We start from the raw sequence: 269928 nt of genomic DNA, 5'->3' as shown, positions 1-269928 counted from the left end.
CTGGGTCCGAGCTGTTTCTGAGCTGGATTCTGAGGATTGGGTGGATATGTGGGACTTTCCGTCCAAAATTCTCATTTCCCTTAGGGATCACCTCATACAGTAAAAGATTGCCCATAGGGCGTACCTTACCTCTTATCTCTTACATAAAATGAAAGCTTCCTTTTCCCGGGAGTGCTGGCGCTGTGACCATGCTCCGCGGGATTTTATTCACATCTTTTGGACTTGCCTGGAGCTCAACACCTACTAGACACAGGTAGTTTCCTTAATAAATGATCTGCTGCATGTCTCCATTACTCCATCCCCCCAAAATTTGTCTGTTAGGACTAGTGAAGGATCTGGTACCTAAAGTAGCTGAACGAACCCTTTTGGGCCTCCTATTATTTTACACCAGGGAAACCATTGCGCTGTATTGGAAGCAACAAGCTCCTCTCTCCCCCAGTGGAAGAAACAGGTGAATGTTGTGATACCTCTTTACAGGGATACCTACCTACATAGAGGCTGCCCCAATAACATGATAGGGTCTGGGCCAAGCGGCTGGCAGAATGTTCCACAGCCATGACTGATTAAGCGGATTAGGAATCGGAGCTTGTCCCCTCCTGGACCAGCTTGGAGGGTCCCTAGACAACCCCTACTTAAGAGCTACCTTGACATATAATTGTCCCTGGGGCGAGAATCATATCAGTTAATAGATTTTGCTTATGTTACGCTATCTGTTTTATTGTTGCATTAACACTTTTGCCTTCCTGCCTCTCTGTATCATCATCCACCACATAATGCTTATTTGAGACCCCTGCATGGGTCTGCTGTCTTAAGATGTGCCATGTTATGCTTTCCTGTTTCAACGGGCCAAATGCACGTTTGTGTTTATATATGTTATAAACCAATAAAAAGAATTTAAAAAAAAATTGAATTATTTGTCCTCAACACCAAACGATATGTCTGGCGGAAATCCATCCAAATATTACCATTCCTACAGTAAAGCATGGAGGTGGTAATATCCTGTTATAGGGGTGTTTCTCTGCAGCAGGGACTGGAGCACTTGACAGGATAGATGAGAAATGGATGGGGCAAAATACCATCAAATTCTTAAGAAAAATATGCTGCCCTCTGCCAGAAAGTTGTCAATAGAAAGAAGGTTTACCTTCCAACATGACAATGACCCAAAGCACACAGCAAAAATAACCACACAGTGGTTAAAGGAGAAAAAGGTGAATTTCCTTGCATGACCTAGTCAGAGCTCAGGATTCAAGCCCATTGAAAATGTGTGGAATGACTTGAAGACTGTGGTCCACAAACGGTCACCATCCAATTTAACTGAACATGAGCAGTTCTGCAAAGAAGAGTGGGCAAAGTCTAGATGTGCAACATTGGTAGAGACATATCCCAACTAACTGTGATTAAAGCAAATGTTGGTCCAACAAAATACTGACATAAGGCGGGGGGTGATCCTTTTTCCAAATCAGTGATTCTGTTTTTGAATTTTTTTTTATTTTATCTGACTAGTGCACTAGTAAATACAGCTGGATAAAATGAAAACTGTGTCTGCCTCCATTTCAGGCTGCAAAGCAACAACATTTTATTATTTTAAGGAGGATGATTCTTTTTTATAACTACTGTAGATGGACATACAACTTTATGGGAAAAACAGGCAAAAAAGGTATCTATTGATTCCCACTGGGGATAGTTTCCTGACTTGTCAGAGGACTGAAGCATCAAACCCCTTAGAAGAGTGAAGGATCCAGCATTTAAATACTGTAATCCTGAAGAGCGTGGACCACGTAAGTGATTTGGTAACCGGTCACAGGGCACAATGAAATTAAATGGTTCAGAATTTCCAATCTTTTTATTTTGAATAGCATAATGAAGATTTTAAACAACAATTGGGATCATCATTTTCCATGGGAATAATCCCTGTTGGATGTTTACCCACTGTTTAATCATAATCACAAAAATCAACCAGATCACCATTAATCCCAGGCTTGCGCTCAGGTGTGACCAACCAAAAAAGCGACAAACAAGTGTTGCAGCATTCATTTTATCAGGGTCCTTGCAGCCATCCCTTGATTTGCCAAAGTAAGGACTGTGGTCAATCTAAACAAAAAACAACAGACCAGGGAAGTCCATGTCCTAGTAGTGAAATAATAAACTTTTTTAACCAAAGATAAAATGACACATAATGCACTCACATGCTCCCAGAATGACACCAAGCTCATCACACAACTGTGAGAATCCACCTTCAAAACCCATGTATGGATACCACTAGATGTAATCCATTCGGCTTAAGGCTCCTCTTCACGTGTCTGTGTCTTAGGAAAGAAAGAGAAGATAGCAGAGCCGACCACAATAGAGGCTTGTGTATGACAGCTGCTAGGATTATGGAGGACTGGCAATTATTTAGTAGAGCGACATGCACCCGAAGAAAGCTGTGCAGGTTGTTATAGGCTTAAGGTCACTGGCCACATCAGATAGCTCTGCACATTTTGCTCGCAGGCCATTGGTTGAGCATGCCTGACTTAATGCATTGCATTATTGAATGTGCATTAACACAAAACCTTGGAGGCAATTTAGTAAAGCAATGTATATAGTACATATGGAAGCCTTTATAAAAACCCTGAGACATTTTCATTGTAAGTATAGACGTGTGGGACAAAGTCAAGGAGTTCTTGTTTGCAACACCTTTACCGTATAGCACTATTGTGGTCCACAATATTATTGCCATCATATACAATTAAAAGTCTTAATTGTATATGATGCAATTCAATATGCTAGCTCAAGGACTAGGATGTTTAAAGAAATGGAAATTATATTATTGACATGATGCCTGCCATACCTGGGGGCAGAGGAGGGTAGGCGGAGCATTAGGCTGCAGTGCCACACTTATTAGCATTGGGGCCGTCGGACCAATTGTATTAAGTGTGGTCGGTGGCCTGCGGTCTGTCCGAATGTCCTCACCCACCTGTATTATCATACTGGCAGGTAGCAGTGTGACCGCTTTATGGGGGTGCCAGACTGATTTGCCTCCTGGAACCTGCCCTCCAGCCCAATTCGCCCCATAAGACTGGCACTATACTAAAAGTGTACCGCAAGCCGGCGGGAACCCTTTTCGTGTGGAAGCCGGGAGGAGGCTGTTTTTTTTCGTGCAGGGTGCAGCTTTTTTGCTGCCCCCCCTGCAAAGTGCCGCCCTAGGCCTGGGCCTCGTCGACCTATGCCAAGATACAGCACTGGTGCCCAGTTACGTTGGAACAGGGAGGGGCCATCCCTAAACTGTTCCCACAAAGTTGGAAGCATGAAATTGTCCAAAATGTCTTGGTATGCTGATGCCTTAAAAGTTCCCTTCACTGGAACTAAGGTGCCAAGTCAAACTTCTGAAAAACAACCGCACACCATAATTCCCCCTCCACCAAATGATTTGGACCAGTGCACAAAGCAAGGTCTATAAAGACATTAATGAGTGAGTTTTGGGTGGAGGAACTTAACTGGCCTGCACAGAGTCCTGATCTTAACCCGATAGAACACCTTTGGGATGAATTAGAGTGCAGACTGCGAGGCAGGTCTTCTCGTTGACATCAGTGTCTGACCTAACAAATGTGCTTCTGGAAGAATGGTCAAACATTACCATAGACACACTCCTAAACCTTGTGTACAGCCTTCCCAGAAGAGTTGAAGCTGTTATAGCTGCAAAGGGTGGGCCAACTCAATATTGAACCCTACGGACAAAGACTGGGATGCCATTAAAGTTCATGTACGTGTAAATACAGGCATCCCAATACTTTTGATAATATAGTGTATTTCCATCACTCTCCCAACTGTTTCTAAAAGCTTTTCTGCCTGTAAAACTTTGCAGGAGAGATTTTTATGACAGTTATTTCAGAACTCTAAAACATTAATTCATACCTTACAGGCATGTATATGAATCTATCACAAGTTCCATTATTTGTCACACTACTGCAAGACAGGTTTTTAAAGAGTTTCTACAACACTCCAGTTTATGTGTGTAAAGGCAGCCCATTCATTTTGTACCTACACCTTTCAGTTCACATCTATGCTCTGTGGTGGTCTAAAGTCTACGTGTGTAGAGGTGCAATGGTAAGGTGCGTTGGAGTGCATGAATTGCACCGCTGATCATGCGTTAATGTATGCTGTGATAAAACATGTCTTTCATTGCATGTTACCACAACAAATAGATGTGGATGGGCCCCTAATGTTTTGGTGACACATATGGTTCTAAATGCTTGCTCGCACTAGATGCCTTGAGGCTACACTGCCATTTACTTCCAGCAAAGCTTGAAAGCAAAATGCTTTGTTTCCAATCATGTCAGTTAACACCACAGCGTTGCTGTGGTATACACTGAAAAAACAAATAACTGCATGCATTACTTTTTTTAGTATAGCAGGTTGTGACGCATACAACCACCTCAAAACTTTGCTGCATTAAATAGAACTGTATTGAAATACAACTCGTGACGTTTCAGTATAGTTGTGTGACGAAAGTAAACAGTGTGATGTGCCAGGATCCACGTATTGGCACTGTGTCCTGCCTTCAGTGCGGGTTGCTGGTATAAACAGACCTCAACAGTCTATGAAATGCAGGAAAGTTCAAACATGCGTCATGCCATTGTGGCTCCCAATCCTCCTATGCTGGTCAGCGCAATCTTAAAAAACTGCTGAAACTTGGCATCCCTTACTTCCTTGGCACCCCTTGCTTCATTTTTTTTGCCACGAGGAGATGCTGTGCATAAAGAAAGTGTAAGATTTGCCGTACTGATAGCAAAAAAAAGATGAGAAAAATACACTATATATATATATATATATATATATATATATACACTGCTCAAAAAAATTAAAGGAACACTTTTGAAAACACATCGGGAAAAATATCATGCTGGATATCTATATACTGATATGGACTGGGTAATGTGTAACGAAAGGATGCCACATCATTTGATGGCAATGAAAATTATCAACCTACAGAGGGCTGAACTTAAAGACACCCTCAAAATCAAAGTGAAAAAATGATGCAGAAGACTAGTCCATTTTGCTGAAATTTCGTTGCAGCAACTCAAAGTGGTACTCAGTAGTTTGTATGTTCTCCATGGCTTCTCCAAACCCTTTCACGTCTGTCACATGTGTTCAGGGTGAACCTGCTCTCATCTGTGAAAAGCAGAGTGTGCCAGTGGCGGACCTGCCAATTCTGTTCAATGGCAAATGCCAATCAAGCTCCACGGTGCCGGGCAGTGAGCACAGGGCCCACTAGAGGACGTCGGGCCCTCAGGCCACTCTCATGAAGTCTGTTTCTGATTCTTTGGTCAGAGACATTCACACCAGTGGCCTGCTGAAGGTCATTTTGTAGGGCTCTGGCAGTGCTCATCCTGTGCTCCCTTGCACTTGCACAAAGGAGCAGATACCGGTCCTGCTGATGGGCTAAGGACCTTCTACGGCCCTGTTCAGCTCTCCTAGAGTAACTGCCTGTCCCCTGGAATCTCCTCTATGCTCTTGAGACTGTGCTGGGAGACAAAGCAAACCTGGAAATGGCACGTATTGAGGTGCCATTCTGGAGGAGTTGGGCTGCCTGTGCATAGGGTCCAGGTTTCTCCTCATGCTTCCAGTAGTGGCACTGACCCTAGCCAAATGCAAAATTTGTGAAAAACAGTCAGAAAAGATGAGTAGAAAAAAAATGTTGGTGGCCTCCACCTGTAAAACCATTCCTGTTTTGGAGGTTTTCTCATTGTTGCCCATCTATTGCACCTGTTGTTCATTTAATTAACACCAAAGCATCTGAAACTGATTAACAACCCCCTCTGCTACTTAACTGATAATATCAATATCCCAGGAGTTTATTTGACTTTATGCTATACTATTAAAAAGTGTCCCTTTCATTTTTTTGAGCAGTGTATATTTATATAATGTTTTTCTTTTTTCATATGTTGAATATAGCATTTATTAGTGGGCTCCAGGTTTTGGAAAAGAGGTGGACTATAGGATTTTAATAGTCACAATTTTTTTTGTTTAATAATCTCCTATAAATGCTGTTATGCTAGAGATCACATGACTCCTTTTCTTGAGTTTTCAGTAAGAGACCATGACTGGTAACAACTAAACATTTTAGATGTTGGATTTATTAGGTAAACTAATTTACATATTGCTCACAGAAATGGCATTTTTTTTTCTCATGATTGCTTACTTCTTTTCCCAATAGTATTTGGTAAAGGAAAAAAAATAAGTGATCTTGGGACCATAGCAGGCAGCCTCTCCCACTTTGGGATCACAAACACAAAATCTCCTGCTCTTAGGAGTGGGCCCGCTGTTGATAAGCTATAATACCATCCTGGCCTGCATGGACAAGTCTCGTCTTGATGCCTTCATAATACTGGGGGAGTCTGGAAAAACTGAAATCACAAAACAAAAGAGAGTGACCACTGACCTAGTGCATTATCCTAAAATCATAACTCTATTTATGTAAAAAGTAGTAAGTATTATACTCACAGAATAACAATTGCATCAAAGTTTATCACAAAGCACAGCATCATCCAGTCCACAGTACATCATAACATGTGACAGGAGAACGTGCAGTTCCAATAGTCTAACGCGTTTCGAGGACTAACCTCTTTCTCAGAGCCAGCCAAGAGGCTAATCCTCGAATTGGATCTGCACTTTCTTCTGCCACGTGTTTTGATGTACTGTGGTCTGGATGATGTTATGCTTTGTGATGAGCGTTGATGCAATTGTCATTCTGTAAGTATAATACTTACCACTTTTTACATAATAAAGTTATGGTTTTAGGACAATGCACTAGGTCAGTACGCCCTCTCTCTTTTGTTTTGTGATTTCAGTTCTCCCACTTTGGGAGCAGGGATCAGAAATGAAGTGCTTGTCTCAGCTGATGTTACAGTACATATTCAACATTCCAAACACTTTGAATATGCACCTTGTGTTTTTTTAAAAGTGATTTTTTTAACATTTGTAAATTCCCTTGGGTTGGTAGGTTGGAAGACTGCCCTATGTTGCCGCCCCCTATACACTGCACTTTGGGTTTTGGCAGCGAAACGCTGCCACTTCTATGGGCACTGTGACTATAAATCGCATTGTAGCAGCTGCATAAAGAGGTGGAAAAAAACACCCTGTATGCTGCCAGTGGAGACAACCCCTATGTGAAATGCATTTGTGAGTTTCAGACACAAAGCAGGAGATAATAGCCTGCAATGCAGTTTTCTAAATTCCCTTCAATGTTTATAACTGACAGAAAGGAATGTTTTTTTTTTTCGTCACACCCAGGTTAAATAGTTTTACAGTTTCTTTTGAGTGGATGTAGACCATCTTTTTAACCATATTACATGTATTGGCATAGGAGTGTGGAAAATGCAAGTCCCTAATGGCAGCATTGGAAGACAGCAGGGTACAAATCAAACTAAAGAACAGAACAATTGAGGAGCTACAATCACTGTGCCAAAGGTTTCAAAATCAGCTCCAGGAGCAGGTATGCCATATTTTCTTATTACATCTGCTAATTCTTAATTATAATTTTAGATTACATATAAAGGAAGCAACTGTATTTTATAACATGTTAGACTTGGTTAAGGTGCATACAATTAAATTGCTAAATACAATGAAGGAAATACAGTTAGATCCATTTATATTTGGACACAGGCACATTTTTCATACTTTTGGCTCTGTATGCCACCAGAATAAAATTAAAACGAAACAATCCAAATTAATTTTAAGTGCAGACTTTCAGCTTTAATTCAAGTGGTTGAACATAAGTATCAAGTATAAGTAGGAACCGCTACCATTTTTATACGCAGCACCCTCATTTTCAGAGGCTCAAATGTAGTTGGACAAATGAATATAATCACAAATAAAATGTTCAATTTTAATATTTTGTTGAGAATCTTTTACTGGCAATGAGTTTGGGTTTCCTCCTTTCTGATGCTTTGCCAGGCTGTAATTGCAACTGTCTTAAGTTGTTCTGTTTGTGGGACTTTCTGTCTTTAGTTTTGCCTTCAGCAAGTGAAATGCATGCTCAATTGGGTTGAGATCAGGTGATTGACTTGGCCATTGCAGAATATTCCACTTCTTTTCATTCAAAAGCTCCTGGGTTGTTTTTGCAGTGTGTTTTGGATCATTGTCCATCTTTACTGTGAAGCGCCGTCCAATCAACTTTGCTGCATTTTTCTGAATCTGGGCTGACAGTATATCTCTAAACACTGCAGAATTCATCCGGCTGCTTCTGTCTTCTATCACATCATCAATAAACACCAATGACCTAGTGCCACTGAAAGCCATGCATGCCCATGCCATCACACTGTCTCCACCATGTTTTATAGATGACGTTGTGTACTTTAGATCATGAGCTGTTCTATCAGTGCCGCATATTAGTGCCTCATTAACAGTGCCACCCTATCAGTGCCAACTCATCAGTGCCTGTCAGTGCAGCCTCATCAGTGCAGGAAAAAAACTTAATTTACAAAATTTTATAACATAAACAAAAAAAAATGTTTTTTTTTCAAACTTTTCGTTTTTTTTTTATTTGTTTAGCATAAAAGAAAAAACCTTGTGGTGATCAAATAACACCAAAAGAAAGCTTTATTTGTGAGAAGAAAATGACATAAATTTGGTTTAGGTACAGTGTTCCATGACCGTGCAAATTGTCATTCAAAATGCAACAGCGCTAAAAGCTGAAAATTGGCCTGGGCAGGAAGGGGGTGAAAGTGCCCTGTATTGAAGTGGTTAAACCTGAGAGTGTGCACATTCAGCCCATATCCATTATATAAATATAGCTTGAATATGTTTTGGTAAATACCTGAACAAAAATAAAATTGTGCCTGTGTCCAAATAAATATAGACCTAACTGCATGTCACCATCCTTTAAATTTAATAAAATAGCCGCGCTTAGAAGAGGTAGAAAGTTCCAAATGATCCCCCAGTGAAAATAAGTGCAAACAGATGTGAACTTATGCTGCCGGTATATCCACCACCAGGAAGGTATAAACATGCAGCCTCTTACCAGATGGTCTAAAGAAAACAGCATTCAATCGGGATGAACCAAATGAAGCGGGCATCCGTCACAGACCAGCAAGCTAATCCGACCAGGTAGCATAGATATCAATCATTAAATGTATATGTCCACTGCAATGGACCCAACATATAGATTGTTCCTCGTGGTGAAAATAAAAATAACAATATCATTGTGCAGACATCCTTAAAAAGGCTTTATTCAAACGTTTAGTAGAACTCTGCACACAGGGTACTCACATTACATCCAAGGATAAAAGGCATAAAAATATTTGTGTATTGTTTTTCATCCAAAAACATGGCCGACCTCCAACAGCATGCCAGCATCATGTGGATAGGCTCCTCCCAACATGTTTCGTCACACTTGACATCATCAGGGGGCGTAGCCACATAGCACAAATCGAATGTTATATATAGGGGCTATACCGGAAGTGATTGGAGGTCGGGGGTCATAAGGTCACCAATACTAAAGATTGTAAAAAATTATATATAGAAATATCATCCTTTAAATGGTATTTTAGGCATTTGGTAGTTTGGCAGGTTTTTGTAGTGTTACAGCTTGCATTTAAAGTGTACCCATAGCCAAAAATGTCCTTTTAATTTTGTAGAGTTAGGGAATGGTTAGAACTCCTGTCGGGTTCTTTTTTAACTTTCTATGTTCCCAGTAAGATACCTTGGAGGTAACAACAGATGTTTTAAAAGAATATGCACAGCATGAAGCAATTCCTAAGAAACTGAGAGGAGGTAGGAAAGCCAGACTGGTGGTGAAGTCTTCAGAGGCTACAGTCTCAAAAGGCTAGCAGAATTTCCTAAGAAGAGATAGTTAAGTCGTATAATCTTGACTTTGCCTTGGTGGTGCGGTTTGTCAGGCAATGAAGCAGGCCATTAACTGGAAGAAGATTCAGCACCTCACGAGAAAATATTCCTAAATTTAAAAAAGGAGCTTCCAACCTTTACTTAAATGGTCAAGATAAAGGAAGTTATAGAAAACGAATGGACTGAGATGAAAAAAAAGCAAAGATATTGAATTTCATTTTGCAGTTTCCTTTAAAGATGCTATGGACAGGAGAGTGGACTCAGACCTCAAAAAGATATATGAGACAGTTGGAGCTGCTTGCAGACATGCAGTTACACTAACTAACTTAGTTTCTCTGGGCATTAAAACCATACACAACAGGGTTCAAAGAGGCCCTAGTATCCAAAGTGTCTAGAGAGAATATTTTTGCTCCATTACAGGATATGAAAATGGTTTCAAACTTTGTTGCAAGGCCTCTGCAACTCAGTGCATCTTTTAACAAGGCTGGTGGTTCACTCGGTGAGGGGATTCAGTATGATATGGCTGACACACTGGGAGGCGGGGGGCACATCCAAAAAAGGTCTTAATGCAATTTTGTATTCCATGAAGCTCATCTTCTATCACAACCCCTGGCAGAGGTTATCAAGAGAATGACTGGAGAAAAACAGGTCTCTTACTTTAGGATCATAAAAGAGCACAGCAGTCTTTTCCTGCCAACAAGAAGCTCAGAGATCAATACAGGGATGCCAAGTCCTATAAGCTGAATGAGAATTTCTCAGATGTTCCTTGAGAAGGGTTGAGCCCTCTTTCCAAAACAACACCAGAACCAAATGGGACCAGTTGGGTAATGCCCCTTAAAAAAACAATCTGAAGGCTTTTTTACGCAGCCAACCCCAGTAGGTGCAAGGCTTTTCACATTTAGATAGGTTTGGTTGGACAACATTACGGGCTTTTGGATTTTGTAAACAGTAAAGAAGGGCTATAAACTCAAGTTAGCTTCCCATATACCCAGGTATTTTTCTTTAAAGTAGTATTAAATCCTCATTGTATTTTTAATGGGGCTTCCAGATTCCAACAAGTCACCCCTGCACCCCCACAACCACCGGGCCAGGATTGAGTACAATAAAATAAACATTCTCTATAAAGTATTTGGTAAAATTTCTACCCTAGCACTTGCAGTTTACAACTTTCAATGCAGCTGGCTCCTGCTCTCTCGGTGCTGCTTCCCTAAACTTCCAGTTTTCACAGGAAAGATTTAACAGTGGACAATGCAGTATCTAGCCAGCATGTTAGCTTAGAGAAAGGGGGGAGCAGGGGAAATGCCTTGCCTTCCTTGGCTATAGAGCTGTGTGTTTCTTTTCCAATGATTTTTATTAAGAAGAGAAATAAGCAAACAATTAAGTACTTAATAGGACAAATACAAGTTAAATAATGGTGTTACAATGAAGATTGTCAAAACCATCATATTCTGGTCGTGTCACAACTATACCATATCATAGTTATTGTCCCTGACCGTCTCTGCCTGGAGGTGTAAGATGGAGACACGTGAAAAGAACAAAGTGCAGTGATCAACGTGGTCCATTCACTGAAGCCATAGTAATATTGATACTAACCTACAGTATATGGCAATTCAGACTGTTATTCATATATGGTTCCAAAATGGGAAAGAAGGAGAGGGGGGAGGGAATCTTAAAAAATGACTTCTGTATAATAGAACCAAATTTGCCAATATTAACCAGAAAACACCACATTTCCAAATTTAAACTAGGAAAAGGGTAACCCTAAAGCCCACTATCGAAAAATATGGGAAAAAGAAAGATGAGAAGAGAAGAAAGAAGCCGATTGGCACAGTCCAAACCACCAACCCCCCTCCTCCCTCCATCCCACCCCTCACAGGGGCTGAAGATATCTAATCCAGGGGTTCCAAACCTTTTCAAAGCAATTATGTTGGTTGCGAAGAATGATAGCCAATTTTTCATTTATCATGATCCAGGAGATTTTGTTTTTCACTAATGCTAGATTTATCACAAGAGTTTTCCATGCTCACGCTTTGGTGGTGCTAGCTGCCAGGAAGATAAAGAAGGTAAAAATCCTGAGATTTCTGGGTAACTCACTCGATAGATCGGAAAATAATTCCGTCTTAAAGTTTTTGGGAATATTCAGTCCGGTCACCGAATATACCAAATTAAATACTCTTGTCCAAAACCATTTGTGTTTTGGGCACGTCCACCAAATATGGAGCATGTTTCCTTTCTGGCCGCACCCTCTGAAACAGAGAGGCGATCCATCCGGGTAGATTTTGGCTAATCATTTTGGAACTAGATACCATTGTGACAATGCCTTGCAATTCGCCTCCACCAGGGAAGTGTTTAAGATTCCCTTGTGCACCGTGGTCGACCCCTGGGACCAAACATCCTCATCTCCCAAAATCCTCCTCCCAAGCTAGTTGGTAAGAGAGTTTAGAACCCTGATCCGCTAACAGAGTATACAGCTCTAAGATACTACCATGCCTCCCTGGACCACTTGGACATTTATCTTCCTAGAAAATCTGTGTGGTGATGTCCCCCTGATCTTTACACTGTTTCTGTAAGTAATGAGTAATTTGGTGGAGTCGAAACGTCTCCAATGGGGGCATTTGTAAAGTCTCCAGAAAGTAAGAGGGCTTTCTAATTCCTTTATGGTCTATGAAATGAGCTATCCTGTAGAGACCATTGTTGATCCACCTTGTAAACTGTTGCAGATAGAGCTGTGTGTTTCTAGAGATGCAACCTACTCTGTTGTCCCTCCATGCAAGGTTGGTTGGCTTGAAACAGGAAACCTGGGGCTGTGGTCATGACACCAGCTTAAACCACTTGCCAACTGCCTAACTGTAAATATAATTAATTACTTTGTCATTAAATACCAGGGTTATGGCAGCAGCTAGCTGCAATAACCCCAATATCTTTTTTTGTTTTGTTTGTTAGGCGGCCGGCTTTTAGATAAAAGTGATCCCAGTGGCAGATTTGCCACGGGATCACTTTTATAGGTGGCAGGAGAGGTGCCTCCCTCCTGCCGCTTGCCGATTGTTTCTGGGTTTACCAGAGCCGTCTGTAAACCCAGAAGCGATCCTGTCCTGCAGATGGTTGGACAGGAAGCCAAGTGAGAGCAAGATGTCCCTTACTTAGCTCTATGCCCTTGGAGGACTGTAGTGACCTTGCTGCGGGATCACCTTTATGGGTGGCAGGAGAGGTGCCCCCTCCCGCCACTTCCCGGTCGTTTTTCCTGCTTACCAGACCCATCGGTAGCGGGGAAAATTATCCGGTCCGCTGTCCCCTTAGGCAGTAAGTCGAGTGAGGGAAAGATGGCCCTCACTCGACTCCATGGTCTTGGAGGACCAGAGCGACGTCATACGTTGATTCCTAGCAACGGATTTAAAGAGCCCATTTTTTTCATCCTGAAAAAAAATTACTTTTTTTTTTTCATTTTTAGTGAAGATGTGAGATCTGAGGTCTTTTTGACCCCAGATCTCACATTAAAGAGGACCTGTCCTGCTTATTTCTATTACAAGTGATGTTTACATTCCTTGTAATAGGAATAAAAGTGATCAAAACATGTTTTTTTGTAAAAGGACAATGTAAAAATAAAAAATAAAAGATAAAATAAATAGGGAAAAAAAATTAAAGCCCCGTTAGTTCGCGCACAGAAGCGAACGCATACCCAAGTCGCGCCCACATATGTAAACGGTGTTCAAACCCTTGCTCTGCATTTGCCTGCCTCCTTGTTTCTGTAGCGACAGCTCATCAATGGCATCCGAGGTTTGTCATGGGGCATCCTCATTTCAGTTTGGCTGTCTTCTCTCTTTTTTTTTTTTTTATATAGTTTTTATTAATTTCAATCAATTCTACAAAACCTTCAAAAAGAAATACAGTTCCTTCAATTATACATGTTGTACAGTCTATTTTACATATCCCTATATCCCCTCCATTCCTCCTACATTTACCCCATTTCACCATTTTAATCCTGTCCATCTTTTCACTGTACCTCTAACTATACTGATCTTGCTAGTATATATATTATATATATATATACTGTATATATATATATATATATTGTGACAGGAAGTCAGGTAAATCTGTGGATGTAGTCACAGACAGGAGATACATTTCCACCTGATTTAGAAAGTTCACCAATTACTATAGGGTGTTGGCTACAGAGATAGCCAGCAGGAAGTTGAAAACCATTCAGCTGTTCAGAATGAGAAAATGAAGGCCTCTATAATTTGTCCAGAGGAAGTCTAAGGATTGCTGCCTCCTGTCGCCGTGTGGGCTGGGAGAGGACAGTCAGATGTGTGCCCCCTGAAAGCTGTGTGAGCATGGGGAAGACCTCCTGAAGCGATGTGAAGCTGAGGAGGGTAACAAGTGTGAAGACTACTCAAGGTGAGGTCTTGGATCGTTTCTATGTGGAAAGAAACCAATGGACATTTCCTGTGTGAAGGGGAAATTAACAAGTGTGAAGACTTTTCAAGGTGAGAAAATGAACTGTTTGCTATGTGAAGAAACAAACAAAGGGACAGGTTAAATGAACATGTGCTGTGTGAAGAGATAAAACATGGACTATTGAGAGTCTGCTGTATGATAAGCCAAGTCTGCCCAACAGTAGGTTGGGGACAGACTTCATTAGATAGGTTCCAGTGTGTGTGAAGGTAGCCGCCCACAGTGGCAAGGATTTATTTTGTGTTTTATTTTTATTTTGGATGTTTTTGCTGCTTGCACTTGTGTGAAGTAAACTGCAAGAATAAACCAAACTGTTGTTTGCAACCACTTCTCGGCTATCTCCCTGTGTAACGAACCCCCCAAGGGGTCATCCACGCTTACCACCGAGCTAAGTCACCCCACATATGGTGGAGGTATGCATTGGGCAGAAGCAGAGATCCCTGCAAAGAAGTGCATATGTTCTGTGAACTTTGTCTGGTGCATGAGATTGCACAATCTATGTGTGCAGGACAGGAGATCCTGAAAGAAAAAAAAAAAAATGTTTTTTGATGAACTTTGTTGTGTCTGGTGCATGAGACTGCACAAACTGTGTGTACAGGAAAGGAGATCCTGCAAGAGAGAGAAAAACTACTAAGTTTTAAAGAGACAGTGGTCTCAAAATTTTTTGCTGGACTGTGAAAAATTTATTGTGGAGTATTGAAGATGGGGCGATCAAAACGCCTGAAAGATGCAGATAGCTGAAATGAGAGACCGGATTCTATGGATGGAGGGGATGCTACCGTCTAAAGGAGCCCCATCCATGCCGGAACAGAGTCTGCTAAAGAGAAAGGTTGTTGTCCCTAGCAACACTGAGGCAAATGTGGATTTTCAGCGGAGCTTTGCAGCTCAACAAAAGGCTCACCAAGAGAGCATGGCAGGCTGGAAACAGAGACGCCAGCAGCAAATGGAGGTGCAGGAACAGAATGTCGCTCTGAAAACGACATTGTCTCTCAGCGACAAGGAGAAAAGTGAGAGAGAGGCTAAAATTACTGAGTACTGTGTATGAGCTCACCACTTTGAGCAATGTGGTAGATGAATTACGTACGGACTGTGAAAGTTGGAAAGATGAAGTCCAACGTGTCCAGCAGCAGTTAAAGGAGAAAGAAGCCTGTGTGGCAGAATTACAGTCTCATTCCCAGAAGCTAGCCAATGAGGTGAAAGCTCTTATGCAGGGAAAAGGAGATTCTGAACACAAGAGAAAAAAAGTAGAGGCACAGCTGCAGGAATCGCAAGTCAAGGTGTCAGAAGGTGACCGATTGTGTGCTAAGCTGTCAGAGAAGCCAAACCGACTGCAGGTTGAGTTGGACAATGTCACAAATCAGCTTTCTCAAGCAGACAGCAAATCTAGAGAAATTGCGGAAGATTTTTCTATCTTGGAATCACAGCTGCAAGACACTCAGGAAGAGAGGTGTCAAAGGCTGAGTTTTAGCAAAAAGCTCAAACAAATGGAAGATGAGAAAAATGGTGTCCTGGAACAATTACAAGAGGAGGAGGAAGCAAAGAAAAACCTATCAGAGCAAGTCGCAACATTGCAAGCTCAGATAGCGGATATGAAAAAACGCATGGAAGAAAGCGTTGGTTCATTAGAAAATGTTGAAAATGTGAAAAAGAAGTTTGATCAGATGCTTGGTGAGGAGAAGACTGCGTCTGCAAAATATGCAGAAGAACGCGACCGTGCAGAAACGGAGGCGCGTGATAAAGAGAGCAAAGCCCTGTTCTTGGCTCGCTCCTTGGAGGAAGCTCTAGAGTGTAAGGTTGAACTAGAAAGAGTTAACCAACAGCTGTGTACAGAGATGGAAGATTTGGTCAGCTCCAAGGATGAGGTTGTGAAAAGCGTTCAGGAGCTAGAAAAGTCTAAGCGAGCCTTAGAACAGCAAGTAGAAGAGATGAAGATTCCGTTGCAGGAACTTGAAGAGGAATTACAGGCAACAGAGGATCTGTCCCAAAGAGGGGATAGTGTGCCTGATGCAGTTTTTAAAAGGATCAGTGTTTTGGGGTCTGTCCTGAGTGAGCCTCAGGAATGTGATGACATGTGGCTTGAATCACCCCTTTGGAATAAACCATTCCTTCAAAAACTTCAAGCATTGGAAAATGTATCATTAGAACTTCAGCAAACAAAGGAGCTGTGTAAGAAATGTGATGATTTCTCAGTTCAGGCTGAAAACCTAGTGGAGAAAACTAAAGCGGAGAAAACTAAAGCAAGTGATATAAATCTGGGAGAAAAAAGCAAACACCACCTAGTGGAGAAAACTAAGGCTGTTGGTGAAAACGTGAAGCAAATGAATTTCAAGTGCCTTTCAGGGAATATTTCCAAAATGGAACTGGTGAAAGACAGGTGGCAGAAGTTTGATCGTGATCTTGAGATGCATTCCATGTGGAATTCAGATAGAGAAAAGGAACTAGGTGACCTTGAGCGGTCAAATAGTTCAGCAGAAAGTGCATTGAAAAAACCTGTAAAAGAATGTGTTGCAGTTCCATGCTTCTTCACTGATGCAGAGAGGAGGTCTATAATGGATACCACCCAGATTGCTGGGTTCAACTGTGTTGTTGCCTTTGACCCATATGTTAGCAGAAGGAAAGTTGATGATGTCGCTGGAAAAATGAACAGGGGTCACTTTGAAGAAATGTGTGACAGCCTGTTGTCGCAAATGGAAGGCCTTCTGCACAGCATCTTAGAGCAAGCCAGGCTCAAGAAGGCATTTCTTGGAACAAAGCTAAGTGAAGCAGAGGTTCTCAAAGTGTTGTGGAAATCATTTGTTGATTGCAGAGAGAGGCGTCTTAAGAATGTTGAAGACTTTAAGACTAGCAAAATTGAGTTGCCTATGGATCACGGTCCTCCTTGGTGGATAGGACTAACTTGTATGCAAGACAAACTTGAGAAGGAGCGAAATGATGCCAAAAATGCAGTTGAGGAAGATGTATATGAGATAAGAGACAAACAGTGTGACATTTACGAGAAATCTGTCAATGAAGATGACAAACAGTTTCATCCGGAAGCTTGAGGATACTAGGAGGCTTATCAGTGAGAGTCAAGAGAAGTGCCTGACACATGCGTGTCTGCAAATCTGTGTCCCAACCCGAGGGTTGAAACAAGAGGGGGGGGGGTATGTGACAGGAAGTCAGATAAATTAAGGCCTCTATAATTTGTCCAGAGGAAGTCTAAGGATTGCTGCCTCCTGTCGCCGTGTGGGCTGGGAGAGGACAGTCAGATGTGTGCCCCCTAAAAGCTGTGTGAGCATGGGGAAGACCTCCTGAAGCAATGTGAAGCTGAGGAGGGTAACAAGTGTGAAGACTATTCAATGTGAGGTCTTGGATCGTTTCTATGTGGAAAGAAATCAATGGACATTTCCTGTGTGAAGGAGAAATTAACAAGTGTGAAGACTTTTCAAGGTGAGAAAATGAACTATTTCTATGTGGAAGAAATAAATGAACTGTTTGCTATGTGTTGAGACAAACAAAGGGACAGGTTAAATGAACATGTGCTGTGTGAAGAGATAAAACATGGACTATTGAGAGTCTGCTGTATGATCAGCCAAGTCTGCCCAACAGTAGGTTGGGGACAGACTTCATTAGATAGGTTCCAGTGTGTGTGAAGGTAGCCGCCCACAGTGGCAAGGATTTATTTTGTGTTTTATTTTTATTTTGGATGTTTTCGCTGCTTGCACTTGTGTGAAGTAAACTGCAAGAATAAACCAAACTGTTGTTTGCAACCACTTCTCGGCTATCTCCCTGTGTAACGAACAACCCAAGGGGTCATCCATGCCTACCACCGAGCTAAGTCACCCCACAATATATATATATATATATATATATATATACACAGTATCTCACAAAAGTGAGTACACCCCTCGCATTTTGGTAAATATCTTGTTACATCTTTTCATGTTACAACACTGAAGAAATTACACTGCTACAATGTATAATAGTGGATGTACAGCTTGTATAACAATGTAAATTTGCTGTTCCCTTAAAATAACTCAACACATAGCCATTAATGTCTAAACAAAAGTAAGTACACCCATAAGTGAAAATGTCCAAATTGGTCCCAAAGTGTCAATATTTTGTGTGGCCACCATTATTTTCCAGCACAGTCTTAACCCTCTTGAGCATGAAGTTCACCAGAGGTTCACAGGTTGCCACTGGAGTCCTCTTCCACTCCTCCATGATGAAATCACGGAGCTGGTGGATGTTAGAGACCTTGTTCTCCTACACCTTCCATTTGAGGATGCCCCACAGATGCTCAATAGGATTTAGGTCTGGAGACATGCTTGGCTAGTCCATCATCTTTACCCTCAGCTTCTTTAGCAAGGCAGTGGTCATCTTGGAGGTGTGTTTGGGGTCATTATTAAGTTGGAATACTGCCCTGCGGCTCAGTCTCCGAAGGGAGGGGATCATGCTCTGCTTCAGTGTGTCACAGTACATGTTGGCATTCATGGTTCCCTCAATGAACAGTAGCTCCCCAGTGCCGGCAGCACTCATGCAGCCCCAGACCATGACACTCCCACCACCATGCTTGACTGTAGGCAAGACACTTGTCTTTGTACTCCTCACCTGGTCCCCCACACACACTTGACAGCATCTGAACCAAATAAGTTTATCTTGGTTTCATCAGACCACAGTAATCCATGTGCTTAATCTGCTTGTCTTCAGCAAGCTGTTTGCGGCTTTCTTGTGCATCATCTTTAGAAGAGGCTTCCTTCTGGGATGATTAAAAGTAGGCAAAAGAAATGGTCTCACATGGTTCCATGTAAATACCTCCATCCCGATTCATACTGGAAAAAAGAGAGGGGTGCCCTTGGGGTGGGACTTTAAATGAGGTATATACATTCAGTGACCATAGTACAAAGATGGTAAAAAAATATGACAAATTTTATTGATGTAGTTGCATATAAATGATGACAACAATAAAACAACAACACAATGGGCATGCGGCATAATAGCATCAACAATACACATGAATAACAATATCAATATAAATATGGGTTGCACTCATATATTGTAGTAACTCAACGCGTTTCGTGAGTCTTCAGTAAGCTCACTCATCAGGAGTATATATATGAGATAAATTGTCTAAAAATGAATGAGACAGTAAACAACATGTTACTATATATGATTGAGGAGTGTGATATTGTAACATCTGTACATGAACAGAAATGAAAAAGATCACACTCACACATGACCCAAAGATAGGTGGTGGATGCGTGCTCTCACGATGCGGGGGCTGCCATGGTCTAACCCGGGAGCTGACAGGACTTGAACCATTGGCGAACACGTTGGGGAGACAGGAGAGGAATCAAGATTGTGGAAAATGAAGCTTCTGCTTGATAGCGAAGTATGGGCTGGAAATAAATGAATATGCATCTCAATGGAGTATATAATTATATTGTTTGTATCACTAAGAGATATCCAAAGGATCAAGATAAGTATAATTGTATAATAAACTGCATAAAGAGTCAGTCCAAGCAAATATTGTATGAAGCAGGGACCAGTTGCCTCTAGAAATATAGAAGGATCAAGATAAGTATAATTGTATAATAAACTGCATAATGAGTCAGTCCAAGCAAATATTGTATGAAGCAGGGACCAGTTGCCTCTAGAAATATAGATTGTATTGTATGTAGTTCAAAATTAGATTTAAAGGGTAAGATACTATATCCACTTGGTGATACATAAAAAGTGAATGGGGTGTGGTAAAAAAAAAAGAAGCAGAATGGAACCCAAAATAAATGGTGATGAGTGATAATAAAAAAACATGTGGTGATTAGTGAATCCACTTGGGAATGAGTGAGAAAAACAAGGAAGGATGAGCCTCAGAAAGGGTGAAAAAACTAAAGGGATGCAGGGGAGGTGAAACATCATGAAAGGACCCAAAGAAGGAAAGAAAACAAAATGGCAGCAAAAGAGATTGTGAAAGGAGACCTCACCTGAAAACACAACGCATAGGCACCTGGCTCTAGTCCTAGAACGCCATGTGGAGGATGGTGGAGGCAGGGGTGCAACCAGTGCATCCATGCTGTCCAGCGGTAGAAGTCAGCTTATGCTGGCAACCGCAGCCTCAGATTGATTTCACCCACCAAACCATATGTGCACCTGAGACGGTGCTCGTACGTTGGGGGGGAAGGACATGGTGCTGATATACAGGTGGCCCCGCCCCTGAAGGGGAGGGGGCAGCCAGGGAGACTAAACTTCCTGTTCGTATATCACAGCTCCCGGGAGAGATACACAGCCATCACCAGAGGGCGCACAACCAACCCATGGGTTGTATAAATAAAATAGGGTAAAAATTGTAAATTGTATGCAGCCATAGGCCTGTGTGTGTCACAATGGGACCGTGTGGGACCGAAAGCGGGCATGGGTGTCTTCCACCCGGGTACTATTAAAAGTAGGCAAAATAAATGGTCTCACATGGTTCCATGTAAATACCTCCATCCCGATTCATACTGGAAAAAAGAGAGGGGTGCCCTTGGGGTGGGACTTTAAATGAGGTATATACATTCAGTGACCATAGTACAAAGATGGTAAAAAAATATGACAAATTTTATTGATGTAGTTGCATATGAATGATGACAACAATAAAACAACAACACAATGGGCATGCGGCATAATAGCATCAACAATACACATGAATAACAATATCGATAAAAATATGGGTTGCACTCATATATTGTAGTAACTCGACGCGTTTCGTGAGTCTTCAGTAAGCTCACTCATCAGGAGTATATATATGAGATAAATTGTCTAAAAATGAATGAGACAGTAAACAACATGTTACTATATATGATTGAGGAGTGTGATATTGTAACATCTGTACATGAACAGAAATGAAAAAGATCACACTCACACATGACCCAAAGATAGGTGGTGGATGCGTGCTCTCACGATGCAGGGGCTGCCATGGTCTAGACCGGGAGCTGACAGGACTTGAACCATTGGCGAACACGTTGGGGAGACAGGAGAGGAATCAAGATTGTGGAAAATGAAGCTTCTGCTTGATAGCGAAGTATGGGCTGGAAATAAATGAATATGCATCTCAATGGAGTATATAATTATATTGTTTGTATCACTAAGAGATATCCAAAGGATCAAGATAAGTATAATTGTATAATAAACTGCATGAAGAGTCAGTCCAAGCAAATATTGTATGAAGCAGGGACCAGTTGCCTCTAGAAATATAGAAGAATCAAGATAAGTATAATTGTATAATAAACTGCATAATGAGTCAGTCCAAGCAAATATTGTATGAAGCAGGGACCAGTTGCCTCTAGAAATATAGATTGTATTGTATGTAGTTCAAAATTAGATTTAAAGGGTAAGATACTATATCCACTTGGTGATACATAAAAAGTGAATGGGGTGTGGTAAAAAAAAAAAGAAGCAGAATGGAACCCAAAATAAATGGCGATGAGTGATAATAAAAAACATGTGGTGATTAGTGAATCCACTTGGGAATGGGTGAGAAAAACAAGGAAGGATGAGCCTCAGAAAGGGTGAAAAAACTAAAGGGATGCAGGGGAGGTATTTACATGGAACCATGTGAGACCATTTATTTTGCCTACTTTTAATAGTACCCGGGTGGAAGACACCCATTCCCGCTTTCGGTCCCACACGGTCCCATTGTGACACACACAGGCCTATGGCTGCATACAATTTACAATTTTTACCCGATTTTATTTATACAACCCATGGGTTGGTTGTGCGCCCTCTGGTGGTGGCTGTGTATCTCTCCCGGGAGCTGTGATATACGAACAGGAAGTTTAGTCTCCCTGGCTGCCCCCTCCCCTTTGGGGGCGGGGCCACCTGTATATCAGCACCATGTCCTTCCCCCCCAACGTACGAGCACCGTCTCAGGTGCACGTATGGTTTGGTGGGTGAAATCAATCTGGCTGCGGTTGCCAGCATAAGCTGACTTCTACCGCTGGACAGCATGGATGCACTGGTTGCACCCCTGCCTCCACCATCCTCCACATGGCGTTCTAGGACTAGAGCCAGGTGCCTATGCGTTGTGTTTTCAGGTGAGGTCTCCTTTCACAATCTCTTTTGCTGCCATTTCGTTTTCTTTCCTTCTTTGGGTCCTTTCATGATGTTTCACCTCCCCTGCATCCCTTTAGTTTTTTCACCCTTTCTGAGGCTCATCCTTCCTTGTTTTTCTCACCCATTCCCAAGTGGATTCACTAATCACCACATGTTTTTTATTATCACTCATCACCATTTATTTTGGGTTCCATTCTGCTTCTTTTTTTTTTACCACACCACATTCACTTTTTATGTATCACCAAGTGGATATAGTATCTTACCCTTTAAATCTAATTTTGAACTACATACAATACAATCTATATTTCTAGAGGCAACTGGTCCCTGCTTCATACAATATTTGCTTGGACTGACTCATTATGCAGTTTATTATACAATTATACTTATCTTGATTCTTCTATATTTCTAGAGGCAACTGGTCCCTGCTTCATACAATATTTGCTTGGACTGACACTTTATGCAGTTTATTATACAATTATACTTATCTTGATCCTTTGGATATCTCTTAGTGATACAAACAATGTAATTATATACTCCATTGAGATGCATATTCATTTATTTCCAGCCCATACTTCGCTATCAAGCAGAAGCTTCATTTTCCACAATCTTGATTCCTATCCTGTCTCCCCAACGTGTTCGCCAATGGTTCAAGTCCTGTCAGCTCCCGGGTTAGACCATGGCAGCCCCCGCATCGTGAGAGCATGCATCCACCACCTATCTTTGGGTCATGTGTGAGTGTGATCTTTTTCATTTCTGTTCATGTACAGATGTTACAATATCACACTCCTCAATCATATATAGTAACATGTTGTTTACTGTCTCATTCATTTTTAGACAATTTATCTCATATATATACTCCTGATGAGTGAGCTTACTGAAGACTCACGAAACGCGTCGAGTTACTACAATATATGAGTGCAACCCATATTTTTATCGATATTGTTATTCATGTGTATTGTTGATGCTATTATGCCACATGCCCATTGTGTTGTTGTTTTATTGTTGTCATCATTCATATGCAACTACATCAATAAAATTTGTCATATTTTTTTACCATCTTTGTACTATGGTCACTGAATGTATATACCTCATTTAAAGTCCCACCCCAAGGGCACCCCTCTCTTTTTTCCTTCTGGGATGATAGCCATGCAGACCAATTTGATGCAGTGTGTGGCGTATGGTCTGAGCACTGACAGGCTGAGCCCCCACCCATTCAACCTCTGCAGCAATTGGGCCCAATTTGGACATTTCATTTAGGGGTGTACTCCCTTTTGTTGCCAGCGGTTTAGACATTAATGGCTGTGTTGAGTTATTTTGAGGGGACAGCAAATTTACACTGTTATACAAGCTGTACACTCACTACTTTACATTGTAGCAAAGTGTCATTTCTTCAGTGTTGTCACATGAAAAGATATAATAAAATATTTACAAATATGTGAGGGGTGTACTCATTTTGGGGGCTTCTGTCTCAAACAATTTTTTTTAGGATTGTTCCCTTCGCGGCATTTAGCAAGTTTGGAACTATTGAGTTTTTATAATGCTTTAGAGGTCGGTTTGTTTTGTGAAAAAGACATATCCAAGGAGATATCATCACCCAAGTATTGGTTAATAAGTTGTTGTATTTTTAGCCAATACTCACGGTACTTGGGGCTATAACCGGTGTACTATACCATCTAGAGAAGCACTTATAGTTCATCTCAATGGTATTCACGTCTCTAGCGGTACAGTGAAGGGCTCTAAGCACAGTTTTCTCCTTGTGATGTTCTATTCTGATTCCAATTTCTTTTTCCCATACTCTCCCAAATATGATCTGGTCCATTTCTTCTCTATCCAGTATCGGATTAAATTTTTTTCTCATCTTGTCAGGTAGATCTTCACCCTGCTGTTCCGGTAGACCATGTATTCTTAAATTCTTCCTCCCGCTCCTGTTCTGATTCTCTTTCTAATAGGCGAGGTCCCTATATCCTGTTTTTAATTCCTTCGGCTCTTCCTTTAGGACTTTTAAAGTCCTTATGTAACCTTCTTGTTTCTTTTCCAGATCATATACGCAATGTAATAAGTGAGCTAGATCGTTACTGATGGCTGTTAAATCAGTTTTTATGGACATTTCCACTGTCTTAAGCGTGGTAGCCATTTCTCCCTTTGTAAATAGTTGGTCACTTAATATTGTGCCTACAATTTGATCTGATCCGGCATCTGTTTCCAAGACCTTTTCTAATAGAAATTGTTCCCCATGGGTCAGGCCTATTGAGGTTCTATTTGAGTCCCTCCTTGCTTCTGCCTGTTTCGACAGAGTCCCCTGCAGTTTCTCAGACAGTGTTTTTTCCAAACTGTCCTCTTGTACCATACATTTTTTAATTGTGTTAGGGCTGGCACTCACTTTTGGTGTTTTTTCCAGCACACTACATTTTGCTGGCCTGCCCCTCATAGTTTCTTATTGTTTAGTAAGTGCTATTCATCCACTTGTCCACTTTATTTTAACCTTTCCCTTTTAAAAAAAAAAAAGGGGTCCAGATGTTTAGATGTTTAATGATTTTAGCAGTTTTTCTGCTATCCTACTATTTCAGTTAGTCTCTTAGCCATACAAGCACAAGTATGTGGACATAGGGAAGGTCAGTGTCCAGAAAGCAAAAAAACAATGGGAACTGCAAATGTAGTGTGCATATATATATATAAGAAAAAAAAAGAATCTCACCACTCTGTGAATCATGGAGCAGGAGGATCAAAAAGTCCAGGACTGGGATATTGATCATAGGGAAGAAAAATTGGCTACCAACTCTCTGCTTGTATCCAGTAGCGTTATCAGACAAAGTAGCTGTGTATTGCAGTATATTGCTTTCACTTTTAGGTGTTAGGGGTTTCAGACTTGAGGGGAGGTCTCTTATTCCCTTTCCTCTTCATAGTGCACCAGACATTCTCACCATGGACTCCTCGGCGCTAATAACCAGGCATAACCTGGAAGCAGCAAGCAAGAAACATTAGCAGGAGAGACCAGTTGCTCACGTGTAAACAAGAGCTCTCACTGCACAGACCTCATGATCAGCAGCATGCCCTAGCAATCCGACAGACCCCGCTGCCTATATCTGCAATGTCCGGGAGACTGAGGCTCTTTAGGTGTCTGATGGGAGAGACTGTCCACGCTTGTCCGCTGCTTGGCTACTAGCCACGACAGGTTGACAGCAAGACAGGTAGCCGCAGGAGGTCGCGGGATGGAGCTATGCAGCTAGACAGCTAAGACCTGGAGCTCCATCTCTGCATGGATGGTTGGCGCCCACCATACCCCACTCTCACAAGCATGGCATGGAGGCTCCTCCCCCTTCCAGAAATGCACCTCTTTAGCCTCTGCTCCGAGAACATTCTCAAAACCTTTTTTGCCACTAATATCCACTATAAGATTTCGGCATCCAGATGTACTAATTCTGCCAAAGCCTTAACTTTTGGCTCACAGACGAATCTTTTACAAGTTCTGAAATTTGTCTTTGATCTTACCATAAAGAAAGATCTCCCAGATTGTGGCAAAATCTTGGAACATCATTTGATCATACTGTATATACAGTACTCCTGACCAGAGATTGTATGAGCTTTAGTGCCATGGGCACATTGGTATCTTTGTTAAATCATGTTTGTGTTTCTCCACCAGTGTATTGATCCTCGTTGCTTCAAGCGAGTTTTCTGCCATGTTTTGTCACACCGATGTTAAAGTGGTGAATCTGTTCTTAAGCAGGCCTCTCAGCCCTGGAGAATGGATTATTGCAGAAGCCAGTTTCTGAAGCTGGAGTGGCACATTGCCAGGGTCACTATTCTGAGGACAGATAGCAAGGTCTCATCCTTAGATCTTTGAACATCTTAGAGCTTCATGTAGCGTTCAAAACACTCCTACCATTGCGCAGGGTCATTGAGACAAGAAAATGATGGACAACAAAACAGCAGTATCACACATTGTTCACTGAGGAACTCTGAGTCTAGCTCTTCTTTAGATAGCAAAGAATCTGTTTGCATGAGCATATACTCGTCTCGAGGATCTCACATTTTCTTATCTGACATGGTAGGAAAACTCATTGACCAACATGCTTGCAGATTCTCACAAGTAGACTTTAACCATAGCCTCTCAGTCAGGTATTTCAGATTTGGGGAACCCCTCAGGTGGATCTGATGGTGACACGCAGCAATGCTCGTCTTTTAAAATTCCTTCTCCCTTCTTTTTGGAGCCATAAAGATTAAGCCTCTGGTAAAACCTTTATCCCCAAATAGGACTTACCAGTAGTGCTCAAGCTGTTTATTGAGCCTTTTTTCTTCCTAGTGACATCCTGAGCTATGTGGCATCTAACTCTACTGCCTATGTTGCTGACGAACAGGGTGACGGCCCAGAGCGAATCCGAACTGCAGCCTTAGACCCCTTTCACACTGGTGCGCTTTTGTCCTGCCTTTTCATGGCTGCAAATGAAAACTGTTTCCAATTAAATCCTATGTAACTGTTCACTTTGAAAAGTCTTCCATGCTGCATCTTTGTTGTGGTTGTTTGAAAGTAAACCAACAAGGCACCTTTTATTGTAAGTCAATGGGAACACATCACAAGTGCATCAGTGTGAAAGGGCCCTTAAGCTGCATAAAAGCAAATCAAAAGTGCATCAGTGTGAATGGTCTATTATGACCCTTTCACATAGGCGTCATCCATTCAGTCCCGTTTTTTCAAATTAAAATAAATTCAGTTTTCAGTTCACATCAGTTTTGTTTTTATTTGTGCTCACATTTTTGTGAATAAGTAGGGGTACTATGTACCCCTACTCATTCAGTTGGGAGCAGATTTCGATAAGGCACCCCCACAACTGTCAGGTTAAGATTGTGGGGAAGAGGTCGTTGTCCTCATCAACATACATCAAAGTACCCCCTCCACACTGATGTTGGGGGCATGTAGTCTGGCTGGTATGGTTTGGGGGGGGGGCACGCTCATCCATGTCAGGCTGCATACTGGGATAAGGTTCTACCATGGATTTTGAGGGGACCTCATGCAATTTTCTTTTTATTTTTGGTGTGAGGTCACCATCAAAATCCATACAAGACCTAGAGAGCCTGGTATGGATTTGGTGGGTGGGGGAAGTTACAACAGACTTCTACTGTACCAACTGCATCCCACAGCAGAGCACCAGAAGACATTCTATACAATAGACTAAAACTAGTCCACATTATCACCACATATTTGTTGGGGATGGAGAGGTTTTACTTATTAGTAAGGCTCTTTATACCTTTGAGAAGTCCTAAGAGGAGTTGCCTCAATGAGAAATTAATTGTGGGTGAAGAAAACTGTTCAGGTTGTCTACATATGTGCAAGCCTACCCTTCTGGAAGAAGTCAGGGCTCACTCTACTCATGGGGTAGCCACATCTGGGGTAAGGTTCCAGAGGAAGCCATGTGTAAAGAAGCCAGTTGGAGCTCTCGCAACACCTTTATTTGGGAATGGAAGATGGATGTAGCGGCAGATCCTCCTAAATCTTTTGGCTTCTCCATTATTGCAGTCGCTTGGGTGCGAAAAAACATTTTTTTACATGCAGCTTTTCTGCTGTCTTTTTTCTTGTGCTCCCTCCCTTCCTGTTGTAGCTAGCTGTATCTCATTGGTATTGCTGACATAAGATAAGCCCGGAATACAGAAATGTGTTTTAAAAATACCATAATCTTCCTTTCCTGGCTCTCCTTTATGTCAGTGTAGTTCCCACCCCTGATCTGCATTTATTCCTATTGGTATGCTGACATGAGGGAGAACTAGGAAATAAAAATGTTATGTTTTTGAACACCATTTTTGTAATTACTGTTACTTTCTGGAATTACTGGAATCTCTGTTATTAAAATCTTGACAGTTTTTATTTCTGTAAAACTAAAAAAAAAAAAAATATTAGCTGAGCTTACGATTTTAAATCTGTGCAACCAAACCCTAAATAGGTATAGTTGAACTGAAAATTGAATGCACATTTATTATTGCTTGTCTACAGTTTCTTGGGTCCACTTGTCATATTAAGCTATTCATGTATTTTTTTCTAGGAGAAACTACAGAAAATGCTTGTGACCAAAAACAAAGATGTGAAATAGCCAGCAAGAGCACCTGTAGAGCATGGATATACCATACTGAAGGACTGTTACTTCTCAAGCTTCATAGTGTCACTGCGGGAACTATGATAGGATCACCTTGTGTCTTCGATTTACAGTGATCTGCTATGATTTGGATGCAGATTTTTTGAGTATCACTATATTTTTAATCTATAAATTTAGGTCAATATAAAAAGGTGATAAAAACTATTTTCCAATGTGTGCTTTTGAGTAGTGTCGTCTCTATAGTAAATATACTGGGCAGTGCCTAAAGTAATTCTAAACGTTTTTTTTTTTTTTTTTAAACCTTAATGCATTCTCAACATTATGGTAAAAAACCTTCTCTGTGCATCTGCTCCTGTCCCCCACCCCAGCTCTCCCTTATACTTACCTGAGCCCAATATTGATCCAGTGCTGTGCACAAGAGCAGCCTCTTTCTCCTTAATGGACAGAGAGGCAGCCACTTTGGGGAGGAGTCAGGAGTGGCGGTGGGGGACCCCATAAGAGGAGGATCGGGGCTGCTCTGTGCAAAACCATTGCATAGAGCAGGTAAGTATAACATGTTGGTTTTTGTTTTAATATCCTTTAGATTCACTTTAAGCTGGGATGGTGTATAAGTCTATTGTTTTTTTTTTTTTTTAACAAATGTCATTGAATGCACCCATTGTGACCAATCAATACAAAATACACCCAACAGGGCTTGTGTTATTATTACAAATAATGAATAGATTTGCATTCATTTAATCAAAAGCATTGGTTTGAGTATTCCAGATAAGTAGTGCTGCAAATCAGATGGCTCTTGACATGAAACAACACAGATACAACCTCCTCCTCCAAGTAGTATTTATTTATTTTATTTTTTTGGATAAACCTAAAAAAGCTTGCTCTAAATAATTCTAACAGTGTGTGTTAATGTTACAAAAACCTTGTGTCAGTGCTTAATTTGTAATAACCTATGTGCATTGGGGCAATTATATTTGCTTCATACATATGCAGTCTCTGGTTGATGGCTTGCTGTGCTACACAGCGTTTATGATTTACTGGTCCTTCTCCCAATGCAGGTCTATGGCCCTTTTCAAACATACAAACAGTTTGCACTCCATGCGCGGGTCTGTTTGCCAGTATATATTTATGTGTATTGCGGTGTGGAGTCAATATCGTTTTGATATCTATCTGCCTTTATGAATAAATTCATGCTAATGTCTTTCTACTATGCCTGAGCACCATAGTGGAAACAGCATGGCTCTTTACTTGCAGATATCCTCACATCTATGGGAACAGTAGTATAATCCTATTAGGCATTGTTCTCTGAGCTTTGCTGAATGGGATTCTCTACAGTAGTAGAGGCAGGAATGCATGCACGAGTTTGATCAGAGCAGCGTTCATGATTCTACACGCTGATTTCATTGTGTAGTGTTAGGCAGGAAGCCGTGCACACCTTTCTTCTCATTCATGATGGTGTACTCCCCCTTTCTATTGTATATTTGAATGTATACAAGTGTGTCATTGGTTGATTCTATGTGAGTAACTTGTGTCATGTGACTGTACATTTGGAACTGATTGATTGATGTTGTATAGCCATCAATTCCTGTTGATTGTCTCTTTTGTTGTGTCATAAGTGGAGCTTCCTGCTTTAGGCAGGACATTCTTGTGAGCATCCAATGTGATAGCAGCCTTTGTGTCTGTATTACTGGGTACTGTCTTGCGTGCTCAATTACTTTATACAAAAGAGCTGAGGACTGTACTTTTTAGCACAATGGGATTGATTGTGCTTGGCGTATATAAATATCTAAAAGTGCACCTATTAGCGCAACTGAGTTATTTGTGCATAAAGCATATTTTAATTTGCAAGACAGCTGGCAAATTAAAAAAAATGGATGACAAATTGATGAAAACTTAATCCGTTTTTTTCTTTGAAAAAACATGACTAAACCTATGAAAGGAACGGTCCGCATGTGTAAAAGGGGCCCATGAGTTGACAAACCCACTGTATTCCCTATGTAGCTAATAGCTTAAGCAGTCCATACATGAATCAGTATTTTTCATTCCAACAACAGGCTGAAAGAAAGAAACTGAGTGGGTCCCCCCATTCCCTTATTCAATACAGATAGGAAAATCCTCCTCGTTAAGCTATTGTATTCTGATAGCGGGGCGATTGCCCCGCCCCACTAGCCAGCAGCACTGCTTGAGCAGCATAGATCCAAAAGTGCTGTTGTACAGAAGTCAGTCGGTAAATCAACCTGATTTTTGATCCATCTAGGGCTGGCTTTATGTAAGCAGTTGTTATTTTGGGAGAAAATTCCAACTGCTAATCTGCCCTTCTTCCAGTGACTACTCTACAAATAGGCATAGAAGAAATGTGGAAGTGCAAGCTTTATCACTTTATGGTAAAACTCAGAATAGTAATTTAAAAAATACACTATACCAGGAGTACTGAATTAAAATGCACAGAGGTTCAGTCAATACAATTTTCTTCCTTCTACCTGCAGTGGTCTGAATATAAGGTCTGTTCTAAGACTCAGGCCATTCACGTCACAGCCCCCCCCTCCTTTTACATCAGTGTTCTCAGTCCCCGCCTTCACATTACAACCCACTTTCACATCACAGTACCCTTTCCATTTACAGCTCCCCCCTCCTCATATAATGGTCCCTGCCAACATCACAACTGCCCTCACATCACAGTCAATACAATTTTCTTCCTTCTACCTGCAGTGGTCTGAATCTAAGGTCTGTTCTATGACTCAGGCCCTTCACATCACAGCCCCCCCCCCCTTTAAATCAGTGTTCTTTGCCCCCCCCCCCCCCCCTTTTTACATCAGTGTTCTCAGTCCCTGCCTTCACACATTACAACCCACTTTGACATCACATTACTCTTTCCATTTACAGCTCCCCCCTCCTCATATCATAGTCCCCGCTAACATCACAACTGCCCTCACATCACAGTCCCCGTTTGCAATTACAACTCCCCTCCTTACATCACAGCCTCCCCCTCTGCAAGCACAGTCTCTCCTCCCCACATCACAGCTCCCCTTGCAATCACAACCCCTCCACATCCCAGTCCCCCTTCTCACATCACAGCCCTATTTGCAATCACAGCTTCTATTAAACACACAGTTCCCAGTGCAGTTACAGCTCTACCCACTACTACTATTTAAATGGATTGTTAAGTTATCTCATTGCCATCATCTTGATTTATGTGTCCTTCATTATTTTTTTTCAAGCTAAAAAAAAAAAAAAAATCAGTAGAGTACATAACATACCCGTGAACTTGCCAGAATGCAGCGTTCTTGTCACTTTATGTGAGCTAAACTGGAAGCGTAAAACAGTCCCATCTTCCTTCTGTACACTACTTCTCTCGCATGTAATGAGGAACAACAAAGGCAGACATATTTAAAGTGCAGCCTGGGTGGCAACCATGGCTCCCTCCATAGATATAATGGTGGTGTAAGCGTAGCCATCCAGGGACTGAAGGTATGTTAGTTACAGGTTCACCAAGTGAAAATAAAGGACAACAGCCTAAAAAAATGCAGCATTATTTTGGGGTTATGCTTTAAATCTCTCAGTAGCAAAGAGATAATCTGCTATTCAGCCCTAGCCCCAAAATGAATGATGCATTAATGCATGTACAGCCCGGCAGTGCAGCAGAATCTGGTGGCTTAGAAGTGCATTGCTTAAGCTGACCTTACACATTACAATCCGATTGAACCATATTCTTTGGATTAACCACTTGCCAATTGCCCACAGTAATATTACTGTGGCAGTGCGGCTCCTCTGGGTCCAGTCTCGTAGTACTACGTGACTGGAGGGGAAGGGGCTTAGGCGGCGCACGTGCACGTACGTGTTTAGACACAGGGGGAGTCGGGCCGTGGGAGGAGAGGCGGCGATTGCCACCTTCCTCCCACGATTGTCCGGTAAACGGAGAGAAGACCCGCTTGCTTATGTAAACAAAGCAGGCGGATCTTCTCACTGACAGGCAGGCAGGGACAGATCAGCAGTTTCAGCTAAGCTCTGCAAGCTCCTCTTACTGCTCTACGGATCTCATGCAAGTACAAAGGCAGACTACATAGTGCTCTCCATTTGTACAGTTTATTAAAAGCCCCCATATAAAAAACACTAAATGTAAAATCAAAAGCGCTTGTTATCACATTTGTCTGCTCACCACGCACAGACTCAGCCCCTCCCTCCTACAGGAAAGTTCGCAGAGCAGTAAAAGGAGCTTGCAGAGCAGGATTCCAGGAGAGGAGACCGTAGCAGGAGATTGCAGGAGTGTTTATATACAAAGCGGATTGATCTCATCTGTGAGGTTAGCATGTTTTCCAGCTGGTGGTGGTGTGCACTTTTTGGTGTCATTAAGTGATTGAAGAGCACTGTGGTGGATCACTCTTTATATTTTGTTGATTTAAAAAGACTTTGATTGAAGACACACAAATTCTTATTATTTATTATATTTTTATTCTACTGCTTTTTATGGTGATATTCAGTTGCGCTGCACTGTAAGAATATTTATATGTTATTTGTAGTGTGGTTAATTAGTGGATAATTAATGATTATACTGAAATATTGACACAGTATTTGGATAGTGAAGGGTAGGGCTAATTGTATCTCACATCCTATTATACCATGGAACACAGAGAAGATAGTCATCATCAAGTGGAGAAAATATGGCACAACAGGGACATTACCAAAAAATGGACATCCCTCCAAAATTGATGAAAAGACAAGAAGAAAACTGGTCAGGGAGGCTGCCAAGAGGCCTACACAGCAACATTAATGGAGCTGCAGGAATATCTGGCAAGTACTGGCTGTGTGGTACATGTGACAACAATCTCCCGTATTCTTCATATGTCTGGGCTATGGGGGAGAGTGGCAAGAGTGTGTGCCTTTCCTCCAATCAGCTGTCTCACAGTGTATGGCAAGAATCCACAGCCATGGGTGAATCAGAAAGAGAAAATTTTAACAGGACGTGCACTTTCTATACAGTGTAGAAAGCTAAAGACAGCACATATACAAGCAAAACTTATGTAGGGAGATGGGTCTCATCTCTGTGTATCATCTGAGGCTGTTCGCTTCACTGGGTAAATGTGAAGGTTTACATCAACTTTAATGCGTAGAATGCATTAAGATAAAAAAAAAAAACCTTCTGCGTTTACAATCCCTTTACCCACTTCTGGACCGCCCGTCGCAATTTTATGTACTTTGACGTTAGCTGCCATAACCCTGGAACTTTCTTACAGGGCGGGTGGTCCTCTTTCACATAAAAGTGGTCCCAGCGGCGGATTCACCGCTGGATCACTTTTATGGGCAGTGGGAGAAGTGCCCCCCTCCTGGTTGTTTTCCCCGCTTACCGGAGCTGTCAGGAGTGGGGAAAACTATCTGGTCAGTCCATGTCCCAGGAAGGAAGTCGAGTGAGGGCAAAATGGCCCCACTTGACGCTATAGCCTCGGAGGACCAGAGCGACGTCATACGTCGCTTCCTCCCAACGGCCTTAAAGGGCCCGTTTTTTTCATGGTAAAAAAAAATTAGATTTTTTTTGCTTTTAAAGGGTAGATGTGAGATCTGAGGTCTTTTTGTCCCCAGATCGCTCATTAACCACTTAAGCCCCAGAGGATTTGGCTGCTCAAAGACCAGGCCCTATTTTGCGATTCGGCACTGCGTGACTTTAATGGACAATTGCGCGGTCATGCGATGCTGTACCCAAATGAAATTGAGGTCCTTTTTTTCCCACAAACAGAGCTTTCTTTTGGTGGTATTTGATCACCTGTACAATTTTTATTTTTTTGCGCTATAAACAAAAAAAGAGCGACAATTTTGAAAAAATAATATTTTTCACATTTTTTTTATATAAAATTCTCAAAAAAAAAATGTAAAGATCTAAATTTTTTAACATTTTAGGCCAATTTGTTTTCTGCTACATATTTTTGGTAAAAAAAAAAAAATCACAATGAGCGTATTTTGATTGGTTTGCGCAAAAGTTATTGCGTTTACTAACTACGGGAAAGATTTATGTAATTTTTTTTTTTAACTAGTAATAGCGGCGATCTGCGATTTTTTTTTTTTTTTTTTTTTTGCGGGACTGCGACATTGCGGCAGACAGATCGGACCCCTGACTGACATTTTTGACACTTTTGGGAGCACTAGTGACATTTACTACAGTAATCAGTGCTATAAATATGCACTTACTGTAAAAATGACACTGGCAGGGAAGGGGTTAACTTTATTGGTGATCAAGGGGTTAAGTGTGTCCCTAGGGGCCTGATTCTAACTGTTAGGGGGCGTGGCTAGTGAAGTAATCACAGAGACATACGATCCTACATAGCAGGATCGCATAGCCTCTGTCATTACTTCAGGGAGAATGACAGACCGCTGTGTTTACATCAGCCGTCTGTCTCCTGTGGGAGATCGCGAGTGGCCGGCGGACATCGGAGCCGCCGGTCACATGCGCTGGCTAGGCAGGGATCGAGCAGGGGCACGCCACCTCTGGTGCGCACTTGCCCCCTACAGGCTCGTGGGCGAGCGACGTACCCCTACCTCACTTTGCCCAGGAGAGGCTGACTGCCGCAGTAAATAGTCGTGCGGCAGTCGGCAAGTGGTTAAAGAGGACCTGTCCTGCTTATTTCTATTACAAGGGATGTTTACATTCCTTGTAATAGGAATAAAAGTTATCATTTTTTTTTTTTTTTTTAAAAAGGGACAGTGTAAAAATAAAAAGGTAAAAAGAAGAAAAAAAAAAATAATTTAAAGTGCACTATCCCCTTGAGCTCGCGCGCAGAATTGAACGCATACGCAAGTCGTGCCCACATATGTAAACAGTGTTCAAACCACACGTGAGGTATCGCCGCGATCGTAGAGCGAGAGCAATAATTCTATCCTAGACCTCCTCTGTAACTCTAAACTGGTAACGTTTAGTAAATTTTTAAAGCATTGCCTATGGAGATTTTTAAGTACCAATGCTTGTTGCCATTTCACGAGCGTGCGCAATTTTGAAGTATGAAAGTGTGGGTATCTTTTTACTTTACTTAACATTATCTTTCACATTATATAAAACAATTGGGCAAACTTTACTATTTTCTTATTTTTTAATAAAAAAAAAAGTGTATTTTTTCAAAACAAAACTGCGTTTGTCACACTGTATTTGTGCAGCGGTATTACAAAGTATTGCAACGATCTCCATTTTATTCTCTAGGATCTCATTTTATTCTCTAGGATAAAAAAAAAATATATATATTATATAATGTTTGGGGGTTTTAAGTAATTTTCTAGCAAAAAAATACAGATTTTAACCACTTTAGGACTGGAAGGATTTGCCACCTTAATGACCAGGCCCTATTTTGCGATTCGGCACTGCGTTACATTGACAATTGCGCGGTCGTGCGACGCTGTACCCAAATAAAATTTATGTCCTTTTTTTCCAACAAATAGAGCTTTCTTTTGGTGGTATTTGATCACCTGTGCGATTTTATTTTTTGCGCTATTAAACAAAAAAAGAGCGACAATTTTGAAAAAAAATATATATATTTTTCACATTCTGTTATATGACATTCTCAGAAAAAAAAAATTAAAAATCTAAATTTAACATTTTAGGCCAATTTGTTTTCTGCTACATATTTTCGGTAAAAAACCCCCGAAATAAGCGTATTTTGATTGATTTGCGCAAAAGTTATTGCGTCTAACTACGGGAAAGATTTATGTTGTTTTTTTACTAGTAATGGCGGCGATCTGTGATTTTTTGCAGGACTGCGACATAGCGGCGGACAGATCGGACCCCTAACTGACATTTTTGGGGGTACAAGTGACATTACTACAGTAATCAGTGCTAAAAATATGCACTGTTACTGTAATAATGACACTGGCAGGGAAGGCGTTAACCCAATGGGTGATCAATGGGTTAAATGTGAGCCTAGGGGAGTGATTCTAACTGTGGGGGGGGGGGGGGTGGCTTGTGAAATAACCATAGAGACATGTGATCCTATATAGAAGGATCACATTAGCTCTGTGATCATTACAGCGAGAAGAGCAGTCGGCTGTGTTTACAACAGCCGACCGTTCTCTCCCCGCGTGACGGATGTAGACCTATGTTGGTTTGCGCAGGAGAGCCACCCTGCCACGGTAAATAGGCGGCGGGTGGTCGGGAAGTGGTTAACCTGTAAACAACAAGTGTCAGAAATGTGCACACCCTTAACCATTTAAGGAACAGGCCTACTTATGCAACCATATTATTTTCGTTTTTTTTTTTTTTTTACTTCCCTACACCTAAAATATTTCAGTTTGTTGTTCAACTGAGTTGTACAGTTTATAGGTCACATTAAAAAAAGGTGGAAATATTTCTGAAATGATTTATCTTTGTCTCGTTTTTTACATCACAGAAACCTGATATTTTAACAGGGGTGTGTAAACTTTTTATATTCATTGTACATAATATTTTCTCACACTCCTTTCACAGAATTGCATACATTTTCCTTTTTTTTTTTTTTAAGTTTCCCTGCTTTTACTTCTGTATTTTCCAATTTAGGAGAGCATGACATCGCTGGCACTCCTGGAATGTAATCGTCATATATCCAAGAAATCTTTACGCAACTCCGATAGTGCTTGCACATGTGCGAATCTATCCTGTGGAATCATTTACATATTGCTGATACCATGGCGATACGATTTCTTAGCTACAGCATTAGGGTGGCCACACATAACACAATTTTATTGTTCAATTTCCTTTAGATTTACCTTTAATGATGTAGTGCCTGATTGCATACAAATAAAAGGGTTTAGGTTTGACCTCATATGATATGGTTTTGGTAAATCTAAAGGAAAATTGTATAATGTACAGCCTAACTGTGCAGGCGCAGGATGTTTTATTTCTTCATCATAGGGGGGGCGACATAGAATACTACCGTTGCCCGATTTGTTTTATCCACGAGTACTGATGCTTTCGGCCAAGTACTGATACAGAAAACCCGATACTTTGCTGTGCAATTGGCATCAATACAAAATCAATGAGATTTGAACAGGAATGCGGTGCAATTTCTGTCTGAATCATATGCATTTTCCTCCACTGCCCCTTTGTGTGAACCCAGTATAGAAAGGGAAGCGTCATCTAGTGGGCAGTTTTATTAAAAACATTATAACTCACATTAAAGTACATATCTGCTCAAATCCAACTCTGCATTGTGTCTCCATGATAGAAAGCCATGGCCGCCGGAGGTGCTGAAAACACACACAAAAGGGCGGTGGGGGAAATCGCATGTGATTCGGACAAGAAATTCAATGCATTCCTGTTCAAATCGCATGCGGTTCTTTGCAGTGGGATTTGCGCCCATTCATTTGTATTGACGCTAATCGTACTGCAATGTATTAGTTTTGGTATCAGGAGCATTTTCATGAGTACTTGTGAAAATATTCGGCATCAGTGCATCCCCTAAAGAATACCATATAGTTAAGGGACAAACAGACTTCATTTTACAGTAAATAGTGTATTTTTACATTGGCATTTTACATTTTTAATTAAGTCGGCATTTTAATTTTTCACAATTTGGGTAAATAAACTTTTTAAGCAATAAAATTAATATTGTGTGAATCCACCCGTGCAGGGAAATATGATCCACATCCGGATACATCAGGAAAGCAGAAACGCTGTTAAGCTGGCCTGAACATTCAAACATAATATATACAGAATATCCGTGTTCTTTTAACATTTATGATACAAATTTTATAGAGATTTAAAAATTTTATCAGTTCAAACATCTCTTTTCCTCAAAGGCGTCGGTTACAAATTAACATTTAATTATATTTTCATTTTCCTTACCATTATTTTCAAAAGAAGACAAAATGCATACCCATTGTTGTATGTGTTGAGCGAGTCATCAGTAGTAACAAAGAAAAGTAAAACTTGACAGAAATGTGGGGGCCGATATTACTGCATTCCTCCATAAAATACTAGCTGTCTGGCTGTTACATTGGGTCACTGAAATCAGAACATGAAATCAGAACAGGCATACAGGAAAGTCCTTATCGGCCTGCTTGTTCACTTAACTGACTCAAAGTAGGCAAGCATGAGAGCCAGTCAACTAGCATTCTCATAAGTTGAAACCATCAGCGGTAGACTGCATGACAGGTGCAGTAAAGTACTTTATAATAACAAAGGGAGCATTTTGGCAGGTATGTCCCCTAAACAATATACTCACACATTTCCAACATAAAAAGGGACACGTTGACGAATATTAGAACCGATTTTAGGCACTCAGTAAACACTGGCAAGTGTTTTTGTTCAACGCTAAATCTTGCCTAGCTCAATGCTACTTTTTATTTCAAAGTCCACATTATGGTTGGCCATCCACTATTTTTTTTTTTTTTCGATCAGCCAGCAGCAGGGACAGCACCTCAGAATTCACTAACCAGTGGCTGCAGTTGCTAACCATCTAAAATTTTTCTGACATCTCTTCAACAAAATTGGCTTCATACACTGACCTAAATTCAGACAGCCCCTGCTGGTTCAACCAAATTTCGATTAGTGTATGGCCAGTTTAAGAAGTAGAATGCTAGATGGCTGCAGTACTGTATCACAATGAATAAAAACTCTACATTCATATGCAAATAACTGCCAAGTAGCTCAGAACGGTCACTTTAAAATGAACATGGTCGTTCCTAACCTCATTCCTTTGTGCTGCAAGGGAATAACATAAGAAGCATGTGTAATAGAATGGTGAGTGCAGTGACACTGTACAAGCTATGTTATAGCTGCGGTCACTGTTGAACAAAAATGTAAAAACTCAATAAAATATTAGGGATGGATGTGGCACTCAATAGCAGTTTACACCCAGCCTCACTCCACCAAATCGGAAAGATCTCTTTGGGGTCCCTTATTATACTAAAGGAACAAGGCAGAAACTACTGCCATTGAGCTTCCCCACAGAAAGTAACTGCCACTACAGTGCATATATCTCCAAACTGAACATGGGAGGAACGACAGCTGTTTAAAGCGGAGTTCCACCCAAAAGTGGAACTTCCGCTTTAGGGAGTCCTGACCCCCTGACATGCCACATTTGGCATGTAATTTTTTGGGGGGGGGAGCGGGTACCTAGTTTTGACAGGTACCCGCTCCCACTTCCGCTCGGAGCGCCGCGGCGCCCTGAGCGGAAGTTCTCCTCTCCCCCTCCCTCCCTGCAATCTTCTGGGACACGTCAGAGGTCCCAGAAGATTGACGGCCAATCACGGCGCGCAGCGCGACTCGCGCATGCGCAGTGGGTACCTGACTGTGAAGCCGCAAACTGTAACAGCCGGGTGCCCACAGCAGTGATGCCGGCGCCGAGGGAGAGGATCGAGGCTTCCGGCGGCCGCATCGCTGGACCGTTGGACAGGTGAGTAAATGGCTGGCACTCCGCTTTAAGTGTGGAAATTCACTCTCCTAATCAGCATTGATTATTTTTAATCCTCCTGCTGCTAGCATTAGTAAAGTATATCATATTTTACTTGTTTTAAACTTTTTTCTTTTAGTTTTTTCCAGGTTCTTCCTGGTTTCTTGCCTAGGTAAATGATGTCACACATCCCAGGAGTCTTCAGGAGAGGGGGAAGGGTTTTCTCAGCTAAGCGCACTCTCCTGAATGCCTGCTTGAGCTAAGAGCAGATGGAATCAAGGACATAAACGCTATATGAATCATTTGCCCTTACTCACGATGGCTAGGGCCAGAAATGCTAGCGGGTTGTTTTTCAAAGTGATTTCTCTACAAAATAAAGCAGACATATGGATGGATCAGGGAATTTTTTTTGAATATTTAAAACAAATCAAATAAAGTTTTATGTGCTGATATGCAGTGATGATCCTCTTTCAGCACAGCTCCCAAAGGCAGCACCAAAGCTACATTACAATACAGCCTCTCCCAACCATAAAGAATACTGATGTCTGTGATCAGGATCTCTAGACAATATTTAAAGATTGTTATAGACTTTTGCTCTTCTAACACTTAAGTAGAGAATTAACTTTTGGGTAAATGTTTCTGCCCTAATAGAATCAAAGTGCCAAAGTGAAGACTGCCAATAATTGCAAAGCAGGGCCACACCAATCGCTCAAGAGTCAGAATAATTTAAATGTGATGTACCATCATCAAATAGGATAAATATCGCGCAACAAGCGCTTAATTAAAACTAAATAGGGGTTTCATTGCACTAACAGAACAACATCTCCATACATGGATTAGTTTAGATGAAAATTCCCTTTGAGTACATCTAGAGGCCAGTCTAGTGTTAAGTGAAGAGTTAAGTATTCTGCGCTCTACAGCTGCAGTAATTGAGAGAATTCACCCAACATATATCCTGACAGATTACTACAGAATAAGATGGGGCACACAGTGTATGGCTAGGCTTACCAACTACAGTACAGCCAACTATTCATGCATTGCAGGGAACAACAGTAACTTTAGAACTGTTGACACGGCATCACATTGCAGATCTCAACACAAATTTTTGTTTATAAGTCAAATGTGTCCCTATGGCTTGTACTGGTTTCAACGCCATGCCCTGTGCTACTTGTTTCTACAAAAACGGACTCAAGGGCAGCTTCCTGATCTTCCAACGTGGCTACGGATGATACTGCGCTCAGGGATGGGTTGTTGGGGAAAGCTTGCGGTTCCTGTTTTTTCTCAGCCTCTCCGGCTTTGCGTCCTCTTCTTTTGCCAAGGATTTTGATGTAGTTGGCAGGAACAAAACCTGTAGTTTGCCCATCCAAGCTTCCAAGCAGCCAGCCTCTTAGGTTAGGTTGTTTTTCTGAAAATAAGCACAGGTTATAAAGGTCACATTCTTGAGAACATTAACTATTGAATCAAACCCTTTACTAGTTAGTGTACAAAGGGAAAAATAATCACTTAACATAGTAAACTATCTATCCTGTTAGCGGAAGTGTAGATCAGCAGACACCTCTCTTTCCCATCTTATGACAGAGATGATCACTGGTGGCCATCAAGTAGTCATGCAAGACACAGCAAAAATCAGTAGACAAGGGGACCTGGGAACAGAAACTCTGACGCAGGGTGGGAAGGATGAATAATCCTGGAAAATAACATATCCCTATGCCATGTTGGGAATGCCGTTTTATCAATGTATTTATTATTTTGATCATTAATCACCCTCTGATCCTCTTTTCTATGTGAGCAGCCCATATAAATATGGCAACCCTATGACAGACAGAAAGTGAAAACATTGCAAGAGCATACAAACTACCACCAGCATCCATTACACTTTCTTTCTGCTACTAGAAAGATAAGGGGGAGAAGATGTAAAAAAAAATGAATTACCTTTGGGAGCCAGGTTTAGCATGTCACCAGCATTGAAAGAAATCTCCTCATCTGAAGTAGCTGCAAAGTCATATTCTGCTCTTCCCACAACATGGTCACCTTCCCCACTTGCCCAGTTCAGGTTTTCTAGTGAAGAAAGAAGAGTAACTAAGGGCACTTTCAAAGTGGCTAAGACAACATCAAAGCCCATTAGTTATGGTTGAGGAAACCCTAAAACAAGTAAATCTCAACATAATTTAATCTTGTGTGGCCATCACCTAGAAATAATAAAATAATTAAGTTACTGCTTCTTTAAAGTGGAAGTATAGTCAAATACTAACCAAGCCTAAACCTACTAATATATAAACATTTGTAAAAAATAATAAAAAAATAAATAAACTACTGAAAACACACCATCCACTGCCCTACTGACCGTTTTTTTGGGTAGGGTAAGTTTATATTTTGACAGTAATATTTGTTTCATTTTATTTTTAAGTTTTCCATACTATTTAGTAAGGCTCTGCTAATTAATCTCTTTAAACAAATAAGGGCACTAAACCCCGGTGATCTTAAATCTCTTATATGCTGTTCAGGTAGATCTCCACCACTCAAAGGCTTTCTACCCCTGCTGTAAAGGAAAGAAATCTAAACTTACTTATGCTGAAAGTGATCCGATCCGGGCACACGATCGCTCCAGCGGCTGGCTTCAGTGAAAAGGAGAGACCACCGACAGCAGCTGCAGAGCCTGGGCGATAATGTCACCGATAGGCTTACTTACCATGGGTAATCGATTGTCTGGTGTCCCTCCTCTACAGTGAAGCCAAAGCCGAACATGTGACCGGACCGAAGGTTAATTAGGGTTCAATTAGGTTTAAAAAGACCCAATTCAAAGTTAGAATGCAAGGTACAGAGTAATCTTTGGGATTGAAGTGCCTGTGTTCACTCAAGGTAAAAAAAGTTTTCAGGTGCAATTTTATATCTTCATGGAAAAGGAAGCGGGTTTTCTTGCTTTACCAAGGTAGGAATCACTGACTCTGAAACCACTATCTCGTAAGAAGTGGGTTTCAACAGCCATGCAGTAGAAGCCAAAGACTAAGAAGTAGGATGGAATACAGGGACTTGAGATAGCAGATCTGGTCTGCTGGAAAAAAAGGCAAAAGTCACCTGCTAAAAGTCTGGGTATGTCTGTATACCAGGTTCTTCTGGGCTAGTTTCCTGCAATTAGAATCATCGTTTTCCTCTTTTGCTCTATTTTTTTGAGCAGACTAGGCAGGACTTGGATTGGAGTGAAGACATACATGAGCCTAAACTGAGACCAGGGGATTGTCAAGGCATCTCATCTGATGCTAGAGCATTAGAATCTCTGGTCCTGGCAACAAATATAGGAAGTTTGTTGTTAAATATGGAGGCTAGGATGGCCAGATCCGGAATCCCCCATTTTCGGCATATCCAATTGAAAACATATGAATGAAGGGTCCATCCCCCTTGATCCAGGTGAAGGTGGCTGAGATAATCCGCTTTCTAGTTGTCCACTCATGGGATGTGGACCACAAAGATCATTTGATATTACTTTTCTGTCTAAGAGATAATTTGGTTTTCTTTCTTCAAGGCAGCCACACTCCTGGTGTCCCCTGGATGGTTGATGCAGGACAACTGCTGTGGCAACGTCTGACTGCACCCTTATTGGGTGGCCCTTCAGAAGGGCGCTCCGGTGCTGCAGGGCCAACCTGATTGCTCCTAGCTCCAAGATGTTGATGGGAAGCTTAATGTCTCTCAATAACCATGTTCTATGGACTGTTAGGGATTGGAACGCTCCTCGCCCGACTAAGAGACTTGCATCTGTTTTAATAACTTTCCAGTAACAGGGAAGGAAGGACTTTCCCATTGTTAGGTGGTGTTCCCCAAGACAGGAAGTTCCTTGCTTGGCTGGACAGGAGTATTGGCAAATTGAGAAAAGGCCAGGCCAACAAGATTTTTTGTTTGAGTTCTTGAACGGAACTGGGTGAATGATACTGCTTTAAAGGATGCTACCATTAGGATAAGGAAATTCTCATGGAGAATCTCAATGTGGAATGTTTCTTGGATCCCAAGTCTTGAGCATGTTATTTTCTGGTAGAAAGACCTTTGCTTGAGAGGTGTCGAGAACCAGACCCAAGTATTCCAGGCAAAGGGAAGGCTGGAAAGCAGATTTGGTAAAACGACCTGTGACCTGTGCTGTATGATTAAGATAGTGTGCTTATTTGCAAAATGGGGTGAAACTTTCTTACTATATGTATATAGTAAGAGTATAGTATAAATAGCTAGTAGAGGGACAAAGACCTGGCAGTACCAAGGGCAATAAAGGGGTATGCGGGTGGTAGAGGATCAGAAGAATTGCAGTTGCCCCAATGTCATGTGATCACATGCTGCAGTAGAGTGCAGCATCCTCCTTCAGTCTGCTGAAAAATAATAGGGCAAAGACTGGAAAATTCTCACTGCACATCACATCTAACATTAAGTACAAGTAAAAGCTATTACATTTGTGTAGACAATGGTTATGGAGCAGTAAGTATTTTGTATTTTCCACCCTGATACCTAATATTCCCCTGGAAACGCAGAGCAAACACACTCCCAAATCACTTCCTGGGTTCTGGTTTTAATACAACTATGGCATAGGATATATTTTGTGTTTTTTTTCCCACCTATACAGTATTCTAGCAAGATCAACTTTTAATACCTTTCATGAAATTTATAAAAAGTCACACAGAGTTGTAAACGCTGCACTCTATAATTGCTCATTTCCTATTTACCTTCAGTACTTTCTTCATTGCCCGAAGACAGCAACTTCCAGATGAGGTAGGGGCCACCGAGGATGACAGCAAAGAATAGGAAAATTGGCCATGACTTGGCTGAGTTGGTTGCATCATTCTCTGAGCCAAGGCGAGCCACAGTGCCTGCACTCTCAGTCCACAAATCCTCATTCTCCGAACCTCTCCGTAGACCTAGAAGTCTCTGCAAACGTCGGTACAGGAACCTGATCGTTCTGACCAGTGCAAATGCAGAAAACACTTTCGTAAAGTGAACCTTTAGCCGAGAGAAGTGGTTTGCCACATCTAGAACTGCTCTGAAGCTATTATAAACAGCTGAGAAAGTCGCGTCCATCATCATGCTTACTGAGGCAAAAGCTTGAACGATGCTTTCGATGGACTGGAACGCACCGCGGCTGCTTTCTTCAGCTTGACGGACAAATCTGCTGGGAGTCGCATCATCCGTCTGGAATCGGTTATAACCAAGCGCATTGCCGTAGCCATAGCTGTATGGGCTGTAGCCACCGTATAAGGAACTGCCGTATGAGCCATAAGAGCCAAAACCAGGCGAAAAAGAACTGTATCCAGGTCGGTAGGTATTAAGTGAACTTGTTCTGGTTTGCTGAGAAGGTCTGGGTAGTACAGGTGGTGGAACCCTGGTAAGAGCTGGCTGTCCTGGCCTGGTTATAGTGGTCCTCAAATCAGCCGATCTAAAAAAAAAAAAAAAAAAAAAAAAAAATGTAACAAAAAAGTCAAAGTTCTCACAATTATATTATCGGTTTATGCTTTTCCCTGGAAACATACAAGCACATTTAGGCGTTGTTTAGATTTGCAGTTATGGGTGGGGCTGCATTTTTACCAGCCCCCTTAGGCTTCAAGAGCCATGGATAGGAGTGCACACGTCACAGCCACGGTGCTTTGCAAAAATGATGCCTGTTAACAATTATCCCCCCTTGAATGGGTTGCACTAAGCAAACAGTTCTGGCTGCTGAATACGACCACTCCATAAAGCGGTGGTAAAATCCCCTTTGTGATTTTTTTACCTGTAGGTAAAGTAAGCATCACCTAAACGTGCATTTTGGAGATAGTCATCCTGGGTGCTGCCAGTGACATCACTGGCGCATGTGCTCTGAAGGTCCAGCATACCTTTCTGGAACGTCAGAGCTTTGTGCCGGAATCGAGGGCTCCTGGGAGCGTTGTCATCGCGGCTCCGCCCAATCAGACAGCTAGAGTGCGCAAACCCAGAAGAAAGACTGGGGGAAAATGTCAGTTCTCTCAGTGGTGACAGCGTGCCGCTCGAGGGCTTCATTATACGGTATTTCATAATGTGCTAGTATGCGATGCATATGACATTGTCTTACAGGTGTTTTTTTTTTTTTTTTTTTTTTTTAAACCAGCTGCAGTTTACAACCGATTCAAAGCGGAACTTTAGGCCAAAAATAAAAATGAGTGAGCAGACAGGAATTAAAATCATTTACCTGTCTGCCTCTGTACAGTGAGCTGTGCACGCGCAGCTCACTGTACAAATTTCGCAATGCTGAATCTGACTAAACTCCTGTGCATGCATGGGAGTGACTTGATCCCTGCCCGGGCAATGAAAGCGGGCGGCGATTAAGTTCTGGAAGCCAGCTTCCCAAAGAGGTCAGCGGCCATGTGGGGAGCTTTGGGATGCCACATAGCTGGAGCTGAGGCGAGTATAGTTCTGCTTTAACCATTCCACAACCGTGTACAATGCACAAAGTTTTGGCATGCTGGTGTGCCTATTTAGGGGTGAAAACAAGTGCTAAGGAGGGGATATAACCACCTGTCAAAGACCCTCCGAAAAGCAATTCATCACAGGTCACTCTATAAAGGGTGATGCCAGGTTAACCACTTGCCGTCCAGCTACAGTGTATATACCGCGGCAGGTCGGCTTGATTGCACGAAACGACGTACCTGTACGTTGTTTCATGCAATAGCCAGAGGGGGCGCACGCACCCCGCCGGAGGCGCAATCACGCACTGATTGGCCACAGAGGGAGCCAATCAGCAGGTCCGCCGGCCACCCGCGATCACTCCCCAGAGAGGTGGAATTGCGGTCTGCCGATGTAAACAAGGCTGGCCGCCGTTCTGTCAGGATTGAACACAGTAACCTTGTGTTCCTGCTAAGAAACAAGGATCTCTGGGTTCATCCAGTGAGTTGATCCCCCACACAGTAGAAACCATCCCCTAGGGACACATTTAACCCTTTGATCACCCTTGGTGTTAACCCCTTCCATGCCAGTGTTATTCGTATAGTAACAGTGCATATTTTTAGCACTGATTACTGTAATAATGTCACTGGTTCCCAAAAAAGTGTCAGAGGTCTGATTTGTCCGCTGCAATGTCGCAGTCTTCCTAAAAATTGCTGATAGCCGCCATCACTAGTAAATAAAAATGCCATAAAAATATTGCATTGTTTGTAGACGCAATAACTTTTGCACAAACCAATCAATACACGCTTATTGGGGTTTTATTTTACCAAAAAAATATGTAGCAGAATACATATTGGCCTAAATTGATGAATTACATGTTTTACATTTTTTTTATTGGATGTGTTTTATAGCAGAAAGTAAAAAATATATTTTTTTTTTTTCAAAATTGTCGGTCTTTGTTTATAGCGTAAAAAAATTAAAACTGCAGAGGTGCTCAACCACCAAAAGAAAGCTCAAATTGTAGGAAAAAAGGACATCAATTTTATTTGGGTACATCGTCGCACGATTGCACAATTGTCATCTAAATTAACGCAGTGCCGTATCGCAAAAAATTACCTGGCAAGGGGGGTAAAACCTTCCAGTCCAGAAGTGGTTAAACAAGTCCTAAAGAATAACCAGATAATTGGCAAACAATTATAAAGGTAACTACATAGTTGCTGTTAGGCTTCATATCACAAAGGATTTCCAAGAAAGATTTCCTTTACCTCCCTACTGGTTATTGTAGTAAAATCACTAGTAGGGGCGAACATCCTAGTGTTTAGTTGGTTCACACACAATGCTGCTAAACCCTACGAACTGTCATTAGACAATGGAAATCATAGGCAAAAGGCAGAGAGATGATCAGAGCCTCTCTGTACCTTGTGATCACTGGGATGGCAAATCGCAGTGATCACAGTGAGTGTTTACAATGGAAAGCCCACCCATGGGAAAGCCCACCCCCTCCCTCTCACAATGGAGAAAGTGAGAATTTGCAAACTAATCCAAGAAGATTGACATTTTGTATATTCTTATGCAAATAAAGTATACATTTTCATCAAAAAATCCAGGAAGATTAAGGTGGTTAAAAGGAAACGTTTAGAAATATACTCTGCAATAACTTTAGCAGGACAGCTAGTGGCTGTGCGAGTTCTGAGCTTTTATCTGAAATCAGAGTGATAAGACAACCTGTCCTTACAGTCAGTGCTGGAAAAGATAAGAGAATTTAATAAGTAACTATGGCAGTCATCATTCGCCATTCCATCTCAGCATGACCAATATGTATAAAACTTAACTCTGCAATAAAGTGTACATGCAGCTAGAACTTTGTTTTGATTATAGAGTATGGAAGGGATTTCTGATGTCTGTGTCCTGCTGACCTTTTTCTTCACTTCCTGTCTTGGAGATAGAACAGGAAGTGGTAGAAAATCTACCCAGGGCGGGGATAACTCCATCTATGACAGTTGTTACCATGACATTGGTCTCTATTGGAAGAACTCCCCTTATAACAGTTCTTTAGGATGTCCCCTACTTTCTGTTTTAGAGACAATGGTCATAAGGACAAAGAGGGAGTAATCTCTGCAGCAAGAACACAGAATGAGGGCTCATTCACACAGCTGATTTAGTCTGTACACTGCCAAGAACCAGCATTTCTCTGCAACAGGTATGTACAGAGTGTAAGATCAGCTGTGACAAGCAACTTATACAAATTAAATACCGGTGCAGTGGCTATTTGCATGCAACCACACACCTGAGTGGGGACAGATGGGTAGCCTTGGTAACAGCCATAAAAAAAAAAAAAAAAAAAAAACAACTTTTCCTTTACATATATTTTATTGTAAACCTTTAAATATTGCTATTAGTGAATGGCTCTAGAACAGCAGTGTTGGATACATAAGAACATTAAAGTAGAAGTTCCGCTTTAAGCACTCCTCTGCCACATTTGACATGTCATTTTTTGAGGGCGGGTACCTAGTTTTGACAGGTACGGCTCCCAGGCGATCCAAGCGGAAGTTCTCTTCTCCTCCTCTCTCCCTGCAATCTTCTGGGACATGTTATAGGTCCCAGAAGCCTGCTGGACCATTCAGCAGGCGCAGCGCAAGTTGCGCATGCGCACCTGGCTATGAAGCCGTCACAGCCGGGTGAACACAGTTGAAATGCCAATGCTGGGGAGAGGAGAGGGAGAGTTGAGATGGTTCATGTAACTACATCGCTGGATCTTGGGACAGAGTGTGTGTGTGTGTGTGTTTGTTTGTTTAATAAAAAGTACACAAAAAGTTTAGCTGCTGACTTTTAGTCCCCGTTCACACTGGGGCGACCTGTGAGGCGACCTGGTCGCCTTCCATAGGGAAGCTGCGGACCCGTTCTAATAGGAGCGACACAAGTCGCTCCGACTTAGAAAAAGGGTCCGGAGCTTCTTTGGGCGACCCGGAGCGACATAGACTTCAATGTTATGAAGTCCGTGGCGGCAGCTCCGAGGTCGCGGCGCGCTGCTCGCACCGCGACCTCGGAGGTCGCCCCTGGAAGTCGGATCGCCCCAGTGTGAACGGGGCCTTAAGGTCCGGTTCACACTTATGCGATGCGGGAAGGCTGCGAATCTGCAGCCTGTTCCCGCATTGCACACGCACCCCCGGCAGTTCACACTGCCATATGCGATACGCTGGGGGTGTCAATGTAATCTTAACGACACCCCCAGTTTGATCGCATATCGCAGTGCAATCGTGCAGTTCGCACAGGATCGGATCGCACAAGTGTGAACCGCTGTGCTATCCGATCCTGATGCGGCTTCCAAAAAGGGTCCTGTGCGTGTTTGCTGCGGCGCGAATTTAGCCATACAAAGTGTATGGCTAAACTCGCACCGCACAGCCGATCGCATGTAATGAAGGAGCAGTCCGACATTACATGCGAACCCCGCACATGTGTGAACCGGGGCTAATGAACACGAAAACGACTGAAGCTCCTCTTTATGGCTAATTAAGGCTCAGTTTATACTTGCGGTTGGGGGAAGGGGGTGGGGGGATGTGTGGTTGAGCTGTGTTTGTGCCACCTGCCCCTTAAAGAGGTTGTAAATTAAAAAAAAAAAAAAACCCTGTAAGACAAAGGCATAATGAGCTAGTATGCATCGCATACTAGCTCATTATGAAATACTTACCTTAGGACGAAGCCTCCGCAGTGCCGCCCGCTCACCAGTGACACGGGTGACCTGTTCCGCCATTCTGCTTCCTGGTTTGCACCCTCCGGCCATCGGATTGGCCGGAGGCACGATAACATCACTCCCGCGCATGCACACGGGAGCCGCTGTCCAGGGCACAGGGCTCTAAAGGAACGGCACGGGTGGCCGTTCCTTCAGAGCGCATGCGCCAATGACGTCACTGGCTGCATGAAAAGTAAATATCTCCTAAACAGTGCAAGTTTAGTAGATATTTACAGTACCTATAGGTAAGCCTCATTATAGGCTTACAACCTCTTTAAGCTGTCATAGGCAGTGGAAGGAGATGTTTATATGCTGTGGCAAAGTTCACCCAACATGTAGCGATTGGTGGGCGACACATTCAAATAAATGGGGAAGTGCCACAAACATCCCCACAACTGCACAATTGTTGCCAAAAAGGGGGTTGAAACAGGTAGTTAGGAGGAGTCGCATCGCTTCCTCACCACCTGTCAGTAGCCTCTGGAGCGTGATCCGAATGTGGATCGGACTTCAAAAGCAAGGGAGATTTAGATGCACGTCTTAGGCCTGGCTCACACCTATATAGGTTGATGGGTTTTACATTTTTCCACACGTGTTTCTGATGCGTTTTTGGGAGGCGTTTGTTGTCTCGCAGGAGAAACCAGTAAAGACACAGCAGAAACATCAAAAACACAAGCACTGCGTTTTTGATGCATTTCTACTGAAGTCAATGGAACCAAAAATTCAACCTGTTGCTGGCAAAAAGTCCCTGACCCTTTCCAAAAAAACACACTGGGGGAAAACGCACAGATGTGAACATGACCTATAGGAAACCATGGTAAATGGATTGTAGTGCATTTCTGCAAAACTGAAAACACATAGGTGTGAACCAAGCCTAAATCTACCCTTAAGCTGTTGTGTTTTCAAGCGGTAGTAAAGCTTCTAAAAAAAGGTTTTTAATAAGTTTCCACCTGCAAGGTAATATCATAATGTTCTGGTATGCACTGCATACTAGCACATTAGCAAATACTTGCCTTAAAAAGAAGCCCTCCAGCGGCATGCTGTCTCCACTGACAGGTCTTCCATCTTCACCCGGTCTTACTTCTGGGTTCACAGGCTCCATCTGTCTGACTGGCCAGGCACATGAAAGAGCTCTAAAAGGTACAGCATGGATATGCCGTTCTTTCAGAGCGCATTTGCAGTGTTTCTGATGTGCTTGCTACAGGTATTAGGCTCGGTTCACACTGCCGCCACTTGGGATCCGACTTGAGACCTCCAAGTCACATGACCAGTGAAATCCCATGTTAATCAATAAGAGCTGTCTTAAAGCGGAACTTTACCTATAACAACCTAATAAAAAAAAATTGTTCTTTAGCAAAGAACATAGATTCTAAATGAATAATTATGCTACCAAAATAAGTGTGTGCTGTAACATTGTTTCTTCTTGCTGGAGACTACCATTTTGTCAAAGCCCAAAAACCCCAAACAGCAGTAAAATCATAAAGCAGAACTAAACCCATTAAAGTGGAAGTAAACCCATTGATTTAACAGTTTCAAAAAACAGTTACATTTTCGGCATGCCGGAATTGCTATCTGTCACATTGGTTGTGCTCTCAACCAAACTGTCAAACCATCCAATGTTTGGTGTCATAACTGATCACATGTGCGGCATCATGAAAGTTGAAGAATAAACAGAGTCCAAAATGGCAGCTCCCTTGGCTGAAAATGATAGGAGGGTTTACTTCCACTTGAATTTAAAGTGGAGTTCCGGCCACAAAAAAAAAATTTCAATGAAAACACCCCCGGGACAGTCAGGGCTAGTACATTCCACAATGGATTGCCTCTGTACTGTCCAGGGTCGCACTTAACTTTTAGAAGAAATACTTACCTTGAAAATTTCTTCTCCAGCACTGCCATCTCAGGTGTGGGCAGCTGAAGCCAGCGCGTCCTCTTCTGCGTCCTCTTCCGTGTCCTCTTCTCCCAGAATGCACCTGCACCGGCCCTGCTCGTCACTTCCGGTGCGCGCACGTCATCCCTCCACAGCTTCTGGGCATGGCCAGAAGCTGTTTAGCAGGGAATGAGGCGCCGCACCAAAACTGACGAGCGGGGCCAGTGCAGGCGCATTGATTCCTGGGAGCGATGACGTTCAGCTCCCAGGAATCAATGCAAAGAGGAAGTGACGACGCGGGCCGCGGCCGCAGAGGGAGGAAGTGGAAGAAAGGTGAGTATATTTTTCTGCAATAACAAGGTAAGTAAAAAAAAAATAAAAAATCATAATTATTTATTTCTTTTTCAGGTGACTAGAAGCAAGCGGATGGCCCAAAATCAGCTATGTGAATTTTGTGGCCGGAACTCCGCTTTAAGTTTCAAAAAAATCTGTTACATTTCTGGATTGCCAACTGTCACATTTCCTTGTGAACCAAACTGTCAAACCATAAAATGGCTGGTGTCATAACTGATCACATGTGCAGCACCCATTGCAGTTTGCATTTTAAACTCTACAGCTCTGGAAGGTTTTACCCCCTTCCGGACCAGGCCATGTTTTGCGATACGGCACTACTTTGCTTTAACTGACAATTGTGCGGTAAATTCGGTCGTGCGCCGCTGTACCCAAATAAAATTTTTTTTCCCCCCACAAATAGCTTTCTTTTGGTGGTATTTGCTCACCTCTGCGTTTTTTATGTTTTGCGCTACAATAAAAAAAATCCTAATAAGTGTATATTGATTGATTTGCGCAAAAGTTATAGCATCTACAAACTATGGGATTCCTTTATGGACTTTTTATTGTTTGTATTAGTAATGGCGGCAATCAGCATTTATTAGCGGGACTGCGACATTGCGGTGGACAAATATGACACTAAGTGGCACTTTTTGGGGACCAGTGACACGAATACAGTGATAAGTGCTAAAAAAAAAAAAAAAAAATGCACTGTTACTGTATAAATGACACTGGCAGGGAAGGGGTTAACACCAGGGGTGATCAAGGGGTTAAGTTTGCACCTATATAGTGCTTTCTAACTGTGGGGGCAGTGGATGCACTAGAGGAAAAGAGATCTCCGTTTCAGCTTGGCGGAAACACAAGATTTGTCTTTTCCTCCCTGACAGAACAGCAGTCAGCCTTGTTTACATAGGCAGACTGCCATTCTGTCATTCCTCGGAACGATCGGCGGGTCCAATCACAGCGGAAGTGGCGCTGCAGTGGCGCACGAGCGCCCCCGACATCTCCTACACAAAATCTCATACATGTAAGGGATTTTGTGCAGCCGGTCTGCATTGCCGCAGTATATAGGCGGTGGGCGGTCTGGAACTGGTTAAACAAAAGCAGCGCCCTTGGCTGTAAAGGATTGGAGGGTTTAATTTGGCTTTAAGGCTGTAAGCAGATCGGCCCAGCAGTGCCTAAAAATGCCTTAAAAGGGAGAGCAACTGAGCATGTGCAGAGCAGGGTGAGACAATGTATTACTGGATTTTCAACAGTATAGACACTTATTTTAAATGTTTTACATAGATTTACCTGCAAAAGGGGTCAGCCTGAAGTGATCTAGCAGGACTTCATTTTCTAACTAAAGGTCCACTTTAACAGTTTAAAAAAACAGTTAAATTCCTGGAATATAACTGTCACATTTGCTTGTGTCCTCAACCAAACTGTCAAACCATCAAATGGCTGGTGTCATAACTTATCACACAGAAGCAGCTTCCTTGGCTGTAAAGGATGTAAAGGAGGGATTCCGCTTTAAGGCTGCCAGCAGATCGGCCTCTACAATGTGCTGAACCAGGTGAGACAGTATATTACTGGATTTTAACCATTTGACGCCGACTCCACCCAGCGCTTTAAGGGGTTGTGTATTCCGGGAGGCGGGGGCTTGTGACCATGTGACCACCGTGATTGGCTGTCACAAGATCAGTAAACTCCCAAACGCAAGTAACGATTGGGAGCTTTTCGTGAGCCACCAGTCACTGTGCAAGAGCGTGCTCCTGGCACAGCTCTATCTGTGCTAATGCACACAAAAATGCAGCCGCTCAGCACAAAGGTCTGGCCGCATATTTGCATGCGCTTGGTACCTAGGGGTTAAAAAGTATAGGCACTAATTTTTAATGTTTTACACAACTGTACCTGCAAAAGGGGCCAGCCTGAATTCATCTAGCAGGACTTCATTTTCTGACTAAACTTCCACTTCACACCAACACAACGCAAACTTGTATGCTTCGGCCTCAAGGGGTTGTACCGGGGTGATGTCTGCAGCTAGAGGCATCACACCAGTACCATTTTGTAGAGCAGACGGTCAGCTTTTCTGTGGTACCAAACAATGCGGCTAATCAGCGCCTTGACCGTTAACACAAGCAGTGGGAGGGAACATCTCCTCCCTCCCGCCGCTCCACCCAGGTCTCCTGTGCCACCTAGGGACCCAAGCCACCAGCCGGCACCTCTGACGGCTAGCTGGAGTCCCGAACAAAGCCAGATTTGGCTTTCATCGGGCCTCCGATGTAGCAACTCAGAAGCGATGTCATGACATCACTTCCGGTTACTGGATCCTTAAAGGCGACAGATAAAAAAAAAAAGACAGTATTCAAAACAGCCAAACTTGGCGTTTTGAATTTTAGGTGCAGAGGAAGAATTTGGGGTCCGATCCCACTAAAGAGTACCCGTCACTGCCTATTACTGTCACAAGGGATGTTTTCATTACTTGTGACAGCAATAAAAAAAAACAAAAAACTAATGTAAAAGGTAAAAGTTTAAAACCAAAAAATACAATAAAATAATAATAAAAAAAAAAAAAAAATGAAAGCGCCCTTTCCCTCCGTGCTCGTGCACAGAAACGAACGCATAAGGAAGCCGAGCCTGCAAATGTAAACAGTGTTTATAACACACGTGAGGTATCACCGCGATCATTAGAGCAAGAGCAATAATTCTAGCACTAGACCTCCTCTGTAACTCCAAACTGGTAACTGGTAAAACTTTTTAAAGCGTCGCCTATGGAGATTTTTATAGGTACCGTAGTTTGTTGCCATTCCATGAGAGTACACAATTCAGAGCTCAGGTCCTATGGACTTCCCTGTGGCCTGTACAGATGGTGGCATTGCTCAGGTTCTATGGACTTCTCTGTGGCCTGTACAGGTGGTGGCATTGCTCAGGTTCTATGGACTTCCCTGTGGCCTGTACAGGTGGTGGCATTGCTCAGGTCCTATGGACTTCCCTGTGGCCTGTACAGGTGGTGGCAGAGCTCAGGTTCTTTGGACTTCCCTGTGGCCTGTACAGGTGGTGGCAGAGCTCAGGTCCTATGGACTTCCCTGTGGCCTGTACAGGGGGTGGCATTGCTCAGGTCCTATGGACTTCCCTGTGGCCTGTACAGGTGGTGGCATTGCTCAGGTCCTATGGACTTCCCTGTGGCCTGTACAGGTGGTGGCATTGCCCAGGTCCTATGGACTTCCCTGTGGCCTGTACAGGGGGTGGCATTGCTCAGGTCCTATGGACTTCCCTGTGGCCTGTACAGGGGGTGGCATTGCTCAGGTTTTATGGACTTCTCTGTGGCCTGTACAGGTGGTGGCATTGCTCAGGTCCTATGGACTTCCCTGTGGCCTGTACAGGGGGTGGCATTGCTCAGGTTCTATGGACTTCCCTGTGGCCTGTACAGGTGGTGGCATTGCCCAGGTTCTATGGACTTCCCTGTGGCCTGTACAGGTGGTGGCATTGCCCAGGTTCTATGGACTTCCCTGTGGCCTGTACAGGTGGTGGCAGAGCTCAGGTTCTTTGGACTTCTCTGTGGCCTGTACAGGTGGTGGCATTGCCCAGGTTCTATGGACTTCCCTGTGGCCTGTACAGGTGGTGGCATTGCCCAGGTTCTATGGACTTCCCTGTGGCCTGTACAGGGGGTGGCATTGCTCAGGTTCTATGGACTTCTCTGTGGCCTGTACAGGTGGTGGCATTGCTCAGGTCCTATGGACTTCCCTGTGGCCTGTACAGGGGGTGGCATTGCTCAGGTTCTATGGACTTCCCTGTGGCCTGTACAGGTGGTGGCATTGCCCAGGTTCTATGGACTTCCCTGTGGCCTGTACAGGTGGTGGCATTGCCCAGGTTCTATGGACTTCCCTGTGGCCTGTACAGGTGGTGGCAGAGCTCAGGTTCTTTGGACTTCTCTGTGGCCTGTACAGGTGGTGGCAGAGCTCAGGTTCTATGGACTTCCCTGTGGCCTGTACAGATGGTGGCATTGCCCAGGTCCTATGGACTTCCCTGTGGCCTGTACAGGTGGTGGCAGAGCTCAGGTTCTATGGACTTCCCTATAGCAGTGCCCAGGCCCCAGACAGAGCCTATATGACAGGTGCACACATCCCTGTCTCTGCTCTTTGGACCTCACCCTCCAGCATGGCCGCCTTCTCCTGCCCTCTCTCCCTCCTCACACCCCCTTCCCCGAGAACCCCTCACACACTTACTGGAAAGAGCTGGCTGGGAGGCCCCCCAGGACCCTCCGGGTCTCCCACGGTTTAGGAGGAGCAGGCTGAGCCGCCATCCCGCTCTACCGCAAAGCCCATACACAGACCCAGCCAATCGACAGCCGATAACCTCTTCAGAACTATTCCGAGGCTCACCGATCACTTCGCTCACTGCCTTGCCATCCCCAGGCATTACCAGCCAAACTTCGACATTCGCCAGCCACAGACCAGACCAATCACCTGCCATACACTATCCACCAACAATTTCTCTATGCCCACAAATAATAAAGAACTCTGCATGCAGTGTTACTGATTTCAACATGTTCAACTAATCCCGGAAAGCTGCGTTTTCCTCCGCTAAAGTTACGTGGGCCCGGTGTAACGTGAAAAAACCATACCCCGTGGAGAAACCATACCCTCGTCACTTCCGGGCTGAAACAGCTGAGCAGCGCAGCAGTGCGCATGCTCAGAGCCCCGGATACATGATTGAACATTAAAGAATTAGACAAGTGCGCATGCTCGGTGGGCATGAAATTCTCACGGCACTGTGTCTAATGTAAAACTTGCGGCGCTTACATTAAAACAGCTCATCTGAAACGTAAATCATCTCCGCTCTTCGCCCTGTCACTGCCCTCATCTCCGGTAATAAATATAAAAGCGGTGGTGGGTGTATGTGATGTAAATGTGACGGCGATCGCGGCTCCGTGATCCGCTTTTATATTTATTACCGGAGATGAGGGCAGTGACAGGGCGAAGAGCGGAGATGATTTACGTTTCAGAAGAGCTGTTTTAATGTAAGCGCCGCAAGTTTAACTACCGTGAGAAATCCATACCCTCCGTAGCGGAACCGGAAGTGACGAGGGTATGGTTTTCTCACGGGTATGGATTTTTCACGGAACACCGGCCTTCTTCCTGACATCAGTGTGCGATTGGTATGGTCTTATAGTCTGCAAAGTACTTGTCCGTTCTCTTAATTCTTCCCCCGAAGGAGGAAGCACGAGTGTTTGGGTCCATGTGTTGTGTGTTCAGGGATTGAATGGATTGTGTGTGTGTGGGACTTTCCTGTGACATGGTGGTCTGTATACAGTGACTGGGCTCACAGTTCTTCTCTGCTTATTACAAAGTCTTCTCACTCTGTACATCGGCTGGGGGCCATCGAGTGTTCACTGAGCAGGTAATGGAGGAGCATCATGTGTGTGGAAGGACTGTTCCTGTATCTTCCTGTATACAAGGAGGTGTCTGTCTTCTTTGGAATACAAAATATGTAATGCAGTTCTGGACATGAGACCCTCAATAATGTGTTTAACCCCCCTTCCCCCTTAACTACTTCAGCACCCCTATCTGTTTTGCCCCCTTCCTATATAACCAGGCCACTTTTTGCTATTCCGCACCGCGCTGCTTTAACTGGTAATTGCTCGGTCATGCAACCACTGCACCAAAACAAAGTTTGTATAATTGTTTCCCCACAACTAAACCTATCTTTTAATGCTATTTGATCACCACTGAATTTTTTAATTTTTGCACTATAAAGGAAAAAGTAGCATATATTTTGAAAAAACAATATATTTTACTTTCTGCTATAAAACATATCCAATAAAAAAAATCTAATTTCTTCATACATTTAGGCCAATATGTATTCTGCTTCACGTCTTTGCTAAAAAAAAAAAAAAAAAAAAAAAAAAAAAAAATCCCAATAAGTGTATATTGATTGGTTTGTGTGAAAGTTTATAGGGTCTACAAGCCGTGGTGTGTGTGTGTGTGTGTATATATATAAAATATGTATGTGTATGTATATATATACACACACACACACACACACCCCAGAATTTTTTGTTTTTAACCTAGTAATGGAGGTGTGATCAACAACTTCTAGCGGGAGGGCGGACAATCTGACACTAACCGATACTTTGAGGGAACTGGCTAACTGCCACTGACATCTCCATTAACACTAATACAGTGATCTAATAATATACATTGGCACTGTGCCAATGACACTGGCTGGAAAGGGGTTAACATCTGGGGCAATCAAACAGTTAAATGTGCGCCTAACTATGTGTACTGTGTGGTGCTTTACTGTCAGAGCAGTAAGGATGTGGAATTCTCTTCCACAAGCAGTGGTATGAGCAGGGAGCATCGATAGTTTCAAAAAACTTTTAGATGGGCACCTTAAAGACCACAACATACAGGGGTATACACTGTACGGTTAACAGCAAACACACACACACATCATAGGTTGAACTGGATGGACTGATGTCTTTTTGTAACAAACTATGTAACTATATGTGCTCTTACTAAGGGTTGTACCACTTTTTATTCCCTGCTTTGCAAGGAAAACAAAAACCAGCACATTGCTGCTGTCAGAAGAGAGCTTTGTGTTGTTTACATACACAAAGCTCTCTCCTGTCACTTGCTCTGCTGATCGTTGGGTCCCAGCCATAGATCATTGGCCAGGAACCGGTAATCGCATGTGCTAGAACCAGAGGCAGCACAGCCGGGAGGGAGGGAGCGCACACCCCCTACCCAGAAATGCAGAATCGCATATATATATATATGCGATTATGCACAGCTAGTGTTCTGTCGATTACTGCAGATCGTCTGATATTGCCGATCATCTGGCGTGGCGTCAACATTGTACATGCGCAGATCATCAGACTCTGCCTCGCTCCTGTCTGCACATAATCGACAGAACACTGGCGAGGAGTATGTCTGCTCATATCCACATTGTATATTCTGCCCTCTCCCCCTGCAAAACTCTTTTTTATGTGTGAGGTCAATTGTCAGTGTAGTTTATTGTTCTTTGAGATTTTAAGTTAAAAGTTGCAGATGGCATGACTTCACCTATAAAGAACGTCTGATAAAAGTGGGTTATTAGGAATAATGTGACCCCCAACACCTCCCCCTCCCTTAAATGAATCCGATGGTCTGCACTAACACTCAGCCAAACACATGTTTGCGCTGTGGAAAGGGGGCTCATTTACTTTAGCGGTTGGGGGGAGGTAAAACCACGCAATTGAGCTGTGTTTATTGCTTCTCAACCTTGAAACACAGCAGCTGGGGGTCTACACATGCAATGACTGTGGCAGGGATTACACCCCCTGTTGCGTTCTGCGCACCTATACCGTACACGACCTATTCATGAGAATGGGGGCGTGTTGTACCTTCCCCACAGCCGTGCTCAAACACACAGGGTGGTAGTCCGGCATTGAGGGCTTGTTCACACAGCCGCTTATTGCCGTGTACAGAGCGAGGCAGAATCTGACAATTTCTGCCGTGAACAGAGTGAGGCATATTCTGACGGTCAGATTCTGCCATCGCCATTTGTAGATCGTCGGATAATGCTCCTGACTATCTGCGCATGCGAAGTGTTGACCTCACAGCAACCGATGGGCCGATCAGCTGGAGTGATGTCACTACTGCACATGGGCAGGCATTATCCAATGATCTGCAGTATTCTACAGAACACCGGCCCTTGCTGTAGTAGCAAAACTACAGTGCCCAGTGTGGTCTTTAAGGTGCCCATCTAATAGTTTTTTGAAACTATCGATGCTCCCTGCTCATACCACTGCTTGTGGAAGAGAATTCCACATCCTTACTGCTCTGACAGTAAAGCACCACACAGTACACATAGTTAGGCACACATTTAACCATTTGATCACCCCTGATGTTAACCTTTTTCCAGCCAGTGTCATTAGTACATTGACAGTGTATATTTTTAGCACTGATCACTGTATTGATGTCGCTGGTTCCCAAAAAAGTGTCACTTATGCCCCGTACACACGTGCAGATTATCTGAAGACTTTTGTCTGCAGACTTACCAAAACCATATAATATGAGGTCAAACCTAAACACTTTCAATTTGTATGCAATCCGGCAGGCCCTTGCACTACATAGAAAAGGTAAATCTGACGACAAAAGTCTGCAGATAATCTGCACGTGTGTACGGGGCATTATGCCCCATACACACGTGCAGATTATCTGCAGACTTTTGTCTGCAGACTTACCAAAACCATATAATATGAGGTCAAACCTAAACACTTTCAATTTGTATGCAATCAGGCAGGCCCTTGCACTACATAGAAAAGGTAAGTCTGAAGACAAAAGTCTGCAGATAATCTGCACGTGTGTATGGGGCATTAGTGTCCGATTTGTCCGCCGCAATATCCCAGTCCTGCTATAAATTGCTAATCGCCTCTATTACTAATATTAAAAAAAAAAGAAAAAATCCATAAATATATCCCATAACTTGTAGACGCGCAAACCTATCAATATACACTTTTTGGGATTTTTTTTTTTTTACCAATAATATGTAGCAGAATACATATTGGCCTTAATTGAAAAAAAAATTTTTTTAATAGATTAGTTTTATAGCAGAAAGTAAAAAATATTTTTTTTTTCCCAAAATTGTTGGTCTTTTATTGTTTATGGCACAAAAAAAAGAAAAAACCGCAGAGGTGATCAAATACCACCAAAGAAAAGCTATATTTGTGGGGAAAAAAGGACATGCATGGTTTTTGGGTACAGCACCAAACAACTGCACAATTGTCCGTTAAAATAACGCAGTGCCGTATCGCAAAACATGGCCTGGACATGAAGGGGGTAAATCTTCCGGGGCTAAAGTGGTAAAGAGATTTGCCCTCTGATTTGTCCTGTTTACCATTATCACCAAAAGTGAAAGTAAAAGAAGATGCCAAATTTTGGGTTGACAGAACAGGAATAGAGGGGAAATCTTCTAATAGGGACACTTGTACTGGTGACACACTGGGATTCCCTCAGTTTGGAGGGATTTCCTCTCACTTCATGTTTTGGCTATGGTACAGAAAGTAAAGGGTGATCTCCTCCCCCAATGGGACACAGATGGCAAAATACAAACTGACAGGGGTTCTAACCTCCCTTACTCTATCCAAAAAAGAAATAGATTTGCCTTTAGTTACACTTTAACCCCCAGTGCACTGGCAATTTTACTGGGGTGCTTGGGGCATGGACAGGGGAGGATTTCTACTAAAAGGAGCGTAATGGGCACAAGGGACACCGACAGTAAGTTATGTCCTCTGTGCTGTTTTTTTTTGTGTTAGGCGACAATTTGGCTCTAAAATAGAACTAAAGGCAAACTTTTTTTTTTTTTTTTTCATTTTAGACAGAGTAAGCGAGAAATATAAGCCCTTACAGTTTTTTTTTTTCCCCTACTCATCTTTTCTGACTGTTTTTCACTAGTTTTGCATTTGGCTAGGGTCAGTGTCACTACTGGTAGCATGAGGCGATATCTGGACCCTATAGAGGTTGCACAGGCAGTCCAAATCCTCCAGAATGGCACATCAATACGTGCCATTGCCAGAAGGTTTGCTGTGTCTCCCAGCACAGTCTCAAGAGCATGAAGGAGATTCTAGGAGAGCTGGACGGGGCCATCGAAAGTCCTTAAACCCATCAGCAGGACCGGTATCTGTTCCTTTGTGCACGGAAGAACAGGATGAGCACTGCCAGAGCCCTACAAAATTACCTCCAGCAGGGCTCTGGTGTGAATGTCTCTGACCAAACAATCAGAAACAGACTTCATGAGGGTAGCCTGAGGGCCCAAAGTCCTTTACTGGGCTCTGTGCTCACTGCTCGACACCATGGAGCTCGATTGGCATTTGGCATTGAACACCAGAATTGGCAGGTCAGCCATTGGCACCCTGTGCTTTTCACAGATGAGAGCAGGTTCACCCTGAGCACATGACAGACGTGAAAGGGTCTGGAGAAGCAGTGGAGAATGTTATGCTGCCTATAACATTGTTCAGCATGGCCGGTTTGGTGGTGGGTCAGTGATGGTCTGGAAAGGCATATCCATGGAGGAATGAACAGACCTCTACAGGCTAGACAATTAGGTATTGGAATGAAATTCTTAGACCCATTGTCAGACCCTACGCTGGAGTAGTGGGTCCTGGGTTCCTCCTGGTGCACGACAATGCCCTGCCTTATATGGTGGGAGTATGCAGCCAGTTCCTAGAGAATGAAGAAATTGATACCATTGAATGAACAATGTAGGCTGTTTGGGACTTTAACCACTTTACCACCGGAGGATTTTGCGGTCTTATGTCTGGGCCACGTTTTGCGATTCTGCACTGTGCGCCTTTAACTGACAATTGCGCGGTCATGCAACGCCGTACTCAAACGAAATTTGCGTCCTTTTTTTCCCCACAAACAGCCTTTTTTTTTGGTGGTATTTGATCACCTGTGCGATTTTTACTTTTTGCGCTTTAAACAAAAAAAAGAGCGACAATTTTGAAAAAATAACTATTTTTCATTTTTTTTTTATATGAAACCCCCCCCCCCAAAAAAAAAGTAAAAATCAAAAATTTTTATCATTTTAGGCCAATTTGTTTTCTGCTACATATTTTTGGTAAAAAAAATCGCAATAAGCGTATTTTTATTGGTTTGCGCAAAAGTTATTGCGTTATTAACTAAGGGTAAGATTACGGTCGTTTTTGGTGGTTTTTTAACGAGTAATGGCGGCAATCTGCTATTTTTTTTTTTTTTTTTTGCGACATTGCGGCGGGCAGATCAGACCCTTGACTGACATTTTTGACACTTTTGGGGGTACCAGTGACATTACTACAGTAATCAGTGCTATAAATATGCACTGTTACTGTAAAAATGACACTGGCAGGGAAGGGGTTAATTTTTTGGTGATCAAGGGGTTAATGTATGCCTGGTGCTTACTAACGTGTGTGGGGGGAGGGAACTGAGTGACACAGGGACAGATCGCAGGTTCAGCTATGCTGAACCCTGCAATCTGACCCTGCCTGTCACTTAGGAGATCCGCCCGCTTTGTTTACACAAGCGGGCAGATCGCCACACTCGATTCCCCGACGATCGGGGGAAGAGCGGCGGTGATCACCGCCGCTCCTCCCCTGGCCGGACTCCCGCTGTGACTGAATACAGCGGGAGCGAGATTCCGGCGGCGCGCATGCGCCGCCAAGAGAGGGGAATGTCTGGCGATGTAGGTCTACGTCGCCAGACGTTATCGAGCCACTTTGCCGCAGTAGAGCTCCAGTGAGCAGCGGTAAAGTGGTTAAATGAGGCACAAGCAGGTAATGCTTAGCGTCTCAATCCCTGTATCAGAAAAAATGAAAATTTAGGTGATTAAGAGATATGCATGGAAACCAGCCAGCCCCCAGTCTGATGTACTCACCCTCCAGTCTGCCAACCAACCAAGTGGACCTGTCTCATGATGTAGGTAAAAAACAGGGGTTTAGTTGACACGCATTTGCAAACGCATGTGTAAGCTGCAAGGCCCCTTCACGGCACCCTGTATTACTTACAATCCTAACACTAACAAATTTGTGTGTCTCCACAATGGAAGCACATGGTTGCTGATGGATGGATGGGAGACAGGTTTTTTTAGACAAGATCCTCCTGTAGATGAAAAAAGCTTGCAATGTCCTGGGATGACCTGATCCCCCTATAGGTTGTTTACTGTTGTATTGTGTGCGATATTAGTATTTTTATGTGTCTCTGTTACGCTGTGTAAGAACCTGATCATTTAATGATGATTGTGTTTTTCAGGTTTTAAAGCATGCTTCTGATAGAAGAAAAGTATAGGCCGGTCGCTGAAATCTTGTTCTCTTCAGGGACCTGTCCAAGATGTGTCCTTCGATTTTGCTGTGTTGACTTCCCAACTCCTTACCGCCTTCCATACAAGGTCTCCACATTTTATCAATCATAAATGATAAACTTGAAGTGAATAGTAGTATCTTTAAAAAATAACTAATAAAATGTAAAAATATGAATATGTTGTAAATTTGGAGTAAGCAGGATTAGGACACTACGTGGGAGAGGCTCCGTGCTTGAACCTCATTATGGGCTCTGGTAGATGTTCTTGCCAAACACTGCCGCTTGTACATGAATACAGGGCTGCTAAAATGCATGCATTCAAATGCAATATTTGACAAGAATAAGCTTTGTTTGATGTGCTTTAACCACTTTACCACCGGAGGATTTTGCTGTCTTACGTCCAGGCCACTTTTTGCGTTTCGGCGCTGTGCGACTTTAACTGACAATTGTGCGGTCGTGCGAAGCCGTAACCAAACGAAATTTATAGCTTTCTTTTGGTGGTATTTGAACACTGGCAGGGAAGGGGTTAATGTATGCCTGGTGCTTACTAACGTGTGGGGGGAGGTGACTGAGTGACACAAGGACAGATCGGATGTTCAGCTATGCTGAACCCTGCAATCTGTCACTGTTTGTCACTTAGGAGATCCGCCCGCTCTGTTTACACAAGCAGGCGGATCTCCAAACTCGATCGCCGCTGCTCTTCCCCTGGCCCAACTCCTGCTGTGACTGAAAACAGTGGGAGCGCGCCTCCGGCGGCGCGCGAGTGCCGCCTACAGGGGGAGGAGTCCAGCGACGTAGGTCTACGTCGCTGGATGGAGTTGAGCCACTTTGCCTCAGTACAGTCAACGTGACTGGTCAGCAAGTGGTTAATTGAAATAAATAATACACAGTGCTAAAAAATGCAGTCATAAACCTGTGACCCCAGTGAGCAATAAAACCAATAAGCAATGAAAAAATAATAAATATTACCTGGGTTCAAAAACAACCAAATGTTTTTGATCTTTAAATTACAAATGGTCATACAGTGATTTTCCCCCACTTTGGCCAATATAAATCGTCAGTGTAAAGAATAAATAGGAAATGATCTGAAGCATCACAGCAACCATCTCCATCCCTAATATTGTATACAAAAAGGGGGCATGGGGATAGCGGGACTTTAAATGAGGTAGGTTGCTGTTACAAATCTCCAAATGGAAATAAAGTAGTTTCAATATATTCATTTATTTTTTGCTGCACGGTAAAAATAAATCCTGCAGCAATAGTCCGTAAATAAAATAAATAAAATCTACATATTGATAGTACAAATACAGACAATCCAGGTATGGACATATAAAAGATAAGGAATTGTTTTGCTAGGCATATAACCATAATAAATAGATATATAATAGCAGATAAAAATATCATACAACGGCTTATATATATATATCATCAAATACATAGCAGGGATATATCCAGTGGCTCAAGGGCTCTTTCATAGGTTATACATAATCCATATCCTGATAAATCTTCATATTTAATGGCTCTACGCGTTTCGTGGGATTATCATCCACTCTTCTGGAGCTTGGTGTACATTTTCTGTAAATAAGGACTAGTTTGAATTCAACAAATCACATAAGGATAAGGAAACACACCAATAAAGTCCCTCAAAAGTTTTCAAAAATCTGAGATTCTGATACTTGCATATTAAAAACACAAAAAGTCGCAGAAAAAAATTGCATCATCTCCCGTCGCTGGGTGCACTGTGTGGGTATACGCCTGATCCGGGGCTGAGGCGGGTAAACGCCAGATGGTCCAAAAAAGTGTGGGGGGGGGGGGAGAGGAAGACAAAAATCCCACAAAGGAAATGGAGGAACCAGTAATTTCATCACATCAGTGACCAAGTAATCTAGTCAGGGGAATAAAATTTAAATATGTATGTGTTCATATTTCTTCAAGTCTCGTTCAGATATTGGTGTTATATGTGATAAAAGCAGGTGAGAGGACAAAGGAAAGTAAGTGGAAAATACCTGTGCCAAGTGCAGCATAAATGAAAAGCAGCAAGTAACCCAGTAGAAGGAAAGGGAAAAAAAAAAAAAACCCCCAACAGGTGCAGAGCATAAATGAAGTATAAGTGCAAAACCAAGTAGGATGGTAATCTTACCAAAAACCAAAAGAGATGTGAAACAAGAAGCAACCGTGCTACAGGGATAGTCCTAGTGCAGTCAGTGCAGGAAGGAAAGTGCCCAGAAACTCCCTAGCTATATATCCCCACGGGCAAGGGCGGATCACCGCCAGCGCCATGTGGCCGTCACATAGAGGGGTGGTGAAGGAGTGAACATGGTATCCAGCTGAATGCTAGAAACCACTCACCACATAAAACACCCCCAGCGATCAGAGATGGAATAACAGCCCAAACCAGATGATCCACCCAAGGATCACAGGCTGAGCTTAACATGACGCCGATGCTTAGCGTGACAGCCCTGCCCTCCGTCCAAAAATGGGGAGCAGAGGACAGGGCGACAGACCGAGCATCGCAGCCCCGGAAATAGGCAACCACACAGTGATCTCAATCCTATAAGGCCGACGGCATGAAACACAAAAATATAAAATATATAAAGTATGGTTTGTTAAAAAGCGATAAAGTGGGTATACATTAATATGCATCAGGGACAAAATTAGGTGTGTTAACCAGATGCTACAGATCAAAAGGAGGGGTCGGGTGTCTTCCACCCTATTAACATGTGTAAAGAATAAATAGGAAATGATCTGAAGCATCACAGCAACCATCTCCATCCCTAATATTGTATACAAAAAGGGGGCATGGGGATAGCGGGACTTTAAATGAGGTAGGTTGCTGTTACAAATCTCCAAATGGAAATAAAGAATGGAAAAAAAAAAAAACCTCTTCCTCTTTCCTCCCCCCCCCCCCCCCCCCACTTTTTTGGACCATCTGGCGTTTACCCGCCTCAGCCCCGGATCAGGCGTATACCCACACAGTGCACCCAGCGACGGGAGATGATGCAATTTTTTTCTGCGACTTTTTGTGTTTTTAATATGTAAGTATCAGAATCTCAGATTTTTGAAAACTTTTGAGGGACTTTATTGGTGTGTTTCCTTATCCTTATGTGATTTGTTGAATTCAAACTAGTCCTTATTTACAGAAAATGTACACCAAGCTCCTGAAGAGTGGATGATAATCCCACGAAACGCGTAGAGCCATTAAATATGAAATATGAAGATTTATCAGGATATGGATTATGTATAACCTATGAAAGAGCCCTTGAGCCACTGGATATATCCCTGCTATGTATTTGATGATATATATATATAAGCCGTTGTATGATATTTTTATCTGCTATTGTATAGCTATTTATTATGGTTATATGCCTAGCAAAACAATTCCTTATCTTTTATATGTCCATGCCTGGATTGTCTGTATTTGTACTATGAATATGTAGATTTTATTTATTTTATTTACGGACTATTGCTGCAGGATTTATTTTTACCGTGCAGCAAAAAATAAATGAATATATTAAAACTACTTTATTTCCATTTGGAGATTTGTAACAGCAACCTACCTCATTTAAAGTCCCGCTATCCCCATGCCCCCTTTTTGTATAAATCGTCAGCTGCTCTGGTTTCCTCAGAATTGCTCTATCACCCGTACTCCATATTAATAAATTTAAAAGAGAGAATCTCCATAGTGTAAAAAATGTATTTATAATAAAAATGGATAAAAACACAAAGGTATGATTCTATACCAGCTAATGCACCCTTTCTTCCTCCTTTCCTGGTCTCTCTGAGCACAAGGAGCATATGTCACTGACTCCTCCCAATGCATTTAGTCACTTCTTACTTCATATTAATGTGCATCGCTTTACCTGCAATCCAAATGCACCTCAAAATGCAATTCTAAATAGGTCAAACACAGCTTTTGAACTGTAGTATTCTATTGAAGTCAATGGGAATAAACTCATGTCGAATGTCAAACACCTATTCCTGAACCCTAAATATGAAATAAACAGAAAAGCCTTATGACCAAAAGTTTCTGATGCAGAGCAAGTTATACTTCCTGCAATCTTGGCCAGTTGTCCTGTGCTGTTCCTCTCCTGCACCATTCAACTGCCTAGATTTATTATCCCTAAAAAAAAAAAATCCGATTTCATAACCACAAGAGACATGCAGAGGCTGAAGATGGAGAGGCTGATATATTTCACCTACACTGTGTCCGTTCGCTTAGATCTAATTTTTAAAAAAGCAGAGCAGACTAGCAACATGGACCCAGAGTGGATGAACTGTAATGCTACATTACACTTTTCCACCAACAAAAAAGAACACCTACTGTGTAGGGACTGCAACAATGAGGACCTGACGGAGATAATCTCCAACCTTTTATTATATAGAACGTGCAGTCAGTCTAAAATGTTTAACTAAAGTGTACCACTCCTGGCAGTCTTATGTTGCAATAAATCGAACGGACACTGAAAATTCCTTTTGCTCAATTGGTAGCAAAAATAATTTCTTGCTAGTTGTTGCAATAACCACTAGGCACAGATACATGAGGATGAGTACACATAAACAAACTAGCAAACAGGAGACACCGCATGAAGTAATTCATTTAATATTAGAGTAAAACTAAGGGCAAAATGTTTTTTTTTTTTTCATTTTTTTTAGAGTAAGGCCTCTTTCACACGACCGCTCCGGTTTTTTTGTCCACTGCGGCACTTTTTTTTTTTTTACGGACATGGATGACAATTGTGTCATCCGGTCCGTATGTCCGCATATCATCCCATCCTTTTGCGGATGATATACGGACATAATGTATGTCTATGGGCATTGCAGATGTCAGCGGATGACACCGCTGACATCCGATTTTGCGTCCTTTCCGTTTTTTAAACGGAACAAAAATAGGGTTCTCTTCCGTTCCAAAAAACAGAACAGAACTGAAAGGACGAAAATCGGATGTCAGCGGATGGTCATCCGCAGACATCCGCAATCCCATAGACATTCATTATGTCCATATATCATAAGCAAAAAAATAGGATGATTTACGGACATACGGAACGTCCATGTGACAGAGCCCTAACCCTGTAACACCTGTCAGTTTTTTTTTTTGCCATCTGTGTTTCTTTGGGGAGTTTCCCTTCACTTTCTTTCTCATAAGTGAATAGGAAACCCCTCCAAAGTTAGAGACTCTCAGGGTGTCACTAGGGTGTCCAAAACTAGTGTCCCCATTGGAACATTTGCCCTCTATTTGTGTTCTGGTGACAACACAAACTTTGGGATTTTCTTTCACTCTATGTGATAACAGTAAACATAACGAATAGAAAGGGCGAATCTCCCTAAAGTAGGCACAGACAGCAATACAAACCTGACAGACGTTCCACCTCTCTGCTCTGTCCAAAACTGAAAAAACGTTTTGCCTATAGTTATACTTAAAAGGATAAGTTCACTTTTTGACAAAGAAAAAATAAATGCATGTTTTTTTGCAGGTAAAAAAAATGTGCATTTGTTTTTTGTTTTAAGTGCATGGAAAGCATTGCACCAGTGATCAGCAGATCGCTGATGCCATACAGGTCTCCTGCAGATCTGTCAGTGTATTGACTTGCTCATACCTTGTAATAGTAAGCCGATGCAATCTGACAGGAAGACTCAATAAACGACTCCAGTGCTCACAGCGCGGTGGTAATTCACTGAAAACTACAAGCGAACAGCCTCAGACCTTGTAGAAAAAAAAAAGTGCCATGCATAGACACAGGAAAAAGAAGGGGGCTATTGAGTTAACGAAAAAAGTTGCTGCGGGATATAGATGTAAGAATTAACTATATAGCTTTATTATTCACAGTAAAAATGTTTTCCATGAAAATCGAATTAAAAGATCCCGGACAAGAAAAATTACCAGAACCACATATGAAACCATGCTAACATAAAACAAAAAAACAGGACACTCCACAACACAAAACAGAAAAACCGTGTCCGGACACCTGGAATAGCCACCACACAGGAGGATTACCAATGGCAAACCGCCGTCTCTTTATATATAAACAGTATGATGTGTATGGAAATACTCATGTGTGGACCCCTGGGAGTTTGAGCTAGGGATGCATGGGGTCTAAAGGGATATACTGGATTGGGGAGGCATTACATGGAAACTGGTGCTAATGCCCTACTTAGCTTTCTTTTTGTTTTATGTCAGCATGGTTTCATGCATAGATGTGGTTCTGGTATTTTTTCTTGTCCAGGATGTTTTAACTCTATTTACAATATTTTTATTGTGAATAATAAAGCTATATAGTTAATTCTTACAATTATATCCCGTATATATAAATGTGTCTATGCAGGGCACTTTTCTTCTGTATGCCATATTGGCTATGTTGACAGACACTTCAAAGGTGAAGGCAAGATTGGGTAAATTATTCACACTATAAGCCTTAATTTATGCTGCTTATGTCAGACCCTGTAGTTTTCCATTCATAGAGGACGGTAAATATGTGACGTGGCACGGGCACGTCTTTTTTTAAATTGTGGCAGCAGACACAGGGAGAAGATCCCCAGTCTGCTTTCAGAGCGGGGATTGGGAGGGGGGAGGCGGGCCAGTGCATTCATAGCATGCTACATGTTACACCCTGAATATGGGGTGTAAAAATTTTAATATGAAAGTGATAAAAAATTGATGTCAGTATAAATAACAGTTATTATGACAAATATAGATCTTTACTACTTAGTGAATTAAGCCTCATGAGGGACACAACCAAGGTTTCAGGGTGAATAACTTTTTATTTCTAGTGTCCTTACAGATGCGCTGTGCCTTTCTGATGCCGAACAGTTATGGCACAAATTGCTCTGCATGATCAAATTGGTATTACGGTCTGTTCAGGCACTTACATAAAACAAGTAAGTTTAGTACACTAATTAAACCCTGTGTTTCAGGATCTGATTGAAGCGCTGCGGAAGTTCTTGACTCCCTGCGATGGAGGTGCTGCTGACGGTGACAATGCTCCGCCAAACAAGAAGGCTAGACTAGATGACTCTGATGCGTGTTGTGCTGAAGACATGGAGAGCGCGGGTGCCTCTGCGGCTCCAGAAACCTGTAATTTGTGTTTGGGGATTCTGCAATACCTCTGTGATGCTGAGTTTGTCAAGAAGGTAATTTTACACTGAGTGTGGGGTTACAAAAGATTGATACTTTATCACACAAGTTCTACTTTTAATACAAACTGCAGAACTCTGCATGTGGAACTGTTGGGTATTTATGAAACCCAAAAGTACTTACAAGCCAATACTTTGTTCTGTGCTAATAAAGGTTGCTGTAAAGTTTTGATGTGTCATAGTGTGGCACTTCTGTATATTTCGGAGGTGGGTGATCTCATATCCCTTTATATTTTCTTTATTATCCTTATGGTATGACCATAGCATTATCAAAGTGTCACTATGGCCACGCAATGCCTAATACCCACTGTAAAACAACCCCCCCCCCCCCCCTCCCTTCCTACACAAGTGTCACTATGGCCACGCACTGCTTAATACCCACTATAAAACAACCCCCGTCCTTTCCTACACAAATGTCACTATGGCCACGAACTGCCTAAGAACCACTATAAAACAACCCCCGTCCCTTCCTACACAATTGTCACTATGGCCTTGGCCTCTCCATTCCCTAAATGCATGACTTGGTGCCTCAAAGGCTTACTGCCAGACCAAAGGACCAAAGCGCTGTTGGAAGTAGAAGTTGTACAAAACCTAAAAAGTATTGTCCTAGAATATTGCGTGAGATGCAGTAGTTCTAGTTGGGGATTTTTTGTTTTCAAAAGTATATGGTTAAACGCCTTATGTGGCCTATTATTTAGCTCTCATCTTATAAGAACATGTTTGCTGTATCTATTTTTTAGTCTTTACTAGTATTGGTTGCCAGTTTGCAGGACAGACTTATAACTTTGCATTTTGCTGCCTTTTAAAACACTATACAATGATTGGACAGGCGTAAATAATTATTTTAAAAAGTATGTTGATTTGCAATTCAAGTTAATTTAAATTAAAATTGAATGCATTTGAAACACGTCAACACATCTGGATCATCATTCATTTTGTTAAAGGGTTACTAACATATTGCAGATTGCCACTCTTTGATGTGGTGGCAGGATTCGTTTTCATTTTTCAGGCTAAGGACGGAAACGACCTGTTGATTATACCTTAAAAGCAGTATACTTTTCACCACTGTGAGCTGAACTAAATCCTATCTTTCTTCTGTAAACTACTCCTCTCCCCATCCCCAGTGTAATGGAGATAAGAAAAGGCAGAGATATTTGAAGCCCAGCGGGGGGGGGTTAATAGGCAAGACTTCCTCCACAGATACAGTGGAGAAGTGAGCCCGTCCATCCAGAAACAGGAAGCGTGTTAATGGCAGAATCACCAGGTGAGAATGAAGATAAAAAAGCATGACAAAAGAAAACCAAGAATGTAGTCATCACATCTAAGGATTGATAATCTAAAGTTTATCAACTTTTTTGTTTTTGGGTTTAGATACACTTTAATGGTTGTATGCAGTTTATTGTACAACCCCCAATTCCCAAAAAGTTGGAGGCCTGTGTTAAAATGTACCATTTTTTAAGAAAAATAAGGACGTTTAGAAATTGATGGCAGCAACACGTCTCAAAAAAGTTGGAACAGGGCAACAAAAAGCTGGCAAAGTGGTACTAACAAGGAAGAACTCGAACAATCAATTGGCAACTAATTAGGGTAATTGGCAACCGTAATATGATTGGGTATAAAAAGGGCATCAGAGAAGGGAATTTACTAAAACTGGAGCACTCAGTTGTGCATGATAGCCAATCAGCTTCTAATTTCAGCTTGTTTAATTAGGCTTTGACCATAAGCCTAGGTTCATACTGAGGACGGGTTTGAACTTACATGATTTCAAACCGGCATTTGAGTCCAACTTCGGGGCCGATTTGACAGACATTTGTGCGGGTTCCTGCACAGATGTCTATTGAAATTGCCCCCCTGAAGTCCCCAAAAGTAGTGGAGAAACTACAGCTGCGCCACATTGATTCGGACTGTGCCATTGCTGGCAATAGGCCCCGATTTGGCATGCAATTTGACATGTGTAATTGTATGTCAAATCGGCCCAATGTGAACGTGGGCTAAAACCTGCGAAAAGCTGCATCTAACAATTTCAGAATAATGTTCCTCAATGTAAACTTGCAAAGACATTAAATATATTATCATCTACAGTACATAATATCAAAAGATTCAGAGATTCTGGAGAAAACTCTGTGTGCAAGGGAAGGCACTGCATTAAAAACAGGCATGATTCTGTGATGGATATCACTTCATGGGCTCAGGAATACTTGCAAAAGTCTGTGAACACAGTTCGTCGTGCCATCGAAAAATGCAAAGTAAAGCTCTATCCGCAAAGAAGAAGCCATATCTGAATATGATCCAGAAGCTCTCCTGTCTTCTCTGGGCTACATTTAAAATGCTCTGTTGCAAAGTAGACAACTTTTCTGTGGTCAGATAAATTTAGATTTGACATTCTTTTTGGCAACTATGGGCAACGCGTCTTCTGGACTAAAGAGGAGAGGGACCTTCCGGCTTGTTATCAATGCTCAGTTCAAAAGCCTACATCTCTGATGGTATGGGGGTGTAGTAGCATGTATGGGATAGACAGCTTGCACATCTAGAAAGGCACCATCAATGCAAAAAGATCTATTCGGGGAGCATATGCTCCACTCCAGACGACGTATTGTGCAGGGAAGGACTTGCATATGTCAGCAGGACAATGCTAAACCACATACATACTGCAGCTATGACCGCAGCATTGCTTTGTAGCAGAAGAGTGCAGGTGCCTAATTGGCCTGCCTGCAGTCCAGACCTTTCATCAATTGAAAATATTTGGCACATCTTGAAACGAAAAATACAACAAAGAAGACCTAGGACTGTTGAGCAGTTAGAATCCTATATCAGACAAGAATGGGACAATATCCCTCGCCCTAAACTCCAGCAACTGGTTTTCTCAGTTCCCAGACATTTTTAATGTGTTGTTAAAGGAAGGGGGGATGCTTCACCGTGGTAAACATGGCCCTGTCCCAAATTTTTAGAATTGAGGTGGTAATAGCTCTCCGCTGACTGTGCCAAAGGCTAATTTACACAGCACCATAGCATTTTACAAAGGAAAAGGAATTGGCAGCACTCCAGGTTGAGTCAAAATCCAGATTTATTGACTGGACATCCAAATTATGACAATTGTGACAAGGTAGATGCGTTTCACACACTGTGTGCTTAATCATTTAATGATTAAGCACACAGTCAGTGTGTGAAACGCGTCTACCTTGTCACGATTGTCATAATTTGGATGTCCAGTCAATAAATCTGGATTTTGACTCAACCTGGAGTGCTGCCAATTCCTTTTCCTTTATCAAGTTTTCATGGAGGCGAGCCGGGGCATGCACCGGTGTGAGTCATCAGGCAATTACACCACCTTGAGCAGTGAGTCCTTGTCAGTTCAATAGCATTTTACATCTTTCACATCCAGAAGGGAGAGCACAGTGTTACAGCTCCCATTTCCCACAATACATGTACATCAACTTTAAAGTGTCTATGTATAAAAAGTTCGCTGAACAAATGTGACACACTTAAGCACAACTCACAAAAGTTTTTTTTATTTCTTTGTATTCTGTTATGCAATAATGATTGTTAGCACCATCTAGTGGCCATAATGTGGTACTTGATTTAAAAAAAAAAAAAAAATTGTGGTCACTAGATGGCACGCACGGTCATATGACAAACTTTTATAACCGAATTATACATTGTTTTTATGACATAGTTTTGTAACTGAATAAGATCAATTTCTTTGGAGCTTTGTGAAGCGGATTCGTTCAGAAAACCTTTTTTTACATAGACCTCTAACTGTAACACAGATGGAAGATGTCCAGTGTTGCATGTTGTGATTGTGTTGCCTTCTCCAAAATAATAAAAGTAATTTTTGATTTTATTTTTTTTTTAATGCAGACGTTTCATAAAGTCCAGTCTGAGGGATATGAGTTCAAAGACTTTGTTTTCTCAGTGTCTTTGCCAGCACAGCTCTTAGTGAGAGAGGTAAAGTATATTTTGCATTCCCATTCTGTCTTCCATTAGGTGTTGCTTTAAGCTCCCATGACCAAGTTTTAGCCTTAATGAGCCTGGCTTATGACCTCGAGGATGAGAAAGTGAAGGTGTCACTAATAGTAACCCATCACAGTATTCTAATCTGCTGAAGACAAAATATTCTGGTTGCTTAGGACAGAACAAATCTTTTTATATGCTTCATGTATAATACCCAGTAGACTTCTTGAATGAACAGTCTAACTGTAGTACTTTCTGTATTTCCTCCTTGCCATCCGATTGGCTTCAACTGTTTGTCTTATGGGTCCTTAGCAAGAGAATGTAAGGCGTCCTTGAAAAGGGTTGGGGGCAAATCACATATAGTGCTTTACTTTAGTGGTTTACACATGAAGTTTATTATATTATATATACCATCATGTTTCTTGTGGCCAGAAAGAGGATTTTAAAATACATTTTGGTGCTTGTTAAAACCCAGTATCTCTAACCGCTCCCCTGTGCCTCCTGGGCATGTTAAAAATCTCCACAGGAATTTTGGGGGGCTGCAGTGGTTGATTCGGGTAGCAGGGGGTCGGGGGGGGGGGGGTTTGCTGAAAATGTAAAATCAAATTCTTTGTGGAGCTTCCTATCAAGGAAACTTGCTGCTTCACAAGATTAAAAATGTTTTAGTCCACAAAGTAGCTTCCAGTGCAGTATCTGAATGACCGTTACAGTTTAAAGTGGTTGTAAACCTCAGGTATAAGTATGTCCCTTTTTATAGTGTGTACTTGTCTCAATCTAGAGCACTAAGTGTCATTTCTGTTTCTTGTTCATTCCTCTGCTATTAGCATGAGTCACTTCTGATAAGTTTTCCTGACACCAAGAGAAAAAAGGTGACAGGAAGGGAGATCCACGAGATGCGATTAACATCCTCATCTCTGTTGCTGTGTGAAGGGGGGCTTGTGTCCCTTCCCTTCCTCTCAGGGCTGTCCTCGGGGAGCTCTGCAGTGTGTAATTTCAGCTCCCTGCCCCTGTTTTCTGATAGCTCAGACAAGCTTTATAATTTCTGCACATTAAATAGATGTTGAGAAGAGGAGACTGCAGATAAACGGGTGCAATTTATGTAGGAGGATTTGTTTCATCCCTGTGTATCACCTGATGGCAGTTACTTCACTAGGCATATGTAAGGGATTACAACAACTTTAAGACACAACTGAACATCACTTTCAGACATGAAGTGGGTCTGTGATCTACTAATGTAGTCCAGCAAACGCAACAGCTGTGGTAAATTTAGAAAGTTCATTAAGATTTATTATAATTATTATTATATAGGATTTATATAGCGCCGACAGTTTACGCAGCGCTTTACAACTTGAGGGTAGACAGTACAAATACAATACTTTAATACAGTAGGAATCAGAGGGCCGTGCTCCTTGGTTTTATATACAGGTCCTTCTCAAAAAATTAGCATATTGTGATAAAGTTCATTATTTTCTGTAATGTACTGATAAACATTAGACTTTCATATATTTTAGATTCATTACACACAACTGAAGTAGTGCAAGCCTTTTATTGTTTTAATATTGATGATTTTGGCATACAGCTCATGAAAACCCAAAATTCCTATCTCAAAAAATTAGCATATTTCATCCGACCAATAAAAAAAAGTGTTTTTAATACAGAAAAAGTCAACCTTCAAATAATTATGTTCAGTTATGCACTCAATACTTGGTCGGGAATCCTTTTGCAGAAATGACTGCTTCAATGCGGCGTGGCATGGAGGCATTTAGCCTGTGGCACTGCTGAGGTGTTATGGAGGCCCAGGATGCTTCGATAGCGGCCTTGAGCTCATCCAGAGTGTTGGGACTTGCGTCTCTCAACTTTCTCTTCACAACATCCCACAGATTCTCTATGGGGTTCAGGTCAGGAGAGTTGGCAGGCCAATTGAGCACAGTAATACCATGGTCAGTAAACCATTTACCAGTGGTTCTGGCACTGTGAGCAGGTGCCAGGTTGTGCTGAAAAATGAAATCTTCATCTCCATAAAGCTTTTCAGCAGATGGAAGCATGAAGTGCTCCAAAATCTCCTGATAGCTAGCTGCATTGACCCTGCCCTTAATAAAACACAGTGGACCAACACCAGCAGCTGACATGGCACCCCAGACCATCACTGACTGTGGGTACTTGACACTGGACTTCAGGCATTTTGGCATTTCCCTCTCCCCAGTCTTCCTCCAGACTCTGGCACCTTGATTTCCGAATGACATGCAAAATTTGCTTTCATCCGAAAAAAGTACTTTGGACTACTGAGTAACAGTCCAGTGCTGCTTCTCTGTAGCCCAGGTCAGGCGCTTCTGCCGCTGTTTCTGGTTCAAAAGTGGCTTGACCTGGGGAATGCGGCACCTGTAGCCCATTTCCTGCACACGCCTGTACACGGTGGCTCTAGATGTTTCTACTCCAGACTCAGTCCACTGCTTCCGCAGGTCCCCCAAGGTCTGGAATCGGTGCTTCTCCACAATCTTCCTCAGGGTCCGGTCACCTCTTCTCGTTGTGCAGCGTTTTCTGCCACACTTTTTCCTTCCCACAGACTTCCCACTGAGGTGCCTTGATACAGCACTCTGGGAATAGCCTATTCGTTCAGAAATTTCTTTCTGTGTCTTACCCTCTTGCTTGAGGGTGTCAATGATGGCCTTCTGGACAGCAGTCAGGTCGGCAGTCTTACCCATGATTGCGGTTTTGAGTAATGAACCAGGCTGGGAGTTTTTAAAAGCCTCAGGATTCTTTTGCAGGTGTTTAGAGTTAATTAGTTGATTCAGATGATTAGCTTAATAGCTCGTTTAGAGAACCTTTTCATGATATGCTAATTTTTTGAGATAGGAATTTTGGTTTTTCATGAGCTGTATGCCAAAATCATCAATATTAAAACAAAAAAAAGGCTTGCACTACTTCAGTTGTGTGTAATGAATCTAAAATATATGAAAGTTTAATGTTTATCAGTACATTACAGAAAATAATGAACTTTATCACAATATGCTAATTTTTTGAGAAGGACCTGTATATGGTTCTTGTTTGTGATCCATCAGAAATATTGTTGATATTAAAACTTAGGTTGGTTAAAAAACACAGAAGATTATACTATGTTTGATTGAGCTATAGATAGATAACATTAGGAGAAGAAGATGTTTTAAATTACTCTTCAAGATATGTTTCTCAAACTACTGCCAATCTAATCATTGGACCTGATATGTAAAGAGTAGGGATGGTAGGCAGCATGCATTGGTATGTATTGTCGATATCGAATTGCTGGAAGGTTGCACCTGTTGATAATATAGTTGCAAGCTCAGACATCTAACTTGTTACCGCATCATTTTAGAATGAAGGAGAAGGGAAAGAAAAACAAAAAAGGGCGAGATGATCTCACTTGGAATTGGATCTCCTGGGGATAGGTATTTGTGAATTTCAGGAGACCTGGAGAAATTGATTGATGGATGCCATTGGGCAGGCCTGTCGCATCAAGGCAGGCAAAACAAGCAATTGCCTGGGGCCCCAAGACCCAAGACACGGACATCCCAAAAACCCAAAACACAAACGCTGCGGCCGCACGCCGCGCCTCACACACACAGTCCGGCCTCACAACACACAGGCGGCCTGTGACAGGCCGGCGGGCAGGCGCACAGCGGAGGAGCGGCATGATGTCACGCGGCGCCCGGTGTTCAATTGTTGAAAATGTTCAAATTTCAAATATTTTTTCAAGCAGTATTTGCACTGTACTCATTTTTTATTTATATAAAGTGTGGGTGAACTTAAACTGTATGGCTATGCTGTGGTTCCTGTAGGCTTTGCGTGTGTGCAGGGGGGCCTCCATGTCCATTTTCCTTGGGGCCCCCAAATTCCTTCAAACGGCCCTGCCACTGGGAACAAAGCAATACTACTCAGTTGTTTCACCAATCAAATTCTAACTTTCAAAGTTTGGTGGCTGTTCGTAACCTCAAAGTATTAGCATGTATTTTACACCAGTAATTTTTGCCTTTAGGGAGCTTGTTTAAAAATTGCTTTTTTGCTTCCCAAGCAGGGGTTTTCAGGTCACTAATTTACTGACAAAAAGCAAGCTGGGATGCTTAGTGCACTACATCAATAGCCAGTTGAAAAATGTAAATGCTGAGCAGCTCCTGTGTGAGGTTCAACTTTTTAATGTTAAAATGATTGTAAACGATCCCCTTGTAAAGCAAACTATTCCCTTTAAAATAGAAATGAAAGGCAAAACATTTTTGTATAGATATAAAAATATATTATGAATACCGTTTTTCCCTTTTTTATAAGTGATCACATTTCCTCTGTTCTCACCTGCATAAGAGCTGGGGGGAGGTAAAGCAGTAGCACACTGAGCTTCCCAGGGAATGGCTGTGCAGCGGGGGGGCATGTCAGAACAGGTTTGATCATTGGAGGAGAGCAGGTGGAGTTCCCAGCACACCTAGAGAACTGACCACGGTGTGCTCGACTACTTACTGTGGTCAGTTTTTAATAGGAAAGCAGAGGGACTGGCAGGATCACATAAAGCATTACAAAAAGAACAGGAGACTTCTTCATACAAGTACATGGTACAGCAGGCACATATCAGGAATATGAAATGTTGGGGTAACAAATTCTTTAAGTCACAAGTTTACTAGACATACCTTTAACCAGTTCCCGCTTGCCCACAGTACTTTTACTGCAGGCGGCCCAGACAGGCTTGATCGATCATGCACATGTTCATCATCCAGCCTGTACTGGGTTAGGGGTGCCCCATGCTAACCTGCGCTTTCACTGGCTATAGCAGGATTTTGGCAGCAGGTCCCAGCCAATGATTTTTGGCTGAGACCTGCTGAATCCAGTCACAGCACACAAACACACAGGGGCTCTGTACACGGATCGGTGATCTGGCTGTTTCAAAAACAGCTAGATTTGTTAGTAAAAGCAGCACATAGTACACACGGTACAGATTTTAGGCCATTAAACCCCTTGATTGCCCCTTAATGGTAACCCCTTCCCAGTGTCATTAATACAGTGTACAGTATTATATCTGATCACAGCATTAGTGTCACTAGCGACGTCCGTGTCAGTTGGTGCACCTCCCAGCAAGGGTCTGTTAGCGCCAAATTGGGCGCAACACTATCACAGTCCCAACATAAGTCGCTGATCAATTCCAATTCCAGTACATATACCATAGTTTGTAGAGGCTATAACACAAACCAAACAATATACACGTATTGGGATTTTTTATTTTTTTTTTTTAATCAAAGACATGTAGCAGAATATATTTTGGCCTAAATTAAAAAAAAAAAAAACGTTTTTACTTTTTTTTAATTGTTTTATTGGATATGTTTTTTTATATATTAAGAAAAAGAAACCCAATGATGAGCAACCAATACAACCAAAATAATGCTCTATTTGTGTGGAAAATATGATATAAATTTAATTTGCGTACAGTGTTACATGCTCAAGCAATTGCCAGTTAAAGTAGCGCAGTGCTGAATAGCAAGAAATGTCCTGGTCTTGAAGGGGGTAAAACCTTCCAGAGGTCAAGTGGTTAAATCCACAATGAGCCAAATGTGGCGGAAGTGGTACTTCTGGACCTTTTGGGTTAAGGGTAATGGAGTTTGTAAGGGAGGGCACCCACAGGTACGTGGGCTGATATAGTTGGCATTTAACAAAGGCCTTGGTGTTTTTGAGACATGATGGCAACAATGGTCCAGAAATTTGGGCATGCGCTGATGGAGGAAAGATGTATGCCATGTTTAGCGCAAATATTATATTGAGGTCTTTTTAATGCACAGCAAAACAAAAATATACTAAAGAAATAGGCTCAGGTCTTTCTAGTAGAGCACCATCCAGAAAATAAAATGGTTCTATACTGTCTACATTTACCTATTATTACTATAAAACTACATTTTGCTGTTAAAGTGAGTCTGTTAAGTTATAAATTCAGCTGAGGCTGCGCCCCCCCCCCCCACCTTCCTCACTTCCCTACCACTGACCCGGAACAAGCATGCAGCCAATAAAATATTAAAAATACTTGCCTATTCTGTATACTTGTTTCAGGTCAGAGATTCATTAGGTATTTAAAAAAAATATCAGGACCCTAAATCTTTCTAAATACATTATCAATGGCAGCTCCCATATTTCCATCCTTTTAGAGCTGTAGGCAGCCATTACTGGCCTACCCTGCTGAAAAATGTTAACTGTCTGGTTGTCTTGATTTTCCTGTGAACTCAATATGTACTGAGGATATCTGATTTTTTCTTACTACTTTCTTTTGCCTGATGAGAAAGTCAACTAGCATTCATAATTTGATTAACAGTGGCAGCCTGCATAATAGTCCCTTTAAATTCAGGTTTCCCTTTACTAACACTGGCATTACAGTCACCAGCAGAGGGAGCTCATACACAAGCAATGTGTTCAAATTTGACATTTCAGGGGCAGGCTTTCGATTGATGAGTTATCTTTTGGTGAAGTTGTCCTTTAACTGTTCATTCCACCTACTCCATTAAAGCCGCCTACCTGAATACCCTCAGCTTCACTCCCAAGATCGTAAAGTGATTGTAAAGTCTCTCTTTCTTTAAAAATAAAAACATGTCATATAGTAGTTTTGCACAGAGCAGCCCAGATCCTCTTCTCCGGTCCCTTGCTGGCACTCCTGGCCCCTCCCCCCTGTTGAGTGCCCCCACAGCAAGCAGCTTGCTATTTACAGAGCATAGCGCACAAATGCAAAAGAAATGACTGACAAATATAAAGGCAATCAATAAATAAAAATGGGGATTTAGTCCCACCATATTCCCATATCGTGTTCAAGCCCACCACACGTCAAAGTACCCCATTGTCACACTATCCCTAAAAAGAAGGATGAATCCAGCCTCTCTGAACCATTGGAGATACTTACTCCTTACTGGGAGAGATGTACAACTGCACTATAAGGGACTCCTCCTATATCTGCTTGCTAGTGGACACTGATAGAGTTCAGGTGTGGGAGGGTGGGGCGCTCAACCCTGTAAGTCTGGTCAGACCGATTACATGACAAACAAACAAAGAGCGGGGGGGGGGCACCCCCTGCACCCTGAACATGCATTTCTAAAGCTGGTGCAGCTATGAACCAAGCAACGTGCATATTTACAGAGAATAGTGCACACATGCAAAAGAAATGACTATCGAATATACAGTTGTATTCAAAATTATTCAACCCCCCCCCCCCCAATGCTGTAAAGGGTTTTAGGGAATTTAGTGTACATTTGTAATTGTATTCAGAATGAACTCCTACAATGACTTCTTAAAGAACCATATGCAACTAAAATGACATCAATTGGTTTTGTAATACAGTAGTAAATGTTTCTTTTGTGAATTCTTCATTGACCCAATTATTCAACCCCTTAAAGACTACCACTCTGAAGAACAGAGGTTCATTGAAGTGTTTTCAATCAGGTATTGAAAACACCTGTGGATGTCAGGGAGCAGCAATAAAGCCTAATAAGCACCAATTAGGCAGCTTTAAAATGACTGTGATACTCAGCTCCTTCTAGACATTTACTGGTGTGGTTACAAACATGGTGAAGTCAAGAGAATGGTCCAGGAAGACAAGAGAAGAGGGGATTACTCTTCACAGGAAGGGCAATGGCTATAAGAAGATTGCAAAGATGTTAAACATACCAAGAGACACCATAGGAAGCATCATTCGCAAAAAGGCAAAGGGCACTGTTGAAACGCTACCTGGTTGTGGCAGAAAGAAGATGCTGACTTTGACTGCTGTGCGCTACCTGAAGTGTAGAGTGGAGAAAAGTCCCCGTGTGACTGCTGAGGAACTGAGAAAAGATTTGTCAGATGTGGGTACTGAAGTTTCTGCTCAGACTATACGGCGCACACTGCGTAATGAAGGCCTCCATGCTAGAACTCCCAGGCGCACCCCCTTGCTGTCTCCAAAGAATAAGAAGAGTCGACTGCAGTATGGGATAGTGTTCTGTGGACTGATGAAACAAAATTAGAACTGTTTGGGCCCATGGATCAACGCTATGTTTGGAGGAGGAAGAACAAGGCCTATGAAGAAAAGAACACCTTGCCTACTGTGAAGCATGGCGGGGGGTCAATCATGCTTTGGGGATGTTTTGCTTCTGCAGGTACAGGGAAGCTTCATCGTGTGCAAGGTACCATGAATTCTCTTCAGTACCAGGAGGTATTGGATGACAATGTGATGCAGTCCATCACAAACCTGAGGCTTGGGAGACGTTGGACCTTTCAACAGGACAATGATCCCAAGCATACCTCCAAGTCCACTAGAGCATGGTTGCAGATTAAAGGCTGGAACATTTTGAAGTGGCCATCACAGTCACCAGACTTAAATCCGATTGAGAACCTCTGGTGGGACTTAAAGAAAGCAGTTGCAGTGCACAAGCCTAAGAATGTGACTGAACTGGAGGATTTTGCCCATGACGAATGGGCGAAGATACCCGTAGATCGCTGCAAGACACTTGTGTCAAGCTATGCTTCACGTTTAAAAGCTGTTATAACTGTAAAAGGATGTTGTACTAAGATTGAATGTCACTTGGGGGTTGAATAAAACTGATAATGATGTGAGCACAGAAAAGACATTTGTGGTTATTTCATTATAAATGTCATGTTATATTTGTCTGACCTACACGTGCCTCTTTGATTTAATTGTAAGCAGGATGACTGAATGATCAAAATCAATGTCAAACTGGCCAAAACAATCAATTTCAATGGGGGCTGAATCATTTTGAATAGAACTGTAAAGGCAATCAATAAATATAAATGGGTATTTAGTCCCACCATATGGCCATATCGTGCTCAAGCCCACCACTACGTCAAAGTACCCCATTGTCAGTGGGTCCTACACTATCCATAAAAAGAAGGATGAATCCAACCTCTCACCATTGGAGATAACTTACTCCTTTCTGGGAGAGATGTGCAACTGCACTAGAAGTAATTTCTTTTGCATGTGTGCGCTATTCTCTGTAAATATGCACGTTGCTTGGTTCATAGCTGCACCAGCTTTAGAAATGCATGTTCAGGGTGTGCCCCCCCAGCTCTTTGTTTGTCAAGCAGCTTGCTATGGGGGCATCTGAGCTGATCCACAGCTCTGTGTGTCCTTTCAGACATGAAGCTGCAGTTCGGCCCTGTCCCCTCTCTCCTGATTGGCTAACTGACCTTGATTGACAGCAGCGGGAGCCAATGGCGCAGCTTCTGTGTCTCAGCCAAACAGGAGGGAGAGTCCGGAACGGCTGAGGCACTCGTGCAACATCACTGGGCTCAGATAAGTATTAGGGGTGCTGCTGCACACAAAAGGCCTTCAATCTTAAGGCATAGAATTAATTAAAAAATTAGAACCTTCTGACTATACAACCACTTTAACTGTGTGACTCTGTCTGACCCTTCAGAGCATTTGCAGAAAAATGTCCCAGCCTCCTTTTTGTTCCTGCTGAAGACACCCAGCCACTCAACCACCCACTCCCCTACCCACTCCCATGGCTACGGCTGTACTTCGCTGGATTGATGGGGCCACCAAGAATACTTTTTTTCCTGCAAAAGTTGGATGGTACCTTTTTTACATTCTTTTGTGCAATTCTTATTCTGAAAACGTTGGGACGCTGTGTACATAAAAACAGAATGCAATGATTTGCAAATCCCATAAACCCATATGTTTTTCACAATAGAAAATGGAAAACATAATAAATGTTTAAACTGATTAAATGTACCATTTTAAGAAAAAAATAGAAGGCAACTTTGAAATTGATGGCAGCAGCACGTCCCAAAAAAGTTGGGACAGGGCAACAAAAAGCTGGCAAAGTAAGTGGTACTAACAAGGAAGAGCTGGAAGAACATTTTGCAAATAATTTGATTAATTGGCAACAGGTCAGTAACATGATTGGGTATAAAAAGAGTATCTTAGAAAGTCCAGAGTGTCTCAGAAGTAAAGATGGGCGGATGTTCCCAATTCTAAAAATCTGGGTCTAAAAATTACCGAATTTCAGAATAATGTTGCAATGACTTTAATATTTTAAATATATCACCATCTACAGGACATATGAAAAGATTCTGAGAATCTGGAGTAAGCTCTGTGTGCAAGGGACAAGTCCAAAATGCAGTTTTGGATGCCCGTAATCCTCGGGCCCTTAGATGGCACTGCGTTAAAAACAGACATGTTTCTGTGATGGACATCACTAGATGGGCTCAGAATACTTCCAAAAATCACTGCCTGTGAACACTGTTTGCTGTGCCATTTAAAAATGCAAGGACAGCTCTATCATGCAAAGAAGAATCCATATCTGACCGTGATCCAAATACTCTGTTGTCTTCTCTGGACCAAAGCTCATTTAAAATGGTCTGTTGCAAAGTGGAAAACTGTTCTGTGGTTCAGACAAATTGAAATTTGACATTCTTTTTGGCGACTATGGGCAGCTCATCCTCTGGACTAAAGAGGAGCGGGATCTTCTGGCTTATCAGTAATTAGTTCAAAAGCCTGCATCTCTGATGGTATAATGGGAGTGCATTAGTCTGTATGAAGTGGGGCAGCTTGCACATCTGGAAAGGACCATCAATGTTGAAAGATATATCCAGGTTTTAGAGCAGCATATACTCCCATCCAGAGGAAGTCCTTTTCAGGGAAGTCCTTGCAAATTTCAGCAGGACAATGCTAAACCTCATACAGTGTCTGACAACAGCATGGCTTTGTAGTAGAAGACCTTTCACCAACTGAAAATATTTTGCACATCTTGAAACGAAAAATACGACAAAGAAGACCTAGGACTGTTGAGCAGTTAGAATTCAAAACCAGGCAAAAATGGCATGACATTCCTCTCCCAAAACTCCAGAAACTGGTCTTCTCAGTTCCCAGAAGTTTACAGTGTTTGTTGAAAGAAGAAGGTATGCTACATTGTGGTAAACATGGCCCTGTCCCAACTTTTTTGAGACAAGTTTCTGCCATCAATTTCAAAATGACCCTGTTTTTTTAACCTTACATTTTTTCAGTTTAAACATGTTTCCTATTGTGAAAAAATATAGATTTATGAGATTTTCAAATGGTTGCATTCTGTTTTAATGTAGATTTTACACAGCGCACCAACTTTTATAGTAGCTGTGCTGGACCTGGTAACCATAATTACAGATTTCACCTCTGGTGCTGCAAGCTAAAGAAGTCCAGTAGTGTGGTGTTAATGCACTTACATGAAAATCACCGTTAAGACAACTGATATACCAATACATTTTGCAAGAAAAGATTAAAGTGTTACTAAACCCAGGAGCTTGCATTCACTATATCTGGTCTCCCACAGTACACAGAACATGGAAATTCAGTTACTTTAGTAAATACAAACTGCTAAATACCTTTTCTCTTCAGCAGTTAGAGCAGTCTTGTTACTTCTATCAGTGACTGGTTAAAGTTTGTAGGAGGACTTTTCATTCTCCCCTAATTGTCAAATGAGGCTTCAGGACCCCTGACCCTCTGTCTGGACAGTGCTGATTGGCCCTGTGCTGATCACATGCACTCTCCCAAGAAAAAAAAAAACTCTCTAGCAATACACACCAAACTGAGCATGTGCAGCTTGCCCCCAAGACTTTGTTTTGCCTGGGGATGGTTTGGGGACTGTGGAAGAAGGGGAGAATCCAGAAAAGACAGGATCAAACAGCCATTTACACAAAACGAAGGATTAACCCTTAGGTTCCACAGTGAGTATAACAAGCTTGCTTTACTGCATATACAGGCTAATTTTTCTATTGTGGGTTTAGTAAAACTTGAATGCTTCGGTTTGTTTAAAAAAAAAAAAAAAAAACACTTCATACTTGCCTGCTCTGTGCAATGGTCTGGCAGCAGTTTTTGTAAACATTAGCAACAAAAGGGGTAACTTTGAGTTATGTGATGGTGATCTTTTAGAAAATTTTGTTATCAGTCCACCACATAGATTGAGTTATTGGGGTTGTTTTACTAAAATTGAAGAGTGTGAAATCTGGTGCAGCTGTGCATGGTAGCCAATCGGCTCCTAACTTCAGCTTGTTCAATTAAGCCTGACAAAAAATACCTGGAAGCTGGTTGGGTACTATACAGAGCTGCGCCAGATTTTGCCAGGTTTGGTAATTCAACCCCTTTGTTACTTCAGTGGTTGAGCACCACAACTGCTAAGAACCCAAGTGGATATACACCCCAGTCATGAAATTGGAAGTAAGCACATATATCTGTAGTATTTACTTCTCTTTCTAAAGCTCTAAGTGCTGTTTCCCTCTGGTGCTTTGTTCCTGCGTTATCAGCATGGGACACATGAGATAACATGAGCTAAAATGTGTGTTGGGGAGGGAGATAAGCACATGGCTTGGTTATGCAGAATACCGCTCTGCTCCGTCATGTTCCGTCATTCCTCTGCCTATGTGGAGGGGGGTGAGTCCCTTTCCTCTAATCAGCTCTTACAAAGTGTAACAGCAGTTCTGCTCCCCCTTCCTCTGTGCTCCTCACAAATGCAGAAGGATTTGATCACAAATTAGCTCTTTGAAAGCTTGGAGACCAGAGAAGACTGCAGTTAACCATTTCAACCGGGTTCACGTCATATGACGTTGGGATCTTGAAGTGGCAATATCTGAATGATGCCTACAGCGTATTCTTTTCAGCCCACAATTCCCTGTACAGTAAAACAATCATAGTGGCTGTTCAGCTGATTGATTGTTACAGGCGGCGGGAGGGGATGCCCCTGCCCCCCCCCCCCCTCCTGCCGCCCTCCGGTGCTTTTTTTGTCTTGCCAGTGCGATCGGCGAGCCAGAGAATGGACCCGCTGATGGTGGAAGTTTTACTATAGATGGTCCCCGGTCATCTCTATGACTCTGAGGCCGGAAGCGACGTCATGATTTCACTTCCGGTGCCAGCAGATGTAAACACTGCCGTTTTTTTATTTTTGGTAGAAAGCCTGAGATCGATTTTCTTTTTTTTTTGTTCCTCAGGCTTTCCAGCCTAGAGGAGCAGGGAGTAGGGTTCTGTAGACCCCACATCTCTCCATATAGAGGACCTGTCCTGCCCTATTCCTATTACAAGGGATGTTTACATTCGTTGTAATAGGAATAAAAGTGATCAAAAAGTAAAAAATTAAGGTAAAGTGTAAAAAAAAAAAAAAAAAATTATAAAAAAAATAAACCTAAATGCCCCCATTCCTGCGTGCTCATACACAGAAGCGAGCGCATACGTAGGTCGTGCCAGCATATATAAACGGCATTTAAACCACATGTGAAGTATCAGTGCAAACGTTGGAATGAGAGCAATATTTCTAGCACTAGACCTCCTCTGTAACTCTAAACTGGTACCCTGTAAAAAGTACTGAAGTTTGGCGCCAATCCACAATTTTAAAGCGTGACATGTTAGGCATTTATTTACTCAGCGTAGCATCATCTTTTACATTATACAAAAAAATTGGGCTAACTTTAGTGTTTTTTTTTTTTTAATTCATGAAAGTGTTTATTTTCCAAAAAAATTGCATTTATTTGAAAAATTGCTGCGCAAATACCGTGTGAAATAAAAAGTTGCAAAACTGCCATTTTATTCCCTAGGGTCTCTGCTACAAAAATATATGTAATGTTTGGGGTCCATGATTTTTACATGTAGGAGAGAGGTGTCAGTTGGCTTGGGAGGCAAGTGGATTAATAATCAAAACGTATTAGAAGGATTTGTTTAATCTCTGTGTATCATCAGAGGCTATTCACTTCACTGGGTATATATGAGGGTTTACAACCACTTTAACTACTTTCCACCCGTAGGATGTTCATGGATGTCCTCGGCTTGTAGTAGTTATATGGTATTGATTTTTTCAGCCAGAGATTCCCTTTGTAGCAGAAGCGAATCGAGTGAAAACCCTGATCGCTTCTGCGGGTGGCGGAACGGGGTCCGATCGTGGAGCCCAGGATTGATGCTTCCGATGGCATCGGCTGCACGGAACAGAGAGAAAGGAACTAACATTGTTCCTCTCTCTCTGTGACCCTGGAAACAGGAAGCGACAATTCCTGGTTCGCCTCTTCGTTTACCTAGCTGCTAGCAGCCAGGAAGGCATCTGATCAGACCGATCTATGTCTGATCGGCTGCATTGGAGGCCAGAGGAGAGATTTAAAGACTAAAAGACCTCAGATTTCTCCATAAAGAGGACCTGTCACTGCCCATGCTGTCACAAGGGATGTTGTTCATCCCTTGTGATCGCAATAAAGTTTATACAAAAAATATATAAAAAACAAAAAAAACATTTTGTATAAAATAAATGATTAAAAATAAATAAAGCACCCCCATTCCCACATGCTTATGCACAAATGCAAACGCATATGTTACTACCGCAGGCATATGTGAACAGTGATTGCACCACATGTGAAGTATCGCTGTGAACATTAGAGAAAAAGCAATAATTCACTGTTGAATCTTAGGGGTTAATCCTCTCTCTGAATTGTGTTAAAAAAGCAGTTTGATCCTGTCTTCCCCCCTTTTCCACAGTCCCCAATCCATCTGCTGATAGTACAGAGCCTTGGGGCACTCTGCACATGCTCAGTTTGGTGTGTGTGTTTTTTTCTTGGGAGAGTACATGTGATCAGCACAGAGCCAATCGGCATTGTCCAGACAGAGGGTCAGGGGTCCTGCAGCCTCATATGACAGACAGATGAAAATAACTCCTCCTTTCATCTTTAACCAGACACTGATAGAAGTCACAAGACTGCTATATACAACTAATGAGAAAAGGTATTTAGCAGTTTATATTTACTAAAATGATTGCATTTCCATGTTCTGTGTACACCAGATATAGTAAATGCAGAGTCGTGGGTTTAGTAACACTTTAACCTCTATTATCTGATCTAGAAAAATGAACATTTGAAGTTTATTGTAGGCAACGTATACAGTGCTTTGTGTTTTTATGCTTTCAGTAGCTTAGGCTTCGGTACGAAAAGGTAGAATAAATATTCCTTTCATAGTATTTGCCAGTGAGTGAACCTTTTAAGATTTGGGCATAATCCCCTTTTGACATGTAATTTACAATGTATTCTCACACACAGCATGCTGTGGCCAGTTTTATCAGAAGCCAAGTGGCCTACCAGTAAGCTGTGGAAATAATTTGATCCAGTAAAACCCATACAAACATCATGCAGGTCCAGTTAGGGATGGATTACTGGATCCCAGTGTGGCATTGCGTCCATGCTGTCCACTATACAACTGGGCTGTGTCTTATATTGTACAAGTAAAAATGGTGATTGTTTATGCAACAGGATTAAATACCAAATTCCTAAAATGGGAATTCTTAGTGTCATAAATAATGTGCAGGGTTCAGCAGTCTGGGGAATGTGATCTTCAGTGCAGCAGTACAGTGCCAGTTATTGGGTAAGTGCGTTGGTCCATGTCCATAGAGAAATGTGCCACTACAGTAGAAAAGTGTACTTTATAGTGCAGCGGTACAGTGGCAGTGAGTGAAGTGTGCTGGTACAGTGACAGACAATGAAGAAATGTGCTACTACTGTAGCAGTTAACGGAGAAGTGTGATTAGTGAAGAAGTGTGCTGGTACAGTGGCAGTATATGGAAGAAATATGCTGGTACAATGGCAATTAGTTATGAAGTGCAGTCAGTGGAAAAAAATGCTTGTGCAGTAGTGATTAGTAGGGAAGTATTCTGTGTGTACTGTTTCATTGACAAGTGTGATATTTCATTCGTGGTCAGATGAGAAGTGTGATGGTACAGTGGAAAAACATGTCAGTACAGTGGCGGTCACAAGAAAACATCAGTGCAGTAGCAGCTAGATGAGATGATGTATGTTGATGCAGTGGCAGAGAAGCTTGTGGGTACAGCTGTGTCAGTAGTTACATTCTTGCTGGTCTCGCAGAGCTTTCTCTGCCAAGGTTGGTTTCAGCTGTGACCCTATACAGCCAGTTGGTAGGAGATAAGTCTACATGCTGCTGCCTGTCTGCATAGGTAGTTTGCTTTTGCCCCCACTCCCTGGGTTGTAAATGAAATGTATCTGTAAGATTGTAGCGGGACTAAATATTGGTATATGGTAAAAATAGTTAGTGTTACTAAACCCACAACAGTAAAATCAGTCTGTATATGCAGTAAAGCATGCTTGTTATACTCACTGTGGAACCCAAGGGGTTAATCCTATGGATTGTGTAAAAAGGCTGTTTGATCCTGTATGCACAGATCTTCCCCTTCTTTCACTCTCCCCAATATATTTCCTGATAATACAAAGCCAGGGGATGGGCTGCACATGCTCAGTCTGATGTGTATTGCTAGAGAGTTTTTTTTTTTTTTTCTTTCTTGGGAGGGTGCATGTGATCAGCACAAGGCCAATCAGAACTGTCCAGATGGAGGGTCCTGCATCCTGATAATACAGCCAATGCAGAATGAAAACTCCTCCTACAAGCTTTAACCAGACACTCAAAGAAGTCACAAGACTGCTACATACTAATAAAAGGAAACGCCACATTCGTGGGTAAAAAAATAGCAAATAAAGAAAAATATAGTGTATACAATTGCGACACAAATCATATTTTAATTGAATGTTGATGAAAATGACCTTTCCATTTCAATATGCAGCTGTTGTAGTTTTCTGAAAATGCAATGCAATTTGGCTACCTGGAGCTGTTCTGTACACAGAATGTATACTGACCACACCCCAGAAACATAAATACCTGCTTATGTGATTGGCTCACCACATTTCCCAGAAGTCTGCCTAAGTTTCAAGTCAGATTTCTGGCATCCCCTGCAACAAAAATGTCATTTTTGGTGAGATACTCCCAATAGAAACACGTCTAAAGGGATGCAGACCCAGCAGCTTTCCTCATTAGTGCCCTGCAGCTTCCACAGCTGATAGATAATTATGAAACCACTGCCATCTGACCCACTTAGCACAGAGGAACAAACAATGATTTATTCAGAATAACTAAAGGTAGCAACAATTTTGTTACAATCCTTGTAATGTACATAAATCACCCAGAGGGGAATGTTTTTTTTCTCAACACAAGTGAGTTATGTTTTAAAGCAGTATTAAGCCAAAAAACAAAAATGTTGTATATTGTAGCTTTTACCTTTGGACAGTTGAATAGTCAGTCTGGAGAGAAGGTAGCATTAGATGCACTAGCAGATTTGCATGGACTTGACTAAAAAAATTAAAGCTGAACTCCTGCTTATAGCAATTGCAACAACAATTTTCCTTTCTTTTGGGCCAAAGGATTAGGTAAATGAATAAAAGCTGACCGTTGTTACCACCCCTATCATTGTTAAATGCTTTGTCTTGACCCTCTAACTGCCACTTTTATTGGATAGCGTGGTCTGTTAAAGGAAGTTGAAGAATACCAGACTTGCTGGCCAGATAAACAGTTGAAAACAAAGGAAAAAGCCTAAGAATAAAAAAAAAAAAGAAAACGAATGCAGCCACCACATAGAAGAACTGGAAAGCTACACATTTTTGTTTTTGGAATAATTACCACTGAAGACTTCATTATAATGTTGTCCCTTTTATCTCCGAAGACTTTTTATTGATTTCTATTCAGAAAGATCACATATCAAAGCAGACAAAAATGTAGCAGGGTATTTGTCTACATACATGGTGTGAATATACGTGAAATAAAGCACAAATACTCACAAATTTGCAAAGATGTATATCCAAAATTATTACCAAACCACGAGGAGTAGCACATGGCAATTTGTACATCCTCGATCTCGTAAGTTGTCATTTTTTAATAAATTGGAATAGAAGTGAGAGGGATAAAAGACATTGTGGTTGGACTTGTAGCAGTAGCAAGAGAAAAAAAAGTGTCGAAACGTCCCAGATACTAAATCATGTTAGGGTTTTTATCAGAGAAAATAATACAAAATGGAAACTCTGATCAACCGCATATTAAAGTGCCAACCGCTAAATAACTGATATTGTCACAGCTGTGTCAACCACTCACCAGAAAACTGAAAAATCGGTCAGTGGATCGGTGCAGTCCACGTGACAAAAACAAGCATAAATAAGGAAGAATATTTATTCACCAAGAAAGTCACATTTGTGTAACACTTTGGTTGAAATTAAAACAGCTTTATTGAAAAGTACCACATTAGAAACAAAAGCAAGTAAATTGGCCCTCACCTAGACATATGCCGGTTTTCGGTAATTCGATATATCGCGGTATTGCATAGCCACGGTATTGTTATTGTGGCATTTTTAAAATACCGAGTTTCTCTGTCAAGTCTGCCTGACTTGTGAATTGATACATTTCAGTGAGCTAGATGACTCATTCACTCACACAGCTAATGCCTATCAGCAAAGTCTCCCGGTAACTATAAACAAAAATGATTACATTGTATTTTTTCCTTCCCTCTGCCAGGGAGAAAGGAAGTTTAACCTCTTAAAGACTGGACCTTTCTCTGACACTTGCTGCTTGCAAGTTAAAATCAGTTTTTTTTTTGCTAGAAAAGTACTTAGAACCCCCAAACATTTTATATATTTTTTTAGCAGAGACCCTACAGAAAAAAAATGGCGATTGTTGTAATATTTGATGTCACACTGTATTTGCGCAGCAGTCTTTTAAACGCAATTAATAGACTTTAATGAATAAAAAAAAAAAAACGGAACAGTAAAGTTATCCCAATTTTTTTTTTTTTTGTTACACAGAGAATCATGATCTTTATTCCAAGCTAAAAAATCGTGATTCTCATTTTGGCCAGAATCGTGCAGCTCTAATATATATATATATATATATATATATATATATATATATATATATATATATATATATATATATATATATACACACACACGCATAGCAGCCCACATTACATTATTATATAGCCATCAAGCAGTGTCTGGCCTACCTGGTGATGACCGATCCGATGGCCTGGTCTTTAAAGGGGCAAATCCTTGCGATCCAGAAGTGGTTAAACCTGCAGGAGGACCGGTGTTTTTATCTATTAATGACTTTACTATTGCTTTAGGCCTGGTTCACATGTATGCGGGTTGGCGGTTCACATGTATGCGGGTTGGGGGCCCACATTTGCACAGGCATAGCAGCCCATTGATGTGAATGGGCTTGAGCTGCTATGCCTGCATTTTCAGCTGAAAAAAGGTGCATGCAGAATTTAAAAAAATGCAGTGGCCATGAAATCCATCCTTCTTTTGCACCATGTGACTTACCTGCCGTTGCTGCACACGCAAACTGTTTTTAAAAGCCGTGCCCACGTATACAAAAAAATGCAGAAAGCTTGCCAGAGCAGGAACTGCAGGTTAGTCGCATGGTGCAAAAGCAGGATGGATTTCAAGGCCACTGAATTTTAAAAAAAATGCTGCATGCACCTTTTTTCTGCGGAAAATGAGGGCATAGCAGCCCGTTCAAATCAATGGGCTGCTATGCCTGTGCAAATGTGGGCCGCCAACCCGCATACATGTGAACCGCCAACCCGCATACATGCGAACCACCAACCCGCATACATGCGAACCAGGCCTAAAGCAATAGTAAAGTAATTTATAAACAACACCTCCTTCAGGTTTAACCACATCTTGACCACAAGGATTTGCCCTCTTAATGACCAGGCCATCGGATCGGAGCCGAGCGCCAGGACCAGTTATCACCAGTTAGGCCAGACACTGCTTGATGACCTATTTTAGGCCTGGTTCACAGAGTCTGTACTGACTGACTATATAATAATGTGCATAAGTGAACCAAAGCCCCTAAATTCAGCAATGAAATTGAAGTGAGGTGGAAATTTAATCATTTCAATTTAATAATAGAATACCGTGATAATACCGTATACCGTGGCAAAACCTTAATCAATTAATCGCAGCATGAAAATCTGATACCGTCACAAGCCTACCCTCACCACACCTAAGTTAAAATAAAGACAACGTTGTTTAGGGGGGTTAGAAGCTGCGCATGCAATCATTCATACACACAGTCACTCTCAATGAGTTGAGGACTCAAGCAGAGGTATTCCTGCAGTCAGAATGGGATTATTCCTCATATGAAATAACATGCAAAGCTCAAGTTCATTACTGAGATAATGTATTGTGCTGGACCGGAGCTCTCAATAAAGAGTGTGTGTCAGATGGACTAGCAGGCAGTGTTAATTTTGGCAGCAAATTTCAATTGTTTTAGTCTAAAGCCTCGTACACACGTACCGATCGTCGGCAGAACGATCGGCCGTCTTTTGTCCAGGGCTGTCGTGTCTGTTGAAAACTGCAAAAGACTGTACACGAATTTTGTCGACCAACAACAGCCGACTGCAGAAGTGATGTCATGTGATGGTTAACTTTCCATGTCTTTTTTTCTTTTCTGAGCATGTCCAGTCTTGCAAATCTGCTGTCTGTCGGCCGAAATCTGTACTGACTGGCGAACAATCGGCCGCTCTGGTGTTGGCCAACAAAAATTTTAATGCCTGCACGACAGATTCTGTTCGGCCGAAAATGCGTTGTCGGAAGCATCATACTAACAAGCCTACAATCGGTCGTCGGCCGAATATTTACGGCCGAAAATCGGTACGTGTGTACGGGGCTTAAGTCTTTTTTTTTAGTCCCATTTTAGTCTTCTGCAAGTGTTTTTATTTTTAGTCGTATTTAGTCGACTAAAACTCCAGTACATTTTAGTCGACTAAAACTCCAGTACATTTTAGTCGACTAAAACTCCAGTACATTTTAGTCGACTAAAACTCCAGTACATTTTAGTCGACTAAAACTCCAGTACATTTTAGTCATCTACATGGCCATGGTCAGGTCAGAGAGGAGGCCTGTAATGCTGCTGCCTGCAGTCAGTGCAGTGAGTGCACACAGTGCTGCTCAGAGTGCTGGATGGGGGGTTGCAGGTTTAAGGGTGGTCTCTGGTCTGACTCTGAACTGAAGTTGTTGAACAGGATGGGCCGGGCGGGCCTCAGCGGCCTATATGCACGCACACAGTCCTGGATGGATGGCAGAATCGGATGCCATTGGTGACTGGTGAGTGGTCTGAGGGTACTCAGGGAGGCAGTAATAGCTGGCCTGGCTGTTAACTCACAGTGGATGCTCTGCTCTGGATGTGGTGGTGGTCGGGTGCCAGTGCCGTGTGATGAGTCGGGCCTGGCGCGTCTGGCTGTAGTGCTGCAGTGATCTGGTGAGGTCAGGTAACTGGTCTCGAGTCGACTCTTGTAGTAGTCCACTCCTCACGTCGGACGTCACGGGGCACGCCACGCCAGACCCCACACAGGCGGAGCTCCGTGAAAACCGGAAATTGGGTAAACGTCCCTGCCTCACATTCTCGTTTAGTTTTCGTTCGTTAACGAAAATGGATTTGATTTGAGTCATAGTTGTCGTCATTTGACGAATATGTGCTATACTTTGCATCTTGCTTTCGTCAGTTGAAAAATGCCGGTGACGAAAACGTTTTCGTTGACGAAATTAACACTGCTGCAAACTCCATTGGCTGTAATGTCATTGCACATATTACCTGAATATATTACCAACATTAAATATTAGGGAAAAATATAAGAAAAGCCTTTTTCTTATTTTGTTTCGTTTTCAGCAGCTTAGTAGATGCTCCTTACTTATGCGTATGCGGTGGTGCAATACAGGTTTTAACTTTAATGTGCTATTATTACATGCTCTGGATGGAATTGTGTTGCCGATATAGAAATGGCCAGCAGAGGAGTGTTAATTTTGATGATGTCAATTTTTTATTTAGTTTTAGTTAGTCTTATGACTAAAATGCCATTTTAGTTTTAGTCGTATTTTAGTCTACTAAAATTGTGTTAATTTAGTCGACGAAAACGTTTTAGTCGACGAAATTAACACTGCTAGCAGGTGGGTGTAGGAGACATCGAACCAATAAAAACAAAAAAGAAAGGATAAACACACCCTACAGATACCTCCTTAAAAAGTTTTATTTATTAGCCAGTGTTGCAAATGTAAAAATTAACAGCATCAGATACAAAAAACCCTTCAAAAGGCCCTCCCCCGTGGTCCACTCCACTCAACTAAAGAAACCCCTAACTAACTCAAAAGGACCCCGTGTGGCATCCCACACTTAAAAAGGAATCACTCCCGTGAGAGCTGGTGTATACTCCCCTCAGAGCCCCCTCCTTCCTACTGCCAGAGCCTGCACAAAAAATCCACAATATACAAGATATGGATCTATGAACCCCCTGAGAGACCAGCACCCCACCTTAAAACCACAATGGGTGAATGAGGTGCTAGGTTTTTACAGGGTAAGGACTAAATAGGATGACTGAACCAATGCGGAGCTGAATATGAAAATCAAAAATAAAGATACAAAGAACAAAATCAAGTCCCGCAGACCATGTTTAAACAAGAAAAAAGTATGGTGCAATGCAGTTCATAATTGATGTACAGCCACCAGCTTCTTATAGAGTTGAAAATAGTTATAAGTTCCCTATGGAAATGCTTGTAAGCCAAGCAAAGACTAATATTGAGCGCTCTTAATGTGTTGATCCACCCGTAGTGACACAGCTTGTAACAATCAGCGCAGCACGGACCAGGGAGAGTATAGATAGATGAAATAAAGTTGAATAGACTCACATAGGCATGTGTGTGGTCCGTCCTGTAGCACTGGGGTAGTCCCAATATTGGGTAGTCCTAACCCCTATCTCAGCTTACAGCCGATTTGACCATACTCCTAACCACATTGGGTCTGCAAAGACAGCATTACTCACAATCCTCGGTCCGGTCAGATGGTTATCTGCTGCTCTGTAATCCAATGCTAGTCTCTTGTGTAGATATATTGAAGGAAGCTGGTTCTCCTTGTAATGTCAAGCTGCACAGTCATGTAATGATGATAATAGTAGTATCAGCTCCTGCTGTAGGCTGGTCAGTCTCAAGTAGTTCAAGCTGGTGCATACATCGGGTATATTAAGGTATGATACGTGCGGCAAGTTAGGAAGGATGGGGCTCTTCCCTAGAACACCCCTGTGTCTACATGTTTCGTTCTGCCCACCGGAACTTCGTCAGGACAAGTTTCTTTAGTTGAGTGGAGTAGAGCATAGGGGAGGGCCTTTTGAGGGATTTTTGGTATCTGATGCTGTTAGTTGTTACATTTGCCACATTGGCTAATAAATAAACATTTTTAAGAGGTATCAATAGGATATGTTTATCCTTTCTTTTTTGTTCGATGATTGCTCATTGATTATACACAACCCCCCCTAGGGGGTTGCTCTAGGGGCAGGGCCTCTTACTTTTGTGAGTAGATAGTGCAGAACTCCCAAGTTATTTATTTTCTATTTTTAATTTTTTACCTTTTGTTTGGGGTATAGGAGATGCCTAAGTTGCCAACACTGGCCAAAATTCAATAAGCTTGATCAGTATGCTAAACAGCAAATCCTAGTAGTCTTCCATCAGGAATCGGGGCTCCTAGACTTAGGGTGGAGATACAATGGTCAGCATGCTAAATAGGGTGCAGTCAGAGTGGGTGAGTCCTGGACACCAATTGGCCTGAACAGGGGTTAAATCGAGGGAGGATAATGCTGGGGGAATTGCTCACCACCTCGTGCATGCGGACATCTCCTGTATTAAAAGTTGTCCCTCTGCCCACATCTACTTAGCATCGGCATCCGACCATCCACTAGTCCACACTCCTTTCGGCTTCCACCTCCTCCCCTGCGCATGCTCACAGCTGTTGTCCCAGGAATGACAACACACCAACGCGTTTAGTTAGCCAATTCATGCTAACTTCTTCAGAGCGAGGAGAGGTTTGCAGACAGAAGCTTAAATATTCTTAAGTCAATGTAATATAATAGCCTTTCGCCACTAGATGTCATGCAATCTCGCACACTCTCTTCATTCACCATGCAGAAACAGAACATTTAAAAAGGTGAACTTTACCACTGATTGCAAGTAATTGAATTTCTGCCAGGGGAGCTAACCAGGAGCATATTAAAGAAAATAAGAAACAGGAATATTTTTAAGGGGAATAAATCCCCTCCACCTACTAAGTGCAAGGAATATCCTACCAGTATAGAAAGAAAATCCTAAATTGAATTAAATGATTTTTTGGTAGCGGTAAACCATGGCCGACTTCTCCAAGGGCAGGTGTATTCAAAAGGGAAAAGGGTATTTAAATCATCATTCATGATGCAACCCATTAGGAATTAGGGAGCCCAATCTATATATCCACATTTTCTCCTACTGAAGGAGAATAGTGTCAAAATCACTTCTGGTTGGTAAGTTCAGCACGTAAATACCCATAACTTTTAACCCCTTGGAATCACCCTGATGGAACTGGGCAAAATGCACTGCCGGAGATCGTTCATCATCTGGTGATGAAGGTGAATTTGAAGGGTTCCACAAATGTAACTTTCTTGGTGGATAATTTCTCTTCCCTATTTATGCTTGTTTTTGTCATGTGGACTGCACCAATCCATTGACCGATTTTTTTTAGTTTTCTGGTGAGTGGTTGACACAGCTGTGACAATTTGCAGTTATTTAGCTGTTGTCATTTTAATACGCAGTTGATAATTACTTTCCCTTATTTAGGGTTTTTATCAGAGCTTCATTAGGTTTATACCAAAGCACCTCCCATGAATCTTTGCATAGGTTTCAATGCAGTATTGATCAGATTAAATGGTAGATATGTAACCTGCAGCCTCTGCACCCTAAGAAAGGTCCTTAATATGTAAATCGTGCCTTAGTCTGCGCATCCAAGAAAACATGACAGATTGTAAAATAGAACACATTTGCCAATGTTTGTGGGTGTAAGATTCCATTGGCGCATAGAATAAAAAAAAAAGATGTGTTTAAGTACCGTAGGGTCTAGGGTGCTGGAACATTAGCTATGCCAGCACTACTAGGAAGTAACGACTCACCAGTTGTGTTGGCGCCTATCCCTTCAACTCCTGAACACTGTTGGATAATCAAAACAAAAGGGTTGGGAAAGGGCCATAGGCGTTCAGAGAAGGGAGGAGGGGAATAAAGCAAACAGTGGTCTCTCCTAAATCAAACGAGTTTTATTGAGTATCAAAAGTAGAAAACAAATCAAAATAAACAGACTACACCAAACAAACCATTTGAAAAGGGCAATGTTGCCATAATAAAAGGGCACACCCAAGTCCACAGTCAAGCCAAATATGTGAAGTGAAACGGGTACGTGCAGCGATACAATTGCATATTGGGGATCAGGTAGTGGTGAATAAATCGGAAACCTCGGTGTTGTCAGCCTGTGTATGGCCGTGTACTTACACTGTGGACATCTATTCACACAAGGGCACCTGAGATCCACTACACATGGATCCTAGCAACTGGGGATCAGGTGGTGGTGAGTGATCGGAAACCTCAGTGTTGTCAGCCTTGGAACGGCTATACATTTACACTGTGGACATCTGTCCACATGTTAACACCTGTAAGGTGTTATGTGAGGAATCGTTGCAAATTATATTGTACAGACAATAAAGAAAATCAAATAATCTAGCAATCCTCTGGTCAAATTAGAGGGTGGCACCACACTCCTTTGACACAGCACTATTTTTGAGTCATTCAGGTATAAGGAAGATTATAGACCCTGAAGCTGATGAAAGCCTGGATATAGTACTGTGACTTTACAGCAGCACACCACCCTCTCTTTTGGCCTGAGGATTGCTAGATGATTTGATTTTCTTTATTGTCTGTACAATATCATTTGCAAAGATCCTTTTGTGGTGGATTACAGGTGTTAATGTGACCTTATTTGAATTGTCTAAGTAATATTACTGGAATTCTTGGAAGTGCATGTCCAAATATTGTTCCAGCCCTCAATAGACAGGAATTTTCCCATTTCCTCCTCCCACTTAAGATGTGCTCAAAATTTCTGAGCAGCTGAATATTTCTTTATTTTTCTATTTATTGAGAAAATTAAATTTTTCTGTTTCTGGGGCCTAACATTCTTGTAAGGATGAAACGGATATTACATAGTCACCCAGCAGTATGGAAGTAAGGGTGGTAAGACCCTTAAAGCTGAGCTCCAGGATAAGCAAATATTGTCCAAATACAAGAGTCATGTATGTCCTTCCTTGAATCATGGTGTACTTTATTTCTTTAAGAACTGTGTGGTAATCCAGTGTGAATCTTTGCCTCTGTGTAGGAGTTTCCTGTAATAAAGACAGGTCACTGTTGCTCTCTCTCCTTGTGCAGCACGTCTGGTCTGGTCTCCACCCCCTCCTGTAATTTTCTGTATGCAGCCTGTAGTGCAGACCAGAGTCCTGTGTCTCTCAAAACACGGAGAATATAACACACCCCTAGTCTGTTTTTCTGTTCTTGTGCCTAGTGCCCTACACCTGAAGATGGCATCAGAACTCAGTGCATGTAAGTAGAAAAGAAAGTGGCACTTCCAGACCCAGGAACTTGGAAACTTGAGTTTTATTCTTCAAATCAAAAGGTACAACATCAGACAGGAACACAAGACAAACTGGACAGCAGACGCGTTTCACACCTTGTGCTTATTCATATAAAAAATAAAACTCAAGTTTCCAAGTTCCTGGGTCTGGAAGTGCCACTTTCTTTTCTACTTACATGGACTTCTCAGGTTGCGGACCTTGGTGAGCACCCATTCCTGCAGGACTGCCACAGTTGCTCGGGATCCATCCGGCTCAGCTGGCTGCTTTCAGAGCGGTGATTTGTTTCTTTTTGGTTACCAGAACTCAGTGGTCAGAGATCAAGATATCTGGTGTGCCCCTTAATAAACGTAGAAAAAATGATTTTACAGTAAATGGGGAAAAAATCCTATTTTTTTTATGTTTTTTATTGCATGAATGCAACCAACCTTTGATATCTGGAATTGTTTTCAAATCCCTAAGGAAGAATGTAAACTAGGGAGAATAGCAACTGGGAATAGGTGGCATCATATAGAGAGGTAAATGAGTTAGAATGAATACCCAGGTAGGTTTGGCAGGATACGCAATAAAAGGGTAATTTTGTTGGAGGCTCTGTAAGGTGGCATGATGGGAGGATATGTTTGGGTGCCTTGGACGTGACGTGCAAACTGGAAAAAGTGGCAAAAGGATTAGGTAGCATTAACGAATTACAGTTTTGTGTTGAACACCACTATGTTTAAGACCCTTTTAATTAGAGTTTTGTTGTACAAATCTAGCCAGAGGTTCTAGCAAAAGAAGGGACAATAGGGGGAACAGATCAGACCTGTTTAGTTCCTCTATTAAAAGAAAAAGTTTGACTCAAAAACATGATTTCTCTTTCGTTCATTGACGGACACAGCGTTCCATATTCAGAACCTTAGGGTTAAATCGCCCCTGCAGGAGTAGGACACTAGGCAGAAAAAAGACTTGGCTACACCTATGGGTAGTCCTAGCTGGTGTACATCCCCCCTCTTTGCTATAGGCCCTCAGCTTTTTTTCTGCCTAGTCAGGAGTAAGGACCTAGTTTCCTGCCGGGATCTTGGGTCCTGGCATTTTTTTCTTTTTTAATGGCATTTTTTCTCCTGTTTTTTTTCTTGTGAGATCTACAGACAATTGCTGGGTTGGGCGACGGGCTGGATAATCTAGATCCAGTGGTTCCCCTAGTCTAGCCAGCGAGCACGTGCAGACCCTTAGCTACGCGCTGTGTCAACCGGGGCGACCAGTGAGTAAAACTTCTGGCCAGGCGCTGATAGTCCGCGTTATAGTGTTGCCTTTGCTGACAGCCCCTCCCCCACCTCGGTGGCGATTAGGTTTCGTCTTGGGAGTGTTACCCGCATGCTTTCGCTGAATCCGTAAGTAAAGATCCCCCTCCTCTCAATCCCTAGATGTGGTGTGGGGCGCAGATACTCCCTGGGGTGGTTGGTCCCTCCGGGGTTTATCCCCCCTGACCCCGGGTGAGGTCATGAGCTGGCTTTTCTGCACTTACTCCTGGGGGGGGGGGGGATTGCTGGGGTTGCTGCTGCATCTGTGTCCTTCTGGCCTAGGTACCTAGCAGGCACACTGTCCCCCCTCCATCCCCGAGAATTTTACTAGGAGATGTCCATTGAGCTCTCTGCTGAAGCTTGTAGGGCCTGAAGAGTGGATGACTTGGTGTCCGTGCTTGGCCCACTGTCGGACTATCAAGTAATTTAGGCCGCGGCTTTGCAGCCTACTGGCCAGGCGCTGCATGGGGCGGCCCCAGTAAGGGCGGTTGAAGCCGCCGCCTTGCATTTGGGCATCTGCCCTTCCCTTCAGCTTCCTCTGTTGTTTTATGGTCTCCCTTGGACCCGCGCACATGAGGTACCCATTTGAAGAGTCACTCCTCAAGAAGTGGACTTTCCCTCCAGTGGTGGACCCCCCTGTCTCCCGATTGAACAGGGCAATCATGATTCTGGTAGAGGACTCTCCGGCCTTTAAGGACTTGGCTGACGGAAAGGCGGAGTCCATGGCTCGCAATATGTTTACTATTGCTGGTTTGGCGCTGAGGCCGATCCTGGCCATGGCCTTGGTGTCACAAACACTAACTGAGTGGGCAAAACTTTTGTGCCATGATCTGGGGGGTGGGCAGATTCCTTCTACCTTTGCTGAGTTGGCAGATCAAATGGTCCAGGGGCTGCAGTTTGTCTGCGATGCTTCTTTGTACGTGGCTCCCTTGATATCTAAGCTATCTTTTTCGGCAGTGGTGCTTAGGTGTGTATTGTGGCTTGAGTGTTGGTCTGAGGACCAGAATTCTAAAAAAGCTTTGACTGATTTACCCGTTCAAGGAGTACGCCTGTTTGGAGCTACTCTGGATGCCATCATTAAGAGTCTCGGGGGGTTGGGGGGGGGGAGCATCTTTCTTCCACAGTCTGGAAAAGGGAAAGCACCTCGTCATATACGCATCCCTTCTTTCTCGGCACACAAAGTTTTTTTTGTCCCTCAGGGTTCAAAACCTTTTAAGCTCTTCTTGGGAGAGTTCTAAGTGACCCTGGTCTGGAAGGCTGAAAGCTGGTTTCTCCAGACCCGCGGACAAGGTCTCTTCAGCATGAAGGTGCACTCTCACCTATGCATGGGGTGGGGGGATGTCTTCGCTGGTTTCCGTGCCCGTGGACCTCCTTAGTAAATGGGTCCACAAAGTATTTCTGTCCGGTTGCGCAATAGAGTTTTGTTCTTGCCTTCCGGAAAGGTTCTTTCTTTCCAAAGTACGTCTATCCCTGGACCGACTGCAAGCTCTCTTCAGGGCGGTGCAGGACCTGTTACTTGAGGGACTGATTGTCCTGGTTTCAATATCGGAACAGTTTTAAGGTTTTTATGCAAACCTGTTTATGGTACCAAAGAAGAAGGGCAGGGTCCATCTAATCCTGGACCTCAGGCCCTGTACTGCTTTGTGCGGGTACAGAAATTCAGAATGGAGTCCATTCGCACGGTAGTGGCATCCCTACATCAGGGGTATTTTCTAGCCTCTACCAACATCAAGGATGCTTACTTGCACATTCCAAAATGTGCCCGACACCAGCACTTCCTCCACTTTGCTGGGGGGAGGAACACTATCTGTCGTAGCGTTATCCTGTGGTCTGGCCTCAGCTCCTCGGGTCTTCACAAAAGTGTTGGCCCTGGTTCTGGCGTTGCTACGTCAGCATGGGATTGCGGTACTGGGCTACTTGGACGACCTCCTTTTGGGAGTGGAGTCCTCTTCTGCCTTGATGGGCAACTTGGAGATCACTATACAGACACTGAAGGAGTTCAGTTGGTTTCTAAACTAACAGAAGTCTGCTCTGATTTCATCCAGGAAATTGGATTATCTGGGTCTGACTCTGGATTAAGCTCTAGCTAGAGTGTTCCTCCCTCTGGACAAGCTCCAGAAGTTGCATGCTGCGATTCATCTATTGCTGTCCAGCAGGTGGTCCTCCCTCTGGACTTGCATGCGGGTACTGGGCCTGATTGTGACTACCTTCGAGGTGGTTCAGTTTGCACAGTTCCATACGAGGTCCCCCCACAGAGAGATCCTGGTCAAATGGGACAAGTGTCCAAAGTCTCTGGACAATCCGATTTGGCTGAGCGAAGTAACCAGGCGTTGCATGGTCTGGTGGCTTTGCACTCCGGCTCTTCGGCAGGGCCAATCTTTTCTCCCTGTTTATTGGACAGTGGTCACAACGGATGCCAGTCTGTCTAGGTGGGGAAGTGTCCTGGGACTGAGCTCCACTCAGGGTTTTTGGACGCAGGAGGAATCCAGATTTCCGATCAATGTCTTGGAACTTCGGGTGATCAGGTTGTGCCTAGAGGCTCCCGGTAAGGATTCAGTAGGACAATACCACGGCGATGGCTTATGTCAATTACCAGGGTGGAACAGAAAGTGTGTTGGCGGTTCTAGAAGTAGCCAGCATTCTCTGGTGGTCAGAACACTTCGTTCCGGCTCTCTCCGCCATACACATTCCAGGAGTGGAAAACTGGCAGGTGGACTATCTCAGTCGACAGGAGTTAGACCAAGGGGAGTGGTCCTCTCATCCGGATGTGTTTCATCTGATATGTCTGCGGTGGGGCATCCCCGAGGTGGACCTGTTGGCGTCTCAGCTCAACAGAAAGATACTGAGGTTTGTGGCAAGGTCACGGGTAAATCTGGCGATGTCACAGACGCTCTGGTAGCCCTGTGGGGCCAGTATCTACGCCTTCCCTCCTCTCAAGCTTCTGTGCAGGATCGAGGCAGAAGGGATTCTGGTCTATTTGGTGACCCCCGGACTGGCCTCCCTGGTCTTATTACACTGACCTGGTGCGATTGGTCGCCGCCTCTCAGGGAGGACCTTCTGTCCGAAGGGCCGATCTTCTATCCTGCTTTACAGTTACGGTTTACAGTCACTGTCTTGATGGCCTGGCTGTTGAAAGCCAGGTGCTGAAGGATAGAGGTTTGCCTGGGTCGGTGATTCCAACTCTGCTGAAGGCTAGGAAGTCTACCTCTAGAAAGATTTACCATTGTACGTGGAAAGCGTACATTTCGTGGTGTGAATCGATTGGTGTTCACCTTTTTTTTTTTGCCCTTCCTTCAAAGAGGCGTTGAGCTGAAGTTGGCCTTGAGTACCATCATGGGCCAGGTGTCTGCCTTGGTGATCTTCTTTCAAGCGACCCTTAGCAATGCATTCATTGGTGCGTACTCTTATTCAGGGTTCAACATCTGACTCCTCCTGTACAGTCTCCTCTACCGCTGTGGGATTTGAACTTGGTGATCTCAGTTCTTCATAACCTCCCTTTGAAAATATTCGGAAGATTCCCCCACCTACGCTGTCTCAGAAGGCAGCTTTTTTGGTCGCCATCACCTCTGCTGGCAGGGTGTCAGAACTGATGGCGTTATCTTGTCATGCCCCTTAAATGGTGGTCCACAAAGATAAGGTGGGTCTTCGTCCACGCCCATCGTTCCTCCCTAAGGTAGTCTCTGACTTCCATTGGAATGAAGACATTGTGTTGCCTTCTTTGTGTCCCAGGCTCGTTCATCCCAAGGAATTGCGTTGCATGCCCTGGATGTGGTGCGGGCGATTCAGGTGTAGATGGCAGCCACAGAGTCTTTTCATACGTCAGACTCACTGTTTGTGATCATGGACAGGCCAAGAAAAGGGCTGTCCGCTTCTTCTGCGACCATTTTCAGATGGATCAGACAGACGGTGACTCAGGCCTATTCTATCAAGAGTCAAGTTCCTCCTTTCCCTGTAATGGCCCACTCTACATGGGTGTTTACTGCTTTTTTGGGCCTTCCATCATCAGGCGTCAGTGGCACAAGTTTGCAGGCGGCCACTTGGTCGCCGGTGCACACTTTCACAAAATTCTACAAAGTGGATGTGTTGTCTGCCGATGCTTCCTTTGGCCGCAAGGTTTTGCAGGATGCTGTTTAGAGGGTCTGTTTTCTCTTTGGGGGTGTATTGTTTAATGTTTTTTTTTTTTTTTGTTTTTTTTTTTGGAGCTCCTGTTACCTGGCTTGCTCTTTTTGTTTAGCCTTGGTATTTTTTGTTGTCCCACCTCTCATGTTTGGCACTGCTTGAGGACATCCCTATGGTTCTGAATATAGAGCACTGTGTCCGTCAATGAACGAAAGAGAAAGTGGGATTTTTGTACTCACTGTAAAATCCATTTCTCTGAGTTCATTGACGGACACAGCACCCACCCCTCTATGAAGTTGTAATACTTCTGACAATGCTTGGTACTAAACTGAAGGCCTATAGCAGAGAGGGGGATGTATACCAGCTAGGACTGCCCATAGGCGTAGCCAAGTCTTTTTTCTGCCTAGTGTCCTACTCCTGTAGGGGGTGATACAACTCTGTGGTTATGAATATGGAGTGCTGTGTCCAACAACGAACTCAGAGAAATGGATTTTACAGTGAGTACAAAAATCCCATTATTTAAGGAATTTCCTTCAGAGTAGCATACAGAACCTGTACACAGATGAGAAAATGTTCTCTAAATCCCACTTACTGAAGGCAAAATACATATATGGCCAGGACTTTAAACCGAAAGCCTTCTGCATATCCAATAATAGAAAAATACTTTCCTGATTCTATTTTGGAGCTAGTAGCAGTAAACTAAGTGCCCTATGTACATTGCAACCAAATCCCAAGTTTATTGGGACAAATCCCACCTAATTGCCATGTATCAATTTGTTGAGGCTTAAGGCAAGGATCTTGGCCAAGAGCTTGATGTCAGTGCTTAAAAGAGTTCTTAGACAATAGTTTGTCCAGAGTAGATGGTCGTCACTGGCCTTGGGTAAACCTACCACACTGTTGTCAAATGTGGGAAAGTATGCCCAATAATTTGTATTAAGGTATTGCCAAAAATGAATCTGGCCCAGGCTTTTTTGACACCTTCAGTGATTGAAATAGTCTGCTGTACTTCTTCAGTAGTTATAACTGTTTCCATAAGATAAAAAAAAAAAAGTTTTAGGGAGGGATTAACAGTGTCCGTTTTTATTATAAATGAAAGCACTAGGTACCCACTTATTTTCCAGTTAATATATATGAAAGTGTGAAAATTTGGCTTGTTGTGTGCGCAGTTTGCTAATGATTTACTTATATGTAGAGGCAGATCTTAATCTCTGTGTTACTGTGTTAAACGTCATCTTTTGCTTGCTTGTACTTCCTGCCCTCACTTTTTCTCGGTGATTCACACACATCGTGTTAGACAACTTTCGAGGGATTCCCCTTAACAGTCCCTAAAGTCTTGCTCCCTCCCACAGCAATATAAATAAAACACACACAGGCAGTACTATTCAGTATATTGCATCACTCTGAATGCTTCCGCGAGACTGCATATGAGACTTAAAAACAGAGAAAAAGCCCCTTTCTCAGCTTTCAGTGTTTCAGGGTTGTAAATCAAATTTCTGTACGTGTTAGGTTTCAGCTTAGGAAGTTCCATTCCTCTGAAATGTCCCCATCTCTTGGATATAGTGAAGACACTCATTTTGTATACCAGGTAGCACTGACATCACTAGATTATCAAGTGTGATTGGAGCAAAGATAGATATGACAGCCTTGGAGAATGCAAAGTTCAAAATTGTGGCAGGTCCCTTATTCCTTTTCCAAAAGAGTCCCTTTAAAGTACCCCTGTCAAGAGAATTATTGAAGCTGCCATTACTGACATCTCCTATTAGGAGTTCTTGTTCCATAGCTGTCAGGCTGAAGCTTGAATTTCAGCTTTTCCAGTGTCGAGGACCAACAGCAAGTACAGACCCTTTTCTAACATCTGTTTGAAGCATTCTTCTGTCAGGTCTGTGACTCCGAATATTGAAGACACAGGCTAATAGACAAAAGCCAGATGCAAGAAATAAGAATTTTCAGCAAAAGGACAGCAATGATGTCAGCCCCTGTACTCCTCTAATGAAAGGTGCACCTAATAGTGGACCCATCATTAAAATAAATATTGTACATTAATTAAAGTAATGTGTCAACTTCATCACGTTTTTATACTGAGTAGTTAGTATTTCTTGCTCAGCCTAGATCAGTCTCTGTGACCAATCATAAGAGATAAAAAGTAGGAAGATCTACGCATCTCGTGGTTTGGCAGAGCCGCTTTGCTCAAGATGTCCATCCTCCCTAGACTCTTATATCTTTTCCAGGCAGCCCCCATCCACCTTCCGCAATCGTTTTTCTCGACTCTCCGGGCTACCACCGCACAATTCTTGTGGGATGGGAAACCTCCCAGGGTCAAATTTTCCAGGTTGACGGCTCCGAAACACAAAGGGGGTCTAGGCATCCCTGAACTCCAAACCTATCACAAGGCCTGCATCCTGACTAGACTCTTGGACTGGAATCTCCACTCCTCTAACAAATCGGTTGTTACTCTTGAAAACGCTTTCTCGGAGATCCCACTTCATCTTTTGGCCTGGATGCCCCTCTCCTCTGTCTCCCCGACCCTTAAACGCCATCCCCTGATTGGTCCACCACTCATGGCCCATGACAAATGGAAGAAGAAGCTCCGGATTGACCCGCGAATAGGACCCTTGACCTCTTTGAGGATGAACCCGGCTTTTCCACCTGGCAATTCAATGACCTTCCTGAGTCACAGCTGGCCCTTTCAAGAAATCTTTGCCCAACAATTCTTTAAAGATGGGAATCTCCTGTCCTGGGAAGAGGTCAACTGTTTCTTGGCCCCTTACACTCTCCCACTCTGGTCTTACTTCCAAATACGCCATTTCCTTTCCACTACAGCCACTCCTAGGGAATGGTCAAGGCCCCCGACCCCCCTGGAAACTATCAGTATCCAAGCCAAACCCCGACGTCACCTAATCTCTGAACTCTATGAACACCTACTCGATGCCCCTCAGGTGTCCCTGGCCCCCTTTGCACAAGCTTGGTCCCGTGACCTCCAACTCTCACTTTCTGAGAAAGATTGGGAATCCATATGTCGCTCTGTCCATCGGGCCTCTATCAACGTCACAACCCAAGAGAATGGGTATAAAATCCTGACTCGCTGGTACAGAACTCCAGACAGAATTCACAAATTCCAACCAGGAGTCCCTGATACTTGCTGGAGGTGTCAAAGTGAACCAGGCACCATGCTTCATATCTGGTGGAACTGTGCCATAATTCAGCCCTTCTGGGAGATGGTTCACAGATTGATTCGTGAAGTCACGTCCTGCGATCTTCTCCTAACTCCTGAACACTTCCTCCTCAACCACACCTCAGATACGCACAATGCTCGTAAGCCGATTCTTGCCCGTCACATGCTAAATGCCGCCAAGCTGTGCCTTCCTTGCCATTGGAAATCAACCTCCATTCCATCGTCTAGAGAGTGGTTTCTTAGACTCAATGGAATCGAGGAAATGGAGGAATTGATCAGCATCTCTAATGACCAGATCCACAATTTCTCGGCCCGATGGATAGACTGGATCAGATTCAAGCATACCTGTACATACGAAACGATTATGGGGACCAAGAGCCCACGATCGTGAACTCGAGTGTTATACCGAAATCGAAAATCGCCTCCGCGTCCTACTCTGCTCTCTGTGCCCAAGGAAAGGCTGCTCGCTGAATTGCCTCTGACCATGTGCCATCCTGCCTGCCTTTCACCCCCCCCCCCCCTTACACCTAGTCCCACTTCTCTTTTCCTCCAATCGTTTTTCCTCCCCTTTCTGATCCTACCCCCTTCCTTTCCTTCCCTTCCCGTCTTCCCTGCCCCATGTGTTGTCTGTCCTCTATACTCAGTTACTACGACTTTCCACTCCATGTCTAGTGGGTTCATGCCTGGTTTTTTGGCCATGTGCTACCCTCCCCTTACACGAGACCTGGCTAACAATACTCATTATATTAGGCCGCTGTGGCACATGACTCCTTTTTCTTGCCCGATCTCAGTTTGCCGATTAACCCAATATATGAACCTTCCATCTCATAAGTTAAGACACTCAAATGGCCTTATCTTCTCTATTACTGATCTATTTACTCCCACTATGAACACATTGTTACGCATTTTAGTCGTTATTGCCACGTTATGCTACTTTGTTAATAGTATATCACTGTTTTGTACACACTCCATGTAATTGTTCTCATGTACTGTGTATTTTTTGTATGTTTGTATATTTAAAATCTCAATAAAACCTGATTATGGAAAAAAAAAAAAAAAAAAGTAGGAAGAACCTGAACATTTAATTTTCAAAAATGTCCCATGCATATATATATACTGTAAAACCAAGGTGCTTAATCCATTACCCACATTGATAAAATTGTTTACATGATGCCTAAATCTTTCACAAAACTTAAAAAAGAGTATTTCCCCTTTAAAGTTTTCTATACATTTTCCAGTCAGACCAACACTTGCATTCCATGACAATTGACTCACTATTATAGCTGAACACACCGGTTACTATCAGGGCTGTATTTACCATAATGACATTCACATGTCCGTGCCTAGGACAGCATGGTTGGGGAGGCCGAACTAGACATCAGAATTAACTATTTTCTTTTTGTTTCTCTTTTCTGGCCACCTGTAGACATTGTGGGTAAATTTTTTAAGAAAACTATTGTGACAAGTGGATCATTACAGTTCAAGAAACGTGAAACTATATCTCTTTTCTTTTGTTTCGTGGTCCATACAAATAAAATGTGGCTCTGCATATATAGCAGACCTCCATTAGTTCATTCTAGCAATGTTTTTGCCAAAATGTTCTTGACATAAGGGGCAGGGCTGTTGCTAAAGGGCATCATCATTGAGGTGTCAGAAGACACAGCCTACCTGTTGAATGATATACTTTTCATCTTCACTTCATACCTGTCCTTCATATGCTTTAGATTAACTGAATGTAGACCTATGAAAATGCAGGCCATTGTGCCCCTCATTTCAATACCATTGTCTGCCTGAGCCTAGTTGGTATTTCCCAAGGTCTAGTTTAGGTTATTTTCAAATGTCCTGTGTGAAGCTCGCTAAGTCTGGCTGCATTGTTTAATGAAAAACTTAGATTAAGGGATACCTGTCCTGAAAGACCGACATAAGCCATTATTTTTGACCCTCTCCCTAAAAAGATGGTTTCCTCGGTGACACACTGACCATAATTAAGCAAGAATGCAGATTAAAGTGATTGTAAATGATAATATTGTAAATCCACCTAGTTTAAAATAGAAATGAAAGGCAAAACATTTGTGTATAGATACTGGATACTGTGTGTGTGTGTGTGTGTGTGTGTGTGTGTGTGTGTGTGTATGTATGTATGTATGTATGTATGTATATATATATATATATTGTAATGTTTGGGGGGATCAGCTGGATCGCAGGACACAGGCGTTGCAACCAAAGAAATGTTTATTAACTTAAACAGGCTTCATAGCAGCAAAAGAAACACAACAAGGAAAAGACAGTCTCACCGACTTGAAGAGTTCAGAGCTGCTTTTGCAGTCAAACAGTCCCAACTTTTGAAGAGGGTAGCTTCCCCTGGCAATAGGCTCCCAGTCAGCACACTGACATGCACCTTCTCGGCTGTACAAAAGTCCACATTCACCATCCACAGTCTCCTCTATGCTCCACCACACCCAATCTACAACTTCCTGTCCTTCTTAAACCCACTTCCTCTGATCAATGAGTTAACCCCTTTTGCTCCCTTAAAGGGCCCAGAGCCCAAACAGAGGGGAAATATAGCGTCCTTCAAGGACCCACCCTCTACGACCTGTACATATCCCCCCCCTCTGCCCCAATGCCAAGGAGGTGGAGGCAACAGTGGAGCTAAGACAATGGGCTCGAGAGAGGGCATCTGCATTTTGATGCTGTCTCCCGGGCCTGTGCTCCACTACAAATTTAAATTCCTGGAGTGCCAGGAACCAACGGGTAATCCTGGCATTAGTCCCTTTACTTTGTCTCATCCATGTTAAAGGAGCATGGTCCGAAATCAGCCTAAATTTCCTCCCCAAGAGATAATACCTGAGGGATTCTAAGGCCCACTTAATGGCCAAACACTCTCGCTCAACTATCGCATAGTTTTTCTCCGCTGGTGTCAGCTTCCTACTGAGGAAGACTACCGGGTGCTCCTCACCCTGAACAACCTGTGACAGGACTGCTCCTAACCCTGTATCTGAAGCGTCAGTCTGGACAATGAATTCTCTTGAAAAGTTTGGCGTTATCAGGACAGGGTGTTGGCACAGTGCTGACTTAAGCTCCAAAAAAGCCCTTTCAGCGTCTGCATTCCACTCAGTCATGACCGACTTCCGACCCTTAGTCAGATCGGTCAGTGGAGCCGCCAATGTGGCAAAGTTGGGTACAAACCTCCTGTAGTATCCCACTATGCCCAGGAATGCACGTACCTGCTTCTTTGTTAGGGGGCGGGGCCAGTTCTGTATCGCCTCTACCTTGTTGACCTGAGGTTTTACCAGCCCTCTACCTACGATATACCCCAGGTATTTCACCTCCTCCATTCCCAACGCACATTTTTCTGGATTCACTGTGAACCCCTCCTTCGAAAGGGAGTCCAGCACTGCCTGGACTTTAGGCAAGTGTGATTCCCAGTCTCTGCTAAAAATGACTATGTCATCCAAATATACGGAGGCATACTCTCCATGAGGTCGTAAAACCCTATCCATTGCTCGCTGGAAGGTGGCTGGAGCAGTTTGTAGTCCAAAAGGCATTCTTTTGTACTGAAAACTCCCCTCTGGGGTAGAAAAAGCAGTTTTCTCTCTGGCAGCCTTAGTCAGGGGGATTTGCCAATACCCCTTAGTAAGGTCTAAGGTGGTGATATACCTGGCTGGGCCTAGTCTCTCGATAAGCTCATCCACCCGGGGCATAGGGTAGGCATCAAACTTTGAAACTTCATTAAGTTTACGGAAATCATTGCAGAACCGCAGAGTCCCATTGGGCTTTGGTACCAACACAATTGGGCTTGACCACTCACTCTGCGATTCTTCAATAACATCCAGGTCTAACATCTTCTTTACTTCCTCTGAAACGGCCTTTCTCTGAGCTTCCGGGATACGGTACGGCCGGACACAAACTTTGACCCCTGGTTCCGTGATAACATCATGCTCGATAACCGTAGTAAGACCTGGCAAGTCTGAAAATTTTTCTTTATTTCTCTGCAAGAACTCCTTTGCTTGCTGACTTTGGATTTTAGACAGTGTATTTGCTACTTGGACACTCTCCACACCAACCTGAGGTTCAAGTCTTACACCAGCCAGGGAGGTCACCGGTTCCCTGTCCATCCAGGGCTTTAACAAGTTTACGTGATATATTTGATACGGCTTCCTCTTGCCTGGTTGGTGGACTCTATAATTTACCTCCCCTATTTTTTCCACAATTTCAAAGGGACCTTGCCATCTGGCCAAGAACTTACTTTCCACAGTGGGAATCAGTATCGCCACTCGATCCCCCACTTGGAAGTGCCTTATTTTAGCGGCCCTATTATATACCCTCCGTTGAGCCTCCTGGGCTGTTTGCAAATGTTCCTTGACCAGGGGCATCACACTCATGATCCTTTCCTGCATTTGGGAGACATATTCAAGAACACTCTTATGCTGAATAGGTTCACTTTCCCATTCCTCTTTAACAAAATCAAGCAATCCACGAGGTCTCCGCCCATACACCAACTCAAAGGGTGAAAACCCCGTGGAGGCCTGAGGCACTTCCCGAATAGCAAATAGGAGAGCTGGTAACAGGCAGTCCCAGTCTTTCCCATCTCTTTGTACCACTCTCTTGAGCATTGACTTCAGAGTCTTATTAAAGCGCTCTACCAAGCCGTCTGTTTGGGGATGGTATACTGATGTGCGCAGCTGTTTAATCCGAAACAGCTTGCACACATCGGCCATAACCCTCGACATAAACGGAGTGCCCTGGTCCGTGAGGATTTCCTTAGGAAATCCAGTTCGTGTGAACAATTGGAATAACTCCCGAGCAATAGTCTTAGAGGAGGTATTCCGCAGGGGTAGCGCCTCTGGATATCTGGTGGCATAGTCAAGGATCACCAGTATATAGGAGTGACCTCGAGCAGACTTTACCAATGGACCCACTATGTCCATCGCTATCCTTTCAAATGGGACCTCAATTATAGGTAGAGGGACCAAAGGGCTACGGAAGTGAGTCACCGGAGCGGTTAACTGACAGGTGGGACAGGAGGCACAGTATTTCTTTACCTCCGCTTCTTGAGTACCAGTGCCACATGCCGTGGAGATGGACACCAAGATGAGAGGGTACTCTCTAGTGTCTCCGTGAATGCACACGACCCGTAAAGTTTTGCTTACTGGGCCGATTCTCCCAATAACTCTAGGATGAACCAGGGTCACCATGCTTCCTGAGTCCAACAAAGCCCTGGCAGGAAGGTGGTTTACTCGAACTTCACACTCGAACTTCCCCTCACCAAGATCCAGATGTGTTGTGCATACTTTATGGGCATAAAAAGACCCCTTTTGGAGGACCCCGCATTCCATGGGCTCTTCTTGCAGTGGGCAGTGTGCCCGGGTATGGCCCCAGGAATGACACCGCCAACATTGTAGATCCCCCACTTTCCGAGCAGGAACAGGCCTCTGAGAAGGCACAAGGAGTGACTCCTGGCCTTGTGGAATTGGTGCTCCAGGGTTCCGTGGGATTTCCATCCGAGCGGCTGCTGTTGGCCGAACCGGCCGAGACGTGCTGGGGCCTTGGCGCTTGGTAGGGCCAAGAAGATCCTCCACTACCGTATATCGTTCCACCATCTCAACAAGGTGGTTCACTGTTGTGGGGTCTCCATGGCTGACCCATCGTTGAAGGTCGTCTGGCAGGGACCTCAGGTATCGGTCCAACACAACTCGTTCCACAATTTGGAGGCCAGACAACACCTCGGGCTGCAGCCATTTTTTTACCAGTTGCACCAGGTCATGCATTTGGGACCTTGGTGGCCGGTCTGGACAATATTTCCACTGGTGCACTCGTTGGGCCCGAACAGCCGTAGTTACCCCCAGACGAGCCAAAATTTCTGCCTTTAATCGTTCATAGACTTTCGCTTCTTCAGGTGGTAGATCAAAGTAGGCCTTTTGAGGATCTCCGGTGAGGAAACGAGCAATGAGACCGGCCCACTGGTCCTGGGGCCACCCTTCTCTCTCTGCCGTCCTCTCAAACGTAGCAAGGAATGCCTCTACATCATCACTCAGAGACAGCTTCTGCAGGAAATGACTGGCCCTCACCGTCACCTGGTTGCTAGGGGTAACAGCTGCCTGTTCATGACTCTGGGAAAGGTGCTGTACTACCTCTTGTAAGGCCTTCACCTGAGTCTGTATAGCTCCTTGCTGGGCGGCCAGCTGGGTTACCAACAGGTGAGTACTTTCTTGTTGCTGAGCCAGAGCCTCTTTGTGGTGAGCTTGTTGTACCTCCAGCTGGGTTGCTAAGCGCTGATTAGCTTCCTCATGACGAGTTTGCGCTTGCATATTAGCCAGGGATAACTGTTTAATTAGCTCCTCCATTGTTTTAGCTTTTAGTGCGGCTTTAGCCCAGGACATAAGTCAAGTGTACTGTCCCTTTAAATGTCAGTTTCAGTCCAATGCAAAAAAAAAAAAAAATTGTGCCTGTTACTCAGTCCTGCCCGCATCCGAGCACCACTTGTAATGTTTGGGGGGATCAGCTGGATCGCAGGACACAGGCGTTGCAACCAAAGAAATGTTTATTAACTTAAACAGGCTTCATAGCAGCAAAAGAAACACAACAAGGAAAAGACAGTCTCACCGACTTGAAGAGTTCAGAGCTGCTTTTGCAGTCAAACAGTCCCAACTTTTGAAGAGGGTAGCTTCCCCTGGCAATAGGCTCCCAGTCAGCACACTGACATGCACCTTCTCGGCTGTACAAAAGTCCACATTCACCATCCACAGTCTCCTCTATGCTCCACCACACCCAATCTACAACTTCCTGTCCTTCTTAAACCCACTTCCTCTGATCAATGAGTTAACCCCTTTTGCTCCCTTAAAGGGCCCAGAGCCCAAACAGAGGGGAAATATAGCGTCCTTCAAGGACCCACCCTCTACGACCTGTACAATATATATATATATATATATATATATATATATATATATATATATATATACACACGGTATATTAAAATACTTTTTTTTTTTTTTTATAAGTGATCACATTCCCTCCGCTCTCAGCTGCATCATTGCTGGGAGCAGGAGAAGCAGCAGTACTCTGGTCTTCCCAGTGAATGGCTGTCCAGAAGAGGCTCGTCAGGACAAGTGTGATCATTGGAGGAGAGTAGCCTTAGTTTCTAGCATAGCTAGAGAAATGACCATTGTGTGTTCTCAAGCCTAGTATGGTCAATCTTTAATAGTAAAGCAGAGGGACTGGCAGGAACAGTAGGGATTTCACACAAAGGAGTCCAATACAAAGAGAACAGGATACTTTCTCATACAAGTACATAGTACAGCAGACACATATCCGGAATATGAAATGTTGGGGTAACAAACACTTTAACAGGCTTTCCTTCAGTCTAGCTTCATTCACTGTATGCTTGTCAAGGTGAGAAACTTGACTGCCAGGCAACTAGAATTTTAAAAATAGGCCTGCAATGGCAGCTTTTGTCTGTCTGTCTCCTTCTCCCCCTCTCCCACTCCCTCCCCTTAGCTACAAAAATGTACGTTGAAGCACTACACCACTGCTAAAAGTTCCAGATATGACTTTATTTTGATAAAAGTCAGGGGGACAACATAAAGAGTAACCAGGGTGTTTTGGGGTCCAAATCGCCCCCTTCACCGGGGCTAGAAAAAGCACAAGAACATCTCCATATCTGGCTGCCTCCTGGCTCAGACACCCGTCCGCAACTACAGGTAACCTGCTTAGTGTGTGGCTGCATGCAAACAGTGACAGCTGCTGTCAGCCTGCCATTACTTTGTACTGTTTGAATGGCCGCCTCTAGCCACATGCACATGTCATTCCATTTGAAACACCCATTTGAAGGCCTTGGATATCTATTCAATGTTACCTGACCTAATAAAGTGATTGTAACGGTACATTTTTAAAATATTTTTATTAAAAACAAACATGTTATACTTACCTGCATATGCTTACCTGCTCAATAGTTTTGCACAAAGCCACCCCAAGCCTCCTCTTCTTGGGTCCCCCGCTTGTGCTCCTGGCTACTACCCCCCCCCCACACTGAGTGCCCCAACAACAAAACAAGTAGCTTGCTGTGGGCGGCACTCGTACGTGATACCTCCCGATGCTCTGTTGATAGCCAATGACCCTCGCTACTGTATCTGAGCCATTGAGGATCGAGAGAATCGAGAGTCTTGGGTCTTGCGCACATCGCTGGGTCAAGATCAGGCTCAGGTATGTATTTAGGGGGGTAAAATGCAGTAAGGTAAAAACATTTTGCCTTTACAACCACTTTAATTTTTATACAATTAATACCTTTGCCTTTTTGGTATTTGGTTTAAAGTAGAAGTATAGACAAAGCTATTTTGGCTATATTTCTCTTGTAGGTCACTGGAGTGAACTTCGTTCCAGCTGAAAGCAGGATAAAGTCTGATGTCACCTGACATCACTCAGCCGGTCCAGGCTCAGGAACGATCCCGACAATATGGTCGCAATCCACTCAAAAGCCTGAAACCCGCACCTGGCTTAGCCTCTCAGCGATCTGCTGGGAGCCTGAGCCAGCCACTCCCACCCCCTCCACAGCCCAGTGCTCCAGTGAGCGCTAGAGGGGGGAGAGCAGAAAGCCGATGACTGACAGTCACTGCTCCCTGCTCAGAACAGAGGGGAGAAAAGTGCAATCAGCGGTGTTTGTTTGCTCAGTTCTCACTGCAGAGCCAATGGTGGACAGATGCAGCATTGGATCAATGCTTCATCCAACTAACTATAATCCTGAGGAGAGGATAGTGGGGGAGATTTACTAAAACTAGTGCAGCTGTGCATAGTAACCAATCAGCTTCTAACTTTACCTTGTTCAGTTTGGGTCCTTTCACACAGGCTTTCTGCCCGGAAGACTCAGTTTTGCTCAGCAGGGATCGATCTGCCGATCCCTGCTGAGCAGGCGTATGACAGGTTCGTTTCCGCTTACTTTGCAGAGACAGAGCTGTCGGGTCCCTGCTTTCCCCTCTGGGAGATCGGATGATAACGAACCGCTTGTCCATTTTCATCTGATCCTATTCGATCCTTCAGACGGATGGAAAAAAGAGTTTCCATCTGTCTGAATTTCACAGACAGGATCGGATCGGTTGGCAGCGGGTGTCAGCGGACATGTTACCACTGACATAGAGGTGCATAGAGCATCTGTTAAGGTCCGCCTGAAACACTGGCAGGCGGACCTGACCGGAAAGCCCGTGTAAAAGGGGCCTTAAGCTTTGACAATAAAACCTAGAAGCTGATTGGTTACTATGCTCAGCTGCACCAAATTTAGTGTGCACCAGTTTTAGTAAATCTCCCCTATTGTATTAACCACTTGCCGACTGCTGCACGACTATCTACGTCGGCAGTCAGCCCCTCACAGGCAAAGTGACGTAGGTCTACGTCGCTAGCCTGTGAGGGTCTAGGGAGCGAGCGCGCGCCGCCGGAGGCGCACTCCCGCGTGGCCACGGACCCCCCCCCCCCCCCCGCGCGTGACCGGCGGACCCGATGTCCGCCGGTCACTCTGCGATCGCCGCTGCAGAGGGAGAAAGTCAGGCAGCTTGTGTAAACAAGCCGCCTGTCATTCTCCCCTGTGTAGAAACTGTGATCACACGGTTCTACTATGTAGAACCGTTGATCACTGTTTCTACAGCTCAACAGACAGCCAATCACAGTTAGAATCACGCCCCTAGGGACACACACAGCCCCTCCCTCTCAAATAAAGTTAACCCCTTCACTACCAGTGTAATTTTGCAGTAACAGTGCATATGTATAGCACTGATTACTGCAGTAATGTCACTGGTAACCCCAAAAGTGTCAAAAATGTCAGTCAAGGGTCCGATCTGTCCGCCGCAATGTCGCAGTACCGCAAAAAAAATCGCAGATCGCCGCCATTACGCGTTAAAAAAAAAACAACAAAAATGACAAAAATCTTTCCCTTTGTTAGTAAACGCGATAACTTTTGCGCAAACCAATCAAAATACGCTTTTTGCGATTTTTTTTTTTTTTTTTTTTTTTTTTTTTTTTTTTTTTTTTTTTTAACCAAACATATGTAGCATAAAACAAATTGGCCGAAAATGTTAAAAAATTTACATTTTTTTGGGGGGAATTTCATATAAAAAAATTTGAAAAATATTGTTATTTTTGCAAAATTGACGCTCTTTTTTTGTTTATAGCGCATGATCAAAAAATCACACAGGTGATCAAATACCACCAAAAGAAAGCTCTGTTTGTGGGGAAAAAAGGACGTCAAATTTGTTTAGGTACAGCGTCGCACGACCGCGCAATTGTCCGTTAAAGTCACGCAGTGTCGAATCGCAAAATACCCCCTGGTCAGGAAGGGGGTAAAATCTTCTGGGGCTTAAGTGGTTAATATGTACATTTTAGCCCTGGTGACGGGGGTCGTTTTTGGACCCCCAAAATTCACTGGCTACTCCTTGGATTGTCCCCCTAACTTTTATCTGAAACAGTTGTATCTGGAGCTTTTAGTACTGGTGTGGCATTTCAATTTACTATTTGTAGAGTGAAGGCCTAGTATGCAAATGCAGGAACCTAGTATGGCATGTTTTATTATTCAGAGATATTACTCCTTTAACAAAAGTAACAATTACTCTGTTAAATATGAAAAAGAAATGTAAGCAAACCTAGAAATAATGAAAATAATCTTTTTTTTTTTTCTTTTCTTTTCTTTTCATGATGGGGTGTGACTCGAACATAGCATTGTGCATGGCTGCAAGCACAACAGGAAATGAGGTGAGTAATGCTGTTTGTGAGTTTTGGACTTTTGCTCTGCTTATATTACACATTTGTGTTTATATACAGTATGTATAATGAAAGTAAAATCTGTCAGGCTGAGAGAGTGGACTGGATCAACGATTTCTGAGCATTTCATTAGGTCACCAGTTTTTTAGGATTAATGTTTACCTATTTCCTAATGGGAAACTGGCAAAGGATGTCTTCACATCACACAACTGCAATTTCCCCTTTCCCTGTCTGCCCCAAGACCTTAAATCAGTTAGTAGGGTTCACCCATTTATCACAGTGGTCCTTTTCTTAAATCAGGGTGGTGACCAGTTAGTGAAATACCTGACTATTAGGTACAAGTGAAATCTGTACCTTCTTTACAGTTCAATTGATTGACTTGTTAAAAAACCATCACGTTTCTTAGTTCAAGTAATGGGAACCACTATATTGCTTTTGGTACCTTAATAGCAAAAGCTAAACTAGCAAACCACTAAATACACAGATCAAATATATGAGAGCTGGTTTAGTTGACAAAGAATTTGTATTGCTGTCCATCCAATCCTGAGATTTACACAGCCCCATCACACTTTACCCCTAGCTGGAAAACATGAGTTACCGTTAAGAAATATAATGGTATCTTCCTACCACTAAAAAAACTAAATAAAAATATGCGCACTGCATAATACACCCAATGGCCACAAGGTCTGTCCAAATCCGTATTAGGTGACTGTCCTAAAATATTGTGAGTTGTAGTATAAAAACAAAAGGTTGCATAAGTCCATCCACCAGGGCTAGCTTGTCCTAAGAACAGAAGCTGACTCTAGCAATGTGGAAACAAAAAAGAAACTTGAGAGTCGTCTCTTAAGCCTAGTACACACCACTATTTGTTTTTTTTTTTGTTCAACCCAGAAGTCTCAAGGAATAAAAACTGACAGCTCGGATCAGAGCCGCTGTACTAACTGTGCAATGTTAGTACAGGAATCTCTCCTGCTCTTCTATTGTGTTCTTACAGTGGGTCAGAATACTCAGGTCAGCGCTCTCAGCTGGTTGAAAGCGCAGATTGGGAACCCGTTAGCAGACAGTTTTCCGTCATACTCCTTCGACAAAAGCTGGCTGAAGTGCCCGCTTCTGTTGGACCGGCTGCAGTACACATGTGCCGAATGTCGGACGGTTTCTATCGAATCGGCCTGACATTTGGCCTGTGTGTACTAGGTTTAAGTGTAGACTGTATAACTTTAATAGATTCATAAGTTAGGCAATTCACATGGTACTAAAAACTGGAAGGCTCATCAATGATAACATTTTGGGTACAATCTCCACTTTCTCAGTAGAGGAACGCTGGCGGGTTCAAGGTAAAAGCCGCTGACATGGATATGGAAGCCAGCCAGGACCATCGAATGTGATGGAGTGTTTATCATTAATGAGCCTTCCTGTTTTTAGCACCATATGAGTTGCCTAACTTGTGAATCTATTAAACAGTCAGGCGCTTCTCTTTCTTTTTCTTCCTCCCAATAACCTTATGACATGACAGTGAAAGAGTGCCAGCAGATTGATGAGGTCATCCTATTGCAAATACAATGAAAGATCTACATGAAAGATTGAACGCTTGTGATAAGGAAGGGTTTACTTCCAGATTCAAGTTTTCAAGCACATGAACATTACAATGGTTACAAGTTTCCCTGGCCAGGATCCAGTTTGGTGTTCTGATAACAATTGAGAACATTTTTCGTCTCTCAATTCAAAAATGATTGTCGATTTGTCCCTATTGGCTCCTTAAAAATTGAACAAACGTTTTAAATGGAATTGTACTGGAGTATGGCTGGCTTAAAGTAGAACTTCACTTAAAATAGAACATTCTGCTTATCCCTCTTCTACCTCATTTCTCTGCCAACATTGGGAAATGTGTTTTTTTTTTTTCTTTCTGGGGAGCAGCTTTCTATTTTTGACAGGTACTTGCTCCCACTTCCGCTTTTCTTGCCTAGGCCCAAAACAAATCCCCCTCCCCCCTTTACACATCCCAGGAGGCTGCAGGACCAGTCTGCAAACACAGCACGTCTCTCATATGCACAGTTGGAGCCGGCTGTGAAACAGCAGGAAGTCCCTGCCGGGACCCAAAGACCGGTGAAGACAGTGCTGGACTGGGGAGTATTTAATAAAAGTCAGCAGCTGCAATATTTTGTAGTTGCTGACTTTTATTTTTCTAATAAATGGCCAATGTTCCTTTTTAAGTTCTGTTTTAAAAGAGGTTGGAATAAAATTCAGTGTCTTACACTAGTTGTCGTTTAAAAAAGAAATGTAATGTTTTATTCATGATTACATGATGATGCACTAATTCGTATCTTTTATATCTGTCTGAAGTTCAGCTTTAACCTTGCTTTGTTTAAATCAGAGATTATGCTGTAAAAAATGGAGTGATGTCTGCTAGATGAGTAACATGAATTTCTGAAAAGAAACACTTGTTTGTTTATATTGGTCACGTCGGTAGTCATAGGTTGAGTTATGACCACAAATGAAACTGTATTGTTACAGTATTTATTACAACACTTGTTTATTGAGGATAAAAAAGGACTGACAGAGTCAATGAAATTATCATACTACAGCAAATGTACAGTATATACTGTAATCCGTCATTAAGTGGGATTAATGGCTTCAGGCTCACATGTGAATTCAGCCAATCCAGTTAGGGGTCTGCAGGTATCCTGAAGTGGTAAAAAAATTAATTGACATCAGTAAAAATGATTTTTATGAAAAACTTTTTATCAGTAAGGCCTCTTTCACACGGCGATCCGATCCGATCTGCCTGTCAGTTTTTCAGGCGGACCTGATCGGATGCTCCATGCATCCCTATTGAGCAGCATATGTCAGCAGAGACATCTCCGCTGACACCCGCTGCTATCCCATCCTATCGTGGAATCCGGACGGATGGAAACCCTATTTTCCATCCGTCTGAAGGATTGGATCGGATGAGAACAGACAGGCGGTACATTATCATCCAATCTCCCCAAAGAGGACAGAGGGGATCTGACAGCTGTCTCTGCACACAGAGCGGAGACGGAGCTGTCATCCGCCTGCTCAGCGGGGATCGGCGGATCGATCCCCCGCTGAGCAGAACAGACTCCATCGGGCCGTGCGCTCGTGTGAAAGGGGCCTAAGTTTTTAGGTATTCCTGTAATGTGTCCTGCAACTGATTTCTGCAATGTGTCCAGTTCTGGTGTATAGACAGTGGGCATCATTGTGAAAGTGATGCACATTGAAACCACAACGTTGTTTTCATCTTCATTTTCTGTACCCAATGCCTTTATTTTATGGTTAGATTAAAACACTTTATGACTATATTGAAGCTATTGAACATAGATGTAGATTTTAATTCTAGTCAGATTGCATTGAGAGTTGTCCTTCAACTCTAGTTGCTGTGAGGCTTTAAAGTACAACTAAAGGCTTGTGTCCTGTTTGACAGTCCAAACAAGTCTCCAGTCTAGGTACTATGTGATTCACAAGCCTCGTGAAGTAAACAAACATTTTCATTTGGCTTCCTTGACTGAGCCAATCCTTCTTCATTTGAGTTTCACACACTCCCCCTTCCCAGACACTGCAGCTCACAGTAGGAGGGTATTGGCACTAGACTAGGCAGTGCCTCAATCCAAAAAGCAGTGGGCAGGACTAGGTGTGTCTAGGTGCTGATTGACCAGCTATAGGCTTATAAATCAACAGTTACAATGCCAATAGTCCTGTCCCCTGTAACATCTTCTCATCTTACTGTAGTACAGGCAAGCGTAGCATACATGAGGGTGGCAACTCCTCTCGGAATTCAGGAGCAGTTCCCGGAATAGTAATAGAGGGGAAATCTTCAAATGGGGACACTAGTTCTGGTAACCTGGGGGTCCCCAAGAAATTCCTTTTAATTTGCAAGGATTTTCTCTCACTTCCTGTTTGGCTATGGAACAGGAAGTGAAGGGAAATTTCTGCGATGAAACACGGATGAAGAAAAAAAAAAATCTGACAGGAGTTATAACCCTCATTTGCTCTATCCAAAATGGAAAAAAAAACATTTTGCCTATAGTTCTACTCTAAGCGTATGCCATCCCAACAATTCATATTCCTGATATGTGCCTGCTGTACCATGTACTTGTATGAAATCATATCCTCTTCTCTTTGTATTTCTTCCTTTGTGGGAAATACCTGGTGATCCTCCCTGTCCCCTACTTTCTTATTTGAAACTGACCACACCAGAGCATAAAAGCACATCCATCCCAGCACAGTTGGTTTTCTGCTGTCTTCTAATGATCAAGACTTATGCTGACACACCACCCTGCACAGCTCTTCACTGGGAAGATCAGTGTCCTCTTGTTTCTCTACCTTCTGATGATATCCCCTCCCCCCCTTGCAGTCTCCACCCCCCTTTTTCTAATCTCCTTATGCAGCTGGGAACAGAGATTATGTGATTACTTATGATATATAAAAATATATATGTGCTCACCGGCCACTTTATTGGGTACACCTGTTCAATTGCTTGGTAACTCAAATTGCATCTCGTGTCAAATCACATGGCAACAATGCATTTAGGCATCTAGAAATGGTGAAGTCGATGTGCTGAAGTTCAAGCTGACCATCAGAATGGGGAAGAAAGGGGATTTAAGTGACTTTGAACGTGGCATGTTTGTTGGTGCCACACAGGCAGGTCTGAGTATTTCAAAAACTGCTGATTTACTGGGATTTTCACACATGACTATCTCTAGGGTTTACTGAGAATGGCCCGAAAAAAAAGAAAATATTCAGTGAACTGTAGTTGTGTGGACCAAAATGGCTTGTTGATGTCCGAGGAGAATGGGCAGACTGGTTCAAGATGATAGAAAGGCAACAGTAACTCAAATAACCACTTGTTACAACCAAGGCATGCAGAATACCATCTCTGAATGCACAACACATCGAACCTTGAAGAAGATGGGCTACAACCGCAAAAGTCCACACCGGGTGCCACTCCTGTCAGCCAAGAAACGGAAACTTGGGCGCCATTCACACCTGAGCGTATCGTTTTCAGTCGTTTTTTGGGGTGTTTTTTCAGGTATTTTTCAGGCATTTTTTGCAGGTGTTTGGAGGCAGACATTGACATCTAACAAAAACGCTTGTAATCTGCCAAAAAAGAAGCTCATGTACTTTTTTGAGCTTCAGGCATTTTGCTTCAGGTGGCAAAATGCTCATATGTGAACAGGGGCCATTAAAATGAATGGGATTTTGCTTGTTGGACGTTTTGAGACTTCAGGGATGAGCATTTTACCAGCTGAAAAACGCTCAGGTGTGAACAGGGCCTAAGGCTACAATTCGCACAGGCTCACTAAAATTGGACAATGGAACATTGGAAAAATGTTGCCTGGTCTGATGAGTCTCTATTTCAGCTGCGACATTCAGATGGTAGGGTCAGAATTTGTCGTAAACAACATGAAAGCATGGATCCATCCTGCCTCTTGTATCAACGGTTCAGGCTATTGGTGATAGTGTAAAGGTATGGGGGATATTTTCTTGGCAAACTTTGGGCCCCTTAGTACCATTTGAGCATCGTGAAATGCCACGGCCTACCTGAGTATTTTTGCTGACCATGTCCATCCCTTTATGACTACAGTGTACCCATCTTCTGATGGCTCCTTCCAGCAGGAAAATGCACCATGTCACAAGGCTCAAATTATCTCACCACTGGTTTCTTGAACATGACAATGAGGTCACTGTACTCCAATGGCCTCCACAGTCACCAGATCTCAATCCAATAGAGCACCTTAGGGGTGTGGTGTAATGGGAGATTTAATGTGCAGCCAACAAATCTGCAGCAACTGCATGATGCTATCATGGACCAAAATCTCTGAGGAATGTTTCCAACACCTTGAATCTATGCCACGAAGAAATAAGGCAGTTCTGAAGGTAAAAGAAAGGGGGTCCAACCCAGTACTACCAAGATGTACCTAATAATAAAGTGGCCAGTGAATGTGTGTGTATATATATATGTATGTATATATATATATATATATATATATACAGGGAGTGCAGAATTATTAGGCAAATGAGTATTTTTGAGGATTAATTTTATTATTGAACAACAACCATGTTCTCAATGAACCCAAAAAACTCATTAATATCAAAGCTGACTATTTTTGGAAGTCGTTTTTAGTTTGTTTTTAGTTTTAGCTATTTTAGGGGGGTATCTGTGTGTGCAGGTGACTATTACTGTGCATAATTATTAGGCAACTTAACAAAAATCAAATATACAGTATACCCATTTCAATTATTTATTTTTACCAGTGAAACCAATATAACATCTCAACATTCACAAATATACATTTCTGACATTCAAAAACAAAACAAAAACAAATCAGTGACCAATATAGCCACCTTTCTTTGCAAGGACACTCAAAAGCCTGCCATCCATGGATTCTGTCAGTGTTTTGATCTGTTCACCATCAACATTGCGTGCAGCAGCAACCAGAGCCTCCCAGACACTGTTCAGAGAGGTGTACTGTTTTCCCTCCTTGTAAATCTCACATTTGATGATGGACCACAGGTTCTCAATGGGGTTCAGATCAGGTGAACAAGGAGGCCATGTCATTAGCTTTTCTTCTTTTATACCCTTTCTTGCCAGCCACGCTGTGGAGTACTTGGACGCGTGTGATGGAGCATTGTCCTGCATGAAAATCATGTTTTTCTTGACGGTTGCAGACTTCTTCCTGTACCACTGCTTGAAGAAGGTGTCTTCCAGAAACTGGCAGTAGGACTGGGAGTTGAGCTTGACTCCATCCTCAACCCGAAAAGGCCCCACAAGCTCATCTTTGATGATACCAGCCCAATCCAGTACTCCACCTCCACCTTGCTGGCGTCTGAGTCGGACTGGAGCTCTCTGCCCTTTACCAATCCAGCCATGGGCCCATCCATCTGGAACATCAAGACTCACTCTCATTTCATCAGTCCATAAAACCTTTGAAAAATCAGTCTTGAGATATTTCTTGGCCCAGTCTTGACGTTTCAGCTTGTGTGTCTTGTTCAGTGGTGGTCGTCTTTCAGCCTTTCTTACCTTGGCCATGTCTCTGAGTATTGCACACCTTGTGCTTTTGGGCACTCCAGTGATGTTGCAGCTCTGAAATATGGCCAAACTGGTGGCAAGTGGCATCTTGGCAGCTGCACGCTTGACTTTTCTCAGTTCATGGGCTGTTATTTTGCGCCTTGGTTTTTCCATACGCTTCTTGCGACCCTGTTGACTATTTTGAATGAAATGCTTGATTGTTCGATGATCACGCTTCATAAGCTTTGCAATTTTAAGAGTGCTGCATCCCTCTGCAAGATATCTCCCTATTTTTGACTTTTCTGAGCCTGTCAAGTCCTTTTTTTGACCCATTTTGCCCAAGGAAAGGAAGTTGCCTAATAATTATGCACACCTGATATAGGGTGTTGATGTCATTAGACCACACCCCTTCTCATTGCAGAGATGCACATCACCTAATATGCTTAATTGGTAGTAGGCTTTCGAGCCTATACAGCTTGGAGTAAGACAACATGCATAAAGAGGATGATGTGGTCAAAATACGCATTTGCCTAATAATTCTGCACTCCCTGTATGTATGTGTGTGTATATATATATATATATATATATATATATATATACACACACACACACAAACACACACAGTGGGTCAAATAAGTATTGAACAGGTCACCATTTTTCTAGGTAAATTTCTAAGGGTGCTATTGACATGATATTTACACCACATGCCGGCAACAACCCGTGAAATCCATACATACAAAGAAACCAAAACAAATAAGTTCAGAAATTAAGTTTGTAATAAGATGGAATGACACAGGGAAAAAGTATTGAACACATGAAGAAAGGGGGGGGGTGCAAAAAGGCATGGAAAGCCAAGACACCAGCTGAAATCTATCAGTAATTAGAAAGCAGTCCTGTCCTTTGTCAGTGTAAATTAATATCAGCAGGTTCAGTCTCAACCGATGGCCTATAAAAAGGTTTCACATTACCAAGGGGTCTCACAAAAAAAAACATCTCATGATGGGTAAAGCAAAGAGCTCTCTCAAGACCATTGCAATCTTATTGTTGCAAAACATACCGATGGCATTGGTTATGGGAAGGATTTCTAAACTTCTGAATGTTCCTGTGAGCACTGTTGGGCCCATACTCTAAGAAAATCATTTCACCATTTCAGCGCAGCCCTCTACCAGAAAATTCTAGAGCACTTCATGCTTCCCTCTGCTGAACAGCCTTATGGAGATGCTGATGTCATTTTCCAGCAGGACTTGGCACCTGCCCACCCTGACAAAAGTACCAATACCTGGTCACATGATCATGGTTCACTGTGCTTGATTGGCCAGCAAACTCGCCTGACCTAAACCCCACAGAGAATCTGTGGGGTATTGTCAAGAGCCCCAACAATGCAGATGAGCTGAAAGCCGCTATCAAAGCAACCTGGGCATCCATAACACCTTAGCAGTACCACAGGCTGCTTGCCTCCATGCCATGCCTCATTGATGCAGTAATTCATGCAAAAGGAGCCCCGAACAAGTATTGAGTGCATACTTTACTGTACATGAACATACTTTTCAGTAAACCAACATTTCTGTATAAAAAATCCTTTTTTTTATTGGTCTTATGTAATATTCAAATTTTCTGAAATGTTCTGAATTTTGGGTTTTCACTAGTAACCCATAATCTTCAAAATTAATAGAAATTCTTGAAATATATCACTTTGTGTAATGCCATCAATATAAAATATATGAGTTTCATTTTTTTAATCGAATTACTGAAATAAATTAACGTTTTGATGATATTCTAATTTTAGGAGGTGCGTGTGTGTGTATTTACAGTGGGGAAAATAATTATTTGATCCCCTGCAGATTTTGTAAATTTGCCCACTTGCAAAGAAAGGAAGGGTCTATAATTTTATCATAGGTGTATTTTAAATGATAAAGGCAGAATATTGACCACAATTCCAGAAAAAACACATGATACAAATGTTATAAATTGAGTTGCAGTTCAGTGAGTAAAACAAGTATTTGATCCCCTACCAACCAACAGTAAGCCTCCGTTCATATTAGGTCGCTCCAACTAAGGGGGCGACCTGTGAAGTCGCGTGCAGCGCGACTTCGGCGCGACTTGCACGGACTTCACATAATGGAAGTCAATGCAAGTCGCCTCCAGGTCGCCCCAAAGTAGTACAGGGCCCTTTTTCTAAGTCGGAGCGACATGTGTCGCTCCTATTAGAACGGCTCCTGTACTGCACAATGGGAGCTTGAGGACTGGCTGACAGGTCGCGGTCCAAGTCGTACCAGCGTGAATGCGGTCTAATTCTGACTCCCACAGACTGGCTACAGTATGTGATCATGTGATACACAGATTACTCCTGTGAATTTAAGAAGGTGCTCCTAACGACAATTCGTTATGTGTATAAAACACACCTGTCCACAGAATCTTTCTTCCATTCAAACCCACCATTATGGGCAAGACCAAAATAGGTATCAAAAATGTTTTTCCCTAGTGTGTGTGTGTGTGTGTGTGTGTGTGTGTATGTATGTATGTATGTATGTATATATATATATATATATATATATATATATATATATATATATATATATATATATATAAAATAATATATACTGTGTGTGTTAGCACTGCATTGGCAATATACAGATATGTTATGTAAATGTAACAGGTATCCTAAATATACCTGGTATTGTTTCTAAACAGGAAGCTTGGTCGTGTCTTGGAAAAAGTGGACATAATCCAGCTAAAGGAGGCATATAAGTGGATAATCCACCCCATGATTTCTGATGAACTGGGGGTTCAAGCTGTGAGCAAGGTAACTTTCAGGATTTACTAAACCCATGCATGGTTCTTTCATTCTGTCTCTGCTTTCCTTAGGGGTGCCATCTCATCCTTTTAAAACTGAACATATATGAATTACATAGTATTAGTATCTGTGTTTATTTAAATGTCAGTAATTGGCACTGTATGAATCTAATTTCTCTGTCGCTCATTGACAGACGTAGTCCTCCTTGATTAATATCAACTCGGGTTATACTGCCCTCTACAGGAGTAGGACTAGACAGGAAAGAAAACGTTCTGGCCACACCCTAGGGGCAGTCCCAGAGGGTATATCCTCTCACTTCCTGCTACAGCAAATCAGTTTTTTTTTCTGTCTAGTTAGGAGTAAGGACCTAGATTCCTTCCTAGGATCTTCGGTCCTGGCAAGATTTTTTTTTTAGAAATTACTTTTTTAGACAGCTTTTTTTCTCCAGTGTTCCTGTGAGATCTTCAATCAAGTACGCTGAAACTGGGCGACGGGCTGGATGTTGAGATCCAGTGGTCACCCCAGTTCAGCCTACGAGCGCGTGCAGGCCATAGCTCCGCGCTGGGTCGGCCGCGACATAGTCCCACTGGACAGGGACTGACCCTGCCAGTTAAACGTCTCGCCTGGACGCCAATGACCAACAGAGTCACGACGTCCGTATTGGTCGACAGCCCCCCCACCCCGGTGGAGAAGGGTTCTGTCAGGAGTTGGCGCCCGCCTGGTTCCGGTATGGTGAGTAGAATGTTCCCCCTCTCCCCCTGTCGGGTTGTTGGTGGACGCGGGCCCCTCTCTGGGATGGTCGGACACTCGGTTTTCTGGGTCTCCCCTCTATCCTATAACAGGTCACAGATCCCCCAATTTGAGTGTGATTTTTGTGAATAGAAACCAGGAGGCTTGGTTTGGGAGCTGACTATCTAAAGTCACTATATGACTGTAAGGGTGACTGAAGTCAGTGGCAGACTACTAAAAGGCATTACTATTGAGGTATAGAGGTATCCTACCTGTCTAGTGTGTACACAGGCCGATGCCTATGCCTGAGCTACTGCAGCCACAGATCGCCATCCCTCCAGAAAGCCGGTCACTTCCACAGGCCACACAGCCTCCCGCAGGCCGAGGCACTTCCGCAGGCCGGACAGGCCGAATGCACACATCCCGCAGGCCGCTTGCAAGCCGCCGCTATCCTACACAGGCCGCCGCCATTTTCCTGCAGATCGCACGAGGCCACCATATTGGCGTAGCCTCGTGTCTCCAGCATGGGGGCGGCCATGTTTGAGGTGACCAAACACCTCGTGGAGTAATTGGGAGGCGCCGGAAGGCGTGTAAAGGGGCGGAGCCGCCTCCTTGGCCCAGGGAAAGCAAGCCAAAGACTTCCTGTCTGTAACAGACAGTGCTGGAAGCAGGTTGATAAGAAACTTCTGTGCATCAGGTGAGCCTTGGGGTCTCTCTCTCTCTCTCTCTCTCTCTCTCTCTCTCTCTCTCTTTCTGAGGGGTCCAAGCAGGTAGACTGAGGGGCGCTACTGCTCTGGGGGACTAAGTTTAAAAAAAAAAAAAAAATGTTTTTTTCTTGCACTTAATTTTTTTGTGTTTGCTGGCAAGTGTCTTGTTACATGAACCCTGCCACTCATGTATCCCCACCTGATCCCCTCGGGGTGGCCGCAGGACCCTCCAGTACCCCACTTGTGATGATGCATTATCAGCAGTTTTGGAGTCTTTGGTATCCCGGGTGGAGGTAGCCTGTCAGGGACGGGGGTCAAGAAAAGCGACCCCCGCCTACCCCTATGTCATCTGATACTTCAGATACGGATTCTGAGCTGGTCATTGCCGGGAAACCTTGAATCTTGAGGTTACACCGGCAGAGGTAGCTGAGACTCATATTCCTTTTTTGGTACTAGCAAACCTACCAAAACGGTAAAGGGTTTCTCTTGCCCAAATGGGGTCTTCCCGTAAACGAGCCCCTGCTATTTCCAAACGCATTGCTAGGCGCTATCATTTTGAGGAATCCCTCATTACAAAGATGGACGGTACCACCAATAGTGGACTCACCGATTTCCAGACTAAATAAAGCCACTGTTATCTCATTGGATTGACAAAATGGGCCCCACCCATCTCTAGGGTGGGGTGACGTCTTCACCGGTTTTCGGATCCAGGGCTTTCCAGAATCCCGGATAAAGGGGTTCGCAAGGTCATATGGTCGGGATACAAGATCGAGTTTCGATCACTTCCACAGGTGCGATTCTTCCCTTCCAATATTCGACATCCCCGGGTCGCTTAAAAAGCTTTGCGGGGAACAGCTTGATGCAACAAGCAGTGGTAGTTCCCATTCCTTGGAAGAGTTGTATTCGAACCATAGGCGTGCGCACAGGGTGTGCCGGGTGTGCCCGGGCACACCCTAATCACCTAGGGCACATTAGCATTATCGCTCTGTTTGCCAGTGAGGAGATGGGAAAGATCTCCCTCGGACCTGCTCTGCCATAAGAGAAGTGCCACACACTTCTATTTCACTTTGCCAGCAGGGAGAGTAATGTATCGGGGCCAAGTACATGTTGGCAAACACATGCATGTGTATTTAAACTTTGGGGTGCACACCCTAATGCAATAGGCTGCGCACCCCTATGAGTCGAACCTGTTCACAATGCCCAGGAAAAAGGGCTAGGTGCGTCCAATTCTGGTCTTGGAAGAGATGGAGTCCATCCATACAGTGGTGGCCTCCCTGCATCAGGGGGATTTCCTGGCGTCCATAGACATTTAGGATGCCTATCTTCATATCCCCATCTTTGCAGGACATCAGCGTTTTCTTTGCTTTTCCCAAAGATCATCCCTGGTTCCCACCAGGAGACTGAACTATCTGGGCCTAATTTTGGATACATCCTTGGCAAGAGTGTTTCTCCAGGCGGAGAAACTCCAGAAGATTCAGTCAATGATTCGGATGTTGCTGTCCGTCAACTGGCTGGGATTGATGGTCGCCTCCTTAGAGGCAGTACCGTTTGCCCAGTCTCATACCCAAATTCTCCAAAGAGGAGATTCTTCTCACATGAAATCGGAATCCCGATTCCCTGGGCAATCGGATCCGATTGAGCGAGCAGACCAGGGAGGCTCTGGTCTGGTGGTTTCGGTCTCCGATGCTCAGCCAGGGGAAGTCATTTCTTCTGATAAATTCCAGGTTACCGATAAAGGTGTTGGAACTGAGAGCGATCAGACTTTGTCTGATTTACTGGACCGAGCAGCTCCAGGGCAGTCCGGTTCGGATCCAATCGGACTATGCCACGGTCATGACTTATGTCAATCGCCAAGGGGCACCAAGAGTGCCCTGGCGGCCATCGAAGTGGCCAACATTCTTTATTGGGGGAACAGTTGTTCCAGTTCTCTCCGCGATATTTATCACGGGGGTGGACAGGCAGATTATTTCAGCCGTCAGATTCTGGATCAAGAGGAACAGTCTCTTCGTCCAGAGGTATTTCACCAGCTGTCCCTTCATTGGGGCACCCCGGATATGGATCTGTTGGCAGGTTGGCTCAACAGGGCTCGCGCCCGCGATCCTCTAGCGGACGCAGCAGACGCGCTGAGCGCCCCGTAGGGGAAGTATCAGCTACTGTATGTCTTCCCCCCTCTCAAGTTACTGCTGAGATTTCTCCGCAGGATAGAGGTGGAGGGAACTCCAGTTATCCTGGTAATTCCGGGCTGGCCTTGTCAAGCCGGGTACGCCGACTTGGGCAGGCTAGTCGCAGACGCTCCTTGGAGACTTCTTCTCAGGGAGGATCTGCGGTCTCAAGGACCGATCTTCCATCGTGCTTTACAGTCTCTGGTTTTAACGGCCTGGCCATTGAGACCCAGGTTCTGAAGGACAAGGGGTTGTCAGCTTCAGTTATTCCTACTCTAATTAAAGCAAGGAAAGCGACTTCTAGCAAATTCTATTATCGCACATGGAAGACTTATATTGCGTGGTGTGAATCGTTGGGATTTCCCCCACGTACCTATTTGGTGACCCGAATTTTGGCTTTTCTGCAAAAGGGGGTTGAGCAGAAACTATCCTTGAGCACTATCAAGGGTCAGGTTTTCAGCGTTAGCAATCTTCTTTCAGAAGCCGCTGGCTACTCATTCCTTAGTGCGGAATTTCATCCAGGGGGTGCGGCACTTAGCTCCGCCAGTGCGCGCGCCCTTACCGCCCTGGGATCTTAATTTGGTTTTGTCGGTTCTGCAGAAACCTCCCTTTTAAAATATCAGTGAGATTCCCTTGCTTACATTATCCCAGAAGGTGGCCTTCTTGGTGGCCATCACTTCTGCACGCAGGGTGTCAGAACTGGCTGCATTATCATGCCATTCCCCATACCTAGTGGTTCATAGGGATAAGGTAGTTCTTCATCCGAAGCCATCCTTTCTTCCTAGGGTGGTTTCAGATTTTCATCTGAATGAAGATATTGTGCTACCTTCCTTGTGTCCTAAGCCCAATCATCCTCAGGAATGTGCGTTGCATTCCTTGGATGTAGTTCGGGCAATCAGGGTATACCTGAAGACTACGGAATCGTTCCGTAAAACGGATTCACTTTTTGGGATCACGGATGGCCCCAGAAAGGGGTTGCCTGCGTCTGCCGCGACTATCTCCAAATGGATTAGACAGACGGTGGTACAGGCTTATTCTATGTAAGGGTCGGAATCCTCCGTTCCCTGTTAAGGCGCACTCTATTTGGGCGCTCAGTACTTCCTGGGCCTACCGCCATCAGGCGTCAGGGGTCCAGGTTTTCAAGGCGATTACTTGATCGTTGGTTCATACCTTTACAAAATTTTATAAAGTTGATGTGATGGCATCGTCGGATGCCTCATTTGGCCGCAAGGTTTTGCAGGCCGCAATTTGAGGAGACCGTTGGTCTACCTCGAGGGTTTGTTGGGTTTTTTCACTTAGGTCTCATCTTTTTGCTCAATGAGTCCTTGATGCTTCTGGTTGGCTCCGGTTGGGCCTTCTGGATTTTGATTTCTGTTATCCCACCCCTCATTTGTGGCACTGCTTTGAGACGTCCCGAGTTGATATTAATCGAGGACTACGTCTGTCAATGAGCGACAGAGAAAAATGGATTTTTGTAAAATCTTACCGTAAAATCCTTTTCTCTCAAGCTCATTGACAGACGTAGTACCCGCCCCTCTGTTTTTGAGTTGGGTTGGGTTAAATTCTCTAAACACTGCTTTGTGACATAACTGATTTGCTGTAGCAGGAAGTGAGAGGATATACCCTCTGGGACTGCCCCTAGGGTGTGGCCAGAACGTTTTCTTTCCTATCTAGTCCTACTCCTGTATAACCCGAGTTGATATTAATCAAGGAGGACTACGTCTGTCAACGAGCTTAAGAGAAAAGGATTTTACGGTAAGATTTTACAAAAATCCATTTTTCCTCCTTATTCAGCTGGATGCACACAGAATACGTCCAGCCATGATCATTGCAAGCAATTGCTGTCTGGCTGTGCAAACAGTCCCTGTCATTGCATTGTATGGGCTGAGTGGTCGCAGTTATTCGCACACCTGTTAATCTAGACGCAGGAATCCGCAGGTTCTTGTCGCTGGAAATGGCAGGGTATGCGATCGCCCATGTTAATTCACTACACAAGCACACAGACTTTTTTGCAACCCTATTTTGCTAGGTCATTGTTAACTGGAAGATGAGGAGGGACAGCTTAAAAAAAGATTCTGTGACCATTTCTGGCCTTGTGACCATATTAGAAAGTCCTGTGCCAAATTCACGAAAGCCTGGAGACAGTTTGCCTTCCATTTTCATTGTGTGTAACAAATTCTGGTACTTTGTATGTGTTACATACTGGCACTATGGCTGTGACATATTTATTAAGAATTACCTCCATATTGGTAATGAGAAACGTGGAGGTAAATAAGACCTCTTCCAAGTTGGGACAAATTGTGTCACGTTACGTGAGCCTGTTGCAAGTTGCGCCAAAGAAAAGACAGGCTTCTAATAAACATTTACGACACTCTTTGTGAATTCCAGAGAAAGTTTTGATTCTCAATACCTTTGATGTAATCATTAGTATTCTATTTTTCCATTTTAAGTATTTATATAGCACTGCAATTTTCACATCCCTTTATAAACCTGTACAGTCCCTGCCCACAATGAGCTTACAATCTAAAGTACTAGGACCAGTTTGAATTCTCACTGCTTTGGACTTTCCTTTCTCTTTTTTGACAATTTATTTATTATTTAATAAATGGTACCATTTGCACGTTTTTGCAATCTCATTGCACTATTTAATATGTACGTGGGCTCACAATACCTTGCCTAAGGTTGTGATCCTATGTTGTTTGTTATTAATTGTTAGTTAAATCACATTATATGTACATGTTTCAATAACATGCATCACCAGTAGCGCAGCTTTACTATTGCTATTTGCTATTTTGGTGTTTTCCCACTTTTAGTTGCAGCTTTTTTTTTTTCATTTTCATGTGTTTAGCGCGGTTATTTTTGTTAAAAACCTTTACATGTGCACGTCTGTGCGTTTAGGAGCTTGTGTGTCTGGTGCAAACAGTGAAAAAGGGCTAGCATAGAGATCTATCACCAGGACATATCTGTTACTAGTTCTCATGAACCCATGGCTGGCCAAATATTAAATGTTGCCCCCCCCCCCAAAAATAAAAAATTACACCAACCAAAAGGCCCACACAATTTTATTTTGTATCATGATAATTAAAACGTAAAATTAAATGTATCAGGAAGTCAGATTTATATGCAACAGCACCTTGTCTACATGCACAATTATATGACATACCATTATGTTCAATTCCAAACCACAAACTCCAGTATTATTTTGTCTGAATGTCTGACTTCATTGCGCACACCACAATCGTTCCCCGGAGGAGACCCTCTGCCTCCTCATACTCATCAGTTTGCACTACGGACGGCAATATGAGATGGGGAAATGCCGCCTGTAACGCCCCGCAAACCGATGACACTCCAAACTGCTGGAGAAAAAAATCTTGGGCATCAATTTGCTGCTTGGGTCCAATGGTAGGGCCGCCCCGGAATGAACCCCCTATGATCAGAGGGCACCCAGACCAAATTTAGCAGCTGCATTATGTATGTGTTAACCCCTTCATGACTATGATAATTAAAATAACTTTACAGTAAAAAAAACTGACATGAGTCACATGTTGCATACTTGCCTTTCTGGCAGGCAGTGTGTGTCCAGTCAGCCAGCATGGGGTGAAAAGAGGACACCACTGTATCCCTTCTACAGTCTATAACTGTAAGGCCCCTTTTACACGGGTCCGATTTTGTTTTTTGTTTTTTTTCTCAACAGGGGATCTGTCTCTGATCCTCTGCTGAGTTGGGGATGACAGGTCTGTCTCCGCTCCGCTTATGCAGAGCGGACACAGGCCCTTCTGCTCTATGGGAAGCTGAATGTAAACGGACCACCTGTCCCTTTACACGCAACTGCCCTCTGATCTGGCCAGACAGAGGGGGAACGAATCCCCTTTTGTTTTTGTTTTTTACACCCTGGAGCAAGCCGGGTGTAAACGGACACATGCCTGTTTATTTCTGACTTCCTATAGAGGGGCCAATCGGGTCCAGCTGAAAAACAGACAGCCGGACCCATTCGGATCTCTCGTGTGAAAGGGGTCTTACAGGGAAACGTATGTTATCCATCTGGCTGTGCTGTTTGACAAGGTTGTATAAAGCTCAGAAATGGATGGAAAGAAATACAAAACATTTGTCGGGTAAAATAACTCCCATATATTCTCTTAAAGGTCCCGATTACACTATGTGCCCTTACCTGTGTTCTTCCTCATGGATAAACACAGGTAACTGCAATGACACTCAGAAAGCAATAGTTTTCTATGTGTCATGGTCACACCAGAACATGGTGTTTCTCTACGTTCCAGAGCTGTGCGATATAATGCAAGATGTTTGCATAATATCGCACCTGTCTGGATAGCCCTGCATGTCACAGCACAGTGCACTGCACTAAAAGGAATGTCACTTTTGCATGTCACATAAAGATAAAAAAAAAAGGGAGCTGTGTGATGTGATAAAACACGCATCAAACTGCCCCCCCCCCCCCCCCCATGGAACTGCAGCCCAAAACAGCTGCTAAACTGGTTTATTCCCATGGCAGTGTAAAAAGGGCCCATATACATTTCACCTGTGTATTTAGCCGTTTGCCTGCAGTTCAGTTTTACTATTTAATACTTCATGTTAGATTTTTTCTTGTTGTTTCTCTTCTTTACACATATTTGTGGTGTGATATATTGTGACATGGGATTAGTTGCCTCTTTTGTTGTGCAGACATGATTACTCTCCCCAAGCTCGTTTACCTCATTCTTATTGCTGATATATATATTGTATATATTTTCTTGTTTTATTTTTAGAGTGCATTTGAAGTCGGGGTGGTGTTTTGTCACCAAGAAACTGATGAAGACTGCCACTTCCTGTAAGTGACACTGCTCCAGTGCTCTGAAACTGTTCCTGTTACTACAGCAAACTCACCAAATATATCTCATTAGTAGGCTAGGGAAAATACTGTAAAGGGCGTTTAGAATATTAGTCATTAGAAAATATTTTCTTCAACTAGAATTAACAACTGAATGAGTCACTCAATGTCCTCGTATATATATAATTTCTTGCAATTCAAAATTATAAATAGTCTTCAGCAGTGTGATCCAAACCTTCATCAGCTGTGCATCTCCCTCCTAATCATTGCCTGGTCTACCTATAATTCTGACACTGTTTACAAGGCTGGATAAGTGTCCTATTTACTTTACTGTAGCATGTGTGACGTTTAGCTGTTACCAGTGTTAATTTCGTCGACTAAAACCGACTAAAACGTTTTCGTCGACTAAATGAACACAATTTTAGTCGACTAAAATACGACTAAAACTAAAACAATTCAGATGACTAAAATACGACTAAAACTAAAATGGCATTTTAGTCTTAAGACTAAAATGCGACTAAAACTAAAATGGCATTGTAGTCATAAGACTATAACTAAAACTAAATTGAAATTTGCTGCCAAAATTAACACTGGTGTAGTGCTGTGCTAGTGCATGCTCAAAGCTTAATATCATAAATAATAACATATTCGATTTTTCACTCACACAGGACCAGCAGTAGTATATAATGCTTAAATAATGCATTACAAATTACAATTGAACTACACCCATTCGATTATAGATGACTAAAATGAGTTATAGTCGACTAAAATGTAAGATGTTTTAGTCGACTAAAATGTACTGGAGTTTTAGTCGACTAAATACGACTAAAACTAAAACACTTGCAGAAGACTAAAATGGGACTAAAACTAAAATGCCATTTTAGTCCTAAGACTAAGACTAAAACTAAATTGAAATTTGCTGCCAAAATTAACACTGGCTGTTACCTGTCCCTATGGGTGTTGTGTTGCAGATTAACTAAAAAGCAAAGTTACGCCAGGAGCAATAACATAGGGCCATAGGGTCCAGGTGGTCAAAATAATACTGTGATTTTATATATATATATATATATATATATATATATATATATATATATATATATATATATATAAAATAGTTGCAAGATAATCAATAATGAATATTAACCGTTAATTGCCCCAACACTCAATGAATGTAATTTTTCACTGTGGATTATGGGATGATAATTCTTCAGTCTGATGAATATGAACTAGTTATGGGTATTCCTTGTCTAATTAAATTGATTGGATCTGAATGAACGAATTGGGAATATGCCATTCGATGACCTGGAATCGTTTAAGATTTTGGGTGGTTGAATGTTGTTTTTTTTTTTTTTTTTTTTTTTTTATCCTAATTATTTTTATCCCAATTATTTTTTCATATTATATTATATAATTGTTTTATATTTACCTTTATTTGATTATTATGGCTTTATTATTGTACTTTTGTACTACTGTTGGTTCTTTTGTTTGTAAAATGACTAAAAGGCATTTTGAAAGTAAAAAAAAAAAAAAAAAAAAAAAAGCCATACTTTTTCTCTTTTAACCACTTTAGGTCAGCCCTTTAGCAGTTTTACTGTACAGGGTGTCACCTGTGCACAGGATCATGCGTATATTCGTGATCCGACACTTCCAGGTAGGGGGAGCACGTGCGCACTGCCCGCGTCTCGCCTCCACTGTGATTACACACAGCAGAAGCTTATCAGTAGGTGCAGGATACTCAATGTCCTCTGTCACCCGCTGATCATCCGACAGAAAGACAGAACTGCGATCTGCCTACATAAACAAGGCAGATCGCCATTCTGACAGGTGGGAAGGGATGGAGTTTGTGACCCTGTAAAGCAGGGAATACATTCCATCTCTTCCCCTAGCAAAAGCACCTCACACAGTGTAGAAAAACACTGGCTAGGCACACAGTTAACCCTTTGATCGCCCCCAATGTTAACCCCTTCCCAGCAAGTGTTATAAGTACAGTGACAGTGCATATTTCTCTTACGTCCTTTGACTGACGCAGCTCTTAATGCTTCTTTACTAATGGGTTATGCGCCATCTACAGGAGTAGACTAGGCAGTGAAAAGTTTTCACTCGACACGCCTATAGGGGCTGTCCCTTACGACATAACCCCAGACACACTGTGCTCTCAAATCAGTTTGTGTATAGCAAAAAAAAAAAATACACGCAGTAGTGATCAAATACCATAACAAAAAAGCTCTAATTGTGAGAAAAAAGGACATACTTTATTTGGCTACAGTGTTGCATGACTGTGCAATCGTCAGTTAAAGTAATGCAGTGCTGTTACACAAAAATGGCCTAGTCATGAAGCGGGGTAAATCTTTCAGAGGTCAAGTGGTTAAAGTCATTGTAAACCCCTGCATCATATACCCAGTGAAGTGATTGGCCTCAGGTGATACACAGAGAAGAAACAAATCCTCATACGTAAGTTGTGCCTGTTTTTCTGCAGTCTTAACTTTTCTACAGCCATGAAAATTTCAGAATTTATAAAGCGTCTGAGAGTTCAGAAAAACAGGAAGGAGAGCTGACGTTACACATTGCAGAGCTCAGTGAGGAGAGCTAATTGGAGAGAAGGGACACACCCCCCTCCACACAGCACACAGGAACAGAACGGAGGCTTTCAATCAGCTGCAGATCCCTCCCCGTCACCTTTTTTCTTCTGGTGTCAGGAAAACTTGTCAGAAGTGATTCATGCTGATAACAGAGGAACGAAGCAGCAGACAGAAGTTACACTAGTGCTCTAAATTGAGACAAGTACACACTATGGAAGGATATGCTTTGTTCATATTTCATGTCTGAGGTTTACAACCACTTTAAGCCTCTCTCTGGGCAGCCCTTTTACAGTGAATTTTCAGTAGCTACATATTTATTGTAGCATTTATCTGGTATTATGATTATTGTATTTCATATACATGCTAGCTCTTATAGCCAACTGTATATTAGGCAATACAATTAGTATTGTGAATGTTTAGCGATGCTCGTCCAGTTTACTAAAGAGTCTGTTGTTTTCAGTCAGTTCAAACCCATGGACTTGTAGTAAAAGTGCAGCAGTCATTTTGTAGTACCACAAAGCAGGAAGCAGAGCCTGCATATGTATTGTGCAAATACCATGAATATACACATTTACAAACTATACACAGAAGCAAGGCTTTTAAAAACACTGGCAAATTAAATTAGGCTGATCTTGGTTACAAATACTTCCCAAAACTGAAAAAAAGTTGCCTATTTTCCATCCTGCTCCTTCAAATCTTCTCGTCACTGTGGTCAAAAATAAATGTTTATTTTACTACACTAATGATTATAAAAATCCAACAAACATTTTTAGAATGAAAAATTTGGAACAAAATTCTATTAGTGTATAGCTGGCTTCAGATGCACGAGGAGAAAAAAATTAAAGCAAACCTACAGCTAACACTTTAGCAACAGTTTTCTTTTTCTTTTTCGCATAAAGTTTTTACATAAACTGCCACTTTTGCTGGACAGCTTAGTCTAGTAAAGGAAATTGAAAAATAACCAACTTACTGGGCAGATCACCAGGTGAAAATAGGAGAAAACGAATGCAACCACTACATCTAAAAATTGGTAAGGTGCAGTATAAGACATTTTTTGGGGGGCTGCAAGAAATAAAATTGCAAAAATAAAACTAATGCAGCTTCCACATCTAAGGACTGGTAAGCTGCAATATATTGCATATTTATTTTAAACTAGGTGTTGACAACCAGTGTTAGCAGATAAGTATTTTAACCTCTTGCCGACCACCCACTGTACTATTACTGTGGCAGGGTGGATTGGCTGCGCAACATCACGTAGTACTACGTGATTTTGTGCACAAGGTCTCGGCGGCGCGCGCACGCCTCAGCCACGCTCCCGCTATGTTTAGACACAGCGGGAGGCGGCCCGCGGAAGGAGCGGCGGTTGCCACCGGCCTCCCACGATCGTCAGAGAAACTGACAGAAGACCAACCTGCTTATGTAAACAAAGTCGGCGAGTCTTCTGTCAGACAGGCAGGGAGAGATCAGGAGTTTCAGCTAAGCTTAACCTCGATCTCTCTATGCCTGTCACACCTCCCCCCCCCCAGTCAGTAAGCATATTTAGGCATACATTAACCATTTTGATCTCCCCCAGTGTTAACCCCTTCCCTGCCAGTGTCATTTATACAGTAACAGTGCATAATATATAACACTGATTACTGTATTAATGTCACTGGTCCCCAAAAAGTGTCAAAAATGTCAGGGGCACGATCTGTCCGCGGCAATGTCACAGTCCCGCTAAAAAATGCTGAACGCCGTCATTACTAATAAAAACAAAAAAATAAATAAAAATTCCAAAAATCTATCCTGTAGTTTGCAAATGCTATAACGTTTGCGCAAACCTATTAAAATATGCTTTTTGGGATTGTTTTTTTACCAAAAATATGTAGCAGAATACAAATTGGCCTAAACTAAATAAAAAATTTGATTTTTAAAAAAAAATTTTTGGAATGTTTTATAGCAGAAAGTAAAAAATATGGCGTTTTTGTCAAAATTATCGCTCTTTTTTTGTTTATAGCGCAAAATCTAAAAACCGCAGAGGCGATCAAATACCAGCAAAAGAAAGCTCTATTTGTGGGGAAAAAAGGACATCAATTGTATTTGGGTACAGCATCGCACGACCACGCAATTTTCCGCTAAAATAACGCAGTGCGGAATCACAAAAAATGGCCTGGTCATTAAGGGGGTAAAACCTTCCGGAGCTCAAGTGGTTAATCTATTAAAAAACACAAAAGCACCGAAGTGTAAGAAAAACAGACAACTGGCTTATTATTAATTTGGGATTCCAAGAGGAACAGACCTGACATTTTCTTATGTCAGATAATAACTGTGCCCTGAGTCATGAGTTCAAGTGACAAAACGAAATGCATAAAAATAACCCACAAATAAATTACTGATACAAATAAAACAATGCAAATTCTAAGAAAGTGCAAAGATGATAATCTGGGATCAGCATTATAGTTAATGATAGATGATCACCGCAAAGATCACTGTCAGAGGCACCGGAATAGTGTTAAACAATAACAATTAAAGGACAACTTCAGTTTAAAAAAAAAAAAATATTCCCAGCTACATTCAGCGCAGCTTAGAGCGGCCACCAGAACAGAGAGACACAAACAGTAGTAAGACCTGACAGAGCTCCTAACACATCCCACTCTACTTATTGCACACAAAAAAATAAAAATGATTTTGTCACCAAGACAGAAAGTAAGAAGATATCTCCCTTATGGGGGGGAGGATTGAGGAATCTATCCTGCCAGATATTGTCATTCAGGCAACTGTGGCATTGAGGTTTGAATACCCAGTGATCTGATAGGATGCATTTTCCATATGACACCTTCGATTTTTCAATCAAAGTTTGTCAAGCTTGGTGGTGCCACCAGGTCCACCCATGACTAAAATTTCAGCCAATTTAGCAGGAATGGGCCAAAAATGGATCCAGGTATGACCAGCTTTACTAGCAGCTTAAATTTATATGCTTAAAGCGGAGTTCCGGCCTCGGGGGTCAATTTTAGCTAAAAATACCCCCGGGACAGTCAGGACTAGTACATTCCATAATGGATAGCCTCTGTACTGTCCCGGGTCGCACTTACCTGTAGGAAGAAATACTTACCTTGAAAATTTCTTCTCCAGCGCTGCCATCTCAGGTGTGGGCAGCTAAAGCCGCAGTGTCCCTCTTCGTGTCCTCTTCCGTGACGTCAGAGTCCCACAATGCGCCTGCACTGGCCCCGCTCGTCACTTCCGGGGCAGGCGTGGCATCCCTGCACAGCTTCTGGGCATGCTCAGAAGCTGTTTAGCAGTGAATGCCGCGCGTTGAACCGGAAGGGACAAGCGGGGCCGGTGCAGGCGCATTGACTCCTGGGATCGATGACGTTCAGCTCCCAGGAGTCATCACAAACTGGAAGAGACGCAGAGGGAGGAAGTGGAAGGGAGGTGAGTATATTTTCTTCTATAATAAGGTAAGTGACCAAAAAAAATAAAAAATTGTCAGTATCCATTTCTTTTTCAGGTTGCATTCAGTAAGCGGATGGCCCAAAATCTATTTTTTTTGATTTTGAGGCCGGAACTCCGCTTTAAGTTAAGAATTGTACTTAAAGTGGAATTTTAGTTGGAAAATGAAGTCCTGCTAGATCACTGCAGGTTGGCTCCTTTTGCATGTATAGCTATGTAAAACATTAAAAATATGTGGCTATTCAGTTTAAAATCCAGTAATACACTGACTCACCCTGCTCTGCACATGCTTAGTTGCTCTCTATTTTTAGGCACTGTACCAAATTTGTAGAGGCCGATCTTCTGCCAGCCTAAAGGTTTACTGCTGTTCAGAGGCTCTGGGCTTCAGAAAAATGTCAGCCTCCAGCAACAAGAAATAGGGGCAATGCTGGAGGCAATTTACAGCACACACTAATTTTGGTAGCATAAATATTAATGTGGAATGTATGCTCCTTGCTAAAGAACGTTTTTTTTTTTTTTTTTTTTTTTTTATCAAGTTTTTATGAGTAAAGTTCCGCTGTGGAACTTTAGTCAGAAAATTAAGTCCTGTTAGATCACTTCAGGCTAGCCCATTTTGCAGGTATACCTATGGAATACATTAAAAATAAGTGCCTATAGTGTTTAAAATCCAGTAATACACTTGCACCCTCCTTTACACATGCTCAGTTGCTCTCTATTTTTTAGGCACTGCCAAATTTGTTGAGGCTGATCTGCTGTCAGCTGAATTAAACCCTATTATCCTTTACATCCAAGGAAGCTGCTTCTGTTTGATCTGCAACTGCCATGGGGCTTCTCATGTGATCAGTTATGACACCAGCCATTTAATGGATTGACTGTTTAAGTGAGGACACAAGCAAATGTGACAGTTGGCAATTCTGGCACTCCAGGAATGTAACCAGACCTCCCAACTTTTTGAGATGGGAATGAGGGACACATAAGCAAAAGTATCTAGAAATAGGACACACCCCATAAAGGAGAATTATACAAAAAATGATTAGTTAAAACCACAAGTGCTTCTTTTTAACCACTACTATTCCTTTTTACTGGCTTTTGAAGTTTACAAATGCAATTTAGAAATTGGATGTAGGGTTTAGCACTGGGGAACCCTTTTTGAAAGATAAAACGTGCATTTTATATTCAACTATATATATCAGACCAAAACGAGGGACAGAGGGACTTTGTTTCAAATCAGGGACAGTCCCTCGAAATCATGGACAGTTGGAAGCTATGTGTGTTTTTTGAAACCATTAAAGCAATGGGTTCAGTTCCACTTTATGATTTACTGCTGGTCAGGGGCTCTGGCCTTGGCAGCCTCCAGCAAGAAGAAACAGGAGCAATGCTGGAGGTAATTTAAACCCACACTAATTTTGGTAGGATAATTATTATTGTGGTATGTATGTTCCTTGCTAAAGGTTTTCTATCAAGTTATATGTAAACTTCCACTCTTCTGCAGCTAATCTTGATCTTCTGCCTGATATTTTTTTTATTTAGTTTTTACTGAACACAACCTATGCTTATGTGTTTTTGTCAGACACTTATTTAGGCATTACAGATTTAGTTTACCTTTTAAATAAATCTTAAATCTGAACTCCAGCTTTACAGATGCGCCCACTGTGGATATTGCATAAACTGCATTTAGTCTCAGCTACATACAATTTGCAGTGCTGTCTTCCAGAAGCAGTATAGGGACTTCATCACCTGCTCCTGGTACAAATCTGAGTCATGTTGAGCGCTGCTCAGCCATTTACAGGAAGCTTTGTATTTTCTAAATAAATACTGTACAAAGCTATCTTTGATTTGCGTAGGTGTAAATCAGGATGTCATCCGCGCACCTCTCCACCTCAACCAATCAGAGGAAGTCGTGTATTCAATCAGAAAATGCAAAGTTTCCTGTGAATGGCTGATTAGTATTCAGCCCGATTCCATTGTGTTCCAGTAGGGGGACGGGTAGTCTCTGTTCCACTGCCGAAACAGTGCTGTATACTGTGACACAGACTTCTTTAACAATTTTGCTGCCATGCCCTGTGCTCCACTTTTAAACTTAGCTGGCCAGGCCATTTTTGCATTTTTTTTATTGCTTTTTTATTTTTCCCTTACAGCTGTCAGAGTTTGTTAAAGACCCCCCAAACCATATATTTTCTGAAATAGTAGAATACAAATAAGGTGCTACTGATTTTTAGGGCACAATGATATTTGGGCGAATATTTATCAAAATAATATTTTGGCTAAAAATACACTAAAATCATTATTAGCAGATAGAACACAGCACATTTTACAAATTTCCTGCTAAATATAAAAGCTAGCCTGTATTGAGTTCATAAATAACCACTATTTTAATTTTATATTGCTCCTTTTTGCAAAATGGTGAAAATCAAACATACGCAAAAAATGGAAATATCCAAATTTCTAAAAAAAATCTAGAGATTTTCATTGTTCTCTTACAGCCTTCAGAGTTTGTTAAAGACCCCCAAAACCATATATTTTCTGAAAGCATAGGACCAGTAGAATAAAAGGAAAGTGCTACTGATTTTAAGGCCCTGCGATATTTGCGCAAATGTTTGCCAAAACAATATTTTCTCTAAAAATACACTAAAATCATTATTAGCAGATACAAACACAGCAAATTTTACAAAACCCCTGCTAAGTTCCTTCTAATTATAAAAGCTAAATCTGTATTGAGTTAATAAATATATGTACATTTTAAATTACGCCCCCGAGAAATAGTGAAAATCTGACGTACGCAAAAAATTCTCTAAAAAATCTGGTTTTCCTTTTTCACTTACCGCTTTCAGAGTTTAAACCCCCCCCCCCCCCCCAAACCATATATTTTCTGAAAGCACATGGCCAGTAGAATAAAAAGAAGGTGCTACTTACATACTAATTTTTAAGGCACCGCAATATTTGCTCAAATGTTTATCAAACCAATATTTTCACAAAAAATACACTAAAATCATCAATAGCTGATTCATACATGGCAAAATGTACAACATTCCTACTAAGTATAAAAGTTAAAACTGTATTGAGTTAATAAATAAATATTTGAACAATTATTTGTACATTTTTAATTGCACCGTTTTGTGAAATGGTGAATGTACACAAAACTGTAAATAAAAACAATTTACTCTAAAAATCCAGAGATTTCCATTTTACAGCTTTCAGAATTGTAAAAGTCCCTTCAGGCTTGGGTCACACTGGTGCGATGCGGGAAACCCTGCGAATCCAGTGCGGGTTCCCGTATCGCACCTGAATTGCTGGCAGTGCACACTGCCCTCTACGAACTGCTGCGGGTGTCAATACAAAGTTAATGACACCCCCAGATCAGTTTGCAGATCTTAGAGTGAACTGTGATTTCAGACAGGAATCGAATCGCATAGGTGTGAACACCCATGCGATCCAATTCTGGTGCAGACAAAAAAAAAAGGGTCCTGCACAAGTTGGTCTGAATGCGATGCAAATTCATCCATACAGTTTGTATGGCAGAATTCCCATTGCACAGACATTGCATGTGATCTTGTGATCTGCACAGCAATGCAGTGCGAATCACATGTGATGTATGGCATCGCACCAGTGTGAACCGACCCTCAAACCAGAGATTTTCTGAAAGCACATTACCTATAGAAAAAAAAAAGTGCTACTGATTTTTTGGGCCCTGCCATAATTGCGCAAATGTTCATCATATCGCTATTTTCACAAAAAATACACTAAAAACACTAATAGTGCACATAAACACAACATAACTTGCAAAATTCCTGCTAAATTACTACTAAAAGCATCGTTCACATTCTAAAGTGTACGCCCATGGAGGGCCATGTTTACCCACACAGGTACAGGCAGTCTCATTTATGTCAATTGGGATGCAAAAGCTGCACAGGCATAGCTGGTGTTCCCAATCTAACGTGGGTGTGGGTGCACAACCAGGAACGCAGGCAGTGTGTATAGTCTGTATAGACTCCTTATCCATTAATTAACTTACAGTCTGACATAGTAAACCCTCGGTTTGCTATGATCAACTGAGCTGTCAGTGGACACAGGAGTCCTCATTAGCAGTGGCTGCCTCGGTCCACTGCACTACAGGGAGGGGGCTGGTAAACACATGTTCACAAAGTCCTAGCTTCACTAGCAGCCACCCCCCCCCCCCCCACCCCCGCTCAGCATGACAGCTGGCCGGACACAGTGCCAGTCAGCAGCTGCAGGAGGGTAAAGTGGGGCATACACTAGTAGAAAATCTGCCGAAAATTCCCGTCCGAGGTAAAATCGTACGATTTTCGGCTACTGTGTACACAACTATCAGCAGCTGATGCCGACATTTTCAACGAAAAAAAACGGAGGGACAAACAGCAAAATTTTTATCGTCCGTCCCCAGACGATCAATTTTCGTTTAATGTGTATGCAGTATGTCCGCGAAAAATCGGATACGAAAGACTACGCATGATCTAAAGTTGCTGACGACCCGGAAGTCTAGGAACAAATGTCCCAAAAAAAAAACGGACGAGAAATTACGTGAACATTTATGCACTGTCAAGTAAAAACGGTTATGACTGATGAGCATGAGAGAGAAAAATCGGAGGTTGTTTAGTCCGATTTTCGTCAAGTGTGTACGGGCCTTAAGGGAGTGATGCCGCCGGGGTGGGGATAGATGGAAGGGGGGTGCAGGGGTCGGTACAGGGGGGATTTGCCTGCCGGGGGGACATTCTGTGACCCCCCCAAGCCGCCCAGGCAGCGCTTGAAGCCATCGGGAGTGGCAGGGATGCTGGCTTCTAAAGGTCGCTGCAGGGGATCGGGTTTGCGGGGTGTGGGGGTGTGGGATCGGGTGGGGGGGGGGGAACAGTGCTGGGGGGGTAGAAAGTGACCATGAGCTTATAGCAGGGGGAGAAATTAGGCCGGTACAGCCAGCTGCAAGCAGTGCTGTAGGGCCGTATGGACCTAGCAGTAAAAGGGTTAAATCATTACTGTACAGTTGTTAATCGTCACAGTGGTTTTGGAGGGATGTCTGATTTCAGAACTGAATGTTTGTTTCTTGCCAATTAAAAGGGAAACAGGAAAGCAAGTGAACAAATATTTTTTTTTTCTGTTTAGTTTTTTTCAAGAGTATTTGGAACTAGAAAATTTACAATTTCCGGGGAAATTGTGAGAAGTGTTCTTGCCACCACCACACTAGTTTAGAACATTCCGCCATTCATTCCTGAACATTTTGATATAACATTTGTGTAGGTGGCCTTACAAATAAGGGAGTGGCAGCAGTTTAGAAATTGGCCCCATAGGAATGAATGGCGGAATGTTCCGGAAACTACCGAGGGCGGGAAGAACACCTGCACACAATTTCCCCACTGTAGTTTTGAACGTTCCTCCATTCATTCCTATGGGGGGGAATTTCGCCATCTTTTGCCACAAAAACAACATTTCGCAAACCATTTGGCAAAACCTTCCAAAAAGTAATAGCAACGGGATCAGGAATGATCCGCTCGTTTCGGTACATTACCTGCCTGTGTAGTGTAAAAACTGTGGGAGGAGTTAGGGTGCCAAATTTTCCCATAGGCTTTCACTATAATAAGAATAATATATATGTGAAAGAATATTAAGTGGACTTGCCATAGGCAAGAACACTTAAATATATTTAGGAGTAAGATGTTTTAATCCACACTGAACTATTAACAGAATGGATTGAGGGTTTGATACTGGAACTACTTGTGTCCTAATAAAGTGGTACATTCCCTGCAATCATGTTGGTTCATTTTCATATTTGTACGTTTTAAAACTAGAATCTCTTTTTGATGGTTATGTATTACCAACTGAGAATGAATTTTGCATAATCGGTTTCCCCCTTCTAAAGTGCCAGACTAATCAGGATGTCAGTTGATTCTTTTTGATTTTGAAAAAATGTATTTGAAACAGAAAAAGAAAATTGAAACAGAGATTGTAATTTTTAAATAAAATGTAACAGTTGCCCTGTTGACAGTCATACATTTCTATCTATTTGTTCTTAGAGCCACCGTGTGCAAGGACTGTTTCAAACCTGCTAAGAATAAACAAGTAAGTGGAAGTTGATGCTAAAAAGCCCACTCTGGGTACAGGTGTGGGTCCACACATGTGCCTTCTGTAAAATGCTGGATATCGTGTCAATCTTTCTTTCCTTTCATTTCAGTCTCTTTCTTTTCTTTTTCACTGAAATTTTGAAATAAAATAAACTTGATTGGCAGGACCAAATAGCTTTAGCATTGCCAAAGCTGAATGGGGTGGGAGGATTAACATCTAATGCCTAGTACACACAATAAGAAAATTGGCTGAAATACATTCCATCACTTCTGAAGTTGTATTTTGTCTTACATGAGACAACCCCCAAAACAGTAATGGTTTTACAGTGGAGGCCATGGAAACTTTTTTTCCCTACTCATTTTTTCTGACTGTTTTTCACAGTTTTGCTAGGGTCAGTGTCACTACTGATACCATGAGGCGATGCCTGGACCCTATAGAAGTTTCACAGGCAGTCCAACTCATCCAGGATGGCACAACTATAAGTGCCATTGCCAGAAGGTTTGCTGTGTATCCCAGCACAGTCTCAAGAGCAGGAGGACATTCCAGGAGACAGGCAGTTTCTCTAGGAAAGCTGGCCATAGAAGGTCCTTAAACAAGCAGCAGGACCGGTATCTGTTTTTTTTGTGCACAAAGGAACAGTATGAGCACTGCCAGAGCCCTACATAATGATCTCCAGCAGGCCCCTGATGTGAATGTCTCCGACCAAACAATCAGAAACAGACTTCATGAGGGTGGCCTGAGGACCCGACGTCCTCTAGTGCAGTGTTTCCCAACTCCGGTCCATTTGTTTATCCTTCATCAGTCGTATAGGACAACGCTTCAGTGGTATAGGTGGGGAGGAAGGGACTCCCCTTTGTGTCCAAAATGTCAGCTACACCAGGGAACGCTAATCCATAGGCTGTAGAGATGTCCCAAACTGGTACAATACTGGCAGGAGATGTTGGGGATTGTTAATCATATTTATCAAAAAAAACTACAACTTGCTCCTGTCACTTGTCTACTTGGTGGTTTGGAAGAAGACTTCAACCCCCTGCTATGTACGTAGCAATACCAAGGCTGTTGTACTTCACCAGGAAACTGATTGCAAGATATTGGCTCTCTCCTCAAGCCCCCACATCCCATCAATGGATTTAGGAAGTTAATAAAATACTTTTTAGAAAAAAGAACACATATCAGCATAGGAAGGTACCTGAAAAAAATCACAAAAATCTGGCGGGAATGGCTGGAGTCCCCTGGAGTTGCTCCTCCGCAGCTAGTCCCTGATAGGTTGTTACTAGTATAGAGGTGACCAGAGGGAGATTTTTCTGTATGTTCTGGAGGCATGAAGGGGTGGGTAGTGCCACCGAGTGTGGTACATTGGGAAAAGCATTTGTTGGATTACCTGCTTTGTTTGGCAGGGAGGGAAGTGCACGCCATTTGTGTTTTTTCTTATTTAAGTTCATCATTGTTTGTTCTATTTCTTTTTTACTTTGTTTTTTCCTTTTTTGTTACTGGAGATAATTATAACAGTTTAACGCACAGGCTTGGAGCCAAATGTTATGTATCTAAAATTGTAAGGTTTCTTGTGATTGTATTCCAAATGGCTGTGCAGATGGCTATTTGTTCAACTAAATAAAATCTTCTTTTCTGATTTAAAAAAAAAAAAAAGATGGGCAGAGGTGGTGCAAAGCTGCATCTAAACATTGTCGAATAATTTCAGAATAATGTTCCTCAATGTAAATTTGCAATGACTTTAAATATCATCTACTGTACATGATATCATCAAAAGATTTTGAGAATCTGGAAAAATATCTGTGCGCAAGGGACAAGGCCTAACCTAGTTGTTATTGAGGCCTGTGATCTTCGGCCCTCAGACAGCATAGGATCTGGAAACAAGGCTAAGGAAATCAACTATGCATTAAAACATAGTAACTGGTATGTAGACAAATGACAGCAGGTGCTCTGGATGGTTGAGTCCAGAAAATATGAACTATTTGACTGCAGCAGGAGGCAGTACAATAGGGCTGGATAGCAGTACACTATCAAGTGTCTGCAGGAAACCGTGAAGCATGGTAGAGGTTCCTTGCAAGTTTGGGGCTGCATTTCTGCAAATGGAGTTGGAGACCTGGTAAAGATCAATGGTGTTCTCAATGCTGAGCAATACAGGCAGATACTTATCCATTATGTCAAACCAGCAGGGAGGCGTATGATTGACCCCAAATGTATTCTACAGCAGGACAAGAGTCCTGAAAGTGATGGTTTGGCCCCCACAGAGCCCTGATCCCAACATCGAGTCTGTCTGGGATCACATGAAGAGACAGAAGGATTTGAGGCAGCTTACATCCACAGAAGATATGTGGTTCTGCAAGAAGTTTGGAACAACCTGCCTGTCAAGCTCCTTTAAAAAGTGTGTGCAAGTGTACCTAGAAGAATTGATGCTGTTGTGCAGGTACAGAGTCCAAGGGTCCTGGAAGCACAGGGGGCAGAGAGAGAACAGGGTCAGTGCAGCTGCGGGACCTAAACGTAAACTCGGATGAGATAATTTATAGAAACAAAAGATAATACATATAAGTTGTGTTATTTGTATTTGGTTTATGAAAATGTTTTTATAGGTGTAAGGGGGAGTGTTCTTCTTTAGGTTTGCCCCCAGGCCAAAAGTTCCCAGTCTTACCCAGAGCACAGAAAACGGATTACAAAAGTAGAACTGGGGAAAGGTAACAAAACTAGAGTTGCTTAAAACAAAAGTGTAATCTCAAATTCAACTTGCTCCCAACCCCATTGTATGCCACTATACTTACCTATTCCCTGGATGCCCATAGTGCCCCAAGGGCTGGATAAAGGCAAGCAAAGGGTCAAATCCTGCCCGTGAGCCACAGCTTGGGGAACACTGCTCTAAAGAGTAGTTAGTATGGGGCTTAGAATGAGAATATGGGGGTGGGAGCAGGTTTAACCAGTTGCCTACCACAGGTTTACTGCGGCAGGCAGCCGCTCCTGGGCAAAGCGTCATAGGTATACGTCGTTCGCTCTCAGGAGGCTAGAGGGCAAGCGCGCCGCTTGTCAGCGGGAAAGCCGATGCATGTGTCAGGTTGCTCCGATTGCCGTCTGACACCTGTTATCATTCCCCGCTGAGAGAGGACGGTCGCCTGTTGTAAACACAGCCGACTGTCCTCCTCCCTGGGATGATCACAGAGCTCATGTGATCCTGCTATATAGGATCACATGTATTATTAAAAAAGAATAGCGCACACATGCAAAAGAAATGACTATCAAATATGGAGACAATCCATAAATAAAAATGGGGATTTAGTCCCACCATATGGCCATATCGTGCTCAAGCCCACCACTACGTCAAAGTACCCAAGGGTTAGAGAGGCTGGATTCACCCCTTTTTTATGGATAGTGTAGGACCCACTGAAAATGGGGTACTTTGATGCAGTGGTGGGCTTGAGCACGATATGGCCATATGGTGGGACTAAATCCCCATTTTTATTTATGGATTGTCTCCATATTTGATAGTCATTTCTTTTGCATGTGTGTGCTATTCTTTTTTAATATACATGTTGCTTGGTCCATAGCTGCACCGGCTTTAGATATACATGTTCAGGGCTTGCTCCCCCAATTTTTTGCTTGTTTATATAGGCTCACATGTCTCTATGGTCATCTCAGAAGCCACCCCCCCCCCACGGTTAGAATCACTCCCCTAGGCTCACATTTAACCCCTTGATCACCCACAGGGCTAACCCCTTCCCTGCCAATGGCATTATTACAGTAACAGTGCATATTTTTAGCACTGACAACAGTAGTAATGTCACTGGTACCCCCAAAAGTGTCAAAAATGTCACTTAGGGGTCCGATCTGTCTGCCACAATGTCGCAGTCGCCGCCATTACTATTACTAGTAAAAAAAAAAAATAACATTTGCGCAAACCAATTCAAATATTTTTTTTTTTTTTTAACCAAAAATATGTAGCAGAAAACAAGTTGGCCTAAAATGTTAAAAAATGTTGATTTTTTTAATTATTTTTGTTTGGGAATGTCATATAGCAGAATATGAAAAATATTGTTTTTTTTTTTTTTTTTCAAAATTGACGCTTTTTTTTTGTTTATAGCGCAAAAAATAAAAATCGCACGGGTGATCAATACCACCAAAAGAAAGCACTATTTGTGGGAAAAAAAGGACGTAAATGTTGTTTGGGTACAGCGTCCCACGACTGCGCAATTGTCCGTTAAAGTAACGCAGTGCCGAATCGCAAAATAGGGCCTTGTCAGGAAGGGGGCAAAGTGGTTAAAGTGGTCATAAAGCTCCATTTTTTATTTTTTTTATTTTATAACAATAACAAATATGTTATACTTACCTGCTCTGTGCAATGGTTTTTCACAGAGCAGCCCCAATCCTTTGCCGGCTCTTCAGGGCCCCCTCTTCATCGGGTTCCCCCAGGGAAAGCCACTTGCTCTAGGGGCACCCATGCCTGCTCACTCTTGACTCCTGTTGCTGCGTCATTGACGCTATCAATTCGTCCACTCAGGAGAGAGAGACCACGGCAGGAGCCGCTGCGTTTGTGCACATCGCTGGATCAGATGGGTTTGGGTAAGGAAAAGGGGGGTCTGTAGAGGGGAAGCTGCAGCACAGAAGGTCTTTTACCGTAAAGGGTAACTCCACTTTTGTGGGGGGAAAAAATAGAAAATAAAGAAAAAACAATATAGCGCATACAATTGCGACACAAATCATATTGTAATTGAATGTTATTAAAAATTACCTTTCCTTTTTAATCTGCAGTGGTTGTAATTTTCTGAAAATGCAATGCAATATGGCCACCTGGAGGTGTACTGTACACAGAATGTGTACTGCCCACACCCCCAGAAACATAATTTCTCTATCGCTCATTGACAGACGTAGTCCTCGGTGATACAGCACCTTCGGGTTATGTTGCCTCCACAGGAGTAGGACTAGACAGGAAATGAAAAATGCTCTGGCCACACCCCAGGGGCAGTCCCCGAGGGTATATCCTCTCTCTCTCCGCCACAGCAAATCAGTTTTTTTCTGTCTAGTCAGGAGTAAGGACCTAGATACCTTGCTGGGATGTTCGGTCCTGGCAGGATTTTTTTCTTAGAAAATAATTTTTTAAGACAGCTTTTTTTCTCCAGTGTTCCTGTGAGATCTTCAAGCAAGAAAGCTGAACTGGGCGACGGGCGGGATGTTGAGATCCAGTGGTCACCCCAGTTCAGCCTACGAGCGCGTGCAGGCCATAGCTCCGCGCTGGGTCGGCCGCGACATAGTCCCACTGGACGGGGACTGACCCTGCGAGTTAAACGTCTCGCTGAAACGCCAAAGACCATGAGTCACGGCGCCCGTATTGGTCGACAGCCCTCCTACCTCGGTGGAGAGGGGTACTGTCAGGAGTTGGCGCCCGCCTGGTTCCGGTATGGTGAGTAGTATGTTCCCCCTTTCCCCCTGACGGGTCTTGTGGTGAACGCGGGCCCCTCTCTGTAATGGTAATAATGGGTTCCCCTCTATCCTACAACATGTCACAGATCCCCCTAATTGAGTGTGATTTTTGTGTACAAGAAGCCAGGAGGCTTGGTTTGGGAGCTGACAATCTAATTGTAAAAATGTGAAAATGATTGTAGTCAGTGGCAGTACTAGAACTTTACTGTGATAGTATAAGGTATCCTACCTGTCAGTAGCCACAGGGCGATGTCTATACATGTATACTGCATTCCAGATCATTCCTCCAGCTAAGCAGATGCCTCCCGACGGCCACGGACCGCATACGGCCCGCTAGGGTCCGGTACCTCCGACCACGCTGACCACCATGAGGGTGAAGGGTTGTGAGGCCGAGATCCTTCTGCAGACATGCCGCTATTCTGTGCAGGCCGCCGTCATTGTCTGGTAGATCGCACGAGGCCGCCATTTTGGTGTAGCCTCGTGTCTCCAGCATGGGGGCGGCCATGTTTGAGGTGACTCAAACACCTCATGGAGCCAGGGGGAGGAGCCGGCAGGCGTGTTAAGGGGCGGAGCCGCCTCTTTTACCCAGGAAATAGGGCCAAAGACTTCCTGTCTGTAACAAGACAAGCACTGAGCAAGCTGATGAAAACTTCTGTGCATCAGGGATGAGCCTTGGGGTCTGTCTCTCTCTCTGTGGGGTCCAAAAAGGCAGGTAACACTGAGGGGCGCTGTTGCGACTGGGGGACACAAAAAAAAAAAAAAAAAAAAAAGTTTTTTTTTTTACTTTGTCATTTTTTTGTCGCTGGCAAGTGTCTTGTATAATCATTAACCCTGCCGCATAGGTATCCCCACCTGATCCCCTCAAGGTGGCCGCAGGACCCTCCAGTACCCCACTTGTTTTTAATGCATTATCGGCAGTTTTGGAGTCTTTGGTATCCCGGGTGGAGGTGGCCTGTCAGGGACGGGGGTCAAGTAGCGACCCCCGCCTACCCCTATTGTTTATCAGATACTTCAGATACGGATTCGGAGCTGGTCAATGCAGTTGCAGGTCCCTCTTAGGGGGCTGTTGTCTCAGGTAATATCTCCTCAGCAGTGAGGAGCACGTTTCTGCCTCCGCCATAGCACAAGAGTGGTGGATGCACTAGTTGTGTCCGTCCGGGAAACCTTTAGTCTTGGGGTTACACCGGCAGAGGTAGCTGAGACTGAGATTCCTTTTTGGTACTTGTTAGCCTACCAAAAGGGCGAAGGATTTTCCTTTACCCAAATGGGGTCGTTTTGAAACGAACCCCTGTTATTTCCAAACGCATGGCTAGGTGCTATCCGTTTGAGGAATTCCTCTTTATAGGATAGACGGTACCACCTGCTGTCTTGCCACAGACTATTAGGATAAAAAGACCTCGTAACTAACGAGGACCTTCCTTTTCTGCTCATATAGAGTTGTTCGTTCCGCGAGGGCGGGCGATAAGGCGAAACCCTCCAAAGCCCCTTTAGAGGGGTTTCAAAGGGCGCTGGTCGGGTAAACAAAGAGTCCGGCTCAGCCAAGCCTGAAGAATATAGCCTGATGCGCCCCTACCCATCTCTGGGGTGGGGGGGGGATGTCTTCACCGGTTTCTGGAGGACACAGGATCGAGTTTCGATCACTTCCACCGGTGCGATTCTTCCCTTCTAACATTGAACGGTTTCAGGGGTTCTATTCGAACCTATTCACAATGCCCAGGAAAGAGGGCAAGGTGCGTCCAAATCTGGACTTGGGAAGAAATAGAGTCCATCCGTACAGTGGTGGCCTCCCTGCATCAAAGAGATTTCCTGGCGTCCATAGACATATAGGATGCCTATCTTTATATCCCCATCATCGCAGGACATCAGCGTTTTTTCGCTTTCCCAAAGATCATCCCTGGTTCCCACCAGGAGACTGAACTATCTGGGCCTAAGGTTGGATACATCCTGGGCAAGAGAGTTTCTCCTTGCTGGGAAACTCCAGAAGGTTAAGTCAACGATTCGGATGTTGCTGTCTGTCAATTGGCTGGGACTGATGGTGGCCTTCTTAGAGGCAGTACCGTATACCCAGTCTCATACCCGAATTCTCCTGAAGGAGATTCTTTTTTAATGGAATCAGAATTCCGATTCCCTGGACAATCGGATCCGGTTGAGCGAGCGGACCAGGAAGTCTCCGATGCTCAACCAGGGGAAGTCATTTCTTCCGACAGTATCCAGATTACCAATAAGGGTATCGGAACCGAGAGCGATCAGATTTTGTCTGATTTACTGGATCGAGCAGCTCTAGAGCAGCCCGATTCGGATCCAATCGCATATGGCCTCTTCATCCAGAGGTTTTTCCCTAGCTGTCCCTTCATTGGGACATCCCGGATGTGGATCTGTTGGCACCTTGGCCTAACAGGAAGGTGCGGAGGTTTGTAGCTCGCGCCACGATCCTCTAGCGGACGCAGCAGAAACGCTGATCGCCCCGTGGGGGCAGTATCAGCTACGGCATGCCTTCCATCCTCTCAAGTTGCTGCGGGAACTTCTTCGCAGGATAGAGGTGGAGGGAATTCCAGTTATTCTGGAAATTCTGGATTGACCTTGTCGAGCCTGGTACGCCGACTTGGCGAGGCTAGTCGCGGACGCTCCTTGGAGACTTCCTCTCGGAGGATTTGCGGTCTCAGGGACCGATCTTCCATCTTGCTTTACAGTCGCTGGCTTATTGGCCTGGCCATTGAGACCCAGGTACTGAAGGACAAGGGAGTGTCAGCTTCAGTTATTCCTACCTCCAGTTAAAGCAAGGAAAGCGACTTCCAGCACATGGAAGTCTTATATTGCATGGTGTGAATCTATTGGATTTCCCCCACATACCTATTCAGTGACCCGAATTTTGGTCTGTCTGCAACAAGGGGTTGAGCAGAAACTATCCTTGAGCACGATCAAGGGTCAGGTTTTCGGCGTTAGCAATCTTCTTTCAAGAAACCTTTGGCTAATCATTCCTTGGTGCGGAATTTCATCCAGGGGGTGCGACATCTGGCTCCGCCAGTGCGCGCACCCTTACCGCCTGGTATCTTAATTTAGTGTGGTCGGTTCTTCAGAAACTTCTCTTTGAAGATATTAGGGAGATTCCCTTGCTTACATTCCCAGAAGGTGGCCTTCTTGATGGCCATTACTTCTGTACGCAGGGTGTCAGAACTGGCCGCATTATCCTGTCGTTCCCCAGATCTGGTGGTTCATAGGGATAAGGTGGTTCTTCTTCCGAATCCAACCTTCCTTCCTAAAGTGGTTTTCGTAAGACGGACTCACTTTTTGTGATCACGGATAGCCCTTGAAGGGGGTTGCCTGTGTCTGCCGCGACCATATCTACATGGATCAGTCAGACGGTGGTACAGGCTTATTCTATTAAGGGTCGGAATTCTCCGTTCCCTGTTAGGACGCACTTCACTCGAGCGCTCAGTACTTCCTGGGCCTTTCGCCATCAGGCGTCAGTGGTCCAGGTATGTAAAGCGGCCACCTGGTCGTCGGTACATACCTTTACAAAATTTTATAAAATTGATGTGATGGCATCGGCGGATGCCTCATTTGGCCGCAAGGTTTTGCAGGCCGCAATTTGAGGAGACCGGTGGTCTACCTCGAGGGTTTTTTTCTGTTTGAAAATTTTTTTGTTGAGTCTCATCATTAAGGATGAGCATTGTAAACTTCTAGTTGGCACCGGTTGGGCCTTCTAGATTTGGATTTGATTTCCATTTTCCCACCCCTCATTTGTGATACTGCTCTGGGACTTCCCGAAGGTGCTGTATCACCGAGGACTACGTCTGTCAATGAGCGATAGAGAAAAATGGATTTTTGTAAAATCTTACCGTAAAATCCTTTTCTCTTAGCTCATTGACAGACGTAGTACCCGCCCCTCTGTTTTTGAGTTGGGTTGGGTTAAATTCTCTAAGCACTGCTTTTGTGACATAACTGATTTGCTGTGGCGGAGAGAGAGAGGATATACCCTCTGGGACTGCCCCTGGGGTGTGGCCAGAGCATTTTTCATTTCCTGTCTAGTCCTACTCCTGTGGAGGCAACATAACCCGAAGGTGCTGTATCACCGAGGACTACGTCTGTCAATGAGCTAAGAGAAAAGGATTTTACGGTAAGATTTTACAAAAATCCATTTTTCCTGCTTGTGTGATTGGCTCACCAATTTTCCCAGAAGTCTGTCTACGATACAAGCCAGATTTCTGGCATCCTCTGCAACAAAAATGTAATATTTGGTGAGATACTCCCAATAGGAACACGTCCAAAGGGATGCAGGCCCAGCAGCTTTTCTCATTAGAGCCCTGCAGCTGCACAGCTGACAGATAATTATAAAACCACTCCCATATGACCCACTCAGCACCGAGGAACAAACAATGATTTATTCAGAATACCAAAAGATAGGAATCTGTAACAAAGTTTGTTAAAATCCCTGCAGTGTACAGAGATCACTCAGAGGGGAATGTTTTTTTCTCAACAAAAATGAAGTTACGCTTTAAGGCTTTAGAACCACTTTAAGTTTAGGATTTGACTGAACTTTTACTTTAAGATAGTCATACATGGATCTAAATCTTTTTTTTTTCCCCATGAGATAACCGCCTTAACAATAGTTGTTTTTATATCTGCAGTCTGTTTTTACCAGAATGGCAGTTGTAAAAGCTCTAGAGAAGATAAAAGAACATGATTTCTGGAGGTAAGTTCTGTAAACTTGTCTTCTCAGTACAGCTTGCTTTATTAACAGAACAATGTGGAGGAGTATCTACTATTTGTTAATGATCTGCAGATTAATCACTTTATTTTGCCTTCTCTGTCTTGAGTTTTTGGAAGATGTTCAGACTTCAAAGAACCAGTATTTTTTCTGGCCAGTTGAATCTGTCTATTTAGATGGTTATGTGGGCTGTGGCATTAAAAGCATAATGCTTCTAGTTACTGGTGGAAAACCTGCACTGACAAAGCAAAGCAAAGATTTCTTGAAAAAGGAGCAATTCTATATTTTTTTCCTGTTGGGGTTGATGAGCAGAATCTTACGTTACCCATTGTTGATACAGTTCTGTGTATGGTATGAATAGGTGCTTTTTACAGGTATGGTTAAATTGCTAAAACTACAAAGACTTTGCTAAGCTTGTTCCACGTTAGACATGATCTACTTGATATCTGCAGGCTTTCCCCCCACCCAGCTTGAATTTCTGCCGAAATTGGCTAAAATTAAGTGGCTTTCCTAATTGTCCTTAGAGCAGAAAATGAAAGTGCTCCATAAACCTCTTTGGTTCTGCTAACTGAGCAAGTCTGTCATTGCAGAAGGCAGGAGGAAAGAGATGACAAGTGCAGGCAGACTATGCTGATCCTAATTGTTTCAGGAAATAACAATGCCAATTGCTGAATCAGGGTTCTCCTTAAGAGTGGTCAGCCAATGAGCATCTTATTGCCACTGTAGAGATTAGATTTCACCCCAGGCCACTTGAAAACTGCTGTTATCCGATGATTGCCATTCATCTCGAGTCTGTTAGCTGTCAAAATGAGCTCTTCTGAATATCTGAGACAAAGGCTGGCCAAAGATGGAGTGGTTTTCTTTCCTGCAACCACATCTTGATTCCCTCTCAAAAAGCTATTGTGTTCTTCCAACAGGGGGAGCCATCCCAGTCGGTAGAACAGTGGCTATAGCCGCTGGCAGTAATTGCATGAAACATCCAACAGGCTGGTTGTACCCAAGTTGATAGGTTGATCAACTTGAGTATAATCAGCCTACCCATACATGGTTAGAACCTCACCTGGTTCCTGCTGAGCTAGCGGAAATTCGTACCATCTATAGCTGGCTTAAGGCAGTCTATAGATAGTGCATTGTTCTTTCCTGCAGCCACAGGTTGCAGGAACGAAAATTGCTTGATTCCCCCATCAACACAGTCAAATTGATGAGGCAATCCCTCCCTCTGAGCTATTGATCTCACGCCACGGGCTGTTGGGATGCAGAGAACACAGGGATCATTGGTAGCGGCTGTAGCCGCTGGCAATAATCGCATGCCGAAAATCAACCATGTTGGTTGTACCCAAATTGATCAGTGGATCGACTTGGGTACATTCAGCCTGCCCATAGATGGTTCATATCTCCGCTGGTCCCTGCTGAACCAGCTGAGATTGGAACCGTCTATGGCTGCCAAAATGCACTGCATAGGTTGCCTTTTACCACTTCTTCTGTCCACAAAAGCCTCTTCTGTGCCCCGTCTGAGACTGATTAAAAGGGCTGCCTTTTGTAAATGCTATTTTTCTCGGCTGTAATAGTGCTTTGGCCTAGCTACCAAATAAAGGCACTGTCATGGGACAGGAGATAACCGCTGCAGGCTGGACTTAGTGCCAAAAAGACATTGTCCTGAAACCAAGGCAGATGTGGCCTGAATGGAATGCTTGCAGGCATTCTCAGATAGGGCACGAGGAGGTTTTCATTGACGGGTAATATAATTTCAGGATTCTAGTTTCTGACATTTCGAATGAATGAAGGGCCCACTTTAAGAGTACTTTGAGTATTAAATTATTTAATTACAGAAGGATTTACCTTGTCCAAACCAACTATTGATAATAATATCTCCAATAAATATTTTGTTAATAGCACAAGTGTATAAAATATTTTGCTTTTAGCATTACATTCTAAGGCAATGCATCTTAATTGTTTTAATTTTTTTAGGCATTTCCCATGGCCACCATCTTCTCCAAAGACATCCTGTGAAGTTGTGGACATGCAGTGTAATCATGCTGCTGTTTTTGTGGCAGGTACCGCTACTTACTATCTTTTTAAGTAGTTTTACGGCTTAACCTCTTATCCAGACAGAGGAAAATCAGATTCTCACTTTCATGCAACCAAGTAGGTGACTATAGCCTCAGCAGACCATGTGACTATTTGAGTGCCCAAAGCACAGGGGCCCAGCACAGTCTGTTCACACAGTGATTTATGCTGGTAGCAAAAGCATTTGACAAATACATTTTGAAAGAAAGAATAGAAGTGTATTTAATAGTTTATCAATTTAACAAAATGAAAATGTACATCGGGTATTTTAGTATACTCTTGAGAGGTGAAGACATTCATAAATTGATGCATGCCAGACCTGATATGAATTAGTTTGTGGAACCATAGTACACTGCAAACATGAAAGAGAGCATGTGATTGTTTATGTGCAACATTACATGAGGCCTGATGTGACTTAATGCATTGATTGAAATGTATGCCTATTACCACATTGCAGGAAGATACAATAAGTACTCTCGGAATTTACCACAGACCCCATGGGTTATTGATGGAGAGAGGAAAATGGAAACTTCAGTAGAGGAGCTGATAACAGAACGACTTATGGTGGTTTTTAAAGCTGACAGTAAGTTTACCAAAGTTCAAGGCTTTGTGAGGACATTGGTGGTGTGTGTGTAACACCTTTAAAACTGTTTAGTTACCATCTCTGATCAAAGTATATACGGTAGTAATTTCACAATGTCCCTAGTCACTTCCCAAGTGAAAGATGCACAGCTATCCTATCAATAAATTTAAAGCACAACATCCCCTAAATGAAAACATCCCCATTACAGGATAAGTTTACCTTTCGTTACATGTTCCACCCATACTTATGGTGTAACAGGTTACTTTACCAGCAGCCCTTCACCCCCTGATGCCTGTTGTGACAGCGAGCAGGGGATCTTCTCCCTGTATTCGCTGTCACAATTTAGAAAAAACACAGCTGTTCCAGGCTCTGCCCACCCGGCCACGTCTTTCATTCACAGCGCTGTCAGCTTGTAATTCTCAATGAGCTACCAGAGTGCTGTTGAGTGCTCTAGGTAGATCATTGATGCTTCCTTTCAGTGTATAACTGCCTGCTCGTATGAGGTACGAGCAGACAGATACATGGTCAGTCTGCAAGATCTGCTGACTTTTTACAAAGGTGAACTTATCCTTTAACCCTTCCCTACCAAAAACGTAATATCCAATCTAACCCCTTAAACAAGCCCTTAACGCTCCCCCCAATCCTACATACTTAACTCCCCTCCCAACTCTTACACTGGCACTCCATCACCACCTTAGTGAAACCTTATCACTAAACTTCATGTACCTGTTTAAGAGATTCTGAAGCTGATTAAAAAATAAATAAAAAGCATCATCTGTAAGAGTGTTAATGTTTACCTGTCCTGCTGCTCTTTTCTCCGATATTACGCTTTTTGCAGAGCCTCAGACTCTGGCAGAATATTACTTCTAACACACGTACAGGTTGGATGCCTATACATGCTGTAGTAACCTCTGTCTGCTAGAGGAACACAGTACTGACATAGGGGCCGGCGGATTGTCCACAGCAAGTGGTGGTGCACAGAGCCACCTCCACTCCACTCCTGGTAGGGTTAGATGTGAAGATTCTATCGGAGGCTGTAGCTCTGCAAGAGAGTTGTTAGGTTCAGAGGAATGGGCAGTGGGACAGGTGAGTATATAAACACTTCTCTTACAGGTGGTGGTGCTTTTTTAGTTTTAAAATCATAGACACTCAGAGTTTCTTCAATCTCTAAAGGATTCTCTTCACACCTAAAGTTTAACTAAAGGCAAACTGTTTTTTCCTGTTGAGGTCTACAGAACAGGAAGTGAAAGAAAACACCTCCTTTACTCTATCCAAAATGGGGAGAAAAAAAAATGTATATTTAGTTATATTTTCACCTCACCTGAAGTGTATCATAAACACTTCGGCCTATTCTCGACATTGCACTGAACTAACACGCAATATTGTTACCTGCTTTGCTATTCATTGCACATGGCATGCTAGCACACCTTTAACCTTCCTAGCGGTATTCCCGAGTGTGACTCGGGGTAAGATTTTAGTGCCAAAAGCGGTAACCCCGAGTCACACTCGGGGTAGCGCTAGGAAGATCGCTGGATGCTGGAGGAGGTTTTACTTACCTTTTCTCCGGGATCCAGCGATGTCTGCGAGCGGTGTGCGGCGGCGGAGCTCTCTCCCGATCGTCTGCGAGCCCCGGCTTCCGTCTCCGGCGACGTGACGTCCGCCGGGGGGTGGAACCGGCGGCAAATTCGAATGTAAAATGCACCAAACACACTGATATCGTTCAAAATAAAATAAAATCACATTACATTACCCCCCAGTGCCCTTTCCTGCAGTTTTACTGTACTTTTTATGTAAATATATGTATATATATATATATATATACATATATATACAGTATATATATATATATACACATATATATACAGTATATATATACGTATATATATATACACATATACATATATATATATATATATATATATATATACACACACACACATATTATATATATATATATATATATATATATATATATATATATATATACATATATATGTATATATATATATATATATATATATATATATATATATATATATATATATATATATATACACACGTATATATATATATATATATATATATATACACACGTAATTCTTGTGAATGAGCAGCCCAAACCAACTGTATACATTATATATATATATATATATATATATATATATATATATATATATATATATATATATATATATACGTATATATATATATATAATATATGTATACATAATATATGTATACATACATATATATATATATATATATATATATATATATATATATATATAATATGTATAATAAATGTATACAGTTGGTTTGGGCTGCTCATTCACAAGAATTACATGCTTTCAGCACCTAAAATAATGGTACCGCTTTCAGCACCTAAAATCCAAAAGAATCATACCGCCAGGGAGGTTAAACACATGCTCAGCAGCGCACACAAGTGCTAAACAATGCACAGTGCCCTGTGTGTTTCATGGGAAAATGCATCCTGTCCAGTTTCTGTATGCATTGTGGTGTGTTTTAGCTAATTTTGAATAGGCTGTTTAACACAATGCAACACATGGCAACACATGTGCTTTAACACACGGATTAATTTACTAAAACTAAAGATGCACAATCTGGTAGCCAATCGGCTTCTAACTTCAACTTGCTCAATTAAACTTTGACAATAAAACCTGGAAGCTGATTGGTTATTATGCACAGCTGCACCAGATTCTGTGTGTTCCAGTTTTAGTAAATCTACCCCCACGGTGTTGTGGTGTGACTGAGCCTTAAATCCCCCTCTCCAAGGCATTTTAACACTTGTTCTGCTGCATAGACAGCTTATATTTTGCTGGGAGCCAAAAACATATGGTTCCCACTCTGAAGGCATACAGGGGTAATTATAGGCAATAGTTAAAATATAAAAACACAAAATAATAATGCAACTACTTGTTTTTGGCACAATTACAGTATTATACATTGCCATTACATTTCTACAGTTCCATGCTACATCTGTATAACAGAATGTAGGCCAGTACTGCTGTTTTATCAGCAATGCAAAAGGCAAGCAGTAATTTATAATAATGGTTGGTATGTTTATGTCTTAATATTTTTTAGGCTTTAACTTTTCATCTTCTGGAAGGGAAGATGTGGACGTCAGGACACTTGGTAGAGGTATTGTAAATATGAAGCCTTTCGTTTTTAGCAGCCTGACCTCGCTGGCCAAAAATTCTAGTTGCATGTCTGTAATGCTCTTCCAGTAGCTAGTTTTCTTGAAGACACCTGGAAAAGTATGCAGATCAAGTTGTTTGGACTTCACTATAACTTTTCTATCCTGCATGCTAGTATCAGGGCAGTAACTTTCAGCTAGAGGCAGCCAGGTAAAGAGAGTTCCCTTTTCATGATGATTTTGATTGGGTTTTGGTATGCTGAGAACAATAAAGAAAGCTAGTATTCTTTGAGAAATTTCAGAAAATGGTAACACCATCCTCCCCCACTTCTCTTATTTTTCTCGCTACAGGTTTCTCTTATTAAACTAAAGCCGACTTAGCATATTATATGTTTTTCACATTAGGAACATGAATGCTGCATATTTTGTAAGTGTTTGTTTTTTTTTTTTGTTTTGTTTTTTTTATTACCTCTCAAATATAGAAGTACGTCACCTTGTAATTCTCCATTGGTTCCTTTCTGCCTAGGAGGCCTTTCATGTTGAAGCATTATCCAGAGTTGGTATCTACTTCCTTGAGTAGGATTCTTGCTCAGGATTGATACAATTGCATAATGCCTGATGTCTGTGCGGTAGCCTCTATGTCCTTGACTGTGTATACAAATGTTTTCAAATTGCTTCTCAAACTGTGAAACCGGTGTACAAATCCATCACAGAAAACAGGAACACCGTTTTCCAAACAATACAACAGGTGAAAACAATAAAACTTTATGGTTGTCTTAACAGTAGTAGGAGCCAGTGGTATCTTGATCGGGGGAAGCTACAGTGCAGAGTGATCCCGGGTGTTGCTTTAAAAAGTCTTCAGCAAGCATGGAGGGCTTCCTGGTACCAAATATAGCTTTCATCATGGTTTGGGGTTGCTTCTTGGCTAACCCATTATTATATTGTTTCCAAACACAGAAAGCAAATAATTGAAGCTTTTAAGTTGCGCTGTTGCGTTTAAATATAGATACTATAGGTGCTTCTCAAAAAATTTGAATATCATCAAAAAGTTTATTCATTTATTTCAGGTATTTATATAGCGCTGTCAATTTACGCAGCACTTTATATATACATTGTAGAGGTTAGTTAATTTCAGTAATTTAATTCAAACTCGTATATTATATAGATTCATTACACACAGAGTGATATATTTCAAGCATTTCTTTTAATTTTAAAGATTATGGTTTACAGCTAGTGAAAAAATACTGTATCTCCGAAAATAAGAATATTGTGAAAAAGTTTATCACTGCAGACTCATGGTGTTACACTCTAACCAGCTAAGTAACTCAAAACACCTGTAAAGATTTCCTAAACCTTTAAATGGTCTCTCAGTCTGGTTCAGTAGGTTTACACAATAATGGGGAAGACTGCTGACTTGGCAGTTGTCCAGAATAGTTGTTGACACCCTCCACAAGGAGGGTAAGTCACAAAATCTCATTACTAAAGAAGCTGGATGTTCACAGAGTACTGTATCCAAGCATATTAATGGAAAGTTGAGTGATAGAAAAAAGTGTGATAGAAAAAAGTGCACAAGCAACAAGGATAACTGCAGCCTTAAGAGGTATTGTGAAGCAAAGGCCATTAAAGAATTTGGGGGAGATTCACAAGAAGTGGACAACGGCTGATGTCAGCGCTTTAAGCGCCACCACACACAGACGTATCCAGGACATGGGCTAGAACTGTTGCATTCCTTGTGTCAAGCCATTTCGGAACTAGAGACAACGTCGGAAACGTCTTACCTGGGCTAAGGAGAAAAATGACTGGACTATTGCTCAGTGGCCTAAAGTCCTCTTTCCGGATGAAATTTTGCGTTTCATTGGAAATCAAGGTCCCAGAGTCTGGAGGAAGAGTGGAGAGGCATTGAATCCAAGTTGCATGAGGTCCAGTGTGACGTTTCCACATCCAGTGATGATTTGGGTGTCATATCATCTGCTGATGTTGGTCCACTGTGTTTTATCAAGTCCAAAGTCAGTGCAGCCCTCTACCAGGAAATTCTAGAGCACTTCATGCTTCCCTCTGCTGACTGGCTTTATGGAGTTGTTGATTTCATTTTCCAGCAGGTCTTGGCACCTGCCCACACTGCCAAATTTACCAATACCTGGTTTAATGATCATGGTAACACTGTGCTTGATTGGCCAGCAAACTCGCCTGACCTAAACCCCATAGAGAATCTGTGGGGTATTGTCAACAGGATGATGAGAGACACCAGACCCAACAATGCAGAGGAGCTGAAGGCCGCTATCAAAGCTACCTGGGCTTCTGTACCACCTCAGCAGTGCCACAGGCTGGTCGCCTTTATGCCACACTGCATTGATGCAGTAATTACTTCAAAAGGAGCCCCGACCAAGTATTGAGTGCATACTATACTGTACATGGACATACTTTTTTTTTTAGTATCAAGAAAAGAAACCCCTGGGAAGTGGGACTTTTATACTTTTTTTTTAGTAAGTCAACATTTCTGTATTAAAAATCTTTTTTTTAATTGGTCTTCTGTAATATTCTAATTTTCAGAATTTTGGGTTTTCACTAGCTGTTAAACATAATCATCAAATTTAAAAGAAAGAAATGTGTGTAATGAATCTATAGAATATATAAGTTTCACTTTTTGCCTTAATTTACTGAAATAAATGAACTTTTTGATATTCTAATTTTTTGACATGTAGCTGTATTTGCTACCTCTTCTTTTAGAAATCGGCCAGAACCTCAGCTGAGCCACACTCGCATTTTGTGTTCACTAGCCTGTTTTTTTGTTTTTTAGGAAGACCCTTTGCAGTTGAAATTGTAAATCCTCATAAAGTCCAGTTTACCAAGCAAGACATTAAGGATCTTCAGGAGGTAAGACCATCATTTTACAGTGTACTCATACCTTTACAATTCTGGTGTTCTCCCAATTGAAATTTATAGCAACACATTGTCAACATAACTAACAGTGACATTTTTTAAATAGTAATTTTCATCAGCAATTTTTTTCAGTCCATGCGAAAAAGCCTTTTTCCCATGAACATTGAACAACCAGCCATTTTTTCCTGGTTTTTTTGCAACTTTCATCCTCTCTCAAGTACAGTATCAGTGTGTTGCAGACAGGAAAGTGTACCTGACCTGGCCCTAAAAGGATCTAAGGAAACAGCTTCCCCATCATTCAACTGTCAAATGCTAGAACATGTTCAAAGTTTTACTGAACAAGCTAAAGCTAGAAGCTTATTGCTTACTCTGCACAGCTGCTCCAGATTCTGTCTGCTCCAGTATTAGTAAATTTCCCTAATTTTTTTTCCTGCTCACTAAAATGAAATCTGTGTAATAAAAAAAAAAAAAACAGAGCTTGATCTAGCTTAGGGGTCCCCAAAATGTTTAAACAAAGGACCAGCCTTCCTGTGGCCAGTGGGAAGAAATAATGCCCAATTGTTTGTTTCAGTGAGAGTAATTGTGCCCCATTATTGGTGTAAGTAAGAGGAATTGAGCCCCATCGTTGATGTTATTGGGCCTCATCGTTGGTGTCATTGGGCCCCATCGTTAGTGTCTTTAAAAGAGGAATTGTGCCCCATCATTGATGTCATTGGGCCCCATCTTTGGTGCCATTAGAAGGAATTGTGCCCCCTTCATTGGTGTCAGTGGAGAGAATAGTGCCCCATTGTTGGATCAGTGGATGAAATAGTGCCCCAAGGGCCAGGTAAAAGCAAGCAAAGGGCCCCGGGCTGCAGTTTGAAGACCACTGATCTAGTTTAATGAGTGTCAGTGATAGCATTAGGTTCACTGTCTTTGTTGGTGTCAGTGTTAGGGTTGGCCTATACTTGTGCAGAGGGCTGCGTTTTATCTGCAGACGAAAAATACTAGTATAAAACAGAAAAGTAGAGCAGCTCTGGCCAATCCTATTCTCTGTGTTAGCGGTCTATTATCTAAGTAATAATGTGATAACATATACCATCTGTGTTAGAAACCATACCTACACAATTGCAACTGCTGGAGGTATTACTACAAACCAAAAATACATACAACAGTATACTTATATCCAAATGTGCAACATTAGTAAAAAAAAAATCTAAAGTGCTAGTGCAAAATCCTACGATGTGACTTGCAATAAGTAATCAAAATGTTCAAAAACATTTCTGAAGTAAAAAATCAAACACAGTCCACAGTGATAGAAGTAAGAAAAAAGTCCCAAGCAAACACTCAAAGTGTGAGGAATCTTGCTCAAAAGTGCTGTATTCCTAATCCTGTTTGTGACACCCACTGTAATCCTTCACTGAACAACCTAAATTAACTCACCAAAGGTAATGGCTGGTTCTAGAAACCAACTGCTGCGCTCTTTAATATTCCTTTCAGTTACTCTAAGGTGCTGGCTCTAAATGCAATCCCATCTCAGTGGATCCTCACACGTAGGTTCCAATCAAACATAGAGGTCGGGTAAAATGAAGGAAGGCTCTCATAGCTTAAATCTGTAAAGAACACAGGCTTTTATTGAAACAGATTAAAAACACTCAATTTGCATAGTGTTAGCCTGACACTAGGGATACAACGCTTACTCATGTTATCACTCTTCATTGGCCGAGAATCCAAGCCGTGAGTCCAATCTTGCAAGCGCGGTGACGTCCGAATCTTTGAAGGAAGAAATATGCAGCTCACTGCAGTGGGCACACAGAAAACAATGGTTTTTACGTGTGCCCCATTCTCACTTCCAAAAAGCTGTCGGCTGTGAGGCAGAGCGTTTAAAAAACTTCAACAGCTCTGCAGTTTTTCTGTACTGCTCCGCAGCTCTCTGTGTCATCCTGTGTTTTATGTACCGCAGCTGTGACATTCTTATAAAGTTAAGTGAAAAGGGGGGAAACAGTGCTTTGCAATGTCCCCCCAAATCTGCCCAGCATGATCATTACCTGCAGAGAAAAATGGAAAGTTTTCTCTGCAGAAAGTGTGAACCTGACCTTAAAGTGACACTAAAGCTTTGGATTGTGTGTTCTATAAACAATTTACCTGCCGTGTAATGGTTTTGCAAAGAGCAGCACGATCCTCCTCTTTTCTGGTTCCCCGCCAGCGCTCCTGTCTCCTCTCCCCTGCTGAGTGCCCCCATAGTAAGCTGCTTGCTCTGGGGGCACTCCTGCATGCAAGCGGTCTCTGACTGGCGCAGACAGATTTTGCGAATGTATCCCTAATGCGTTCTAAAAGTGGTGAAGAATGCCTCAAATTCGTGTACCTGTCTGGAAAAGGTGCTTAAAGTGTTACTAAACCCAGGACCCTGCATTCACTATATCTGGTCTCCCACAGTACACAGAACATGGAATTTCAATTATTTTAGTGACTGTAAACTGCTAAATACCTTTTCTCATCATTTAGAGCAGTCTTGTGACTTCTATCAGGGTCCAGCCAAGCCCGGGTAAAGCTTGTAGGAGGAGTTTTCTGACTGTCCTATGAGACTGCAAGACTTCTGACCCTCTGTCTGGACAGTGCTGATTGGCCCTGCGCTTATTATATGCACTCTCCCAAGAAAATAAAAAACCTCTCTAGCAATACACACCACACTGAGCATGTGCAGCCTGAGTCCATAGACTCTGTGTTATCAGGAAATTATCAGGGGACACTGGAAGGAGGAGAGGATCAATCCCTTAGGTTCCACACTGAGTATAACAAGCATGGTTTACTACATATACAGACTGATTTACTGTTGTGGGTTTAGTAAAACTTTAAATTAAGCTCATGCTGCGCCACTGTTAGAATGCATTTGAGACACTTTCGCAATATCTGTCTGTACCTTTTTTTTTTTTTTTTGTCTGTATGCCAAAAGAGAGTTGGTCTTAATTAGCTCCACTTTTACATTTGGTGCATTCATTGTGACCCAATGTAAAATTGGTGCATCGAATGTGAAACAATGTAAAAGTGCATTTTAGAAAGTACCTGAATTTGGTGCTCAAGTTGCTGTCAGACTTAAAAGTGTCGCAGATGCTTCATGAATTTGGTGCAATAGGTTAACAAGACGGAATAACAGCAGAAAAGTGGTGCAACAGCTTTATTGAATTCCCCCTACAGAGCGTGGCTCAGTACCACTCCACTCCCTTCTCACAGGCTGTGATTGACAGCAGTGGTAGCCAATGGCTCTGTCTCAGCCAATGAGGAGAGGGAGACCCAGGAGAGCTAAAGCTCCTGTGCATAGCACTACATTGGGATTCGGCTCAGGTAAGTATTGGGGGGGGCTGTTGGGAGAGTGTTAAAGGAGAAGTACAGGTTAAGCTTGTTTGGCTGTACTTCTCCTATGGATTACAGGAATGCAGTTCATTCTGTACTCCTGTGATCCAGTCAAGGCTCAGGCAAGATTGCAACAATGAAGTCATGATCCACTCACATGCCTGGAACGGCACCCAGTTTAGCCTCTTAGGTCGCTTGCTGAGAGCCCCGGCTGCTTCTGTGTTAGAGGCGCCGCGGGACAGATGCAGCATTGGACTGATGGGGGAACATGACAGTCATTCAATATCTTTTCTTATTATTATTGAATTTTTAACATGTTTGAATATAGTTTTTGTTTTTATTGTAACCAGCTAATCCTTCTAATTATTATATCTGTTTTGTGGTTTGATTTGTGAAGGGTGTTTTATTTATGTATGTCTTGAAAATAAACAATTTAACCTATTGATTGTTAAATTTATGGTTTTATTCTGCAGGTCACCTGTGCTTTGTAGCAACTGTGTATTCAATGTAATTTTATACACTTAATACTTTAGAGATTTCCTGTGTAACCTTTATTTCCAATTTTTTATGTCTATCCTCTTTTTTTTTTTTTTTTTAAGCCTGCTTTGAAAAAAATATATTTCTCTATCGCTCATTGACAGACGTAGTCTTCTTGATTCTCAAGAGCTGGGTTATGTTGTCTCCGCAGGAGTAGGACTAGGCAGAAAGACAAAACGTTCTGGCTCCACCCTAGGGGCAGTCCCTGAGGGTATATCCTCCCTCTCTCTGCTACAGGGAATCAGTTTTTTTCTGTCTAGTCAGGAGTAAGGACCTAAGCTCCTTGCTGGGATCTTTTGGTCCTGGCAAGACTTTTTTTCTTTAAGAAAAAGACATTTTTTAGGTAGTTTTCTCCAGTGTTTTTTTCCTGTGAGATCTTCAAGCAAAAATGCCGGACTGGGCAACACTTGTGGTCACCCCAGCCGGCCTACGAGCGCGTGCAGACCAGGCATTGCGCTTGGTCGGCCGCGACATATTCAAGTAAGTATGCGGGGCCGGGCGACGGGCTGGATGTGAGATCCAGTGGTCACCCCGGTTTCTGCCTAAAAGGCGCGTGCAGACCAGTGCGCTGAGTCGGCCGCGACGGAGTCCCAGTAAAGGGACTGACTTTGCGAGTTAAAGCTCGCTTGGACGCCAGGACCAGAGAGTCGAGGCGTCCACAAACCCCCACCCCGGTGGAGAGGGTATTATGAAGAGAGGGTGCCTGTCGGTTCGGTATGGTGAGTAAAACGTTCCCTTTTTTTCCTCATTTATGAGGCAGTATATATTATGGGCCCCTCCATATATGGTCAGTATATATCTGACACTTACAAGTCCCCCTTGTAATACAGCATGTGTTTGTGGGAAGTGGACTTGGTTCAAGAGCTAACACTCTACCCAGCAGACTGTAACATTACAGCAGACATAGGAGGTATAATCCTACCTTATGTGCAGTGTATCTCTGTAGATCCATATGTCACCTCTCAGCAGAGTGCAGGTGGATGTGCTGGAAAGACGATATCGGCGGTCCGCCGCCATTTTGCCGTAGACCGAATACATATATGTCCTCAGGTCACGCCGGCCGCCATGTTTTTGGAGTCTTATGTCTCTTCTATGAGGGCGGCCATGTTTTGTGAGCCCAGCTTCCTCGTGGAGGGCTGGGAACGCCGGAAGGCGTACACAGGGGGCGGAGCCACGCCTTCTGCCCGGGAAAAAGCAAACAGCTCCTTCCAGTCTGTGTAAGACAGACGCTGGCTGCAGTTTGTTGGAAACTGCACTGCATCGGTTGGTGAGCCTTGGGGGTCCCTCTCTCTCTCTCTGGGATCGAGAAGCAGGTACTCTGAGGGGCGCTATTGCGCTAGGGGGAGACACACAAAAAAAAAAAAAAAAAAAAAAAAAAAAAGTTTTTTTGTTTATTGCTGGCAAAGTGTCCTGTATTAACATGGACCCTGCCACTCATGTATCTCCTCCGGATCCCCTCGAGGGGTCTGCGGGATCCTCCAGCACCCCATTGACAATTGAATCTTTGTCAGCTATTATGGAAACTTTTGTGTCCCGGGTGGAAGTGGCTTGTCAGGGACAGGGCGCAAGAAAGCGACCCCCGCCTAACCCCTTATTATCTGAAACCTCGGATTCAGACTCTGAGCCTATTTCTGCAGTTGCAGGTACTTCATCTGGTATTGGTGTCTCGGGTCCTGTCTCTTCAGACAGTGAGGAGGATGTTTCGGCATCTGCCATAGCCCGAGAGGAAGCGTTGGTAAACGCACTCATTGTATCTGTTCAAGAGACTTTAAGGTTACAGGGTATTCCATCAGAAATAGCTGAAACTGAGATCCCTTTTGGGACTAAAAAGCGCATCAAAGTGGCAAAGGTTTTTCCATTGCCCAAATGTTTTGGCAATCCAATCGATGAAGAATGGCGTCTGCCAAAACGCACTTTTAATATTTCCAAACGCATTGACAGGCGTTATCCGTTTGAGGAAACCCTTATTAAGAAATGGACAGAACCACCTGTGGTGGATTCACCTATTGCTAGATTGAATAAAGCCACGGTTATTCCTTTAGAAGACGCTCCGTCTTTTAAAGATCCAGTGGATCGCAAGATAGAAGCTATGTCTCGCACCATGTTTTCCTTGATTGGATCAGCTTTCAGGCCAATAATTGCTATTGGTCTGGTTTCGCAGGCTGTAACTGAATGGACCAAGTGGTTACGCCGGGACTTAGAAGAAGTCCCTCAGGCGGTATCAGATTTGTTGGAACAAATGATACAGGGGTTACAGTTTGTATGTGATGCGGCGTTAGACGCCACTCCATTAATGGCGCGAGCATCAGTCTCAGCAGTGGTTCTCAGGCGTACACTGTGGCTAAAAGGTTGGATAGCCGACCAAGGTTCCAAAAAAGCATTGGCTAATATCCCCTTTTCAGGAGAGCGTCTATTTGGAGCCAACTTAGATGAGATCATTAAGGATCTCACCGGTGGAAAAAGCACCTTTTTACCGCAAAATTTTAAAGGTAAAGGAACTCGTCAAAGACGAGGGCCTTCTTTTTCTGCTCACAAGAGGTTTTTTCGTCCAGCGGGTGAAAAAACTAAGTCCTCCAAAGCTCCTGCAGGAGGCGTCAGGGGTCGGTGGTCGGGCAAGCAAAAGCCCGCCCCCTCCAGACCCGAAGATAAACCATCCAAAGCCTGAAGGTGCGCCCCCACCCATAACTGGGGTGGGGGGACGTCTTCGCCGGTTCCCGGATCCATGGCTTTCCAGAATCCCGGACAAATGGGTTTGCGAAGTCATAAAGTCAGGGTACAAGATCGAGTTTCGATCTCTCCCACCGGCGCGATTCTTCCCTTCCAATATTCGACTATCTCCGGATCGTCTAGAAGATCTGCGGAGAGCAGTCACAGATCTACTACAACAAGGAGTGGTAGTCCACGTTCCTTGGACAGAACGGTTTCAAGGGTTTTATTCAAACCTGTTTACAATACCCAGGAAAGAGGGCAAAGTGCGTCCAATTCTGGACTTAAGAGCGCTCAATTCTTTCGTCAACATAAGAAGATTCAGAATGGAGTCCATTCGCACGGTAGCAGCCTTCCTGCATCCAGGGGATGTCCTAGCGTCCATAGACATCAAGGACGCCTATCTTCACATTCCCATTTTCGCAGGACATCAGCGTTTTCTACGCTTTTCCGTAGAGGAGAACCACTATCAGTTTGTGGCGTTACCTTTCGGTCTCGCCACGGCTCCGCGGGTCTTCACAAAGGTGTTGGCCCCTATGTTGGCACTTCTGCGCCAAAGAGGTATATCGATTCTAGGTTACCTAGACGATCTTCTGCTTCATGCAGAATCTCCTCAGACCTTGCTACAAAACATAGAAATTACTATGATTTCTTTACAGGAATTCGGGTGGCTGGTGAACCAGCAAAAGTCATTTCTGGTTCCCACCCAGAGGCTCGAATATCTGGGTCTAATTCTAGACACAGTCAGGACGAGAGTTTTCCTTCCGGTAGGGAAACTTCGAAAGATTCAATCAGCAGTCCAGTTGTTACTGTCCAACAGCTGGTCTTCCCTTCGGACGTGCATGAGGGTTCTGGGGTTGATGGTGGCTTCATTCGAAGCAGTCCCATTTGCCCAGTCCCATACCCGAATTCTTCAGCAAGAGATTCTTCTCAGATGGAATCGGAATCCGGAATCCCTGGACAATCAGATACGATTGAGCAAACAGACCAGAGAGTCTCTGGTTTGGTGGCTTCGGTCTCCAATGCTCAGCCAGGGAAAGTCATTTCTGCCAATATATTGGACGATAGTGACCACGGATGCCAGTCTATCAGGATGGGGAGGAATTCTTGGTCAGTTATCTGTCCAGGGACTTTGGTCCCCGGAAGAATCCAGATTACCGATAAATGTATTGGAACTGAGAGCGATCAGACTTTGTCTGATTCACTGGACCGAGCAGCTCCAGGGCAGCCCGGTTCGGATCCAGTCGGACAATGCCACGGCCGTGGCTTATGCCAATCATCAGGGGGGCACCAAGAGTGTCCGAGCGGCCAAAGAAGTGGCTTGCATTCTTCGTTGGGCGGAACGATTTGTTCCAGCAATCTCTGCGGTGTTCATTCCGGGGGTGGAGAATTGGCAGGCAGATTATCTCAGCCGTCAGACCCTGGATCAGGGGGAATGGTCCCTCCATCCAGACGTTTTCCACCAGTTGTGCCTACGGTGGGGCACACCGGATGTGGATCTGTTGGCATCACGATTCAACAGGAAAGTTCAGAGATTCGTGGCTCGCTCCCGCGATCCTCTAGCAGAAACCGCAGACGCACTGATCGCCCCGTGGGGGCAATACCAGCTAATATATGCCTTCCCTCCTCTCGCGTTACTGCCAAGACTTCTTCGCAGGGTAGAGGAGGAAGGAATCCCAGTAATCCTGGTAGCTCCGGACTGGCCTCGTCGAGCTTGGTACGCCGACATGGTCAGACTGGTGGCGGACGTCCCATGGAGACTTCCTCTCAGGGAGGATCTACTGTCTCAGGGACCGATCTTCCATCCTGCTTTACGATCGCTGGCTTTAACGGCCTGGCTATTGAGACCCAGGTGCTGAAGGACAAAGGTTTGTCAGCTTCAGTTATTCCTACTCTAGTTGAAGCAAGGAAAGCGACTTCCAGAAAGATTTATCATCGCACATGGAAGTCCTACATTGCATGGTGTGAACCTTTGGGGTTCCGTCCTCGGTCTTATTCGATTAGTCGAATATTGGCTTTTCTGCAACAAGGGGTTGAGCAGAAACTGGCCTTGAGTACTATCAAGGGTCAGGTCTCAGCATTAGCCATCTTCTTTCAGAAGCCTTTGGCTACTCATTCCTTGGTGCGGAATTTCATCCAGGGGGTGCGACATCTGGCTCCGCCAGTGCACGCGCCGTTACCCCCCTGGGATCTTAATTTAGTGTTGTCGGTTCTTCAGAAACCTCCCTTTGAAGATATTAGGGAGATTCCTCTACCCACGTTGTCCCAGAAGGTGGCCTTCTTGGTGGCTATTACTTCTGCACGCAGGGTGTCAGAACTGGCCGCATTATCTTGTCGTTCACCATATCTGGTGGTTCATAGAGATAAGGTGGTTCTTCGTCCGAATCCATCCTTCCTACCAAAAGTAGTTTCAGAATTTCATCTGAATGAAGAAATTGTATTACCTTCCCTGTGTCCTAAGCCCAGTCATCCTCGGGAATTTGCTTTGCACTCCTTGGATGTGGTCCGGGCGATCAGGGTATACTTGAAAACGACAGACTCGTTTCGCAAGACGGATTCACTTTTTGTGATCCCAGATGGACCCAAAAAGGGGTTGCCTGCATCTGCCGCGACCATTTCCAAATGGATCAGACAGACGGTAGTACAGGCTTATTCTATTAAGGGTCGGGAGCCCCCGTTCCCTGTTAAGGCGCACTCCACTCGGGCACTTAGTGCGTCATGGGCCTTTCGCCATCAGGCGTCAGTGGTCCAGGTGTGCAAGGCGGCTACCTGGTCGTCGGTGCATACCTTCTCTAAACATTATAAAGTTGATGTAATGGCATCGTCTGATGCCTCATTTGGCCGCAAGGTTTTGCAGGCCGCAATTTGAGGAGACCAGTGGTCTACCTCGAGGGTTTTTTTCCGTTGGAAAATTTTTTCTTTTAGTCTCATTCTTTGTTTATAATGAGCCTTTAAAACTTCTAGTTTGGCACCGGTTGGGCCTACTAGATTGGATTTGATTTTGTCAATCCCACCCCTCATTTGTGGCACTGCTTCTGGATGTCCCAGCTCTTGAGAATCAAGAAGACTACGTCTGTCAATGAGCGATAGAGAAAAATGGATTTTTGTAAGAACTTACCGTAAAATCCTTTTCTCTTAAGCTCATTGACAGACGTAGTACCCGCCCCTCTATCATTGAGTTGGGTTGGGTTAATTTCTCTGTACTGCTTTAAACAGAACTGATTCCCTGTAGCAGAGAGAGGGAGGATATACCCTCAGGGACTGCCCCCTAGGGTGGAGCCAGAACGTTTTTGTCATTCTGCCTAGTCCTACTCCTGCGGAGACAACATAACCCAGCTCTTGAGAATCAAGAAGACTACGTCTGTCAATGAGCTTAAGAGAAAAGGATTTTACGGTAAGTTCTTACAAAAATCCATTTATTTAAGCACAATTTTTTTATTTCTTTCCTCTATTGTCTGAAAGTGTCATTATCTTCATTGTCACAGCAGATTGCTTTAAAGCGGAGTTCTGGCCTCAAACATTTTTTTTCAATAAAAATACCCCCGGGACAGTCAGGGCTAGTGCATTTCAGCAATGATAGCCTCTGAACTGTCCCCGGGTTCACTTACCTTTTAGAAGAAATACTTACCTTAAAAATGTCTTATCCAGCGCTGCCATCTCAGGTGTGGGCAGCTGAAGCCAGAGCGTCTTCTATGGTGTCCTCTTTGATGACGTCGGAGTCCCAGAATGCCCTGCATCAGCCCTGCTCGTCACTTCCGGTACAGGCGCGTCATCCGTGCACAGCTTCTGGGCATGCCCAGAAGCTGTTTAGCAGGGAATGACGCGCCTGCACCGGAAGTGACGAGCATGGCTGGTGCAGGCGCATTGACTCCTGGGAGTGATGACGCTCAGCTTCCAGGAGTCAACACAAGCAGGAAGAGACAGCGCGGGCTGCGGCAGCAGAGGAGGAAGTGGAAGGAAGGTTAGTATATTTTCTTCAAAAACAAGGTAAGTAAAGCAAAAAAAAAATCATGATTATCCAATTCTTTTTCAGGTTACTTAGAGCAAGCGGATGTCAAATTTTCGTTTTGAGGCCGGAACTCTTTAAATCTGCTTATAATTATTTCATTGCAAAGGATGTTTTGTGTTTAATACTAAACATTTCCATTTTTTTTACAATTCTGCAGAAAATAAACAATTCTGATAAAATCAAAGTGCGAGATTTGCAGATAGTCACCAGGTGAGGGTATTTTACTGCATTTGTTTTTATTCCATTGATTACGAAGGAATTCTTCATTCAGCAGCAATTTATTTGTTTTGCAGCAAGCCCTTTATAAAGAATAGGAATCTGCAGACAGAAATGGTTACATTTCTTGATTGGCCCCTGCAGGATTGCTGCTGTGTGTGTGGTTTTGTCTAAAACATTAACGCATTTTATTATATTTTTTCCAGTAGGAAAGTTATGGCTCAAAGTGGTGATTTGCCACTATATAACATGCCCATGAAGTCTTAGTTTGGTACACACGAGCCGAAAATCTCCTGAAACTGCTCGGTTCGGCAGGAAACCGGTCAGTTCAGCCCGTGTATACAGTTCTTCGTCCAGCAGAAGCTGGTCTCACGACCACGAATCGGCTTCTGTCAAACGAACATGCTGTAAAGTCAGCCTCAAATTAGCACTCACAGCCAAATATGTTCTGGCAGGGGGGCAGCCCCTTTGTCAGAACACAATAGCTCAGTGTGGAGATCGCCACACTAACATCAGATGTTCTGTAAGTTTTTTTCTGTTCAGCCCACTGGGTTGAACAGAAAAAAACGTATAGTATGCACCCTGCATTAGGCTAGCCATATACTAATAGATTTTTTATTTCAGCCAGATGGCGGATTCCTCCATCCATGCTATATACAGCACAAATGGACAAATCTATTGCTGCAGCTATTGTATTCTGACAGCCACTAGGGACAACTGTCAGAATACCCATACAGTGGCTGATACAGCTGCTGTCTGGTTGCAAATGGTTCCGCCTGGTACCTTTTTAATTTTTTAATTAAGGATTTTGGGATGGAGGAGGTGGACAGGGACACCCACAAAGAATACTTTGGCCATGGTATGGCCAGCTTTAGATGGGGAAGTTATCCACCCTAGAGCAATTAGATTAGCCTGTCAGTGTGTAATGTCAGATGGACCCAGAAGAGTGAAAGATTGTGCCAACTTGCAGAGAGATTTCTGAACATGTTTGTACAAAATTAAGTGGCATTGAAGGCTTTTTTTATTAGTGCTAACTATGGAGTGACAAACATCTTGATTTGTGCAAGCAAAGCTCAGAATTTGGAGCTTGCTGTTTACAGGACATTAATGGCCAAGTGTAGGTCTATGGTATTATGTAGTCAAAAAGTATAGACTTGAAGCAAATATGTTATTTCTTTGTAAGTTTGCATGTCTGTGAGTATTGAGCCATTCAGTATATCAAGAAGCACTTGTATCATACCCATGTTCACCTTTCAATAAAGCCTTTTTGGGAAAAAAAGAAGCACTTGATCCTGGTGTGTATGGAGCTTAAAACGGATCTTCAGGCAGATATAAAAGACACACAACAATGTAGCTCTGGGTTCCTAAATAAATAATCCCATGTATTTTTCAAACCTAACCAATGCCCCTGGATTTGACTTCCTTTCAGCCTCTTGTAATCTTCAATATAGCAGCACTTAGACTGGGAGAGTAAGGGGCAGGACTGGGAATCAATCAGGTGGGCTGAATGCAGAAGTGGGTGTAGAGAGGTTACCGTTATAACCCTTTTTGAGACTTTAACTGAAATAAAGATTTGACACCAGAAAAGAAAGTCAAAGAAAAAATTGACAATGTAACAGTGGCCTCCAAAACCGGTAAGGGGCAATATCCTGTTCTTGTGATAGCTGTGAAAAGTGGGGGTTTTCTTCGCTTTGAGAAGGAATGTCCTGTTTAGCTTGCGTCTAGTAAGGTCACTTTGCGGTTTAAGCCAAGGAAGCTATTTAATCTTTGTGGTGTATTAATGCTTTTACTAAACAGAAAAGCTGCACATACAACTGCTTGATACACAATTAATAGCATGCAAAGTGTAACAAAATATGCCTACAATGTACAAACCTTCTACCCTTTCTAACAAATAAGCATGTACAGTACAATGTATGGGGTAGGCATAAGTATACTAATCAGCTACTTAACTCGGATCTTTCTTTATGATGGAATCTTCTAGTTTTTTCTTGCTCAGAGTCCAGCACAAAACATGTGTTGCTTCTTCTTTGTCTCCAGAACACCACTTGCTCCTTTGTCTCCCAAAACAACTTCTTTCTTTGTCTCTCACCACATGGTTGTTCAAAAGTCCTAATTCCCCTCCTCATTTTCTGTTCAATCATATCCTGTAGCCTGACTTCACAAAAACAAATTGAACGGGTTCATTAGCACACTAATAGGGGAGGCTTAGCTTCTAAAACAGCACGTGGTCTTAAAAATGTAACTATTCGCATATAACTACGCTATAAAAATCACCCAAAAATATCCATAACAACAAATTTCCCTACTGGAAACTTTGAGATTTGAACCCCTAACATTGTAGCCTAAAACTAGAAAAAAGCAATGATGCTAGCATTTCACCATCATTTTTTTTCTGTTGGCCAGCATCATTTCTTTGAATACCTAGTGTGGGCTCTTCTCTCTCATGTGTTTCACCCTCCATATAGGGAAGCGTTCAGGCAGTTGATATGACTTATTTTGAATAGACTACTAAGTGGAAGACAATGAGTTGAAGTCAGCAATTGCATCTTTTTCTTATTGTACTTTGGTGGGTGAGGACAGACCTTTAACAATGCGGGCAACCAGCAGTGGAGAAGAGAGGAAAGATCCCTGGTGCCAAACATCCACAAAATCCTATGGTGGTATGAGAAAGACAACCTCAGGCTGGGCTCCTGCCAGGCCACACCGCCAGCGTGTCTCGATTTGCCCCCAGTGCTTAGTCATGGGGATGGAGAGGTTGAGCTGTATGGAGACCTAGAGAGGAGCATTATGATTTTGTGAATGGTATTCCTTTAAAGCTGCAAATGAGTAAAGGAGGTTTTAAAAAAATTCATAAAAAGGTTATTTAAGTTAAAGGGCTCATCTGTGACAGACTGCAATCTATTTGCGATTAAGATGGATGAAAGGTTTATAAACTGATTCCACATCCGAAAAGAACAGAATTAACTGTTTTTAATTAACCATGAATTAGCTATACAAATACAGTATGTGCTGAGCTTAGGGTCAGTGAAGTGTGTACCATTCCATGAAATGGGGAATATTGAAATAGTGCTTTATTATAGGGAGGCAGTTTCTCATATGAAAGAAGGGGAGGAAGAGAAGACAAAATGCTACAGCGCTCTTATATGGACAGAAAAACCCATCAAAAAAGAAGATCTTGACCTTCTAGATATTGTTAAGGTTTGTGCCTTTCGTTTTTTGTCCATTAGTAAAGAATATTTCTGCTGAACAAGTCTGTTACATTTCACTACTTGTGCACCTCTAGTATATTCTTGAGTTTTCATACATGGCTTAAATTTCAGCTAATTACTGTGAATCAGCTGAAATTTTAGCTAAGGATGGTTCAGCCAACACCACCTGGGTCAACAAGTTTTATTAACCGCTTCCATACAGAGCAGTTAGACACCCTTCCTGCCCAGACCAATTTTCAGCTTTCAGCACTCTCACACTTTGAATGACAATTGCTCAGTCATGCTACACTATAACCAAACAAAATTTTTTTCACACAAATAGAGCTTTCTTTTGGTGGTATTTGATCACAACTGGGGTTTTTTTTTTTTGTGATATATGCAAAAAAAGAGCAAAAATTTTGAAAAAAAAACACTTTTTTTTAGTTTCAATTATGAAATTTTGCAAAAAATAAATTTTTCTTCATACATTTGGGCCAAAATGTATACTGCTACATGTCTCTGGTAAAATTAACCCAAATTAGTGTATATTATTTAGTCTGTGTGAAAGTTATTGAGTCTAGAAGCTATGGTACCAATTACTGAAAATTGATCACACCAGATGTACTGACTGCCTATCTCCTTTCTTGAGGCCCTGAAATGTCAGGACAGTACAAATACCGACCAAATGACCCCTTTTTGTAAAGTAGACAGTCCAAGGTATTTAGTAAGAGGCATGGTGAGTTTTTTGAAGTTGTAATTTTTTCCCACAATTCTTGGGAAAATGAAGAAAAAATTTTTTTTTTCTTTTTTTTCCCACAAAGTTGTCAATTTATAAGCTATTTCTAACACATAGCATGTACACAGCAAAAATTACACCCAAAAATACATTCTGCTACTCCTTCCGAGTATGGCGATACCACATGTGTGAGACTTTTACACAGCCTGGCCACAAAAAGAGACTCCACGTCCAAGAAGCACATTCAGGCGTTCTAGGAGCATAAATACACATAAAACTTTCTTACTACCTATCACACTTTTCAAGGCCCTAGAGCACCAATACAATGGAAAAGTCCACAAAATGACCCCATTTTGGAAAGCAAACACTCCAACGTATATTCTATGAGGCATTATGGGTCGTTTGAACATATCATTTTTTTCCACAGGTTTTTGGAAAATGTGGGAAAAAAATGAAAACTTTTTTTTTTTACACAAAGTTGTCAATTTATAGGATATTCCTAACACATAGCATGTACACAGCAAAAATGACACCCCAAAATACATTCTTCCACTCCTCCTGAGTATGGCAATACCACATGTGTGAGACTTTTTCACAGCCTAGCCATATAGAGGGGCCGAACATCCAAGGAGCATCATCATGCATCCTAGCCACTTGCCTAGGCCTATTTTTGACATTTGGTGTTTACAAGCTAAAATCAGTTGTTTTGCTAGAAAACTGCTTAGAACCCCCAAACATTATATATTTTTTTTTAGCAGAGACCCTAGAGAATAAAATGGAGATTATTGCACTATTTTTTATCACACCGTATTTGCGTAGCGGTCTTCCAAACGCAATTTTTTTGGAAAAAATTCACTTTTTTTAATTTAAAAATAAGAAACCAGTAAAGTTAGCCCAATTTTTTTCCATAATGTGAAAGATAATGTTACGCCGAGTAAATAGATACCCAACATGTCATGTTTCAAAATTGCGCACGCTCACGGAATGGTGACAAACTTTGGTACTTAAAAATCCCCATAGGCGACAATTTAAAAATTTCTACAGGTTGCCATCTTTGAGTTACAGAGGAGTTCTAGGGCTCAAATTATTCCCCTTGCTCTAACGATCGCGGCGATACCTCACATGTGTGGTTTGAACACCGTTTACATATGTGGGCGGGGTTTCTGTATGCATTCGCTTCTGCGCGCGAGCTAACGGGGACAGGGCGCTTTAATTTTTTTTTTTTTTTTTTACTATTTATTTTATTTATTATTTTTTATTTTTACACCGTTTAAAAAAAAAAAAAAAAAATTGATCATTTTTATTTCTATTAAAAGAAATGTAAATATTCCTCGTAATAGAAATAGGCACGACAGGACCTCTTTTTTGTGAGATCTGGGGTCAAAAAGTCCTCAGATCTCACAAGTACACTAAAAGATAGAAAAAAAAAAAAAATAATAATAATTATAATATAAAATGAAAAAAAAAAAAAGGACCTTTAAACCGGTTGCTAGGCAACAACATTTTCCGTAGCTCCGGTCCTCCAAGACCATAGAGTCAAGTGAGGGCAAGCTTGCCCTCACTCGACATCCTGTCTGTGAGGATTCGGGACCGGATCGTTTTCCCCGCTGCCGGCGGGTCCGGTAAGCGGGGAAAGGGACCGGAACGCGTCGGGAGGGGGGGGGGGGCGCCTCTTCCGCCATCCCGGAAGGGTGATCCCACGGCGAATCCGCCGCTGGGACCACCCTTATCGGAAAGCCAACCGTCCACCGTTTAAAAAAATACCAGGGTTATGGCAGCTATCTGCTACCATAACACCGGTATTTAGGTTTAAACGGACGACGTATATAAACCTTTTTGGACTTGGACATGGTGGCTGTATGAAGGGTGACAGGTACTCGGGTACTTTGTTGGGCAGGTGACAGGTACTCTGGTACTGATGAGCAGGTGGCAGGTACTCGGGTACTCCGATAGGCAGGTGACAGGTACTCGGGTACTCTGATGGGCAGGTGACAGGCAGGTGATAGGTACTGATGAGTAGTACTCACTGACTGATAGGTGATACTGTACTGATGGGTACTGATGATCAGTACTGATACGTGATAGGTACTGATGAGTACTGATGAGTAGTGATGGGTACTGATGAGCAGGCGGCAAGTACTTGGGTACTTCAGGCGTCAGGTACTCTGATGAGCAGGTGGAAGGTACTCGGGTACTCTGATGGGTAGGTGACAGGTACTCAGGTACTCTGATGACGGGTACTCCGTTGACAGGTACTCAAAGTACCCGAGTACCTGTCATCAGAGTACCCGAGTACCCGTCATCAGAGTACCCGAGTACCCGTCATCAGAGTACCCGAGTACCCGTCATCAGAGTACCCGAGTACCCGTCATCAGAGTACCCGAGTACCTGTCATCAGAGTACCCGAGTACCCGTCATCAGAGTACCCGAGTACCCGTCATCAGAGTACCCGAGTACCTGTCAGAGTACCCGTCATCAGAGTACCCGAGTACCTGTCATCAGAGTACCCGAGTACCTGTCATCAGAGTACCCGAGTACCCGTCATCAGAGTACCCGAGTACCTGTCATCAGAGTATCCGTCATCAGAGTACCCGAGTACCTGTCATCAGAGTACCCGAATACCTGTCACCAGCCCATCAGAGTACCCGAGTACCTGTCATCTGAGTACCTGATGACAGGTACTCGGGTACTTTGATGGGCTAGTGACAGGTGCTCTTTATTGGGGGGGGGGGGGGCAATCAGTGTGTTTGGGGTGCACTGTACTTGGTAACTAGCTGTTACCACAATCTCCTCCTCACACAGGATCAGTGTGTGAGGAGGAGAACACGGTGACAGCTAGTTACCGTGTTCTCTGTTGACATTTGTGACCGGCTGTGATTGGACACAGCCGGTCACGTGGTAAAGAGCCAATTTCATTGGCTCTTTACCTAGATCGGGGATCGACTCTGTCCGAGGGACGAGCCTCGTCCCCGATCGCTGCTCTGCGCGCCCCCGGGGGCGCGCATTGCAGAGAGAACGAGCGGCTCGTGCTGGAGCCGCTCATGTGATCGGCTGTGATTGACACAGCCGATCACGTGGTAAACAGCCAATTTCTATTGGCTGTTTACCTTGATCAGTGATGGGCTATGTCCGAGGGACGAGCCTCATCCCTGATCGCGCCGCTGCGCGCCGCCGGGGGCGCGCAGTAGCAGCTAGAACGGGCCGACGTCATATGACGGCGGCCCGGATCTAGACAACCACTTTGCCGACGTCATTTTACATGACTCGGTAAGGAAGTGGTTAAGAATTTGAAGAAGCCAGGCAGAAAAAAGTAACTTGGACAGTGTCTGCAGTGACTCTTCGGTTATTCTGACAGACAACCGTGTCGGCTATCAGGAAAACAAAATAAAAACCTGACAGCGGCCGATTAATCTATCCATGCTGTTGGCCTTGGATTGGGAAAATCTATAGATTTCTCTTGTTCAGCCTCCCTACATGTATGGCTAGCTTAAGTCAATGGGAAGACAATGGATTGACCAAGCATCCATTGAAGGACATTCATAATTTTCTGGGCTCTAAATTATACCTTTATCAGACTTTTATTACTCCCTAGTTAGATGAACATTTCTGATAACTGTTCTTGTATATAATGTCTTTGGGAGTCTTATATAAAATAACCAAATGGGACCCAAGAAAAATATACATATGGTAGTATTTTTAATAATTGTATATTAATGAATTGGATATTATAGATTACCATAACAATGCATAATTTTTATAGTCATTATAAATAACTAATACTATAAACTAATAACTAATTAAAGTTGATTTTATTCCTCATATTTATGCTTCCTACAGTTGGTAAAAATACCATACCCTGTATTGACTGGGACTTTTTATAGTTATGACATCAGCTCACTGAAATTTGCTGCATTTATTTATAGAATGTGGGATTTCATGTGATAATCTTTATCAATGTTAATGATTTAATTTTAACATAAACTATGTACTTTTATAACTAATGGTTTTCCGTTTTTAGTAATAAAACCACAAGTTAAAAAAAAAGAATGACCTTATATATAAGGTAAACCTTCATTTAGCCCATGAAGAGCAAGTGGATATTGGAGATACAATATACTTTACTAAAATCTTTTCTTTTTAAAGATGCATTTTTGTAATTTGTTGCTTAAAAACAGGTGTGCTAATGAAAGGCTGCATTTTTATACTGTATATTCTGCAGACCTATTTTAACTTTGATAACTATAAAGTGTTGCAGTGGAGGGAAAAATGTTAAGGGGTAATGGGCAGCTCTTTGCCGGGGATGAGGGAATCCATCAAGCATTTTGAATTAAATTGTTTCTCAGGCTATAATGCATTTTGCATATACATTAAGTGTGCTTCATATATGAATGTGTCACAGAAACGTTATCTCAGCATGGTATGGCATCTACAGCAGCAAAATAGTGTTTTCTTATTTATACAGTAAAGGACACTGGCTTCTTGAAATCTTGACCTTGAGATATATGCTGACACCTTCAGATGAGGACACTAGCAAACAAAGTTGTTAGGACAACTGATATAGCCCCTCACCCAACCACCACCACTCCTAGCCCTCCTCAGTTTTTGCTAGTGTTCTTGGGTGATAAACGATGATCTCTCTCTCCTGAGGGCAGGTTTCTTGCCTGTATTTTCGAATTTATCATAAGATTGAAGACTTTGCTTGGATCTTGACACAGGGAAGCTCTTTCTCCACCTGGCTACAGCAACACTATTGAGGCAAAATGATTGCTGCTTCCAGATCAGTCACCCCTTCGCAGCACCTACTTTGCTTGCTTTAGAATCTGCAGCTTACATCGCATGCTATTATTAGGTCTATGATCTACCAGAACACCCAGATCTTTCTTGACCATTGAGTCCCCCAGTTGTACTCCTACAATGGACAATTCATGCATGCTTTTAGACCTCAAGTGAATACATTTATATGTATCAACATTAAACCTTATTTACCACCTAGTTGCAGAATACAACAGAGCATTAAGGTCTGCTTGTAAGTTGGAAACCTCCTGTAAAATGTTCTTTCACGCCCTTTCGGTATGCATATATCAGCTGGTAGGAATATCTAGTGTGCAGTCACCATTACCCTATGGTTGAAGAATCGGTACGTCCTCATGCCTGCCAAGAGATAGATGCCGGTGGGGGTCCTGCTTCTCTCACTAAGCTCATACTGGCCATGTTCCTTCTAGCACTGTCTATCACATGGCAATATAACTATCACCCTACTGTATGTTTGTTTATTTCCTATTATGTACCACCGTTAACTGATTTCAGGACTATGATGCCATATTTTGTTACTGTCTTCATTTGTTGCATACCTTTAAATAAAGAATTAAAAAAATAGAAATAAAAGTTCTTTTACTACACAACTTGGTGTCATCTGCAAACACAGAAATTATACTTTTAATCCCAAACACCATATAATTTATAAATAGGTTTAAAGTAAAGGTTCCAATCTGGAACCTTGGGGTGCATACGCCCCCTGAGGCTAAAGATTGTAAACACCTTCTGAGCGGGTCCAAATGTACTGAATAGAATTGGCCTGATCTGTAATTGTATTGCGGCATCAATAGACCTCTACTGTTCTTCAACAAATGCCTGCCTGTTGAGCTAGGGATGAGTCCTAGGGATGGAAAAGGTTCAAGGTACATGGTCGTCCAGGAAATCCAGACTTTCAGTTGATATTCTCAAACTAAGGGCTTTTTGTCTATCCCTGCTGAGTTGGAACAACCAGCTTTAGGGTTACCATTGAGGGTTCTGTCAGACAACACCACAGCCATGGCTTTTATCAACTGTCAAGGCAGCACCAGAAGATGTGCCACCCTTTCGGAAGTGGGCTTAATTATTCATTTGACTGAAAGATACATTTGAACCATGTCCACATTCCTGTAATAGTGATTTGACAAATGGACTTTATCAGTTATCAGCCACTGGATGTGTTGGGAATGGTTTCTTCACCCTGAGGTGTTCAGAGACATATGTCACTACTGGGGGACTACATATGTAGATCTGTTGGCATCCCAATTCAACAAGGTGTACAGACTGTATACATGAACACAGGGGTCTAAAGGCCTTTACAGTGGACATGTTTGTGACCCTGTGGGATCAGTTGCGGTTGATATATGACTTTCCTCTGCTACAGATTCTTCCTTGACTGCATTGTAGGAACAAGATGGAAGGCATTTCAGTGATCTTGGTGGCACCAAAGTGGCCCAGAAGAACTTGGTACTCAGACATTCTCTGACTCCTGAAAGACACTCCATAGACACTACTAGACCATCCAGACCTGCTGGCAATAGGACTGGTCTACTATCCAACCACTCCTAAGGTAGTTTTCTCATGGTTATTACATTAGTGAGGCAGAACTGGTAGCCTTTTTCTGTTAAGAAACCTTCCTTGTTCTTTTTCTTCCTAAGGTGTTTTTCTCCCTCCGCCTTCATCAGGACTCTGTCCTGCATTTCATTTTGTCCTGCTCCAAAGCACTGTTCAGATGTACTGTGCACAGTGTGAGTTTATCTTTCAACTACTATGTTCATCCGAACTTCAGATTCTTTGTTTCTCCTGCCTGCAGGCATATCTAGGTGGTTAAGGCAAGTTATTTTAAAAGTTTACATCTTAAAGGATACTCAACTAGTTCAGTCAGTGCTTCTTGGACTTTTCAGCACCAGGCTTCTAGGAATTGCAGGGCTATCACCTGGTCCTGTTCTCACATTTGTGAAGTTCGGGCAGATGTTTAGGTCTCTGCTGCCATTGATTTCGACCGTAAGGTGCTTCAAGCCACTCTTTAAGCTTGGAACCAGATTCCGTTGTTTTTGGCCTGTTGTCATTGTTTACTGATGTTTGCCCATTCCTCATTTGATTGGGGATGTTTAATGGTTAAGATTTAAAGTAGCTTGTGTCCTGTAGTGTACGATTGAGAAATATGTTTCAAATAAACTTTAATGATGAAATAAAATTTGAATTATGAAATGATTTTAAATTGCCTGTAAAAATTATTTTTTGTAGTACAATGCAGGACACCCCAGCGCTCCTCCCCAAACCCCCCTATGGTCAGAATAAAAGGAACTTGTGTCCTGTACTGTACTCCAAGAAAAGGGTTTTACAGGTAAGTCAAAAATCCCTATTTGCTTTTTACATGCTGCAAAAAGAGACATCCATTATTCTCACAAGCATGGACCATAGGGTTTGTTCATGGATAGAAAACTGGTTACAGGGGCGCATCCAAAGGGTGGGGATAAATGGAGTATACTTGGACTGGTCTAGAGTGGTAAGTGGGGTACCCCAACGCTCTATCCTGGGACCAATTCTGTTCAATTTAATTCATAAATGGTGTAAAGGTTGGTATAATAAGTTCAATCTTGGTGTTTGCTGACGATTCAAAGCGAAGTAGGGCAATAACTTTTCAGCAGGATATATAAACTTTACAAGAACGTCTCAATAAAATAAAGGAGTGGGCAACCACATGGCAAATGGGATTTAATAATGATTTAAAGTGTAAAATGTAAAGTAATGCACTTGGGGGCTAAAAATAGGAATGCAAGTTACTCACTTAGGGGAGAACCTCCTGGGGAATCCAAGATGGGAAAATATCTGGGGGTCCTAGTCATTCCTAGCCAAGCTTCAGCAAGCAAAGTTAGCAGAATATTAGCATGTATTAAAAAGGGAATTTACTCAAGAGGTACAACTATAATACTGACACTTTTTATAAAACTCTGGTTTGGCCACATCTGGAGTATGCCATACAGTTCTGATCACCAATCCTCAGGAATAATGTGCTAAAACTGAAGAAAGTCAAGAGAGGGGCAACAAAATTATTAAGGGGACTGGAGGACCTTATTTACAAGGAACAACTACAAACATTAAACTAAGACACTTGAAAGGAGATATGATAGTGATGTACACATATTTTAACGGTGATTCTAGCATAGGGTATAAACTCTTAAGTCTCAGGGAGTGTAAGAAGACACAGGGCCACTCAATGAAATGTGAGAAGTGGTTTACCCTTAAATATGTAGGGGGTGATTGATTGTCGGGATGGTAGGGATGTGAAACTCACTTCCACAATTGGTGGTGTTAGCGAGAAGTATTGATAGTTTAAAAAAAAACTCATGGAAGGGCAACTTAGGAAACACAGTATACAGGGATATGGGAAATAATTTTTGACCTGAACACACATACTCACAAAGGTTGAACTGAATGGCTTCAACCTTACCAACCATGTAACTATGCATCTCCTTTCACAAACACGCTTAGTTTTAATCTAAATCAGTATTAAATATATCTATTGTAATTGCTAATATCTGTAAGTAAAAAAAGAGCCTTGTAGAAACCACACGACTCTGCTCACACCATATTATTGCACAAAAAATACACATTTGGTGTTCAAATAAGATTTATTGGGAACTTTAAAACACTTATTTGATATTTATAATATAATTTTAATTGCTCTTCTGATTTTTTTTTTTTTGGGGTCATGTGACTGGCACAGCACCAATCAGGACTGGCCAGACACAGACTCATACTGTAGAGCAGTGTTTCTCAACTCCGGTCCTCAGGGCACACTAACAGGCCAGATTTTAAGTATTACCTTGGGGAGATGCAGACTAGAATACTACAATCACTGAGCAGCAAATGATATCACATGTGATGCATTTCAGTTTTCTTGCTAACCTGGCCTGTTAGTGTGCCCTGAGGACCGGAGTTGAAAAAAAAAAATACAGTACAATTAACACTTCTCTGTTTAGTATCATCTTAAATATTATTTAGATTGGAATTAAACTTACACTGTAGAGTAAATCCTGGAGTCCAAAAACCAGCATATATACTCTGAATAAAAGGACATTTCTTTCAGGAGTTGAAGCTTGTACAGAAGACTCCTCTTCGTGTTCTTCACCGGCGGCCACTGGCTTCAAGAATACGATTGATTCATACCATGAATACGGAATATATAGATGAGCACCATTTCCGACTATATTTAAAGACACAAGCAGGAACGTATCCTTTTTCAGTACCATAAAATTATTTTGCTTTACTGTAGTTTTTGTTTGAAATAGCTGTTTTTTTAACAGGATAAAAAACGACATAATTAAACAGTATTAACACTTAAAGTTGCTGATGCATACATGTATGCATCCTTTCTGTAAACTGTTATTCTGTAGCTTCCTGCCCTTGTAGTCCCCTGAGACTCAGACATTTAAAGGCTGGTGGCTAAAGAGAGAGGTTCTTTGTCATACAGCATATGATCCTAGGCATAAAGTGAGAGATTGGTGTTATTACATATCACATCGGGAACTCTATTATAGAATGTTACGTATCACATACCCAACGTATCACTCTTTTATCTGATATTATGTATTACATAATCAACATACTGTACCATACACTCTATCGCCTAATTCTAATATTATGTTTCAAATGAACATATCAGAAACTTTATCAACTGCTTTGTTTTGTCTTTCTCCAAGCATTGATGAAACAAGACACTGTAAACCATTAGAAAGATAGATGATATTGTCATACACTTGTTTTATTGTTTTGTCTTTTTTTTTTCTTGTAGGGTTTGCTTCAGTTGCTGAGTGCAAATTAACTGAAGGTTCACAAACTTGCTTTTATCTGCTGATTTTTGCTGATTATATCTGTAGTTCAGGGGTCTGTGAACCCAAAAGGCATGTAATGATCACCCAAGTCTTGCTTTGAATGTCTCTTCCTTTCCTTTGTGCCCTCCCATTACTTATATTGCTAGTAATCATGCATGTCAGTCAACACAGATTGCTTTGTACATAGCCCTGCAAGCTTCCCAGGCAAATTAGTAGTGTGTTATGTGAAAGCTGAGAAGGGACATCGTCAAACAGCCAGAGGTCAGGTGTGTATGCAGTATTTACCCTGAGAACAAGAAGTCAACAGAGCACATCTCATAGGTAGCCATACTTTTCATATACTTTCTGTTTAGTTGTCAGCAGATGGTAGATAATGTTCCATGTTACACAGTAGAGTCTTTTAACACAATTTTGTACATGTTTACAAAACGGACATCGCATTTGTGGTGCCGTTCATTGTCAATGGCACTCCAAATGTGGAAAGTAAACATGCAGTTGTTTTGCACAGTTAAAAAAAAAAAACCCTGCAAAGCTTGATGCTTAAAAAAGGTGCATTATCTACATTGCCGCTGTTGAAATGATTGGGCTGCCCTATGTGCATAGCATGACAACATGTAAAAACTGTGATGCCTGATTTGTCACTTCATAGTGTGAATGGGGAATCACAAATATTTGACGCTGTTGTATGTAGCTGAGCATGTGACCCCCCTTCCAGGATGCAGTGCATGGATGGAATAAATAATGACCAGAGCTTAACATGGTCACCGGATGCAGAGGACAATGTCAACCCCATGCAAGGGCTGACATAATGCTAACAGAGAATTTTACTTTTAACTGCAACGGAGGAACAGAGCAACAGGGGAAGTCAGGGAAAGTGACTCAAAGTCAGCTTTCAAGAGATATTGTCACTTTGCCCTCAATTGTGCTTGTATTTGGTGTGAAGGAGCCACCAGAGTTAGTGAGAAGTAGCAAAAGTGGATATGTAAAGACAGTAAATGTGTAACAGTTGGTTTTGATGCTGCATTTCAGCCGTACCTTCAGCCTTGCTTCTCTCTTGTACTGAAATTGTTCTGAGCTTCTCACAGTGTGCATTAGAATCTGAAGCACCTATTTTTCACTTGTTGACACAAGATGGAGTGAGTATTATAGTTTTAATAGTATTCCCATCTCATTTTCACATATGAGGTATTACACCCATAAAAGGCTGAGATTGTTTCAGGATTCTTTTTACCTGTTGTAGTCCCAGTCCTTCATATGCCAATTATAGTGCTGCACATTTTTTCACCTTTTGCCAAATAGGGTATAGCCTATATAAAGGTAAGCCAATGAGGAGGGAGTTGCAGGAGTCGAGAAGAGAGATGACCAGGGGGTGAATTAGAAGTTTGTGGTGTTATTGGTTAGAAAGGGATGTATTTTGTAGATGTTGGAGGTTGAGATGGCAAGCTTTGGACAGTGATTGGGTGTGCGGTCAAAAGGACAGTTCAGAGTTCAGGATTACACCTAGAACCTTGGCATGTGGTGCTATCGATCTTGATAGAGAAATCAAGGGAAGAGGCACATGGTGGAGGAAATATGAGCTCAGTTCTGGATAGATTGAGTTTGAGGAACTGTTTTTTCATCCAGACTGATGTGTCCGTTTGTAAATGAGTGATGTGTGAGGCGAATGAAGGAGTGAGCTAAGGGGTAGAGAGAGATGTGGGTGTCATCAGTGTAGAAGGTGTATTGAAAGACATGGGAGGCTAGCAGCTGATTCAGGGAGGAGGCAAAGATCAAGAATAGGAGAAGTCCAGGAACAGAACCTTGGGGGACCCCGGCAGAGAAAGGAAGAGAAGAGGATGAAGTGGAATTGTAAGTGACACTGAAGGTGCAGTGGGATAGGTAGGAAGAGCACCAGTAAAGAGTACAGTCATAAAGACCAAAGGAGTGGAGTTTTTTGGGTAAGAGGGGATGGTCAACTGTGTAAAAGGCAGCAGAGAGGTATAAGAGAAAGAGTACAGATTAGTGTCCATTGGTTTTTTAAGCGGCAATAGAAAAAAAAAAAAAATATATATATATATATATATATATATATATATATATATATATATATACAGGGCTCAAAATTTAAAGTCCTGAGCTACTAGCCAGGCCTTAAGGGTTACTCGCCACCAGTTGCCCCACCCAACTCCTACCCTGCCCCGCCACTAATTCCGCCCCTAAACACGCCCTCATAAATTATCTCATAAAATGACACTGTTAAATGTTTTTGCATTAATGCAGAAGTTACAAAAATAAATAGTAATAACAACGTTTTCAGTGCCCATCAGTGCAGCCTCATCAGTGCCCATCAAGGGTCTGGAGGGTGGGGGCTAAAGAGCACTGGAGGGGGGCTGAAGAGCACTGGGGGGGCTGAAGAGCACTGAGGGGCTGGAGAGGGGGCTGAAAATCACTGGGGAGGGGTGGAGGAGGGGCTGAAGAGCACTGGGGAGGGGTGGAGGAGGGGCTGAAGAGCACTGGGGGGGGGCTGGAGGGGGGGGGCGCTGAAGAGCACTGGGAGGGCTGAAGAGGGGGGGGGCTGAAGAGCACTAAGGGGCTGGAGAGGGGGGGGCTGTACAGCACTAGGGGGGCCAGCAAAAAAAAAAAATAAGTTGGATAGGAGGGGGATGGGGGCGGCTGCATATAGAGGAATTGATCTTTGCATATTCCTCCTGCAAGCGCTGAATGCCTGCAGAGAGGAGAATCAGGCATCCAGCCCAGCGATCAGTTCCTCTATATGCAGCCGCCCCACCGCTCCTTCTATGCAGTCACACAGGGATGCTGCTCAATCCTCGGGCACTCACTTTCTTCCAGCCCCCGGGAGCAGCGCAGCACAGACGGAAGGAGCAAGCTGCCTTAACGGGAATAGATGATCGGCGCGAGTACTGGTGTAGCATGAAGATAACCCCCATTGGTATGCCACTGCTGGCCGGATAGTGTCAGAGTGTGGATCATCTAACTGTAACAGCTTGTAATTGCCGGGCGCTCGGTGACACACACAGTCCCGCCTCCTAGCCCGCCTTCTTTGATAGACGTCACACGTCCTGGTTGGCCAGGTGTTCTGTCCATCAAAGAAGCCGGGCTAGGAGGCGGGACTGTGTGTGTCACAGTGCCCGGCAATTACAATTAAAGCTGTTACAGTTGGATGATCCACGCTCTGACATTATTCAGTCCGTCAGGTGGCTGGCTTTCATCTCCTCTCGCTCCCGGAGCTCGCCCTACATAATTTCCACTCAAAATGCGAGCAGGCGAGTCGAAAATTTGAGGGCTATATATATATATATATATATATATATATATATATATATGTGTGTTATATATATATATATACAGTATCTCACAAAAGTGAGTAAACCCCTCACATTTGTGTAAATATTTTATTATATCTTTTCATGTGACAACACTGAAGAAATTACACTTTGCTACAATGTAAAGTGCAACAGTGTAAATTTGCTGTCCCCTCCAAATACCTCAACACACAGCCATTAATGTCTAAACCGCTGGCAACAAAAGTGAGTACACCCCTAAATTAAAATGTCCAAAATGGGCCCAATTAGCCATTTTCCCTCCCCGATGTCATGTGACTCGTTAGTGTTACAAGGTCTCAGGTGTGAGGGGCGTACTCACTTTTGTGAGATTATGTATGTGTATATATAAATAAAAAATGAAAGGAACCCTTTTTAATCAGAGTACAGCATCAAGTCAGTTAAACTGGGATATTTATCTGGTCAGTCAAGTAGCGGAAGGGGTTGTTAATTTTTTTCAGCTGCTTTGGTGTTAGTGAAATTAACAACAGGTGCACTAGATGGGAAACAATGAGACAACCCCCAAAACAGAAATGGGGTTAGGTTCTGGACTCTGTGGTGGCCAATCCATGTGTGAAAATGATGTCTCATGCTCCCTGAACCACTCTTTCACAATTTGAGCCCGATGAATATCTTGGGATATTCCCGTGCCATCAGGAAGAAAAAAATCCATTGATGGAATAACCCAGTCATTCAGTATATTCAGGTAGTCAGCTGACATCATTCTTTGGGCACATGCAGTAACTATCCAGGATAGTTAGGGCATGCTTAGTTTATTTAGTTGCTCAGTTAATTTCAGGTGGCCAGGCAGTGTATATATGTGCATTTCCATGTATTAATTTGAGGTAATACGGTGACATTCTCTTACATTTTGTACATATATATATACCTGAAGTACAAAACCGCTTAAATCATCTTCTTTCTACTGTTTGCCTGAAAGAACACTTCGTAGACCACCTGATGTGAAATACCCCTCCATCAGAAGGAAAAGCAATAAAGCCACTTAAAAATTAGGCCCGGGGGTCCCACAATCAAGGGGCACGCATGTGGGGGAGGTAAAAGATACAGGGGGAGATGGTAAAAAAAAGTGATCTAGATCATACCTCCTTACCTCTAGAAGATGGGACTGTCCAACTGGACAAAATAGTGTTTTTGAGAGTAGGAATGCTGTCCTTCTACATCCATATATACAACCCCAATGGCTAAACCACACCACTGGAAATCCAGAAGGTGGAACCTGTAGACTTAACAAAATTGTCAACTACACCAATTTACAACTAGATTTTAGAGTAAGGTGAACATGGATTGGCTTTATACATAGCAAAAATAACAAAATTAATTTCCCATCACACTTACCAGCTAGCCAGCAAAAAAAACAAAACAAAAAACAATTACACTGTCTAAAAATTTGCATTAAAAACAGACAAACCACATTTGCAAATACATGTGGAAGGCACACTGCCTCACCGAGGCTCCTCTGTATAGTGCAGTCCTAATTCCAATCTAGGAGAGTTTTCATGTTGGAGCAAATTCAGCAATGGATTAATTAAAGGAAGGTATGCCTGGAGGGAGCCCATTCCTCCTTACAAACACAGGCAAGTCTGCTGGAAAGTAAATTTCCTAGCATCTTACTCTAAAGGCTATTATAAATTGTGGCACTTGCCAATTTTGTTTTGCTTGCTAGATATAGCCTGGGGCACACTGGATGCCTTCATCTGCTGCTGTTCTTTGCTGGTTCTCTGTTTTTTATTTATTTACTTTAATGCATTCTCTGCATTAGGATAAAAAAAACCTTTAGGGCTCTTTCACACTAAGGCGACCTGTGAGGCGACCTGGTCGCCTCACAGGTCGCCGTAGGTCGCCTTCCATAGGGAAGCTGCGGACCCGTTCTAATAGGAGCGACACAAGTCGCTCCGACTTAGAAAAAGGGTCCGGAGCTTCTTTGGGGCGACCCGGAGGCGACCGCCATAGACTTCAATGTTATGAAGTCCGTGGCGGCCGCTCCGAGGTCGCGGCGCGCTGCTCGCACCGCGACCTCGGAGGTCGCCCCCCAAGTCGGATCGCGGCAATGTGAACGGGGCCTTAAATACCAGCTCCCCCCAGACCCCCTTCCTAAACACTTGATCCAGCACTGTGCTCCCCGCTGATACCACCAACTATGGAAGGAAGTTCCACATCTTTCCCACTCTTAACAGTAGAGAACCCCATCTGTTTGAGAATACAAGATACAGTTCATTTTTGTATTTTTTTTCCTGCTCTTTTCCTTGGGTCTGAAGTGTCCTTTATTGGCCCACCTGTAGTTACCGCATCATTGGATGCTGCCATCAGAGGCTAGTTTTAGGATCCTAGCCATCTGTAAAGAAGCTGCCCGAGATACCAAGGTGGGCGGCTCAGTGTGAGAGTGCCTGGGCCATTTTTACAGATTATAAAGATGGAATGGGTCGGTGGTTTACCAAAAAACAGTGGAGTACCACATCCCTGAATATATGCTTAAGGAACAACGTAAAATAAATTGGACAATACCCCATGTTAATTGTTTGCTGGTTTTGTGTATTCATGAAATAACTTCCCTCCTCTCCTGCCGGCTGCTTCAGGGGAGGGGGAGCGGGTGAAGGGGCCAGTAAATATGTCATTTACTGGCCCCTTCCTTTTTGTAATGAATGATCTGTAGTGATCACCCACTGTGTTCATTCACAATTGAAGCATAGAAACCCTGTTCAGTTTCTTCAGTTTGTGAATGAACAGGAAGCCGCTCAGCACAGAGCACTTCCCATTCATTCACTGTCTAGTGCAGCTGAGGCTGTAGAGAAAGAAACTGGGGAATCTGTCCTCAGTCCCTTTCTCTGTCTCAAAATTTTAGACCCCTGATATTTCACCAAAGCCCCCCCACCCAATCAAGGCTTCTTTAAAAAAAATGCAAAAATAAAATAATTAAAATGTAAAACTACTGACACTATTTGCCCCACGAACACCGTTCACAGCTCTACTGACACACGCACGTGTGCTTGAACTTTAGGGTGCACACCCTGATGCAGTAGACTGCGCACACCAATGATGGGTTTGTTCCAGATTGACTAGAAAAGTGAATGCATTACTTTATGTGGCATTCACCCTTTCCCGAAAGCCAGCCCACTGTTTGCATCAGGTGCCGAGGGCTCTTCAAAGAAATACGGAGGCTGAGGTTTTCAGGAAGCTATGTACAGCACCCTGCTGGCTCTACCCACCGGCCATGATCTATCTGCATAGCATAGAGAAAAACAGAGATCCAGTGATTGAAATCACTGGTTATAAAATAAGGTATGCAATCAATAATGAAAGGGTTTTGGTAAAATTTTTGTTGACATGTCAGCAAGGCCAGAAATAAGAAACCAAAGAAGCCAAAATATAAGCAGAAAAAAACAGCTTTAAGGAATTACCCGGTAAATCACAAGAGAAATTCCAAACCAACCAGTTTTTCCTTCTTTCAAATGTCCATCAAAGCATACAAATACCTGAACACACACATTGCATATTGACTGGTAATTTCCATGCCTGATAAACCCGCATAGGGACCTTATTTATGACTTCAAAAAAATACAAACACTGTAATTGTTCCAGTGTTCTCTCACCTTTATCTGCTTTTCATCAGGACAGCACAATCTTTGTTTAGGCCATATCTAAGCTTGGACTGCAGGGCTAGCCCAGATATGCCACAGTCATGTAAATTGTGGGGCCTGTGCTTTAGTTGTGTGTAAAAATATTTTACATACAGTATCTCACAAAAGTGAGTACACCCCTCACATTTTTGTAAATATTTTATTATATCTTTTCATGTGACAACACTGAAGAAATGACACTTTGCTACATTGTAAAGTAGTGAGTGTACAGCTTGTATAACAGTGTAAAATTTGCTGCCCCCTCAAAATAACTCAAACAGCCATTATTGTCTAAACCGCTGGCAACAAAAGTGAGTACACCCCTAAGTGAAAATGTCCAAATTGGGCCCAAAGTGTCAATATTTTGTGTGGCCACCACTATTTTCCAGCACTGCCTTAACCCTTTTGGGCATGGAGTTCACCAGAGCTTCACAGGTTGCCACTGGAGTCCTCTTCCACCCCTTCATGACGACATTACTGAGCTGGTGGATGTTAGAGACCTTGCGCTCCCCCACCTTCAATTTGAGAATGCCCCACAGGGCAGTGGTCATCTTGGAGGTGTGTTTGGGGTTGTTATCATGTTGGAATACTGCCCTGCGGCCCAGTTTCTTGTGCATCATCTTTAGAAGAGGCTTCCTTCTGGGAGGACAGCCATGCAGACCAATTTGATGCAGTATGCAGTGTATGGTCTGAGCACTGACAGGCTGAACCCCCACCCCTTCGACCTCTGCAACAATGCTGGCAGCACTCATAGGTCTATTTCTCAAAGATAACCTCTAGATATGATGCTAAGGCACGCAACTTCTTTGGTCAACCTTGGCGAGGCCTGTTCTGAGTAGAACCGGTCCAGTTAAACCGTTGTATGGTCTTGGCCACCGTGCTGCAGCTCAGTTTCAGGGTCTTGGCAATCTTCTTATAGCCAAGGCCATCATTATGTAGCGCAACAATTCTTTTTTTCAGATCCTCAGAGAGTTCGTGGCCATGAGGTGCCACGTTGAACTTCCAGTGACCAGTATTAGCGCGTAAGAGCAATAACACCACATTTAACACACCTGCTCCCCATTCACACCTGAGACCTTGTAACAATAACAAGTCACATGACACCGGAAGGGAAAATGGCTAATTGGACCCAATTTGAACATTTTCACTTAGGGGTTTACTCACTTTTGTTGCCAGCCGTTTAGATATTAATGGCTGTGTGTTGAGTTATTTTGAGGGGACAGCAAATTTACACTGTTATACAAGCTGTACACTCACTACTTTACATTGTAGCAAAGTGTCATTTCTTCAGTGTTGTCACATGAAAAGATATAATGAAATATTTACAAAAATGTGAAGGGTGTATTCACTTTTGTGAGATACTGTAGATCAGCTCATGCTACAATTGCTCTTCTTATAAGATGCTACAGTTGCAGGATGATAATTTAGGTTGAGAGGACTGCCTCCTGCTTGCCGTAAACTGATAATCACAACTGGAGCTCATGGACTGCCTTTTAGTAATAAAATATGAAGATATGAAGCTTTGCTGTATAAAGTGATATGCTAGGAATATATTCATGCAGGCTTGTGAAATCAGAGAACTTTAACCATTGTTCTTACTCTAACCTTAACCACTTAACCCCCGGAGGATTTGGCTGCTCAAAGACCAGAGCCTATTTGGCACTGCGTGACTTTAACGGACAATTGCGCGGTCGTGCGACACTGTACCCAAATGAAATTGTCGTTCTTTTTTTCCCACAAACAGAGCTTTCTTTTGGTGGTATTTGATCACCTGTGCGATTTTTACTTTTTGTGCTATAAACAAAAAAAGAGCAAAAATTTTGAAAAAATAACAATATTTTTCACATTTTTTTATATGAAATTCCCCCCAAAAAATGTAAAAATTGTGCGTATTTTGATTGGTTTGCGCAAAAGTTATTGCGTTTACTAACTAAGGGAAAGATTTATGTCATTTTTATTGTTTTTTTTTTTAACGAGTAATGGCGATCTGCGATTTTTTTTGGGGGGACTGCGACATTGCTGCGGACAGATCGGACCCTTGACTGACATTTTTGACACTTTTGGGGGTACCAGTGACATTAATACAGTAATCAGTGCTATACATATGCACTGTTACTGTAAAATGACACTGGCAGGGAAGGGGTTAACTTTATTAGAGATGCAGGGGTTAAATGTATCCCTAGGGGCGTGCTTCTAACTGTAAAGGGGTGTGGCTTTTCATGTAACCACAGAGACATACGATCCTACATAGCAGGATCGTATGATCTCTGCTGTTACACCAGGGAGAATGACAGGCGGCTTTGTTTTTGCTCGTCCCCTACAAGCTCCTGGGCTAGCGACGTAGTACTACGTCACTTTGCCCAGGAGGGGCTGACCGCCGCAGTAAATGTACTTGTGGCGGTCGGCAAGTGGTTAAAGTGGAAGTTAACTCCCATGTCTGATTTTTACCTGTAGGTAAGCCTATAATAAGACTTACCTATAGTTACAGTGGATATCTCCTAAACTTGCATCACTTAGGGGATATTTACTTTAGATGCAGCCAGTGGCATCACCGGTGCATGCGCTCTGAAGGAATGGCATACCTGTGCTGTTCCTTCAGAGCCGCGCCGCAAACAGTGACTCCCGCAAGTGGCGTCGCCAGCTCGGCCAATCAGATATCCAAAGCCTGCAAACCCAGAAAGACGACTGGGTGAAGATGGAAACCCCTTCAGCGGTGACAGTGCGCCGCTGGAGGGCCTTGTTTTCAGGCAAGATCCTAATGTCCTAATGTGCTAGTATCCAATACATATTAGCACATTTTGACTTTAACTGCCCGGGCCGGTGAAGACTACCTCTTTATTTCTTAACCTATAAAATGAATACTTAATTCTAAAACATAATCTATCAAAGATTATTTATAGCAACTGTTTTTTAAGCTTTTTTTTTTTTTGCTATTTGGATGCCTTACATTTGTCCCTGAGACACAATAAGGCCTCATGCACACTGAGCACTTTTGAAGCTACTTCTAGGGGAGTCAGGCGTTTTTTTTTTACTGCCTCTAAACTCCCCTGTATTTTATCCTATATGTCCATGCACACATAGGCTTCTAGCAGAGTTTTCAGGCAGGAGAGTTTAGTGGCAGGAAAAAAAGCCCACTGCCAGAGCATCCTGGAGCTTGAAGCTGCTAAACGTGCCTAAACGCTACGCACATTTAGGGCTTGAGTGTTAATGTATTTCAAGGGCCAGAAATAATGATGTGGGTAAACACATGTAAATGTGGTATACACTTTTTACAATCGTCAGGCATTTTGTTTGCCAAAATGCTGTTGCCAGGAGGAGGCTTCTAGGGGAGTTTAAAAAAAAAAAAAAAACATTAGGGTGCATGAGACCTAAGAAGTGAAAGGAAATCCAGTTTTAGACAATTGTCAGCAGAACTGATTTTCCCTTCCCTCCTCTTCTGGAGACATTTGTAAAATTTGGAATTTCTTATATCCTTCTGTCCTAGTAATAGTATTCAGATAGGGTGAATCTTTCCTGCAGATAGGAGACACAGATAGCTGTAGAAAGATAAGCGAAATGAGGGCTAATGGCCGCTAAATATATATATATATATATATATATATATATATATATATATATATATATATATAAATAAATATGGACACAGCGCTCCATATTTAGAACCATAGGTTATTTTGCCCCCTACAAGAGTAGGACACTAGGCAGAAAATACAAACTTGGCTATGCCTATGGGCAGTCCTAGCTGGTATATATCTGCTATAGGCCTCCAGCCTCCAGTTTTTTTCTGCCTAGTCTCAGGAGTAAGGACCCAGCTCCCTGCTGGAATCTTTGGTCCTAGCACTTTTTTCCTTTTTGCATCCTTATTGATTTTTTTTATTCCTGTTTTTTCCTGGGGAGATCTACCACAACTGATGGGTTTGGTAACAGGCTGGATATTTAGATCCAGTGGTCCCCCCAGTCCAGCCGTCGAGCACATGCAGACCGTCAGCTATGCGCTAGGTCGGCCGCGACTTAGCACCGCCGGACAGGGGCTGGCCAGCAAATTAAATGCCCTCGCAGGATCGCATACGAATGGGCACCTGGTCTGAGTTGCAGGGTTTCCCCCCGCCACTTTGGTGACAAAGTCCCACCCCTCATTTTCCTTTTTGGCACTGCTTGGGGCCGTTCCTATGTTTCTGAATATGGAGCGCTGTGTCCGTCAATGAACGAAAGAGAAAATGGGATAATTGTTACTTACCATAAAAATCCTTTCTCCAAATGAATTGACAGACACAGCACCCACCCCTCTATGGAGTATTTTGTGATACTTCTGATACCGCTTGTTACTAAACTGGAGCCCTATAGCAGAAAGGCGGATATATATCAGCTAGGACTGCCCATAGGCTTAGCCAAGTTTTTTTTTTTTTCTGCCTAGTGTCCTACTCCTGTAGGGGGCAATATAACCTATGGTTCTGGAAATGGAGTGCTGTGTCCGTCAATGAACTCAGAGAAATGGATTTTAAGTAACAAAAATCCCATTATTCATACATTCACATAAGAATAAGATATATATATATATATATATATATATATATATATATATATATATACACTTTTACACTTTTGTGTAAATACATTTAGGACTACAGAATTTCCATGTTTTTATATGAATTTTTTACAGAACTATAGTATATATTTATATTGTCAATTAAGATGGAATTATCAAACGGGTTTATTAATTGTCCTGATGAAGGTGACACAAATCCCCGAAATGTGTTGACTTTTTTGAAACAGTCCAACTATATAATTATTTATACCGTGGTAAATTAAATTCCTTTCAGCACAGGCACTGCCTATCCTGACCGAGTACAGCATTGCATTGTATACCAGCAGGTCTACAGGTGACTACCAAAGCTGGATGTACACTGTCAGATTTCTTTTGCACAATCTGGTGGCTGAGCAAAAGAGATCTTAAAATATTTCTATAACCCACCCTGCTGGGCTGTTGTATTCTGATGTCAGAATACTCGAACAGCGACTGCATCTGATTTGAATGCAACTGCTGTATGGCCTAGAATTTTCAAGCAGGCTTCATCAACAAAAGTCAAACGATCGATTTTTGTCAAAGTGAGACTGGTATCACTGCCCACTAAGCGAATTCCACCCTTTTCACTAGGAACTTTGCACAGTGTATGGTCAGTATAATGACTCGTTCACACCAAAACGCAGTGTGGGAAATTTGCACATTTGCCACCATGAGGGGTGGGCAAAATGCACATTTCCCACACTGTGTTCAAATCGCACTGGGTGTGCGATCTGCTATGGGTGTCATTATATTCCTAGCAACACAGATTGCAAACACAATGTATTTGCCTTCACTGGATTTCATGGTACCGCAGTACCATGCTTTTTGGTGCAGTGTGCTTTTGAAAAGTAGTGCACTACTTTTTGTGTGATCCAGAGCAATTTTAGCCCATTCAAATGAAAATCGTAGTCAGCATTCCTGTGCGATTCAGGTGTGAACAAGTCTAAAACTTTTTTATTTAGCATAAGTACTCTATGTAGGCAAATGTAGGATGATATAGGGCAGCACAGTGGCTAAGTGGTTAGGGCTTTTGCCTAGCAGCAGTAGGGTCGTTGGTTTAAATTGCAACCACTGCAGCACCTGCCTTGAGTCTGCATGTTCTCCCTGTGCCTGCATGGGTTTCCTCCGAGTACACCGGTTTCCTCCCACACTCCAAAGACGTGGTGTTAGATTTTTTGGCTCCTGTCTAAATTGGCCATAGTATGTATATGTATGAATGTGAGCTAGAGACCTTAGATTGTAAGCCTCTTGGGGGCAGGAACTGATGTGAATGTACAATATATAAATATAAAGCTCTGCATACATTAAAGGCGCTATATAAGTACCTGTAATAATAATGATATGGACAGGTTTAGCTGGCTTGTCATACTTTAGTAGCATTACTTGTTAATATATATAAATGTACTTAACAAAGCATTAGCTATATAAAGGAATTTGTACATGGTGACTTTGGGAGAACAGTTCCAAATATTGGGTCACTAATGAAGACTACTGCTGATATCTTGGAGCTGGATGTGGAGGTTAGTTTGGTTTGGTTTGTTTTGTTTTATCTTTTATTTGCAATGTGTTGGCAGTTCATGTTTATATAGTATTTTATCATACAGCAAGTGGATGTCTTGAAATTCAAAATATACTTGACTTAGTACTTTCCTGTTTAACTACCTCAATACTGGGCACTTAAACCCCCTTCCTTCCCAGACCAATTTTCATCTTTTAGCGCTGTTGCATTTTGAATGACAATTGCGCGGTCATGCAACATTGTACCTAAACCAAATTTGTGTCATTTTTTTCCCCACAAATAGAGCTTTCTTTCGGTGGTATTTGATCACTGCCAGGTTTTTTCTTTTTTGGTGCACAAATAAAAAAAGACAGAAAAGTTTGAAAAAAAAAAAAGTTTCTTTGTTTAGGTTATAAAATTTTGTGAATAGATACGTTTTTTCCTGCACTGATGAGCACTGATGATGCCGCACTGACAGGCACTGATGAGGAGACACTGATTGGGTGGCACTGATGGGGTGGCACTGATGGGGTGGCACTGATATGCAGCACTGATGGGCACTGATAGGTAGCACTGATATGCAGCACTGATGGACACTGATATGTGGCACTGATAGATAGCACTGATATGTAGCATTGGTGGGCACTGATAGGCAGCGCTGATGGGCACTGATAGGCAGCGCTGATGGGCACTGATCGGCGGCACTGGTGGGCACTGATAGGTGGCAATGATCGGCACTGATGGGCGGCACTGATTGGCACTGATGGGGGGCACTTATGGGCACTGATGGGGGGCACTGATGGGCACTGATAGGCAGCACTGGTGGGCAATAATGGGCACTGGTGGGCAGCACTGGTGGATGGCAATAACGGGCACTGGTGGGCAGCACTGATATATGGCATTGGTGGGCAGCACTGATAGGAGGGCACTACTGGCAGGCTGTTTGCCATCCCTGGTGGCCATGGTGGGCATCCCTGGTGGTCATGGGTGGGCATCCCTGGTGGCTCTAGTGGCATCCACTCCCCCCAGGGCTGCACTGGTAATCAATCATCTGATTACCAGCACAGACCCCCCCTGTGATCAGTGAGTACTTAGAAATACTCACTGATCACCCCAGCTCCAGTATCGATCCTCTTCTTCTCCTCCCTGACAGGATCTGTCAGGGAGGAGAAGAGATCGAAGCCGTTACAACGGCTGTATTTACATTGCATGACGGCTGTGATTGGACACAGCCGTCATGTGATCAGGAGGGCCAATCACAGGGCCCTCCTGACGCATCTTGTTGCGCTGTGTCCGAGGGACACAGGCACATCGAGATCGCGCCGCTGCGCGTGCCCGCGGCGGAGCGATCTCGCTCCTTCTGAAGGACGTTCCGGAACGTCCATTCAGAAGGACGAGACTCCCACCCGGCCGTATATGTACAATGGCCCGGGTGGGAGGTGGTTAATTGCTTTTGCACTGCATTAATGGAATCACTGTAGTTCACAAAGTGCTGAGGCTGAAAGCAAGGAATAAATTAGGGATTCCCCTAGATGTGTGTTTTAATTTCCACCATTGCTTTTCTGGAAACGCATGTACTAAAGACATGTGGGTTCTGCCTTGTTCGAGCAGTAGGGGTTTTTAGTATCTCAAACGTACAATTATCTTTTACATTTTCTCACATTTTATTGTTAAATTCCTTTAATCACGGCAAAGGGTTAGGGTACAAGCCAGAATTATTTAGTATTTCTATAAAAAAAACATTTGTTGCTTTATATTGAATGCATTAATGCAGTAACTTAATGGGCAGATACAAGTACAAAATCCTTTATTTGATAATTTTTTTTACGTTGCATAAACACCCCTGACTATCCATAAATACCTCCATGACTATGAACATCCTGTAAAATGTATACTAATGCAGTATTTAGCAGAAGAAAAAAAGTGTCTGATTTCTGCTGTAAGATAGGCCATAGATCAGCAGATGTCTTCCTGAGATAACAGGCAGAAAGAGGTCTATGTTGAAGCAAGTAGTAAGAATATTAGCACCTTTTTACATGCATGTCAGGGTAAAAAAAAAAACGTATTCAGTACATCTCTGCATAATGCATAATTCTTCATGCACAAAATCCAATTAGCTTCTAACTTCCTGTTTGAGCTGACCGCAAAGTACCATTTCTTCACTGAAATTCCTAAGTGTTGTCAGCACTGGGTGCTGGATTACAGAACTCTGCCTATCCTCACCCATCTCTGTCCCACTCCACATGCATACCCTGATTTCATTCCCAGCAAAAAAAAGCTGCTTCCCTAATTTCCAAGAGACTGTCCTCACACTGTGTGTAGGGAAAAGCCTCTTGGGAGAAGTAGTTCTGGGAGTGTGCCTGTGTCATTAGGAACTGAGCTCCCAGCAGCTACTCCTGCAAGAATTGTATTCTCTTGGCATTGATGTCACAGGGCTAATAAAAGCTGTTTCTAAAGAAGCAAGTTAAAAGAAAACAATATTGGTAAAACATGCTCTAGAAGGGTTAGATAGGCATAATTTTAACGCAGTATCAAGCCTACTAATTCTTTAATGTGGGGGCTGTATTCGTTTTCTTTTTTTTAGGCTTTTTTCTTTATTTTCTCCTGGTGATCCGGCCAGTAAGTCTGTTATTTTTCAACTTGCTTTAACCACTTGACCTCTGGAAGATTTACCTCCCCCCCCCCCTCACCCCCTCATGACCAGGCCATTTTTTGCTATACGGCACTGCGTTACTTTAACTGACAATTGAGCGGTCATCCAATGTTGTACACAAATGAATTTTATATAATTTATTTCCTACAAATAGAGCTTTCTTTTTGTGGTGTTTGATCATCACTGGGTGTTTTATTTTTTGCGCTATAAACGAAAAAAGACTGAAAATTAAAAAAAAAAAGCAATATTTTTTTACTTTCTGCTATTAAACATATCCAATAAAAAAAAATATAAAAAATCAAATTTCCTCAGAAATGTAGGCCAATTTGTATTCTGCTACATACTTTTGGTAAATAAAATCCCAATAAGCGTATATTGATTAGTTTTTCGCGAAAACCAGCTAAATTGTGGAACGTGTGTACCGCGGTCTATTCAACAGAAGCCGGTCTAATGACCAGTTTCTAGGCCAGTTCACACTAGATGCAGTGCAAATTTACAGCGAATTCGCTGCAAATTCGCACCAAATCAAAATCGCAATCTGTTCATGCAAACTGATTGCGAAGTGTATGTTAACGACACCCCGCAATCAGCTTGCAAAATGCAGTGCGATTTGCAGGATCAGATCACATGGGTGTGAACAGCCATGTGATCCAATTCTGGTGCGGACACAAAAAAGAGTCCTGCACGAGTTTGGTCCAAATGTGATGCAAATTCAGCCATACAAACGGTATGGTTGAATTTGCATCGCACAGACCTCTCGTGATCTACACAGCAATGCGGTGTGTATCACATTTCATCCGGCCCTCTGTCGAATGGTCCTGCTGGAAAACCATCACTCAAGAAGTGCTTGCAGCCAATGGCTGCAGCATGGATCTGTGTATTCTGACGGAGAAGAGGCACTCTTTGTCAGAATACAATGTCTCAGTGAGAGAGATACTTGCATCCACATTGTTTGTGCTTATGCATGGATCTGTGAGTTTTATTCTTCATTCAACCCATTATGCTTGTATACCCTGCTTAACATTACCCTTCCCCCAGACTGACAATGCTGCTGTGCAAAGGTGTCTGCTTTACTACTTCATCCAGTATACAGATCTCTAAAATTGGCTATACATGGATGGAAACCAAGCTGGTCCAGCAGAGACCAGACATATTTCAATCCATGTATTGCCACTGTGGAAGATGATGTCGATCTACCCAAAGACTTTATGTTCACAACCTCCCTGTTCTTATTTTCCCCGCAGTCAGAACACAATAAAACAGTGGGGAGAATTCCCTCATCCAACTCAAATGCGTGGATGAAGGAATTGGATCCGTTTTTTTTTTTTTGTTCAACCAGTGGGTTGATCGACCATTGTTTGTCCAAGTCTGTTACTGGCTAGATCACCAGGTGAAATAAAAGAAAAAAGCTTAAAAAAAAAGTAAGCTACCAAATCTAATAAATGATGAGGTGCAATAGATTACATATTTGTTTTTGGGTTTAATAGCGCTTTATATTTGGGTAATGCCTGGACATTTCACTTTAAAGGGATTGTAAAGGCCATAAGATTATTATTCACTTTAAAGGGATTGTAAAGGCCATAAGGTTATTTTATCTTAACCACTTCTGGACCAGAAGGTTTTACCCCCTTAATGACTAGGCCATTTTTTTGCAATACGGCACTGTGTTACTTTACCTGACAATTGCATGGTCGTGCGAAGCTGTACCCAAATAAAATTGATGTTCTTTTTTCCCCACAAATAGAGCTTTCTTTTGGTGGTATTTTATCACCTCTGCGTTTTTTTTTTTTTTTTGCGCTAGAAACAAAAAAAGAGCAACAATTCTGAAAAAAAGAAAAAAATGTTTTACTTTCTGTTATAAAACATTCCCAATAAAATAAAAAAAAATAAAATGTTTTCATCATTTTAGGCCAATATGTATTCTGCTAGATATTTTTGATTAAAAAAAATCCCAATAAGTGTATATTGATTGGTTTGCGCAAAAGTTAGTGCATCTACAAACTAGGGGAATGATATCTGTCATTTTCATTTATTTCTTTTTTTTTTTTTAACTAGTAATGGTGGCGATCAGCGATTTTTAGCAGGGCTGCGACATTGTGGCAGACAGATCGGACACCTAACTGACATTTTTGACACTTTTGGGGGGGACCAGTGACATTACTACAGTAATCAGTGCTAAATATAAAATATGCACTGTTACTGTAATAATGACACTGGCAGGGAAGGGGCTAACACCAGGGGCGATCAAAGGGTTAAATGTATTCCTAGGGGGTGCTTTCTAACTGTGTGGGGGTGGACTTACTGGATCCCTGTGTTCATCACTGACAGAACAGCGGTCTGCCGTTTTTATATCGGCAGACGGCTGTTCTGTCTCCACAGGAGCGATTGCGGGTGCCCAGCGGACATCGCGCTCTGCTGGACCCGCTGATTGGCTCCCCTTGTGGCCAATCAGCGCGCCCACCCCCACTAGCTATCCCGCAAAACAATGTACAGGTACGTCCTTTCAAGGGACAGAGCCGACCTGCCGCAGTATAAGTATGGCGGCTGGTCGGCAAGTAGTTAATGCATTCTTTGCTCCATGTCTGAATGGACACAGGGAGCAATGACTCGGCTCAGGTGCCCTCATAGCAAGCTGCTTGCTGTGGGGGCAATCAACAGGAGGGAGGGGCCAGGAGCACAGAAGAGGGACCCGAGAAGAGGAGGATCCAGGCTGCTCCTAACTGCTCTGTGCAGTTGGTTTTGCACAGAGCAGGTAAGTATAACATGTTTGTTATTTTTTATAAAAAAACAAGACTTTACAATCACTTTAATTTGCGCCAGATGGAAACACATGTTCAATATTTGGTCACAAAATTTGGCTACCAAACCCCGCCCCCCCCTTCTCATCCCACACTTAAATTAATAGTTTTCCCATAAGTTACTATTTAAGGTGAACTGCCCCTTTACATTTTCGTTACACCTTTGTCCACAGGTAAAGGTGCTCATTCAGGTGTGGTGGAAGTTTCTTGAACACCTGGGACTCCTTATAGGGCTGTATCCCCTGTCACAAGTGCCTGTGTTTTTTTTCACCAAAGAGAACTCCCCCCCACCCCCCTGCCCAAGCACTTTTTTGTTATTTTTGTCACCCTCGTATCCTGGGGGGGGAACTTTTGTTATTGTGTAAAATATGATTTTGCTTGAGTTTCTGATAACTAGGCAAATGTGAATTTTTAAAGGTTTAAAATGTAAGATAAATGTATGGTTGTTATGTACTTAAAACCAGTTAAAACCCCAAAAAAGTGCCACGGCCAATAATTTGCCAAAGAACCTGTGTTATTGGAATCATTTTAGATAAGCCTGATTGTTGTTTGTGGGGGGGGGGGGGGGGGTGTTGCAGTCTGCTGTGGATGAGAGTGGAGAAGGTGAGCTGTGGAGGAGAGTAGAGTGGGTGAGCTGGGAACAGGGGGAGAAAAGGTGGGCTGTGGATGCGGGGAGGGTGAGCTGTGGATGAGAGTACAGAAGGTGATCTGTGGACGGGGAGGTGTGCTGTGGCTGGGGAGGTGAGCTGTGGACAGGGGGGAGAGGGTGAGCTTGTGGACGAGAGTAGAGAAGGTGACCCGTGGACGGGGGGAGAGGGTGAGCTGTGGACGAGAGTAGAGAAGGTGACCCGTGGACGGGGGGAGAGGGTGAGCTGTGGATGAAAGTAGAGAAGGTGACCTGTGGACGGGGGGAAAGGGTGAGCTGTGGACGAGAGTAGAGAAAGTGACCTGTGGACGGGGGGGAGAGGGTGAGCTGTGGACGAGAGTAGAGAAGGTGACCTGTGGACGGGGGGAGAGGGTGAGCTGTGGACGAGAGTAGAGAAGGTGATCTGTGGACAGGGGGGAGAGGGTGAGCTGTGGATGAGAGTAGAGAAGGTGACCTGTGGACGGGGGGAGAGGGTGAGCTGTTGATGAGAGTAGAGAAGGTGACCTGTGGACGGGGGGGGGGGGTGAGCTGTGGACGAGAGTAGAGAATGTGACCTGTGGATGAGGGGGAGAGGGTGACCTGTGGGCGGGGGGAGAGGGTGAGCTGTGGATAAGAGTAGAGAAGGTGACCTGTGGATGGGGAGGGAGAGGGTGAGCTGTGGACGAGAGTAGAGAAGGTGACCTGTGGACGGGGGGGGGGAGAGGGTGAGCTGTGGACGAGAGTAGAGAAGGTGACCTGTGGGCGGGGGGAGAGGGTGAGCTGTGGATAGGAGTAGAGAAGGTGACCTGTGGATGGGGAGGGAGAGGGTGAGCTGTGAACGAGAGTAGAGAAGGTGACCTGTAGATGGGGAGGGAGAGGGTGAGCTGTGGATGGGGGGGGGGGGGGGGAGAGGGTGAGCTGTGAACGAGAGTAGAGAAGGTGACCTGTGGACAGGGAGGTGAACTGTGAACAAGGGTAGAGAAGGTGGGCTGTGGATGGGGGGAGGTGAGCTCTAGACAGGGGGGTGAGCCTTAAATACACCCATTATTTGGCAACACTTTACCTCTCTTTCCCGTGGGATTGGGGGCAGGAATAGAGGAAGGATTGGGGGTGCGGTTGGGGGCGGGGAGTTGACTGGGGAGGATGGGTTCCTGCACCTATTCTCTGAGGGAAAAAAGCCCTGGAACGAGGAATATGAAGCTAGATTATTTTGCTGCTGCTGACGTGCAGGTTGCCTGCTGCTGCTGTTGTTGTTGTTATACACAGTGTAAGGTGAGGAAGGCTATAAAGGTGTAAAAAAGGGGAAGTAGAAGTCACAGAGAGATTATACAGCACCTGTCATGTTCTGTGTAAGCCTTCCCCTGATGCTGTTTGGTTGTTACTATGGTTAGTGCAATACAAGCTGTTGTTAATCCAGAGCTTAAAGCGGTAGTAAACATTTGATTTTACCTACAGGTAAGCTTAAAAAAAAGCTTACCTGTAGATAAAATTGAATATCTCTTAAATGCGCACTGTTTAGGCGATATTCCAGTGAGCATCAGCTGTTGACGTCACCGGCGCATGTGTTCTGAAGGAAAGGCATACTGTGCCATTCCTTAAAAGCTTTGTGTCGTGGTCATGACTCCCGCGCGCATTGTGACTCACTCATTTAAGGGACCGCAGCCACATGGAAGCCTCTGCAGTGGTGACCGAGAGAGGCAGAACGGCGGTCTGCCTATGTAAACGAGGCAGATCTCCATTCTGGGAGAGGGGAAGATGGAGAGCCTGTGTTTCTGCTAAGCATGAACACAGATCTCTGTCTTTCCCCCAGTCAAAGCATCCCCTACACAGTTAACAAGCACTCCCGGGGAACACATTTAACCCTTTGATTGCCCCCGATGTTAACCCCTTCCCTGTAGAACGACAAACAAACACAAAGGCGCACCAGCCTAGTGCATTATCCTTTAAACAGGTTTATTAAAATAATGAATTAAAAATACTCACAAACGAGTTCTTGACAAAAGGCACATCACACAAAATATAAAATCCTCAGCATCAAGATTGCGATTGGATCGTCCCCCGAAGCTGTACAGGCTTACGCGTTTCGAGGCAGCGCCTCTTCTTCAGAGCCTGAAGAGCATGAGGTGCCCACCCACAAGCTCTCGTCTATTGTGGATAGAATATTAACCCCTAAAGGCAGGACAACGAGAGCTTGTGGGTGGGCACGCCCTGGAGTGGGAGGGACCTTACCCTAATTGTATCTGATCCACTGAGTCATTGTTCATTGTCCATTATATAAAGGATGAGTTTAGACATGCTCTTCAGGCTCTGAAGAAGAGGCGCTGCCTCGAAAACGCGTAAGCCTGTATAGCTTCGGGGGACTATCCAATCGCGATCTCGATGCTGAGGATTTTATATTTTGTGTGATGTGCCTTTTATCAAGAAATCGTTTGTGAGTATTTTTAATTCATTATTTTAATAAACCTGTTTAAAGGATAATGCACTAGGCCGGTGCGCCCTTGTGTTTGTCGTTCTACAGTGTTCCCAGACCACCCTGGTCTAGGGGGGGGCTGCAAGGCTGAAGCATTATAAAGTTGCCGAGTTATCTGTTCTCATCTACAGGTCGAGCTGGATAGAGAATTGCACCACTTAGAGTGCAGGGAATAGGTGCTGAGCACTGACAGTGTACCTACTTGCTTGTTAACCCATTCCCTGCCAGTGTCTTTAGTACAGTAACCGTGCATATTTTTTAACACTGATCACTATATTAGTGTCACTGGTTCCCAAAAACTGTCCGATTTGTTTGCTACAATGACGCAGTCCCACTATAAGTCATTGATCACCGCTGTTACTAGTAAAAAAAAAGAAATAAATACAAATTCTATAAAAATATCCCATAGTTTGTAGACGCTATAACTTTTGCGCAAACCAATCAATATACGCTTATTGAGATTTTTTTTAAACCAAAAACATGTAGCAGTAGGGATGCACCGAAATGAAAATTCTGGGCCGAAACCGAAAATGCAGGATGCCCTTGGTCGAAAACCGAAACCAAAAATGACTTTTTCCCCCAAATAATTTTAAAATAGAAGAGGGGCATACACCAAAAACAGGCAGCGACGTACACATGTCGCTGCCACCCTGTCACAGTATATGTACTGTGACGGGTTGGCAAGAGGTTAATTTTATTACCAATGGTATTAGTATTATGCAGCACAAGGGGGTTAATGTATTGCCACTGCTGGTCACTGATGCATTAGTGACCGACCAGTGGCAGTTAATTAACTCCTTTGTGCTGCATTAGTGCAACCAGTATCAGTGTTAATTAACACTCGTTGCACTGATACTGATTGCACTAATGCAGCACAAAGGGGTTAATTAACTGCCACTGGTCGGTCACTAATGCATCAGTCAGTGACCAGCAGTGGCAATACATTAACCCCCTCATGCTGCATAATACCAATGCTAAGCTCGCCTCAGCTCCCCCCCCCCCCCCGCCTCAGCGTCCTTACTGTCACTCTGCTCCTCTGGTGTACTTCATACAAAAGACGCGCCTCTGGCCGGCGGCCCGCCTCCCGGTGATGTCGCTACTACTACGATCTGTGCATGAATGAACTGACACACCGGACGGGAGCTATAACTATGTGAGCGCTTCACTTCCCTGTCAGAGGAGATACCCGCATGACAGGGAAGTGAATCGCTCACATAGTTATAGCTATTAGCGGCCGCTCGCCCGCCCTCCCGCCCGGTGTCAGTTCAGTTCATTCATACACATCGTAATAGTAGTGACATCACAGGGAGGCGGGCGGACGGCCAGAGGCGCGTCTTTTCAAACCTGCGCTGCACCCTCCTCCTTCCTCACGGCGGCCATTCATTTCGGCATTTTTAACCCATTTTCGGCCGAAATGGGATAGGCCCATTTTCGGCCGAAAATTTTGGTGGCTGAAATTTCGGTGCATCCCTATGTAGCAGAATACATATTGGCCTAAATTTAATGAATAAATTCGATTTTTACAATTTTTTTATTGGATTTGTTTTATAGCAGAAAGTAAAAAATATATATATGGTTTTTTTTTTTTTTTCAAAATTGTCTTTTTTTTTTTTTGTTTATAGTGCAAAAAACATTGCCATCAAAAGAAAGCTCTATTTTAGGGAAAAAAAGCAACATCAATTTTATTTGGGTACAGCATGGCATGACCACGCAATTGTCAATTAAAATAACGCAGTGTCATATCGCAAAATATGGTCTGTTCAGGAAGGGGGGGGTACACCTTCCGGAGCTGCAGTGGTTAAAGAGGAAGTCAATGCAACACATGTTGTGCAAAAGAAATAATCAGCGCAATTATAAATTATTAAAGTGACAACGTGCTTAAACCCAATTAGAAGGGTAAAGATGTGAAAATAATCACAATCAATTGTGCAATAATATACAGTAGCTATATTAAAACGTCCTCACTAGCAGAAGTACGATGATTTAATAATAAATAGATATATACAGCGCTATATAAAACCTAAAAGTGCTAAATAATCAATAAAGTGACCATGTGCTTAATATAAAGGATATAAATTCAATAAAAGATTTTATCTCATAAAAGTGCTTAATAAAGTGTCCATAAAATGTATTAGAAAAGAATGTGCATAAACAGTCCAATCCACGAGTTGATCAAACCGTGAAAATAAATACAAGGTGCTTGATCGGTGTCTCAATCATATAAAGTGCTCATAACACCACCACCATTTAGCCACAGGTGGCCTCTCCCCTCACTGAGATGCTATAAAAGCAATGAATCCTCGATCAGGGTACACTCAGATCAATGGATACCTCTTGCTGGACCTCATGTACTCGGTATGCAGATGAGATAATTAAAGAATACAGGATCTATGTTGGAGATGAAGGTAGAGTTGAAGGCATCCTCTGAGAACCTGAACAGCACGCACGTCTTCCCGACCCCCGAGTTCCCGGTCAGAAGCAGTTTTAAACAAGGAAGATTTACGACTTAAGACAGACCCCAGCTCCACGCTAGGCCAGGACATAGCCCCACCGGGCGGGGGCTGGCCTGCGCGAAAAAAAAAATGCTTTGTGAGGTTGCTTACGACTGGGTCTCAGGCTGCCTTGCTGCGTTCCTCCTGGCCGACAGCCCCCCCCCCCATTTCGAAGGCGAGAAGTTTCTGTCTGGAACAGTGCCCACTTTGTTCCTGGTTTGGTTAGAAGCTATCACCCCTCTCCCCCTGAAGGGTTTTTGGGGTGGACGTGGGCCCCTCCCTGGGCCGGTCGAACTCCCAGGTTCCTCTTCTTCCCGTTAGGCGCCCCCTTGATAGTCCTTTGGGTCATCTATCCCCCCATCCCTCCCCACCTATACTGGGGTTGTATGGTGGTCTGGCGACCTCCTGGGGCAGGGTGCTGTGATGGGGGGGTTACGCCGCCAGCCACTGGGCGATCGGCTATGGGGGGGCTGTACCTGGTGGGGTCTCCTGCCATGCCCCACCTTCTTGCTCTGTGTCTTGCCTGGGCCCAGGGATCCCTCCTGGAGCCCCATGGGGCCGCCATTTTGTTGTAGCCTATTTTCTGTATAGGTTGGCAGCCATGTTTTGTAGCCGTGGCGGGCGTTTTGCGTTAGTCTGGCATTGAATTAAATAGCGGCCATTACTGTGGAGCCTTCTGGGCGTTCATTTTAGCTGTGGGAGCCCCTACTTATCCCCTGGTGCTGACTCCTCTGCCTCTTTCCTTCCTGGATGCCACACATGGTGTGCTTTGATCCTGGTGCTGCTGGTGACTGCCTGATAGGGTGGTGAGTCTGGAGGGGTCCTCTCCCTCTCTCTGCTGCAGCAAGGCTCGACAAGCCCCAGGCGCCAGGTCGCATTGGTGACTAGAATTAGCGGCCTGGGGTACACTGCAGCCCCCGCCCACGGGTGCGCAGACTAAGATGCCGCACCGTCCGGTTATTGAGGCAGCAAAGTAGGAAGACGCTTGCATTGGGGAACTGGCGTCCTCTTGTGGTGGCCGGGACTGCAACAAGCAGTCACTGGCAGCGCTTAGGGTTGTGGCCCGCAGTATGTTCACTGTGGCCGGCTCGGCACTCAGACCTGTCGCCCACGGGTGCGCAGACTAAGATGCCGCACCGTCCGGTAATTGAGGCAGCAAAGTAGGAAGACGCTTGCATTGGGGAATTGGCGTCCTCTTGTGGTTGCCGGGACTGCAACAAGCAGTCACTGGCAGCGCTTAGGGTTTCCCCTGCCTGTCATCGCTGCTCGGAAAAGTGGGTGAGGGCTTGATCTGGCACCCTGTCCTTACCGGTGAGTCGACAGGGAGTGTGGGGCAGCTGGTCGGAGCAGCCTTCATTCCATTTACAACCCCACAAAGATGGAAAGTGTTTTTTATTTTTTATTTTTTCCCAATAAAATTTATTTTTTATTCTCTCCCTGTCATGCCACACAGCCGAAGGTTCCTTTCACATAGGCTGTCTGATCAGGTCCACCTATCCTTTTTTCAGGCAGACCCTCCAGTCTCCTCTATGGAGTGGCGTATGTCCGCTGACAACCACCGCCATCCGATCCTGTCGGCCAAAAACAGACGGATGGTGGTCCTACTTTCCATCCGTCCGACAGATCGAATCAGATGGCATCATATTGAAATGGACAGGCAGTCCATTTCCATCCGACTGCCATGTAGAGGAGAGTGGGACTGTGTCCATGTTCGCTCTGCATAGCAGTAGTGGATTCCCCGGTTTCCAGGTTGAATAAGGCAACCATGATTCCGGTAGAAGAATCGCCACCTTTTAAGGATCTGGCTGACAAGGTGGAGGCTGTGGTCCGCAGTATGTTCACTGTGGCCGGCTCGGCACTCAGACCTGTCTTCACCATTGGCCTGGTGTCACAAACTCTGACCAAGTGGGCTAAGCTTTTACGCCATGACCTAGAGGGTGAGCAGCTCCCCCCTGCCTTTGCGGAGCTAGGGGACCAGTTGGTCCAGGGGCTGCAGTTTATTTGTGATGCCTCTTTGGATGCGGCTTACCTGATTTCTAGACGGTCTATTTCGGCAGTGGTCCTTAGGCGTGTTTTGTTGCTCAAATGTTGGTCTGCGGACCAGACCTCTATAAAAAAATAAAAGCCTTAACTGATCTTCCTTTTCAAGGAGATAGCTTGTTTGGAGCTACCCTGGATGACATCATTAAGAATCTCACAGGGGGGGGGGGGGAGCACCTTTCTTCCGCAGGCTAGTAAGGGTAAGGAACCGTGACCAGTCCTTTGTCCTTCAGGGTCAGCTGACAAGGGTTCAAAGCCTTTCAAGGCCTCTTCGGGAGGATCCAAGCAAACTTGGTCTGCCAAGTCCAAAGCGGGGCTCTCCAGACCCGCAGACAAGGCTTCTTCTGCATGAAGGTGCGCCCTCACCCGTGCCTGGGGTGGGGGGACGTCTTCTTCGCTGGTTTCCGGACCCATGGACCTCCTTGGTGTAAGACAAGTGGGTCTACAAAGTGATATGGTCCGGCTACAAGATCGAGTTTCATTCTTATCCTCTCTAGAGGTTCTTTCCTTCCAATGTGCGTCTGTCCCTGGACAGATTGCAAGCCCTCCACAGGGCTGTGCAATACCTGTTATTTCAAGGGGGTAATTGTTGCGGTTCCAACCCTGGAACGTTTTCAGGGGTTTTATTCAAAGCTGTTCATGGTCCCGAAGAAAGAAGACAAGGTGCGTCCAATTCTGGATCTCAAGGCCCTGAACTGCTTTGTGCAGGTACAGAAGTTCAGAATGGAGTCTGCTCGCACGGTGGGGGCAGCCTTGCACCAGAGGGATTTCCTTGCCTCTATCGACATCAAGGACGCTTACTTACACATTCCAATATGTGTCTGTCACCAACGCTTCCTCTGCTTTGCCGAGGGGTAGGAGCTTTATCAGTTTGTGGCGTTACTCTCTGGTCTCTCCTTTGCTCCTTGGGTCTTCACAAAGCTGTTGGCTCCGGTGCTGGCGTTGTTACTAGATCTTGGCCAAATGGGACAAGTGTCCGAAGTCTCTGGACAATCAGATCCGGCTGAGCCGAAAAACAAAAGGGTCTCTGATCTGATGGCTTCACTCTCCAGCTCTTCGCCTGGGAAAAGGTGAGGAGGTGTCCTGGGTCAGCACTCCGCTCAGGGAGTTTGGACACTGGAAGAGTCCAGATTCCCGATCAATGTCCTGGAACTCCAAGCCATCAGGCTGTGCCTGAATAACTGGATGGATTGCCTTCAGGGGTGTCTCTGGTGCGAATCACATCGGACAATGCCACAGCCGTGGCTTAGGTCAATCACCAGGGTGGAACAAGAAGTGTGTTGGCAGCTCTGGAGGTAGCTGGCATTCTTCTGTGGGCAGAACATTTTGTGCCGTACATATTCCAGGGGTGAAAAACTGACAGGCAGATTATCTCAGTTGGCAGGCGTTGGACCAAGGGGAGTAGTCCCTTCATCCAGAGGTGTTTCATCAGCTGTGTCTCTGGTGAGGCACCCCCGAGGTAGATATGTTGGCGTCTTGGCTCAACAGGAAGGCGCACCGGTTTGTGGCATGGTCACTAGCAGATTCCACAGATGTGCTGGTGGCCCCCTGGGGCAAATATCGTCTGATTTACGGTTTCCGTCCTCTCAAGCTTCTGCCGAGACTCTTGCGTTGGATCGAGGCAGAAGGAATTGCGGTCATTCTAGTGGCCCCGGATTGGCCTCGCCGATCTTGGTACGCCGACCTGGTGCGGCTGGTCGCCAACACCCCTTGGAGGCTACCTCTGCTGTCCAAGGACCAATCTTCCATCCTTCTTTACAGTCGATGGGTTTGACGACCTGGCTGTTGAAAGCCAGGTGCTAAAGGATAGAGGTTTGTCTGGATCGGGGATTCCCACACTACTGAAGGCTAGGAAGTCTTCTTCCAGGAAGATCTACCATCGTAAATGGAAAGCGTACATTTCGTGGTATGAGTCGCTTGCTGTTTACCCTTGCTCCTTTTCGGAGGCTTGGGTCTTGACCTTTCTTCAATGGGGGCTTGGGCAGAAATTGGCCTTGAGTACCATCAGGGGTCAGGTGTCGGCCTTGGCAGTCTTCTTTCAATGACCCTTGGCCACACACTCCCTGGTGCATACTTTTATTTAGGAGGTTCGACATTTGACTCCATCGGTGTGGTCCCCACTACTACCTTAGGATCTAAACTTGGTGCTTTCAGCTCTACAGAAAATATTCGGGTGGCCTTTTTGGTGTCTATCACCCCTGAACACAGGTGTCGGAATTGGCGGCATTGTCTTGAGGTTTCCCTTATTTGGTGGTCCAAAAGATAAGGTGGTTCTTTGCCCCTGTCCGTTGTTCCTTCCAAAGGGGGTCTCTGAATTCCATCTGAATGAGGACATTGTGTTGCCTTCCCTGTGTCCCAGGCTAAAACATCCTAAGGAAATTGAGTTGCATTCCCTTGATGTGGTTCGGGCTATTCAGATGTACCTGCCAGCTACGGAGTCTTTTGGGAAGTCAGACCCACTATTTGTGTTTACGCATGGGCCTCGAAAAGGACTATCCGCTTCTTCTGCGACCATTTCTAGATGGATCAGACAGACCATGACTCAGGCCTATTCTATTAAGGGTCAGGTTCCTCCTTTTCCTGTGAAGGCGCACTCTACATGGTTGCTCAGTGCTTCTTGGGCCTTTTGTCATCAGGCGTCAGTAATGCAGGTGTGCAAGGCGGCTACTTGGTCGTTGGTGCACACTTTCACATAATTTAATAAAGGGGATGTGTTGGCATCTGCTGATGCCTCTTTTGGACGCAAGGATTTGCAGGCTGCTATTTAGGGTGCTTGTTCCCTTTGTAAGATGTAATGTTTTTCAGGTGGGCTCCAGTTGTTTGGGTTGAGCTCCTGTTACCTGCTTGGCTACGGTTTAGCCTTGGGAATTTTTTCTTGATGTTCCCACCCCTCATGTTTGACACTGTTTTGGGACGTCCCAATGGTCAAGAAGATCAGGAACCTTGTCTGTCAATGAACGAAAGAGAAAATTCGATTTTTGACTTACCGTAAAATACATTTCCCTGATCTTCATTGACAGACACAGCGCCCCCCACCCCTCTGTGTAGTTCTGACACTGCTTGTAACAAAACTGAGTACCTATAGCTGAGAGGAGGAGTATACCTCCTGGGACTGCCCACAGGCATAGTCAAGTTCTTTTTGTGTATAGTGTCCTACTCCAGTAGGGAACAGTATAACTAAATGGTCAAGAAGATCAGGATCTGTGCCTGTCAATGGACATCATAGAAATGTTTTTTATGGTAAGTCAAAAATCGAATTTTTACAACTCTGTTCTGCAAACATCTGCTTATATTTTGCCTTCCACTGCTCTTCTTTCCACTCTCATTTTTATTATTTACCTTATTTAAAACCCAGTGATATCATCACTGGGTCTCTTTGCTCCTCCATGCAATGCAGACAGATCATGGCTGGTGGGAGGGGCCACTAGGGTGTACAAGTAGCTTCCTGAAAGAATCACAGCATTGTGCATTAGTACTGCTCTCAAGAGTCCTCAGCTTTGATGCAAGCAGTGGGCTGTTTGTTTTAGGCAGGAGTTGTCAGTCTGCAAGAGTGGGTTTTTCCTAAGCAGGTTGCATTTGTCAAGCAATGCCTACATCTGATGATGGGAACTAAAATTCAATTAATGAAAGGGGTGGACTAGGGACAGTCGGGCTAGGGAGGAAAGGGCTAAATGATGCTGGATGACCACCAGCCAGGAAATGAAACCAACTCTGCATGACTTGCTGCAGCTTCTAACGCACACTGTGAAATGTCACAGTATGCAGTGAAATAAGAGTAAGCAGTTTCCAAACAGGAGAATAGCCTGTACACCTGTGTAAAACTGAAGGTAAGCCTAAGCTTTAAACACTGTCCCAATCTAGGTAACCAATCCTGTGGATTGTAGCATTGGCTCTACAATAAAGTAGAAAAGATGGTGTCAGCACAGATCAGGGTGTGTGCTGGGATGGAACGCACCAATGACAGCCTCCACCTCTCCCCACTATTTCAGTCTGAGCTGTGCTGTGCAAGGATTTGAAAGAGGCTAAAACTTTTACTTTCAGAAATACTATTAATGTTTTTTTAGTTGGTAGATATCAGCATTAATTCATTTTTTTTTTAACTTCATGGTCAGCTCTACAGAACAACTTGACCACGGGGCTAATGCTAGTAGGCTTTGTTGACTAGACTGGAAAATCTGGTTCTGGCAACTGCCAGTTCTATATAATAGATCGTTCTCTACACACATAACTAACGCCCATGAAAAGTCATGAGTAAACATGCATGTCAGTATAAACTGCTTTTCAAAATTTCTCATGCAGATAAAGAATTAAAAAGGAACTGCTGTGCCTTCCTCTGCATACTGTGCACCTGGAAAGTATTCACAGAGCTTCACTTTTTCTACATTTTGTTATGTTACAGCCTTATTCCAAAATTGATTCAATTCATTATTTTCATCAAAATTCTACAAACAATACCCCATAATGACAACGTGAAAGAAGTTTGTTTGAAATCTTTGCAAATTTACTATAACTAAAAAACTAAAAAAAATCACATGTACATAAGTATTCACAACCTTTGCCATGACACTCAAAATTGAGCTCAGGTACATCTTGTTTCCACTGATCATCCTTGAGATGTTTCTGCAACTTGATTGGAGTCCACCTGTGGTACATTCAGTTGTTTGGAGATGATTTGGAAAGGCACACACCTATTTTTAGAAGATCCCACAGTTAACAGTGCATGTCAGAGCACTAGCCAAGCCATGAGGTCCAAGGAATTGCCTGTAGACTTCCGAGACAGGATTGTATCGAGGCACGGATCTAGGGAAGGGTACAGAAAAATGTCTGCAGCCTTGAAGGTCCCAATGAGCACAGTGGCCTCCATCATCCATAAATGGAAGACGTTTGGAACCACCAGGATCCCTCCTAGAGCAGGCCACCTGGCCAAACTGAGCGATCAGGGGAGAAGGGCCTTAGTCAGGGAGGTGACCAAAAACCCAATGGTCACTTTGACAGAGCTCCAGCTTTTCTCTGTGGAGAGAGGAGAACCTTCCAGGAGAACAACCATCTCTGCAGCACTCCACCAATCAGGCCTGTATAGTAGAGTGGCCAGACGGAAGCCCCTCATAGTTGCATAGTTAGTCAGGTTGAAAAAAGACACAAGTCCATCTGGCTCAACCAATAAAAAAAAAAGAAAAAACAGTAATGAAAACCCAACCATACAATCCCATATACACATTTCTATACCTGCAGTTGATCCAGAGGAAGGCGAAAAAACCCCAGCAAACCATTATCCAATTTGCTACAGCAGGGGAAAAAAAAATTCCTTCCTGATCCCCCTGAGAGGCAATCAGATATTCCCTGGATCAACTTTACCTATAAATATTAGTACCCATTTATATTCCCACTCCTCAGTAAAAGGCACATGACAGCCCACCTGGAGTTTCCCAAAAGGCACCTGAAGGACTCTCAGACCATAAAAACAAAATTCTCTGGTCTGATGAAACAAAGATTGAACTCTTTGGCCTGAGTAACAAGTGTCATGTCTGGAGGAAACCAGGCAACGCTCATCACCTAGCCAATACCATCCCTACAGTGAAGCCTGGTGGTGGCAGCATCATGCTGTGGGGATGTTTTTCAGTGGCAGAAACTGGGAGATTAGTCAGGGTTGAGGGAAAGATGAATGCAGCAATGTACAGAGACATACTTGATGAAAACCTGCTTCAGAGCACACTGGTCTTCAGATTATGGCAAAGGTTCTTCTTCCAACAGGACAACAAGCACAACCCTAAGCACACAGCCAAGATAACAAAGGTGTGGATATGGGACAACTCTGTGAATGTCCTTGAGTCGCCCAGCCAGAGCTCAAACTTGAACCCGATTGAACATCTCTGGAGAGACCTGAAAATGGCTATGTACCAACGCTTCCCATCCAACCTGATGGAACTTGAGATGTCCTGCAAAGAAGAATGGGAGAAACTGCCCAAAGGAAGGTGGGCCAAGCTTGTAGCATCATATGCAAAAAGACCTGAGGTTGTAATTGGTGTCAAAGGTGCTTCATAATGTATTGAGAAGGCTGTGAATACTTAATGTACATTGGATTTTTCTCATTCATTCGATGACGGACACAGCTCCTGATCTTCTTAACCATTGAGTTATACTGCCCCCTACAGGAGTAGGACACTAGACAGAAAAAGACTGTCTTTGGGCAGTCCCAGGAGGTATACTCCCCCCTAGAAGTACTAGTCAGGAGTAAGGACCTAGTTTTTTGCTGGGATCTCTGGACCAGGCAATTTTTTCTTTTTAGATAGATTTTTTTTCTCCTGGTGTTTTCCTGCGAGATCCACAATTAACTGCCGAACTGGGCGACGGGCTGGATAATCTAGATCCAGTGGTCACCCCAGTGTGGCCAGCAAGCGCGTGGAGACCTCAGCTCTGTGCTAGGTCTGCCAGGACCTCTCCCTACCAGACGTGGGCAGGCCTGCAAGTTAAACGCCTTGCAAGGTCGCATACGACCGGGTCTTGGTCGGCGTCGCATTGTTCCTCCTGGCCGACAGCCCCCCATTTCGATGGCGAGGAGGTTCTGTCTGGAGTGGTGCCTGCCTGGTTTGGTGAAAAGCTATCCCCCTCTCCCCCTGGAGGGTTTTTGGGGTGGGCGCGGGCCCCTCCCTGGGATGGTCGGATCCCTCCCTGGGACGTTTAGACTCCCGGTTTCCCCTCCTTCCCGTTAGGCCCTCTTTGAGTCTGATGGTCCTGTGGGTCATCTATCCCCCCTCTCTGACCCCCCCACCTATACTGGGGTCGTATGGTGGTCTGGCTACCTCCTGGGGCTAGGGCAGGGTGCTGTACTGGCGATGGGGGCAGGGGACGATCATTTGTAGGGGGGGCTGTACCTGGTGTGGGGCTCCTGCCACCGCCCCCCTTCTTGTTCTGTGTCTTGCCTGGGCCCAGGGATCCCTCCTGGGTCCCTGGGAGCCTCGTGAAGCCGCGCTGGGCCGCCATTTTGTTGTAGCCTATTTTCTGTATAGACTGACGGCCATGTTTGTGTAGTGGCGGTGGCCATTTTGCATTAGTCTGGCATTGAAATGAATGGCAACCATTACTGTGGACCTTTTGGGAAACCATTTTAGCTGTGGAAGCCCTTCCTTATCCCCTGGTGCTTACACCTGGGCCTCTTTCCTTCCTGGATGCTGCACGTGGAATGCTTTAATCCTGGTGTTGCTGCTGACTGCCTGGTGGGGTGGTGGGGTCCTCTCCCTTGCTGTGCTGCAGGTTCGGGGGGTGCTCTGTGGCTGAAGACCGGGTGGTGTTACCAGCGCGGTTGGGGTGTGTCTTTTTGCACTTTTGTGGGATACCCTTATTCCTCATGGAGTCCCTGGAGCACGTTTCCCCACCTGACCCCCTCTCAGAGCCTGCGAGGCTCTCCGGGTCCCAACCATCCATTAATCCTCTAACAGGGGTCCTGGAGTCCTTTGTGTCCTTGGTGGAGGTGGCTTTTGGGTGGCGGGGTAGCAAAAAGCACCCCCTGCCTTCCCTGCTTCATCCTTCTTCTCAGATTCTGAATCTGATCTGGCCTCTGCGGACGGGGCCTGCCCTTAGGGGTCCTTGGCCACGCGCCCTGATTTCTTAGATAGTGAGGATGATTCCTCCACTCCTGTAGCCACGCACAATAAGGCGCTGGTGGACGCACCGATTGTGTCTGTGCATGAGACTTTAAAAATGGAGGGCGCAGCTGATGCTGCGGTGGAGGCACCAGTTCCCTTTGGCACTCGCAAGCCGTCTAGAGCGGCAAAGGTGTTTCCATTTTCCTTCCTATTTTGACAGATTTGTCGCAAAGAGTGGGAACGTCCAAAACGTCTCTTTGTGGTCCCTAAACGATTCGCAATGAAGTACCCCTTTCAAGAGTCCCTTCTTAAGAAGTGGACTGTTCCACCAGTGGTGGATCTCCCGGTTTCCAGGTTGAATAGGGTAGCCATGATTCCGGTGAAAGAATCGCCGGCTGACAGAAAGGCGGAGGCTGTGGACCGCAGTATGTTCACTGTGGCTGGCTCAGCACTCAGACCGATCTTCACCATTGCCCTGATGTCACAAACTCTGACCCAGTGGGCTAAGCTTTTACGCCGTGACCTGGAGGGTGAGGAGCTCCCCCCTTCCTTTGCAGGGCTGGGGGACCAGGTGATGCCTCTTTGGATGTGGTTCCTCTGATTTCTAGACTGTCTGTTTCTGCAGTGGTCCTTAGGTGTGTTTTGTGGCTCAAATGTTGGTCTGCAGACCAGACCTCCAAAAAAAAGCCTTCACTGATCTTCCTTTTCAAGGAGATCGCCTGTTTGGTGCTGGCGTTGTTTTGTCAGCGAGGGATAGCAGTGCTGGGCTACCTGGATGACCTTCTCTTGCGGACAGACTTTCCTACTGCTCTGATGGGCAATGTGGACTTCACTATACAGACTCTGAGGGAGTTTGGCTGGCTTCTGAATAATCAGAAGTCTGCTCTGGTTCCTTCCACAAAACTGGACTATCTGGGTCTCACTCTGGACTCTGCTCTAGCCAGTGTTCCTTCCTCTGGACAAACTCCAGAAGTTGCAAGTGGTCTTCCCCCTGAAATTGCATGAGTGTGCTGGGCCTGATGGTTTCTACATTCGAGGCGGTTTCGTTTGCACAGTTCAGTATGAGGTCCCTGAAAAGGGAGATCTTGGCCAAATGGGACAAGTGTCTGAAGTCTCTGGAGAATCAAATCCAGCTGAGCCGAGAAACAAAACGGTCTCTGATCTGGTGGCTTCGCTCTCCAGCTCTTCACCAGGGCAAATCTTTTCTCCCCCTGTATTGGACAGTGATCACAATGGATGCCAGTCTGTCTGGGTGGGGAGGTGTCCTGGGTCAGAACTCCACTAAGGGAGCTTGCACACTGGAAGAGTCCAGACTCTCGATCAATGTCCTGGAACCTTGAACAATCAGAGACTGTGTCTGAATCACTGGACGAATCGCCCACAGGGGTGTCCGATGCAAATCCAATTGGAGAGTGCCACAGCCGTGGCTTATGTCAATCACCAGGGTTGAACAAGAAGTGTATAGGCAGTTCTGGAGGTAGCCAGCATTCTTCTGTGGGCAGAACCTTTCGTTCCTGCCCTCTCCGCCATACACATTCGAGGGGTGAAAAATTGTCAGGCGGATTATCTCAGTCGGCAGGCGTTGGACCAAGGGGAGTGGTCCCTTCATCTGGAGGGGTTTCATCAGTTGTGTCTCCAGTGGGGCACCCCCGAGGTGGATCTGTTGGTGTCTCGGCTCAACAGGAAGGTGCACAGGTTTGTGGCACGGTTACGGGATCCGCTAGTGGACGCCACCGACGCGCTGGTGGCCCCCTGGGGCCAGTATCTTGATTAACGCCTTCCCTCGAGACACTTGCGCAGGATCGAGGCAGAAGAAATCCCAGTCATTCTAGTGGCCCCGGATTGGCCTTGCTGGTCTTGGTACGCTGACCTGGTGCAGCTGGTCACCGACGCACCTTGGAGACTACCTCTCAGGGAGGATCTGCTGTCCCAAGGGCCAATCTTCCATCCCGCTTTACATATACTGGCTTTGACGGCTTGGCTGTTGAAAGCCAGGTGCTGAAGGATAGAGGTTTTCTGAGTCGGTGATTCCTACACTACTGAAAGCTACACTAATGAAAGCTAGGAAGTCTACTTCTGGGAAGATCTACCATTGTACATGGAAAGTGTACATTTTGTGGTGTGAGTCGCTTTTCGGTGGCTCGGGTCTCGACCTTCCTTCAACAGGAGATTGAGCAGAAATTGGCCTTGAGTATCATTAACGGTCAGGTGTCGGCCTTGGCGGTCTTCTTTCAACAGCCTTTGGCCACGCACTCCCTGGTGCATACTTTTATTCAGGGGGTTTGACATTTGACTCCACCAGTGTGGTTCCCACTACCGCTTTGGGATCTCATCTTGGTGCTTTCAGCTCTACAGAATCCTCCCTTTGAAAATATTCAAGAGATTCCCCTGCTTACGCTATCCCAAAAGGTGGCCTTTGGTGGCTATCACCTCTGCGCACAGGGAGTCGAAATTGGCGGTGTTGTCTTGTCGTTCCCCTTATTTGGTGGTTCTCAAAGATAAGGTGGTTCTTCGCCCCTGTCTGTCGTTCCTTCGAAAAGTGGTCTCTGATTTTCATCTGAATGAGGACATTGTGTTGCCTTCCCTGTGTCCCAGGACAAAACATTCTAAAGAAAATTGCGTTGCATTCCTTGAATTTGGTTCGGGCTATTTGGGTGTACCAGCAGATACGAGTCTTTAAAGAAGTCAGACACGCTATTTGTGCTTACAGATGGGCCTCGAAAAGGACTATCTGCTTCTTCTGCGACCATTTGTAGATTGATCAGACAGGCGGTGGCTCAGGCCTATTCCATTAAGGGTCAGGTTCCTTCTTTCCCTGTGAAGGTGCACTCTACGCGGGTGCTCAGTGCTTATTAGGCCTTCCGTCATCAGTAACACAAGGCAGCTGCTTGGTCGTCGTTGCACACTTTCACAAAATTTTAAAAAGTTGATGTGTTGGCATCTGCGGGTGCCTCCTTTGGCCGCAAGGTTTTGCAGGCTGCGGTTTGGGGAGCTTGTTCCCTCTTTGGTGATGTAATGTTTTTTTAGGTGGGCTCCAGTTGCTTTGGTTGAGCTCCTGTTACCTGGTTTGATTTTTGACTTACCGTAAAATCCATTTCTCTGATGTTCATTGACGTACACAGCACCCACCACTCTATGGAGTTATATTACTTTTGACACTGCTTGTAACAAAACTGAGTACCTATAGCAGAGAGGGGTAGTATACCTCCTGGCACTGCCCATAGGCGTAGTCAAGTTCTTTTTCTGCCTAGTGTCCTACTCCTGTAGGGGGCAGTAACCCAATGGTCAAGAAGATCAGGAGCTGTGTCCGTCAATGAACATCAGAGAAATAGATTTTATGGTAAGTCAAAAATCCCCTTTTTTTTTTTTCATTTTTTTTTTTTAATACATTTGCAAAGATTTCAAGCAAACTTCTTTCACGTTGAGTATTATTGACTATTGTTTGTAGAATTTTGAAAAAAATAATGAATTAATCCATTTTAGAATAAGGCTGTTACATAATAAAATGTAAAAATAAGTAAAGTGCTGCCAATACTTCCCAGATACATTATAGGTGAATTTTATACTTTAAAACTATACTCCAGCCCCACAAAACTTTATTTAAATATATTCATGTTTTAGTTTTTTTATATTTATATTGTTTGTGGCGACTAGTAAAATAAAAGCATCTGTAAACTACAGTGAGCTCAAAAAAGCTATCGTATTTACCCTTAGTTTTGTAAAATATACATAACAAAGAAAATGGTGTAGCAACAGAGTCTCAAGATGAGAAATTCCATTTGAATCTAAGAAGGCAAGCACAGCTATGGATTCTCAGAGAGTGTGTTGCCTAATGCATCACAGATCAAGTCCTGTTTAATCAAGTAGTAGTAACAACCATAGGGAGGAAGGAGGGGGCAAGAAGGTAAGGTAAGTTCAGAAGGGTGGGGATTGAGGAGTAAGGGGCAGGGCACAGACAGGTCAATCATGGATGGTCATAACACTAGCAAGTTGTGATCAGAATTTGCCAGTAGGTATTGGTTGCCCCATGGTATTGGCTGCCAGGTGGCTAAATATTTGAGTTATTTTCTTGTGGGTCATAATATGTGTGTCTATTGCAACTGTAAAACCATAAAAAACATGAACTTGTCACGAGAGTATGACTTTTACCCACAAGGCGCTTGTAATAAAAGAGGCAGCATACTTACCTTCTGGCAGTCCATGTCTTAAAAAGCCACGGTTTCTCTGCTAGCCATCCACTGCAGGTATTCGACACAGAATGGGGTGGCCATGGAGAAGCAAAGTGGCAACTTTTCATCATGTGGACTGCTGGAAAGATATGTGTATTGCCTATTCTATTACAAGCTGCTTTGTGTGCAGAAGTAACCCTGTGGTTGTTATTGCACACAATTTTTTTAGGCCTGGTTCACACTAGTGCGATTTCTGATTTGATTTCAGTCACACATCTCACGACAATGGAAATCTTATTGATTTTAATGGTGCTTGTTAACAGTGCAACATAACTGCAATGTAAATTTGAGAAGGGTACCTGTGCTACTTTGGTGCAGTGACTGAGGCACAATTTGGTTCCCCTATAGACTTCAATGGAGATGAACCAAAAATGAATCTAGGTGCGTTTTTTAGTCAGTTTTTTCCAGTGATTTGGTTAAGAAATGGGAAATCCTGGCTGACAGCAGAATATAAACAAATGAGCCTGTCAGCACATTTTAGGGAAGAACCCATGCCAGAAAAAAGAAAATGGCATGAGGTCCCCCAAAATCCATACCAGACCCTTACCTGAGCACGCAGCTGCACTAGTGTGAACCTAGCCTTAAAGCAGTAGTAAACTCTGCTTTTGAGCTTACATGTAAGCCTATAACAATGCTTACCTATAGGTACAATGAATATCTCCTAAACATGCAGTGTTTAAGAGATATTCACACTGGAAGCAGCTGGTGATGTCACTGACACATGTGTACTGCACTCTGATTTGTGAGAGCACACTGAGTATTTTGTCAGTTCTGAGTGCTGTGCCATGACTGTGACTCATGCACAGGAGTGACGCCACCAAGGTTCATTCAAGCGGCCAAAGCCTGCAAACTTTGAAGGAAAAGATGGAAACACAGACAGTAGTGAAAACATGCGGCTGGAGGGCATGGTTTTAAGGTAAGTTTGCCATAGTGTGCTAATATGCGGTGCAAACTAGCACATTATGGCATTATTCCCAACTTTTTTTTTTTCTTCATGGAGTTTACTACTGCTATAAAGTCAAGCATAAATAGAAGGAAATAAATATATATTTTGACCCAGAGGATTGAGCTTAGTCTAATAATCATAAAAATCTAAATTTAAACCCAAAAATGGACATTAGTTATAGAGCAGCTAAGTCTGAGGCTTCAAGTGATTGTAAAGTCTCTTTTTTTTTTTTTTTTTTTTTTAATAACAAACATGTTATACTTACCTCCTCTGTGCAGTTGATTTTGCACAGAGCAGCCCAGATCCTTCTCTTCTGGGGTCCCTCCCTCCTGTCGAGTGCCCCCACAGCAGGCAGCTGTCCCACTGTCAGTACACAACTCAGCGATTGCTGACATCGCATAGTTAGTACAGCGATCTCGATCCAAGCTCTTCATTTTTATTTATTTTTTTCGTTCAGCCTGCTGGGTTGAACAAAACAAAAAACGAATAGTGTGTACATACTACATAGTGCCAGTTTTTTATTCAACCCAGTTAAAAAAAGGTGAGAGAAACTGACGGATCGCCGTGCCAACACAAGTGATTTTGGTGCGGCAATCTCCATTTCTGTGCTATTTTATTCTGACCGACCCTTCCCTTCTTCGCCAGAATACATTGATCAGCAATCACAGCCAGCCATTGGCTGCAAGGGCTGATCGGATGCTGATTTTCCAGCATGTCCCATCGGCAAAAAAACGGTAATTAGTTCAGATCATTTGATTTTTAGTTGCTTAGTCACTCTACAAAAATTGCTAGAAGTTGGCAGCAACTGTTAATCAGTGTAGCGTGTTATACCAAATAGCATGTTGTAGCCTGCGCTAACTGTATTTTCTCTTTGAATTCTTCCTTCAGTCTGTGGATGTGGACTGGCCTCCTGCTTTGGATGACTGAATACTAAGTTTGATGGAAGATTTCCCTGAAGACCAATCTTGCAGACACAGGCAGGACACTGCAGCATTATTTGGATCATGTTGATCTGCTTTTTATTTTCACGTTTATGCAGTTTACTAGTATTTGAATAATTTTATGTTCTTAGCCTGTGTAAATCATGAACAAGGAAATAAACAATTTTACTGCAGTGGAAAGTCCAGTAGCACAGTTGCATTCTTTCTATAATTTCGGATAACATTCTCTATGGCTGTTGTAAAACCCCTACATTTTCTTCTTCTGAAATACTCCTTAAAGATTTCATACGGGGATTAAATCTACTGTAAGTTAAACCTTAGGGTCCATGCACACTTAAAAATGGCTGCTTCTACAGGAGTTTTGTGTTTTGCTTGTAGAAGCAGAACAATGTTATTCTTTTTTTCAAATATAAACTTTATTGAAAGTTAGAGTGGAGCAGACCACCAACATGCGACACAGCAACACAGTAAGAGAGAGACCATCACATTACATGTTACAGAACCAAGGGTACATGAAGATCTGCAGTATGAGGCAAATAAAACCAATCTGTTTAAGGATAACACAGACCCCTCTCTACCACCATGCAACCATAGTAGGACCTGCAAAACCTAACTGGAAGCGGGACATCCCCCCACTCTTTCCATTTTCTAAAAGGGAAAGAGAAATATCAAGAACAGCTAGTAAAGTCTAAAAAGAGAGAGAGGGACGGGGGGGGGGGGAGAGAAAAAAAGGAGGGGGAAGGGGTGAAGGAGAGGGGGACCAGGGGGGCACCCAGGCCATTTCCCCCAAAACCCAAGGGCAAGGAGATCCATCCAGAGGGAATATATCGGGGGGCCTATGGACCCAGGAGAGCCATACCTTCACCCGCACCCGAGAGGACGAACTGGTTCCATGCTTCCCACGTCTTAGAATAGCTCTCCCTTTTGTGTTGGGCCGAGAGTACCAAATCCTCCATTTTGTTTTTCTTCTACCTTCTTCATCCAACATGCAATTGTTGGAGGCGCTTGTGATTTCCAGCTCAGGGGATACAGGATCTAGCGGCATTCGACAGGTAACGTACTATAGATTTTTTATATCTTTTTGCCGAAACGTAGCCGCTTACAGGTAAAGTGACGTAGTACTACGTCGCTTGCCAAAGAGCCTGTAGGGAGCCTGTAGCGCCCCTGCTCGTTCCCTGCCTAGCCAGCGCGTGTGACCGGCCACTCGCGATCTCCCACAGGAGAGGGAGAAAGACAGACGGCTGATGTAAACACAGCCGTCTGTCATTCTCACTGAAGTAGGCACAGAGGCTATGCAATTCTGCTATATAGGATCGCATGTCTCTGTGGTTACTTCACTAGCCACGCCCCCTAACCGTTAGAATCACGCCCCTAGGGACACACTTAACCCCTTGATCACCAATAAAGTTAACCCCTTCCCTGCCAGTGTCATTTTTACAGTAACAATGCATATTTATAGCACTGATTACTGTAGTAATGTCACTGGTACCCCCAAAAGTGTCAAAAATGTCAGTCAGGGGTCCGATCTGTCCGCCGCAATGTCACAGTCCCGCAAAAAAAAATCGCAGATCGCCGCCATTACTAGTTAAAAAAAAAAAACAATAAAAATTACATAAATCTTTCCCGTTGTTAGTAAATGCAATAACTTTTGCGCAAACCAATCAAAATACGCTTATTGCGATTTTTTTTTTTTACCAAAAATATGTAGCAGAAAACAAATTGGCCTAAAATGTTAAAAAATTTTGATTTTTACATTTTTATTTTGAGAATTTTATATAAAAAAAATTGAAAAATATTGTTATTTTTTCAAAATTGTCGCTCTTTTTTTGGTTATAGCACAAAAAATAGAAATTGCACAGGTGATCAAATACCACCAAAAGAAAGCTCTGTTTGTGGGGGAAAAAAGAATGTCCATTTCATTTGGGTACAGTGTCGCACGACCATGCAATTGTCCGTTAAAGTCACACAGTGCCAAATCGCAAAATAGGGCCTGGTCTTTGAGCAGTCAAATCTTCCGGGGCTGAAGTGGATAAGGAGGAGTAGAAGTCCCCAAAAGTCTGTGCAATCTGTTTGGGCAAGGACAGCTTTACACCCCTGGGGGACAAAATTTGGGGTATGTATGTAGCAAGTTTGAGGTCTTTGACTGCTCTAGCTAAGAGTTTCCCACACTTATTACCTGACTCGTAGCCCAATTTGCGACCCCTCTAAAGGGCAGCCTTGGCCTTATATTGTAGCAGATCAGTGATTTGTTTACGGAAAGATGTCAGTTCCCGCTCGAGCATGGGTGTTGGTGCATGTTTATGCCTAGTCTCTGTCGTGTAATGTAGAAAGGAGCGATGGGAGCTGTCCCTTATGTTCTTTTTTAACCCTGGAGCCATGCTTGATCAAGACCCCTCTACACCCTCTTCCAAATTATTATGCAAATTATATTTTTCTCATTTACCTAAATAATTGATGTAAATAACAGTCAGCATAATTCATATGTTATCAACTATTAAGAGTACAATTTAAATTTTATTGAACAAACCTCCTAATGCTAACAGTATTTTTTTTAAACATAAAAAACTTACAATGCACTGTTCCAAATTATTACGCACAGTAAGTTTCAAAACACTTTATAGGTTGTAAAGAACTGAAAATTGTCATTTGTTGTGTTTGCAGCATATTTACTGAAATCAAAAGCGATTTCAATCAAACTTATTACAACATTTTAACTTTTTAAACATTTTAACAGGTCACGTTACATTTTAACCTAGAACCCCTTATTTGATAGCAGCTTCACAAGTCTTGCATCCATTGAACTTGTGAGTTTTTGGACAGTTTCTGCTTGAATTGGTTTGCAAGATGTCAGAATAGCCTCCCAAAGCTGCTGTTTGGATGTAAACTGCCTCCCACCCTCCTAGATCTTTTGCTTGAGGATGCTCCAAAGGTTCTCAATAGGATTGAGGTCAGGGGAGGATGGAGGCCACACCTCTCCTTTTATCCCCATAGCAGCCATTGATGCAGAGGTATTCTTTGCAGCATGAGATGGTGTATTGTCATGCATGAAGATGATTTTATTACAGAAAGCATAGTTCTTCCTTCTGTACCAGGGAAAAAAGTCAGTCAGAACCTCCACATACTTTGCAGAGGTCATCTTTACACCTTTGGGGACCCTAAAGGGGCCGGCCAGCTCTCTTCCCATGATTCCGGCCCAAAACATGACTCCACCACCGCCTTGCTGACGTCGCAGCCTTGTTGAAACAGAGTGGCCTTCCACCAACCATCCACTACTCCATCTATTTGCACAGCACTCATCCGTGAACAGGACTGTTTGAAAATTAGTCTTCATGTATTTTTCTGCCCAATGCAGCCATTTTTGCTTGTGAGCATTGGTTAGTGGTTTGCCGAATAGAAGGTTTATGGACAGCTGCAAGACTCTGAAGGACTCTACACCTTGATGTCCGTGGGACTCCAGAGGCACCAGCAGCTTCAAATATCTGTTAGCTGCTATGTACAGTAATGGTATTTTAGCAGCTGCTCTCTTGATCCGATGCATGGATCTGGCAGAAATCTTCCTCAATGTGCCTTTATCTGCACAAACCCATCTGTGCTCTGAATCGGCCACAAATCTCCTAATAGTGTGAGGATCACGCTTACGTTTTCGTGAAATATCTAATGTTTTCATACCTCGTCCAAGGCATTGAACTATTTCACTCTTTTCGGTAGCAGAGAGATCCTTTTTCTTCCCCATATTGCATGAAAATGGTGCTCTGCTTAATAATGTGGAACACCCTCCTAGTAGTTTTTCCTTAAATTAGGCTCACCTGGCAATCTAATTATCACAGGTGTCCGAGATTGTTTTCAGTGATCAAAAGAGCCCTGAGATACAATGCCATCCATGAGTTAAACTGAAAAACAAAATATTTAATCTTTGTGACACTTAAATAGAATTTGCATAATGATTTGGAACAGGGTGTAATCACTGTTTTATGTGCCTCCCAAAAATTTCACAGTCGGGAAGGTCATAAAATTGGAAGTAAGAATGGAGTTCGTTAGAAACATCCTTAAGAACCTCCGGGAGCTGCAGGAGACTCTCATTTAGCCTCCAGAAACGAGTCGCGTAAGTGGGATTTCTGAGAGGGAGTAGTAAAGAGAAACCGGGGCATGATCAGACCACATTAGGTTTCCTTTTTGATGTTCCGTACTGCGTGTAATTGCCTATGGGGGATCAGGAAATAATCTATTCTGTACGTTTTATGGAGGGTGGAAAAAAACGCGTAGTCCCGTTCACCTGAGTGTTAAAGCCTCCACACATCAACAAGTTGGGATTTATGTAGTGATTGAGCTATGAGTTTGCTAGTGCGGGGAGGGATAGAGGAGGATTCGGTCGAGGTGTCAGCTGTGTGCCTAAAGGCACATTTAGGTCCCCACCCAGGATCAACTGGCCTTCGGTAAAATCCCACAGAATGTCCAACATTCGTGCAATAAAAACGTCTTGCTGAAGATTAGGCACGTATATAGTCGCCAACGTCACCACCGCGTCACCTATCAAACCCTTGACAAAAGCAAACTGTCCCCCTAGATCGAGGCGGGCATCATGAAAAGTCCATGAAAGCCGGCTCGAGATAAGGATGGAAACCCCTTTAGATTCAGAAGCTGTATTGGTAGAATGATACGACAAAGGATAAAATGTGTTTCTAAGAATGGGGGTTTTGTCCTCTCGGAAGTGTGTCTCCTGTATAAACGCCACATCGGCCTGTAAGCGTTTCAGGTCATTTAAAAGCATACGTCTTTTTCCCAGTATATTAAGGCCCTTAACGAGATTACCTTTATGTTTGCCAGTGCCCGGGAAGAAAGGAGGTAAAGGGAGAAGGGAGGAAAAAAAAGAAATAGGAGGGGGGCGAAGGGGAGAAGAGGAAAAAAGTAGGAAGAGTAGAAGAGGTAGAAACAAAAAAGAAAGGTGGAGAAGGAGGAAGACCAGTAGCTTCCTCAATAAAGCAACTAAAAGCAAAAAAAAACTATTTGCAATAGTGCACGTTGGCGAACGCCGGAACTTGTGCACAGACCTAAGTGGGGGAGTGGAAAGAAGCCCAAAGAGAGCACACTCCATCCAACTCCACCAGCCCAGCAGAGCAAAATTACCACAAGATATGTTAAATTGGGCGACATGAAAACTATCAGCCTGGGCAAAAATATTAAACCTATACAAAACTAGCAGAAATAATTGCCCTGTCCTGTCTAGCAGTCTCACATAGACAGATCCATAAAATATTCCTGAGAGGGTGCAAAGAATAAACTAACATGGTTAGGCAAGAGTACATGACTGAAATCAAAGGGCGCTTCAGTGCCTGCAACAGAGTAGGGGTACCATTGTTTATGCAACAGATGTCAGTGGCACTTATGTGCCTGTGGCAACCCTGAAAAAATAAATGGTTAGTCCCAAGTCAGTGTTCATTAGTGCAGGTACTCAATCCTGCGAAACATAGAGATCGGAGCACCCTGCAGACAGAGTACCCCAAAAAGAGAAAAAAAAAGGGAAGGGGGGCATCTGTCAGCCTCAAGGCATATAACATTAAGGCTCTAAGTGTAACAATCCTACAGGCTCACCTGAGTCAGAGGACCGCAGGCAGGTAGTAGGTGCAGGAAGTCTGGCAGAGGCATGGTCAGACAATCCGGTTGGCTACGTTGGTAGCAGTGCTGGATACCGGATGGACACCAGGTAGTACTCTGATGAGGACACGGGTTCACCTGAGGTGCGGAAACTAAGCGCTAGCTGGTTTTCACTAGAGCAGCTGATGGTGGGGATAGACTGCGCTGCAAGCTAACACCAGGTCGCGGTCCCCAGGATCACCCAGCCAGGCAGAGTGCAGGTTCTGTCCGGAGGCGGAGGGGAAGGGATAACCAGAGATAAATCGGACAAGCCAAAGGTTGGGGTGGGCAGCAGTAAGCGTGGTCAGACAATCCGGATCGGCAACGGAGGTGGCAGTTCAGTAGGTAGGGACAAAGCAGAAGAGTAGTCGGTAGTCAATTCCTGGTCAGCAGTGGATTTGTGGTAGTAGACAAGAGCAGCAGGTGAGGAGAAGCTTGATCAAGGCTCAGGAGCTCAATAATCAGCAAGCTTGAGTGCAAGGGGCTGGACTTATATAGGGAAGTACCAGGTGTGGGGAATCAAGGGTGATGAGCAAGGCTTGGCAAGACTAAGGTTGAAATAATAGGCTTCAGGGAGCAATGTCCAGAAAGGACGGTAGCCTAGTAAGCAGGGCTACCGCCTGGGACGTGGCTGGTCACGGGTTAGAATCCCAACACTAAGACCTTATGAAACAGTAAGCAGGTAAATCGTCCCAAAACATCTCAGCAGTGAATGAGAGTACTGTGACATTAGCGGCCTGGTCCTTGCATCCTCAAACACCCAAAAGCTGTGGGAGGAATGTATCAACACCCTCCCCAGGGGACAAAAATTATGAATCTGAGCCCGTCAGAATGTCAGCCTGTATCCAACGTTCCCTGTAGACTGGGGTAGGGGCCAAACAGTAATCATCAAAACAATACAGGGTATGTGGGGGGCAAACAGGAACCAACTCCAATTCCGTTCAGGTCCAGAGTGCACCTAGGGCTCACAGGACTCCTCCAATGACTGTATGCGAGCTCTCCTGCTGGAACGCCCTGCAGATGACACAGCCCCCCTGCCAGCTGGCCGTGGCAGAAAAATCAGCCAATTTGGCAGGTGTATGGGGTCCGTGTCCATGAAGGTGAAAAGTGCAGATAGATCCCTTGGTGCATGCAGAGTAAATGATCCTTGACTTTTCCTAAAGGTTACGGAAAGGGAGTAACCCCAGCGGTAAGTCAGGCCAAGTTGCCTTAAGAGATCCAGGAACGGGCGGTGCATAGCACACCGCTGCAGAGTCGCTTTTGAAAGATCCGGCAAGATCTTAATCGAGGCACTGTCAAAGTCCACATCCCCTGCTTCCCATGCTTTGCGGAGTATAACTTCTTTGTGGGTGTAATGATGCAGATGACGTCCCGAGGCCTGCCAGCATCAGTAGATCGGGGACCCAAGGCCCTGTGAATCCGATCAAACTCCAGCTGCTCCAGAAAGTCTCCACCCCCCCGCCACTTCATGAAAAATTGCCGCCACAGTCTCTGACAAGTGTTCAGTGCCGGTAGCCTCCAGGAGCCCCCAGTGGCTCAAGTTGTTGCGGCGGCTCCGATCTTCCATATCCTCCATGTGGAGCTGGAGGGACACAGCAGCGTCCACATGAGACTCCTGAAGATTGCAGGGTCTTCATCCGGCCCTCCAGCACCAACAAGGAGGATTCTCCTTTAGTCAAGTAGTCCGAGACAGAGTTCCCCTCACCTCTAATCTCCTGAAGCTCCCGTCTGTGATTCCTCAATATGGCCTATGAGAGCTTCTATGTCCATCCTCATGGGGAGGGCCCGCAAGAGCAAGCGGAGCTCTTCATCTGCCCATAGAGTGATTTGGTGTTGGCTGGGGTCCCGGGCGTCAGAGAAGAACACCGCCGGGGTATCCGGGCACCCCTCTGACATCACCGATGTTGTTGTCCAAGCCGGGAAGTTGCCCGCTACAGGTCCCGGGGGCCGCATGTTCCATCCAGTTCAACCTATGATGTGTGTGTGTGTTAGTACATTGCATACCCCTGTATGTTGTGGTCTTTAAGGTGCCCATCTAATAGGTTTTTGAAACTATCGATGCTCCCTGCTGATACAACTGCTTGTGGAAGCAAATTCCATATCCTTACTGCTCTGACAGTGAAGAACCCCTTATGTATTTTAAGGTTAAACCATTTTTCCTCTAGTTTTAGTGAGTGGCCACGTGTCTTATTGTATTCCCTTTCTCTAAAAAGTTTGTTCCTTATGCTAGGGTCCTCACCAGTACAGTATTTGTACATCAATATCATATCCCCCCTCAAGCGTCTCTTCTCCATAGAGAATAAGTTCAATGCTTGTAGTCTTTCCTCATAGCCGATGCCTTCCATTTACCTAATTATTTTTGTTGCCCTTCTCTGGACTCTCTCCAGTTCCAGCACATCCTTCCTGAGGACCGGTGCCCAGAACTGGACAGCATACTCCAGATGTGGCCGAACCAGAGTCTTGTAGAGTGGGAGAATAATCTCTTTATTTCTGGAGTGAATCCCCTTTTTTATACATCCCAGTATTCTGTTGGCTTTGCTGCAGCGGCTTGGCATTGCATGCCACTGCCAAGCCTGTTGTCCCTAGGACCCCCAGGTCCTTTTCCATCGTAGATTCACCCAGAGGTTTCCCCCCTAGTGAGTAGCTTGCTTTCGTGTTTCTGACGCCCAAGTGCATTACTTTACATTTTTCAACATTAAACCTCATCTGCCATGTAGTTGCCCACCCCATTATTTTGTTCAGGTCCGCTTGTAAGATTTCCACATCCTGCATAGAAGATATTGGCATGCTTAGTTTAGTATCATCCGCAAATACAGAGATTGTGCTAAATATCCCCTCCTCTAGATCATTTATGAATAAATTAAACAAGATTGGTCCCAGGACAGAACCTTGGGGGACCCCACTTTCCACACCCGCCCAATCCGAGTACTCCCCATTTATCACCACCCTCTGGACTCTCCCCTGGAGCCAGTTCTCTATCCAGGTACTCGCACTATGGTCCATACCTACATTCCTTAGTTTGTACAGTAAGCGTTTGTGGGGAACGGTGTCAAAGGTCTTTGCTAAGTCCAGATACACCACATCCACAGGCTTACCTTTATCTAGGTGGCAGCTCACTTCATCGTAGAAGGTTAATAGATTGGTTTGGCAAGAACGATTTTTCATGAATCCATGCTGATTACTACTAATAATACAGTTTTCATAACTAAAGTCTTGTATATGGTCCCTTAACATCCCCTCCAAAATCTTGCAGACTATTGATGTTAGGCTGACCAGCCTATAGTTACCCGGGATATATCGCGGCCCCTTTTTAAATATTGGTACCACGTTGGCTTTTTTCCAATCAGCTTGCACCATACCCATCTGTAGACTATCCTTAAAGATCAGGAATAATGGTCTGGCAATCACCTGGCTGAGCTCTTTAAGAACCCTCGGGTGCAAGCCATCCGGTCCCGGTGATTTATTTATGTTAAGTTTCTCTAGTTTAGTTCTAAGTCTATCTTCTGTTAGCCATGGTGGTACTTCCTGAGGTGTATTATTTAGTTTAGCCTTACAAGCTGGGTTAGTGTAGCCCCTGATTCTTTTGTGAAGACTGAAGAGAAGAAATTATTTAACACTTTTCTCTGTCCTCTGTGGCCATATTTCCCTTGTCGTCTTTGTGTTCTGGCCTCGCTTTCTTACTGTTTACTTCTTACTGTTTATATACTTAAAGAATGTATTGGGGTTCTTTTTACTCTCTTCCGCTATATGTCTCTCGTGTTCTATTTTAGCCACCTTGATTTCGTCTTTACATATCTATTTACACTCTTTGTAATGCTTGAATGCTGCCAATAACCCCTCAGTCTTGTATTTTTTGAAGGCCTTTTCTTTAGTATTAATATACATTTTTATGTTGGAGTTTAGCCACCCAGGGTTTATTTTTGCTCTTTTAAATGTATTTCCCTTTGGAATGCACTGGCCAATCCCTTTGTTTAGTATGCTCTCGAAGCACTCCCATTTTTCCTCTGTGTTCTCTGTTCCCAGGGTTCTATCCCATTTGATATTTTCTAGCAGATAGCGCAGTTTTGGGACATTGGCTCTTTTGAAATTCAGTGTCCTTATATTGCCCTTGTGTTTCCTATTACTATGATAAATACTGAATCTAATTGACCTATGGTCACTGTTTCCTAAGTTGCCCCGTATTTCTATATCTGTGAGCAGGTCTGTATTGTTGGTAATCAGTAGGTCAAGTACCGCATTGTTTCTTGTCGGTGCGTTCACCATCTGACCCGTAAAATTGTCCTGCAAAACATTTAGGAACTGCCAAGCCTTGGCTGAATGCGCGGTTCCTTCTGCCCAGTCTATCTGGATAATTAAAGTCCCCCATTATAATGACATTTCCCATCCTTGCTGCCAATCCTATCTGTAAAAGGAGGTCCGCCTCCCCCTCCCCCCTCTGGTTGGGGGGCCTATAGCATACGCCCGATATTACCTTCCCTATAGTTCCTTCCCTTTTAAGTTCTACTCCTAGGGATTCTGCCTCGTCCATAGCTCTATTATTAATATCATCCCTCATGTTTACCTGTACACTGTTCTTAATATACAGACATACTCCTCCCCCTTTTTTACATTCTCTATAATAATATAATATCCCTGCGATAAAGGGAATACCCCTGAATGGTCGCCATCCAATCATGAGAGCTGTCGAACCAAGTCTCTGTTATCCCCACAAAATCTAAGTCCTCCTCAAACATCAGTAGCTCCAGCTCTCCCATCTTGTTGGCCAGGCTTCTGGCATTGGTAAACAAACCTCGTAATTTTGACCGGTTGCATATATCCTCGTTTGATGTTGTTTTTAGACTGCTCTTGTGATTTTTCCCAATACCCACCTTGGGTTTAGGGGCTCTGAACACCCTACCGCTAATGTCCCCCTTTGTGCCCTCTGAATCTTGCTTCCCGCTGGCTAATTCTACATGTGTTGCCGCCACCATCTTGAGTCCCGGAGATGCACAATAATAACAAGCGCTTTGTCACATATTTTACCAGAGTCCATAGGAAAGAAAGTCATTAATGGCACAGGGGAAGAAAAAGTCCATCATAAAGGGCAGCCATCCAGAAACCAAAGCCAGGGGTTCCACAGGGCTAAAAAAAAGAGAAAGACAGAGGCCGACAGGAGCCGAGAATCCCCTCCCATTTTATTATTTCAATGCACACCTTTTGCCAGTTGTTATTCTTTTGCCATGAAGGAGCGCGGCTGCCCTCCCCCGGGCAGCACGCACGCTCAGAAACACGTCGCATGCAGATGACTTCATCCGACTATCGACCAAGCCTCGCTGTCAGCAACTACACCGAGCCTACTTCCTGGTTTCAACCCCGCTGTACTAGCCGACCACGGTGAGGGGATCTCGGCTCCAGCAGGATGGATGTCTAGGACCGGATGATGTTCACTTCCCCACATCGTAACCTTGTTTTATGGGCATGAATATATGCTTGCAGATGTGAGTGTATAATTTTATTCTTTAAACTTGTCATATAAAGTCTACACTTAGAGGCGCCTCTGTCTTTCTCTTTTTTTTGAGTCCCGGAGAGGCTGCCGGGGGGTTCGGGAAAAAACGATTGATGTCACTGCTCGGCGTGGATCCATCAGTGGTCTTAGTTGTGCCCTTCTTCTTCCTCTTCTTTGCTGAGAGCATTACGTCCCAGTTAGAGCAGAATAAGCTGGGCTGGAAAGGAGACGGACAGGAGCTGCAGACAAGCATGTCCTCAGTCGGCTATATCCAAGCCACGCCCCCCTCAATGTTATTCTATGGGTCCGTGCACATTAGGACGATTAGAGGCATATTTGAAGTTCAATGTTTAGAGGCAGGAAAACAAACCTATATGAAAACCAAATAATACCGTGCTAAAAAGTCATAAGAGAGCAGCCAGTACAGCAGAAGGCAGTCTGTATACAAAATTAGAACAAAATGTGTAGCACCAGTGTATCCTAGATAACTCTAGTGAACAAATAAATATGTATTGAAATTAGTGAATAATTGAAATTATTAATATCTCTTATCTAAACATAGGTAATAAAACACAATACATATAATGCAGTGAGCTACAAATTGGTGCAATGGTACGTGTTGAATGTACCGTGACATTTAGGAAAGAAAAAAGGAGAAAAAGTTCCACAAATCACAAACTCCAGACTTATGTGAAAACTTAAAAACCAGGGGAAGAGTGCACAGCAAACAGTGAGTGATTAACCCATGCAAAAAACAAACAGAACAGTATCTGTTAAAACATTATAGTATAGTCTCTGTAAAATAGTCTTTAGGCAACAGTCTGTGTGGATGGTTATACTGTAGTAGGGCAGCACTCTTAATAGGAACAGGAAGCCAGGTTCCAGGATAACTGAGACCGGTAAATAAAAGGAGACAGGAGGCGCCTCTAAGTGCAGTTTATAAAACCATTTAATCAACACAGAATAACGGTTAGCAACTCATAGTGTGGGCTAAGAGAAAACATGGATAGGTGTCCTAGAAGGTCATCTCGATCCACCGTGATGTCTCTTGAAAAGCTGTGCCGCTGTTACTGCTGTGTATAGATGAACATCCGGTGGCCACGGCGTTGAGCAGAGTTGACAGCGAGGCTGGGAAACCGTTCCAAGCAAGGTCTGCAACGCAGGGACCCGGCAGCGAGGAGATGTGATGTCACAATTATGCAACGCGTTTCCAAACATGAGTGCAGCAAAGGAATCGGCAGCGGTGCTCCTTCAAGTGATGGGGACCGTAGAAATCTAAATTTTCACTGTCCCCATCGCATGAAGAAGGAGCGCCACTTCCGATTCCATCGCAGCACGCATGCTCGGAAATGCGTCGCATAATTGTGGCGTCATCTCTCCTCACTGCCGGGTCCCTGCGCTGCAGACCTCGCTTGGAACTGTTTCCCAGCCTCGCTGTCAACTTTGCTCCACGCCGTGGGCCGCCAGATGTCCATCTATACACAGCAGTAACAGCGGCACAGCTTTCCAAGAGACATCACGGAGGATCGAGATGACCTTTTAGGACACCTATCCATGCTTTCCCTTAGCCCACACTATGTGAGTTGCTAATCAATATTCTGTGTTCATTAAATGGTTTTATATACTGCACTTAGAGGCACCTCCTGTCTCCTTTTATGTGAAAACTTGAATCTTCGATAAGTGATCCAAGTGAATGTTGAGTAACACTGTGAATAGATCAACCACCACCAACATCAAGGAGGCTTACTGGAACAAATGGCCCCAGTTTAGCATACGCCTATTGGGCTAATAGAGGCAGCGTGTATATACACCTAGTATGGAAGGGGAGTAGGGAATTGCAATCTTTCACACCACTTTCCACTTTGCTCTCCACACCCCTGAATAAAACATCCATGCCTCATTGTGACTTGGCGCTCCCCCTACTGAGCTGTCTCCATTGTTGGTGGCAGTAAAACATTCAGGGGTGTGAAGAGCAAGTAAAAAAGCGGTGTGAAAGATTGCATTTACCTTCTCCCCTTCCAAACTAGGTGTATATACATCACTGCCTCTATTGACCCAATAGGCGTATGCTAAACTGGGTCCATTTGTTCTGGTAAGCCTTCTGGTAAGCAACATTCACTTGGATCACTTATCGAAGAGTCACGTTTTCACATCGGTCCGACTTTGTGATTTGTGCAACTTCTATTCCTTCTTTCTTTCTTTTTATCACTCCTAAATGTCACGGTACATTCAACATGTACCATTGTACCAATTTATAGCTCACTGCGTTTTATGTATTCTGTTTTATTACTTATGTTTAGATAAAAGATATTGATCATTTCAAGCATTCACTATTTTCTATACATGTTTATTTGTTCACTAGAGTTATTTAGGAAAACAAACCTGCTTGCCTGGCCTGCGTTTTTGATTGGAGCTGTCTGGCAGAAGAAACGCTAAACCCTCCTAAACTATGTACAAAAACGCTCTATATGAGCGTTTATTGACTGCCAGGGGAACTGGCAATTTTTTTAAGCCCAGTGTGCATGGAGCCCAAGGCCCCTTTCACACAGGTGCCTCCGTGAAGTGGATTTTGCTTGCTTAGCGGGGATCTCTCTGCTGATCCCCGCTGAGCAGGTGGATGAAAGGCCCGTGTCCATTCCACTGTGCAGAGAGGACGCGGACACAGCCCGCTCTTGTCTATGAGGCAATGGGATTGAAATGGACCGCCTGTCCGCTTCCATTTGATCCACTAGATGGATGAGGAATAGGACCACCTTTCGTCTGTTTTTGGTGGATCGCATGGCAACGGGTGTCAGTGGACATGTGTCGGCTGACATCCGCCGCTACAAAGAAGAGACTGGAGGGTCTGATCAGTCCACCTGAAAAACTAACAGGCAGACCGGATTGGACAGCCCGTGTGAAAGGGACCCTAAAGTAAACTCTCATCCCTCTGTTTTCAGGTATCTGGTTTTTTACATTTTCAATGCCGATAACACTCGTGCTAGATGTGTTTACTGAAATTGCTTAGTTTTTTTATCCCTGTACAGGAACGAACATCAAGAAATTCTTTTTTTTTTTTTCATTCGGCACAACTTCCAACTTTCTACTGCTCATGAGTGTATAAATCTGTGTCCTGTCATTTCCTTATTTGTTTTATTTAGTTTATGATCCCATTTCCCTTTACTTTCAAAGTGTGAGCAATTCATAGTACTTTGACAGGTTGAGACCATGTTATGGGCGGTCTCATCTTTGTATGCATGAATTTCTCTGCCCTTATTCGTTTCTATGTTATAAACAAAAAATGTAAGGAACTTCTGTTCTTTTAAAATATGAACCTCTCTGATTTTAAAAAGTAAACCCTCTTTGGAGAAGCAGAGTCTGCCAAGGGGAAGTTGTATTTGAATATGCTGCTTTGTGATTAATAAGTTGGATAAAGCTCGGGACTCTGTAACTAAAAAGATTGCAACCTCTGCCGTTTTTTTTACTGTCAATTGAGGAAGGAGGGGTCAGATTCAGATTTTTATTGCTGTCTGTATCTCTATAAGGGAGATCACGTCCCCTGTATCTCATCAACAGACAACAGTGAGGGAGATCTCTACATTGAGGAAACCATTTTCAAAATAGGCAGTGTTTTCATAGAATGAGGATGATTTGGGCCCTTGTCTGGTTTTTATTGCATTTTCCCTCGCTTCCTACGAGGTTACAGTGACAGGATGTGAGAAGAAATTTCCCTATCACAGATTTAGACTCCGATGACAAAGAAAATTTCTCCTTACTCCATACAGATCTTAAACATGTACGGCTTTACTCTTAATCTTAAATTAAGGGACATAGTATGATACATTCAGGTACTTTGGTGTCAGGAAGGCTCTGCCAAAAGACAAGTTAATGCTCGCAAGTAAGTCCCTGTTCCTCGAACCTCCCAAAGAAAAGGCACGTTAGCAAGTGCTAACATGTACGCGCATCTGCGTTTGCACAGGCGAACCAATATGCGCTGGAATGCGAATAGATGTGTGCATACACGCACAATTGTACGCGGCACATTCTGTGACAGATGAAGGCGCCATAGGGCTATTTGAGCTGGATCTGCACCGAGGATCAGTGCTGTCTCGTCTACAGCGTTCTGTGATTGTCCTGTTCCCTGTTGTCTGCATCTGCTCTTGAAATACTGCTCTCTGCCTGCATCGACCCTAGCCCGTTCTTTGACCATTCTCCTGTCTCCCCATCTGTACCTGATCTGATCGCTCTGTGTATGACCCGGCTTGTCTGACTCTGCTGATCTTCCACTCACCCTTGGGGCTACCAAGTTTCTGTATCGGTCCATCTGCTACTGAGACATCTGCTGCCTTCTGCTGCTCTTCTCAGCAAGCAATTCAGCAGCCTGCACGTCCACCGGCACTTGTGGGATTCTGTACACTTGCATCACCTGTTTACTCTTTCAGGGGCTCTGAGTCAGAGGTGTAAGAGAGGCCTTCCTCTGCATAACCAGGCTCTACCCACCAGGTACGTGACAGTTGGGTTATGCTGCTGCCTTTAGGAGATTGGACATTGGCAAACAAAAGCTGTATGGACAGTTTAGTACAGGTGTCTCCAAACTTTCTAAACAAAGGGCAAGTTTACTATCCTTCAGATTTTGAGGGGGCAGGATTGTGACCAGTTGGAGTAGAAAATGTCCTGGCATCAATGGGAGTAAATAATGCCCCATCATTGACATTAGTGGGAGGAACCTTACCCCATTGTTGGTATTAGGGGAATAAATACTGCCCCATCATTGGTGTCATTGAGAGAAATAGGGCCCCATTATTGGTGTTAGTGGGGAAAAAAAGGCTCTGCAGTTGGTGTCAGTGGGAGGAATAGTATCCCATTTTTGGTATCAGGCAAAGGAATAGTGACCCATCATTGATGTCAGTGGGAGGGATAGTGCCCCCTCCTTGGTATCAGAGCAAGAAATAGTGCCCCATCATTGGTATCATTGTGAGGAAAAGTGCCCCATTGTTGGTATCAAGGGAAGGAATAGTGACCCATTATTGGTGTCAGTAAGAAGAATAGAGCCCTGCAGTTGGTATCAGTGGGAGTAATAGTACCCCATTGTTAGGGTCAGTGGAAGTAATAGGATGCTATTGTTGGTATCAGTGACTGGAATTAGGCCCCATTGTTGGTGTAGAAGGAATAGTGCCTCATATTAGTGGGAAGTACACTATCCCAAGGGCTTGATAAAAGCAAGCAAAGGGCCACGGCTGGCCCCTGGCCCGCAGTTTAAAGACCACTGGTCTAATACAACCACTCTGACTTCCAGCATGCCTCAGTTTTTTGCTACTATCCTAGGAGACAAGACATCTCTTCTCTGACAATACAAAAAATTTTGTACTTTTTATCAATAATTTTTCATCCAGAAAGTTTAAGTTGTTGCAAAGCAAGAAGGGGTTAGGATCAGCTGATCTTCAGCATGGCCAAAGGGACGGGGCCAGCTTGTAATGTGTCCTTTGGTTCTACTGAAGGTGCTCTTCTAGGCTTGAAGGCACTCATCTAGGCAATCTATGTGTGCAATCTATGAGTCAGCCACAGAGTACGTTACAGATTCAGGGCCACAGTGCACCCCTCTAGTGGAACCCTGTCCCTGGAGATTCCTTCGGTAGTGTGCCCCATTAGTCGGGTGAAGACGAGTAGAAGCAACATGTACTTAAATCCCCAATATGCCATTTTCCATGTTCTGGGCTTCAGTGAGTAGGGCTCTGCTTTTGAGTACAGGGAGCCTGCTGGTATTTACTTTGTCCCAGGCTTCTTATAAGGAGTTATTTTACCAGGCTCTGGCTGTTACACTATTGGTCACATGGCCAGTGGCGGGAATGGGAGCTGTGCCATATTTGAATTTGGCACTCGATCAGTCCGTACTGCGGGTGCATGGTCTTTTGGGATACTGCTCCTGTGCGTGTCCCCTCCTGGTGGTCTTATTGCTTACTTGTGTAGTACTGCCTCCTAGGGAGCTGCTGAGAATTACACTTCTTGGATTCCCTTGGGTTACCTGTAGCAACAGTCTGTAGAAACCTATCTCTTTAAATACTTGGTTCAAACAATGAACAGTCCAGGGGATTTGTTTTTTTGTGTTTTTATGGGAACTTGGATGGGAGAAGGGATGAGTAGGATACTCCAACTTGAACTATGCACAATTCCTGAGGACAACTGACTGTAGAATGCGGCAAGGCCGCTGCTTCACCTTGCCACTAAAGTGAAGATAAAGAATATGTACTCTTGTTTAGGTTACTCTTCAGGGTCTAACTTGGCACCCCCCTTTTCACTGATTATGTGCACTGATCTTCTGTCCACTGACACCCTACTGGAGTGGTCCTCTTCCTAGGCAGACCCCTGGCAAGCTCCCTGGTAATCACGGACACTGTTTTTCCGAAGGCCGCTCTGCTTCCAACTCCACTTGTCAGCTTCCTGGACCTCTTGGCTCAGCACCACACTCTGACTCACTTGGCCGACTGCCTGTGATCACCTTCCATGCAGACAGGAGGAGAGACAGCCGTCACCCTCCTCCTGGGACCTTGCTTCCCACCCAAAGACACCCTGTCAATGTGCCCCTGGCTTTTATGACGTAGCTCAGGATGCACTTCCCGCTGGGAAAGCCACAAAAGCCTGTGTGTCACTGGCTGGGTTTCCTCCACTGTCCAACAGGCTCCCCTATTGGATACAGTGGGGACACTCCCTCAGCCCAGATGAATCACCCACTGGACACATGCAACAGGCATAACTACAGATCAGACTCCCCTGTGAAGCAGGCAGAGAAAACTATTCTTTCTCCTAGCACCTACCTAGGAGGGTGCTACACGTGTATGCATTTTTCCGGTGCATGTGTGTACCCTGTTGCCTTCACATCAGCTGCACTTTTCTCTAAATGTTCACCTAGTCGCCCTGATGCCTTACAGTAACCTTTTCATAGAAGTTTACCCTTTTCCGCTCCAGTATCAGCTTGTGAGTACCATTGTGGGCAATACTTTATAACTAGTATGATGGACAATAGGCAAAAGGGAAGTGGTCCTAGGGGCTGTGCTTGCTTATGATCCTCTAACAGTGCCAGTAGGTCTTGCAGTGAAATCCTGGACTAATGTCCCCTGCCTGATTCACAACACTCCTCAGAAGTTTCCCTAAACCCATTCAGGGGTAACTCCTCCTTTCTTGGCTTAATCGAGTGAGCAATTTTCTACTACCATGTCTCAGTTTATGGACAAAAGTGCAGTCGTCATAGTTGACTCAGAACGCAGGGGCAGTTAAGCACACTTCCACTCCTGGGGCTGAAGCTTCTTCTGCACAGTGAACTGAGGATCAAGAGGATTGTACTCTATTCCTATTTGAGAAGTTGGTACAGGAGGGGTCTTAATCTGCAGACATAACCCAAAAACTTAGTTACCATCTTGGTCTTCATTAACAGAGTCTGCACATGCTTGGACTTGGAGCTTCCTGTGTTAGCTGTGCCTAAGGTTACCAGCCTGAATTCTCTTAAAAGCTCTCAGCCTGTTAAGATTTTTCCAGTTTATTTGCTATTAAAACAGGTCTTGTATAGGGATTAGCCTAACCCAGATAAAGTTTTTGCTCCTCCCAAATGTTTTACCCAGCAATACCCTATTAAGTCCAGGATAGGATGAATGCTGCCCTTCGGAACGCTTAATAGTTTGGGAAAAAAGCCCTGACATTTCATGAGAAAAAGAGACAATGACCCGCAAGGTAAGCAATTGCTGAAGGTAGGGAGTGAAACTCCAGCCTGTTCCCCCTGGAGATGACATTCTGAACACAAAGGTCCAAAACGTCCAGGACCCAGACGGCTGCAAAGGCCAACTGAAGTCCCTCCCACTTGAAGTGGGGTTCCCAGTCACTAAGTAGGTCATCTTGTATCTGGGCTTAGCTGGCTTGGAATTTCAAAGCTTGCAGTGAAACTGGGTGCCAGACTTGGAGGAGGAAATTTGGGAGGAATGAAAGGAACTCTTCTGAAAGCCGAAAGACAAGAACTTATGGGCAGGTGCCTTTGCTATCTTTTTGCAACACAAATGTGTGCTCTTGCTGCTGGTGACCTTGAATATGGAGTCCAAATTTTCACTGAAAACACATCCCAAAAAAGACTGCTCCAGGTTCTTCTTAAATGCCAGCTCTGCAGACCACTACTTGAGCAACAGAACTCTACACATCTGAATAGACAAAAGGCCTAGCCTGGACATCTGTTTGAGGGAGTCCACAAGACTGTCCTTGCAATACCACAAAGGAAATGAAAGAGGTTCCAAACACTAGAAGAATTCATGAGAATGGAACCAAGGTCTTGGGCCATCCACTTATACCAGACTGCAAGGGTCTCTCAAATTTCCATGGAAGCAGAAACAGGCTGCATGGCAGGGTCTATTGACGCAAAAGAGGCCTTGAAGCTGAACTCCAGGAATTCAGACACTTGGTAAAATATGCTGGCATACTATGAGTTAAGTCCAATGAGGTGCATACCACCTCGTGGATTTATCTCTTTAATTTACATCTGACAGTTCTGCGGAGCTCTGGTGTATACAGCAATCACAATACTCCTGGGGCTCTGACTGGAGAGACTCTGCCTCCCCTCCGGTGTTTATTCACTGTATATGCCTTTGTATTCTGCAAATTACCGTATTTATCGGCGTATAACACAGAGGGAAATTTTAGGAAAAAAGCTTAAAATTTTAAATAAACAGCATTGAACTCAGAACTATTTTTTTTAATCAAATGCAGTCTTACCTGTGCCCATGAATGCAGCCTCATCAGCGCAGTGTCCATCAATGCAGCCTAGCCAGCGCAGTGTCCCCAATGCAGCCTAGCCAGCGCAGTGTCCCCAATGCAGCCTAGCCAGCGCAGTTTCCCCAATGCAGCCTAGCCAGTGCAGTGTCCCCAATGCAGCCTTGCCAGCGCAGTGTCCTCAATGCAGCCTTGCCAGCGCAGTGTCCTCAATGCAGCCTCGCCAACGCAGTGTCCTCAATGCAGCCTCGCCAGCGCAGTGTCCCCAATGCAGCCTCGCCAGCGCCATTACATTGCACAGATCGCCCATATATTTTTTTTTAAAAAGCCGAGCTGCGCTGAGGCAGAGGGGGGCCGGCCGTGCGAGGAGAAGCGAGTACGAGCCGCCGCTGTCATCTGACGTCCTGGCGCCTATGATAGACGCCACACGTTCCGTGTCCCGGCATTGGGCCACTGTGCTGTCTTATCATAGAAGGCGGGACTTCCTATGACAGCAGCCGCTCGTCCTTCCTTCTGCTCCGCCCAGCCAGCCCCCTCCTCTTCCTCTCAGCGCTGCCCGTTTTTTTTTTTTTTTTTTTTTTTACTATATCGGCGTATAACACGCACTGGTGCTTTGCCCTCCATTTTTAGGAGGAAAAAGTGCGTGTTATACGCCGATAAATACGGTACTTCACTTTTTTATTTTCATTAAATATTTCACATTTAAACAGAAAAACAAAGTCGAGATTACAGTAGGCATTGCCTTAAGCTGGCCACACAGGGTCGTACATCCATAACATATATAGGTAGCCTAAAAAAAACAATTACCTTCTCTCTACCCAATAAATCCCTTCCCATCCCCTCCCTTGCAACCCCAAAGCTTGTCTCCCCTGCAACCTTGATGCCCCGGCTGGAGCAATGACGTTGTATAATTCAGTTTCCATAGCAAATGTATAGTAGCTGGATGAGCCCTCAGACAATCCGGGTCCGTAAGTACCTCATAAACTGGATTTAAATCCTAATATGGTAATCTCTGAGACCATGAGAGTAGAGGGCTGAGCTCTAATGTTGATTCCATCTATTGACCAAATTTAGCCAAAAACTTTTCCGGCTTGGTGTATAAGCATATATCTCCAGGTAATTCCTAGCCCTTACCTGAAAATTACCCCACAGTGGAGGAGGAATCTAGCCATGCTTGCAAAACCTTAGTAAACTTATTTTCACAACCGCTGGAGATATATGTGGCTTTTTAGAAAGGGGTCATGGAATTAACCAACCCCTTCTAGAAGGACACATTTGGAGAAGCTGGCTTCTTCCAATGTAGAAGACGAGCCTTGCGGGCATACAATAATAGGTCATTAAGTAGAGTTCTATGTGCAATAAATAACTTTACTTAATACAAAGTGATTGGGCAGGGAGGAGGAGAGGGACCGGGCACAGCAACCACATGCACCTCAATAGATTTAACCCTTACTAATCCAGCACATTAGCTAGTTCAGCTTTTCAGGGACTTGGCAATAACCAAAATTGCAGAAGGTACTACTGATTTTTTGCAAAACTCCTCCAGCATCAAAACTATATATATATATATATATATATATATATATATATATATATATATATATATATATATATATATATATATATATATATTTTTTTTTTTTTTAAGAAAAAGTTGTACATATTCAGCATATATACTGTTTATATACATATAGCATGATCCCAAAAACGAAAATGTACATATTGCTGTTTATTTTTATTTTAATACTTTATTTCAACCTAGTTATCCTGCTTTCTTGATTTGAACAACACAATACCTCCCCCACTCTTCACAGCTCTATAACATAACAGGGATCTGTTATGTAGTCCAGAGAAGAGATTTTGTGACAGAAAATGTACTTGAACTGAAAAAAACAAATGCAGTTACAGCATCTATAAGGTAGGTTCCCATTTGCAATATATACATTTTTGTTTTGGGGTTAAATACACTTTTTATTAATTTAAGTGGAAACTTCCATTTTGATTTCTGTAGAAGAGCGAGATTAAATCATTATCTCTGCAGTGATCTCTGAGTAGGAGGCTGCTATATATAATTTGTTCACATGCAAAGCATCATGCTTTATTCTGATTTCCTTATTTTTATGCACTTAGTTTATATCAATAATTAGGACATAAAGGTTGCTAGATATTTATCTGCAAAGCCAAAGCAAATTCAACTTAAAAGAGTAATTCCTCCAACCATATAGTGTCACATCCCTCTCTCTTGTCACATTTTCCATTGTGAGCCTGAGCATCAGATGTGGGTGTCATTCGTCATATGAAACTGCTCACGTGCATTACACCATTGTGAGCTGAAACAAATGCCAGTTATACACAGTCCTTATTTGAAGGGGACACTAGAATTTTACTCAGAAGTGGTCAGGGTGTGGGCTGTTATTTCATGTATGAAGTCTGGGAAATTATAAGAATTGCTGTTGACTTCAAGGGTTAGTCCACCCCTTTTTTATGTCTTGCTTGCTGTCAGGCTACTTTTATGTTTTGAATTCTCTCTACAAAAAAAGAGACATTTTCCTGCTATAGTTGCAAGAGTTCCAAGATCTGTATCAATCCACCAAAGAATTTAGGTGTTTCCTCCCATTTCTGCCTGTTCCTCTACAAAAAAGAGAAATTATCCTGTTATAGTTGAAAGAGTTCCAAGATCTGTATCAGCCCACCAAAGAGTTTAGATGCTTTCTCCCATTGCTGCCTGTTCCAACACTTGTTGCATTTTCATAATACTATAACATTTAGATATTTAACAAATCTAAGAAGGTGAATGAGTATAGCACCTCCTGGTAGCAGAGCCTGAAATTATGAGGAAGGCCTCTCTTACACCTCTGACCTGGGCCCCTGGTAGAATGAACAGAAGGCACAGGAGTGCAGAGTGGCACAAGTGCCTGTAAGTCTTGCTAGTTTCAGAGCATATGTCCACGTCAGGCAGGAGAAGTCATCAGTAGTCTTCAGTAAAACAGGCGGCTGGTAGATGGCAGACCAAAGCAGGCTGGTACTGGTGACAGCGGGTAGATGAGGCATACACTGGCAGCAGACTGTAGAACAGTAGAATGAAAGGCAAGTACTGGAGACCACCGAAAGATTAGCAGAGTCAGGCAGCCCAGGCCAGATACAGGAGCAGGCAAGAGCATAGTCAGGATACAAGCCAGGTCAGGGGCCCGGCTTTTGGAAGAGAAGCAGTGGCAACTCTAGAAACAATATATATATATATATATATATATATATATAGGGGGGCACATAAGATACCACAGTCAAAACTGGGGGGTCACTCGTAGTTTTTACCACTATATCATACCACTGCAAAGAACGAAATAAGTATATATTTACAAATAAGAGTAAGAGAGTAATGCAGTATGCAATGATACCTTTTTATTGTACTAAGCTAACGGTTAAAAGACGAGCTTTCAAGAGTTTTCCTGAGAAAGAGGAAATCTCCTAAAAGCTTTTTTTTTATAGTTTAAAGCAATTTCAGCAAACAGTTTACGCAGTAATAACCCTTAGTATTGGTGCCAGTATACGCAGTAATAGCCTCTAGTATTAGTGCCAGTTTACGCAATAATAGCCCCTAGTATTGATGCCAGATTATGCAGTAATAACCCCTAGTAATGGTGCCAGTTTATGCAGTAAATAGCCCCTAGTATTGGTGCCAGTTTACGCAATAATAGCCCTTAGTATTGGGGCCAGTTTACGCAGTAATAGCCCCTAGTATTGGTGCCAGTTTACGCAGTAATAACCCCTAGTATTGGTGCCAGTTTATGCAGTAAACGCTCCTAGTATTGGCGCCAGTTTACGCAGTAATAGTCCCTAGTATTGGTGCCAGTTTACGCAGTAATAGCCCCTAGTATTGGTGCCAGTTTACACAATAAGAACCCCTAGTAATGGTGAGAGTTTATGCAGTAATAGCCCCTATGATTGGTGCCAGTTTAGATAGTAATAGCCCCTAGTATGGGTGCCAGTTTACGCTGTAGTAACCCCTAGTATCGGTGCCAGTTTAAACAGTAATAACTCCTAGTATTGCCAGTTTACGCAGTAATAAAGCCTATTACTGGTGCCAGTTTACACAGTAATAAAGCCTAGTACTGATGCCATGCTCTCAGCACGGAGGAGGTAGGAAAGGATAGTGAGACCTGCCAACCACAATGATAAAAATGTTTAAGGCCAGCCACGACGGCAGTCTTAACACTTTTATCAACTTTATGGGAGACCGCGGGTCTCCTGATGCACTGCAGTACAGCGCATCTCTCCATCCAGGACTCCTTCCCTCCACCACACACCGTGGTGAAACTAAGGGGGGAGGCTGCTACAGCGCACCTCTCCATCCTGGACTCATGCTCCTACTGCAGGGGTGCCCAACCTTTTCAGGAGTAAGGGCCACTTTAGAGACTTGGTAACTGGTCACAGGCCACAATGAGTGGAGTGGGCAGATGACAGGTCCATGAGCACTCAGCAAATGCAAAGCAGATATGAACAAAGCCCCCTCCACTCTATGGTCCCTCTGATCTGATCCACCCAGATAGAAGGGGACAGATCCCCTTCTGTTTTTTTAAGTGGGTCAGACTGAAGATAGGCAGGTGTAAATGGACACAAGTTTGTTTACATCTGCCGCTCTATATGGATGAATGGAGGGTCCGATGGGGTGCACCTGAAAAACAGACAGGCGGACCCCATCAGACCGATCGTGTGAAAGGGGCCTCAGGCTGCTTTCACACTGAAGATTGAGGTTAGATGAGCTGCAGGAAAACCACAGTGCATCACTTATTCCTCAGGATTCCTGCAGGTATCGCTGGCTGCTGCTGACCACTAGGCGGATATAGCTGGTGGCTGCTGCTGGCTGTGCTCCAGGGCTGATACTGCTGGCTGGTACTGCTGGCAGGTATTGCTGGAGGGTACTGCTGGCTGGTATTTATTGTGGGTACTGCTGGCTGGTGCGGCTGGCAGGTACTGCTGGCTGGGACAGCTGGCTCCTCTAAGACACATCAACAGAGTGCAGTGCTGGAGAAAGCATGTGGCTGCAGTAGAGAGCAGAGAAGATGCTTCCTGTATCGCTACAGTGACCTGTCACAGCCAGAGTGCATTTGGTTTCACTCCACCTGTGACAGGAGCCAGAACTATACAGGAAATATCGGCTCTGCTTCCTCTCATGTCGGCTCAGTTCTTCACACTGACGCTCGGGGATGGCGAGTCGGGATCCCGCAATCTGGGCTTACCGACCCGCCACCCCAGAGCAGGAGGTGAGAAAGTGAGAAGGGCTCCCCCCCTCTGGGTCCGCAAAAAAAAAATCAGGCTCTCAGCCCGAGATAGAACTCATAGCCTAAGGGAATCTTCTCTTAGATGCCATGGTTCCCACACCACTAGATGGCAGTCTATCTTATTGGCCAGTCGCACAGTCATGGACTCCATAATCTCCACATCCTTGATTGCAGTGCATTTTCATTGTGTACGCACAAGAAGTTGTTACTGGTGACACTACTGGATGATTCTTCTGTCAATTAAGTCTAGGCTGAAAAAAGACCTTTGCAGCTTAAAGTATAGTAAGTCCGTATTGAAGAAGTATGGAGACCACCATTGTTGACACATACTCTAAAAATACTAGTTTCCAGCCTTTCATATTTATCCAAAAATCTTTAGTATTTTCTAACCAGGGTTGCCACCCCACTGGTTTTCCAAAACATGGCTCCCATTTTAGGACTAGTCAATGCCATTAAAAATTGACATTTTTTTGTCACGTCTAATGCTTTCTTACTTTCTACTGCAGCCAACCCTCTTAAACTTTATTCAGATGCCTGCAGCAGCTCTCTTAACTCAGAGCGAGTCTTTGTACATCCATGGCCAATGCACTGCACTGTCTGGTTCGCTGACTGTTGGCTTTTTACCTCAATGGCAGTATAATTGAGCCATTTTTCTGCCTCTGTATTCCCCCGCAAGGCTGAACAACTTCCACTTTTTGTCCACACCACAGGCAGCACCAAAGTCAGAGTCTCAGGGTTTTAGGCTGCAGCAGAAACATTCCTGCAACACAGGCTGGAGCAGTACTATTATACTGAAGCACATGAATAGGAATTGACTGTAGATGTAGGGTGGGTGCATCGCACAGTTTCATAAATGCAGGATTATATAGGTATATAAAAATGGACTCTGGTATATGATGGCTAGCATCATTTAAATTAGGTTAGCATAGTGCCATGTACTGTATGTCCTGCCCTGAGTCTTCCTTGGCATGGACGCAGGCTTGCTGTCGCCTTACATGTTGCCCAAACATGCAAATCATTTTTGGAGAATCTGTTGTAAAGTCTCTCTTACCTGGAGATCCTACATATAACAACACTTTTTGTTGCTGGCTGACAATACTAAAAGACTACCTAGCAAACTGGCAGTAGCATTGTTAGCCTGTCTTGAGCACAATTTTATTTAGCCATTAGGCTGCCAATTAGGTCTATCAGATAGGTAAACCAATCACCAACTAAAGGAGTTTGCATGACCGGCTGACAACATTGGTAATATTGTGAGACAGTGGCTTAGTGTTGTCTGCCTGCAAAAGGGAGTGCTGTATTTAGTGAGCCACAATGCCAGACATACTAAATGCTAGATTTAGAGTTTACATACATTTTAGGCAATATATTTAGGCCACCTCCCTGCCTTCAGCATGAGACTGGACAGTGAAGGAGATGCAGCAGACTGTTGAGGTTATCCCTCAGTTCTCTACTCCTCTCAGCATGTTCATTGTTGGGACTTGAGCACTGCGGCCCACCTTCACCTCCTTGGCTTCTAGTATTGTACTGTATAAGGGATACTAGAGGCTGATACCAAGTCATATTAATGTGAATAAGGTAAAGAAAAATACATATAGTCATCTAATTAATAAATACATGTTTTTCATTTCTGTCTGAAGTTCATCTTTAAAGGAAACCTGTGGAAAAAAATTGAAGTTTGCTTTCCTGACTTGAAAATGATAGTTGTTTAGCTATTGTGAAAAAGTATACTCAAATTTATCGTCCCTTAGAACAGATAAAAAATGGTATAAGTAGCGCAGGTATAATTGAGGGAAATGACGTAGCTCATACACAAGTCAAATCATATTAAAGTCCTTAAACGTCCATCCATGCAAAAACCATAGATCAATGCAAGAAATTCAAAACAAAGGGTTAATTTCTCCAGTAAGTAGTCCAATCCACCAAGTGAAAAACACCATCAAGTGTTGGGGTCACCACAGTTCTACACCTCCACCGCTGTGATAATGGGGGGAATGGCAACTCACCAAACGTAATGGCCTACCTATTTGCATAGGACAGGCAAACAGGCTGCTGTGTAACAAATCATACTTGGGAACGAATGCTGCTGCTATCACTGGATTTCAATCTCGGGTGATCACGTGTCTCCCTTCTCCTCCCGGTATTGGCTCAAATGATGAACATATAGGGAAAGAAGGAACCGCACTAGCGTGATATTGTTTCACCCAACAGATTTATTTTAAGATAACCCAATACAAATAAACTCACAAACGTAATAAACAATAAGCCGTCAATCTCTTAATACATCACAGTGCTATGGGTATCGTGGTAGGCCATGTTGATCCTGCTCACCCTCTCCACGCTGGTGTCTCGGATCTCCAAAGCCGCCACTCGTGTCCCCCGTGCACTTCCGGTCGCCGTAAGGTTCATGCCCTAAGCTATTGTTTAGCTATTGTGTTGATCCAAACAAATGCTTACTGTGTGAGAGAGTGACCTAGAACAAGTATGCAGATTAATCCAATCCAGAGGTCCAGCGAATCCGGTCAGGCTATAGTACACTACCATCATTAAACCTCCTCGCTCATGACCATACTTGGATTGGGATACCATGAATAATGCACTGCTCATGAATGGATACAATATAGAGAGACCGTCTTGGAGAAGTGGGCCTGATAAGCATACATATACTTCTTTGAAATACTAATCAAGTTACTGCTATGGAACTTATATGGACTGCCTTGTCACACCATTGGGGAAACAAGCACCTATAGTACATGTTGGAAGGATCTCGTAACTCTTATCCACAGTGCGAGGGGATGGTCGAGGCATTAATGAATAATTCCTGGAAGAACCATACAAGCATGAACTGTGTTGTCCTAGCTTAGCCAGTTGGTTCACATTGTATCAAGCTTTGACATGGGGCCCCCTCTAGACCACTGCAACTGTTTGTTTGTGTTATACACTGACACCTACCATGGAGTCAATTCCACCATTTACCATCACGTTTGAATTTTGAACTATTCCTACTCTTCATAATAGCGGACTCATGATGTATGATCGCCCATATATGTGCAAATCCAATATATCAGCCAGGGCATCCTATATCCATTGGATCCTTCAGGATCACTATGCCATTTCAAATTCATGAATAATTCCTTTTTAATTTTGTTGAAATGACGGTCACTGGTTAATATAGCCAGAGGGTGTGAAAGGTGGATGTTTGAGGTTTTTATGGTATGAGTGTGTTTGTGAGATGTGGTACCATTGTTTTATTTTTATACTGTATATATACGGTTAATGCTTTTGTAATCAATAAACATTTTGCATTTAGCTCAGCGAGTTAAATATAATTTCCTTTTTGATATTTGTTTGAAGGTTGGTTGAGGACAAATCTGTTTTTTAGCTCCGTTTTAGTTATATGTTTTACTGATAGCTCCCACTTCTATTTATGGAGAATAGGTATGTACATGGTACAGTTTTCCCCCTCTTTTCTTGCTTTACTTTATTTTGAATTTGGTTAAAAGCAATATTATCATGGAGGGGCACTATCTTTAGGTACCAATTTTCTCAGTCTGTTGAGATGTCAACAAGAGCAATTTGGCCAGATGCATTGTTCGCGTGTCGCATTATTACTATCCGTGGGCCACCCAAAAGTGTCCCAGGTCTTGTATAATACTATAGTGTATACTACGAGGAAAAAGGCCAAGGAAAGCCAGTTAACTAGTATTTTCAGGGTAAAAGAAAAGTATTGCTGCTAAGATAAGTACCACATCCCATGTATCAATATTTTTTTTTTTAAAAAAAAGCTTATCAGTAAACCTGTTAAGTTTCTCTTCTTTTCCCGATTGGGGATGTTATGAATTGTAATCCCCCTACATATACTCAGCATGTTGCAATAATGAAAATTGGGAGCAGTTTATTCTCCAGATTAATTTATTGGTGTACTAAAAAAGTAATTTTATGACACTTCACCATCAATACAAAATAAACAAATTAAAACAAACACAAACTAAATTTTATAAAAGCATCTTGTTCTCAAAAAATGAGAAAGATATAACTGAACATTGGTAATAATATACAATATGAATGTGACAGAGAAACACAGCTGAGAACTTTATTAGAATGAAAAAAATCATCAATAATTGTCAATGGCATCTATAAGAAAACACAAGAGACTTAAGGCAGAAGTCCAGGTTTTCTTTACATGAAATATGCTTAACAATTCTCTTTCATGGCCTTTAAAGACTTCTGTGACAGCACAGTGGTTGAATGAATAAATGCTAATCCCAAGACGTAGTCGTGGTTTTTAGAATATATAGCAGTGGGGTGTGAGGCCTATAAAAGACAGTATATGTTGGCAAATCAACCTGAACAGATTAGGGTGGAGAATTTTTTCTCGATGTTTATTTGTATTAAGATGGAACTGATGCTTCTTTACCAAGGACCTGATGTAGCTCAGATCTATGCAAGTACCCTGGATTCTGGTCTTGAAATTAAAGGTAACCTTTCACAATGAAAATATTGGAACTCCACAGCCCTGATATAGGGCTCTTTCATGCTTGTGTTAACTTTCAAAGCAGACTAAAAGCACATTATTGCACTTATAGTGTTAATGAGCATTTAGGATGTGTTGTACAGGCGTTCATGTTGCGTCAGCCAACACTTCTCAAACATCCTCTGTGTTGTTTTTTTTTTTTCCAAGTCTAAAATGGGAAATAATCACTTTTGACGCCTTGCAACTGCACCGTAAATGCACTTTACACACCATAGGCACATTTATAGTGTGTTTATGGTGTGGTTGTGGAGTGTTTCGATAGAAGTGAATGGAGGCAGTTGCAAAGCATCAAAGCCTGCCAAACTCTGCAAGCAGCGTTATTTTTTCCTCGCCGCAACGTGAGCAACACTAATGCTGCAGTGTGAACACCTCCATCCGCTCCCTATTGTAATAATTTTGAATGGCATTGATAGACATTTGGGAAACGTCAAAAGCGCAATCCATCCACCTATTTTTAACGCCTGTGTGAAAAAGCCTTTAAAGTCTAAATCCAAGAACAAAAATATTACTGACTGCAGTGTGCCCACTCTGATCTGTGTTGACTGGCTTTTGTTCGCTTCAAGACGGTTTCTTATACAAGTCTATGTTAATGCCGAACCAGCTTGAAGTAGGTCAAATGCAGGTCAGAAAGAGGGAAACTGCAGGTCAAATGCACTGGTCAATGAATTCTGAATGAACTTTGGTCAAGCTGATGCCATTGCCGCGGACCCGAATACTGTTGGAATGATCATTTTCAGTGGAGCGGTGAAGCATCAGCAATCTAAGCAAGCATGAGATGCACTAACCCTACCTGCTTGCACTGTAGACATATAACAGTAAGGCCCCTTTCATGCTAGTGGGCCAATTGGGTCCGCCTGTCAGTTTTTCAGACCCCCCAGTCTTCTCTATGGAACGGCGGATGTCAAAGGACATGTGTTCGTTGACACTCGCCGACATCCAATCTGATCCACTGGTGGATTGAATGAGATGGCAGTCGGGTGTAAACAGGCAGGTGGTCTGTTTATATCTGACCACCCATAGAGGAGAGCGAGCTGTGTCCACTCTGCATAAGTGGAGCAGACGTGGACCAACTATCCGCCTGCTCAACGGGGATCAACGGGCAGATTCCCCACTGAGAATGCGGTCTCCAAAGGAGCCCACTCTGTGTGGAAGGGGCCTAAGAGGCTGTTATTTTCTTTACAATGTTTGGCACATAATCAGCAAAGATTTAAGTCTCCTTTATGTTCACATATGCCTTCACATGTACTGGTGTAAGGAGGAATACCGGGCTATCTTCTGCCTACCAAATGCTGCCATTTTAACCAAACAGCTACAGTGTAAAGATTTAGAGATGAAAAACAAAGAAAAATTTCATTATTTTAAAACAAAAAAAAAACAGAAACACATTTACATTCATTACCATTAAAGAAGAATCATAAACCAAAAATCAAGAGACAATTAACAGACATCAACAATTTTTCTGTTACTTAGCGCTGACATGACTGTTGTACAGTAAACAATTTAGATGACAAATTAGTATTTAGAACCCGACAACATATCCAATTAAATTTTGTGTATAACTACATCTGATTCATTTTAATTGGGATTTTACGACAAGTCTTCCCCATCTAATATAAAGAAAAGGGACTTGAACACAGATCACTTTTTATAGAAACTTTTCCAGTTTGGAAAGCATTACAGTTAAGATCCCATTCCTCAGGGACACTGGCAATACATGAATATTGCTTAGCAAGTATAACGTATTCCACTCAGTGGTACAACAAGAGAATTCACTTGAAACAGCTAATGTTACTTTCATGCTAAAGTATAAACATATTACAGAATCTGATGCAATACCAGTTCACAACAGTAAATTCCAGTCATGACAGACGTAGTTTGGTTATTTGGTATAAAATAAGGTAACAAGCTCCATGAGACAATTTACCAAAATTAATATTTTAGTCATGGATTGAAGCTGGTGAAGGAATTGCCCTCTGGGTTTTAATAACTCTTCGGTAAGCCAACAGCCAGATCTCCCTGATCCCCAACTCCACCTCACTTGTCCTGATGCTTTTTCCATCATATAAAACGGGGGTCTTCAAAATGTGGCCCTTTGCTTGCCTTTATCCAGCCCTTGGGGCACTATTTCTTCTACTGATACGAGTCACTATTCCTTCCACTGACACTAAAGACGGGGCACTATTCCTCCGACTGACACCAACAATGGGGTACTATTTCTCCCACTGAGACCAGAGACGAGGAACCAATTCTCCCACTGACACCAATGATGGGGCACTATTCCTCCAACTGACCCCTAAAGTTTGAAGGGCAGTAAACTGGCTCTTTGTTTCAAAAGTTTGGAGACCCCTGATATAAAATAAATGAAAAAGGAAATGTGGTACCCTACTGCTACAACCTTCGTAGTTAGGTGGAAATGGGAACTGTTTTCAAGAAACTGCCCCACTATAGTTCCCAAGGTATATATAAAAAAAAGGGAGCATGGTACCCTATTGCAATGATCCTGATAGGTTGGTGCAGATGGAAACTCCTTTTCAGAAATCCCATCACTATAGATCCCGAGAAACATATATGTATTAGGCTTAAAAGAACAGCAATAAATACAGTAGCAAGAGTTTAGAAGCTTGTGTTATCTCACCACATCTCTAAAACTATATTAGTGTTTCAAAGTTGAAACCATTTTAAAAAAAATGGACTCAACGTTCAAAAGTAAGTTAAATCAGTTAGACAGGTTAAACAAAGTCTGGATCTTTTTTAGAATGACTACACATATTAAAATACTTTCTGAACCTCATTCTACACACACCAGGCACTGCTTTTGCAAACGTACAAGTAAACTACTAGCAAGAGCTTACTGCTGGCTTCCTGTTACCTAATGCAGGTATAATGTTCCTGATCTACTTCTGTCTGACAATTTTTACCCACATTGACCCTAATTTTTCCAAGTTCAGACTATGGAGTTGATTTACAATAAACAGAGAATGCAAAATCTGGTGCAGCTGTGCATTGTAGCCAATCAGCTTCTAACCTCAGCTTGTTCAATTGAGCTTTGACAAAAAAAACTGGAAGCTACTGTAAATTGGTTTCTGTTCAGAGCTGCACCAGATTTTGAACTCACCAGTTTTAGTAAACCAACCTATATGTTGCAATTATTGTTGAAATGTCTTTGATCACACTTATAACCGCTTCTAATCATGCAAAGTGCTACTGAAAGCGAACTGTACTCTCCTTTTCTCCCCTGGCACTCCTTTCAGCTCCTAGAAGTTAGGAAAATACATTTTTTGTAAGTTCTGATTTGCTTCAGCCAGTGTTCTGGGTTTTCCCTGGTCACAGCCCTAAGCCACATGCTTCTCCATGGATATACTGGGCATTTTCTTTGCTCCCACTGACTGAAAGGGCAAACTTCAGGTTGGCTTTAGAACCAACACCAGGGCGCTAAACACAGTCACTGCTAAGTACTATCCAGTCAATTGTGCCAGTGTTATACCCAGATGGTGTGCTTTGGATATGACTGCAGTCTCTTGTCACATGATTCTGTGCTATCCAACCTACTTCTCCTGCTTGAGGTTTTGTTCACACTAATATTACCCTGTATTGCAGCAAAGCTTTGCTTTCATATAGAGCACATTTTCATATATAATGTACACTGCAACATCCAACAAGCTGCAATATTTGAATATGCTGCCCTGTTCAAGTCAAATTATAAATGCATGATAACAGGTGCCAATGAAGAGCACAATTCTGTATGCATTATGGTGTGAGTGTATCCTCAATGTATAAGGATGAGAATCAATAGAGAAAAGGTGTTAATAAGTTAATCACACTAGCCTGTTCTTGGGTTTGAGGACAGTTAAGAGATCATTGATTTGGTTAACAGGGAAGCCATGTGCACTAGGTCAATTCCAGGATGAAGATTGGAGTCACTCCATTGGTAGGCTCTGTTCTTTCAGTCCAAAATAGAATGAGTTCTGGGGAGAACCTTAATGTTTATCTCAGACATGTACCTAGCTGTTAGAACAGTTATTCTCAACCAGGGTTTCTCCAGGGGTGGTTAGGGGTTCCTTGACCTGTGCCTAACTGACCTCTTACCTGTCGGTGCGTTCATAATTCCAGGTTCATCACCATATGGCATGACTGCAAGGGTGACATTCTGAATACCACTGTTAAGGGGAGCATTCTCCCCCACTGACCACCATCTATGTAAGGGGCGTTTTTCGAATAACCCCCAAGGGACTCAAATTAGTGGGGGTTCCCTGAGATCTTAAAAAATAAGAAGGTTGAGAAAGACTGTGTTAGACAGTGCATGTGGGTGTACTGGGTGGAAAAGAAACACATCAATGAGGCTCCGAACAGGAGCCACCTGCCTTTGAAGTCCAGTCCATTAATTGTTTGTATTCCATCTATTTTCAGCTAAATATCAAGATAATTATACAGTGCACAGATGGGTACATTTTATTCAAATCCTTTACCCTAAATATCAAATTTTTTTAATGTGTGAGGGGTCGTCCAAACTGAACTACAAAAAACTGTCCACTCTATAAAATGTGTCATTTACAGCACATTATATAAGGGATGTACAAGGATTTCTGAGACAAAAACACTATGTACGCATGCAGACAAGATGGCAGTTGGTCCTTACGAAAGCATCCAGACAATCTTCATTGTCTATTACATGACAGGGACACAGTCTGCAAATAAATTTGTAGTCCTACCCCTGCATGCACAGTGGAGGACAACTGGGAAATTTGAAATATAGCCAATAAAAGATCTTTTCCATGCTGGTGTTCTGATGTTATCTGCTGCTGCACCAACACTTTGTACAGTTATCATGCACACATAGAAGAATTGCAGATATTGATTGAGTTTCATTCCAAGTGCATGAATATAATACTAACCTCAGTTATCTAAGCCCATTTTCAACAAAAGTTGTTTACAAGTGATTATTTATACAGCTCATTTAGCCAAGACCTAGTTACAATGACACAGTCATTACATTTATTCATCAATACTTGCACACTGGCAAATAATATAAAAGGCTCTGAAAAAATGTGTACAAACGTGCCACGAGCAATAAGTATAGTCATTTAGAAAATAAAATACAAGCACGCAAAACAATAGAAAAAGCTATTAATTGCTGAATATTGCAGCAACTATCTGGGTTACTCTATCATTCCCTATATTTACAATGGGTTTTACAACTAAAAACACAGTTTGGTGTCCTCCTTCAGATTAAGTGAGATATCATATCATTATAATGCAGTAGAGACAAGAAAAGTCTTATTATAGAGCTGTGAAGAACTTGTAGCTCTTTAACTACAGGAGATAAGATGCTGAGGGCTCCAATACTTGCCACCATTAACAATAAGGCCTGCTGATCTGCATTTGCTCACATTGCCTTATCGTGCTATGCTTGCTGGAGAATCTGGATTTCTTTTCTCAATGTGACCACAGCACACATCATTTGTACTGCCCTGCATATTTTTTTCTCCAGTGGAATCCATCTTTTAAGTCATAAAAAGAGCCTAGTGTAGGAAAGGTTTATATTTTTACATGGCTAATATTGTGCATATTATAATTTTGTGGGTATGATCATGATCATGATGTCATATGAATACAGAGACCAGAACTGCTACACAGTAAATATACAGGATATGGAGGAAGATATATGACATAGACAGACTGACTATCTCTAAGAAAAAGAAGGAGCTTTGCGTGGATGGGCAAACTACAACGCCTGTATGGGAGAAATAGCCAATCTAGATAATTTGTCCCTGAATCCACAGTTTCCTGAACAATGGCAGTTCAACTTTGCATCGAACAAGTGCACTACTGATGGATGATCGTTCCTTTTATTGGTACTATGGATTTGACATGCTTTGATGTAAATTCTCAATGAAGCTTTCAAGTTCAGAATCAACACTTATACACATGTTTTCCATAAGATCAGCACCTTGCTGATTCACCATACTGTCATGTGACGGGCTCTGACATGTTGAATCAAAATAATTTGTTTGAGGTAAACTGGTCATCCCTTGCAACAATTCATTGGTTCTACTTGGTGCATCTCTTCTAAGTATATGAGCATATGAGTTACTTCCAAAAGATACAGAATGATAACTGGGCTGGGAGACAGCCTGCATACACGTGGGATCTGTATATGTCTTCTCAGAAGTATTAAACCTGTGTTGATTTAGGGAACTTGTTTGCACCAGGGTATCATACTCCACGTGGGTGGTGGAAAGTTGCTGAAGTTTTCCTACATGGCCACCCTTCTGGGCTTGAACTGTGGTTGTTGGCATGGTGCTGTAAGAGTAATCCGGAAGACTGTTTGGGATTGATGGTTGGCCTTCCATCATTGACCAAAGATTAGAATAATTATTTGATGCACCAATTTGTACAGGCTGGGTTCTGGATTCTGTTGATGGAGGCATGGTGAAAGAAAACATAGAGACACGTTTCTGCGTCATGGGCTC

The 269928-nt window shown here is 43.2% G+C and overlaps 4 protein-coding genes across 4 annotated transcripts in view; 2 read left to right on the top strand and 2 right to left on the bottom strand.

Annotated features, from left to right (window-relative positions):
* Positions 1–28626, top strand: part of LOC309551274 (uncharacterized protein) — a 107947-nt gene extending 79321 nt beyond the window's left edge. The window contains exons 7-8 of the mRNA XM_082251800.1: positions 7346–7474; positions 28380–28626. Coding sequence (XP_082107926.1) covers positions 7346–7474; positions 28380–28427 — 177 coding nt within the window. The 3' untranslated portion in view covers positions 28428–28626. The remainder of the gene's footprint in view (positions 1–7345; positions 7475–28379) is intronic.
* Positions 28627–40733: 12107 nt separating this feature from the next.
* PEX13 (peroxisomal biogenesis factor 13) lies at positions 40734–56479 on the bottom strand. Its single transcript, XM_082251430.1, has 4 exons — positions 56271–56479; positions 44470–45176; positions 41702–41827; positions 40734–41174 (listed from the first exon to the last, which is right to left on the bottom strand). The coding sequence occupies exons 1-4, from the start codon at positions 56345–56347 to the stop codon at positions 40879–40881; spliced, it is 1206 nt and encodes a 401-aa protein (XP_082107556.1). The 5' UTR covers positions 56348–56479; the 3' UTR covers positions 40734–40878.
* Positions 56480–57231: 752 nt separating this feature from the next.
* On the top strand, positions 57232–233981 carry PUS10 (pseudouridine synthase 10). The gene is made up of 18 exons (XM_082251355.1): positions 57232–57444; positions 63813–63948; positions 70770–70985; positions 74847–74933; positions 120477–120511; positions 130236–130347; positions 138700–138761; positions 150793–150838; positions 160894–160958; positions 162942–163027; positions 163498–163623; positions 166726–166782; positions 169575–169651; positions 180397–180449; positions 183539–183656; positions 193267–193409; positions 206951–207050; positions 233753–233981. The coding sequence occupies exons 2-18, from the start codon at positions 63823–63825 to the stop codon at positions 233789–233791; spliced, it is 1548 nt and encodes a 515-aa protein (XP_082107481.1). The 5' UTR covers positions 57232–57444; positions 63813–63822; the 3' UTR covers positions 233792–233981.
* A 35168-nt stretch (positions 233982–269149) lies between these two features.
* Positions 269150–269928, bottom strand: part of REL (REL proto-oncogene, NF-kB subunit) — a 56215-nt gene continuing 55436 nt past the window's right edge. The window contains exon 10 of the mRNA XM_082251354.1: positions 269150–269928. This exon is cut by the window's right edge and continues 41 nt beyond it. Coding sequence (XP_082107480.1) covers positions 269314–269928 — 615 coding nt within the window. The 3' untranslated portion in view covers positions 269150–269313.

Source organism: Pelophylax lessonae (genome assembly GCF_965119305.1).
Source record: "Pelophylax lessonae genome assembly, chromosome: 3".
NCBI lineage: Eukaryota > Metazoa > Chordata > Amphibia > Anura > Ranidae > Pelophylax > Pelophylax lessonae.
Note: the sequence above shows the minus strand (reverse complement) of the source record. Positions and strands in the feature narration are given on the sequence as shown.

Coding starts and splice junctions, on each gene's coding strand:
- PEX13 (XM_082251430.1), bottom strand. CDS start 56,347: ATGGCGGCTCAGCCTGCTCCTCCTAAACCGTGGGAGACCCGGAGGGTC. Junction 45,177..56,270: donor CTCCCAGCCAGCTCTTTCCA/GTAAGTGTGTGA, acceptor TTTTTTTTTTAG/ATCGGCTGATTTGAGGACCA. Junction 41,828..44,469: donor CAATGAAGAAAGTACTGAAG/GTAAATAGGAAA, acceptor TTTCTTCACTAG/AAAACCTGAACTGGGCAAGT.
- PUS10 (XM_082251355.1), top strand. CDS start 63,823: ATGCTTCTGATAGAAGAAAAGTATAGGCCGGTCGCTGAAATCTTGTTC. Junction 120,512..130,235: donor CAAGCACAACAGGAAATGAG/GTGAGTAATGCT, acceptor GTTTCTAAACAG/GAAGCTTGGTCGTGTCTTGG. Junction 163,028..163,497: donor TGCTGCTGTTTTTGTGGCAG/GTACCGCTACTT, acceptor ACCACATTGCAG/GAAGATACAATAAGTACTCT.